The 288,358-nt window shown below is 36.8% G+C and overlaps 1 non-coding gene across 1 annotated transcript; it reads left to right on the forward strand.

Moving 5' to 3' along the window:
• The first annotated feature begins 5,175 nt into the window (after window positions 1-5,175).
• LOC126002852 (U1 spliceosomal RNA) lies at window positions 5,176-5,340 on the forward strand. The gene has a single exon (XR_007493468.1). It is a non-coding gene; the product is annotated as a U1 spliceosomal RNA (small nuclear RNA).
• The last annotated feature ends 283,018 nt before the right edge of the window (window positions 5,341-288,358 follow it).

Here is a 288,358-nt window from a genome sequence, read left to right on the forward strand (position 1 = left end):
CTTACATTGCTGATGTCACCACTCAAAACACTAAATAAAATTCTAAAAGTTCCACATGTGCTAAGTATGTGTTCCACCACTTTTCTATATCTTCTGTGATGATTCAGTGTGTCAATTTATGGTTGATTTGCATATCACATAAGTGAGAGAGTGTCTCCCTAGCAGTATTCTTAGGCCCTTGGGGCAATTTGCTGTGCTATTCAGAAACTGGGTTGAAGGATTCAATATTATAACCTGAGGTAACCAATCTTGGAGGATTCTAGAGAGCACACAATTTAGCCTAATGGTATTTGGGGCTATATCTGTCGGTGCCTGGTTGAACATGTGGTACTGGGTTTTGAATATGATTTCCTATAACCTTCAGCTTTCTCTTTCATGTATTTACTGATATAAATATTTTAATTTTATTTAGTTTTACTGTCATGATAAGAACAATTCTCATGTGCCCGGAATGAGGTCCCTAAAGCTGTTACTTTCTGAAGGCTTTAGTTTATATCTTACCTAAATTTACTCTGTTGCCTTGAAAATAATTTTTCTCTGAGTGTCTGTCTTTATTCCAATATCATACTGTTTTGATAACTATTGCTTTGTAATACAGTTTAAAATTGGGGAAAGTAATACCTCCCATATTCCTTTTCCAAAGGATTGCTTTAGCTATTCGAGGGTGTTTACTATTCCAAATGAATTTCAGAAGTGTTTGACTCACTTCTTTGAAGAATGTCATGGGTATCTTTAGAAGGATTGCATTAAATCTGTACAGTGCTTTTGGGAGTATTGCCATTGTAATGATGTTAATCCTGCCAATCCATGAGCAGAGTGTGTTTCCATTTCAACGTGTCCTCTCATATTTCTTGGAGCAGTGTTTTATAATTTTCTTTGCATAAGTTCTTTATGTCTTCACTCAAATTGAATCCAAGATATTTGAGTTTGTGTGGCATTATTGTGAATGAGGTTGTTTTCTTAATGTCCAGGCCATTGATTTTTGTGTTAATTTTGTAGCCTGCCACCTTGCTATATTATTGTTTCTAGAAGCTTTTTGGTAGAATCTTTAGGGTTCTCTAAGTATAGTATCATGTCATCTGCGAACAGTGAGAGCTGACTTCTTCCTTTCCTACCTGGATTCCTGCGATATCTTTTTCTTACCTAATCACTATAGCAAGTACTTCCAGTACTATGTTGAATAGCAGTGGTGAGAGAGGACAGCCTTGGCTTGTACCAGAATTTATAGGAATTAATTGTAGCGCTATTTAAATAGCAGACTCTGGAAACAACCAAGATGCCCTTCAACAGATGAATGGCTAAAGAAACTGTGGTACATATACACAATGGAATATTATGCAGCCTTCAGGAGAGATAAAGTCATGAAATTTTCCTGTACATGGATGTACATGGAATCTATTATGCTGCATGAAATAAGTCAGAAGGAGAGAGATAGACACAGAACAGTCTCACTCATCTAGGGTTTTAAGAAAAATAAAAGATATTTTTGCTATAATTCTCAGAGGCAAAAGAGAGGAGGACTTGAAGGTCCAGCTCATGACATGAAGCTCACCACAAAGAGTGATGAGTGCTGTTATATAAATAACTACATTGAGAACTATTATGAAAATGTGAATGAATGAGAGAAGTAGAAAACCTGTTTAGAGTACAGGAGGGGATGAGATGTGGAGGAGGGAGATTTGGGACACTGGCGACTGGAATGTTGCACTGGTGAAGTGGGATGTTCTTTACAGGACTGAAACCCAACCCAACTACAATCATATTTGTAATCAAGGAGTTTAAATAAAGATATTAATTAAAAATGAAAATAATCAGGCACATAATTTTAGAAAATAAGGGTTTTTCCTCCTGTGTTAACGTTCTAAGAGGACACACCTGTGTCACTTGTAGTCCAGGCTGTATAGAGAAGTTGCCTTGTATACTTTGTCCAATTTTATAGTTGTTTGTGGTGCAAAATTCGACTTCAGAATTACTTTTTAAAACCCAGGCAAAGGAGAAGTCATTATAATTACACCTCAGTGCTTTTAATGAATTATAACTATTTTTCCTTCACCTGTTATTAGGGAGATTTAATTTTATGGTGCTACAAGTAACACTGGTTTTTAACCCTCTCCTTGAAAATTATTCCAAGGATAATATATTAAAAATTTTTTTTTTTTTTGGTTTTTGGGCCACACCCGGTGACGCTCAGGGGTTACTCCTAGCTATGTGCTCAGAAGTCGCTCCTGGCTTGGGGGACCATATGGGACGCCGGGGGATCGAACCGCGGTCCGTCTCCTAGGCTAGCGCAGGTAAGGCAGGCACCTTACTTCCAGCGCCACCGCCCGGCCCCATATTAAAATTTTTGACAACATAATATGTGTAAAACTCTTTACTGTTTGGAGACATAAATGAAGAGATAATTCAAATTATTGGTGTAATAAAGTGAAAGCTATTAATGGAGAGAAAAGTTGGTTATGCTTATATAAAATGATTTTTCTTATTGTTTGTATTTTTATCAACTAATTCAATAGAATCTATGCATGCATAGATAATTTGGGTAATATTAACCCAAATACTGACATAGCCAGAATGTTGTCAGATTGGCGTCTCTGCAGTCATAGATGAACGTTGAACAAGGGAGATTGACAAAGTGGTCATAATAGTTAATGGGTGATGTGGCTTCTGCAGATTGGGGATTTCACTTCCCCTTTCTAAGGTTGCTAACTTTCAGCAGCATGGCCAGTGTATACATTATTTTTCATGGCTTGATTAATATATCGTTGAAGAATAGAGTGAGTTTATGGAACTAGCTGGGTGTTTAAATAGTGACTACAGTTATGGGCATGTTTTCAGCTGCCAGGTCTTTTGGAAGTGTGTGTGTGTGTGTGTGTGTGTGTGTGTGTTTGTGTGTGTGTGTGTGAGAGAGAGAGAGACAGAGAGAGAGACACAGAGAGAGAGAGAGAGACAGAAAGTGTTTACTAACTTCAAATACGTCTGGTAATATCAGCCCAGATATTTATTTAATAAAAATCACATTTGTGTTTTACTTTTACTGTTTTTATCTTTTGATATTATTACTTTTGGGGGTTCATATACATACATTAATATAAACAATTGTCCTGTACAATTTAGTGACCAGTACTCACTGGAATCCAGTAGCACCCAACTGCAAAATCATATCCATGGACACTGAAATTATATGGATCTAAAGGAAAAAATAAAGTTGGAGTTAAAATCTTAATTTGAGAACAATTTTTGAAATCTAAATTAAGTTTTAAAAGTCAATAAAGTTTCAAACAAGGGAACTGTCTCATAATAATGCCTTCTTTGACTTTATTTGAGCTTTTGCCTGCTTTCTGGGAAGGTAGTATTTGCTTGTTTTTAGGCATTTTTAAATTGTTGACAATATTTTTAATAGTAGATTAAATATTTTATATTCTCATCAAGAAAATATTAAGATTTTAATTTTACCCATATTTGAAATATTTGTTATTTCTTTTTATCTTTACATCATATTATTTTCTTACATTTTATTGGTCCATCATATAGTATTTCATGATGTATGATTTCTCTAATTACCTGTATCATTGATCTTATTTTGATATGCTTGACTACTATATACTTACTATTTTTATATAAATGTATATAAATGCCATACTGGTCTGTAAGTCTATCCCTATAATAATCACATACTATTCTCACTATAGTTGATTTATAGTAAATTTTGATATTGGAATATATATTTCTACTTGGGAAACTTGTTTTAAGCCTAAATTATACTTTGGGAATCTTTTTTGTCAAAGTTCTCTAAAGATACAGAAGTAACTTTTATAAGAAAATTATACTTAGATATAAACATTTATTAATTCATCACTTAGATTGGTTCACTTTTCTGGAGATTGAAAACTTCCCAACCTTCTTTCTTCAAAATGAAGAACAAGTAAAGTCAGTGGTATTTTGTAGTCCTAGTCCAAACACTGAAAGTCAACAGAACATATGCCATATTTCTCAGTGTGAGGCAAAAGATCCTAGCCAGAATCTCTAGTTTTTGAGTGCAGGAACAGATGGACTTTCTAACTCAGTAAAATGGAGAGAAAGAATTTCCCCTGTATCTCCTTTTTTTATTCATTTTGGGCTCTTGAATTAAAAGATGACCACTTTATTTGATACACGAGTTATATCACTAATATATGTGAGCATTATTCTCAGAAATTGACCCAGAAATAACATAAAACACTGGTTTGTAGATAAACATACAAACACTAGTTATTTTTTAATCCCAGGTGACATAGAATTATACCACTAGTCTTTTTGTACACTGCCATATTAACTAGAGAATGCTATCCTTTATGCAAAAAGAACTTGAAATTTTGATTGGATTTCAAACAGTGATTGTCTTTCCATTTACTTTGGCCATCTTAGATTTCTTTCTTCAATGTCTTAAAGCATTTAGAACATAGGTGATTAAAATCTTGATAAAATGTATATTCTAATTTTTGGACATAATAGAACTAGAACTATCAAAATTTTTATGCAAAAAATAGTTATGCATAGTAGGAGACAAAAATCACATTATAAGATCAAACAAAAATTAGAAATATACCCGTACAACTCTAAAATATTGTGAATTTAAGATTCAAATTTAAGGTTGTGGTTCTGCTTAAAGAGATAAAAGACAATACTACAAATTTGAGCTTGTAAATGAAAATAGTTTTAAAGGATATAATGGAATATATTTAAGAGGAGCAAAAAAAAACATTTCTATTATAAAAAAATTAAGACTAGCCATGTGTTCAGCTGACTATACTTGCATTATAAGAATAGATAATAATTTTGAACACAAATTAGTGACAACTACTATTCTAAATAAGTTGTATATTTTAACATGCATATCATTACAGCAAACAATATATTATAAGAGGAGTAATAAGGAGAGTAAGTGTTGAAGTCAAAGTTAAAACCAGAACCCAGGATACAGTGGTCCTCAAACTATGGCCCGCGGGCCACATATTGTATTTATATGTTTTGTTTCCTCATTGCAAAATAAGATATATGCAGTGTGCATAAGAATTCGTTCATAAGTTTTGGATTTACTATAGTCAGACCCTCCAATGGTCTGAGGGACAGTGAACTGGCCCCCTGTTTAAAAAGTTTGAGGACCCCTGCCAGGGTACTAAAAGTGTAATAATTATAATACTTACCTGGCAGGGGAGATACTATGATCACGAAGGTGATTTCCCCAGGGCGAGGCTTATCTATTGCACTCTGGATGTGCTGACCCCTGCCATTTCCCCAAATGTGGGAAACTCGACTGCATAATTAAAAAAAAGTGTAATAATTAATCTTTTAAATATTAATTAAGACACTTTTTTTGCCCGCTTTGAAGTGCTGAGATTTCTTTTTTTTTTTAATTTTGGGCCACACCCGCTGATGTTCAGGGGTTACTCCTGGCAATGTGCTCAGAAATTGCTTCTGGCTTGGGGAGATCATACAGGACACCGGAGAATCAAACCATGGTCTATCCTAGGTCAGATGCGTGCAAGGCAAACGTCTTACTGCTGCGCCACCGCTCCAGCCCCAAGAACTGAGATTTATTTCTATGCACACAATTTAATTTCACAGATATGCACAACTATATAACAAAGCTTCATAAGTTTGAGTCTTTCAAAATGCTGTAAGGTTACTTGAGGCAAATGATTTAGCAAAATATTTTCCAAAAAGTCATCGAATTAATATCTATGCTCAAGGAAAGGGTTGTATAGACAGAAAGAAGAATGCCTGATGTTTTTAGACATAAAATGCAGCTTCTACAGCTAAGAATGGAGACCCAAATGAAATGATGGGCAAGAGGCAGATTTTTCAATAGGGATGGAATGGAATGCAGAGTTAAAAATGGAACCTGGGCCCGGAGAGATAGCACAGTGGCATTTGCCTTGCAAGCAGCCGATCCAGAACCAAAGGTGGTTGGTTCGAATCCCGGTGTCCCATATGGTCCCCCGTGCCTGCCAGGAGCTATTTCTGAGCAGACAGCCAGGAGTAACCCCTGAGCACCGCCAGGTGTGGCCCAAAAACCAAAAAAAAAAAAAAAAAGGAACCTGTGGTGGTCAACAAATTATGAAAGATAGAATTAATTGCATTTGATTTTATACTAATCTGTTACCAAAATAAAATCATCAAGGGCTTTGAACAGTGATATCATGTGATCAGAGCAATATTTTATGATGGCAGTGATATATAGCACAGATTGTGAAAACAGATCAGTTTGAAAGACATTGTCACTGCTGGGGAAAATAAAATTAGAAACTTTGAAGGAAATGCCTAGTAAAATAGAATAGATATTAAAATGTAGTTAGACAAGGCTTATATGAAACAAAATTTAAAACCTATTAACTTGGAATTTTTAATGCAGATAAATAAGGTTATATTTACATGGCTAGATTATCTTAGTAGGCAGTAGCTTCAGCATCTTTTGTAGAGTTGCCATAAATTAAATTTGAATGTATTTATTTGCATTCTCCTGGCTTTTTGCTCACTTTTATTTCCATTCTAAGTATATTGTCTTACAAAATTTGTCTTATATTGGGGGAATAAATGACCTGTCTTACTTTTATCAATGTTTGATCCTGCCAGTGCTAAAAACAAATCTTTAAGTTTGAGAACTTATTTAGAGCTTAGTATCTTTTCAAATTAAAGAAAGTCAAGACTTATCTGACTTGTAAAATTTATTCCCACTACAAAATTATGTTTACAGATTGTCAATGTATGGCTAAGTTATTTAAACACAAACCTCCAAGAAAGTTTAATGTGTCATGTGCTTTCTGCTTTTAAGTACTTTCTTCAAAGTTCATTTTGTATGTTCCCCACAGCATTTCCCAAGTTAGTGAGTAAACTACTAGGTACTTTTTGTTTTACACACACACACACACACACACACACACACACACACACACACACACACACACACACACTTTAAAGATTGCTTTTTGAAGGAAGAGGGAAGTTGTTTCCCAGCTGTGCTCATGGTCTGGAGGCCACTCACTGTAGGAAATACTCAGTCAAGTGGTAGCAAGCTTCACTGGTCAACATCAGTTTAGATGAGGAGTTAATCGGGTATCACTGACACAATATACTCAGCAGATCTCAGGGACCCTGTGATATCTGGGATAGAGTTCTGAGACTCGACATGCAAATCGCGTATTCTAATCCTTTGAGATATCTCCCATGTCTCTTAAATATTATCAATAAAATGAGGATGTACTTATCATTACTCAATAAAGAAGTTAATGCTTGGAATGAGGTCATTATTAGCATTGTTTATTTGAATAATTATTATTATTTGAATAATTTTAAACTGAGTATAACAGTTAAATGCCTAATGCCATATATTTTTAAAAATCTATTTTTATTAATATTTTTTATTTTTATTCTATACTTGATTGGAATCTTTCTTGCATTGCATAAAATTATGGGTAAATATAAATAGCCCTCTCCTAATCCAGAGGAATTTCTTCTTTTATTAGAGAAGATGACATTGAACCAAAGGCAGATTCTGATTTTTTACATTCTTAGTCACTTCAGGTTCATTTCGGGGGCCTACAGATAAGCATTGCAGACTCAGAACTTGGCTTACATAGAGCCAATCTGAGTTTGATCCTTGGCATCTATATGCTCCTCTGAGTTTGCTAAGAGTGGCCCCATAGCACTGAGTAAGCCCTGAGTAATGCCACATGTGGCTCCAAAGCCATAACCAAAAGCAAAGTGCATCTTTATGTACTCTGCTTTCCTTTTACTGTGAAAGAAGAATAATATTTAGATTGTATTGATAATAAGTTTATAGAGAATGTCAACTTTTAGTTTAGTTCCTATCATTCAAAAACAGTTGACTACTGGTGCCGAAGAAATTGTACAGAGGTTTAGGTGCTTGCCTTGCATGATGGCACACTGCCAATTCTATTTTAATCCCTAGCACTGCATATGGTGCTCTAACACTGCCAAGAGTGATCCCTGATCGCAGAACAAGAATTAAGCCTTGAGCACCGCCAGATGTGGCCCCCAAACAAAAGTAAAACAAGCAAAAAAAAGCAATGAAAATTTACTACTCTAAAAAGTCACCACCGTGACTATTTAAAGTTGATGTCATTTTGATTTAATGCCTTTATATATAATCTACTTTCATGTTTGTTTTTAGATTATTAAGCTTTCCTAACAAGATTTTCCTAACATGATTTCTCTTACTCTTGATAAATTAAATCTCACAGAATGTCTAGATATGTTTTAAATCATACATCATCTCAGTTATGAAGTTTGAATTTGATTTCTGATTTTGCATCAGGAATTTATAATTTTATTTTTATTTGGTTATTTATTTTCTCCAGTATGTGTTTACTCTATTTTCAGAGTGACTTCAGAATGATAATCTGTCCTGAATTTAGTCTTAATTTCTCTTTATATCTGCTATCTCTGAAAGATATGAGTTCTGCAATAAACTACATGTCTCTAATTTTCTTACCTAGTGACACACATTTCTATTTCCTTTAGTAAAAAAATATTTTTATTTTTTGGAAATAATTCTTATTTTTGTTTCTCATAACAACCTACTATATCTCTTGAGCACAATATTCTCCCTTTCTAAAGATTCAAATTAAATTTTTAGTTCTCATAATTATCTCATCTTCTTTTCAGGTAAAATATTTTAGTTATTCATTTATCTCAGTTCAATTCTTTATTATATTGTTTCTGTTCTGTCTAGTAAACTATGGATGATTGTTCTTTTGTTTCAAAGTTTTTGTAATTCTAATCAAAGTGCTGATATATGACTCTAAGTATAGTATAATAATAACAATTACTCTAATTCTCTTTTTTATGTGACAATTCAATTTTAATTGTAATCAAGAAACTGAAGTTAAAGAAGTTGAATATATAAAATATTCAAATGTTTCACCCAAACTTTACTGGTTCAATATATTAAGGAAATATAGTTTCCAGTGAAATTTGGTATTTTCTATGTTCGAACTCTGAACATTTTTCATGGTTATTCCTACATGTGGTTTGCTCTTTTTTAGACTAGAGTATTTAATCATTCAATTTATTGCCTAGAATAAAATTGGGATAATCCATATTCCCAAAATAATTTGGTTCTGCATAAAATATAAATGTGGGCACCTATGTCCATATTTAATATAAACATTAATATTTAATTAGCATTATATTGAGGACACTTTTGCCATTAAATATTGTACTAATTTAATGGCCATATACTATTTTAATTAATTTATCTGTCATAAATTATATAAGAAATGTCCTATTGGTAATTCTTAATCACCTTTCCATTTCTTTTTTTTATTAATATTCTTTTTTAACACCTTGATTACAAATATGATTGTAGTTGGGTTTCAGTCATGTAAAGAACACCCCCCTTCACAAGTGCAACATTTCCACAAACAATGTTCCAAATTTCCCTCCTCCCCAACACACCCCTGCTTTACTCTATCATAACAATACTTCCCTCATTCATTCACATTGTTATGATAGTTGTAAATGTAGTTATTTCTCTAATTGCACTCATCACTCTGTGGTGAACTTCATGTCATGAGCTGGACCTTCCAGCCCTCCTCTCTTTTGTCTGTGAGAGTTATTGCAAAAATGTCTTTTATTTTTCTTAAAACCCATAGATGAGTGAGACTATTCAAATGGATTAAAGACCTTGATATCAGACCTGAAACCATAAAGTATAGAGAATAACACATAGGTAAAACACTTCGTGACATTGAAACTAAAGGTACCTTCAAGGAGGAAACTGCACTCTCCAAACAAGTGGAAGCAAAGATAAACAGATGGGGAATATATTAAGCTGAGACGCTTCTGCACCTCAAAGGAAATAATGCCCAGGATACAAGAGCCACCCACTAAGTGGGAGAAACTATTCACCAATACTCATCAGACAAGGGGCTAATATCTAAAATATACAAGGCACTGACAAAAATTTACAAGAAAAATACATCTAGTCCCATCAAAAAATGAACAATTTGATAAGAAAGAAATACAAATGGCCAAAAGGCACATGAATAAATGCTCCACATCACTAATCATCAGGAAGGTGCAAATCAGAACAACTATGAGGTACCATCTCATGCCATAGAGATTGAATACATCATAAAGAATACACATCATAAAGAATGAAAACAAGCAGTACTGGTGGGGATGTGGAGAGAAAGAAACTCTTAATCACTGCTGGTGGGAATGCCATCTAGTCCAATATTTATGAAAATAAATATGGAGATTCCTCCAAAAACTGGAAATTGAGCTCCCATATGATCCAGCTATACCACTCCCAGAGATATACCCTAAGAACACAAAAATACAATACAAAAATCCCTTCGTCACGCCTATATTCATTACAGCACTATTCACAGCTGCCAGAATCTGGAAACAACCAAGATGCCCTTCAACAGATGAATAGCTAAATAAACTTGGTATATACACATATGGAATATATACATATGGAATATTATATATGTTATAATATACACAATGGAATATTATGCAGTCATCAGGAAAGATGAAGTCATGAAATTTTCCTATACATGGATGTACATGGAATCTATCATGCTGAGTGAAATAAGTCAGAGAGGGGCCGGGCGGTGGCGCTAAAGGTAAGGTGCCTGCCTTGCCTGCGCTAGCCTCGGACGAACCGCGGTTCGATTCCCCCGGTGTCCCATATGGTCCCCCAAGCCAGGAGCGACTTCTGAGCGCATAGCCAGGAGTAACCCCTGAGCATTACAGGGTGTGGCCCAAAAACCAAAAAAAAAAAAAAAAAAAGAAATAAGTCAGAGAGAGATAGATGCAGAATTACTCTAATTACCCATCCTTAAAATGTTTCACCAATTTCAGATTCTAGTTGTTTTTTAATATTTCTCTCTGGTAAGTAACTTAATTTCCCTAAGTAATATGCTCAAATATCTCTGGGCTCAATTCTAAATATTGTGTATTAAATTGCAACTATAAAAAAGATAAACTTCATAGTTAAACTTTGTCCCATGTATGTTTAATATATTTTCAAAGTTTATGTTAAAATATTTTTAAAACAATATACAGTATTCACAATACAACTTTGTATATGTGTTTTTCCTCTGTATTAGCAGTATAATGTTTGTTGTTTTTATAAGTTTACTTTATTCTTATTGCAAGAATTACTAAGTTTAGTCTAGATGTGCAAGATATCTTTTATCCCAAATTTGATCATACTATTCAAGGTAATAAATATATGGGAAAGTTGTATAAAATGTTTAAAATAGAAAAAATAAATTAGATTTATATGAATAAAAGAGTCCACAGTAAAACTCCTAGAAACAATTAACCAATACAGCAAAGTGGCTGGATACAAAGTCAATACACAAAAGACAGTAGCGTTTCTATATACAAACAACGAAGTCGAGGAGAGAGAGATTAAAAATACAATACCATTTAAAATAGTATCAAAAAATATCAGGTACCTAGGAATCAACCTTACAAGGGAAGTGAAAGATCTATACCAGGAAAACTTCAAAACGCTTCAGAAAGAAATTGAAGACGATCTAAAGAAATGGAAGAACATCCCATGCTCATGGATAGGTAGAATTAACATAATCAAAATGACTATCCTACCCAAACTACTATATAGATTTAATGCAATCCCTATCCAAATCCAGACACCATTCTTTAAAGAAATAGAACAATCAGTCACAAAATTTATCTGGAACCACAAAAGACCCAGGATAGCCAAACACATACTGAAAAACAAAAAGCTGGGAGGCATCTCCTTACCTAACTTGAAACTATACTATAAAGCTATAGTAATTAAAACAGCATGGTACTGGAACAGAAACAGGACCTCAGACCAGTGGGTCAGAACAGAATTCCCAGACATAAACCCCAAAATATACAGCCAAATAATATTTGACAAAAGAGGCAAGGATCTGAAGTGGAACAAAGGAAGTCTATTCAACAAATGGTGTTGGTACAACTGGAAAATCACATGTACGAAAGTGAAGATTGACCCATACCTCACCCCTTATACAAAAGTTAACTCAAAATGGATCAAAGACCTTGAAATCAGACCCGAATCTATAAAGTTTATCGAGAATAAAATAGGCAGAACACTTGAAGACCTATATATCAAAAAGGTCTTTGAGAATGGAGCACCAATGGCAATAACGTTAGCATCAAATATAAACAAATGGGACTATATCAAACTAAAAAGCTTTTGCATGGCAAAAGAAACCCTACTTAACGCAAAAAGACAGTTAACAGAATGGGAAAAAATCTTTTCACTCGATATATCAGATAAAGGGCTGATATCTAGAACATACAAAGCACTCAGAAAACTGAGCCCCCCAAAACCAAATAAAGCCATAAAAAAATGGGGAGATGAAATGAATGGACACTTCTCTGAGGAAGACAGAAGGATGGCCAACAAACACATGAAAACATGCTCACCTTCACTCATTATCAGGGAGATCCAAATCAAGACAACAATGAGATACCACCTTACACCAGTGAGGATGGCTCACATCAAAAATAATGGAAACAACCTTTGTTGGCGGGGATGCGGTATGAAAGGAACTCTCATCCACTGCTGGTGGGAATGCCCCCTAGTCCAACACCTATGGAGAAAAGTCTGGAGAGTGCTCAAAGAACTCAGAATTGAGCTGCCATTTGACCCAGCAATTGCGCTCCTAGGCATATACCCCCAAGTTGAAAGGACATTCATTCCAAAATATGTATGCACCCCACTATTTATCACAGCACTCAGTATAATAGCCAAATCTTGGAACCAACCGAGATGTCCAACACAGATGAATGGATCATTAAGATGTGGTACATATACACAATGGAATACTACATGGCAGTCAGAAATGATACAATCACAGACTTTGCAGCAACGTGGATGGACCTAGATCATGTTATGTTAAATGAAGTAAGTCAGAAGACAAAAGATAAACACAGAATGGTAGCACTATTCTGAAGCACCTAGAACATATATTTTATACACAACTAATACCTAACAACCAAATAAAAGGGTTTAACAGGGTAGAATCTCCAAACACTGTAATAGTCAACATATACTTGGGAGCAGTGTCCAAAATACATGAAAAAGGAACAACATGAACTCTTAACTACACATTATACCACAAAGAAAACAACAACAAAAGAAACAGCAACATAGAGAGAACAGGTATGTAATCAGACTTCTACAACCAAGGCCCACAATAATCCCTTAGAGATCGTATACAGGAACAGAAGTATAGAACACCATGGGAAATCACTGACTGCAATGGAAACATACCATAACACTATGTTTTAATGCCTTTATCTTACTATATTTTAAATAACCTCTCAGCTTTTCTGTTCACAGGCGCCCTTGGATACAAAGGGCGGACAAACTAAGACGGCAACTCGGGATACCACGCGAGATACCATACCTTGCTTGCAATACGAGATGGCCCCGAGAAAACTCTTTGACATACACTTTATCTCTAGGTTACACCTTCTTTTAGGAACTGAAGCACGTGACCAGTCAGACCACCGAAGCAGCAACTGAGACGTACAGACTTAAACTACAGGCTCTACTTTTTTTTTTATTTTTTCTCTTTTCCCCCTTTCACTTTTCTCTTTTCTATTCTTCTCTTTGCTTTTTTCCCTTTCTCTTCTCCCTTTCTTTCTAAGCTATTTTCTCTTTTCTCTCCCTTCATACCCCTCCCATATACCTTCCCCTTTCTCCCCTCCAGAAATCCAACTACCCCTTCACCCCCCAATCCCATCCAGATCTCCCACCATATTGAAACTCTTCACCCTCAGTCCTTAATCTATAAAAAAAAAAAAGATTGAATAAATTTCATGTTCTATTATATTTTGAAATTTTTAAGAAGTGCTGTTTTCACTTTTTATAAAGCAATATAATAAAATTTTCAGTAAACCTTTTTAAACTCACTTTATTAAAGTCAGCATTAATATATAATTTAACTGATTTCCATTTTCTGTATAATTTACACCCTCTATATTTTAATCTGAAAAGGAAAGTATCCAACCTTCGAGAGAACAATCAATTTTCTTAGGTACTAAAAATATTTATCATTAAATGGTTCTTTTTAAATTTGATTGTTTATTTAAGACATACACCAGAAGTAAATATTTCCCAGTGGTATTGAGACAATAATTTCTCAACAGAAACAAGAATATTTTTATATTCGTCTCTATAATAACCTTATAATATGAATAAAATAAAATAAATACTTCTATTAAAAAGCAGTATTTTAAACACCAGGTACATTAACCTTTGGAAGAATAAAGAATAAACATTAGCATTAACTATATTTTCCCCATCCAAAAGGAATATTTAGTAGATCCCCCCACCACACACACACACAAAACACATACTTTCCAATGATTTAAGTCTGGGCTAGACAACATTGTGTCAAAGGCCATAAAATGAATATAATCCTTTTAGATTTCAGAGTCCGTTACAATCAGTGCTTATTTTGAACTCAAGATAATACATGAAGGACAGGAGCCATAGCACAGCATTTACCTTACAGGTGGCCCACCGGGGTTCTTTTTTCAACATCCAATATAGTTCTCAGAGTAACCCCTAAGCACTGCCAGGTGTAGCCCAAAAACCAAACCAATCAATGAACATAAAAAAATTGCACAGATGGGCATGTGTGAGCTCATAAACACCTTTCTTTTCTTTTCTTTCTTTCTTTTTTTTTTTTTTTTTACAAAAATAAAATAGGTTTGCCAGTCAGATTTGGCCCAAATTCTTGAATTACTTTTCTCTATTTTATATTCTTTTCATCATAGAAAAGCCTCAAATTTTATACTTTTATGGGTATGACATGAATAGTACAGTGAGAAGGATGTTTGCCTTGCACAATGCCAACCTGAGTTCAATCCCTGCCATCCTATATGGTCCTCCAATACATTCAGTCGGGATACCTGAGTGCAGAATCAGTAATAAACCCTAAGAACCACTGAGTATGGTCCAAAAAAATTAAGAACAAAAAGAATTTCCACTAAATTGTCATGAAACAATACCAACCACACACATGCACATACACAATACTACAATCATATTGTTAAACATTGGACACTTAAAAAAGGAAAAAGTAAGAAAAACATTTGTAATTCCATTTCTACACAGAATGTCCATAATAAATTGTTGTGTATTATTGTTACTAAAGGGTTTTATGCCTATCGCTTTATTTCTCTTCAGTATCCAATTCTTGTCCAGAGTGATCATTTCCAAATATCATTTTAATAGTGGTCCTTTCTCTGCCCTAACTGTAATCTCCCACTCTCACACCTTGCCCTTATTTCTATTGTCTTTGATATATCACCAAACTATTTTTGTTTGTTTGTTTGTTTGTTTTTGGGTCACACCTAGCGGTACTAAGGCATTACTCCTGATTCTGTGCTCAGAAATTGCTCCTGGTAGGCACAGGGTACTATATGGGATGCTGGGATTTGAACCTCCATCTGTCCTGAATCCACTGTGTGCAAAGCAATCGCCCTACTGCTGTGCGAGCTCTCTGGCCCCACCAAACTATTTTTATGTAGCTCACAAATGAATGAAACCATTCTTTGTCTATCTCTCTCCCTCTAATACATTTTGCTCAACATATGGGTTTTTTGTTCCTTTTGTTGTTGTTGTTGTTGTTGTTGTGGTTGGTTTGGGTGTTGGGGCCATACCTGGCAACACTTAGGTTACTCCTGGCTCTGCGCTCAGATATCACTCCTGGCTCGGGGGACCATATGGGATATTGGGAATCAAACTCACATCTATCCTGGGTCAGCCACGTGCAAGGCAAATGTTCTACCACTGTGTTACCACTCTGGCCTTTCAACGTGTGGTTTTAAATAGAGCTCTGAGTTAGTTTTATTATAGTATCTGACTAGTTTTCCCAACACCCTTGTTAACAAGTATTCCCTTGCTCCACTTTGTATTTATTTCCCCTTTCTCAAAGATTAATTAACAGTATACCTGGGAATCAGTTTCAGAATAATCAAGTCTATTCCATTGATCTGAGGGTCTATTTTTATTCCAGTCAGTACTATGCTATTTTAATGATTACTGCCTTATATTACAGTTTACCATTGGTAAAAGTGATTCCCTCCCATCATCTTTTTCCCAAGGATTGTTTTAACTATTTGTGGTCATTTAGTATTTCATATGAATTTCAGAGTGTTTGATTTACTTCTTTAAAAAATATTATGTGTATTCTTTGGCCGGAGCAATAGTGCACTGGTAAGGCATTTGCCTTTCAAGGGGTGATCCAGGACGGACCTCAGTTTGATCCCCAGAATCCTATATGGTCCCCCAAACCAGGAGCGATTTCTGAGTGCAGAGCCAGGAGTAACCACTGAGCATCACCAGGTATGGCCCAAAACCAAATATATATTATGTGTATTCTTATAGGAATCACATTAGAACTGTATCATAGTGTCTAAAAGGGGTAAGAAAGCAAGAGAATGAGAAAAAGAGAGAAAAGAGAGAGAAGAAGCTGTCTTATTCATAGGCAGGTAAGGGGAAGGTCATAAGGGAAACTGGGCATATTAGTGGTGTAATATGTGCACTGCTGAAGGGTATTGTACATTGCATGACTGAAACGTAATCATAAACAATTTTGTGTCTCTGGAAATAAAACAAAAATTAAATAAACAACCTTGTAATCTTAGTGCGTAAACAAAGTTATAATAATAAATCCCTGTGCATTACAAGAATGAAACATAGAAGATATTTTAGGACTGTACATCAGAAAAATTAGTGAAAATGACTTTCATCCAACTTGGTCTCAAGAAGCCTCATACAGACATTATTTAATGTTTTGACTTGATGCTCCACATTTTTTTCCATTGCCTATTGGCCCATTTCTGATCATACACTAAAATTGTTCTTTGGATATCTTAAACATATCTATAACTTCAATCACAAAATCATGTTGCAAGATATATTCATTGAACAAACCTTCTGTTAAATTCTGTTTGGCATAAAAATAAAACACTTAATTTAATAACTATGCCTTTAATAATTATTTAAACTACTGTGATTTACAATGAATATATAAGTTGCTTTTTAGACATGTAATGTTTCAGGACCATTATACCACAAGTGTCAACCTACCTCAATCAATTTTTTAGAGTCCATTGCCTGCCACCATCTTTTACCCCAGCTTGCCATCATAACAGGTACCTTTTTTTTTAATTTTTTAAATTTATTTATTTAAAGAAAAGTATCACATAGTTAACATAATTGATCATAATACATTTGTTTCCAGATAAGTGAAAGCAAAGCATTAAAATAATAGAAAAAATAAAAAGAAGAGAAGAAAAATAAAATAAAAAAGAAAAAGTACAGTAGCAGCACATATGTAAAAGTTATTATATCTCCAATGAAATCATTAATACAATGCATAAGGTTTAGTTTGCTCTTGTTAGCTGTCCATCAAACAAACGAAGTTGTCTAGAAATTCACACTATTCTTGAATCTACAACTTTTGGGGGCATGTATGTATTCAGCTTCCAGGCCTCCTGGAAGAAAGATGACACGGGGGCAGGGGGCAGGGGGCAGGGCCCACACTTGCTCTAAAAAGCCCTGCTGATATTATCCCGAAGCATGTGTACTTAAATTGTGGTCAGATTGGTGTCCCTGAAGGGAATCATAGCGGGTCAGTTAGAAGGCAGAGCCATTAGAGAAATAGTGATTCTGGGCGAGTGTGGCTTTGACAGCGCAGGGGGCTTGTCCCCACTTCCCTCCTGCGATACATGCTTTCTCCTGCACGGGACACTGTAGCGATAATCTTCCATGGCTTGGTTTTCGTCTTGTTCGAGAAAAGAGTGAGTCTCTGGGACCAGAGCGGTGGCACAAGCTGTAAGGTATATGCCTTGTGATGGACCGCGGTTTGATCCTCTGCATAACAGATACCTTTTTAAGTTTGGTTATTAAATTTTGAGCTTCATGATATCATTGGTGTTGACTCTAGTATGGATATTTAGTTCGGTCCATACTTAACACCAACAATGCACCTGAGACTCCTTAGCACCCGTCTCGCATATATGTCTTTCTCCTCCTCCACTCAATTTCTTTCCTTCTCCTCACTTTTTGCGTGGGCCTAGTGTGTTCTAAAAATTCCCATCTAAGTCACTGTATTTATCCATGCAGTTATTCTAAATACCACATATAAGTATATCATCTTGTATTTATCCTTCTTCTTCTTCTGGTATTCTTCACTTAACATAATATCTCCCAGTTTTAACCATGTTGTAGCGAATTGCATGATGGCATCGTTCCTTACAACTATGTATTATTCCATTGTGTACATGAACTATGTCTTCATGCTCTACTCATCTGTTGTTGGACATTTAGGTTTCTTCAAACTCTGAGTTATTGTACTGAGTGCTGGGAAAAATACTGGTGTGCATACATCCTTTTGGATAAGTGTTTTCTTACTTGTTTGTGTGTTCTAGGGATAAATACTCAAAAGAGGATTTGCTGGGTTATATGGAAGTTTGATTGTGAATTTACTAAGAACAATCCAGATTGTTTTCTAGAGGGGTTGGACCAAGAAGCAATCCCACCAGCAGTAGATGAAGGTTCTATTTTCACCACATCCCCACGGACACAAATCATTCCCAATATCTGTTATATATGCCATCATTATTGGTGTGAGATGATGTCCATTGTAGTCTTGATTTGGCTTTCCCTAATGATAAGTGATAATGAGCATTTTTTTCATGTACCCATTGACCATCTGTGTGTCTTCTTAATTTCTTCTTCCCATTTTAATGTTGTTTTTTTTTTTTCAAATTTTGCAAGGTTATGTCTTTTTTAAAATGTAAATCTTAACTAGAGAGGAAAAGATAGATGATGCTACATAAATAAGAAAATTATTAAATAAAATACGATAATATGACAAAAAGCCTTTAGAACTACTGTACATCAAAAGGCCAGGAAAGGAACCAGATAGATAGCGTGGAGGTAAAGTGTTTGTCTTGCATTCAGAAGGTCAGTGGTTCAAATCCCGGCATCCCATGTGGTCCCCCGAGCCTGCCAGGAGCAATTTCTGAGCCTGGAGCCAGGAGTAACCCCTGAGCGCTGCCAGGTGTGACCCAAAAACATACAAACAAAAACAAAACAAAACAAAACAAAAAGACCAGGAAAGAAATCCCTGATATTTTACACCATTTTTAGCTGAACTATGAGTGATATAAAAACAACAACAACAACAACTATAGGGGCCAGAGAGATAGCACAGCGGTAGAGCATTTTCCTTGCAAGCAGCCCACCCAGGTCCAATGGTGGTTCGAATCCCGGTTCCCATATGGTCCCCCGTGCCTGCCAGGAGCGGTTTCTGAGCAGATAGCCAGGAGTAACACCTAGTGCATCGAGTGTGAACCATAAACAACAACAACAAAAAACAACAAACTAAAGAAAAAAAAACAACTATAAATGCAAAGGATTATCTAAGCAGAAGAAACAATAAGTACAAAAGCCCTAAGGAAGAAAAAAACTAGTGTCTTTGAAGAACTCATTTTAGGAAAATCTCCAAACTATTTTCAAGGCTGAACAACGCTACTCTCTCATCAGCTGTAAATTAGAATTTTTTTGTTTGTATTTGCCACATCTTAATCAGTACTTTTGTTTTGGGGACTTTTTTTATATAAATCATTATAACTAATATGAGCTGACTTTTTATTTGTATTTATGTGGTAATCATTGATGATTAACATTTTCTCATATTCCTGTTAGTGATCTTAATACAATGTTTTGGGAATAATTTATTCATCTCATCTCCCTATTGTTTTTGTTTGTTTGCTTGTTTGGTTTTTGGGTCACACCCAGCAGCGCTCAGGGATTACTCCTGGTTCCACTCTCAGAAATTGCTCCTGGTAGGCTTGGGGGACAATATGGGATGCCGGAATTTGAAACACGGTCCTTCTGCATGCAAGGCAAATGCCTTATCTTCATGCTATCTCTCCCTATATTTTGTTGATATATAGCATAGTTTTATGTTTTGCTCTTGAGCTTTAAGAATGTGTAATTTACCATGGATATGAGCTTTTGCCTGCTATATGATATACAAATATTTTCTTCCTGTAAGATTTTTTTTATTTTGACCCTCATTTATTTCACACAAAAATCATGCTTATTCAGGGGCCAGAGTGATGGCACAGCTGAGAAGTACTAAGGGCACTCATAATGAAAGGCTGTGTATCAAAAGAGTATAATTTAACCCAGTGTGTATAAGGAGAACTAATCCAGCCTGCAACAAATATCTTTAAGAGACAGTCAGTCCATTCCAGCAGTCTTAACAGCTTTCCAGAGAATGGTCATAAGTGCTAGAGAAGTCAAATAGACACTTTCTGGTTTTTCATCTTGCAAAAGGCCCTACTATGTCTGAGTTCACATTTTTAACCTTTTTTTTCTGACTATGACTCAGCCTAGTTTATTTATATACAGTGATTATTCACTTTTCTGAACCTGAAAAAATTGTTTTAGTGCAATCAGAAGACATTTGTAAATGACTTGCAGGAATCTTTATGTGCCTTTAATTCAGAAATAGAGCCAAAGTGTAGAATGTATCTGAGTGACTGCACTGTGGAATGCACTCTACAGATTAAAAGATCATTTAGAAAAACAGACATAAGTGGAGCCTTTATTCATGCCACTTTCTTGTCCCCAGATAAGACCAGATGATCTTCTTGTCTAATCAAAATGCTGTTGGGTAGATTAATTACTCTCACAGAAACCCAGAGAGGGATTTGGTTTATGAGGAAGCAGAACATGTGTGTCATTGAGTACAATGATTTCAAATCCCCAAATTAGGGAAGAAACATCTCAAGAGAAAGTTGGTGGACTGAGGAGTTTTGAGAAGCAATCCATTTCCTGGCCTCTTTTTTCCCCTGGAGTTGCTTACTTTTCACCCAGAATCTAAGAAGGCTTTGCAAAAGGAGCTGTTAATAATCTGCTTACCGAATCAGGATAGGCTTTGTTCTAACCACAAGAATTCTTTCTTCATTATAAAAATAATACAATCTAATTTTGACTATTAGTTAAATGTTACCATATCTTAATGACAAGCCATGATCTGTCCCTTAATTATTAGGCATCAAAATTTTACTGGCTAATTTTGAAACAGAAATTGATCCTAACCAATTCTACATTATGGAACAAAATCATTTTTCTAACACCTTTTCTTCTGTGGAGCTTTCATTTTAATATCACATGCTTAATGCTGAGAATGAATGTTTATGGATGAATTGATTTTGAGAACTAACAAGAATGCTAATAATAATGCATTGTGCTGCCACAGATATTTATTTTATTGGGCAATGTATCAATAAACTTTCTTAGTCTGTTGGATTAAATAAAAAGAGCAAAAAGGAAAAGAAAAGAAGTATATAAAAATTTAATGAATGCAAAGATCTTCAAAGTGTCACTGAGACTGAAGTTCAAAGTTTATCCCTCTGATGGAATATGCAGGAGTAAAGTCATTAGCACTTAAAATTCTCTGGCCTGATGAGCCACTGTACCTGCACAGCTCTGTCTCATTATTCTGATCATCAGCTACTGTTTTTGTTTATCATATGCTACCTCCTACATTTCCACTCTATCACAGAATTGGAGTTTCCATTAATCCGGCAAGATGCCCAGTGCCCTGGAGCAGAACTTTAATATTCTACATTTTCAGTTCTTGGCTTTTTCTTTGTTATAAGTAATCATTAGTTACATAAACCTAACTTAAGAGAAGTCAATGTTACAAAGAGCTTTTCCCAAAATTATATCAAAACACCATTTTCCATTTTATTCCAATACCTGAAAGAAATATTTCCACTTTAAGTTGATGACCTTAAAAATAACATACCTAAAAAGAGGAAAAACAAGTAATTAAAATGCAAAGCATTCTTGCCAGAATTTTCCCCAGAGGGCAATAGGGAAGTCCACAATCTGAATACAATCATTTTCGAATACATACCTTTAGAGAAAGGCGTGAGGAAAATGAAACTATCCTCCCATAAATTCACACCAATTATTCCATGAAAATACTAGAGAAAAATTTCTATGTATCTACTAATTCAAATTTAGAATTACATTCATATGTGAGTACATACATTTGGTGAAAGAGAGAAAAGAGAAAGCATATGAGAGAAGAGAGAGCTAGGAGAGAGGAGAGAGTGTTGGAGGGAGAGAGACAGAGAAATGTAAATAAGATCATGCGTGAAAGTGTAAGGAAACAGAAGAAAGGAGTTTCTGATACAAGGTATATATTAGATCATATTGAGTGACTTCATTTGAAAAGTACATAAATAAATATTAAGAGATACTATCATTTTCCTTAGTCTTAAGATGGGAAAGTAAAGGAAAACCAGTATATGAAATTTCACACACCTTATTTGATCACCTAAATGGAGTTCCCAGAAGAAGAAAAATGCCCTATCAATGAAGTGAAGACATGGAGACCTTCCTCTCAAGCCTTTGAAGCTTACTACCACACTTGAGAAATGAATAAAGAACTCCTTGAGAGAGGAGGGAAGGAAAATAGCTTCAAGTCTGGGAAACCACTACTGAGATGTAGGTAAATCCCACTACTACATGATGGTCTCATTAGCTGTGAACAAACCTCATTGTGCTCGGTCTTTCCAGTCTGAAGAATGGAGGACTGCAATGCAGAACTATAACTTATTCAAAGATTTCTAGCTCAAACAAACAAACAAACAGAGCCAGAAAGGTACACCGTAGGTATTTTTTCTGTGAGTGTTTCTGAGTTCTGCCAGGTCCTCCTCTGAAAATAACTGCAGGGCTTCAAAAACCACAGTAAGTAATTTAACTGCTTCTATTGTACACACATACATATACATATACAAAAATATAAATAACTTAAATTTTGAAAAAGAGGACTTGCCACAGAGTTGATAACTCTGTAGACTTTTTTGAAAAAAGTGTCTATATATGAGCCATATGGCTAAGAAAAGCTTGGTTGTATTTATTAGTAAAATAGGAAACTATATTTATATATCATGAAATGGTATCAAGGGAAAAATCGCTGGAGAGTGAATAAAACTAAATGCAAAAAAAGCAAATTTTTAGAGGATTTAGTCAGCCATACAGATAAGAATCCTTCTCTTTTAGGATGTGAAAAATCTTGGAGTTTCAGCATCTGTACTTTCTGTCCATTTGCTTAACTACCTGAAGAACCATGCAATAACTATAAAGGTAGACCCTTAAATTTAATGGGGGCTAACTGAAATAATTCTAAATGTTATCCTAATATAATGGTTAAAATTTATGTTACCCATATTGTTATTCATCAACATGATTCATAGTTGCCTTTATTTCATTAAACTGTGTGGTTTTTCATTAACATATAAAAGCCCAGTTCAATAACCAAACATTTTGATACCATCTTTCCCTTTTTTATTAAACTATTTTTACTTGTGGTGAGATTCCAAGCAGTTCTCCAGGATCGTAGAGGACGCTCCCATCAACTCAGCCAGCAAGCCCAAAAAGCTCTAAGTTGAAGATCACTAAGTGGTGCTGGTGGGGGGAGAATCCAGTGCTGGGAATAAATCTTGAGACCTTGTATGCAAGGCATGTGGATACGCCATACTCACAAACTCCTGCTATATATTCTCTCTTAATTTTTATTCCCTCCACTCTAGCATAGTTTCTACTGCAGTGATACTGATCTTAGTTTTAAAGTATTTTCTTTCTCCTAGAGAATATTGTCAGTGACACTCTTGTCATTGTCATGACAAATTGTTTGACTCTAATAGAATATTTTTGTCTATTGAGAATAACCTGCCAGTTCCAACTGCATCTAAATTGGAACTATTCTTTGGGAAGATAGAAAATGGTGCTGCAGACTGTAAGTTTCTTTTTCCAGGCATCTTTAAACAATCTTTTAAAAATAAAGATCTGTTTCTTTCCTCTGCAATCGTGCTACTCCATTTTAGCTAAAAACATGGAAAACAAAGCCATCTGTTAAATATGTAAAGTAGTAAAGCTTAAAGAACAAAATGTCATGGCAAACTCTTGGTCAGAGGATATAAGGAATTGCTGTAGTAGGTGATATCAGAACATGAAATATGAATTTCCAAAATGTGGCTATAATTGATGCAGATGACTTACATGAAATAGGGTGAGGGCAAATAGTAGCTATTTTGGTCACCTGGAAAGTACCTGAAAAAAAAATTGCTTGGAGCATCAATGCATTACTTTTGCTTCCATCTCACCAACTTTGACCAACAATGATTATATTGTGTCTGAGTCCCACTTGATATATACAGCACAGAAATTAATACCCAGCACCAATTTCTCATGGAGCCATAAAAGTCAGACTGAAGGGAGGAATTGACCTTTGCCAGGAAACGACAATCAGTTCAATTTGTTTTCAGGTGTGTTGCATAGTGCTGAAAAAAAGAATTTCATAATAAGACAAATAATGAAGTGAAACAATTTTATTTAGAGATTATAAAAAAGGTAAAGAGAGGAACTATCTCAAGAGAGAGAAACCTGGTTTCCTCAGAGGAGAGAGCCAAGGGATCCTCAAAAAAGAAGTAAAAAAAAAAAGGCATGCATCCTAAATTGATATGTAGGTGATCTCCAGAATGGGATTGGCCCCACTTGCCTTCGCAAAGTTGGTTTTTTATGTTCCTTTGCAAAGTACCTCCACTTGAGGTTTTCTATGTAGATAACAATTTGTTGCTAATGTTTTGTAAGTGTAAACAGCTTTGATATTTTGGTGGTCCACTCTCATGTTCTTATCCTAGTCCTTTGTGTCTACTAGTAGTTACTCTGTCACTAGCCTCAAATTTCCCAAAAAGCATGAAGTAAAATCCATTTTCTGTACATAGGCACTGAGGATGACAAAACTCTGAACCAGCTCTATCCCCAGAGAAAGTTAGACCCTTCCCAGAGAGAAGCTCTAGTAGAAACAATTAGCTTATCCTTTGTGGTATTCTAAGATAAGTTTTATGCCTGCTTACCTCATAATCTTTTTTTTCTCTTTTTTATTTGGTTTTTGGGTCACACCAGGTGACACTCCTAGTGATTTCTCCTAGTTCTTTGTTCAGATATTGCTTGTGACAGGCTCAAGGAACCATCTGGGATGTCGATTGGCCGAGTACAAGGTAAATACCCTACCCACTCTGCTGCTATTGCTCAGGCTCTTGCTTCAGAATCTTAACCCTTTAAATCTGAGGGGAACAGAATAGGTCATTAGATTTTAAACTTGTTTTTAGGCCCCAATTATCATTAGACCTTTGTTGTGTGATTAATGTTGTCTACTCCAATTAATTCATTGAAATCTCAATGTCCAGAGGTACTACAATAAGTTGGTAACACAGTTACTGCAACTTAATTGGCATTCCTTTGGAGGGTGAAGGGAGTTAACTCATTACAAAAAGTGCTTTCAATGCATAGTGTTACATTTGTGCTGCCATGGGACCAGAGTGGTGGCACAGCAGTATGGCATTGCCTTGCAGTGTCTGACCTAGGGCCAACTGTGGTTGGATCCCCTGGATTCCCATGTGGTCCCCCAGTTAGGAGCGATTTCTGAGTAACCCCTGAGCTTCACCAAGGCAGGTGAGCCTCAAAGAACTGCAATCTAGTGCAACTATAAATAATACTGAATAAAGTTTACCATCTGTCCAGTGTATAATACTTTCAAAACATTTAATTAGCTTATCTTTTGTAGTATTCTAAGCTATTCATATTGATAATCACATTCATCATAGTGCTTGCTGCAAGGAAGGCATTTAAGGAGTTGTGCAAGGGAGGCGTAAAACCAGTTCATTCCTGTTACTTGTATATCTTAAAAGGAATAGCTAGCTGTAATTGATGTCTTTTTTGTTTTGTTTTGCATTGAATGTTCACTACTCAAGTATAGCAGTTCTATGTTTACAACATAAGTCTCATAATGCTAAAGATACCTCGAATATCAGTCATGATGGTGATTTCTGAATAAAAAGAGCCTTATAGGAATATTGCTTTTTAGATAACCCCACCTTCACAAAAGTGGCCATGTTGCAATAAAAATTGTGGCATATTACAGAAAAAAAGAAAAAAGAAATCTTAATGTCCCCACACTTTATGATGTGGTTGTAATAGAGGACTACATAGAAATTAAAAGAGTAAAAAATGATGTTTTCAGTAAAATCAAGAATAAGAACCAGGCACAGATTTGTGAAAGAATTCTCTGAGAAAGGCAAATTGAGAGTACAAGTGTAAAATATTTGCCTTGCACACTGCTGACAGTGTTCAATCCATGGCACCTCAGATGGTCCCTTGAGCCAGTCAGGAGCCATTTCTGAAAGCAGAGCAGAAGTAACCCTTGAGCACTGCCAGGTGTGGACCAAAAACAAAATTAACAGGCAAAGAGAATTTACTGAGAAATGATAAATATAAGAATGTGTACTATGGGAAGAGGAGTCTGGTAACAAAAGGGCAATAAAACCTTGACTCTATGCAAGGAATATAGAGGAAAGACCTAGCCATGCATTTTATCCATGCTAATACACCTTACTTAAATGTGAGTGGCTGTCTATGTGACTTAGGACTGGGAGTCTGGCTTGATGTCAACATATGACTGAGAGGTATTGTTTAAAATATTGCTGACATGCTTTTCTACTTTTCACCTGTCTGTATCCTGTCAATAAGCATTTTGTTCAACATCTGGGTCTTGTCTCATGGGAACAGAAACCTGCTGAGACTTCATAGAGTAGGGAAGCATATGGGTTGATTTTCTGATTGTGGACTTAGAATTTGTATTTGCTAGTGGGCTTTACCTGAGTTTAGTTATGTGTGACAGCAAGAAATTTGTTAAACAGTCTCATTATATAATTGGCACCACCTTATCCTCAAAAATGAAGGTTTTTGGTTATCCAATTCTCATCAAATGTGTCCTAATCCATATTTTCCTGTTTTATTTCTATAAGGTTAAGACAGAAGAAGCAAGACTATGTGAAAGTAGAGGGAAAGCAGAATCATTTGCTAAACAAATAGAGGATCACAAAACAACTCAACTATATTGGCATCTAATTTTAAAATTCTACTCTCTAGTATCAGATGCCTATGTCAGTGATTTAGTCTCATATATTTTGGGGATAACTTAATAAAGATACAGCATTAAAATAATTTTTCTTTTCTTTTTCCTTGTGGGCCACACCTGGTGACGCTTAGGGGTTACCCCTGAATCTGTGCTCAGAAATCACTCCTGGCTTGGGGGACCATATGAGATGCTGAGGGATCAAACCGCAGTCCAGCCTAAGTCAGACGTGTGCAAGACAAATGTCTTACCACCTGCGCCACTGCTCCAGTCTCTAGAAATAATTTTTATCCATTTTTTTAACAAATGCATAAGGCACATTATGACTATCAGGTATAAATGATTGTTACAATGAAACAATTTTAAAAAATCTTTCTTTTGCTTGTTTATTTGGGGGAAATGTCCTGCAATGTTCTGGGCTAAATCCTGGTTTTATATCTATAGGACCCTCCTAGAAGTACTCAATGGATCACATGTGGTGCTGGGGATAGGATATGTTTTTCCTGCTTGCAAACCATAAGTCCGTGTTCTATTTCCATTAAGTTTATAATATAAAAGTGGAGATAACTATTATTCAATAATACAGAAATACTTGAAATTACATTGTGGTGACTGAAGATATTAGAGCCCAAAATAAGAGTTTTTGGTGATGAAGTTCTAAGAAACCCTCACTGCAAGGCATACTTAGTCATAAATGTAAATTATTGGTTTGACAGCCAATTTAAGGAAACCTATAATCCAGCTCTGGCCCTCTACCTAACCATCATTACAGTCTTTCTGCACATTAAGAATAGTTCCCATAAGAATCCTTGAAAGCATGGTGCACAGATAAAAATGAGTCCAGAAAATCATTACACATTCCCATTGACATATAGGAAACAATTTTATAACTTCCCTTCAATGTAAGTTGGGTTAAGTTGGGTTTCATTTTGATGGTGAGATTGGGATAGGATTTCCCAAGCATTGTTCAAGAGGCTCAAACTCTCCACAAGCAAATCTCTGCCAATTGGATACTGGTTCAACTCAAGGTGCTATACTGCTTTAGCTCCATGGTGTAGGAGATATCTTGGTACAGGGGTCAACTTGGTAGTGTTTATAAGTAAACATATAGTGCCGAGGATAAACATAGGTTGAAAATATGCATAAGGCTCACATTACATTAGAGATACAGTTAACATTAAAATAAATTATTAAAAAAATTCTCTCTTTTGCTTTTATTTGGTCAATCAATGCCTAGCAGTGCTCAGGACTTACTACTGGTTTTATACCTGTAAGTCCTCTTTACTCTCTTCCTACCTTTTCTCTTCTCTACCCATGTAACTGTTTTTTGTTTTTTGTTTTTTTTGTCAATGTAAATAGAAATGCTGGTTACAGTGCCATCCTCCAAAAAACACGGTTTGCCAGAATGAGCTTAACTTCAAAATGTTTATTGCTGTAGTGAGATCACAAATACTTGTATCCACATATAAATCAATTTGTATCGCTAGGCCAGTGCTTCTCAATTATTTGCTGTCATGACCCCTTAGTAAGAAGAAAACCTTTTGTGCAACCCCCAATCGCTGTAAATAGTATCTTTATTTAAAAAATTTAACCTGCAAAACAAAACTATATAAAATAATTTGAGATGATTTTTTAATCAGCAGTGATGTCTGGGTTAATGACTCCAATGAGCACATTTTGCAATGCAGAACTTTTCCAAGCGGGGTTGGAAGCAGGACAGAGCAACTCTCAGCTCCAGAGACATACAGAGACATAAACACGGGGCTTAGCTTGTTATGACAGTGTCTGCCAAGAGACCTGAACTCTATAGGAGAGGCTTTCCATAGAGTTTTTCATTACCTCTACGGCATTTTTTAGTCCCATTATTTCAATTTGGAGTTTTCTGATTTCCATATTTGTGATCTGTTCAGATCGATCTATGCTTCCTTTGAGTTCTATGACATCCTCCATATCTCCACCCAGAGTTAATGACTGTAGGCAACTAAATCCTGTATGCCCAAAGAGTAGCAGCTAAAAGAGACCCAAAGAAAAACACGCCAAGACACATCCTAGTCACAATGACAAATTCCACAGATAGGGATAGGATACTGAAAGCAGCAAGATCCAAAAGGGAAATTACATTCAAAGGAGCATCCTTAAGATTTACAACAGACACGTATGGGCGACCTGAACAATGGATGCCATCTATGGAAACAACCACAATTGTCTTTAACATTACCAGGATCCAAGCCTCTACCAGAGAAGACCTACCACTGCTTTGGCATTGACTTACTCCAAAGAGTGTTCCCAACACCCAGGCGACTCAGTAACAGTCTGCATGCAGGGCAGATCGCTCCACATTTAATGATATGCTGAAATTAGAGGATGCTCCACATCAGCCTGACATCGATGAAAGAAATGCACAGAATCCAGAGTCTTTAAATATAAGAGTCTGATACCAACAATAGCTAAAGTGTGAAAAAAAAGTTTCACCGGGACCTTGAGAATGACTGGAGTTGGATAGACTGGTATGCCTGGAACCCAGAGTCTGTCTTATGCCAATAAACTTCTGGGGTGAGGCCTTTTTCTAATCAGGTCAAGGATTTTTTTTTTCCATTTTCTCCATTTTTCTGGACCTATGCAAACATTGGCGATTGCCACTATCACACCTTTACTATATTTTTTTACTTTTATCCTTTAAGGAAAAAAATACAACTTACTGAACTTAAAAACAAATTCTTGTAGTAGAATGCCTGTCTCGAATACAGGCAGGAGATGGGAAGGGGGGAGGGGGTAATGTTGCATTGGTGAAGGGAGGTGTTCTGGTTATGACTGTAATCCAAATATGATCATGTTACTTAAATAAAAAATATATTAAAAAAAAGATTTACAACAGACATGTTGCAAGAAATTCTCAAGGCCAGAAGACAGTGGTGGGATATTGTGACAAAACTGAATAAAATGGAGGCTTCACCTAGAATACTGTACCCAGCCCAACTCATGTTCATGTTTAAAGGAAGGATACATAGCTTCGTGGATAAGCAAGAGCTCAGAAACTTTACAGATGCAAAACGAGCCTTAAAGGAAAAACTGAAAGGCCTAAAACACAAGACAGACCAACAGACACACCAATCTTATAAACAAATATGGCAATTTTTTGAGAAATTTTTGTTTACCACAGTGCATTTAAAATCTTTCACAGTGATATTAAGAAAGTTTGTGTACATACCCTGCAGTATTGTATTCTTTAAACTTGAAAGAAGCAATCTACATAAATAATTAGATAAGAATTTGAAATAATTGGCAAGAGAAACATATTTCTTTGTCCACAATTAATTCAATATTTCATTCTTTATTTTTTGAACTATAGCTCTGCCCCCTTAGTGTTGTATTTTATCACGATAGACTCTAGTAGACTATATTTTGGGGTTTGCTTTTTCGTTGTTGTTTTTTGGGCCACACCCAGTGACGCTTGGGGATTACCCTTGTCTATGTGCTCAGAAATCTCCCCTGGCTTTGGGGGACCATATGGGATCCCAGGGATTGAACCAGTCAGTCCTAGGTGAGCCACATGCAAGGAAAATGTCCTACCACTGTGCTATCACTTCAGCCCTATCTAATAGACTATATCTTGAGTTACAATCTAATATTACTTATATATTATTTTAATGTAATTCATTAGTTAGTATTCATTTTGTTACCTTATTTCTGAAAGAGGGATGTATAGATCTCTGTTTATAAGAGCTGCTTTGACTACTGTAATTTGTCAGCCTATACTGCATTGCTATTGATAGCATAACTTCAGGTAAGAATTATTGCATCTCCTTAAATAGAAACCCATTTTCATTAGGTAATGATCCATTTCTCCTTTAATGAATACAGTGGTCTCTTTGGTTTTAAATATAATCATATAAAGATCATGGCGCTTAAATAAAGATACTTAAAAATAAATATAATCATAAAAGTGGCACTATACTAGGTTAAGTTATAATAAAGCATGATTAGTAATAAAAATAATCAATTGATGACTTAATTTTCTGAATATAAATCATAACATTAGCAAATTATTCCCAAGAGGATCCTGGGAATCAGATTCAAATCAGGTAGGTTGAATTTAGTTTAAGATTGATGCATCGGAGGAAAAATGAGAAAGAAGAGTAAATACTATAAAAGTTGAGAACAATGAACACTTCTAAAAAAATGCTAGTGACCAAATGAATAAAGAAAAAATAATATCTGAAAATGGCATCTGATGTTGCTATTTTCAAACTATAATATGTATTTCATATTAATTATGTATTTTATGTAATATTTTATATTATGTATCATATGTATACAAATATAACATTGCTATAACATAGGTTCTGTGTGCTCACAGAATATTCTACATGGTTGTGGTATCCCAAGGAATGGGTTTTTGCTTTATTTATTTTTTGTTTCTATTTATATTTCTGTTTCTTCTCCCTTTTCTCCCTTTCTCTCCTTTTATGCCTTTTTCTCTTCTGTCTAATCTCATTGCTATATTTTCTCCTTTCCTTTCATTATATCTAAAGAAATTTTAGATAAAAAATATGGGTTTCTAAAACTCAAAATTGATGAATAACTTGTAACTCATTTATTTTAAATAACTATGCAATTTAGTATGCATTAATAATGTACCTTGTTTACTTTGTAAGTAAATCATTGAGAACCAGGGAGTCAGTTGGCAGAACCAGGCTTATGCTATAGTGTTTAAGCAGTTTTGTTTGTAAATTCAAATTCCAGATCAGGCCACTCTGAATTCATTTCATCCACTTCTCTCCTCCAGTTCCTCATCAGTTCCCTTTGACTAGTTTCCTCTGTTCCAGGTTATAGGTTTCCCACTGAACCATGAGCTAGTTTCCTTCATTCTCTCTGCAGCCATTTATTCACATTGCTAACATGACCCAGATACTCTGCACATTCAAATTCTTTTACTGTATACAATTTGTTTAAGTCTTATTTCCTAAAATTGCTAGGATTACCCCAGCTCACAGTAATAACCAACAATTATTGGACACACACTCTGCATGTTCCTTTAATGAATTTAATCTTTGCTGAAGCTATAATAACTATGATTATTTTCTCAAGTTGAGATAATAATAAAACTGAGGGGAAAGAAACTGCTATTAAGGAATCTAAGAAATAGATTACAGAAGTAGTGAGTGGGGGCCAGAGAGAGAGCATTGAGGTAGGGCTTTTGCCTTGCATGCCAAAGGATGGTGGTTCAAATCCTTCATTCCATATGATCCCTCGAGCCTGCAGGAGTGATTTCTGAGCATAGAGCCAGGAGTAACCCCTGAGTGTGCCGGGTGTGACCCAAAAACCAACCCCCCCCAAATAAAAACCTCAGAAGTAGTGAGCAACAGAACCAGGATTTGGATCCTGACAGTTGGGCTCCAATTTTCCAACAGTCAGAATCCACCTAACTGTGGCTCTCTGCCTTACCAATTTCTCACGTTATTCTAATTGTCACTAATGTTCTTGATAATTTTTTGGTCCTCAGCTTCATATGTGAATATCTCATTTCATAGAATAGAGTTGCATTTGTATTAGGATGCTTTCTGTATCCTGAGAAATATCTTACCAAAGAAGCATATAGTACTAATTAAATTAACACAGTAGTACAAATTAATTATTTTAAGCTAGTTTAATAAACTATTATCTCTAGAAAAATAACCAAAAAGAGGAAAAATACATGTGATTTTATTGTATTATACTGCATATAACTAAATCTACTGTGTGCCAACATTTACTAGCCTCAACAAATTAAGTCAAAAAATGCAAGTCACAAGAACACGTCATGTCAGCTTGCATAGACATTCACTGTTATACAAAATGCTTTAGAACCTCCTTATTCCTTGGTGCTGAAAAGGTCATGACAAATTCTATTCAGTGCGATTGGAGTCCTCTTAAGACCTTGATTCCAATTTTATTATTTCCCTCACACACGTTATATGTGACTACATATATAATATAGTGAGATTTCGTTAAAATATTAAACAGAAACAGAGAATAGTGGCGTTGATGCTTGCATATAGCTGACCAAGATTTAATTTCTGGCTCCCTTATGGCCCTCCAAGTTCAACTAAGAATGATTGAGATCTAGGGGTGTACCTTGAGCACTGCTAGCTGTTAACTAGATATTAACTAGTTGCTTGTCTATCTGTCTGCCCTTGCCAAAAGACATCAGTCAACAGAAACATGAAAATATAGTACAGTATTTAGAATAGAGTTACGAGTTATCCTCTGTGAAGATAGCCTTTTTAGCTCATAGACCCAAAATGGGAAATTTTAAAATATACACATTTAGGGATGGAGTATAATTTGAGGTAGAGCAAATGCTTTCCATGTATTATAAACAGCTTTCAATCCATTACCGAAATAAACCAAATATTAAAAAATATGTAGGGTTATTAAAAATAATTTAAGCATTGCTCTTGATTCAAAAAATAATTAAATGAAAGGAGACATATTCCGCCTTAATTGTAACTATTTTCCCAGAATGTTCCATGATATAAGGTATCTCTAAAAACTTGGCACTTCTTAGTCAAAGAAAAAAAACCTTAGATTTCTTCCTTTTGACACTAAAATTAATTATATATATAAAAAGTAGAAGATATAAATAAGTTTATTTTCCTAAACCCCAAGTTCTACTTTCTTTACTTCAAAATTTTGTATACAACTGTTTCTAAATACACAATTCACAACATCTATCAAGGAAACCCTTGATATCAGCATATTCAAGCTTCCGAACAAAACTCTTCTAATCCCCAAATCCCAAGATCATTATTTTGCATAGTAAATGAAGTTAACAGAGTTTTAATTAAGTATGGAAACTAGTGACTTGGAAGATGCTGACTTTCACTGAATCGAATTCGTTAGTTAATATGTTATCTAAATATGCATATATTCATTATTTTCAGGAAGAGGTATTAATTTTCCAATTTATTAGGAAATGTAAATCTCAATGCATACCTGGTCTTATCATCAGCTAAATGCCTTTTCTGAAAAAATGATGATCAAACTTGAAACAAGTAGCTCTTCATGGTCTAGAAAGGGTAGAAACTTCTAGAATAGTCTTCACCCTGTCTCTGCATTTTTCAAACTATGTTGCTGAAATGCAGACATTGCAATGACTACAAAGTACAAAACCTGGCACTTGTTATATAGGACAGAAATAAATTGACTGCTCTGAATGACTTTAAGATTTTTATTTTTTTGCACAATAATTACTGATACAATTTTGTGAATCTGAAGGTCAAGTGGGCACCTATTAAGATGCATAGGACCATAAAATCAATATTGTAAGAAGTAACCAAACTAGTAACAGTTTTGTGATATATTTTGAAGCTAAATTATCTAATTGTCTCAATTCTCCATTTAGTACCTACTATAACAAGCTTGACTCATGCGAGAGAGCAAAAGACAGAGAGAAGTTAATGTCTTGCTGCCCAGATGAAAATTAACAGTAGCACGTGTTTTAATATTATAGTAGATTCTATGGAGTTATTATTTTTTAATTCATCATTATGCCCCTGTGGAAAACTTTCAATCAAGAACTCTGTCTGGCAGCTTCTTTGTTCAGAAAGTGTCAAGCATTATGGTAATATATTATGTGACCCAATTCATTGGCTTTGTTTTATTAGCAGAGCCATCTTCTTTCGAACACTGAAAGGGCAAATCATAGAAGACAATTCTACATATAAATGTAAAAATCATAGTTTTAAAATGTATTGGGTACTCATGTTTATACTAATTTATAAATACTCATTTTCAGGAATACACTCAGAAATACATATTTACAGATATAAATTTCAGATATCATTTTATGACTAATGGAAATGGTTTGGTGTTTGATTAGGAGTGGTTCACTATAGTCCTGTCTATTAGCTCCATTGATAGATGATTTCATAATGACATTAAATATATAATTTTAAAATTATAAGTAATGTAAAATGATATAAATAGAATGTAACTTATATAAATTTTAATATAAATATGCCAGATCAATGCTCTTCATTCAAAATTTCTACTTTCCCTGGTTAGCAGTCTTTCGAGTTTTAGTTTTAGGAAGTGGAGTGGATATATTTCTAAACATCTTCACCTAATTCTACTTACTAGGATAATAAAAGATTCTCCTGAAGGAAATATATTGTACTAAGGTGGAGGATGTTATGTACCTCCTTTGTTGAGGAAATCTAAGAAAATCTTTCACTTAGACATTTAATTATTTTTTCTCCTTCACTTGAACAAAGATGATAACCCAATACACCTCCCAAAATAGATTCTAGGTATCTACCCAACTGGAAAGAGAAAGGATCATAGAACGTCTGTGTGCATATCATGGGCTTGTATTCATGCTTTATCTAGGATAACACATAGGGAAAAAGGAGAGATTTAAACATGTCAATCTCCAGCCCCTCACTTTAAATGTTAACTTAAATGTAAATTAAATGTAAATCAGTCTAGTACTGGAGTGATAATACTGAGGTTAAGGCATTTCCCAAGACAGTGCCTTGCCCAAGACAGTCACTGGCACTGCTTATGGATCCCAACATATTTTTTTTTAAATATTTAAAATTTTTTTATTTTGATCATAGTGTCTTACATATTGTTGACAATAACATTTTAGGTACATATTTACATAAAATCAGGGGGGATTCCCATCACCAAATTGTCCTCCCTACACCTCCGTTTTTGTCCTACCTCCCATTTCCTCTTCCCTCACCCCCAGGGCGGCTAGAATATGTGGTCCCCTCTGTATCCAACCCACTACCTAGTAGTCTTGCACCTGTTTGGTCTTGATGCCTCCTTTATCTCCCCCTCTAACTGTAGGCAGGACTAGCTAGTTCAAGTTGCATGGTTTTGCCTGAAAAAGAGAAGATATATAAACTGGGGTAAGAGTCTAATACTCCAAAAATGGGTGGAATCCTTCTAGAGGCTCTCATCATCGATTTGGGAGATGAAGGAGAAAAAGAAGGTGAAACACTCCACCAGTACCAAAAAAAAAAAAAAAAAGTGTCAATTATCCAGTGAGGACTCCAGCTATATCGATAAGCACCACAAAAAATAGACGAAAAAAAAAAAAAAAGAAAGAAACAAAAACAAACAAACCAAAAACACGCCATGGTCTTGAAATAAGAAACATGGCATAGCACATAACGAAAAAAGAGAAAAGAAGAGAGAAAAAAAATAAGTATATTTGGGGACAACGATTTCAATAATCACACCCAAACAGAGAAATCGACCAAAATAGATAGGTAAATAAAAATAATACTAACAATAATAAATGAAGGTAAAAAATATATATATGTATATATATATATATAATAAGTCTTTTGCACCACTTTGGTCCTTTAAAAACTTCGCTAACTCATTTTACTTCTTTTTTTTTCCTTTTCTTAAATTTATTTATTTATTTATTTTAAATGTTGGTCCTACATATACATTTGCGAGCACATACATTTTTATTTATTTCTTTTTTTTTCATCATTTTTGGGTATGTGACCTGTGTCTGTTATCCCCTTTGTCCAGCCCCAACTACACCGGCAATATAATGTGGCACCACTTCCCCCTGCAAAGACACACTAAATAAAGGGGAAATCTTACATATAAAAAAAAAAAGAGCTCTTATCTACTAGAGATGGGAACTCATAGTTGTATACAATACAGGGATATCTCCTACCTTGAAAATATGTCATGTGGAATCAACTTAGACCTCAGGTGATTAGATACCATTCATCCAGCCTTGAACCCTGGATCCCAGACATAGAATTGGCACAGCTCTTCACATCAGCTGCAGGAAACAAACTCCATCTGGGACAGCCTTAATACTGCGGGGTCAACAACAAGGGCCAGCTCTAACATGATATCCTGACATTGAGGAAAACGTGAACAACTTGACCTGAGAGCAGATTAGCATACCTTACCAGCTAACGACAAGACAAAACCAGAAGACTCAGCACCCTTTGGTAGGTCCAAAAGCCAAGATCGTGACTTACAGATGATTGGCTACTAGAACCACGACCAGACTGTATACATCTTGGGACCAATAAAAAAGCCCTAGTTTAGGGTTTGAACTATGACTTGTACAATAATCATGATCCCCAGTCCCAAAGGTCTGACAGAGACAACTGCAACAGAATGGGGCTTCTGGAAGCACAAAGAAAGACGCTATCCTAGGTGCCATCCTAGGTTCAGTGCAAAGATCAAGATCACCAACCACAGAAGATGGATTAAAATGACACTGAGGTAACAGAACCTCTAGAACCACAAAGACTGACTTCACCATAAGGCCCACCTCAGGATCTGTGCAGATACTGAGACCTCTAAACACAGAGCTCTGATTGGATCACCCTGGACAGAGCAGTAGTCTTCCACACACCAAAAAAAAACACCACCGGGAGAATAAATGATCCTGAGCAAAGTCTAGAGCTGATCCATGACAGTATACTCCAAGGACGGAGAAACCCCATATTTCTTAGGCCAAGTGAATTCCTTTTCGAATGACCCCAATATTTACTGTGCCAGGGCAGGAGGGGAAAAATCAAAAATACAAAAAGCACAAAACCTTGGTTATTTTATATATATATATATATATATATATATATATATATATATATATATTTACCTTCATTTATTATTGTTAGTATTATTTTTATTTACCTATCTATTTTGGTCGATTTCTCTGTTTGGGTGTGATTATTGAAATCGTTGGATCCCAACATATTTTTAGGAGAAAACCCTAAGCACAGACTTAGGGAATAATATACATATACATATATATGAGTGTGTGTTTATAAATACATATAATCAAGAGATAGACAATTATCAAACTGAAGAAGTCAACTAATTTCTTGTGTTGTCATCTAATCACTAACCATCTCTTTGTCTAATTCCTAATCCTACAGATTCAATTTACCTATCACAATATATGAGATGAGATTTATGTACATGACTGCATATATTTATTAATTATCCTATTAATTAATAGTTTATTAATTTCAGTTGCTAGCAGTAGTCTATATATAAATATATAAGAATGCATTTAGCCATTCTATTTGTTCTATTTGTTGTTACTTTTAGGTAGGTTTTAGTCTAAGATTATCAGTAATGCTGTTATGAATAATTTTCCTGTTTATCTTTTTGTCGATATTAGCTCTCATATGTTTTGGGTAGACAGGTATATTTGCTGGGTATTAGAAAATGCATATGTTTATTTATGGTAGATAAGCTATTTTTTTGGTAGATGAAATACTTTTCTCAAGCAATTTAACTTATTTGCATTTCTATTAGCAACACATCAGAACTGGAGTGCATACTCCAGTGTCCAGTGTGGCCTGAGATTGCTCCAAAAACATGACCAGGAGGTATATTCTAAGTTTAAACTACACTTGGAGTAATGAATGCACTTGGAGTAGTCTGTGAGTAAACCGGGTATCGCTCCTGAAACTATAAAATAAAAATGAAGTAAAATGCTTGAGATTCCAGTTCTATAAATCAAAATTTGCATTATGTAGTCATCAATAGAACTTGGAATGGAAATGACAAACTCTCACTAAAGTATAAATAAAAATTTGGCTGTTTAGGTGCCAAACTAGGTGGGGCACTTACTTGCCTTGCAAGTGGTCAACCAGCTATTTGTCCCCAGAACCCTATTTGATCCCCCCAATCATTTCAGGAGTGATTCCCAAGAGCAGAGCTAAAGTAAGTCCTGAACACAACTGAGTGTAGCCCCCTGTTAAAAATAAAATAAAATTTTTACTCTCTCTTTTAACTTCAATTTGAAGGGGTTGAGGGTGGAGGAAAATGAACCTGTAGGCTCTTTTCTGAAATGATCAGAACAAAAGGACAGAATGAGTTCCAGATTAGCTTAAAGGCACATGAAGAATATAGGTGGGCAGATGGCATTGCCCTCTGTGTACCTATATTTTATTTCAGTGCTATTTATACTAGTCAGAATCTGAAGAGAACTCAGATGTCTAAAGAAACAATGGAATATTATGTAGCTGTCAAAAAATGAAGTCATAAAACTTTTCTATACATGGATGAACATAAAGACTATTATGATGAGTGAATGAGTCAAAGGGAAAGAGATAAACAGTATAGTTTCACTCATCTGTGGAATTTTAAAAAAATGAAAGAATACATGGTAATTATACCCAGAGACAATATAGATGAGGGCCAAAAGGACCAGCCCACAATATGAAGCTTACCGCAAAACTGGTGAGTGCAGTTAGAGAAATAATTACATTAACACCTATCATGATCATGATAGTGAGTAAAATAAATAGAATGTTTGTCTCAAAGATAGGTAGCCAGTGGAGGGAGATGGGGTGCAGTGGTGGCAGGAAGGTTGCACTGGTGAAGGAGGGTGTACTTTTTAATGACTGAAACCCAACTAATCATGTTTGTAATGATGGTGCTTAAATAAAGATATTTTATCTTTAAAAAGAGCACACAAAGAAAAATTTAAAAGCACATTAGTCAATGATAAATAAAATTTTAAATAAAATGTGGATGTTTAGCTTTTCCTGAGGGTATCTATAACCTATAATTTTATATGTATCCCCACACCATCTCCAATTTAAAGTTTTGACAGATGAGATGAGTTCATTTTGTCTGATAGTATTGAAATAACACTAATTCCTTTGTTTGAATATGTTGATCAATTATTAGTTAAATAACATTTTATCTGTACAAAACATTTTTATATTATGATGGTTCTTACTGGGATAATATACTGTGATTTTGTACAATGTGTTAAAGTGAGTTTTTTTGTGGCAGGTTGTTGTTGTTGTTTTTAATTAGCATTACCAGGCTCTCCTTCTGAATAAACCAACAGGTAGATGCTGCTTCTAATTCTGAGCATTTTCTCTGTTTTCACTAATGTAAAATAAAATGGTTATATTGATATATGGTGATTTAATGACATTATGGTGAATACTCATAACTAAGAGACCTTGTAGAAAGCAAAACATGATATTAAACTCAAACAGTCTAGTCTATCCTTTGTGGGAAAATATATTTTCATGTAGCTTAAGGCCATCTTAGAGCACACATATTCACACAAACACACACACACACACACACACCATGAACATTATAGCATTTTGTGCGTCTAGCTAAAGGATTTATCTTTTCCAGTCATTCACGTTATCATTTTTTACAATTGAAAACTCTGTCCTCCTTATGTGATACTCTGTTTCTAGCTATAAAAATGAGAAATGCCCCACAACTGTTTGATTAAAATAAGATACAAACAACTTGCTGTCAAGCTTTGGTTTTAAGATACAAATTGTGCATTTTACAACTTCATCCTAATAAATGTTATTTTTCCCAAGAGGTCACTACTCTGAAATGCATAAACAAGAGTTATTGATGCCATAAAATTACTTGGTACTTTTGAGCAAAGGAAAGGAAGAACAAGGGAAAAATCTATTTAACATACACAAATAGTTGTCTATTGTCACCTCAAAACTCATCACAACATTGTGGAAAAAAAAACAAATATATGTGTGATGAATTTTTAAAGATCTTTTAATTTGAATTTGTTTTTTTCCCTCTGTCTTATTGTTGATAGTAAATGGCAACATTTTGTTTTATTGCTTGGATTTGTTCTTCTGTCCTCTACATATTTTTGAACGATCTCTTGGGAAAATTCAAAACAAACAAAAACAGTCAATAAGACCAACAACCAGGGACTTGGGAGGTGGTTCAGAGGTTAAAGCACTTGATTTGCATTTGTGAAGTCAAGGATTTGTTTCATAAAGCCACCATATGACCTAAGTGCAATCTTGGCACTTATACTTTTTGTAAAAAATAGTTCTTTAATCTGTACTCTCCAGTTTCACAATAGATTTCCTGTCAAACCAAAAACTGGTAAGCTACCAAAAAGATGTTCAAGTTCCATAGGGGAAAAAGTAACATTCATAAAACTGAGAAAACACAACAATCAGAATAACAATAAGAATACACATCAACAATGGGATTAAAAATGCAAGCACCTCAAATTACTGTACACTCCTAGAAAGTACAAAGAGTGCTGCAACCAAGCCTGTGTAGAGCCCCTGTTTATAGCTTGTATGTTGTCAAAAAGAAGGGGAGGAAGTTCATTAATCTAAATGTAATACCTCTTGAAGTCACATAGGCAGTGTTTAGAATGATCCATCTAGAAAAGGTCTTTTACAGCAAAAAAATATATATTTTAAAACGTAATTGCAGAGGTAAATCTTACAACGGGGAGTATGAGTACATGCAACACACACACAACAAACACACATGCACACATACAGAGCTTTCTAAATTCTCATGACCAATAAAAGAACTTGTTCCTTGTTGGGCACATATTTAGTAAGGGGAAATTAGTCCTGAGTTCAACCTTCTTTTCTTGAATCATTCAGATTAGTGTTTCTCAGCTAGGGGTCCTAAAGTTTCTTATAGGCCACTTGGATATGTCAAAGAGCCACAACATAAGACCGGGTGACCAACTGGCAGAACAGGGAGGACAGGAAGAAACCAAATTCAGAAGGAGAGAACAGTCAGAAAACGAATGAGAAACACTGTTCGATGAAGGTTTGCTTTTGTATACCCAAGATGATCATTATTCACACTGCAATTCTACATTTGTACATTTAACTCACAGCACTCACTGATACTAGCAGAGAAACTTGATTGTTTGGGAATTGAAATAAAACTCTTCAAGTCCCATTTGTACCTGGGATCTTTCCTGAATTTGATGGAAGGCTGACTTTTGTAGCCTTTAATCAAGTTCTATCTTGGAGAAAGTCAATAACTATGTTCCAGCTGAACCTCTGATCAATGTCCCCTTCTGTTTATTCACAAGTTATCAGGTAGAATGAGTCACCAGGAAGTCTACGCACTAGAATAAAAAATCTGTTTCTTTTAAATTCTACCACTCCTTTTTTATTTCACCCAGAAGAATCTTCTAGCCCCATCCACTTTTCCTGACAACTTGAAGGAGCAAAGAGGCTAAGAAAGAAAATAGTGTACCTTCACTTTCAGAGCCAGCTATAGGATTTAGAAATCTGATTCCTTCTGGGAAGAAATTGTCCATGACCAAGAACACAGTATCTACACAAAAATTAAAAGTGTTTGAATAAAGGATCATATGAGAACCAGTCAAAATTTAAAATTAAACTGAGTTATATAAATCCGACTATAGTTAGCAGAATTGGAGAAGTTTGATTTAAAGAAAGTATCTCTTCTCATAAATATTTCCTTATTTATCACAATCTCCAAAACCATTATAAACTTTTGTGAGGTGTTAGTTCTCTTTTCATTAGGAATGTATTACTAGAATGACTTGTAACTACAATGGTCAGGGAATTTTAGAGAATTTTCACATAATGATAAAGAAAAGTAAAATATCCAAGACTATGGATAGAACACACAGAACTTAATGTCATCTATAAAAATCCATGAAACATACATAAAAGAAAACACAGAGCACACTTAAACTTCATAACATTATGAGGATGCATGACTCTGAAGATCAGACCAATAAGGAACTAAGTAGCTCCAAATCATATCACCTGTGTTTGCTGCAGGCTTTTTAACCAGCATTCTTTTCTCAACATTTCTGTTAACAAACTGTATTTTGTTACCTATTTTTTAAAATAAATTTATGAGTAATCTCAGTTTATTGAGAGAGTTACCTACTGTCATTTTTAGGAGGATCTTATAACAATTCAAAATTAAATAATAAACTGTTTGCTTGAAAGGTCCAGATGTCCTAATCTAGCTGCCCGACGCAGAGAAATGAAGAGACTGATGCCCAGACGAATGTTCAAGCGAGTTCTTTATTTCTGGCCAGTCAGGGTCTAATGCGTGTCCATAACAAGACAGAAGCAAGAAGACCCTGAGCCTTTGTCCAGTCTGCTTATATACTTTTCAGGCAAAAGCAAAGTCACTCTTAGTCAGTAATTTTTAAAGATCAAGACAAGCTTTGAAGAGAAACAGGCAGTAAAGGGCGGGAAATACAAACCACATCAGGGTCTGTAAGATAAGGGAAATGCATCATTTAAACATATCTGAGACATTTAGATAAAGGGAATTACCCGCAGCAGGGGTTCCTACCGAGATAAAGGGAATTGCCCGCACAGGGGCTGTAAACTCGGGAAGTTACAGACTACATCTGGGCCCTAAGTCATCAAAAAAGACAACTTAAGTAAAGACAGCTTAGGCAGTAACTCATCAGAAAGACAACTTAAGTAAAGCATTAAAAGAATAAATTAAAAAAAAAACTCAGACGTTTAACATTAAATCACACTGGGTTACATTCATTTTAACTTTTCATTCTCACTAATTGGGACGTTTCTAGGCTTTACAATTGTGAAAGAGAATGACTGGTACTCAGGAGCCCTCAGAAAGTGTGAGAGAAGAATTATCCTGAGTTACATAAAGACTGATGCAAAACCTGATTGTCTGGTCACCTTTTCTCTAAAATCTGATTCTAAATATCATTCATCATAAATCATAAAAAAAATTCCCCGATTTTTATGCAATCATTTTAAGCAAGAGAAAAAATCTTGAAGAGGACAGTGTGAGCATATTTTGTAAGGGGCATAAAATGACAAAAGAGAGAAAGGGGTAGTACATGAAGCACTATGAATGTGTTTAAAAATAAAATCTAAATGCCACAATGTAGATCATCCTGGAATGTATTGCCTGCTGTGTCCTTCACTATCTCCTTTCTGCTTTGTTCAGTGCTAGACAGCATCAGCCATTCTACTATATTCCTGTCTATATTTTTCTATCAGCAGCACAAAACAAACAATTTTGGTTATCATTTCTCAATTTAACGTTGAAAAGGAAGAACAATGAGGCATGCCAACATCCTTCTTGTTACTGAAGGCTTTCTTGTCTCTATTTTTTTGCCTTTGATATTTTCCTTTATCTGAAGTCCTCTCCACCTTCCTGGTGTGATTTTTGTTCAAAGACTTACCCTTTCTGTCCACTAGAAGACCTACTTTTTCTAAGCACTGGATATTTTTTTACACAAAAAGAGGACATCTAAGGGCAGATTTTAGAGACCAATTTAGACAGGAGAAAATCAAAATTTATTAATGGAATCGCAAAAGGTAGTGATCAGATGATTATGGGGTAGGGCTAGAAAAGACTTGAGAGGACTGTCTTGCCCTGAGAAAGTTCCTAAAGGTTTGTCTACTCCTTCATAGATTGGACATTACTTTTCCTGTGATAAATGTGTTCTTGCACACAACATGCAGAATTAGAAATCACATCAAGGGCCTGAGACACATAAGGCATTTACCTACCACCAAAACAATTCAGCCCTGGAAGAAAGTTTCTTTTAAAGGGAATACTAAAATAAGGAAGGAAAGGAAGAATGAGTTATCATTCCAGAAGTTTACAGAAGTCTGAGTAGCACCTCTTGTGGGGGGAGGTCAAACCCCTTGTTGATGGTCTGCAAGTCTAAGAATAACTCCCAGAAAGATAAATTGAATCCCATTCTTCCATCCCCCCTTTTGGGGAAGACTTTGATAATAATATCCGGAGTAAATAATCAATGAATGCAAAAGATTAGGGGACCAAAGGTTTAACAAAAGGAGTCTTTTATCAGTTGCAGCCAGCTCCAAGAAGCAAACCGAACAAGCCGTCAGTTCTGGCAAAAAGAGCCCCCTATACCTCCCCAACGAGCTATTTATTTCTTTCCTTAATCACCCCCACCTGGAAGTTCCAGGTGGGATGACAGGCAAAAACAATATTACAACAAATACACAACACCTCTTAATGTGTCTACATCAGATCAAGGGCTATTCTAAAGTAAAAGTTTTAGAACTCAGAAGTTATACCATGTCTATTTCAATAAAATATGAAGGAAAGTGATCTACTAAAAATCTTCTCTATTTTTATGATTTAAAATGAATAGGCAAAATGAGTTTAATGAACTATATTGGTTATTTTCTTCAGTGTAATCTTTTTTTTTAGTATGTACCCTTCTTGTCATACAAAAAAGGTTGGAACTTACTGTTAGCAAAATAAAACCCTTTTTGCAAAGGATGGATGTGAAAGTAGGAGTCAATAATAGATAAATATTAAAGGATTGTGTGATAATACAACAGCAAACTTGCCCTGCATATGGAAGACATGAGATGATCTCTAGGACCTCAGATAGTCCTCCAAATCTGCCAGGAGTGACCCCTGAGTTCAGAGCCAAGAGTAACTTCTGAGAACTATCAGATGTGACCCATTACAAACAAATACTAAATGTAAGTTTCCATGGCATACATAAACTTTTAGGGGAGCTCAGCCCACCAGATGTATCCTCAGATTTCAGGCCGAAATAGGCCTCTATCAAATTCCTTTCCCCAGAGAAGTTTCTGCACCAAATAAGACAGGCTTGGTCTCTTTCTGTCAGCCTATTTACTTCCAAAGGACAAGTCATAACATAGCATCTTCAAGATAATGTCATCTCTCCTAGTCTTTGAGCACAACAGCAGGATGACTTTGCCTCAGGGACTTCCCCTGTCACTTTGTATACCTGCTAACAAACATGTTTGGCCAGTGTAGAATTAGGCTATTTACTAGGCATAATTCTGTACCCCTTTCATATATGTTTTATCTCTTTCCATAACCAGACCATAGGAAGTGGGCCTTAGCCCCTAGCTAAAAATCTATTCCCTCAGGTAAAGGATATTTGTTATTAGAAAGAAAACAGGATTCCTGCTATCCCTTAATTTACATCAGTAATGACACCTAGGGCCAGGAACTACTTTGATATGTAAGAAATTAGCCTTCCTTTTTACCTCTGGTCCTAATTGAAACCCAAGATTACAAACCACCTAAAGCCACGTGTATTTGTTTTAAAATCAAACAATGTACATTGATAGATCCTGTACTTTTAAAGAAACAAATGTGGGCATTCCTTTCATGATATGAAAGGAATATGTCTCTACCATTTTTATACTCCCAGCCTGGAGAGTAAAATTGTCTCACATCTATTGAGGATGCAGGTCCCCATACAATGTATTTTGTGTGGTCTCATTATTTCATATTTGTCTGTTTCGTGTGCCCGCTTTCTTTCATGAAAGAATTTTCGTCCCCACTAGAAGATGCTGAGATGCAATACACCTGCAGCAATAAGTTGCATAGACCTGTCAATTGCACTCCTATTACAAGAACCCATCTATGAGACCAACCTTTAATGAAGCACTTGTTTCATGTTGCTTAGAGATAAGGAGTAGAAGACCAAAGTATATTGTGTGTTTTTGTTTTTGTTGTTGTTGTTTTTACTCCCATTATATATACCTGAAAGTGTAAAGGGCTGTAATTAGCCCAGAAAACTATTAAGTCTTCCATAGGGCGACCAAGATCTCTCTATCATCTGTAAATATATCTTTGTTTCAAAGTGTGTGTGTGTGTGTGTGTTGTGTGTGTGTGTGTGTGAAGTGAAGACAGATAGCACCTACCTTAATAGTCTTTGTAAGATTCAAATGAAAGCACAAAAGAAGATACAGCTTAAGGAGCTTTATAGTGGCAGGGGGACCACCTTTTGGGAAAATGACCATCTGATTTTCTTTGTCTTATGCCTTTCCCATTAGAGATTCCTGGAATACTCCTTGGCATCATCTGTAAAAATGATATTTCATTAATGAAAAAGATCAGAATCATTGGGGAGGGAAGAAGCGGTAGAGGCTGTAGTGTATGTATTCTGTCTTAGGAGCAGATAGAAAAAAAAATCTACGATGAATTTAAGTGGAAAGAGTTAACCCATTACAGTGCTAATTCTTTGCTTTCCAACTGTTTTCCTCAAAAATACTACATATAACTTTGTATCCATTTCTAATATTCTATTTTAATAGCACAACAGTAAAAATATTTTACTAACAGCTTAAATTAGGGCACAAAATGGTCCTCAGTGACAGCATTTTAAAAGGGACTTTACAAACATGTCTCCTCTGACTTCATTATAAATCTGCAATATCTAGTACCAAAGAACTCAGGAATTCATCAATGCTAAATAATGGTAATGTGGTAATTTAACATAAGTGATATTTTCTTTCCTCCAATGTCTCCTCCTCATCTCCGGATTCGTTACATTTAATGGGCTAATTTCTTTATCCTGTGCCTGAGTCCTGTTTATTCATTTATTCATTGTATGCATACTTATGAACAATCCCCGAATATTCAATTGTGAACAAAATAGAAATAAATGCTAACTTCTTAAAAATTAGATTTGATTTTAATATACAGGCAATAACAAATAAACAACTATGAATGAGTGTTATGTTACATAAGAGAAATGAAGCAGGTGTGATGGGAAAGACAGCCAGGGAATATGGAAAAGTGTTTGAGAGTGGGGAGCAAACAAGGTGTCCTTGGAGAAAGAGAGCAGGGCAAGAGACAAAGGAGAGTTGAGATAAGTTTCCTAAACTGGCTTTTAGACAAAGGTCCTTTTATCTTATATTTTCTAGTTCATCCTTCACTGTTTCTGCCTCCCCATCCCAAAGGAGAAATAAACAAACAAATAATAATAACAAGAATAAAAAAATCCCTCTAAATTAATTCAGGAAACTAGAAGAATTGAAATAGACTCCTCAGTGTTTTTGCTGTTCATTCATGTCAGTCAGCCTGCACTCTGTCCATAGCAAATCTTTCCTTGTCTTTAGTGGGTTTGCTCACAATTTTCTCAAATCATAAATTTCCTCGTAACAGGTTGGTAACTAAAAATTTCTGAATATCACACCAGATACCACAGGTTAAGGGCTCAATCCATGAATTTTTTTTTACTTCACAAGCTATTAGTAAGCTCAATTTCTCATCTCACAACCTCCCCTATGCCTTGGTTAACTAGCAGGCTCTGCTCTCAGAAGTCAAAGATACATTTTATTTACTAGATTATGAGATTTTGTTTTGGTTGTTTTAAACAAACTAATGAGAAGAACAGACTAGTGATATGAAAGCACAGACGTACTATATAGAAATTGGCTCAGGGCTTGCATGTTTGTACCAGGTAAAGAAAGTCTTTATCATCCTTTACTTTTAGGCCCTGTAATCTAAGTTCACTATTTATGGATTACCTATGGAGGCTTCATTGCATAGCCATAATTAATTTAAGTGTTGACTGATGGTGAGTCAACTCCATACCCACTTTTCCTTCCTCCCTAGAGGTCTGATAGTAGACAAAATAATTCTGGATATTGGCTCAGAGCAGTGGCACAAGCAACAGGACATTTGCCTTGCACGTGCTAATCTAAGACGAATCATGGTTCGATCCCCAGTGTCCCATATGGTCCCCCAAGCCAGGAGTACATAGCCAGGAGTAACCCCTGAGCACCACCTGGTGTGGCCCAAAAATAAAAACAAACAAACAAACAAAAAACAAACCACCCAACCTCTTTCTACCTTTATGTTCTGCTGCCTTAGTCCTATAACATTTACCTCTGTCCATATCACAGTTTTGAATCTTTTTTTTGATACTGTATCTGTAGCTTGCACCAACTTCAGAGATATAATACAGGAAACATTTTTCTAACATCAACCATTATCTGCTGATTTGTACAATGATTTATACTTACTACTGAATACTTTTTAAAAGAATCTTTCTGAGAAACATTTTGTTTAAATTGATAAATAACTTCAGAAACTACCTTAGTATAGTTCTTCATAACTGGCATTCTGCCAATCTACCTACACTCTATTAGTGTGGACTATATGGTATTTAGTTATGTATGCTACAATGACATTAGTACCCAATAAAGATATCCAATAAGTAAAACCAAGTCTTTTTGAGCCTGGGTTCTGGAATCAGAATACTGTGTCTGATTTTTGACTCAAATATTTATTGGCTGTTGAATATTCAAAAGTGCAACAATAAAAATTATTTTTAAAATGTAACTTTAGCTCCCTCCCACCCAAAGCTGCTTTGGGGTTGCCCAGGACCCTGCAAACCTGCAGGTGAGCTCCGCCCCCTTCATCCCTCATGCCTGAGCTGCGGCATGGTCTACCAGGATCGGCAGGTGAGCTCCGCTCCCTTCCTCCCAGGCATTGGGGTTGCCTAGGACCCCACCTACTGGCAGGTGAGTGCCGCCCCCTCCTCCCTTCCTCCCAGAACCTGAGCGCTCTAAGCCAGTGGCCAACCCCCCTACCTATGGACAGGCAATACAGCTGAGCTAGGGTCTGCTCCCCTCCCATGACCCCATGAGCACGCCTGGAGACTGTGGGCACACTAAAGATAACCTGTCCCCCTGAACCCTGAATTGCAGCTTGGACCCCAAGGTGCGGAGGCAAATTGTCAGCCCTTCCTGAGGGGTTGGGAACTCCATTGACTCCTAGGTAGCTGAGGAGCCAAGGGAGCTAGGCTCAACAGCACCCTCATCCATTGTGGCCAGGAGTGGAACTGCACTGGCTGGTAGGTAGAGGGAGAGGGTAATTGAGGTTGCACTTGCACTGGAAGAAGTGAGAGGGGCCAAACCTCACTGACCTCACCCAACTCAAAAGCAAGCTGAAATCTGAAGAAACTGCACTCCAAACCAAACCAATAAATGAAAAGATATATGAGTAAACTAAGGAAGACTTCAACACCTGCGGACCTGGAGAGAAATCTTAAATTCCTGAGCCCACCAAAACGCACAGACCCAACAAAGGAAGGATTAAAAGAAGCCATGAGAAAGGAAATGCAAGCCATGGTGAAAGAAATGAGAGAGTCACTAGCAAGAGAGTACAACAAATCCATGGAGGTACAAATAAACCAACTTAAAGAAAACATACTACAAGACATGAGAGAAATCATACAAAGAGAATTGAAGGAATTAAAAGACAAGGTAGAAAGCCACACGAGTAAAATCACACAATTGGAGAAGCACATAGAAGAACTCAAAAAAACTGCAAGCAAAAAACAACCAAGAAGTCAACAAGGAAATAAAAGGCAAGATACTGGAAGAAAAAGTCCAATATTTACTGAACAAAGACAAAAGATACAATCTAAGAATTGTAGGTATACCAGAAGGGGAGGAAATAGGGAACGGGGAAGAACAAGTAGTCAGGGATGTAATAGCAAAAACTTTCCCACCCTCTGGAAAGAAGCTTCAGTGCAAATCCAGAAAGTGAAGAGAGTCCCTAATAAAATAGACCCTAATAAACCAACACCAAGACATATAGTAATCCAAATGGCCAAAAGTGAGAAAGATTGACTCCTTAAAGCAATAAGGGATAAAAAAAAAAACCTTAAGTACAAAGGAAGGGACCTAAGAATCAAACCAGATCTTCCATTTGAAATAATCCAAGCAAGAAGACAGTGAGATGACATATTTAAATGTCTGAATGAAAGAAATTTTCAGCCTAGGGTCCAATACCCAGCAAAACTCTCATTCATATGGGCGGGCAGACTAAATACATTCTCAAACAAAAATGAACTTACATTATTTGCACAAAAAAATCTGATCCTAAACGACCTATTCAGAGATGAATTACACATCCAAACCCCCAATTGTAACAACAACCACCCTACACAACACAACTTCACAACAGTACTCTCTCTCAGTAATCTCCCTAAAAGTTAACGGACTAAACTCTCCCATTAAGAGACACATAGTAGAAAACTGGATTAGAAAACATAAACCAAACTTCTGCTGCCTGCAAGAAACACACCTACAAATACAGGACAAGCACAGGCTTAGAATAAAAGAATGGAAATTAATTATTCAGGCTAATGGAAAACAAAAAGAGCAGGGACAGCCATTCTTACATCAGACCAAATTGCATTCAACCTTAAGAAAGTGATCAGAAACAAAGATAGTCACTACTTACTGATCAGGGGAACACTAGATCAAGAAGTACTAACCCTGGTCAATATTTATGCACCTAATGTAGAGCCAGCAAAATATATGAGGTAACTGCTCACAAACCTGGAGAAACACATGAAGGGAAACGTGATAATGGTGGGAGATCTCAATACCCCACTATCACCACTGGATAGATCCACAAAACAGAAAAACAACAAAGAAATAAGAGCCCTAAATGAAAAATTAGAATATCTAGGGATAATAGATGTATATCAGACCCTACATCCTCAGAAAACAGAAGACACATTCTTCTCTAGCCCACATGGAACATTCTGCAGAACAGATAATGTGTTAGGATACAAATCTAACCTATATAAAACCACAATTGTAAGGATCATTAGAAGCACCCTATCAACAGAGGTCAAAATTGACTGCAAGAAGAAGCAATGGAGAAAAACTAATAACTGGAGATTAAACAACATGCTGCTCAACAACAGCTGGATCAAAGAGCAACTCAAGGAAGAAATAAAAAGATTCCTTGAGACAAACGATAATGAAGAGACAACTTGTCAAAATTTGTGGGACACAGCAAAAGCAGTAATTTGGGGGAACTCGTAGCAATACAGACGTATGTCAAGAAAGAGGAAAATGATAAAATCAAGGATAAAAGATCATCTCAAGGAATTGGAACAACGGCAGCAAAGAAATCCAACCACAACCAGTAGGCAAGAAATAATAAAAACCAGAGCAGAAATAAACAAAATAGAAATTAAGAAAACAATATAAAAAATCAATGAGACCAGGAGTTGGTTTTCAACAAAACAAACAAGATAGACAAACCATTGGCAAAACTCACCAAAAAAATAAAAAGAGGGAAAACACCCAAATCAATAGTATCACAAACAAAAGTGGAGAGATTACAACAGAACCCCAGAAATACAACATATCAAGAGATCATATTATGAACAACTATACTCAGTCAGACTAGAGAACTCAGTAAAAATTGACAGATTCCTGGAAAAATACCAGTTTCTGAGCCTGGAAAAGGAAGACCTAGAAAGCCTAAAACAGACCAATCACTCCAGAGAAAATTGAAGATGTAATTAAGAAACTCCCTAAGAACAAAAGTCCAGACCCAGATGGATTTACACGTGCATTCTATCAAACATTCTCGGGAGACTTACTACCACTTTTCCATAAACTCTTCCAAACCATCAAAAAAACAGGAATTCTCCCTAACTGTTTTAATGAGGCTAATATCACACTCATTCCCAAAGATGGCAAAGACACCACCAAGAAAAAAACTACAGACCAATCTCACTAATGAACATAGATGCAAAGATACTCAACAAAATCTTAGCAAACCAAACCCAGCACTTCATAAAAAAGATCATACACCATGACCACGTGGGTTTTATCCCAGAAATGCAATGTTGGTTCAACATACACAAATCAATCAACATCATACATCACATCAACAAGTAAGACAAAAACTACATGATTGTATCAATTGATGCAGAGAAGGCATTTGACAAAATCCATCACCCTTTCATGTTGAAGACACTCAGCATAATAGGGTTAGAAGGAACCTTCCTCAAGATAGTTACAGCTATCTATGAAAAGCCCACAGCCAGCATTATCCTTAATGGAGAAAAACTAGAAGCATTTCCACTAAGGTCAGGAACTAGGCAAGGCTGTCCACTCTCTCCACTCTTATTCAATATAATCTTAGAAGTCCTAGCAATAGCAATCCGACAAGAGAAATAAATCAAAGGAATTCAAATTTGGAAAGAGGAACTCAAACTTTCTCTATTTGCAGACGATATGATGATGTACATCAAAAATTCTAAAGAGTCCACAGTAAAACTCCTAGAAACAATTCACCAATACAGCAAAGTGGCTGGATACAAAGTTAATACACAAAAGACAGTAGCATTCCTCTATACAAATAATGAAGTTGAGGAGAGAGACATTAAAAATAAAATTCCATTTAAAATAGTATCAAAAAATATCAGGTACCTAGGAATCAACCTTACAAGGGAAGTGAAGGACCTATTCCAGGGAAACTTCAAAAGACTTCAGAAAGAAATTGAAGCAGATCTAAAGAAACGGAAGTGCATCCCATGCTCATGGGTAGGTAGAATTAACATAGACAAAATGACTATCCTACCCAAACTACTATACAGATTTAAAGCAATCCCTATCCAAATTCACACATCATTATTTAAAGAATTAGAACAATCAATCACAAAATTTATCCGGAACCACAAAAGACCTAGAATAGCCAAACACATACTGAAAAACAAGAAACTAGGTGGCATCTCTTTACCTAACCTAAAACTATATTAAAGCCATAGTGATCAAAACAGCATGGTACTGGAACAAAGACAGGACCTCAGACCAGTGGGTCAGAACAGAATTCCCAAACATAAACCCCCAGATATACAGCCAACTAATATTTGACAAAAAAAAAGCCAAGAACTTGAAGTGGAACAAAGAAATTCTCTTCAACAAATGGTGTTGGTACAACTGGAAAACCACTTGTAAGAAATTGAAAATCGACCCATACCTCACTCCTTATACAAAAGTCAACTCAAAATGGATAAAAGACCCTGAAATCAGACCTGAATCGATAAAGTTTATTGAGAATAAAATAGGCAGAACACTCAAAGACCTATATATTAAAAATGGACTTCAAAGATGAAGCACCAATTGCAAAAAATTTACCATCAAACATAAACAAATGGGACTACATCAAACTAAACAGCATGGCGAAAGAAACCCTACTTAACACAAGAAGACAGTTAATTGAATGGGGAAAAAAATCTTTGCACTCAACACATCAGATAAACGGCTGATATCTAGAATATACAAAGCACTCAGAAAGCTGAACCCCCCAAAACCAAATAAAGACATAAAAAAATGAGATGAAATGAATAGACACTTCTCTGAGGAAGACAGAAGGATGGCCAACAAACACATGATAGCATGCTCACTTTCACTCATCATCAGGGAAATCCAAATCAAGACAACAATGAGGTACCACCACACACCAGAGAGAATGGCTCACATCAAAAATAATGGGAACAATCTCTGTTGGCGGGAATGTGGCATAAAAGGCATTCTCATCCACTGCTGGTAGGAATGCCCCCTAGTCCACCTATGGAGAACAGTCTGGATAGTGCTCAAAGAACTCAGAATTGAGCTGCCATTTGACCCAGCAATTGCTCTCCTAGCTATCTACCCCCAAGTTGGAAGGACATTCATCCCAATGTATGTGTGCACCCCACTATTTACATCAGCACTCAGTATAATAGCCAGGTTTTGGAACCAACCTCAATGTCCAACAACAGATGAATGGATCATTAAGATGTGGTATCTATACACAATGAAATACTACATTGCAGTCAGAAATGATACAATCACAGACTTTGCAGCAAATTGTATGGACCTAGAACATATTATGTTAAACAAAGCAAACCAGTAGATGAAAGATAAACACAGAATGATAGCATATTCTGAATCACCTAGAACATACACCTTATATACAAAATACTTAACAGTCAAATAACAGGTTTTAACAGGGTAGAAACTACAAACACTGTAACAGGCAACATATACTGGGGAGCAGTGCCCAAAAACATGAAAGAGGAACAACAAAAACTCTTGACTACACATTATACCACAAAGAAACCAGCAACAGCAGAAACAGCAGTATAGAGACAACAGTTATGTAATCAGCCTTCTACTACAAAGGCCCACAATAATTCCTTAGGGATCTTATACAAGATCACAGATAATGAATACCATGGGAAATTACTGACTTCAATGGAAGCATTCCATAATATTATGTTTTAATGCCTTAATCTTACTATATTTAAAATAACCTCTCAGGGTTTCTGTCCACAGGCATTCTTGGATACAAAGGGTGGACAAACTAAGATGGCATCTCAGGGTTCAGTCACACGAGATACCATACCCAACTTGCATTACAAGAATATTCTGATAAAACTCTTTAACATACCCTTTATCTTTAGGTTATAGCTTCTTTTAGGACTTGAAGCACGTGACCAACCAGACCACTGAAGCAGCAACTGTGACCTTCCGACTTATACTACAGGCTCTACTCATCGAACACATCCAAGCAAACTAGCATTTCCTTGCTCTTTTCTTCTCTCTTCTCACTACTTGTTTCTTATTATTTATTTTTAGTTTTTATTTTTTCTTTTCTTCTCTCCTTCCCCTTCCATATACTTCCCCTTTCCCCCCCTCTGGAAATCTGACTATTCCTTCACCCGTCAATCCCATCCAAATTTCCCACCTTATTAAAACTCTTCACCCTCAGTTCTTAATCCATTAGGCTTCAAGACTGACCGCCTAACCCAACGAACCAGTACCCAGCACCCAAGCAAAGAGACACCCAGTCAACCCACACCTCGTCCCCGGGGAGCAAAGGCAACCAACTCCCTTGCTGACTCATGCTACATGGCCCTTCTTACCAACTCATCCTTACGTGGACTGTTACTTGAATTTGGACTTAGCTCTAAAAGGATCCCCAATGCAAGAACTCTTCCCAAGACCTCCCTGCCAAAAATCGTTTGCCAATTTCAAGAAGGTCAGGGTGTGTGATGAAAGGGTGCCCAGGAACCCACACACCACAAGAAAATCTCAAAAGACAGTTGGGAAACCTAAACTTCCATCATAAGTATAAGTCCTGTATTACACTACCTCTTTAACTGCTTTGCTCCAAATGTAAGGTAGTCCCTCACATCACTTTGTTCCTTTAATTACTTTTCTACTTCATTTTTAAATCTTTTTTCTTTATATATATATATATATATATATACGTGAGCACATATGTTTTTATTTCTATTTTAATCTTTCTTGGGGGTGTGTCCAGTTTTTTTTCCTTCTCTCTCCACCCCCAAATGCACTGGCAATATAATGTAGCACCATTTCTCCCTGCAAAGGCACACTAAAAAAGGGGGAAATCTTATGTATAAAAACGAGCTCCTATCTACTAGGGATAAGAACTCATACTTGTTTACAATACAGGGGCATCTCCACCTTGAAAATATGTTGCGTGGACCCAACTTAGACCCCAGGTGATTAGACACCAACCGTCCAGCCTTGAATCCTGGATCCCAGACATAGAAACAACACAGTTCTTCACAACAGCTACAGGAAACAAATCTCATCAGAGGCATCCTTAATATTGCTTAGGACCAACAAGTGCGAGCTCTAATATAATACCCTGACAATGAGGAAATTGGGAACAACTTGACCTAAGAGCAGGTTATTCTACCCCTCCAACTAATGATCAGACAAAATCAGAAGACTTGTTACCCTATGGTCTGTGCAAAAGCTAAGATCATTATCTAAAGATGACTGGCTGATAGGACCAGGACTGTGCAGTATGTATCCTGGGACCAATAAAAAAAAAAAAAGCCCTAGTCTAGGGTTTGATCTATGACCTGCACAATAACCATGATCTCTATTTCCAGAGGTCTGACTGAGACAATAGCAACTGAATGAGTCTTCTGATAACATAATGAAAGAGGCTACCCCAGGCTCCATCCTAAGATCAGCGCAAAGATCAAGAAGACAAATTAAAATTACACTGAGGGAACAGAACTTCTAGAACCACAAAGAAAGACTTCATCATAAGTTCCACTCCTGAACCTGTGCAGATACTGAGATCTCTAGATACAGAGGTCTGACTTTATCACCCAGGAAGGAGCAGAAGTCTTCCATACACCATAAAAGCACCAATGGGAGAGTAAATAAACCTGAAAAAAGTCTATAGTTAATCCCATGACAATATACTTCAACGGCGGAGAAGCCCTGTATTTCTTAGGTCAAAGGAATTCCTTATCGAATGACCCCAACATTTACTGTGCCTGTGCAGAAGGAAAAAAAAAGGGCAAAAAGCACAAAATATTTTTTATTTTATTATAATTTTTATATATTAATTTATCTAGTTTTTGTCGATTTCTTTGTTTTGGTGTGGATATTGAAGCTATTGTCTCCATTTTTATTTATTTATTTATTTATTTATTTATTTTCTTCTTTTCTATTCTTTCTTTATTTGCTCTGCCATGTTTTTCATCTCAAGACCATGGCTTTTATGTGGTGCTTATCTTTATTGTTGGAGTGCTCACTGGATATTTTATTTGACACTTCTTGTTTGTACTGTTGTGGTGTTTCACCTTCTTTTCCCCCTTTGACTCTCAAACCGAGGATGAGAGCCTCTAGAAGGTCTCCGCACATTTTCGACGTTTTTCTTTTTTTTTTAAATTTTTTTTATTTTGAATTATGAGAACAAAAGATGAAAAGAAAGAGGACAAGTTAAAATTACAGTGGAAGGACAATCACCCATAACATAATTCTCAGAAGAAGTGCCCTTGCTGATATCTTAACTTTGAACTTTCAGCCAAAGAACGTTAAGATAAATCAAACAAAATCCATGTACCCCAGATTGTAACACATTATAATATTTCTTTACAGCACACAGGCAATCTAAAGCCATAAAACTTACATAACTCCTTAAATATTAGAGGCATAGTATTTTTTACATTTCCAGGTACATGCATATTAGCTTAAGTTAACCTCAAATTTTAAGTGTTTTTTGGGGGGATTAGAGTCAAAGGAGCACAGTAAAAACGGTGTTAGAGTGGCAATTGTTGTTTGCATAGGCCCACCAAAATATGAGAGGCATGGAAAGAAATAACCTTGGCCTAAATACAAAGAGTTCCTACCCCTGAAGTTTCCTGGCATAAGACCAACTCTAGGCTTCAGGCAAGTTATTGTCTAATCCAAGACATTGTCCATAGTGCCAACACACTTTTCACACAGTCTCTGTTGTTGGTATCATGTTTCTGTATTAAAGATTCTGGAATCTGCATATCCTACATTGAAGTCATGATGTGGAGTGCCTTCTCGTTTCACCTCACCATTAAAGGGCAATGCAGGAAGCCCTGTCCTGTAAACAGGTCATTGTTGTTAAGTCTTCTCAGTGCTAAGGGAAGTCTCTTTTGAGCAGGTCAATGTCTGAGCACTGGTAGGGTCTTCCGTGGTAGAGGATTGCTTCCAGGTGATGTTATAGACAAACCTCACAATTAAGGGGCAATACAGCAAGCCCTGTACAGTAAGCAGGTCATTGTTCTTGTTAAGTCTTCTCAGTGTTAAGGGAAGTCTCTTTTGAGTAGATTGATGTCAGAGCAGCTGTAGGGTATTCCCTGATAGAGTAATGCCTCCAGATGATGTTATATACAACCTTGGATGTTTGTAGATGTCTTCGCTAGATCAGGGGTGAATGGAGAATGCCCATTCTTCTGAGGCCTGTGTCAGGTATTTATGTCAATGTTCAGGGTGTAAGGTCCCATTGCACTACAAGATTTGTGTGTTCCCATCTCTATTAGAAAAGAACTTATTGGTATGTATAGTATTTTCCCATTTTAGTGTGCCTATGCAAACAAGAAATAAAGCCACGTGGCGCTATCAGAGTTTATGGGAGCTTAAGAACATTTCCAACAATGCCCATGACTTGGTTCAAACATAAGCATTAAACTCAGGGATTCTTTCGCACCAAATTCCATATTGACCAGTTCACAAAAGAAGATAAAAAAATGGAGGGGGGGGATCGTCACTGTATAAGAAAATATTCAGCAAAAGTTATAGCTGTCAAAGTAAACACCCATAAAATGTTCAAAAGACATAAGTGTCCTTTTTATGCCTTTTAAAATAGTCGGGTGGGTGTTAACTCCAGGGCACCACTTTGGTCTGTGACTTAGGACTCTACAGTACTTAAGTTAAAAAGGGTAAAAGAGGAGTAATGATGATAGGAGTTAAGGAAGTTAAAGAGAAATATGATATATTTTTATTTGAACACCTTGATTACGTACATGATTGTGTTTGGGTTTCAGTCATGTAAGGAACATCCCCAATCACCAGTGCAACATTCCCATCACCAATGTCCCAAATCTCCCTCCTCCCCACCCAACCCCCGCCTGTACTCTAAACAGGCTCTCCATTTCCCTCATACATTCTCAATATTAGGACTGTTCAAAATGAAGTTATTTCTCTAACTAAACTCATCACTCTTTGTGGTGAGCTTCCTGAGGTGAGCTGGAACTTCCAGCTCTTTTCTCTTTTGTGTCTGAAAAATATTATTGCAAGAATGTCTTTCATTTTTCTTAAAACCCATAGATGAGTGAGACCATTCTGCATTTTTCTCTCTCTCTCTGACATATTTCACTCAGCATAAAAGATTTCGTGTACATCCATGTATAGAAAAATTTCATAACTTCATCTCTCCTGACAGCTGCATCATATTCCATTATGTGTATGTACCACAATTTCTTTAGCCATTTGTCTGTTGAAGGGCATCTTGGTTGTTTCCAGAGTCTTGCTATGGTAAATAGTGCTGCAATGAATATAGGTGTAAAGAAGGGATTTTTGTATTCTATTATTGTGTTCCTAGGGTATATTCCTAGGAGTGGTATAGCTGGATTGTATGGGAGCTCGATTTCCAATTTTTGGAGGAATCTCCATATTGCTTTCCAAAAAGGTTGAACTAGACGGCATTCCCACCAGCAGTAGATAAGAGTTCCTTTCTCTCCACATCCCCGCCAACACTGTTTATTCTCATTCTTTGTGATGTGTGCAATTCTCTGCGGTGTGAGGTGATATCTCATCATTGTTTTGATTTGCATCTCCCTGATGATTAGTGATGTGGAGCATTTTTTATGTGTCTTTTGGCCATTTGTATTTCTTCTTTGACAAAGTGTCTTTTCATTTCTTCTCCCCATTTTTTTGATGGGATTAGATGTTTTTTTCTTGTAAAGTTCTGTCAGTGCCTTGTATATTTTGGAGATTAGCCCCTTATCTGATGGGTATTGGGTGAATAGTTTCTCCCACTCAGTGGGTGGCTCTTGTATCCTGGGCAATATTTCCTTTGAGGTGCAGAAGCTTCTCAGCTTAATATATTCCCATCTGTTAATGTCTGCTTTCACTTGCTTGGAGAGTGCAGTTTCCTCCTTGAAGATATCTGTAGTCTCAGTGTCCTGGAGTGTTTTGCCTGTGTGTTCTTCTATATATCTTATGGTTTTGGGTCTGATATCGAGGTCTTTAATCCGTTTGGATTTTACTGTCGTACATGATGTTAGCTGGGGGTCTAAGTTCAATTTTTTGCAAGTGGCTAGCCAGTTGTGCCAACACCACTTGTTGAAGAGGCTTTCCTTGCTCCATTTAGGATTTCCTGCTCCTCTATCAAAAATTAGGTGGTTGTATGTCTGGGGAACATTTTCTGAGTTTTCAAGCTTATGCCACTGATCTGAGGGCCTGTTCTTATTCCAATACCATGCTGTTTTGATAACTGTGGCTTTGTAGTACAGTTTAAAGTTGGGGAAAGTAATTCCTCCCATATACTTTTTCCCAATGATTGCTTTAGCTATTCTATGGTGTTTATTGTTCCAAACAAATTTCAGAAGTGCCTGATCCACTTCGTTGAAGAATGTCATGGGTATCTTTAGAGGGATCGCATTATATCTGTACAATGCTTTGGGGAGTATTGCCATTTTAATTTTTTCAATGAACCAACTTCTGCTTTCATTGATCTTTCGGATTCTTTTTTGGGTTTCCACTTTGTTGATTTCTGCTCTCAGCTTTGATATTTCCTTCTGTCTCCCTATTTTTGGGTCCTTTTGTTGAGCACTTTCTAGTTCTATATGTGTCATTAAGCTACTCAGGTAAGCTCCTTCTTCCTTCCTGATGTGTGCTTGCAAACCTATAAATTTTCCTCTCAGTACTGCTTTTGCTGTGTCCCATAAGTTCTGATAGTTTGTGTCTTTATTGTCATTTGTTTCCAGGAACCTTTTGATTTCCTCCTTGATTTCATCTGGGACCCACTGGTTATTGAGTATGAGGTTGTTTAACTTCCAGGTGTTAAAATGTTTCTTCTGAGTCCCTTTGGAATTCACAAATAATTTCAGAGCCTTGTGGTCAACGAAGGTAGTCTGCAAATTTTCTATCCTCTTGATATTATGGAGGTATGTTTTATGTGCTAGCATGTAGTCTATCCTGGAGAATGTCCCATGTACATTGGAGAAGAATGTGTATCCAGGTTTCTGGGGATGGAGTGTCCTATATATATCCACTAGGCCTCTTTCTTCCATTTCTCTCCTCAGGTCTAGTATATTCTTGTTGGGTTTATGTCTGGTTGACCTATCCAGTGTTGACAAAGCCGTGTTGAGTTCCCCCACAATTATTGTGTTGTTATTGATATTATTTTTTCAGATTTGTCAACAGTTGTATTAAATATTTTGCTGGCCCCTCATTTGGTGCATATATGTTTAGGAGAGTGATTTCTTCCTGCTCTATATACCCCTTGATTAATTTAAAATGTCCATCTTTGTCCCTTACAACCTTCCTGAGTATAAAGTTTGCATTACCTGATATTAATATGGCCACTCCAGCTTTTTTTATGGGTGTTGTTTGCTTGGATAATTTTTCTCCAGCCTTTTATTTTGAGTCTATGTTTGTTCTGACTATTCAGGTGCATTTCATGTAGGCAGCAGAAGGTTAGATTGAGTTTTTTGATCCATTTAGCCACTCTGTGTCTCTTGACTGGTGCATTTTGTCCATTGACGTTGAGAGAAAGAATTGTCCTGGGATTTAATGCCCTCTTTATATCAAAATTTGGTGTGTCTTTTGGTTAGTCTTGTCTTAAATTAGGTCTTTCAGTTCTTCTCTTAAGACTGGCTTTGAGTCTGTAAAGTTTCTGAGCTGTTTTTTGTCTGTGAAACCATGTATTCTTCCGTCAAACCGGAAATTGGGTTTTGCTGGGTACAGTATTCTAGGTGAAGCATTCATTTCATTCAGTCTTGTCACAATATCCCACCACTGCTTTCTGGCATTGAGTGTTTCTGGTGACAGGACTGCTGTAAATCTCAAGGATGCTTGCTTGAACATAATTTCCCCTTTTGATCTTGCTGTTTTCAGAATTCTGTCTCTATCTGTGGGATTTGTCATTGTGACTAGGATGAGTCTTGGGGTGGTTTTTCTTGGGTCTTTTTTGTTGGTACTCTTCGAGCATGCAGGATTTGATCACATATATTCTTTAGCTCTGGAAGTTTCTCTTTAATGATGTTCTTGACTGTTGATTCTTCCTGGAAAATTTCTTCCTTGATCTCTGGGACTTCAATGATTCTTAAGTTTTTTCTATTGATCTTATCATAGACTACTTTCTTCATTTATTCCCATTTTTGACTAGTTTTTCCATTGTCGGTTCATTTGCTTTAAGTTTTTTCTCCAATATCTCCTGCTGTATGGAATTGTTATGTATCTCATCTTCCACAGCACCAAGTCTATTCTCAGCTTCTGAAACCCTGTCCCAGAGCTTATCCATTTTGTCATTCACTTCGTTTACTGACTTTTTCAGGCCTGTTAGTTGACATGTTATTTCAGTTTGGAGTTTTGTGATTTCTGTCTTCATATTTTCTTGGTTCTTATTAGTGTTCTGTTCAACTCGATCCATGGTTTCTTTGAGTTCGTTGAGCATCTTCCATATTGCTAGTCTAAAGTCCTTATCTGAGAGGTTGATTAGTTGGTTGGTCATTATCTGGTCATCAGAATTGTCAACTTCATTGTCTATGTCTGATGCTGGCCTGCGTTGCTTCCCCATTGTCACACTTGTATTGTGGGTTTTTCTATGTGTTGTCGTGATATTCATTGGTTATATGATGCAGGCAGCACACTCCTCTGGCTGGGCCGAATTGCCTCTAAGGGAGCGGAGTCCTCCGTGGATGAAGCCTCACACAGGATCAAAGCTTAGGCACAGGCATGCAGTAGAGAAGACAGTCCAGAGAGAAATGCTTGCTTCTGTGATCCAGCACAGTTCTTAGTGTGATTTTTTCCTTCTTGTTGCGATGGTGTTCTTTTTTTAGAAAGAGCGCACGGCCGTGTAGCAAAGCAGAGCTAAGTGCCTTCTGGAGCCTCTTTTATTCCCACTCCCAAGAGGTTCACGCAACAGAATAGTAGAGAGACACACACAGGCAGCACTCACAATTTTTCACAGTCAGGCCCCACTGAGCAGTCGTAGTTTTCACTCGCTCGCTGGGCAGCTTCAGAATGCAGTATTTTTGGGGTTCGCTTCTCAGGACTCTGAGGAGAGCTTTAAGAATTCAGAAAAGACAGAGAAGCACAGGACAAGGCTCTATTCAGGTCCTCAGTTTCCTCAGAAGAAGCACTCTGCAGGTAGAGCAATCAGCACTCTGCCTGGAAACCCCCACATCCAGCCATTTCTTACTCATTCACTCGCTCGCTGTATAGCTTTAGAATGTAGTTTTTTGGGGGTTTGCTTCCCAGGGCTCTGAGGAGAGCTTCAAGAGTTCAGGAAAGACAGAGAAGCATAGGACAGGGCTCCCTTCAGGTCCTCAGTTTCCTCATAAAAAGCACAGTCGGGTGGAGACTCTGCAGGTAGAGCAATCAGCACTCTGCCTGGAAACCCCCACATCCAGCCATTTCTTACTCACTCACTCACTCGCTGGGTAGCTTCAGAATGTAGGTTTTTTTTGGGTTCGCTTCCCAGGGCTCTGAGGAGAGCTTCAAGTATTCAGGAAACAGAGAAGCATAGGACAGGGCTCCATTCAGGTCCTCAGTTTCCTCAGAAGAAATGAAATATGATCTTTTGAAGGGGTATGCAAAAGGGCAGAGTACAAAATGGACATTCTGCATACATAAAAACATAATTTAATGATAGTGAGTACTATTAATGTTTCTTGTGTGATATTTTCAAAATATAGACTGGAAAGAGATTATCAGTGACTTCAAGAAGCTGGGAGGCCAGAAGTTCAGAGCCCCACCCAGAACCTCCCTAAGGAGCTGAATGGATAATGGGGGAAAGCCTAGGGTACCTTCAAGCACAACAAAGGGGCCCAACTCATCGGCTTGCCCAGGCAAGTGGCCCGGGGAAGCCCTGGAGACCTGGAGGAAGGCGGTAGAGGGGTACTGGGGTTACCCAAGTCCCACACCCCCCCCCAGGTGGGGTTAAGAAGGCCTCCGGCATGGTGGGGGCCTGCCGAGCCCCATACTACTAGACTCCGACATTTTTGATTTTTAACCCAGTTTATTACTTTTCTTCAAACAAAACCACATAACTTAAACTATTTAGTCCCGCCTCCCAATTAGAGGGGGAAATAAGGGAGGTACCAAGACCAAACAGGTGTAGGATCACTAAATAGTAAACTGGGCACAGAGAGGACCACTCATGCTAGCAGCCCCGGGGGTGAGGGAGGAGGTTATAGGAGGCAGGATGGGAACTGAGTTGGAGGGAGGACAATTTGGTGATGGGAATTCCCCTGATTTTATGTTAATATGTACCTAAAATATTATTGTCAATGATATGTAAGCCACTATGTTTAAAATAAAAATATATTATTAAAATGTAACTTTATTCTAATAAAACCATAGAAAAATGGGGAGAAGAAATGAATAGACACTTCATGAATGAAAGATGGCCAACAGATACATAAAAATATGCTCACCTTTACTCATCCTTAGGGAAATCCAAATCAAGATAACAATGAGGTACCACCTTACAGCAGTGAGGATGGCTCATATTAAAAATAATGGGACCAATTTCTGTTGGCAGGAATATGATAAGGAACTTTCATCCACTGCTGGTGGGAATGCTGTCTGGTACAATCCCTATGGCAATCAGTGTGAAGAATGCTCAGTAAACTCATAATTGAGCTGCCATATGACCCAGCAATTGGTTTCCTGGGTATCTCTTCCCAAGTCGGAAGGTCATTCATCTCAAAGTATGTGTGCACTCCACTATTTATTGCAGCACTCCGTACAATAGCCAAGATCTGGAATCAAGCTCAGTTCCTCAAAAAAGATGATTGGATCATGAAAATGTGGTATTTATACACAATGGAATACTACATAGCAGTTAGCAATGATACAATCATGAATTTTGAAGCAACATGGATGGATCTACAAAATATCATGTTAAATTAAGTAAGCCAGAACATGAAGGAGAAAAGTACAGAATGATAGCAATTTTTGGATAGACTTAGAATATACACTATAGGGGCCGGCAAGGTGGCGCTAGAGGTAAGGTGTCTGCCTTGAAGCGCTAGTCAAGGAAAGGACCATGGTTCGGTCCCCCCGGGCGTCCCATATGGTTCCCCCAAGCCAGGGACAATTTTTGAGCGTGCAGTCAGGAATAACCCCTGAGCATCAAATGGGTGTGGCCCCCAAAAAATAAACCAAAAAAAAAATACACACCATATATACATATAATACTCCAAGAACAAAAACAATAGTCTAATAGGTAGAAACTCCAAGCACTGTAGTTGTTAGTATTTACTGGGGAGAAATGTTCAAAAACAAATGGAAGAGGAACAACAAAAAGCCTCAACTATCCATTATACTATAGAAATCAGCAATAACAGAAACAGTGGTTTAGTGAACAGGCATGTAATCAGCCTTTTACTACAAAGGCATATAATAATGTTTTAGGGAGCCCATATGCAGATACTGGTGAAGAATATGATTGGAAGCCAGAGACTCCAGTGGCAGCATTTCCTAACAATATGTTTAGTGCCTTAATCTTACTAGGTATTAAATAACCTCTCAGCTTCTCTGTCCACCGGAATTCTTGGATACAAAGGGTGAACACCCTAATTTGACACCTCAGTGCTCAGATATACTAGATAGCATATTTAAATTGCATTATGAAAATGTCTTGATAAAACACCCCAAAATACCCTTTTTCTCTGGTTTATGGTTTATTTTGTTTGTTTTGTTTTGTTTTTTATTTTTTGTATTCTTATGTTTTTCTTCCTTTTCCCCTTTCTTCTCTTAACTTGATATTATTAGCCTCTAGAAAGACTCCCACTTTTGCTTGTTTGATATTTTCCCCACCCCCCATCTTTTTTTCCTTCTTTCCTTCAAACAGAACCACATAACTTGAACCACCTTGTGCAATATCACAAATTGGAGGAGAAATATGGGAGGATACCAAGACCAAACAGTCATATGAACATCAAATAGAAATAAAAAAATGATCAGACTTAAATACCAAATCTAAATCCAATGACAACAGAATCGATACCCAATCTAGACGAGCTAGACACAGAAGGGACTACTTATACTAGCAGTCCGGGGTGGGGAGGGCAAAGAAGGAGGTATGGGATATATGCTGGGAACAGGGGTGGAGGGAGGACAACACTGGTGGTGGGAATACTCCTGATTCAATGTCACTATGTACCTAAAATATTACTGTGAAAGATTTTTAATCCACTGTGGCAAAAATAAAAATAAAAATTTCTCAAAAAAATGTAGCTTGATTTTGTCTCCATTTTCTCTACAGTAAAATAGGTTATTAATATTAATATTACATATTAAGGATCATTTAATAAATACATAATAGACATTTAAAATGGTAATATTTCATAAAATTTTCAAATGGGGGCCGGAGAGATAGCATAGAGGTAAGGCATTTACCTTTCATGCAGAAGGTTCAAATACCGGCATCCTATATGGTCCCCTGTGCCTGCCAGGGACTATTTCTGAGCATAGAACCAAGAGTAACCCCTGAGTGTTGCCAGGTGTGACCCAAAAACAATAACAAAGCAAAACATATAAAAATTGTCAACTGGTTATAAAATTTAGCATTCATATCAGGAGACTAGTCCCAGAGATTAAAGAATTTAAAGCTATTAATAATCAAAACTTTGATATAATCTTAGAATGGGTCCAAGTTAAAGCTAAATTATTAATAAATTTTGTGTCATAATTTTTCAGTTGGAATAGGGATAATCTTGTTATTCAGAGCAAAGCTGAGTATTTGAGGAGAAGTAGTGCATCCTCAATTTCTGGAGAGGGAAAAATGGGGATACAAAAATATCTGGGTAAATTATTTCTGTCTTTGGAGTCAACTCTTACATTTTTTCCTCACTGTCAATTTAGAGGTTGGAATGAATGATCCTTTATACAGTTCACTGATTATTCCTAGACATCCAACAATGTCAAATTTCTGTACTTGCATCTTTGAATAATTCAACTAAGAAACAGTTGCTTCCTGTAAGGATTTCATTTATCTCTTATAGTTGCATGACACAGGCCTAAGAATTTTAAGCAGTAATTGAGAACTGTAATATACAACTCTATGTGAATTTGTCACCCAGGCAACAAATGAATCATATTGTGACATGCGAGGACATGGATATAAGACAGAGGAACAAAAAATTTAAGTTTAGTCTATTTTCAAAAAAATACATAACCCATTTGAAATGCAGCTTGCATAGAAACCTGACTGCCAACACCAGCCAGCCAACATTTCCTGTCATTAGTAATAAATAACCATAGCAGTCCTAGAAATGAATACCATCCCATTATAAGATGGCTATATTCCAGATGATGTTTGTTTGTGTGTGGCAATTAGAGCCCAGCTGCTACACAAGGACCAGTCATATTCCCAGTTGGGTGTGAGGAAATGTAGCCTTTCATAATAAAAAGAAAAAGCAAGCTACCCTCAAGAAAGAGGATGTATTCATACAAAAAGAGATGGGTCATGCAAAGATATGTCAAAGGGGAGCATAAAAGAAGGAAGCCCTACTAGCTTATCTTGATGTGCCAGTCAGAATAGTCTGAATAAGTGACAACATTCACTCATTTCGCTTAAAAGGACCTGTTCTAAGGCTGCCTCAGTGACTAATCATCAAAAAAATTAAATGATATTTTTTTTAAATTAGTGGATCACACTTAACCCTTAACCCTTGTACCATATTCAGGGATCAGTCCTGAAAGTCTCAAAGACCAAGTGGGATGTCAGGCAAGAACCTGCCAACTATACGATCTCTCCAGTTATCTTAAATGATAGTTTATAAATAATATATATGAGAGGATTAAAAAGAAGAGAATAAGAAAATATGGTCAAAATGGGAAGAAGGACCCTTAAAAGAAAAAGGAAAAGAAACATCTGGGGAAAAACTTAACTTGAAGTTTGTGTTTAGTGTGCCTGTGTGGCAGGACACATATCTATAATTCTCCTTTTTAGAATTTATATGTCCATTCAGCAATTTCACATTATGACACTATTAAATGAATGATCACCCCATAATCTACAGGCAAAGGTAGTAAATTTTACTTAGGAGTTGAGAGATATTTTCATTAGGTAGAATGCAGTTATTTTTATTTTTATCATTTTTTATTTTAATCAAAGTGGATTACATATCTTTCACAGTTATATTTTAGGTACATAGTGATATTGAATCAGGGGCATTCCCACCACCAATGTTTTGCTTCTACGCCTGTTCCCAGCATACATCCCATATCCCCCTCTTTTACACTCCCCTGGCTGCTATTATAAGTGGTCCTCTTTGTGTCTAGTATGTTGTAAATTGGGTATCGATTTTTTTGTCATTGGCTTTGGATTTGGTGTTTAAGCTTGATGATTTTTTTATTTCTACTTAATATTTATATGACTGTTTGGTCTTGGAATTCTCCATTATTTCCTGCTCCATTTGATGGGTGGAACAAGATGCTTCAATTTGTGTGGTTCTGTTTGAAGGAAGGAGAAGAAAAATAATAAAATAAAATGGGCAAAAATCAAACAAGCAAAAAATGGGAGGAGTTCTTCTAGAGGCTATATCTATCAATTTAAGAGCAGGAGGGGAAAATGAAGAAAAATATAACAATAATACAAAAAATAAAATAAAAGATAAAAAATTAAACAGAAAACTTGAAAAGCACCAGAGCAATATATACAGCATCCACACAATAACCACTGTTCTGAAATAAAAACAAACAAAACTCAAAAAAGAAAATGACAACAAACAACAACAATAACAAATCTAAAATAATTTGTGCTACACTTTTTTTTTCTATTTTATAGGCACAGTAAATATTGGGGAGTTTAGAAAGGGAATTCCTTTGGCCTAAGAGATACAGGGTTTCTCTGCCCTTGAAATATACTGTCATGGGAATAACTACAGGCTCCGTACATGTTCTTTTACTCTCCCCTTGGTCCTTCTGTGGTGTCTGGAAACTTTCCACTCTGTTGTGGTGATAAAATCATACCTCTGTAGCTAGAGATCTTGATATTTGCACAGGCCAAAGGATGGAGCCTAGGATGAAGTCTTTCTTTATGGTTCTCAGAGTTTTGATCTATCACTGTTGTTTTAATCAGTCTTCTGTAATTGGTGGTGTAGGGTTTTACTCTGATCCTGGGACGAAGCCTACGATAGAGTCTTTCATTATATTTCCAGAAGATCTGCTCTGGATGCAGTTGTTTCAGTCAGACCTTTGTAATTAGAGATATTGGTTGTTGTACATATCATAGAAAAAGGAATAGACTAGGGTCCTTTTCATTAGTCTCAGGATAAGTTCTGCCCAGTCATGATTATCAGAGTCAGTCTTCTGTAGATAGTGAACTTGGCTTTTGCCCAAATAAAAGGATGACATGCCTTTTGGTTTCATCTTATCATTAGGAGGTGAGGTAAGACTATGTGTCTTAGTCCAAGTTGTTGCCATTTCCTAGTTGTCAAGATGTCATATGAAAACTATCATGTTGGTGTCAGAGCAATATCAGGAATGTCCCAGAGGTAGATTGGTTCCTGAAGCTGTGGCAGAGAGCTATGTTGGTTTTATGTTGGAGGTCTTGGGTTTGGGGTTAGACGGTGGTTGTCTAATCACCAGGATTCTAAATTGGGTCTACATGACATATGTTCAAGGTGAAAAGTGTCCCTGTATTGTTAGGTGTATGAGTTCTTATCCCTAGTAGATAAAAGCTTGTTTCTATACATACAATTTTCCCCTTCTTGCCTTTGCAAGAAGAAATGGTGCTATATTACATTGCTGGTGCATTTGAGGGTGAGAGTATCAGGCTATAATCACCTCTGTGTCCTGGTTTTGACCTGAGCTTTTATCTCAGGCAAGACTTTTTCTTCTAGGCTTTTGCATCCATGAGAACCAATACAGGTAGAGTTAAGGAAGAAAAAAAAAAACAGAAACAAGACCAAGAAGAAAAAAATAGCTTTCTATCTATATGTCTATTTATATACGTACTCACATATATATAAAGAAAAAATCAAGTTTAAAAACTTAAGGGAATAAAGTGATGCAGGAGACTACCTTACATTTGGGGATAAACAGATTAAACTGAGTGAGTGTCCCTTTGCTTGGGTGCTGGATGATGGCTTATTGGGGTAGAAGGTCAGACTTGATGCCTAATGGGTTAAGAACTGAGGGTAAAGAGCGTTAATCAAGTGGGATATCAGATTGAGATTGGGGGTGAAAGGGATAGTAAAATTTCTGAAGGGGGGAGAAGGGATAGTCTATAGGAGAGGCTATATACACTATGACTATAGTCATGGGTTGCTTACAATTTAGATTTGGCTCTCATGGAGGAGTCCTCTCTCTATGAACTCATGCCAACATAAAAATATATAATAATTACCTTAAGTATAGCTTAAGAAAAAGAGGAAGAAAGAGCAAGAAATAAGAGGAGAACATTAAAATATGCAAATATAGTAAAAATAAGGTTAAAAATTAATAAAGCAACTAAGGGAGATTGGGCCAGTGTGTCAAAGTTGGGAGGTTTTCTCAGTTTCTAGGGATTTTGTCAATGATGGGATTGGGCCTTCATAAATAAAGGTTTCAGGATTAGTTAATGACTGGCACAATTTAGGGTACACATAGGTTTCGCATCTCAAGTACTAAACAATGTGATACTGAAGCTATCTATGTAGGTGATTACCCTATGTAGTATTGTCCACTGAATCTTATGTTTTTATATTCCTTTCCTAAAGACAAAATAATAGTGTGAGGGTTTTTTTGACATAGATTGATGATAATGAAGAATGGGTAGAAGAAGAAAGAAAGAAAGAAAGAAAGAAAGAAAGAAAGAAAGAAAGAAAGAAAGAAAGAAAGAAAGAAAGAAAGAAAGAAAGAAAGAAAGAAAGAAAGAAAGAAAGAAAGAAAGAAAGAAAGAAAGAAAGAAAGAAAGAAAAGAAAGAAAGAAAGAAAGAAAGAAAGAAAGAAAGAAAGAAAGAAAGAAAGAAAGAAAGAGAAAGAAAGAAAGAAAGAAAGAAAGAAAGAAAGAAAGAAAAAGAAAGAAAGAAAGAAAGAAAGAAGGAAGGAAGGAAGGAAGGAAAGAAAGAAAGAAGAAAGAAAGAAAGAAAGAAAGAAAGAAAGAAAGACAGAAAGAAAGAAAGAAAGAAAGAAAGTAAGTAAGAAAGAAAGAAAGTAAGAAAGGAAGGAAGGAAGGAAGGAAGGAAGGAAGGAAGGAAGGAAGGAAGGAAGGAAGGAAGGAAGGAAGGAAGGAAGGAAGAAAGGAAGGAAGAAAGAAAGAAAGAAAGAAAGAAAGAAAGAAAGAATGAAAGAAGGAAGGAAAGAAAGAAGGAAAGAAAGAAGGAAAGAGAGAGAAAGAAGGAAAGAGAGAGATAAAGAAGGAAGAAAGGAAGGAAAGAGAGAAAGAAAGAGAGTGAAAGAAAGAAAGATAGAAGAAAGAAAGGAAGGAAAAAAGAAAGAAAAGAAAAGAAAAATGAAAAAAGTAGTGAGAAGAGAGGAGAAAAGAGAAAGGAAATGTTAATTTGACCAAAAGTATTCGATGAGTAAGTAGGTCCTATAATATATGTGTGTGGTTCACAGTTGATTGCTTCAGTGGTCTGCCTGGTCACATGCTTCAGGTCCTAATATAGGCCACACACCAGAGAGAAGGGGTATAGTGGAGTGATTTATTAAGACATTTTCATAATGCAAACTGAATATGGTATCTAGTGTGATTGAGCACCGAGGTGTCAAATTAGGTTGCCTGACATTTGTATCCAAGAGCCCCTGTGGACAGAAAAGCTGAGAGGTTACTTTAGATATAGCGAGATTAAGGCATTAAAACACATTATTATGAAATGCTTCCACTGGGGTCACTGGCTTCCAATCATATTCTTTTCCTGTAACCGCATATAGGATACCTAAATATTATTATAGGCCTTTGTAGTAAAAGGCTGATTACATATCTGTTCTCTTTACACTGTTGTTTCTGTTGTTGCTAGTTTCTTTACAGTATAATGTATAGTCAAGTCTTTGTGTTGTTCCTCTTCCACATTTTTTGGATACTACTCCCAAGTAAATGTTGACAACAACAGTGTTTGGAGTTTCTACCCTATTAGACCATTGTATTTGTTCACAAAGTATTATGTTTATATATGTTGTATATTCTAAGTACGTCAGAAAAGTGCTATCATTTTATGTTTATCTTTCATCTTCTGGCTTACTTCATTTAACATAATATTTTGTAGATCCATCCATGTTGCTGCAAAATCTACGATTGTATCATTTCTAACTGCTATGTAGTATTCAATTGTGTATAAATACCACATCTTCATGATCCAATCATCTGTTGTTGGACAGAGAGGTTGGTTCCAAATTTTGGCTACTGTACTGAGTGCTTAGAAGGCAGATTTTTTAGGAAATACTTCTCTCCCCATATTTAAAATAAATCAACAACAATACAAAGTAAGGGGCAAATGTCTTTTGTCCATTTTGTTTTGAACTTGATATTGAATGTGAATCCATAGGGTCATAGAAGAAAACCTGGGCAGAACTCTCCATTACATTGAAGCTAAGGGCATCTTTAAAGATAAAACTCCACTTACCAATCAAGTAGAAGCAAAAAAACAGCATATAACACTATTGTTAAATTATGTCAAATGAAATGATTACCAGAATTCAAAGGCGGCAGATTAAAAGAAATTAATTAGATACCAATGATTTAATAAGGGGTTAATACACACGCACACACACACACACACACACACATATATATATGTATATATATATATATATGGCACTGGTAGAACTTTCTAAGAAAAATGTCCAACTCTATCAAAAACAAAGAGATGAACAGAAACTTCTCAAAGAAAAATTACAAAAGTCACATTAAGAAATAATTAGGGAGATACAAATAAATGTAACAATGAAATATATCTCACACCACAGATATTAAAATAATTAAAAAGAACAAGAACAATCATTGCTGTTGTGGATGCAGGGAGAAACATCCATTGTTCTCATTCATTGCTGTTATGAATATCTACTAATAAAGCCTTTCAGAAAAACAATATGGAAATTTTAAAAATGTTTAGGAATTGAACTTCTATTGCACCCAGCATCTTCACTTCTTGTAATATAAACCAAGGATTCCCCAATATACAGAATAGACATATTAACTCCTATATTGTATTATCAATTTAAATTTTAATTTTTAAATCCCCTGATTGCCTCTGGAGTGTTAACTAATGATGAAGCTGAAAGTAGATCCTGAATGTCAGATGTGGCCACAAAAACAAAAACAAAATAAATAATAAATATTTAGAAGTATCTTATAAAACTAACAACTTTATAATTAATGAAATTAAAACAATTCTAAAAATCACTGTCTTAAAGCTACCCAGTACTTAACAAATAGGTATGATGGACAATTACACATAAAGGTCAGTGATCTTGAATAATGAGTTTAATATTTTACATTAAGAGGAAGTAACTCCTTAAATCACACATGGAGAAACATCAGTGCTAATAGCAAAATAAGGGGAAAATATAGGTAAAAACCATTATCATACTTTGAATTTAACATAGAGGGCAACTGATGATTGGAAAGAAAGCAAAATAGATATACTAAAGTCTGTTGTTTTAATGTTTTTTTGTACATTTCTGAAAATGCAATAATGATAGTTATAAAACATTTTGGTATTTGATTTGGCCCATGTTTGAAAAATGTCAAATAATTATTTAGAAATTAAGAAAAATTAGGTTTTTCATTATCATTTTTAATAGTGAAAACTAACAGCATATCCTCTGAGATCAAGCATAAGAAAAGAATATCCACATTTTATTCAATGTAGTACTAGCAATTAGGCAAGAAAAACAAATTAAAGAAATTCAAATTAGAAAGAAGTCAGATATTTACTATTTAAAGATAACATGATAATATATAACATGTATATATGATTCTAATGTGGCCACAAATTGTTTCTAGAAACAATAAACTAATATAAAGTAACTGATTATATATTTAATAAATAAAATTTGGTTGCATTCTTATATATAAAAAAGTATCAGAAAAAAACAATCATAAGAAAACAATATCAAGAAAATTATTCCATTTTAAATAGCATACAAAAATATCAAGTATCTAGGAATCAACTTAACAAAAGAAGTGGGAGATCTGTACCATAATAATTTTAAATCACTTACATAGACAGAAGAAGGATCAATATTGTTAAAATGACTATCTTCCCAAGATATTATACAGATTTAATGCAATCCCATCCAGTTTTAGATGACATTCTTCAAAGACTTAGAAAAGTCAAGAATAAAATTTGTATGAAATCATTGGGAGGAGGGCGGGCATATATCTGGCTTCTGGTTTCCCCTTTTGAAGGCCAGCTCTTCTCAGGTATGGGGTTTGGAAGTTTCCATGCCAGAGGCCTTCTCCCTAGCCTGGGGAGTGCTGGGTTGCTTGGCAGGCCCCAATCCGACCTTCTCTTTTTCCCCTGGACTCCAGGCCTTCCCCGTGCTCCGGTCATGGTGGACTCTATAGGGGTCATCAGGCTTTCCCCCTACCTCTCCCCACAGTAATGAGAATGCGCTTTGGGAGGAGGGTGGATTTATGTTGGGACAGTCACTGGAAATTTTTTCTCCTTGGTCTCCTATTGATAGTATTGAATGCATACAGTTTATATATGCATAATATTCATCTTGTATTGTGACCTTGATACTGCCCTTACAAAGCTCATTTCTAATCTTTTACTGCCTCAGTCCCAACCCTTATTTCCCCCCATCTTCCTATGTAGGTGCAGCTCTTGACATGAAGCTCACCACATAGAGTGATGAGTGCAGTTAGAGAAATAACTAAACTGAAAACTATCAACACTGTGAATGAATGAGGGAAATAGAAAGCCTGTCTTGAGTACAGGTGTGGGTGGGGTGGGGAGGAGGGAGATTTGGGAAATTGGTGGTGGGAATCCTGCACTGGTGAGGGGGGTGTTCTTTACATGACTGTTATCATACAACTACAATCATATTTGTAATCACGGTGTTTACATAAAGATAATTAAAAAACATTAAAAATTGTATGAAATCAAAAGAGACCACAAGTAGCCAAACACTATTGATTAATAAGAGATCTGACGATATATCATTGCCTAATTTAAGCTGTATTATATAACTAGAAAACTGCTTGGTACTAGAATAAAAAACAGTAATTGGGTTAGAATCAAATATTCAAAGACAAAGCCCCATAAATATGGTCAGTTTATCTTTAATAAAGGATCTGAGAGATGAAATAAAGATAGCTTCTAACAAATGGTACTGAGGAAATGCACACCTTACAAAAATGTCTAGTCAAATTGCATCATGGAATATCTCCTCCATGTTCTTGCAATTTTAGCAAAAAGTGCATATTTAAAATTGAGGAAAACAGGTAGAATACTCTAATATTTTAACCTCAAAGGTGTCTTCAATTATTAAAACCACTAACAAATGCAACAACAAAAAAATAAACAAAAGATATCTATCCAGAGAAAATAGACAATAGACAATATTCAGAGAGACAATATCCAGAGACAATAGAGAGGAGGGCCAGGAGGACCAGAAAATGGTAGGAAGCTGACCACAATTGTGGAGAAGTGCAGTTAGGACAAAGAAGGGATAACTATGACAATGATATTTGTAAGTGATCATGAAATACAATAACTGGGTGTTGGATGGAGATAAATGATGTGCATGGTATCCTTTCATTAACGAAGATGCAAACCACAGTTTCTAAAAAGGAAAAAAGGAAGAGATGGAAAAAAAGGAAGAGGAGAAAAATACCTGTCTCAGAAGAAAATGGGAAGGGTGAGGGAAATGGGACATTGGTTTGTTGATGGTGAAGGATGGATAACACTCTAAGAATAAAACTCATTGTAATCAAGGTATTTAAAATATTAATTTAAAAAAGAATGAAACTCAATTATGAACAATCTTGTAATCATAATGTTTAAATAAAAATTTAATTAAATTAACAAAACTAAATAAACAAATGGGACTACATCAAATTAAAGAGTTTCTGCATGGCAAAAGAAACATGAGTTATAATTAAAAGACATATAACAATGAAAAAAATTGCATTCATTAAAGGCTTGATATCCATGATATGTAAAGTATTCACGAAGGTCAACCAAAAAATTCAAAACTCCTGTCATAAAATGGCAAGAAGGAATGAGAAGATACTTCTCAGAGGAAAATAAGGAGATTACCAGTAGGTACATGAAAAAGTACTCAGCATCACTTATCATTAGTAAAGTCCAAATCAAGACAAAAAAATAAGATATCCTATCAAATGAGAATGACACACACCAAATATAGTAGAAACAACCTGTGCTGATGGGAATGTGGTAATAAAAAGAACTCTAATCCACTGCTGATAGGAATGTTCTCTGTTTCAAGCTTTGTGAAAAATTCTATGGAAATTCCATAGTAAACTTTGAATCGAGTGTCCATATGATGCAGCAATTCTATTTTTTGATATATATTCCAGGTTTTAAAATCATTTGTTCAAAAGGACCCTTGTAAACCATCATTCATTGTTCCACTTAATACATCCAATAGTAAGCCATAAAATTAGCCTAGGTATTCAAACAGATATAGATGGATTATGCATAAGTGGCTTATATACATAATGGAATATTTTTGCAGCTGCTATTTCATGCAGTACTGTTTCGTGAAATTATGCAATATGATTGGAACTAAAAGATACCACGTTGAGTGAAGTAAGCCAAAAAAAGGAAAACTAACACACTATAATCTTACCTGTATATAGTATATAGAATAAATGGATGAGAAAATGTAGTAAAGGGAGAATTCCTAAATCACCCTTGACCTAAGTAGAGGAGAAAGAGAGAAAAGAAAAGAAACCAAGGCAGTAAGGAGTAAGATGGTGAAGTGAAATAAAAGGGTAACAGGGCTCAGGGCTTCAACCGAAGCCTGAACATTGGTGATGTGAAAGAGTAGAATAGCTATAAATCCACAGCACAGACAGACTCATTAACACAGAAAATATAAGATCTAAGCTGCAACCATCAAACTTTGCAATGTGCCTGTCAAAGTGTTAAACAGGGCGTGGAGTGGGGGTTATTATTATGGGACTATTGGTGATGGGAGTCAAAACTCGTGGTGATCTTAGTAGTGAAATACTTTCATGCCTAAAACTAAATTATCAATGATTATAAATCACAATTCTTTAAATAATTCAAAAAGAGTTACAAAGAAAACAATAGTAGACAACAGGCATTTTAAACATATATTAAAACCATAAAGATTAAAAATACTGAAACCATGTAACCTAAACTACAATAGGATATTTGAGAAATTTAAAGGAACGATTATAAATAATGTAAACTAATAATATACATGTCTTTTCTTATTGATACACTAATCAATAGTCATTAATTATTATCAATTATGCTCAGGAAATTATATTCTTTTTTGGGTTAGAGACCCACACTCAACAGGGGTTGCTTCTGGCTATGTTTTCAGGCATCATTAATACTGGGCTTTGCAGGGAATAAGAGATGCCAAGGTTCAAACCCTAAAATGCCATATGCAAAGCAAATGCCCTGCCACTGAAACTATTATTCTGAACTTGTTTGGATATATTATTAACTTTTCCAAGAAAAGGTATCCTTCAAAATCTTGGTTTTTGTTTTATTAATATTTTTATTTAAACACATAATTACAAATATGATTGTAGTTGGATTTCAGTCATGTAAAGAACACCTCCCTTCACCGATGCAGCATTCCCACTACCAATTTTCCAAATCTCCGTCCTACCCACGCCACCCCCACCTGTAATCTAGGCAGGCTTTCCACCTTTCTCATTCATTCACATTGTTATAATAGTTCTCAGTGTAGTTATTTCTCTAACTGCACTAAACATTTTTAGTGGTGAACTTGATGTTGTGAGCTGGACCTTCCAGCCCTCCTCTCTTTGTCTCTGAGGATTATTGTAAAAATGACTTTTATTTCTCCTAAAACCCATAGATGAGTGAGACTATTCTGTATCTATTTCTCTCCCTCTGACTTGTTTCACTCAGCATAATAGATTCCATGTACATCCATGTATAGAAAAATTTCATGACTTCATCTCTTCTGATGGGTGCATAACATTCCATTGTGTATATGTACCACAGTTTATTTAGCCATTCATCTGTTGAAGGGCATCTTAGTTGTTTCCAGAGTCTGGCTATTCAAAATAATGCAGCAATAAATATAAGTGTGAGGAAGGGATTTTTGTATTGTATTTGCGTGTTCCTAGGGTATATCCCTAGGAGTGGTATAGCTGGATTGTATAGAGCTCAATTTCTAGGTTTTGGAAGAATCTCCATATAACTTTCCATAAAGGTTGGACTAGACAACATTTCCACTAGCAGTGAAAAAGAGTTCCTTTCTCTCAACATCCCCACCAGCACTGCTTGTTCTCATTCTTTGGGATGTGCACCAATCTCTGTGGTTTGAGATGGTACCTAATAGATGTTTTGATTTGCATCTTCCTGATGATTAGTGATGTGGAGCATTTATTCATATACCTTTGTCCATTTGTATTTCTTCTTTATCAAAGTGTCTGTTCATTTCTTCTCCCCATTTTTGATGGGATTAGATGTATTTTTCTTGTAGAGAGCTGTCAGTGTCTTGTATATTTTGGAAATTAGCGCCTTATTTGATGGTTATTGGGTGAATATTTTCTCCCACTCAGTGGGTGGCTCTTGTATCCTGGGCACTATTTCCTTTGAGGTGCAGAAGCTACTCAGCTTAATATATTTTTATCTGTTTATCTCTGCTTCCACTTGTTTGGAGAGTGCAGTTTCTTTCTTGAAGACACCTTTAGTCTCAATGTTCATGGATTGTTTTACCTACATGTTCTATATACCTTATGGTTTAAGGTATTATATCAATGTCTTTAATCCATTTGGATTTTACCTTCATATATGGTGTTCACTGGGGGTTTGAGTTCACTTTTTTGCAAGTTGTGACAACACCACCATTTGAAGAGGCTTTCCTTGCTCCATTTAGAATTTCTTGCTCCTTTATCAAAAATTAGGTGACTATATGTCTTGGGAACATGCTCTGAGTACTCAAGCCTATTCCACTGATCTGAGTGTCTATATTTTTTCCAAAAAAATGCTGTTTTGATCATTATTGCTTTGTAATACAGTTTAAAATTGGGGAAAGTAATAACTCTCGTATTTCTTTCCCAAAGATTGCTTTGGCTATTTGAGGTTGTTTATTGTTACAAATGAATTTTAGAAGTGTTTGATCCACTTTAAAGAATGTCATGGGTATCTTTAGAGGAATCACATTAAATCTGTACAATGTTTGGGGTAGTATTGCATTGTAATGTTGTTAATCCTGCCAATCCATAAGCAGGATTTTCTATTTTCATTTCCAAGTGTCCTCTCTTATTTCTTAAAGCATGTTTTATAATTATCTTTGGATAGGTTCTTCACATCTTTAGTCAAGTTGACTCCAAGATATTTGAGTTTGTGTGGCACTAATGTAAATGGGGTTGTTTTCTTAATGTCCATTTCTCCCCTATCATTATTGGTATATAAAAAGGCCATTGATTTTTGTGTGTTAATTTTGTAGCCTTCCACCTTGCTATATGAATCTATTGTTTATAGAAGCTTTTTGGTAGAGAATTTAGGGTTTTCTAAATATGTATCATGTCACCTACAAACAGTGAGAATTTGACTTCTTTCTTTCCTATCTGGAATAAATTGATATATTTTTCTTGCTTAATCACTATAGCTAATACGTCCAGTAATATGTTGAATAGGAGTCGTGAGAGAGGACAGCCTTGCCTTGTACCATCACTTATAGAAAAGGCATTTAGTTTTGCTCCATTGAGGATTCCCATTGGCTTGAGATAGATGGCCTTAACTATATTGAGAAAATTTCCTTTCATTCCCATCATTTTTTTTCAAATAATATTTTTTATTTAAACACCTAGGTTACAAACATGATTGTGGTTGTGTTTCAATCATATAAGAGGACACCCCCCATCACCAGTGCAACATTCCCACCACCAATGTCCCAAATATCCCTCCTCCCCACCCCACCCCCACCTGAACTCTGGTCAGGCTTTCTATTTCCTTTATACATTCTCATTGTTAGGATAGTTCACAATATAGTTATTTATCTAACTAAACTCATCACTCTTTGTGGTAAGCTTCATGAAGTGGGCTGTTACTTCCAGCCCTCCTCTCTTTTGTCTCTGAGAATTATAGCAAAAATGTCCTTCATTTTTCTTAAAACCCATAGATGAGTGAGACCATTCTGTGTCATTTCTTTCTCTCTGAATTATTTCACTCAGCATAATAGATTCCATGTACATCCATTGATAGGGAAACTTCATGGCTTCATCTCTCCTGACAGCTACATAATATTCCATTGTGTATATTTACCACAGTTTCTTTAGCCATTCATCTGTTAATGGACATCTTGGTTGTTTCCAAAGTCTTGCTATGGTAAATAGTGCAGAAATAAAGAAGAGATTTTTGTATTGTATTTTTGTGTTCCTAGGGTATATTGCTAGGAGTGGTAGAGCTGCATCGTATGGGAGCTCAATTTCCAGTTTTTGGATGAATCTCCATATCGCTTTCCACAAAGTTTGAACTAGAAGGCATTCCCACCAGCAGTGGATAAGAGTACCTTTCTTACCGCATCCCAACCAACATTTATTTTTCTCATTCTTTGTGATGTGTGCCAATCTCTGTGGTGTGAGTTGGTACCTCATAATTGTTTTGATTTGCATCTCCCTGATGATTAGTGATATGGAGCATTTTTCATGTGCCTTTTGGTCATTTGTATTTCTTCTTTATCAAAGTGTCTGTTCATTTCTTCTCCCCATTTTTGATGGAATTAGATGTATTTTTCTTGTAAAGTTCTGTCAGTGCCTGTATATTTTGGAGATTAGGCCCTTATCTGATGGGTATTGAGTGAATAGTTTCTCCCACACAGTGGGTGACTCTTGTATCCTAGGCACTATTTCCTTCTAGGAGCAGAAGCTTCTGAGCTTAATATATTCCCATCTGTTTATCTCTGCTTCCACTTGTTTGGAGAGTGTAGTTTCCTCCTTGAGGATTTTAGTCTTAATGTCATGGAGTGTTTTATCTACGTGTTGTTCTATATACCTTATGGTTTTGGGCCTGATATCAAGGTCTTTAATCCATTTGGATTTTTGCTTCATAAATGATGTTAGCTGCATTTCTAAGTTTTCCTTTTTGCAAGTGGCTAGCCAGTTGTGCCAACGCCACATGTTGAAAAAATCCATTTATGATTTCTTGCTCCTTTATATAAAAATAGGTATTGTATGTCTGGGGAACATTCTCTGAGTACTCAAGCCTATTCCAAGATCTGAGGCTCTGTATTTATTCCAATATTATGCTGTTTTGATAATATTGCTTTGTAATACTATTTAAAGTTGGCAAAAAGTAATGCCTCCCATATTATTTTTCCCAATGATTGCTTTAGCTATTCGAGGGTGTTTATTGTTCCAAATAAATTTCAAAACTGCTTGATCCACTTCTTTGAAGAATGTCATGGGTATCTTTAGAGGGATCGCATTAAATCTGTACAATGTTTTGGGGAGTATTGCCATTTTAATCATGTTAATCCTGCTAATCCATGAGTATGGTATATGTTTTCTTTCCTGTTTGTCCTCTCTTATTTCTTGGAGCAGAGTTTTAGGGTTTTTTTTTTTTTTGTATAGCTCCTTCGCATCTTTAATCAAGTTGACTTTAAGATATTTGAGTTTGCATGGCACTGATGTGGATGGGGTTGTTTCCTTAATGTCCATTTGTTTCCTATTATTATTGGTGTATAAAAAGGCTCTTGATTTCTGTGTGTTAATTTAGTAGCCTGCCACCATGCTACATGAATCTATTGTTTCTAGAAGTTTTTTGGTAGAGTCTTTTGGGTTTTCTATGTATGTATCATGTGATCTGCAAACAGTGAGAATTTGACTTCTTTCTTTCCTATCTGGATTTCCTTGATATCTTTTTCTTGCCTAATCACTATAGCAAGAACTTCAAGTGCTATGTTGAATAGGAGTGGTGAGAGAAGACAGCCTTGCCTTGTGCCAGAATTAAGAGGGACAGCTTTTAGTTTTTATCCATTGAGTATAATATTTGCCACTGACCTGTGGTAGAAGGCCTTAACTATATTGAGAAAGGTTTCTTTCATTCCCATTTGCTGAGAGTTTTGATCAAGAATGGGTGTTTGACCTTAACAAATGCTTTTTCTGCATCTATTGATATGATTAAGTGATTTTTATATTTCTTGTTGTTGATGTTGTGTATTATGTTGATAGATTTATGAATGCTAAACCATCCTTGCATTCCTGGGATGAAACCTACTTGATCATAATGAATGATTTGGAGAGGCATTGAATCCTATTTGCGAGGATTTTGTTGCGGATCTTTGCATCTGTATTTATCAGGGATATTGGTCTGTAGTTTTCTTTCTTGGTAGCATCACTCTCTGGTTTAGGTATCAAGGTCATGTTGGCTTCATATAAGCTATTTGGAAGTGTTCTTGTTTTATAGATTTCATGAAAGAGTCTTGCCAGGATTGGTAGTAGTTCCTCTGGAAAGGCTTGAAAGAATTCATTAGTGAATCCATCTGGGCCTGCCATTTGTTTTTGGGCAGATATTTAAATTTTCTTCTCAGTGCCACTTTTGCTATGTCCCATAGGTTCTGATAGTTTGTGTCTTTATTATTATTTGTTTCCAGGAAAGTTTTGATTTTCTCTTTGATTTCATCTCAGACCCACTGGTTATTCAGTATGAGGCTGTTTAACTTCCAGGTGTTAAACTTTTTCTTCTGTGTTCCTTTGGAATTCACATATAATTTCAGAGCCTTGTAGTCAGTGAAGGTATCCTGCAAAATTTCTATCTTCTTGATATTATAGGAATGTTTTATGTGCTAGAGTGTAGTCTATCTTGGAGAATGTCCCATATACATTGAAGAAAAATGTGTATCCAGGTTTCTGGGGGTGGAGTGTTCTATATATATCTACTAGGTCTCTTTCTTCCATTTCTCTTTTAGGTCTAGTATATTTTGTTGGGTTTCAGTCTGTTGATCTATCAAGTGTTGACAAAGCCATGTTGAGGTCTCCCACAATTATTGTGTTGTTATTGATATTCTTTTTTATATATGTCTTCAATTGTATTAGATATTTTACTGGCCCCTCATTCGGTGCATATATGTTTAGGAGAGTAATTTCTTCCTGCTGTACATATCCCTTGATTAATACAAAATGTCCATCTTTGTTCCTTACCACTTTCCTGAGTATAAAGTTTGCATCATCTGATATTAGTATGGCCACTCCAGGTTTTTTATGGGTGTTGTTTGCTTGGATAATTTTATTTTAAGTCTATGTTTGTTCTGACTATTCAGGTGTGTTTCTTGTAGTCAGCAGAAGGTTGAATTGAGTTTTTTGATCCATTTAGCCACTCTGTGTTCATTAATTGGTGCATTTAGTTCATTGAGAGAAATAATTGTCATGGGATTCAGTGCCATCTTTTTGTCAAAGTTTGATGTGTCTGTTGGTCAGTCTTGTCTTAAAGTAGGTCTTTCAGTTTTTCTTTTAAGGTTGGTTTTGTGTCTGTAAAGTTTCTGAGCTGTTGTTTATCTGTGAAGCCATGTGTTCTTTCTTCAAACCTGAAAGTGCATTTTGCTGGCTGCAGTATTCTAGGTGAAGCATTTATTTCATTGAGTTTTGTCACTATGTACCACCTCTACCTTCTGTTCTTGACTGTTTCTTGTGACAGGTCTGCTGTAAATCTCAAGATGCTCCCTTGAATGTAATTTTCCTTTTTGATCTTGCTACTTTGAATTCTGTCTCTATCTGTGGGATTCATCATTGTTACTAGGATGTGTCTTGGGGTGTTTTTCCTGGGTTTTCTTTTAGTTGGTACTCTTCAGGCATGCAGGATTTGATCACATGTATTCTTTGGCTCTGGTAGTTTCTCTTTAATGATATTCTTAACTGTTGGTTATTTCTGGAGATTTTCTTCCTGGGTCTCTGTTACTCCAATGATTCTTAAGTTGTTTCTGTTGAGCTTATCATGGACTTTTATTATCACCTGTTCACATTCTTAGACTAATTTTTCCACTGTCTGATCATTTTTCAGGCTTTTTTTCCAATCTCTTCTGCTCTATGGAGTTGTTATGTATCTCAACTTTCAGAGCACTAATTCTATCCTCAGCTTCTGTTACCATGATGGAGAGGTTATCCATTTTGTCATTCAATTTGTCTACTGAGTTTTTCAGACCTGTTATCTGTCTTCATATTTTCTTGGTTCTTATTAGTGTTCTGTTCAACTCAATCCATACTTTCTTTGAGTTCTGTGAGCATCCTCCTTATTTCTTCTCTAAACTCCATATCTGAGAGATTGACTAGTTGGTTGGCAGTTTTCCAGTCATCAGAGTTGCCATCTTCATTCTCTATTCCTGGTGCTGGCCTGTGTTGTTTTCCCATTGTCACACTTGTATTGTGGGTTATTCTACGTGTTGTGGTGGTATTTATTTGCTAAATGATATGCTTGGCCATGCTCCTCTGGTTTCACTTTTTATGGGCAGGTCAACTCGCCTCCAAGGAAGGGAAATACTTCATGTATGAAGCCATACACAGGGTCAAATCTTAGACTCGATCACACAGCAGAGAAGACAGTCCAGAGAGATATGCTAGGCTTCAGAGATACAGCACATTTCCTAGTGTGATTTTGTTCATTGGCTAAATATGTGCTCGGCCATACTGCTGTGGCTCCACCCTTTCTGGGAGGGTCAACTCACCTCCAATGAAGGGGAATGCTCCATGGATAAAGTCACACACAGGGTCATATATTAGGCCAGAGCACACAGCAGAGAATATAGTCCAGAGAGATATGCTGGGCTTCAGAGATACAGCACAGTTCCTAGCATGATTTTTTTTTTTTTTTGCATCTTGCAATGGCATTCTTTCATTAGAAAGAGTGCATGGCCACTAAGTAAAATTGAGTGGGTGTGCTCTTCTGGAGCCTTTAGGATAGCGATTTTGCTGGGCCCTTGTCAGCCCACTCATGAGAAGTTCAGGAGTCAGGACGGTAGAAAAACATGCACAGTCCACACCCACAGTTTCTCGCAGTTGGGAATCACTGGGCAGGCACAGATTTTCCCAGCCTGATGCCACAGACAGAGCTACCTGCCTTTCTGCAATTTACTGCTGATAGCTGGTTTTTACTTTTGGACGCAGTCTTTCTTGGTGTTCTGGCCCAGCCTAAATGCTTCTAGGAGAGTGATTTTGCTGGGCCCTTTTAGGTCCACTCATGAGAGGTTCAGGAGATAGGACAGTAGAAAAACATGCACAGGCAATGCACAGTTTCTCGCAGTTGGGAATCATTTCATTCTCATCTTGCTCAGAGATGCTCATTCTTTAACAAGAATGGCTGTTGGACCTTATCAAATGCTTTCTCTGCATCTTGTGATTTTAATTTTTCTTCTTTTGATGTTGTGCATATTTTTGATAGGTTTGGGAATGCTTGCATTATGTTGATAGATTTATGGATGTTAAACCATCCTTGTATTTCTGGGATGAAACCTACTGGATCATAGTGAATGATCTCCTTGATGAGGTATTGGATCCTTTTTGCCAAGATTTTGTTGCAAATCTTTGCACCTATATTCATCAGAGATATTGGTCTGCAATTTTCTTTTTTGGCAGCATCTTTATCTGGTTTTGGTATCAAGGTGATGTTGGCATCATAAAAGCTATTTGGTAGTGTACCCATTTTTTCAATTCTATGAAAGAGCATGGCCAGGATTGGTAGTAGTTCCTCTTGAAAGGCTTGAAAGAATTCATTCGTGAATCCAGCTGGATCTGGGCTTTTGTTTTTGGGTAGACGTTTGATTGTTTTAATTTCCTCAATGGTGATGGGGGTGGCTAGATATTAAACTATGGAAGGTTAAATGAGTCCAAGAATTTGTCCATTTCTTCCAGATTCTCATATTTGGTGGCATAGAGTTTTGCAAAGTGGTCTCTGATTACCCTTAAATCTCTACAATATCTGAAGTGATCTCTTCCTTTCATTTCTAATATGGGTTATCAAGTTTCCCTCTTTCTTTCTTTGTGAGATTTGCCAATGGTCTATCAGTCTTGTTTATTTTTTCAAAGAATCAACTTCTGCATTCGTTGATTTTTTCAGATTGTTTTGTTTTTGGTTCTGTTATTTCCTTATGTTTCCCTATTTTTGTTTCCTTTTGTTGATTATTTTTTAATTTTAGAAATTGCATCATTAGGCTATAGATGTATGCCACTTATTTCTTTCTGATAAGTGCTTGCAAAACTATAAATTTTCTCTCTGTATTCCTTTCTCTGTGTCCCATAGATTCTGATAGTTTGTGTCTTCATTGTCATTTGTTCCCAGGAAAGTTTTGATTTCCTCTCAGACCCACTGGTTGTTCAGTAGCTGGCTGTTTAATTTCCAGTTGTTAATGTTTTTCTCCTGTGTCTCTTTGTAGTTCACATCTAATTTTAGAGCCTTGTCATCAGCGAAGGTTGCCTGCAAAATTTCTATCCTATTGATTTTATGGAGGTATGTTTTATGTGCCAGAATGTGTTCTATCGTAGAGAATGACCCATGTACATTGGAGAAGAATGTGTTTCCAGGTTTCTGGGGATGGAGTATCCTATATTTATCTACTAGTCCTCCATCTTCCATTTCTCTTTTCAGAGTTAATATATTTTTGTTGTGTCTGGTTTTGTTTGATAGGTCTGGTTGATCTATCAAGTGTTGACAGGGCCATGTTGAGGTCTCCCACAATTATTGTGTTATTGATGTCCTCTTTCAAATTTGTCTATAATTGTATTAGATAATTTGCTGGTCTCTCATTGGATGCATATATGTTTAGTAGTGTGATTTCTTCCTGTTGCACATATGCCTTGATTAGTACAAAGTGTCCATCTTTGTCCCTTACAAATTTTGGAGTCTAAATTTGTGTCTTCTAATATTAATATGGTCACCCCAGCTTTTTTAAGGGCACTGTTTGCTTGGATGATTTTCTTCCAGCCTTTGATTTTGAGTCTATGTTTGTTCTGACTATTCAGGTTTGTTTCTTGTAGGCAGTAGAAGGTTGGATTCATCTTTTCAATTCATTTAGCCACTCTGTGTCTCCTAACAATTACATTTAGTTCATTGACTTTGAGGGAGATCATTTTCATGGGATTTAATGTCATCTTTGTGTATAAGTTTAGCATGTCTGTTGGTCTGTTTTGGCTTAAAGTAAGACCTTTCAGGTTTTCCTTTAATGCTGGTTTTTCATCTTTAAAGTTTCTGAGCTGTTGCTTATCCATGAAGTTATGTATCATTCCTTCAAACCTGAATGTGAGTCAGGCTAGATTCAGTATTCTAGGTGAAGCCTCCATTTCATTAAGTCTTGTTACAATATTCTACCACTGTTCTGGACTTGAGAGTTTCTTGTGACTTGTCTGCTATAAATCTTATGGATGTTCCTTTGAATATAATTTCCCTTTTTGATCTTGCTTTCAGTATTCTATCTCTATCTGTAGGATTCATCATTGTGACTAGAATGTGTCTTGGGGTGTTTTCTTCAGATCTCTTTTAGCTGGTACTCTTCGGGCATGCAGGGTCTGATTGTATGTAGTCTCTAGCTCTGGTAGTTTCTTTGTTATGATGTCTTTGACTGTTGATTCTTCCTGTAGATCCCCTTTTTTGGGCCTCTTGGACTCCAATGATTCTTATGTTGTCTCTATTGAATTTATCAAAGGCTTCTATTTTCTTTTTGTCTTATTTTTTTCAGTTTTTGGGCCACATCCGGCATTAATCAGGGGTCACTCCTGGCTGTCTGCTCAGAAATAACTCCTGGCAGGCACGGGGGACCATATGGGACACCGGGATTTGAACCAACCACCTTTGGTCCTGGATTGGCTGCTTGCAAGGCAAATGCCGCTGTGCTATCTCTCCGGGCCCAGGCTTCTATTTTCATCTGTTCACATTCTTTGAGTACTTTTTCCATTGTATGATTGTTTGCCATAACGTTCTTTTTCAATCACTTTTTCATTATGGAGTTGTTCTGCATTTGATCTTCCAGTTCACTGATTCTGTCCTTGGCTGCTGTTACCCTGCTGGAAAGGTTTTCCATTGTGTTTTTCAGTTCAGCTACTGTGTTTTTCAGATCTATTATTTCAGTTTGGAGTTTTCTGATTTCTGTTTTTGTTTTTACTCAGCTAGTGCTATGTTTATCTTTGATTTTCAGGAGGATCCTCCATATATCTATTCTAAACTCCTTATCTGAGAGGTTAATCAGTGGTTGGTATTGTTTTTTGGGTCATCAGAGCTATCATCTTTATTCTCTGTGCATAGTGTTTACCTGCGAGGTTTTCCCATTTTCACGCTTGTAGTATGATTTTTTCTGCGCGTTATGGTGGGGTTCATTTGTTAGAAAATGCATGCGACCATGAAGTAAATAGGAGCAGACATGCTCTTCTAGATCCTCTAGGACAGCGATTTTTCTGGGCCTTTCTTGGTCTACTCAGGAGAGGTTTAGGACACAGAACAGCAGAGAAACATGTGCAGGCAACACGCAAGTCTCTTTAATTGGTAATCACAGAGCAGGAGCATGTTTCTACAGCCTCACTTCACAGACAAAGTATCTGCCTTTTTGTAATTTACCGCTGATAGCCAGTTTTTGCTCATGGACTCAGTCTTTCTTGGTTTTTTGGTCCTGGTAACTCTAGGAGAGCAATTTTTCTGGGCCCTTCTTAGCCCAATTAGGACAGTTTCAGGTCACAGAACAGTAGAGAAACATGCATAGGCAACACACACAGTCTCTCCCAATTGGTAATCACAGAGCAGGGACAGATTTCTCCCACAAAAACTTGTTTAATTACATATGCACTAATTAAATCAATTAGCTTTTAAAAATTTTCTTTAATATTAGAAGAAATCATATTTTCCTCTGTCAAGTTAGTATTCTACTTCGTTTTTCCTAATCTGGTTACTAATTGTACTAAGTTATTTTGAACTATGTAATGTAATTTTGTAACAGTACATTATATAACTTGATAAAATGATTATTATCTTTTGAAAATATTTTTTACACTGACCACAAATAATTTAGTGACATTTAAAATATTGTTTTGTTAGGTTAACGATGGGCACAGGCTCCAATTAAAACTGCACCTAAATTGCAGGTGCTATGATTGCAGATATTAATGTTTCTGTGTTAAAGAAGCTCGATTAGCATTCTTTAGTAATCTATCCACCTTACAGAAACAGCCCCTAAGTAGAGAACTTGATATTCAGAATCAATACTGTGTTGAACATTTCAGTGTCACAGCAAATAATAATAAATCCACTGCTGCTTATGAGTTGAGAAAAGTAATTAACAATTCAGCTTGAACAACCAATTTTGTTTCCAAAATTATCCCAGCAAACATTTCTTTTCATTCATATTCAAATATGGAAACACCACGGATCTAAAATGGAGTAATCACTTGGGTTCAAATTACCTGAGGGTGTCCAGGAAGGCAGCCACTGAACTGCAATCACATCTGACTTAAGATATTAGCCTATGGGTTAGATTCGTAGGCTTTCCTTCTTTACTCTTATGTTTTAATTTCTTAGGTAAAAACAAGACTTAATAAACAAAATGATTCTAAAATATACAGAATTTGAAAAAGAAGAAAAACAAAACAATTGTCCCTAAAAAATTACATGCCATGACCACTCATATCACGCATATATGAGCTACCATTTCTCAGGTTGTGTAGATAGGGACATTTTGACATTGTCAAAATAATCTTTTGATTTAATATTTATATATTATACACAGTGAAAGTAGGGTAGTGTTCCAGAATGCACAGGGAACTAAAACTTGAACAAATATGGCTATTGAAACCTCAATCTTCTTTGTCATCATTCATGTGATTACTTCTCTCTAAGCACATTTCCTTCTGTAGCATTAAAGGTAATTGAATATTTTTCATAACTTACCTTCTAATTATCAAACAAAATCAACAGAAAATGTCATGAAAATATAATGCACTTTTAGTATTTTTTCAATTTATAAAGTAATTTATTATAGCTTTGGATTATGCCATCTAGACATTTTTGTTGATCATTTATATGGTTATTAATATAAAAGCATATATTCATATCAATCATCTCATTTTAAAGTATTATTTAAAATGATCAACCTTTCAATTATGTGTTTAAAATATTTTCTTATTCTATAATTTATCAAATCACTGTCTCAAAAAATTCAGAATATTAAAAGGAGTCATATATTAAACAGGTGACAGAAAGGTCAGAAAAAGTGCTGGATGTCTCGGGACAAATATCATCACCTGAATTCAAGTATTTCCCAACTCTGAGCTAACATTAAATTCCCTCAGGGATATTGGAAAGTGGAGGTATACTGGCACAAATGTCATTAGGAATTTCAACATATTTGTATTTATTTTTATTACTTAGAAACATTTTTGTTACTCAGAAATAAACTCATATTTATGAACAGAGAATATAAAAATAAATAAGGTAAAACCCTTGTTAAAAAGGTGTGAACTAAAACTACCCATTCTAAACAATTCTCTGTGTTTTTTTCCAACAAAATACTCTTACTTCACCTGTATATGTTAAAGTGTATCCCCTGCAAGCTTTATTTACTCTGAAACCTGTTACTGAAACTTTATTTTCAAAGCCTTAGAGACAATATAATATTATAAAGAAATTATACTAGAGTAGAATTCAAGCCTTACTAGAGAGAAACTTGCAAACAGAGAAATACAGAGCAGAGATTATATGAACAAAGGAATACAGAATAAAACTTTGTATCTTCTGTGAAACCATGTATTCTTCCGTAAAACTGGAAAGTGAGTTTTGCTGGCTATAGTATTCTGGGTGAAGCATTCATTTTATTCAGTTTTGTCACAATATCCCACCACTGCTTTCTGGCATTGAGTGTTTCTTGTGACAGGTCTGCTGTAAATCTCAAGGATGCTTGCTTGAACGTAATTTCCCCTTTTGATCTTGCTGTTTTCAGAATTCTGTCTCTATCTGTGGGATTTGTCATTGTGACTAGGATGTGTCTTGGGGTGATTTTTCTGGGGTCTCTTTTGGTTGGTACTCTTCGGGCATGCAGGATTTGATCACATATATTCTTTAGCTCTGGGAGTTTCTCTTTAATGATGTTCTTGACCGTTGATTCTTCCTGGAAATTTTCTTCCTGGGTCTCTGGGACTCCAATGGTTCTTAAGTTGTTTCTGTTGATCTTATCATAGACTTCCATTTTCATCTGTTTTCATTCTTTGACTATTTTTTTCATTTTCTGTTCATTTGCTTTAAGTTTTTTTTCCCCAATCTCTCCTGCTGTATGGAATTGTTATATATCTCATCTTCCACAGCACCAAGTCTATTCTCAGCTTCTGATACCCTGTCCCAGAGCTTATCCATTTTGTCATTCACTTCGTTTACTGACTTTTTCAGGCCTGTTAGTTGACATGTTATTTCAGTTTGGAGTTTTGTGATTTCTGTCTTCATATTTTCTTGGTTCTTATTAGTGTTCTGTTCAACTCGATCCATGGTTTCTTTGAGTTCATTGAGGATCTTCCATATTGCTAGTCTAAAGTCCTTATCTGAGAGGTTGATTAGTTGGTTGGTCATTATCTGGTCATCAGAATTGTCATCTTCATTCTTTATGTCTGATGCTGGCCTGCATTGTTTCCCCATTGTCACACTTGTATTGTGGGTTTTTCTACGTGTTGTGGTGGTATTCATTGGCTAAATTATGCAGGCAGCACACTCCTCTGGCTCCGCCCTTTCTGGATGGGCTGACTTGCCTCTAAGGAAGGGGAGTCCTCCGTGGATGAAGCCTCACACTGGATCAAATCTTAGGCCCGAGCATGCAACAGAGAAGACAGTCTGGAGAGAAATGCTTGCTTCTGTGATCCAGCACAGTTCTTAGTGTGATTTTTTTCTTCTTGTTGCGATGGTGTTCTTTTCTTAGAAAGAGCGCACAGCCACGTAGCAAAGCAAAGCACCTATGCTCTGCTGGAGCCTCTTTTCGGTCTACTCCCAAGGGGTTCATGCAAGAGGACAGTAGACAGACACACAGATGCAGCACTCACAGTTTTTCACAGTCGGGCCCCACTGGGCAGGCGAAGTTTCGTGGATTTTCCCAGCCTGATGTCACAAATAGGGGACCCGGCTTCTGCAAAGCCTAGCCGGTTTTTATGTTCTGGAGTCCCGCCCTGGAAATGGCCTCTGGGAGAGCGACTTTTCTGGAGCCTCTTTTCAGCCCACTCCCAAGAGGTTCATGCAAGTGGACAGTATACAGACACACAGAGGCAGCACTCAGAGTTTTTCACAGTCGGGCCCCACTGGGCAGGCATAGTTTCGTGGATTTTCCCAGCCTGATGTCACAAACAGGGGACCCAGCTTCTGCATAAAAAACGGTTTTTATGTTCTGGAGTCCCGCCCTGGAAAATCAAAAACTTTGTATCTTGAAATCAGAAAATGCCAATTCCAGCATACTCTAGAAGTAAGGAGAAAAAAAAAGTAAAAAAAGAGGAATTCTTTTCTAAACCCTCAAAGGGATAATCTTGCCACCAAAATTGAGAAAAGGAATTAATTTCCCTTGGAAACCTTACATGTGATACTGTGCTACAATAATCCCAGCAAACTATATGTTACATCAGGCATTTTCAACATTATTCAATCCTAAAGTAGTATAATGGTTCATGGAGATCAACAGTTGAAAACTATTACACCTGGAGCTGGAGCAGTGGTACAGCAGTAGGGCGGTTGCCTTGCATGCAGCTGACCTAGGACTGACCACAGTTCGACCCCCAGGCATCCCATATGGTCCCCCAAGTCAGGATCGATTTCTGAACACATAGCCAGTAGTAACCCTGAGAGTCACCAGGTATGGCCTAAAAACCCAAAACAAAACAAAGTAAAACAAAAAGAAAAAGAAAAACATTACAATTAAGGAAGTATTTCTCATTTAGACCAAACACTATTTAGATAGTAATGGGAATCCATTCAACAATATATCACTCTAGAATAAAATAGGGTTGAGTTCTAAAAGGATTAAGAAAAAAATCAAAACAAAGATGAGAGGACAGGGAAATTACAGAATTTCATACTTGATTAAAGCTAATTTCTTAGGGTTAATTATGTAATTCTTAATATAACTCTCTCTATTGTGATAGTCCTAAAGAAGTGTCACTGGAGTACAGACAATATTAATATTCTCCCTTGGGAGTCTATTCAATGAAGCAGTCAGTGTTTTGACCAGGCTGCATTTCCCAGTCTTTGTCTTTCTCAGCTCCCATACTGCAAAACTCACTCCCTGAAAGGTGGGTCTCACTCACAGTCATTCTGGACCAGTCTGAAGGCAACATCAGTCCCATTATTGGCTATCTCATTTTTTTTTATTTCATGTTAAAAAGAAAGGCCCTATCTTATATTTTTAACCATCTTTTTTTTTTTCCACTACATTTTTTCTGAACCTGGGAATTATATGTTGTTCCCCCTACAGAACTTAATCATTACCTGCCTAAGGATTTGATATTTACCAGTAAAATTTTATCAAAATTGTAGCTCCTCAATAGTACTTTGAATGACCAATCTCTCTTACAATTACCTATTATACATATTTGGCAACCTTCCTGATTCCTGGCGTTACTCCAGGTTTTTATCAAATTACTTCATTAATAGTAAATCTCCATGTGGCACCTAGATAAGTTCTAGCACCTATTAATAGGCTAGCACCCCTCAAGATATCTTTTCCTGAGAGTATATTCTTCATCCTCCTTAAAAATCATTTAATATATCAGACAACACACTTATGAGTATTAAATACACAAGGCCAGATGAACAGTCAGGACACAGACCCTAAAAATCGATGAAGCATATTGTATTTCAAAGATTTAATTAAAACAGACAATAGGACATAGTTAATGAGTGGTAAAGGAGATTGATTGAATTTATTTCCTCCTGCTGTCATGACAATTTATTACATATATCACGATCTAAAAACAACCTTAGTTACAGTTATCAAGTTCAAAAAATCTGGAATCAATTAGTTAACTGAAGTGTGCATTCTATGGAAGACTTTAAAGGAAAACCCATTTTCTTAGCATTTCCATTATCTAAAACTGCCTATATTCCTTGGTGTGGTTTCTTTCATAATTGCTTCATTCCAATTCTGCTTCCATATTCATAGCTTCCTTTCTGATTCCCTTTGCTCCTCCCTTTAGGAAGCCCCTGCGAACATACTGAACTGATAATTCAGTTCCACCTCTTCTCAGCATCTTTATTTACTTATGTCTCATGAGAGAATGATTTTGCAGGTTTAGTTTACAAGGACATGGAAATTTGGGAGATTTCACTAGATTGCCTACCAAAGTTTCATAAACAGTTAGAGAGACAAGAAGGTTCAGAGGTTGATCTGACACATAATTTGGGTGTCTTTTTACTGAAAATCAGAAGCTTCTAAGAAGAAAAATATATTTTAATATACATATTTAAAAACGTTATTTGTAATGCTATGTGAAGAAACATTCAAGATAAAATAAAGGATTAAATAAAACCCAGGGAAAAAAATGTTAACCGTAGATATCCAGACTAAACTGCTGGTTGTAGAGAAATGGGCAAAAGGAAAATCCAATTATATTAGCTGAACTAGGTAGTAGGTTATAAATATTGAGTGAAGGAGAGACAAGGTATCAAGGATGGCAGGTTCTGAGGAAAGACATATGAATATATTTTTAAATATGTATTTATTGAATTTCCCTCCAGTAGGAGTGAAAAAGAGAAGCCACTCTTGTCCCTAGGTCATATCGTATTGACAATTCAATACTAAATCTGTCCCGCACTACAATGCTCAGTGGCAGTTAGCAACCAAGTGGGGAGCATGATTCAGGGATGGCATTTATGTTCGCCAATTTTCAGGAATATGCTCTATATTTTTGAATTTTATTTCTGGACCTCATGCTGAAATAGTTCTAAAAAGCAGCAGATGTGTTGCAGAAATATTTCTACTAGTTTGATTTATGCCTCACATATGCAGGGTTCTGATTTCAATACTTGAAACCAACTGCTCTCTCAAAACTACTGAATGCTGCCCTCTTGGCTCCTAAGCATCACCAGAAAAAGCATTGCAGGATTATGCTACAGCAAACTCTGCTGCAAATTACCCCTGTTAAAAATAATTATAGTATGATGTCAAGAAATGATTTTCTAAATGGATGGACGTGGAAAGTATTATGCTGAGCAAAATATGTCAGAGGGAGTGGGATAGACATAGAATGATCACACTTATTTGTGCAATGTTTTGGTGGTTTCTTTTTTTATTTGGAGTCACATTCGGCTGTACTCAGGAGTTACTCCTGCTTGGTGCTCAGAAATCGCTCCTGGCAGGCTCGGGGGACCATATGGGATGCCATTAATCAAACCACGTTCGTACTGGGTTGGCCCACATGCAAGGCAAATGCCCTATCACGGTGCTATCTCTCTGGCCCCTTAAAATCAAAATCTTGTACTATTCATGCTGTGTTGTTAATGATATTTTATTATATGAATGTATATTATTTTATATACATTATATATATTTACTCCTGATCAATTAAGTCACCTGGCAAGAAAATACAAAAGGGAGGAAAGGAAACAAGATGAGAGAAAACGAGTGAAAAGGGAGGGAGAGCAGAATGGGAAGTTGGAAGTATTTGCATCTTCAACTCCTTGAATACCTGACACCATCTCTAAGTCATGGACCCTTTCAGAGGCAGTTGTCACTCTTCACTAGATGCTAGTCTTCTGAGTCCTTCAATCCTCCTGAGTTACCTTCTTAGCTTCCTATCATGACTCTTATCATTTGAGTTCAAATTCTAGTTTGTTTTTACCTATTACCTAATGTGATTGTTGAGTATTCCTACTCTTCAATACGTGTCAAATTTTCCAAGTGCCTCAGCTATTGACTTTCAAATGAAGTTACCTCCCATTAAACATCAACAGATTACAACACAAATTCCTTTATAGGAAAAGTCCCAGCCTCTCAATAGACCCTGGTCCACATAAAATGTTAAAGAGAACAGATTTCCATAACTCACATAGATGCCCATAAATCCATTAAGAATTTGACTATGTAAGTACAGTCAAATATCCTTTACCTTACTTGTAGGATGATTGAGATATCAAAATGAATTCACTATTTGACAGACAAATACAGAGCAACTTAAGCAACCAAGATCTTTCTATTAAAAATATTTTTTTTAGGTTTTTTTATTGGGGGGAGGGTTTGGTTTTGGGCCACATCTGGTAATGCTCAGGGGCTACTCCTGGCTATGCACTCAGAAATCGCTCCTGGCTTTGGGAACCATATGGGATATTGGGGGATAGAACCACGGTTCATCCTAAGTTAGTGCGTGCAAAGCAAAGCCCTACTGCTTGCACCACTGCTCCGGTCCTAAAAAAATTTTTTTCTACAAAATTTAGATGGTTTCTACACAAAGAGAAATGATAAGAGATAAAGTTTGTTTGACCCCATAGGGACTATGATGAGGAATACTGTAAAACTGTAGTTATTTCTCTGTGCTTTCTGAAAGTTAAACATCAAGGATTTTTCGAAAATGTGAAGAAACTGCAAAAAAATTATTTTAGTACAGTCTTTCTTAAAAGAAAAAGACATATATTTTCTCCATCAGTTTATGTTACTCAAAGATGTTCACTCAGCAAGACAAAAATCTGAATTTTTTTTCTATTTTAGAGAAGACAATACTCTAAACTTCTATGCACATTGAGAAGGCAAACTGGAAATACACTAATTCAATTTCAATGGCCAATTCAATCTCAGATCCTCTTCAGTCCTGACAACTCCCAATAATCATCAATTGTGAAGGTGATTTTTTTTTTGGCCAGGCTAGGAACTTAACTAAGACCAATAACTCATTTCATAAGTCACCAAACAGTTGACAAAGGGTAATGACTTTCAGTCAGTCTTAGAAGAGATATAGATTTAAATCACAGACATAAAGGTGAAAGTCCTCTACCCAGTGTCCATTATGCAGCCTCAAAGAAGTTAATTTATGCTTAATGCAATTGTATATTTGAAAGCTGAAAAGATCTGAATGGTAATTAATCTTCTAGGATGCATTAGGTGACATCTCTTCCTGAAAACTTTCCCTTTGTCTAGCTTTAGAAAACTCCATTCACTCTTCGATATGAACAAGTGTGACTGTGTATTCAGATATTATTCAAGTACAGCATGTTTTTGTGTAACTGGCAGAAAAGAAAATTAAAATTCAATTCAATACACATCTACACAATTTTAATTATCTTGTTGCGTTTTAATATGACATTGAAAGAGCTTTATATGCTAAACAATAGGAATTTTTGATATCAGTGTTTCCTAAATCCATAATGCTCAGAGATAATAAATTCATGAATTATTATAGATCTATGTAAAGATAAATAATCACTTTTTTCTCTAGCATTTTGCCTTAGTTAACTCAAAATGTATTGTGGTATATTTTTGAATTAAAATTTTAAAATAATAGAAATAATAATTTTAAAAAGGGATTGTATGAACACAGAACTTTCTTTTTTATTATTAATTTCTTTAAATAACTGTTACAAGAGTACAAGTGTTTCTATATTTTAAAGGAATATTATCACTCCATGCCCCACCAAGGTGACAATATTCCTCTACCTCTGGTCTTCTCTTTCCACTCTCTGTACCCCTGAGTAACCAACCTCAGTTCTGGTGTCAGAGTCAAAAGATTTGTTTTTTTTTTTTCTTTTTGGACTTTGCCTATTCCTTCACTTTGTTTTTTTTTTTTGTATAAAACCTGTATATAAGTGATATAGTGAAGTTTTTTTTCCATTTGACCTATTTTTTCCTTAACTAAGTTCATTGTAATTTTATTTTAAGCATTTTTATCAATAGGCATTGATTGCTAAAGTATCCTTGTGATAGTAAGGATATAAACCATATTTTATTTATTTTTTATTTATTTATTTTAATTTGTATTTATTTATTTTTATTGAAATATTTTTATTTAAACACTATGATTACAAACATAATTGTAGTTGGGTCTTAGTCATAATAAGAACACCCCTATTCACCTGTGCAACCTTCCTATTACTATCTCTTCCCTCCCCAACCCCCCACATGTATTCAAGACAAAATTTCTACATCCCTCACTCACTGATATTGTTATGATACTTCTCAGCATAATTATTTCTCTAACTGCACTCACCACTCTTTGTGGTGAGCTTCATATCTTTGGCCGGTCCTTCTGGCTCTCAACTCTGGAAATTATCTCAATGTCTTTAATTATTCTTAAAACTCATAGATGATTGAGACTATTCTCTCTCTCTCCCTCTGACTAATTTTACTCAGCATAACATATTCCATGTACATCCATGTATAAAAAATTTTATGACTTCATCTCTCCAGACAGCTTCATAATATTCTATTGTGTACATGTACCACAGTTTCTTTAGACATTCTCTGTTGAAGGGCATCTTGGTTGTTTCCAGAGTCTGGCTATTGTAAAAAGTGCTGTGATGAATATAGGTATGAGGAAGGGATTTTTGAATTAGATTTTTGTGTTTCTAGGGTATATGCTTAGGAATAATATAGCTGGATCAAATGAGAGCTTATTTTCCAATTTTGTGAAAAATATCCATATTGTTTTACTTAAGGGCTGGACTAGATGACATTCCCATCAGCAGTGAATGAAAGTTTCTTTCTCTCCACATCCCTACCAGCACTGATTGTTCTGTTCTTTGCGAAGAGTGCCAGTCTCTATGGTGAGAGATGGTACCTCATTGTTTTGATTTGCATCTCCCTGATGATTAGTGATGTGGAACATTTTTTTATGTGCCTTTTGGTCATTTGTATTTTTTCTTTCAGAAATTGTCTGTTAATTTCTTCTCCCTAATTTTTGATGGGGTTAGATGCTTTTTCTTGTTAAGTTCTGTCAGTACCTTAGATATTAGCCCCTTATCTGATGGGTATTGGGTAAATAGCTTCTCCCATTCTGTGGGTGGTTTTTGCATCTTAGGCTTTATTACCTTTAAGGCACAGAAGCTTCTCAGCTTAATATAGTCCCATTTGTTTATCTCTGCATCCACTTGTTTAGAGAGTGCTCTTTCTTCTCTAAAAAGCCTTTAGTTTCAATGTACTGGAGTGTATTACCTATGTATTGTACTATATACCTTATGGTTTTAGATCTGATACCAAAGTCTTTAATCCATTTACATTTGACCTTGGTGCATGTTGTTAGCTGGAGGTATGAGTCAGTATTTTTTGTGAGTGGCTGTCTAGTTGTGCCAATACCACTTGTTGAGACTTTGCTTGCTTCATTTTGCATTTCTTGCCCCTTTATCAATGATTAATTGATTGTATATCTGGGGAACATTCTCTGAATTCTCTAGTCTATTCCACTGATCTGAAGGTCTGTCTTTATTTAAATACCATGCTGTTTTAATGACTATTGCTTTGTAATACAATTTAAAGTTCAGAAAAGTGATGCCTCCCATATTTCTTTACCCAAGGGTTGCTCTAGCTATTCTTGGGTGTTTATTGTTCCAGATGAATTTCAGAAGAGTTTGATCTATGACTTTAAAGAATGTTATGGGTATCCTTAGAGAGATTGCATTAAATCTGTACAATGCCTTGAGTAGTATTGCCATTTTAATGATGTTAATCCTCCCTATCCATGAGCATGGTATATGCCTCTATTTCCGTGTGTCCTCTTTTATTACTTGAAGGAGTGTTTTGTATTTTTTTGTATAAGTCCTTCACATCTTTAGTTGACTTCAAGATATTTGAGTTTGTGTGGCACTATTGTAAATGGAATTGTTTTTTTTTAATATCCATTTCTTCTCTATCACTTATGTATAAGTAGGCTATTGATTTTTGTGTCTTAATTTTGTAGCCTGCCACTTTGCTATATGAGTTTATTGTTTCTAGCAGTTTTTTGGTAAAGTCTTTAGGGTTTTCTAAATATAGTATCATGTCATCTGCAAACATTGAGAACTTGACTTCTTCCTTTTCTATCTGGATGCCCTGATATTGTTTTCTTGTGTAATCACTATGGCAAGAAGATCCAGCACTATGTTAAATAGTAGTGGTGAGAGAGGGCAGCCTTGTCTTGTACTGGATTTTAGAGGAAAGGCTTTTAGTTTATCTCTATTGAGAATAATATATATCATTGGCTTGTGGTAGACTGCCTCTATTATATTTAGAAAAGTTCCTTCTAATCCCATCTTGATGAGAGTATTTATTTTTTTATTTGAACAACTTTATTACATACATGATTGTGTTTGGGTTTCAGTCACCATTGAAACATTCCCATCACCAAAGTCCCAAATCTCCATCCTCCCCAACGAACCCCCACCTGTACTCTAGACAGACTTTTTATTTCCCTCGTATATTCTCATTACTAGGATAGTTCAAAACATAGTTATTTCTCTAACTAAACTCATCTCTGTTTGTGGTGAGCTTCATGAGGTGAGCTGTAACTTTTAGTTCTTTTCTCTTTTGTGTCTGAAAGTTATTATTGCAAGAATGTCTTTCATTTTTCTTAACACCCATAGATGAGTGAGACCATTCTGCATTTTTTTCTCTCTCTCTCTGACTTATTTTACTCAGCATAATAGATTCCATGTACATTCATGTATAGGAAAATTTCATGACTTCATCTCTCCTGAATACTGCATAATATTCCATTGTGTATATGTACCACAGTTTCTGTAGCCATTCGTCTGTTGAAGGGTATCTTGGCTGTTTCCAGAGTCAGCTATGGTAAAAAGTGATGCAATGATTATAGGTGTAAGGAAGGGATTTTTGTATTGTATTTTTGTGTTCCTAGAGTATATTCCTAGGAGAGGTATAGCTGGGTCATATGGGAGCTTGATTTCCAGTTTTTGTAGGAATCTCCATATTGCTTTCCATAAAGGTTGAACTAGACGGCATTCCCAGCAGCAGTGGATAAGAGTTCCTTTCTCTCCACATTCCCACCAACACTGTTTGTTCTCATTCTTTGTGATGTGTGCCAATCTCTGGGGTGTGAGGTGATACCTCATAAATTTTTTGATTTGAATCTCCCTGATAATTAGTGATGTGGAGCATTTTTCATGTGTCTTTTGGCCATTCGTATTTCTTCTTTGTCCAAGTGTCTTTCCATTACTTCTCCCCATTTTTGATGGGATTAGATTTTTTTTCCTGTAAATTTCTGTCAGTGCCTTGTATATTTTGGAGATTAGCCCCTTGTCTGATGGGTATTGGGTGAATAGTTTCTCCCACTCATTGGGGGCTCTTGTATCCTGGGCGCTATTTTTTTTGAGGTGCAGAAGCTTCTCAGTTTAATATATTCCCATCTGTTAATCTCTGCTTTCACTTGCTTGGAGAATGCAGTTACCTCTTTGAAGATGCCTTTAGTCTCATTGTCCTAGAATGTTTTACTTACGTGTTGTTCTGTATATCTTATGGTTTCGGATCTGATGACAAGGTCTTTCATCCACTTGGATTTAATCTTTGTACGTGATGTTAGCTGGGGGTCTAAGTTTAATTTTTTTGCAGGTAGCTATCCAGTTGTGCCAACACCACTTGTTGAAGAGGCTTTCTTTGCTTCATATAGGATTTCTTGTTCCTTTATCAAAATTAGGTGATTGTATAACTGGGGAACATTCTCTGAGTATTCAAGCCTATTCCACTAATCTGGGGCCTGTCTTTATTCCAATTCCATGCTGTTTTGATAAATATTGCTTTGTAGTGCAGTTTAAAGTTGGGGAAAGTAATGCCTCCCATATTCTTTTCCCCAATGATTGCGTTAGCTATTCTAGGGTGTTTATTGTTCAAAATGAGTTTCAAAAGAGCCTGATCCACTTCTTTGAAGAATGTCATGGGTATCTTTAGAGGGATGACATTAAATCTGTACAATGCTTTGGGGAGTATTGCCATTTTAATGATGTTAATCCTGCCAAACCATGAGCAGGGTATGTGCTTCCATTTCCGCGTGTCCTCTCTTCTTTCTTGGAGCAGAGTTTTATACTTTTCTTTGTATAGTTCCTTCACATTTTTAGTCAAGTTGATTCCAAGATATTTGAGTTTCTGTGGCACTGTTGTGAATGGGGTTGTTTTTTTAATGTCCATTTCTTCCTTATTACTATTGGTGTATGGAAAGACCATTGATTTCTGTGTGTTAATTTTGTAGCCTGCCACCTTGTTATATGAGTCTATTGTTTCTAGAAGCTTTTCTGTAGAGACTTTAATGTTTTCTAGGTAAAGTATCATGTCATCTGCAAACAGCAAGAGCTTGACTTCTTCCTTTTCTATCTGGATTCCCTTGATATCTTTTTCTTGCCTAATCTCTATAGCAAGTACTTCCAGTGCTATGTTGAATAGGAGTGGTGAGAGAGGACAGCCTTGTCTTCTGCCAGAATTTAGAGGAAAGGCTTTTAGTTTTTCTTCATTGAGGACAACATTTGCCTCTGGCTTGTGGTTGATGTCTTTAACTATATTGAGAAAGGTTTTTTCCATTCCCATCTTGCTGAGAGTTTTGATCAAGAGTGGGTGTTGGACCTTATCAAGTGCATTCTCTGCATCTATTGATATGATCATGTGATTTCTATTTTTCTTGTTGTTGATGTTGTGTTTTATGTTGATAGATTTATAGATGTTAAACCAGCCTTGCATTTCTGGGATGAAACCTACTTTATCATAGTGGATGATCTTCTTAATGAGGCATTGAATCCTATTTGCCAGGATTTTGTTAAGGATCTTTGCATCTGCATTCATCAGCGATATTGGTCTGTAATTTTCTTTTTTGGTAGCATCTCTGTCTGGTTTAGGTATCAAGGTGATGATGACTTCATAAATGCTATTTGGAAGTGTTCCTGTTTTTTCAATTTCATGAAAGATTCTTGCCAGGATTGGTAAAATTTCCTCTTGAAAGGTTTGAAAGAATTCATTGGTAAATCCATCTGGACCTGGACTTTTGTTTTTGGGCAGACATTTGATTACTGTCTTAATCTCCTCAATAGTGATGGGTGTGTTTAGATATGCTACATCCTCTTCATTCAACCATGAAAGATTATAGAAGTCCAAAAATTTATCCATTTCTTCCAGTTTTTCATTTCTACTGGCATAGAGTTTCTCAAATTAGTTTCTGATTACCCTTTGGATCTCTATCATATCAGTAGTGATCTCTCCTTTTCCATTCCTAATACGAGTTATCAAGTTTCTCTCCCTCTCTCTTTCTTTGTTAGTTTATGCCAGTGGTCTATCAAACTTGTTTATTTTTTCAAAGAACTAACTTCTGCTTTTATTGATCTTTTGGGTTGTTTTTCGGGTTTCCACTTCATTGATTTCTGCTCTCAGCTTTGTTATTTTCTTATGTCTCCCTATTTTGGGGTCCTTTTGTTGAGTACTTTCTAATTCTATGAGCTGCATCATTAAGCTATTCAGGTATGCCCCTTCTTTCCTGATGTGTGCTTGCAAAGCTATAAATTTTCCTCTCAGTACCGCTTCTGCTGTGTCCTATAGGTTCTGATTTTTTGTGTCTCCATTGTTATTTGTTTCTAGGAAGGTATTAATTTCCTCTTTGATTTCATCTCGAACCCACTGGTTATTCAGTATTAGGCTGTTTAACTTCCAAGTATTAAAGTTTTTCTTCTGTGTCCCTTTGTAGTTCACATATAATTTCACGGCCCTGTGGTCAGTGAAGGTAGCCTGCAAAATTTTTACCCTATTGATATTATGGAGGTATGTTTTGTGTGCTAGCATGTAGTCTATCCTGAAGAATGTCCTATGTACATTTGAGAAGAATGTGTATCCAGGCTTCTGGGGGTGGAGTGTCCTGTATATATCTACTAGGCCTCTTTCTTCCATTTCTCTTTTCAGGTCTAGTATATTCTTGTTGGGTTTCACTCCGGTTGACCTGTCAAGTATTGACAATGCCGTGTTGAGGTCTCCCACAATTATTGTGTTGTTATTGATATTATTTTTCAGATTTGTCAAAAATTTTATTAAATATTTTGCTGGCTCCTCATTCGGTGCATATATGTTTAGGAGAGTGATTTCTTCCTGCTGTACATATTCCTTGATTAATACAAAATGTCCATCTTTGTTTCTTACAACTTTCCTAAGTATAAAATTTGAATCATCTGATATTAGTATGGCCACTCCAGCTTTTTTATGGATGTTGTTTGCTTGGATAATTTTCCTCCAGCCTTTTATTTTGAGTCTATGTTTGTTCTGACTATTCAGGTGCATTTCTTGTAGGCAGCAGAAAGTTGGATTGAGTTTTTTGATCCATTTAGCCACTCTGTGTCTCTTACCTGGTGCATTTAGTCCATTGACTTTGAGAGAAAGAATTGTTCTGGGAGTTAATGCCATCTTTATATCAAAGTTTGGTGTGTCTGTTGGTCAGTCTTGTCTTAAAGTAGGCCATTCAGTTTTTCTTTTAAGAATGATTTTTAGTCTGTAAAGTTTCTGAGCTTTTGTTTGTCTGTGAAACCATGTATTTTTCCTTCAAACCTGAAGGTGAGTTTTACTGGGCGAAGCATTTATTTCATTGAGTTTTGTCACTACGTCCCACCACTGCATTCTGGTTTTGAGTGCTTCCTGTGTCAGGTCTCTAGTAAATGTCAAGGATGTTCCCTTGAATGTAATTTCTCTTTTCATCTTGCTGCTTTCAGAATTCTGTCTCTAGCTGTGGGATTCGTCATTGTGACTAGGATGTGTCTTGGGGTGTTTTTTCTGGGGTCTCTTTTAGTTGGTAATATTCAGGCATGCAGGATTTGATTGCATGTATTCATTAGCTCTGATAGTGTCTGTTTAATGATGTTCTTGACCATTGATTATTCCTGGGTATTTTCTTCCTGGGTCTCTGTGTCTCATTCTTAAGTTGTTTGTGTTGTGCTTATCATAGACTTCTATTTTCATCTGTTCCCATTATTTGAGTAATTTTTCCAGTGTTTGATCATTTGCTTTAAGGCTTTTTTCCAATTTCTTCTGCTGTATGGAGTTGTTATTCATCTCATCTTCTAGTGTACTAATTCTATCCTCAGCTGCTGTTAACCCGTGGGAAAGATCAATCATGTTTTTCTTCAATTCATCTACTAAGTTTTTCAGACCTGTTATTTTACCTGAAATTTCAGTTTGGAGTTTTCTGTTTTCAATCTTCATATTCTCTTGATTCTTACTAGTGTTCTCTTCTATACTTTCTTTGAGTTCTTTGAACATCTTTCATATTGCGACGCTAAAACACTTTTCTGAGAGACTGACTAGTTGGTTGGTCATGTTTAAGTCATCAGAGTTGCCATCATCATTCACTGTGTCTAGTGCTGGTTGTATTCTTTGGCTAAATGATGTGCATGCCCGGGAATCATAGCGGAGTGGCTGTGCTCCTCTGGCTCCACCCTTTCTGGGCGTGTAAGCTCACCTCCAGGGAAGGCTCCAGGGAAGGCGAGCCATCCGCAGATGAGCCACACACAGGATGAAATCAGGCCAAAAATGGAGCACAGCACAGAAGACAGGCAGATAGGGGTGCTGGCATCTGAGTTCCAGCAGAGTTCCTCAATTCTGTCTCTCACTCTGAAGCAGGCGGGATCACTGGCAGGAATGCTGATGAAATCCAGTCTCAGGCAGCTGGAAACCACATGGCCCAAGATGGCTTCTCGATGAGAGTATTTTTTAAGAATGGGTTTTGACCTTATCAAATGCTTTCTCTACATCTATTGATATGGTCATATGGTTTTTATTTTTCATTTTGCTGATATCGTGTATTATGTTGATTGATTTACGAATGTTAAACCATCGTTGCATTCCTGGGATGAAACCTACTTGGTCGTGGAATGACCTTCTTGATGAGACATTGGATACTATTTGCCAGAATTTTATTGAGGATCTTTACATCTGTGTTCATCAGGAATATTGGTCTCTGGTTTTCTTTTCTTTTCTTTTCTTTCTCTTTTTCTCTCTTTCTTTCTCTCTCTCTTTCTTTCTTTCTTTCTTTCTTTCTTTCTTCTTTCTTCCTCCCTCCCTTCCTTCCTTCCTTCCTTCCTTCCTTCCTTCCTTCCTTCCTTCCTTCCTTCCTTTCTTTTCTTTCTTTCTTTCTTTCTTTCTTTCTTTCTTTCTTTCTTTCTTTCTTTCTTTCTTTCTTTCTTTCTTTCTTTCTTTCTTTCTTTCTTTCTTTCTTTCTTTCTTTCTTTCTTTCTTTCTTTTTTCTTTCTTTCTTTCTCTCTCTTTCTCTCTTTCTCCCTTCCTTCCTTCCCTCCTTCCTTCCTTCCTTCCTTCCTTCCTTCCTTCCTTCCTTCCTTCCTTCCTTCCTTCCTTCCTTCCTTCCTTCCTTCCTTCCTTCCTTCCTTCCTTCCTTCCTTCCTTCCTTCCTTCCTTCCTTCCTTCCTTCCTTCCTTCCTTCCTTCCTTCCTTCCTTTCTTTCTTTCTTTCTTTCTTTCTTTCTTTCTGCAGCATCTCTGTTTGGTTTGGGTATCAAGGTGTTAGCATCATGAAAACTATTTGTGAGTGTTCCTGATTCTTTAATTTTGTTAAAGAGCCTGCAGATGTTTGGTAGAAATTTCTCTTGAAAGGTTGAAGTAATTAGTTAGTGAATCCATCTGGGCCTGGGCTTTTGTTTTTGGGAAGACTTTTTATGACAATTTTAATTTTCTCAGTAGTGATGTGTCTGTTTAGATATGCAAGATCATCCTGGTTTAACTGTGAAAGATTATGAGTCCAGAATTTATCCATTTCCTCCAGGATTTCATGTTTCATGGCTTAGAGTTCCTCACATTCCTTGAGCTTTTTTCCATTTTAGGTTCATTTGCTGAGGTTTTTTTCCAATTTCTTCTGCTTTATGGGGTTGTTCTGTATGTCGTCTTCCAGATCAGTGATTCTGTTCTCAGCTTCCATCACTGTTAAAGAGGCTTTCTGTTGAGGTTTTTATTTCATCTACCTAGTTTTTCATTCCTGGTATTTCAGTCTGGAGTTTTATGATTTCTGTCTTTATGGTCTGTTCAGCTCTATCTATGCTCTCTTTGAGTTCTATGAACATCCTCCATATTTCTACTTTAAGTGTCTTATCTGAGAGGCTAGTTAGGTGGTTGGTATATTTTGGGTCATCAGAGTTACCATCTTCATTTAATATTTTTGTTGTTGGCTTGTGTTGTGTCCCCATTGTCACACTTGCTGTATTTTTTCCCTACATTTTGTGGTGGAGTTTATTTACTAGAGATGTGTGTGCCAGAAGGCAAAGTGGCCATGCTCCTCTGCCCCAAACTGCACAGGTGTTGGTTTCAAACCTGAGGTGCTCAGGCGCCCTCAGTAATGTTGTTGTTGGTGGCGACCTGGACTTCAGGCATGTCTAGGGCACCTAAATCTTTCCGTTTTCTTCAGGGATTCAGTGGTGGGGTTGTTAACCTATTTTTATTAAACACAATGCACTCCAGTTCCTTGCAAGTTGTATCCAAATAACTTTATTTTTATTTTAATAGTATAATTAAGTAGCAAACAATGAAGAATATGTTAAGATTTTGTTATCCACCAATCTTTCACAGTTGGATTTTTTTTCACTGTCTGTGAAAAAACTTGGAGTATGTACTCTAATATATAGCAACAGATGTAGTCTATCATATAGTAACAGTCTTGATCATGTATTCTACCATATAGCAACACTCCTTTAACATATGCACACATATATTAAAGGTAGAAACTATAACTGCACAGCATAGAGAACTTTACAAAATCTTCTAGCACATGGATGTACTAGTGTCTTTTGTAACCTAGCGACCAACACACCATCTCCCACCATCTCCCATTAACTGGTAATCAGTACCAGTTACTGTTTAGTGTACTGTTATCTTACTTATCACTGCTTGAGAATTTCCACTTATGTTATTGTGTTACTCTCCAAACCTATTTGTTCCCTTCCCTATCCCTGCATTCCAGCTTTGTATTATAGTACCCAAGGTTTATTATTCATTAATATTAATATTTTCCTTTTGTTTCTCTAAATGATAGAGATGAGTGACATTATCCTGCCTCTCACTTATTTTGCTCAGCATGATATTCACTAAATGCATCCAAGTTTCTGAAATCTGCATGGCTTTAATTTTCTAGTGGCTGCAGAGAATTTCATTACATATACAAATACATATATATACTATACATATACACATATACAACATATGTTGTTTTCAAATTTTGTTATATAAATATATGAGCATATATATGCCATTTTCTTTGCTATGAGGTAAATATCTCACTGTCACTTTTATTTCCCTGATGCTAAATGATAATGAATAATTTTTCATAAGCTAATTGTCACTATTATGTCTTAATGGAAATGATTGTACATCACTTAATGGTTTTGGATATTTTGTTGTTTCTAAGTTGTTTGTACTTTATAGATTTGGATGTGAGTTTTTTCTCTGAGGTATTATGTGTGAATAACTTCTCCCAGTTAGCTAGGTATCTTGCTATTTTAGCCCGTGTTTCTTTTGCCATGCATAAACTTATAAATTCATAAAGCTCCACTTTTCGTTTTTGCATGTGTGTTTATTACATCTGCCAGTTTTTTCAAGTCACTGAAGAAAGATGAGGTCACTCACTGAATATTCATTGTTTGTAAAAACCGCGGTTTTCCGTAAGAACTAAAACTTAAAATGGTTTTGCAAATACAATTTTTATATAAAATCTTTTTCCTTTGTTTGTTTTTGTTTTGGGGCCACACTCGGTGATGTTCAGGGGTCACTCCTGGCTATGCTCAGATATCACTCCTGGCTTGGGGAACCATATGGTATGCCAAGGAATTGAACCGTGGTCGATCCTAGGTCAGCTGGTCGAAGGCAAACACCCTAGTGCTGTGCCACTGCTCACCATAATTGTAAGCATGATTGTAATTGGGTTTCAATCATAAACAGAACACCTCCCTTCACCAGTGCAACATTTCCACCACCATTGCCCCTCCTTTCCACCCCTGCCCGTATTTGAGACAGGCATTTTACTTTTCTCCCTCATTAAGCAACTAAAATTTTTATGGCAGAGACTAAACATTTGAAAAACAAAAGCTGTGAAAAAATAAAGTTGCATCCACAATCATAAAGTAATAGCGATCCTAGGAACCTAGAGGTGCTGTGAGGCCCATTTAGATTATAGACTAAATGGAAACTTCTTGACCCAGTCTTCTTGATTTCAATTTCTTACCTATGACTATATTGACTCTAAAACACAATGTTATAAAATGAGCTAATACTATAATTGCTCTTTGCTGCTTTTTTCCCACTCACAATTAAATGTTACTTTTTATACCTCATCACTCCAAATCAGGGGTCCTCAAACTTTTTAAACAGGGGGCCAGTTCACTGTCCCTCAGACCACTGGAGGGTCTGACTATAGTAAAAACAAAACTTATGAACGAATTCTTATGCACACTGCATATATTTTTCAAAGAAGAAACAAAACAGATACAAATACAATACGTGGCCCACGGGCCATAGTTTGAGGACCACTGTTCCAAATATTCATATACTATAATACAAAAATGATGGACATGGGGTTTAATAAAATAAACACAATTTTAGCTTTTTGCAGTCTAGGAAAAGGACATATACTTGTGAACAGTTACAAGTGTGACAGTATTTATAAATGATAAGTAAAGGGATAGATGACATGGTGATGCATAGACTGGACACAGGAATGCTTCCCAAGGGGAGATTTGGGCCGAACTAAAAATTTAATTAGGATTAGCTGAACTAGAGAACTAATCTGGAAGTTTAGGTTAAACTATGTCATACAGAGGACTTGACACATGCAGTGAATCAAGAAATAAGAAAGTCAAAAGCTCTATACAGTGGACAAAGTATTGAAAAGGACCACAGCTGACAGATTATTATAGGAGTGTAGGAAGAAAAATATGCAAGAATTTAAAAATTATGGTAAGAAATCAAATTTTTCTTGAGACTGAAACTTAAATTTTTACAAATGGATTCTTTAGGTCAGCTTTCTTGTGGGATTTGAAACAACTTTATTAATGAAATTTAAAATAAATAGAGAAAGTATTTAAAATAAAAAAAATAAGTGGACCTGAGATACAGTATTGTAGAAGTCATTTGCCGTGTATACCTCTAATGCAGTTTTGATTTCTGGCACTGAATATGGTCTCTTGAGGAAAACTAGAAGTGATTCCTGAGGATAGAAAAAAAATAGAGTAAACCTGAGCACAGAGTATTGAGAAGGGAAAGGAAAAAGATATTCTTTAGAGTTTTGAAAAGCAATTAATGTGGCAAATATTTATCCTACAGGAAACAGAGAAACTCATCTGTATTTTTAATATTATAAATAAAAATTGTGCATAATATATAGATTCCATATCAATGCTTTTTAGAAAACTCAAAGAAGATTCTGACAATATTAAATGTAGCATCTATTAAATGATGTGATATTTAAAAAGATGCAAATTTATTGTGTGCTTGGGGTACTATACTGGTAAATATTGGTAGCTTATTTTAAAGATTTTCCTTAATTTTCATTTATATCTATTAAATGATGACTTTTGAGCATTTAGTTTTGTTTTTAGAATTTTAGAACTGTTTTTAGAATTTCCATGTGTGGTCAGTAAATTTAGAGAAAACTAGTATAAAATTTATAACTCAATATTACATAAAATTAGGCAAATAGGAAAAACTAATATTTTTAGAGTACATCTTTCTAAGAAATACACATCCATTTATATAATAGATAATTTTTTATTTTGGATTTTAGGCCACACCTGGTGATGCTCAGGGGTAACTCCTGGCTGTGCGCTCAGAAATTATTCCTGTCTTGGGGGACCATATGGGACGCTGGGGATTGAACCGTGATCTGTCCTATGATAGTGCAGGCAAGGTGAATGCCTTACAGCTTGTGCCACTGCTCTGGCCATATAATAGATAAATTTTAAAAGTATATATTAAAATACAAAACTACATCTCCAATAAAAATGAAATATTTTAATTAATTTAACTATTTACTGCCAAATAAAAGTCTGGTTTCTATTCCATGAGAAAGTGAACAGAACTATGCCTCATATTATAACTAACTTTAAAATGTAGATTCTAACTCTATATGTTAGAACCATTGACATAAACATGACGAGTAAACCGTAAAAGGGTGTCACAAGTATGTCCCCGCGCGTACTTCATGTACTTCATGTATTCAGAATATTCCTTATTCTTATGTTATGTTTTGCATATACAGAATGTTCATTTTGTATTCTGCCCTTTCCCACACCCATACAAAGCTCTTTTTTACTCCTTAACTCTCTAACCCCCTCTCAAACATCACAAACCTACATTACTCTTTTTAACTTCAGTAGTGTATAATCCTAATCACAGTCCAAAGCTGTGCATTGTGTGTGACAACCCCAAACTGTTTCAAGATACATAAAATGGACACGTATTTCTTTAGAATATTTTGTGGTTTTTTTCGGATAGCTATAATTCTTACTAAATTTTGTCTTATACAGTGATGATTCTAACCACTTTTTACCACTTTTTATCTTCTTTTTGAGCTGTTTAACAAGGAATTTTGGTGGAAGAGTCCCCCAGTTAAATGCTTATGATTGAACCATGTCATGGGAATCATTGGAATTGTTCTTATGGCCCCCATATGCGCTAATAACACGACGTGGCGTTGCTTCTTATTTGCATAGGCACATTAAAATGGGAAAATACTATACATACAAATAAGATCCTATTTAATAGAGATTGGAACACACAAATCTTGTAGTGCAGAGGGACCTTACACCCTGAACATTGACATAACGACCTGGCACAGACCTCAGAAGAAAGGGCATAATCCATTCTCCCCTGAACCAGGGAAGCCATCCACGAAACATCCAGGCTGGTCTATAACATCACCTGGAAGCAATCCTCTACCACGGAAGACCTACACTGCTCAGACTTTGACCTGCTCAAAAGAGACTTCCCTTAACACTGAGATGACTTAACAACAACAACGACCTGCTTACAGGACAGGGCTCCCTGCATTTCCCTTTGATTGTGAGGTGAAAGGAGAGGATGCTCCACATCCTGACTTCAATGTAAGATATGCAGATTCCAGGATCTTTAATACAGAAACATGATACCAACAACAGAGACTGTGTGAAAAATAAAAGTGTGTTGGCACTACAGACAATGTATTGGATTGGACGATCTAGCTTGCCTGAAGCCTAGACTTGGTCTTGTGCCAGGAAACTTCAGGGGTCGGGTCTCTTTGTACTTAGGCCAAGGTTATTTCTTTCCATGTCCCTCATATTTTGGTGGGCCTATGCAAACAACAATTGCCACTCTAACACCATTTTTAATGTGCTCCTTTGACTCTAATCCTTAAAAAGAACTCACTTAAAATTTGAGGTTAATGTAAGCTAATATGCATGTATATGGAAATGTAAGAAAATACTATGCCTGTAATATTTAAGGAGTTACGTAAGTTTTATGGCTTTAGATTGCTTTGTGTACTGTTAAGAAATATTATAATGTGTTACAATCTGGGGACTTGAGGGACAAAGTAATTGTACATGGATTCTGTCTTATTTATCTTGATGTTCTTTCAAAGTTAAGATATCAGCAAGGGGACTTCTGAGAATTATGTTATGGGTGATTGTCCTTCCACTGTAACTTTACCTTGTCCTCTTTCTTTGTACCTTTGTTCTCATAATTAAAAATAAAAAAAATAAAAAATAAAATAAAAAGTGGGAACATGAAAAAGAAAAAAAAGGGTGTCACAATATAAAACAACCCAGCTGTTATTCACTCTAGTATTGTCTTAATATAAATTAAATATTCCTATTGTTGGTATGAGGAGATGGTGAGGCCTTTCTGGACTCGATCTGGCTCCAGCAGCTCCTATGGTCTGGTGGATCTGAAGGTTGCAGGGTAAGGGCGGAGAGATTCATAAAGCAGTCAGATAAAGTTCCAGAAGTCAGCCAGCTTTATTTCATGGTCCCTACTGCCATGCACACCTCTTCACATGGCCTCTTATACTAAGCCTTTTCCTAACAGCTACTTCTCTACTCCCTCTGGCTCTCTTGGCCTCTGTCTCCCTTTCAGCTGCTTTTTCCAGGCTTCCTAACTGGCTTCCAGGCTGACTAATTCCTTTTGGTGATGCTACTGCTGCTGTTTCTTCAATGATGCTCAATTGCTAATGCTGAATCTGATGCTGAATTGGTGACACTGAATCTGATGCTAAATTTCTGATGATGATTTCTCTCTTACACTTCTCTTTCTAACTCTTCTTATCTCCTCTCTCTCTCCCCTTGCAGACTCCTCTACCCACCCATTCCAGTTGGGGGAGGGGATACCCTGTCCTAACTGGGCTCTAAAATGTAGATAGTTCTTGCTACATGAACTCAATATTGCAATGCCTAGTATAATATTTCAGACTTGACTCAGTATTCTATCAAGATTATTATAAAAAGGATGTTAACAGAAAAAAAATCCCCTGGGATATGAAGGTAAATTAGCAGAAGAATTTGGCCACATCATCAAAGCCATGGGAAATGGATATCAAATATATAACCCTGAAAGCTTCAAAACAACAATTGGCCTACTTGATGACCAGTTTTTTGGACATCTGGACACAATTAGCAGGATTCTCATGAACTATTGATATTTCTCACAGATTTCTTACACCAGGATTTGTTAAAAGAAAGTTCTGTGACAGATAAAGTTTATCTTATGGACACTAAAATTCATAAACAATTTGGACAAGAACACAAAAAGGCTCATGAGTCTGTTATTTATGCTCTCTTTCAAGGATGGTCAAATCTAGTCTTCAGTGCCTCACATGCCACCAAAAGTCTGAGGTTTATGAGATGTTTGTTCATTTGTCCCTATCTGTCACGTCTACAGATCAATTACATTTAAATTGTAAATTACATTACAGGAATGCCTTAACAAATTTCTCAAAGAAGAGTTGATAGACGACAACAAAGTGCATCGCGACTTCTGCAACACTAAGAAGTAATTTTTGAGGAAAACATATCTGGAAATTGCCACCAGTACTGATAATACATTTGAAATGCTTTGCTGTTGATGGCAAGCAAATAAAAAACTGCACACATATGTGGATTTTCCTTTAGAAGACCGGCAGAACTCGCCCCTGAGTATAAAGACAGGATTTAGAAATACAACTTATCAATTTCAAACCATTATGGTAAAGTTTACTATGGACACTGTACATCATATTGTAAAATTGCCGCAAGTCAACATTGGATCAATTTTGATAATAAGAAGATCAAAAAAGTCCCCAACAAGTCAATGAAATCCACAGCAGCATACATTCTTTTTTACACTGTTCAGAGACCTACAATGAATGATCTGATTTCTTTTCCCAGCTAATCATTACCCTTCTTTTTCAGGTTTTACTCATGATCTATGGTTTTCTCCACAGGTATAATCATAGAAAGGGGTTGAAAACGCTGATCTGCATGGTGAATCTTGTCTTGCTTTTATTACTCTCCAAGCTTGTAGCTACTTATGAATTTTATGGACTCATATTATTTCTTTTTACACAGGAATTTTCCAAAAGAAGACTTCCACATTTTATTAATTTTTCCATATCAATTTGTTAAGGTATATTTCTCTACCAAGTTTTTCGTTTTATATTCTAATACTACTGTTTTATTTTCCTCAGTTTAGTTCTCAGGATGGAATTTGAATGCATAATTTTGGCAAAAATAATACTTTTTGATATGGACTCCCTTTTCAGTGCTCCTCATCTTTGCTCAATATATTGTAGTTACTATTCATTATTTGTAGTAGAGTTCTCAAATCTTGTATTGTACATGTAATTTTCTTTCAGATCTCCCTACTCGACATTTGGAAGACATTTTTGTGAGTTTGAAGTTTTTCTTCTACCTAGGTTGCTGGCTATTATGTTTTGAAGCACTTTTTTATTTTACCAATTCAGCTGATTTTTCTTTTGTTTCATTTTGTATCCATTCCATTGGAATTTTGGTTAATCTATTGTGTGAGTGTGTGTGGTGGCCACGTCTATGTTTAATGTTTGTCCATATTGTATGTAATGTCTGTACATATTATATTTAGTATTTCCTTCTTGTATATTGTCAGAGATCAGTATGGAATTCAGCAGAACAAACTAGTCCTCCGTGGCCAGAATACATAACCAGAGGCATTGGCTAGCCCCAGAGCCCAAAGAAATATCACAGTTTCCTATCAGGCATACATTCCAGGAAGCTTGTAACATCCTTAAAACTTCACTAACCTTGAGGTGTTCCTGTGCTCCTTATGCAAAGATGGCATGTAAAGATTACCTCTGTAATGCAGGCTGTTCCATCCTGCTCTCTCTCCACCCCCTATAAAATCGTGTTTAAATAGAGCCTATACCGATCAATAGACTGGAGCCTTGACAAGCCTCCTGTAGTTTGGCCCCCTTCTTTCTCTTTTCAGGCTGGAACCCCTCTATACCCGCGAAATAACCTGTCTGCAGGCCAGAACAGTATATGACTATTTTTTTTCCTGGGATGAAGATGATGCCACTGCTGCCACAGTGGTTGTGCTGGTGCTTATGGTACTGATCCAGTATAAGTTATAGAATTTACATGAATCAACCCAGTTCAACTTACTGAAGACCACTCACTGCATGGAATGCGGAACTCAGGCAGCACCTTTGGCATGTGAACTGTTCATAATCCTTTTCGTGGTTCATTATACATGAAGGTCTCCTGCTCTATATCATCACTCTGTCTGTTGCTGTTGCTGTCAGAGTTACTGGAGTTCTTGAAAACTATTGAGAGATCTTTGAATCTAGGACATCTCCTGATCTGTGAAATAGTGAGCCATTTTCCAGACTCCACAAGATTGCATTGCAGACTACATTTGGAATCCAGAATTTATCTACTTTCCTCAGACTTTTTCAAAAGACTTAGGGTACACGTATAACTTCTTTGTATATACTTCTTAAGAGTATTGTATCTCTTTAATATGTATATGCTTTATGGTATATTGTATAACCTCTGTATACTTCTTAAGTGTATATATCTCTTTAACATGTATGCACTCTATGTTGTATACTCTCTATATTCTATAAATATATATATGTATAAATGTATATGTACATATACATGTATACATTCTATATTGTATAAACTCTTTGTATACTTAAGTGTATTGTATCTCTTTAACATGTATATGCTCTATGATATATTATGCTTTTCTTTTTTATTTTGATATTCTAGTAGGAATTCTTAGAAAAGGATACAAATAGTACTCATGAAGTCCTTTTATACTTTTGATAGAGCCAGGATAGGATCTGTTGGTTTATTATCTCCCCATAGGCCACAATAGAATCCTATGGCACTGTTTCTTTTGCATATGTGCATTAAAATGGGAAAATATTAGAAACAAGAATTATTATCCATTAGGAATAAAAACTCAATAATTTCTTACTACATGAGACATTCCACTCTGAACATTTGCCTTGGCGACTTGACTTGAACATAAGTCATTTACTCCTGAATCTTAGGACCAGCATGGTTCTCTGCACCTACTCTAAAAATCGACTATATTCTAGTACAAGACACTGGATCAGCACCAACTAGCCACAGTCTGGTCTTCCTTCTCTAGACCTATGGAAGTTCTGAAACCAGAGTCTATTCTATTCTAAAGAGGGTTGGGACAGGCCCCCTTCTAACAGGACATTTCTACAGAGGACAAGAGACTCAAGATCACCTTACAGCTCAAATTGTGTTTGAGGAGAAAATTTACAAGGAATTTTAAGAAAGACTGTATGGTTGGACAAATTACTGTCCCTGGAGCCTGCAGTTGGCACTAAGGCAGGATGCTTTGTGAATAGAAATACCCTGTTATTAGGCAAAAGGATTTATTTTATTGTTTTTCCAAACTTTTTATGCACCTATGCCAAATATTGCCAATCTTTATCTTTAAAGTATATGCCATAATCTTAGAATCTTGGGATATGAATTATTTTTATAAGTCAAACAGGGGGGGTATGTTGGGTTACTGATCCTACCCTAATCAATAATTATACTCTATCCTAGGAGTACAATATGCTACCTGGTGATAGTATATTGGATTATTCCTTACTTGATATTCTGTTCCCACCCTAGAGTGGTACATGATACTTGTCAATAAAAGCAAGGGTCTGAGGAAGGCTGGGGCTCATTCTTCAGTCTTTTTCCACTGAGCTGCACGCCATCTAGGAGCAGAAAGCTTTTGTGGGTTGAATTCTTCGCTTGAGCACTGGATTTCCTGAACCTATTTTTGTACCAATTCACTGTGTGAATTATTTTCTGTGGATCTCTACAACTAGAACTGTTCCCCCCTAACCTAATCGGATGGGAAATGGGAACTGCCTTTCCTGTCTGGGAGCTCAGTTGGAATCAAACCTCAACCAATTTCCTAGAGAACGTGACACTTCACTCTACTTTTAATCATGAATTCAATAGGTAAAATGGTATAGCTTAGACCTCTTGTATGTTTTTTACTTTCTTTATAGTTTAGGGATATAATATCCCCCCACATGAATACATTTCCTGGGTTTCCAGGACACTTTGTTCTTTACAGCTAAAAAAACTATATGCATTTTTAAATGTTAATACTCTATTCATAATGCAGAGTAGAAGGATCCAAGATATATGTAGGTACACCTCATATTGAACCAAGAAGCACAATTCAATAAAGCAACAAAAGTAACCCAACAATTTTGCTCTCCTAAAAAGCATAGAGATCACTTAAATATATAATTCATGGAAAATACTTTCTAAAATTTCATATGCTATTAAGTTTTTATTGCAGAGACTATCTTCTCTATCTTCCAATAACTTTTCTTTAGAGACTGGAGAGAGAGAGTACAGGGAGTAAGATTATTGCCTTGCATGAAGCCAGCCCAGGTTTGATTTCTGGTAGCCCCTTGCGTCCTATATGGTGGTCTCTGACCCCACCAAAAGTAATTTCCGAGTACAGAACCAGGAGTAACCCCTGAGCCAAGTGTGACCTCCAAATCAATTTTTTTCCTTTAGACATGCTAGAGGTGGAAAATGTTACATACAAAAATACTAGACAAAATTATTCCTTCATATTAAATTTGCTAAATGTATTCCTCTTCTTAGTACTTGATCAAATATTTTCTTAATTCTTATATTTCCCATTTCATCTCCCTGATCCCCTAAAATTCACTTTGATATGAAAAGTCACTTCTCTCTTAAGTTCACAGTTCTGGGCAGAGAAAGGTAAGCAAGCAATGTTTAATGGAAATGACATGAAAATAATATGAACCTAATCATAGAGAATCAAGTCACCTTAACTTTAATTGTATCGTGGATGATAAAATCAGGCCTCTGTAGCTAGTGATCATTGTATTTGTACATGTCATAGGATGGAGCCTAAGATGAAGTATTTCTTTACAGTTCCAGAAGTTCTGTTCCATCACTGTTATTTTAATCAATCTTTTATAGTTGGTGGTCTTGATTTTTGCACTGATCCTAGGATGAAGCCTAAGATAGAGTCTTTTATTATGTTTCCACCAGTTCTGCTCAGTTTCAGTTGTCTCAGTCTGACCTCTGGAATTAGAGATCCTAGTTGTTGTACAGATCATAGGCCAAAGCCTAGAGTAGGGTCTTTTTGATTGGTCCCAGGATAAGTTCTGCCCAGTCATGGTGGTCACAGTCAGTCTTCTGTAGTTAGTGATCCCAAGATCAAAGGATGATGTGTCTTCTGATTTCATCTTATAGTTAGTGTTGAGATGAGACAACCTGTTCTAGATCAAGTTGTTGCCATTTTCTCATTGTCAGGATGTCTTACCAAAACTGGCATATAACTTTTAGACATCACAAAAGGACCTAGGGGAGAGCAAAACAGAATGTACAGAGCCTGTAGTTATACCCTTGACAGTATACTTCAAGGATGGAGAAACCCTGTATCTCTTAGGCCAGGGGAAAATGTACCTATGAAAAATAAATACCACAAATTAAATTTTTTTGTAATGTTGTTGCTTGTTATTTTTTTTTCTTTTCTTTGCGTTTTTCCCCCTATGCTTTGATTTGTCTTTACTTCGGGGCTGTGGTTAGTGTTTGGTTGTTGTCTTTATTGCTGTAGTGCTTTTCAGGTTTTTTGTTTGTTTGTTTGTTTGTTTGTTTGTTTTGGTTTGGTTTTTTGGGGGTTGATTTTTTTGTATTATTTTTATGTTTTCCTTCCTTTTTCTCTTTCATTTCTTAAACTGATTTATAGTCTCTAGAAGGACTCCTGTTTTTCGCTTGTTTGAAATTTTGCCGCTCCTTTTCCTTTTTCTTTGTTTTTTCTTACCTTCAAACAGAACCGCATAACTTGACCATCTTGTTCTGCCTCACAAATTGAGTGGGAAATAATGGAGGACACCAAGACCAAACAGTCGTATGAACATTGAGTAGAAATAAAAAATGATCAAACTTAAACATCAAATTCAAAGCCAACTACAACAGAATTGACACCCAATCTACAACAAGCAAAGGAGGGGAGATATAGGATGCATTCTGGGAACAGGGGTGGAGGAAGGACAACATTGGTGGTGTGAATGCCTTTGACTTAATGCCACTATGTACCTAAAATACTACTGTGAATAATTTGTAATCTATTTTGGTCAAAATAAAAGTTATTAATAAAAATGTAATTGTATTATAATTATTAAAATGTAGGTCAGCGGGCCCGGAGAGATAGCACAGCGGTGTTTGCCTTGCAAGCAGCCGATCCAGGACCAAAGGTGGTTGGTTCGAATCCCGGTGTCCCATATGGTCCCCTGTGCCTGCCAGGAGCTATTTCTGAGCAGACAGCCAGGAGTAACCCCTGAGCATCGCCAGGTGTGACCCAAAAACCAAAAAAAAAAAAATGTAGGTCAGCATCTATAAACATTTTGACTATTAGAATGGGAAAGCTAGAAAATACATTCACTGATAACATCTTAGAGAAAAACAAGATACAATACATATATAGTATTTATGTATTAAAACAATGTTATAAAATTACATTTTTAGCTAGTGTGATGTCTCCTGCTGCTTACTTCTGGGAATCATATGAAATGCTGAGTATTGAACTCTGGTTGGCTGCATGCACCCAACCTTCTGTACTACTGCTTTGGTCCAACATGTTCATTCATTTTATGTACAGTTACATCATCAGATATCCAAGATCCTCTATCAAAGTTCCCATGCTACTTCTATTCTCTCTATATGGCACTTCTAATAATCTCATTTTTACTATCTTAAACCAAGGTACTTTATCATTTGAAACTACCCATTCTTTTCTTTTACTTCCCTATATACCACAGATAACTAAGATTATTCACTTGTCTTTTTTATCTGTGGCTTATTTTATTTATTTTATTTAACATGATGCTGTCCAATTATATCTAAACTTCAATGAATGGAAGATTATTTTCCTTATATTTGTATTATATTTCACTGTGTATACAGATATAGATAAGAGTATTATTTAAATTTTTATAAACTATATAGTAACATATTTGGGAATATTGTTTAACCTAGATGTAATGAGATTTCCCCCTTAATTTGTTGTTTTCTTCTATTATTTTATGCTCTCAAAGGAGCTGGGTGTTACCTAGTTTGTATTTATTAGTACTTAAGTGACTACATGGTTCTGGTCACCAAACCAAATCAAACCAAACTAAACATTATACATGATGTAGTTCAACCCCTTGAGGTATCTTTCTTTCTCCTAGTAGAATTATTAAAGAAGTACTATAAAAGCACAGTCTGTAAATTCTCATTTCACATTATTTCTGCCCTCTTAGATCTGCCCTCTTTTTTCCACTTTTTATTTTCTTCTCAGACATATGATTCATGTGTCTTTATTTTGTTGTACTGGCACCAATTTAAATCTGTACTTGAAGCATAGCTTTAAAATTTTTAACACTATGGCTGTCCTTTTTACCACCTGTAACTTTTATTTTTTTTGTATTTACTAATCTTAGAACAGCTATGTTCCTAATGATGATTTCTGATGTTCTCTTCTCTTTTGGGGAGGGGCAGTTGTGGGTTGTCCACACATAGTGATGATTACTCTTAGCTCTTCACTCAGGGATCACTCCTGGTGAGTTCAGAAGACCATATAGTATGTTGGAGATCAAACCTGGGACAGCTGCCTTTCCACTGTACTATCTCTTTGACTCCACATTTTCTTCTTTCTTTGGTTAAATGTGAGCCAAGATATTTTCACATAGATGCAGAAATTTATTTATATTCTAACAGTAGTCTGATAGTGTCCATAAATTTACAAATTTAACTTTTGAAATTTATTTTTATCCATCACTATGTAGATAAGGCTCAAGTGCAAATTTCAGGCTAACATGCTCAAGGCCCCAATTTGGTCCCTTTCTTCCACAAGCTCTCACAGGTCATTTCTAAGTATAACCCTGCAGTTACTGCTGATGCCAGTGGTATTGTGTTGCCAGTCTAAGTATCTCTGAGATCCCAGGGTGGGGAATTGTGTGATAGGGTATCCTATAAAAACAGACAGAAAAAAATTATGACATGGCAACCTCATTTTTTAAAAATTAGGCAATTATTTAATGATAAGGGTACAGAGACTTTCATGTATTTATTCTGTCACCAATGCCATTTCTGATATATATAGCCTTTCTTTAAAGAACACAAAAGTACTTTAGCTATTTAGTCTAAGATTTATTTGACAGAAGTTTGTGTTTTTCAATCACTGCCATGTTCTATACAGATAGGTAATATTTACCACCTTTGTGTATTAGATTTATTGTTTCCCTTCAATGCAGAAATCCCTTTGTTTAAAGACATCCTAGATTAAAAGGTGTGTAAAATAGGAGGTAGAACACTTCAACAATAAGCATTCTAATAGTTTCATTGTCTGATTCCAGGGTGCAATTGTAGAGATAGCATGCAAGAACCAATCCTGAGAATTATTTTTGTCATTACTCAATAGCCTGGGACATTATTTTGTTTACTCTTCTAATACCATTATCAATCAACTATAGTACATGGCTTAATTTCTGGTATTAAAATAAGAATAGAGACTTTATTAATATTATAATATATATTTGTTAAATGTCAAATACACTTATTCAAGGCAGTTAAAGGAAGAATTGAATGTAGAGATATTTCACCTGAAAGTCAAAGACTTAATGCCTCATAATATTAGTAAAGAACTCAGTAGGTCAGATTGACCTAAACACATCAAACAGGGGCATTTAATATTCAACTATAAATTTTGTTTTAATAAGTTTTTTTTGCTCTAGGCACCCTTTCGTTATCCCAAGTTCTTGTCTGTTTCAGTTATTTCTCAAAGTGGCTTGTGGTTCTTGTAGTGATATAGTACATTGGTGATCAAAACTAGAGACCACCATGCAAGGTAGGTGCTCTGTCACTAAGCTACACCTCCAGGCTTATGAATTTTACACACTTCCATGATAAAATACTGAGTTCAGTGTTAGGTCAGCATTGATGAAAGAGATTAATCATACAAGGTTAGTGTACTTACATATGTTTAAGAAATAAAAAGCTTCTTAAAGCCAGAGTGATGGTGCAGCAGTAAGGCATTTCACTTGCACGTGGCTGACCCAGGATGACTGGTGATTTGATTCCCCAGAATCCCATATGGTTCCCCAAGCCAGGAGTGATTTCTGAACGCATAGCCAGGAGTAACCCCTGAGCATCATCGGGTGTGGCCCCCAAAATAAAAAAATTAAATACATACATAAAAAGCTTCTTACCAAATAATTTTCATGAACCCAATATGACACAGGGTTAGCTAGTTTGCTTTGGGACTTCATTAATTTGGACTAGTAATTTAATTTATAAACTGACACAGCCTATAGTTTCAGAGAAGGACTAGACTGTGTTGTATGAACCAGCTATTTCCATGCCTGTGTTGCACCTTTCCATTACCTTTACATATAACTTCAGAAGAAGTATGCTGATTTTCCTTTCTCTAATCTACTCTATTTTATGTTACCAAGTCTTATTTTTCTCCCCAATTTTTATCAGCTCAATATTCCTAGACTAATCTTTTGCAAAAATATACCCCACTATAAATTAGGGTCATGAGCAGAAGTATTTGGTACTGAAGGGAGAATACAGTAATGAGTATTAGAAAATCTAGTTATTAGTTATTACTTCAATACTAATGATCTATGTGACTCTGGTCAAATAATGTAAGAACTCAAGTTGTCCTATTCAAAAATTTAAGATAATGGCATATTTTATATTACAACAGAAAGTAGCTGTGCAGTTCACAAAAGTTGACAGAGAAAATGTGGGAAAATAATCATACTTTTATATTTTATTCATCAATAATTATTTGTAAAGTATTTGATTCATAACTATCATATTGAAAATGAAGTTTAGATTTAACATGAATACAACCATTTTATTTAGTATTCATTTTAATAATATTGCTATGTCAATCTGAAGATGAGCACTAGGGAACACAATAATTATAAGTATGAGGAGGTCAGGTAGAAGATAAACTGTTTTATTTTTTAGTAGAGGGACATTTTGCCTAGTGGAAGAATATCCTAGGTGTAGTTAGATGAATAGATCCAAGGTGGGTATAAGAGTCAGATTATTTTATACTAAATAGAAATTATTTTTATGGGTATCAACTTTAACAAATTCTAAACATGATCTTCTCATAACATTAAAAAATGCATAGGGAGAGAAAGAGAAGACAAATAGAGAATAAAGAATGTGGTTTTGACAAAGGAAATAAGAATCGGAAGTAAAGGAGAGAATGTAAAAGGAAACCTAAACAATGGAAAACGAAGAAAAAGTGTATGCATCTGGCAAATAAATGAGCTATGCATTGCCCAGATATAACAAAATCAGTCAATTCCAGGGCTTTACTTCTTAAACCGACAAATAAGACTCAGACTAGAAGAATGCTAAGATCTTTTCAAAGTTTTAAAGAAATTATGCAAATTTAATTTTACATTTCCAATCTATAGGTTCATCAACTAGTTTCTTTGGGTAAGCAAAAGCTATAAAAGCATTCTTTTCAAGTATCAGCCTCCAATAATTTTTTTGACAATACAAAGGAAGAATAAGGTCAAGAATCCTTCTGCCATCCAGTGTTATACAACAAATACTTTTTTCACCTTATTAAAAATGATCATGTCTTTCAGCATGAGATTAATGTGCTAAATGTAGCTCTTGAAACTGTCTGTTAACCATAAAACTAAGTACAACACTATTTTATGCCTGACTTCTTTAACTATACAAGTATTGTAGTGGCATATTAGAAAGGATAATTAGAAATAAAGAACTTCTCTTTGATAGATGACTGTCTCCTTTGATTTAGAATTCTTTTTTTTTTTTTTTGGTTTTTGGGCCACACCCGACGGTGCTCAGGGGTTACTCCTGGCTGTCTGCTCAGAAATTGCTCCTGGCAGGCACGGGGGACCATATGGGACACCGGGATTCGAACCAACCACCTTTGGTCCTGGATCGGCTGCTTGCAAGGCAAACGCCGTTGTGCTATCTCTCCGGGCCCTGATTTAGAATTCTTTTAAGTAGAGCCCAATACCTACTCCTGGGAGCAGACTGTTTTTTTCAGATAATGCTGTCTACTTGGATATTAGCACAATTGTCTTCTTCACAATTAAAGGAATAGGAATGAAGCAAACTGGTCACAGAGCATTATGGCTAATAAATGCAGTGACAATACACTGGCCTTGGAAAGCAAGAAATTAAATAAACAGCATTTAATATTTCACAAAATTATCCTGGTCCAAGGAAAAGTTGAAAATTAGATAAGTCTGAATTATGTTACTCTAGACTTCTTTGATAACATTTCTTTGTTCAACCTTTATTTTCCTGCTTTTCATTTTTCTGCTTTTTAATAAGATATAGTATAATCTTATTATATTTTCTTACAGTTAACTACTCATCTATCTAGGAAAAAGTATTAAGAAATTACTGTATGGATTCTCCTGAAACTATTAGATTAAAACAATTTTTAAAAAGAAAAACTATTAATTTTTTTCAAGAGCAATGTTTCTTACAAATGCAACAGAATATACTTTTAGAAATCACAAAATAGAATTCCAGAGTCAGAATTTGGTCTGTAGGCAGGCATAGAATTTGTATACTTTAGGAACTTCACTTCTATGAATAATTTCTAGACAATCATTACAATGATTTATTCAAGGGCCCACTGCAAAATTTAAATCTCAAGGACTGAAAATATGGAAATATTTAAGAAACTTGAAGGGAATTTCATTTTATTCCTGAATATCATGAGGCACATTTTCATATTCTCTCACAAAGAAAACATACTTGTTTAAAAATAAATATTAGCATACTTATAAATGTAAATTATTTATCAATTATCTATTAATATATTGTTTATTACTTTGTAACTTAACTACCTGCTTAATGTTCAAACTACCTTTATTCACCTCAGACCCAGCAATACATCATTCACTAACTGACATTGGCAAAGTTCTCAGTCTCTTGTTTTGTCCTAGCAGCATTAGTAAATCACTAAGAACAGAATTCCTGCCAAGTTCGCCTGAAAAAGACAAAGTAAAGGGACACTATAATGTTGTTGGACATTGATGATGCCCTACAAGTTAAAATAATACAGTAAGCTGACTTTGCAAGTCTATTTAAATAAGGCTAATGAATTCTTAATCTCTCAAGAGAAATTAATCTCAGGATAGATGGCTAAGAGGAATAAGAGAATTTCCATAGGTATGCAAGAACTCTAGCTCCACACTAGCAACTGAAGTAGGCAACACACCAAATAAGAGGAGATAGTGGTGATGAAAATTGACCCCTGTTGCCTTTCAAACAGAAAGACTAACACCAGAGCAACATGAAAAGGGCAACATGATATAACCACCAATTGCATTTTTAATGTCTTTGAGATTGTCATAATTTCACTTTAATTGAGAAATAGTCTCCAAATGCGCTCATATCCTTGAGACAGTCATGTTCTTGCTTTGTAAATAACGTGATTGCAAACTTCTGCTTCTGTACCCAACAGCCAACTTCCTGCAGTAGTTCCTTCCCCCATAAGATGACCTATAAAGTGGAATTCCAATTCTGTCTAGGCTTCCAGTTTTTGGAACACAAGTTCAGCAGAGTCCTCTGTGTAAGAAAAATGAATCTTCCCAACTCTGTTTGTGCTACTTGAATTTTTTTGATTCACAATGAAAATTTTACCACAATAACTTACAAAAAAATTAAGAGGCTCAGGGAAATGGCTCACAGAAACATAGAAAAATCATTTTTCACTGCTACTGGGAATTTAATTCCAGAGTTACAGCTGATGTTTTGAAACACATAGAATATCTTTATATGTGAGACTTCAACATTCTGTGATACTATATAAATAGTTGCAACTCTAAGTTCATGAAACAGACTGATAGTCTTGTTTTTTCAAAGTGTGTATTGTATAAGAGTCTCTAGGCAATGAGAAAATATGTATGACTTGAAATATTGCAGTCAACAACACTGTATTCACCTAGCATTATGTCTTGACAAAAATAGGGGAATATATACACTCCTCTCTCTAATTCTACAAAGATATTATATAAGTACCTATGCCTTAACATTCAGAATCATTTGAGGGTTTTAACAAGATTGCTTAACTTACCTTATATATAAGTATATATATATATATATATATATATTTATCACCTATACATACAATAATTTAGATTATCCAGAATTACATTTGCAAGTTTCCTAAAGGGCAATACAAATTATCCTGATAGGCAAACAACTTTTTACAAATGTTGATCCATAACATGCTGTCAGCCAACACACTCTCAATATTGTTATTCTATTTTATTTTTTAATTATTTTTATTTAAACACCGTGTTTACAAATATGATTGTAGTTGTACTATTTCAGTCATATAAAGAGCACCCCCCCTTCACCAGTGCAACATTCCTACCACCAATGTCGCAAATCTCCCTCCTCCTCACACCACTCATGTCTGTACTCGAGACAGGCTTTCTACTTCCCTTATTCATTCACATTGTTAGAATACTTCTCAATGTAGTTATTTCTCTAACTGAACTCATCACTTTTTGTGTGAGCTTCATGTCATGAGCTTCACCTAACAGCCTTCATCTCTTTTGTCTCTGAGAATTATTGCAAAAATGTCTTTCATTTTTTTAAAAACCCATAGAGGAAAGAGACCATTCTGCATCTATTTCTCTCAATCTGGCTTATTTCATTCAGCATAATATATTCCATGTACATCCATGTATAAGAAAATTTCATGACTTCATTTCTCCTGATGGCTGCATTTTATTCCATTGTGTATATGTACAACAGTTTCTTTAGCAATTCATCTGTTGAAGGGCATCTTGGTTGTTTCAAGAGTGTGGCTATTGTAAATAGCGCTGCAATGAATATAGGTGTGAGGAAGAGATTTTTGTATTGTGTTCTTGTGTTCCTCAGGTATATTCCTAGGAGTGGTTTAGCTGGATCATATGGGAGTTCAATTTCCAGTTTTTGGAGGAATCTCCATATCGCTTTCCATAAAGGTTGAACTAGATGACATTCCCACCAGCAGTGAAAAAGAGTTCCTTTTTCTCTGCATCCCCGCCAGCAATGCTTTGTGATGTGTGACAATATCTGTGGAGTAAGGTGGTACCTCATAATTGTTTTGATTTCATCTACCTGATGATTAGAGATGTGGAGCATCTTTTCAAGTGCCTTTTGGCCATTTCCATTTTTTCTTTTACAAAGTGTATGTTCATTTCTTCTCCACATTTTTGATGGGGTTAGATTCTTTTTCTTGTAAAGTTCTGTCAGTACCTTGTATATTTTAGATATTAGTCATTTATGTGATGGGTATTGGGTGAATAAATACTCCCATTCAGTGGGTGGCTTTTGTATTCTGGGCACTATCACCTTTGAGGTGCAGAAGCTTCTCAGCTTAATATAGTCCCATATGTTTATCTCTGCTTCCACTTGTTTGGAGAGTGCTGTTTCCTCCTTAAAGATGCCTTTAGTCTCAATGTCATGTAGTGTTTTACCTACTTGTTGTTCTATTTACCTTATAGTTTCAGATCTGATATCAAGGTATTTAATCCATTTTGATTTTACCTACGTAAATGGTGTTAGTTGGGGGTCTGAGTATTTTTTTTTTGCAAGTAGCTAACCAGTTGTGTCAACACCACTTGTTGAAGAGGCTTTCCTTACTCCATTTTGAATTTCTTGCTTCTTTATAAAAAAAAAAAACTAGGTGGTAGTATGTCCAGAGAACATTCTCTGAGTACTCAAGCCTATTCCACTGATTTGAGGGTCTGTTTTTATTCCGATACCATGCTGTTTTGATAACTATTGCTTTGTAGTACAGTTTAAAGTTGGGGAAAGTAATGCCTCCCATATTCCTTTTCCCAAGGAGTGATTTAGCTATTCGAGTGTGTTTATTGTTCCAAATGAATTTCAGAAGTGCTTGATCTACTTCCTTGAAGAATGTTATGTGTGTCTTTAGAGGGATTGTATTAAATCTGTACTATGCTTTTGGAAGTACTGCCATTTTATAGTTTTCTTTGTATAGATCCTCACATCTTTAGTCAGGTTAACTCCAAGATATTTGAGTTTGTGTGGCACTAATGTGAATGGGGTTGTTTTCTTAATGTCCATTTCTTCCCTGTCATTATTTGTGTATAATTAGGTCATTTATTTTTGTGTGTTAATTTTGTAGCCTGCCACATTGCTATATGAATCTATTATTTCTAGAAGCTTTTTGGTGGAGTCTTTAGTGTTTTCTAAATAGAGTATCATGTCATCTGCAAACAGTTAGAGCTTGACTTCTTCCTTTCTTATCTGGATTTTCTTTTCTTTTCTTTTTTTTTTTTTTTTTTTGGTTTTTGGGCCACACCCTGCATTGCTCAGGGGTTACTTCTGGCTGTCTGCTCAGAAATAGCTCCTGGCAGGCACGGGGGACCATATGGGACACCGGGATTCGAACCAACTACCTTTGGTCCTGGATCGGCTGCTTGCAAGGCAAACACCGCTGTGCTATCTCTCCGGGCCCTGGATTTTCTTTATATCTTTTTCTTGCCTAATCACTAGAGCAAGTACTTCCAGTACTATGTTGAATAGGAGTGATGAGAGAGGACAGCCTTGTCTTGTACCAGAACTTACAGGGAAGTCTTTTAGTTTTTCTCCATTGAGAATAATATTTTCCATTGTCTTGTGGTAGATGACCTTAACTATATTGAGAAAGATTCCTTTTTTTGCTGAGAGTTTTCATCAAGAATGGGTATTGGACCTTATCAAATGTTTCCTCTGCATTTATTGATATGACCATGTGATTTTTATTTTTCTTGTTGTTGATGTTGTGTATTATGTTGATAGATTTATGGATATAAAACCATCCTTGCATTCCTGGGATGAAACATATTTGATCATAGTGAATGATCTTCTTAATGAGGCATTGGATCCTGCTTGCCAGGATTTTTTTGAGGATCTTTGCACCTGTTTTCATCAGGGATATTGGTCTGTAATATTTTTTTGGCAGCATCTCTAGTTTTGGTATTAATGTGATGTTGGATTCATAAAAGCTATTTGGAAGTGTTCCTGTTTTTTCAGTTTCATGAAAGAGCCTGGTCAGTATTGGTAGTAGTTCCTCTTGAAAGTTTTGAAATAATTCATTCATGAATCTATCAGGGCCTGGGCTTTTGATTTTGGGCAAATTTTTTATTACGGTTTTAATTTCCTCAATAGTGATGGGGCTGTTTAGATATGCTACATCTTTTTTATTCAACCGTGGGATGTTAAATATGTTCAAAAATTTGTCCATTTCTTCCAGGTTCTCATATTTAGTGGCATAGAGTTTCTCAAAGTAGTCTCTGAATACCCTTTGAAACTCTGCAGTATCTGTAGTGATCTCCCACTTTTCACTTCTAATACACATTATCAAGTTTCTCTTCCTCTCTTTCTTTGTGAGTTTTGCCAATGTTCTATCAATATTGTTTATTTTTTCAAATAAACAACTTTTTTTGTTGATCTTCGGATTATTTTTTTTTGTTTTCCACTTCATTGATATCTGCTCTCAGCTTTATTATTTCCTTCTGTCTTCATATTTTGGTTCCTTTTATTGATTATTTTCTATTCTATAAACTGCATCATTAAACTGTTCATGTATGCTCCTTATTCCTTCCTAATGTGTGCTTGCAAAGCTATAAATTTTCCTCTCAATACAGCTTTTGCTGTATCCAATAGGTTCTGATAGTTTGTGTTTTCATTGTCATTTGTTTCTAAGAAAGTTTTGATTTCCTCTTTGATTTAATCTCAGACCCACAGGATTTTCAGTAGTAGACTGTTTGATTTCTAGTGTTAAAGTTTTTCTTGTATGTCCCTTTGTACTTCACATCTAACCTCAGATCCTTGTGGTCAGCAAAGGTAGCCTGAAAAATTTCTATCCTCTTGATTTTATGGAGGTATGTTTTATGTGCCAGCATGTGGTCTATCCTGAAGAATAACCCATGTAGGTTGAAAAAGAATGTATATCCAGGTTTTTGGGGATGGAGTGTTCTATATATATCTACTAGGCCTCTTTCTTCCATTTATCTTCTCAGATCTAGTATATTTTGGTTGGGTTTCAATTTGGTTGACCTATCAAGTATTGACAGGCCCATGTTGAGATATCCCACAATTATTGTGTTATTATTTATATCCTTTTCAGATTTGTCAACAATTGTATTAAATACTTTGCTGGTCCCTCATTGGGTGCATATATGTTTAGGAGAGTGATTTCTTCCTGCTCTACATATCCCTTGATTAGTACAACATGTCCATTTTTGTCCCTTAACAACTTTTCTGAGTATAAAGTTTGTATTATCTGATATTGGTATAGCCACTCCAGCTTTTTTAAGGGTGTTGTTTGCTTGGATATTTTTCCTCCAGCCTTTGATTTTGAGTCTCTGTTTGTTCTGACTATTCAGGTGTGTTTCTTGTAGGCAGCAGAATGTTGGGTTCAGTTTTGATCCATTTAGACACTCTTTGTCTCTTAATGGGTGCATTTAGTCCATTACATTAAGAGAAATAATTTTCATGGGATTTATTGCCACCTTTGAGTAGAAGTTTGCTGTGTTTTTTTGGTCTGTCTTTTCTTAAAATGGACCTTTCAGTTTTTATTTTGAAGCTGGTTTTGAGTCTGTAAAGTTTCTTAGCTGGTTTTTTTTTTTTTTATCTGTGAAGCTATGTATACTTCCTTCAAAACTGAAAGTGAGTTTTGCTGGATGCAGTATTCTAGGTGAAGCATTTATTTTGTTGAGTTTTATCCGTATATCTCATCACTGCTTTCTGGGCTTGAGTGTTTCAGGTGACAGTTCTGCTGTAAAGTTTAAGGATGCTTTATTGAGTGTAATTTCCTGTTTTGATCTTGCTGTTTTCAGTATTCTGTCTCTATCTGTTGGATTCATCATAGTGACTAGGATGTGTCTTGGGGTGTTTTTCCTGGGATCTGTTTTAGCTGATACTCTTCGGGCATGCAGGATTTGTTCACATGTATTCTTTAGCTCTGGCAGTTTCTCTCTGATGTAGTTCTTGACTGTTGATTCTTCCTGGAGATTTTCTTTCATCTGTTCATATTCTTTGAGTAATTTTTCCATTTTCTGATCATTTGCTTTAAGGCTTTTTTCCAGTCTCTTTGGCTGTATGGAGTTGTTATGCATTTCATCTTCCAGCACACTAATTCTATCCTCAGCTGCTGTTACCTGCAGGAGAGCTTTTCCATTTTGTTCTTTAATTTCTCTACTGAGTTTTTCAGAACTGTTATTTGTCTTGATATTTTAGCTTGGAGTTTTCTGATTTCTATCTTCTTATTCTCTTGATTCTTATTAGTGTTCTGTTCTATACTTTCTTTGAGTTCTGTGACCATCCTCCATATTTCTTCTCTAAACTCCATATCTGAAAGTCTAATTAGTTGGTTCACATTGTTCGGTCATCAGAGTTGCCATCTTCATTCTCTATGCCTGATGTTGGTCTGTGTAGTTTCCCCATTGTCACAATTGTATTGTGGGAATTCTTTATTCTTGTATTCTGCACACATTTGTCAAATATCTTTAATGCAATTTCTCTTATTCCACTGAGGCCAGTACTGGTCCTAAGAAGTCTTTTGAGTAAGGATACTTCACTAATGTAAAAGCATTCTTCCATTCTTGGGGCATGTGCATGGGGGAAATTTTAACAGATATGCTATGTTTAGTTCATCTCTAAAAATGTTAAAAATAATGGGGCTGGAGCAGTGGCTCAGAGTGATAAGGTATCTGCCTTGTCATGCTAGCCTAGGATGAACCTCGGTTAGATACCCTATTGTCCCATATGGTCCCCCAAGCCAGGAGCAATTTCTGAGTGCATAGCCAGGAGTAACCCCTGAGAGTCACTGGGTATGGCCCCAAAATCAATATCCAGAGCAGTGTAAGGGGGAAGGGGGAGAGTAATGAAACTAATATTCCAGTAGATAATATAGCACATTTGGTGCAGCAAGAGGGGGCTGACATGGAAATACCATTTGTTATTCAATACCCCATTATTCAGTATCTACTCATTCTTTTGAAGTTTTCATGCCCCTATTTGGTGCCATTCTGTGGAGGTCTTAGCTTACACACACACACACACACACACACACACACACACATACACACACAAAACAAAAACTGACAGAGTCATTGCAAAAAGTGTATTTTTTAAAATATATTTATTTAAACACCCTGAATATGAACATGATTGTGGTTGAGTTTCAGTCATGTAAAAATCACTCCCCCTTCATCAGTGCAACATTCCCACCACCAATGTCCCAAATCTCCCTCCTCCTCACCCCACCCCTGCCTATGCCTAGACAGGCTTTTCACTTCCCTCATTCATTCACATTATTAGAATAGTTCTCAATGTAGTTATTTCTCTAACTGAACTCACCACTTTTTGTGGTGAGCTTCATGTAGTGGGCTGGAACTTCTAGCCCTCCTCTCTTTTGTCTCTGAAAATTATTGCAAGAATGTCTTTTATTTTTCTTAAAACCCATAGATGAGTGAGACTATTCTGTTTCTATCTCTCTCCCTCTGACTTTGGCCAGCTGTTGTTGAGCAATTTCTTGGATCTTACTGAGCCAGCCAACCTTCTTTCTCTGTTGCTTTCCCTACCACTTTTATTAGTCAGATTTTAACATAAATCACCTGAGGTCAGAGTTGATATAATTAATGGTACTTTTACTAATTAACTAATAAAAGATGAAAGGAAAAAGTAAAGTGATTTTACAGGTATATGAAAACAAAGTGAAAAAGACATAAGTAAAACAAAGAATCTTTATTAGATGGTGAACAGAGAACAGAGAATTGTTTTGATTTCTTTAATCATTTATTCATTTTTTCTTCATTTACTTCGTTTTACTTTGCTTCATCTTTTATTTCACTTCTCAGTATTTATTTTACTTCTTTTTGGGAAGATTTTGATGAGAGAAACAGAGTATGGATATTTGCAAAAATATCTTCAATCCTTAGGAACACTAGATGCCAGAGATCAGAAAAATATTACAGCAAGCAGGGAATTACATATGGTGAATCTAGCTTTGATTCCCACAACATTTGGTCCCTTGAGCCTTACAGGATTGAATAATGAGCACAAGGTCACGAGAAAGCCCCAAGCATGACTGAGTGTGCTACCAGAACAAAACAAACAAAAATATAGTTGACACACAGTTTGATATTAATCATGTTCTCTAAAGATGCAGAAAACTGGCAATATAGAATAAGAAAATTAGAAAAGGGAAAAAGAATCTCCCTAAACACTGGGAATTAATTTGCGAGTGTGACTGATGCTCTAGAACAGTTTCAGTACCTGAATAGTACAGGAGAAGGTGGTAACTGGACTGCTTACAAATTACAGTCAAACAAGCTCAGAAATTGACAACAGGAATTCTGTATCTCACATAACAACCTTACATTGAAATTTTAAATGTGTTGCATAATTTTAAAAATTGAGCTTATGGGGCTGGAGAGATAGCATGGAGATAAGGTGTTTGCCTTGCATGCAGAAGGCTAGTGGTTTGAATCCTGGCATCCCATCTGGTCTCCTGAGCCTGCCAGGAGCGATTTCTGAGCATAGAGCCAGGAGTAACCCCTAAGATCTGCCAGGTGTGACCCAAAAACCAAAAAGAAAAAAGAGAAAATAATTGAGCTTATATTTATATGGCAGCTTTTTATTGATTTTATCTTCATAGGAATTTATAGATTAGTAAATTAAAGGTAATGATAAGAATATAATAGGGAAATGATAGGAAAAGACTCCTTACAACAGAAAAGTTGAAAATACTTCTCTCTAGTTTATTTAGCTCTGGGATTTACAATGATGTTTCAATTCAATCAAGAAAAATAATTAAGATTTTAAGCATATCTACTAATGTGTCATCATCTTTTAAAATATTGAGAGAGCTTTCTCTGCAGCCTGTATTGTTTAAATCAACACTCAAATTTAAGTTGTTTTCTTGTCAATAAAGTCACTCTTTACTGTAAATTTTTTTGATTTACCATCACATCATAGCCTGAAAGAATTGTCTTTCATATCATAAGCAATCAAATGTTTACCAAGTCAAAAGAAGTTTAATATTACAGACATTATCAGTTATCCCCAAACCATTCCTATTTTGTCTGTATTTCAAACACCTATTGAAGAATGCAAGAAATAACTAGTATATTACATCATTTTGATCAAGACACTTTTCTCTCTTCATATCTTTAGCCTCTCCTTGCCATACTTTACAACAAAATCTTTGGGTGTTTCTATCCCTCTCAGACATCCTCATTTTCCCATGTCTGGTGCCCCTCACTAGCCTATCTCCAAACTTCATTATCTCTAGCTCAGTCTTCTATAATAACCACCAACATGATTTCCAGTCTAATGACCCCTCTTCTATACTTATCCTACTCATAACTGTCAGATTTATTTTCCTGAAGTGGAAATGTAATTTTGAAACTCAAAACTCTTCCAGCTGCCTCCTTAACAACTGCTATTGATGAAGTAAATTCCTCACACCTGCCATTCAATATTCTCTACAACTGGGACCTCACTGACCTTACTGGTCTCAGCTCCCACAGTTTCTCTTTCATAACTTAGGATTTCTTAAACAAACTGAATAATTTTCTTTGCCCATAGTATAACCTATGACACTTCCATACAGTCTTTGATAGAATACAGACACATCCCATGATCTTCATCTGTCTCTGTCTTTCGATAAGCTATAAATCTTACCATACAACACTTGCTTAATAACATTCTAAAATATTAATACTTAGGGAAAGGTGTCAATATTCTTACAGTGCATGGAGGGCCGATAAATTTAATATATCTCTGAACAGTAAAATAGACTTTGTCCTTCCTTTCTTGCAACTATATTTGCACAGCTTGACCAATTCTCATGTTTCCAAAATTATCACTCCCATATTATCATAAACAATTATAATATAAAGAAATAAGTATCAGAGAAGTATCTAGAATAGTGTTCGAACCATGAAATTATCATAACTCCTGGAGAATAAGATTCTTATTAATTTTTGTTTTCTATTATAGCATGCCTTTTAAATGCATTGTACACAACAACACTGGCCAAGTTACATTAACTGGATATGTATATTGTACAGAATAAAGTATATGTTCCTAAAAACTGATAATTTATTACTTTTACCAGAAATTGAATAGCCTCCTCATTAAATAAAAATTACACTATGGTTTTTAAGGTTGTGATATTGCCAACAATTTTTTACTTTTATTTTCCCAGTAAGAAAATATTAAATAAGATAGAACAAATTTGAGTGGAAATTAATAACTTCCACTTAAGTGAACATCTTCAAATATTAGAATGAAGTCATCATTTCACTTTTAAATTTTACCTTTTACCAAATTGCTCACTTTGAAATCACTAGCTTTTCTAAGTTTCAGATTCATACTCTTTAGAATATGTTTAATATCCACCATTTAGGATGATTGTGCTATAAATCAACTGGAATAAATATTTAAAGTGCCTGGTACAGAGTTAAAACAAAAAAAAGGCATGCTATTACTGCTTTTATGAAAGACTATATTTTTATAGATATCAGAATATTTAAAAATAAAATATCGTAGAAGGCATATCTCATGCTCCTACACCACTAAAATTAGACTTAATTTTTAATGTAATATTTAGAAGTGTATTAGAAAACATTAAAGTTCAAATAAATTAAGGGTTTTTAATGAATAACTTTACTAACACTTAATGAACTTCAAATATACAAGATAATATCTTAACATAAAATTTTCCTTTATCATAAAACAGTTATTTATTATATCTATTAAAAAGCTTATCTTCTGCTCATAATTTTATACTAACTCCTTTACCTAATCTCTTTGCCAATGCCAACATTGACAACTAGAAATATTCTAAAATTACAAAAGAGATAATCCTTTGCCCAAGACCCAAACCTGATTTGTATAGAACAGTGAGTCAATTGTATGTTGGCTGGAGACTCAAAACATGATAGTTGCTATGTCATTGATTTTATTTGAATTATATTGTTTTTGATGCTCCATCCATATGAGTGCCCAGGATCACTACATCAGTGCTCTGGAGACTATGCAGTTCCAGTGATCATATCCAGGCCACTATCCTACAAAATGTTTTTCAATCAATTCACTGTTCATGGTGGTATTTTCTTGATATATTCCCAAATGTGGTTCAATGTGAGGAATAGTATTATCACCATACTTAGAAGAGATTAAATTGTTCTAAACACGTTAATAAACTGTCTAAACAAATCTAACAAATAATATTTATTAATATTTCCTAGGATATGTGGCTATTGAATGGTAGTGAGAGGATAAATTTTAAAAGCCAACTCACATCCTCCTTCCTACATCCTCAAAATGCAGCAGAATAAATTCCCCGAGCCACTTTGTTTTATAAACCAAAATTACTTTTCATATATGTAGATCTTCAATAGATTAACATCATTAAATACACGTAGCCTATTAGATTGTTTTAAAAGGATAAAATACTTTCTCTTATATCACAAACCTACTTTTTAGCTTCCTGCAAGTTCAGCCTAAAAGGCTCACTAGCCACCCTGAAACCACTGTTTGCCAAAAAGTGGGGACAAAGTTAGTGAGAGTTCCCACCTGCTCTCTTTCCACTTGGCTCTGGATTCAGTATCATATAGAGGGTCTCCAATAGCCAAAAAGTTTAGATATGTTTAAGCTTTCATAATGTGTCCTATTTCCTAGGCACACACTAATTTACAACTACATCCCTGGATAGCAGAATATACAAACTCTAGCAGCTATGTACTAAATCATGTCACCACACTTCAACTGTGCTTAATGATGGACTCAGGTGGTGACAATGGAGCTGGAAAGGAGGCAAAGGCAAGGGACCCCCCAAAAGAAAAAAAGGTCACTATTGATCATAAAAATCATAAAAATGACATTTAAACAGGTTGCCAATTGCTAGGGAGCATATGTGATCGAGTGAAAGAATCTTGTTGTGATCTTTACTAGCAGTATTTGTTTTTCTACTAAAAAGTGTTTGCTGTATTTAAATTGCACTTTATGTTTTCCTAGCTTCACTCCCAGAGGCTTAATTGAACTTTGTTACTACAATTTGTATTTATATTAGGATACATATTTAAATGTTTGCTCACTTGCTCAAGAAAATAGGCTTAGTATACACTCTTTGTCAAGTACTACAATTAATACTCAATAAAAATTGTAGACAGAACCTGCAATATAGTTCGAGAATTTCAGCCTAGAATGAGTGAGGTCCTATCCCAGCATTCTGTGAACACCACTGAGGTCATTCTGGACACCCAAAATTCAGTGACTCTAGCACTACACAGAAAATTCAGAAAAGTGGACATAACCACGATTTTTTAAAATGTAGAAAGAAGAACCTAAGAAATAGTACCACAGGGAGTACACTTTCCTTGCATGCTGCCTGCCGGAACTGATCCTGAAGTGCAGCGCTAAATGTAAATCCTGAGCACCACAAGGTGTGCCCACCCTCAAAATGTAGATAGAGATGGCGACTATTCCCCCAAAATGAGATTTGACAAGAATGAGATTTTACAACCTCTTTCTCTTTTCCCTTCCTCCTCCTCCCAAGCCTCCTCTTCTCCCTCCCCCTCCTCCCAAGCCTCCTCTTCTTTCTTTCCTTTTTCCTCTTCCCCTGCCCCGCCCATCCTCCTCTTTCCCTCCCCACTCCTCCACTTCCCCCTCGCCTCCCCTTTCCTCCTCCTCCTCCTTTTTTCCTCCTCCTTTCTTCTTCCTCTTTCTTCTTTCCTCCTCCTCCTCCTCCTCCTCCTCCTCCTCCTCCTCCTCCTCCTCCTCCTCCTCCTTCTTCTTCTTCTTCTTCTTCTTCTTCTTCTTCTTCTTCTTCTTCTCCTCTTTTTTGAAAGATGGGACACACCTGTTGATACTCAGGACTTAGTCCTGACTCTGCCTTTAGGAATCATTCCCAGTAGTGTTCCGGAACCATAATGGATGCTGTGCATCAATCCTGGGCCAATTTCATGCAGGACAAATGCTCTACCCATTGTTTTATTTCACTGGCCCTACTTATTTTTACTTATTTTATTTTATTTTTTTGGTTTTTGGGCCACACCCGGTGATGCTCAGGGCTACTTCTGGCTATGCACTCAGAAATCACTCCTGGTTTGTCCTAGGTTAGCGTATGCAAGACAAATGCCCTACCGCTTGTGCCACCACTCCAGCCCCGTTTCTACTTATTTTAGATTGACCATTATCAAGCATTTCCATCCACTGCTATTAAGAGAAAATGTCTAGCAGTATACTTATAAATTAGTAATGTTATTCTCTTAGAAATGGCTTATATATAAAAATTTAAGCATTCTGATAATCATAAAACAGAAGGGGCAGTGATTATTAAGCATTTCTAAGTTGTAAAAACATCAGATAATAGAGCTGGAAAACAAGTTTTCTATTCAAATAATGTTCTCTATAGCTATGTGGTCTTTAATGTCAACTAATAAATGCTACCTATACTCATTAATAAATTGAGAAATAGGCCATGCTCAACATATATGAAAAGATAAGAAGAAGAAGAAGAAGAAGAAGAAGAAGAAGAAGAAGAAGAAGAAGAAGAAGAAGAAGAAGAAGAAGAAGAAGAAGAAGAAGAAGAAGAACAAGAACAAGAACAAGAAGAAGAACAAGAAGAAGAAATGGGTAGCCTAGAGAGAACTTACAGAAGATAAAGTGCTTGCTTTGCCTTGGCCAACCTAAGCTTGATGCCCAAACTGCATGCATATGGTCTGAGTACCTCTGGCAGTGAACACTGAACACAAAGACAGAAATAAGCACTGAGCATCACTGGCTATGGCAACAAAAGCAAAATTAAATTAATAAAATGATGAAATGTTTGTACATGTAAAAATAGTAAGAATGTTACTTTCTACAGAGAAAAAGACTTTCTACCATGTTACAGTATAAAAAAGATATAATCCTAACTACAGAAATAGCATTTACATAATTGTTGACAGTCAGCCTATACGTTTTCCATAAGGTCCTATTGCCATGGGTAGCATGTAGCAATTCTGAAACTGCATAAATAATGACAAGTCAGCTGGAACCAGTTTGATCAGAAGAGGGAAGGAAGGTGCATGACCCATTAGCCTGGACGTACGATTATGCACATTTATCAGCTTTCTAAAAACGAAAATCTCTATCTGCATGTAAATACCTCATTAGGGTGACACCCTTGAATAAATCTGTGAGTTTTCTTTGACCTTTGACCTTTGCAGTGAAACATCAGCAGTGGTATTGCAACTGCTGCAAGGAAGGGAGCCAACTTGAGGGATTTTTGCTCTTACCTAGAAGTTATTTTTGCTTATATTTACTGTGAGCTATTCTCCTCTTCTTACTAACAGATAGAGGAAGGAGGGCTACTTCTAGAATATTTTAAAAGGAAAAACTTTATTGGTATGTTTCCTAGGAATTTTCCTTACTGTGCTCCTAAATCAGAAGAAAATGCTAAGACATCAGAGATAAGCACTGGGTGTTAGGAAAGAACACACACTGGAGAGTGAGTGACTTGGTGAGATTCATAGTCTGTTTCACTTGCTGTTTTGCTTTCATTATCCTCAGCCTTCTGAGAAATGAGTGAGGATGCATCTCTAAACAGTTAGGCACATAAGCATATTTATATCCATGTAACACATAGAAAAGCATTAAATTAGAAACAGAAATAAAGCTATGGACAAATAATTTATATGATTATTTTTTTTTTTTTTGGTTTTTGGGCCACACCCGGTAACGCTCAGGGGTTACTCCTGGCTATGTGCTCAGAAGTTGCTCCTGGCTTGGGGGACCATATGGGACACCGGGGGATCGAACCGCGGTCCGTCCAAGGCTAGCGCAGGCAAGGCAGGCACCTTACCTTTAGCGCCACCGCCCGGCCCCTTATATGATTATTTATCTATGTATACACATATATAAATATTTGTATACTTATATATGTGCATGCATATGCAAATATCCATAGACAGATATATGTGTATCATATATGTATTATATTGTAAATGTATACATATATACATATATATTATATATGTATATAATATGCATATATACATACAGAACAAACATCAGATTCAGGATTTATGTCTTCTCACTAGAGATATAAGACTAATCCTCTGGGGTCATATTGGTTTATTTTAAAAACATAGAAAAGCACAGAAAACTCTGAGGACTATAGAAGAAGGGCCTGGTAGAAGGATGAATGTAAATTCCTAGTTGAGGAACTGGAGCCAAAGCACAAGAGGTAGGGTTTTTGTCTTGTACACAGCCAACTTCAGTTTGATTCCCAGCATCCCATATGGTCCCATACTGCCGGGAGCATTTTTTGAGCACAAAGCCAGGAGTAACTGCTGAGCACTGCGGGAGTGGCCCAAAAACAAACCAACAAAAAATTCCAGTTGACTATTGAAGACTTACCAAGACACTCTCCTCTACAATACTAAAAATGACAGACAAATCATCTGTTTTCATAGACAGTTTGCTTCAGAAACCCTAAGTGCACAACACATTAAAATATCAGTCATCCATGATCTTCTATCTATCATTAGCCATGAGAAGTTACTGGAAAAATGTGCTGTGCAAAATACCTCCTAGATAATTCTCAGCACTTCTGAGGAAGGAAAAGAATCATAAAATCTGAGCCCTAGGTGATTTTCTGTATAAAATGCATCTGTCCAGGGGACAAAAATGCCCTCTAAACAGAAGATGCTAGTGTTACACAGCAATGAAAAGTGACATACATATCACCACCCATTTCCCTGACCTGAGCTGGGAGAAGCAGATATGACATATACTGAGATTAAAACTCTGGAGATGATGAGCAGGTCTCATAAATGAACAGTAATGCTCTGCTCCAGATCAAGATTATGTAGTAGATTATGTAGTAGAATTATGTAGTAGATTATGTAGTAGAATCAGGAAATACTGATGACAATATCTCTCATTTCTCTCAACTTAAAAATTGTTTTAATGTTGTGGGATGCATGCATAAACACACTCCTGTCACAACACTAAAATGGCTCCCACAGACATAAGAGCCTATATATGGATTGGAATGCTGTTTTAGTGATGGCCCAACTGTTCAGATGTGTTTCTTTCTTTATTTTTTGTTTGTTCTGCTTTGTGTTTATTTGTCTTTGGGTAATACCTGGTAATTATAAAGGCTGACTCCTGACTCCGTAATCAGGGATATTCATGTCGGGCTTGGGAAACCATCTAGGGTCTTGGGGAATCAAACCTAGATTGGCAGGATGCTACGCAAGTTTCCTACTTTCAACATCATCTCCCAGCCCTCAGATGTGAGTTCTAGAAATATGTTAATTATTTCTTAATCCTTGAAGATATTTTACTATAAATTAGTATTTTAATATTAATATCTTTGTTCAGTGAAACAACATAAAAGTCATCTTCTAATAACAGCTATGTGGCACACAGGGAAGGCATTAGGAGACATGAATCAACTCATTAATTATTCTTCTAACATGTCTAAAAATAGAATGACTAGATAGTATCAAAATTCTCCAGCTCTAAGTAAAATGTTACAAAATTCAGGCTCAAATTTTTATCTCATTATCTCATGACCATCAAGGAGAAATAGTAGAAGGAGAGAATAATTTCCTGAAACAGAGAAGCAAGAACTAGTGCTTTAAGAGCACTTCTGGAATTGTAGAATGTGCTTAACTTGATAGAAATGTGTGTCCAGTTTTATAGAGTTGAGGTTCCTTAAAGTTAATTTACAGAACTAAATAAGTTTCCAATGACAGACGAGTAACCTCAGAGTAATACATGTCTTTGTTATATGTAGAAGCTTATATTAACTTATATTTAACAGTTAGTGAGTATTGTGCCATATTGAAGTAAGTGAAGTACTTCCTTCTCTATAAATCATTATCATAAAAGCTCTGAGAACCAGTTAGGCCCATAATTAAGTAGAGATCTTATTTGAATACCTTGTAATTTTAAAATCTCTCTCTATACAGCAGTGTTCATTAACATAGTGTGCATAACCTTCTAAGATCATTTATTTCACTGCTAAAACCTACCTGCACATGTTTAATACAAAAATAGTGTTTCATGAATATTTTGGGAAGAAAAAAAAATCCAGGAGAATGTATGACGAGCATGTAGTCCTAGTTTGCATGGGCATTTAATAGACGATCCTGATGTACAATGAAATAGCAGATGAGTATTTAGAATTAAAAAGCAAGGAATAAAAGAATTTTAGAGTGGGCACAGAAGTAATCAAAGTACTATTTGGAAACTACTGAAAGCACTCTGCCCTCTGGTTCAGTTTTGCTTGTTTGACCATGTCTGTAGTGACAACCATGAAATGCCTCCATGCCCATGATCTTATAACTTAGATTCCTGTTGAATTTTAGGAAATTGACTTGAAGAAGTCAAACTCTTATAAAACCGCTAGCATCATTTTTAGCTGAATGAATTTGTTCTCACAGGATAATTGATGATACAGAAAGATATCTGTGTTGTCAAGACATCTAGGGGTAGAAGCCAGATATTTGGCTAACATCCTAGAGTGCACAAAATCCTCCTTACAACAAAGACTGGCCTAGGCCAAATGCCACTAATGGCAAGATTGAACAACTTTTCTTATGGAAACAAAATAAAGCCATTGAGATTGGCACCTGGCAGGAGGCAATACCAGAAAATAATGTGTTTTTCCCTTGATTCCTCGATGACTGTTCTAACTCAGATTCCCTAGTGCTCTGAGCAGCCTGCCTGCCCCCAGTGGAGTCTGAAATATCACTGATTCATCATCAACTATCCATCTCACAATAGGAGGAAATTTAAGACCAGCTCTATCAAAGGAAGCATAAATCTGCCCTTTCTAGAGGCCTTAAAGAAACAGAATTTAATGATCTCAACAGGGGCCTAATGAGCCAGCGTCCACATCAAAAAGATGCTCTGTGTTTGACATGCTTGACAGTGTATTCAAGGGAAATAGGGGAAAAATAACAGAAGACTAATTGAATGTTGCAGCTAAGCAATCCATGGAAGCACTGTCCTCTAGCTAAAGGTTGCTATGCTTCGTTGGAGCCATAGACAGACTCTGCCATGAGGGTGTCATTCTTCTACATGGAAAATATATGAATTTAAACTAACAAAAGCTGAGAGTGTTTGGGAGGCATGATGTGAGTTGCACGAACTTCTGTGGCCAATGGTCTGACTTCCATTATCCTGTGAGAACAAATTCATTCAGCTAAAAATGGTGCTAGCTGTTTTATAAGAGTTTGACTTCTTCAAGTCAATTTCCTAAAATTCAACAGGAATCTAAGATGCAGAGGCATCTGATATATGTTATTTATTTCTGGCTGCCCTGCATGGCATCAGAGAATGACATCAGGAAAATAGAAGGAGCTATCAAAAAGGGCAGAAAAAAGACAGTCCTGAAACAGCCTCCAGTAACATAGCTCATATCAGATACATTAGAAAATGACTAAGATAGACCAGGAACAGTCGAAATATAATAGACATTTGCATACATTAATCAAATTAAATTTAAAAAAAATTATCAACCTAATCTGTCAGTTATCAAGACTTGTTAATTAGCATCTCTCAGTCTCAGTTTTCATATATGGATAATGAAGATACAAAAAGGCATCACAGAGCTACTTTAACTAAAAAAATCTCATTTATAACTTAGTCTAGAAGAAAAACTCGTATTCTGGTTGCACATCTAGCATTGTACAATCATTTCTGAAAAATTTATGAACACATGATTGAAATAGGCCAGTATGATAAAGAGGTCAGCAGTGGAATAGTCATGGAGTACATATCTAAGGGCCAGAGTTTCTATCACTCTCATGCCACTAGGTACTGCTGTAGTATTTGGAATACTTTATTTGTAAAATGACTAATAAAATTTTTCTACACATGGATAGCCATGGAAACTATTATGCTAGTGAAATAAGTGAGAGAGAGAGAGAGAGAGAGAGAGAGAGAGAGGTCTCACTAATCTCTGGGTTTTAAGATAAATAAAAGACATTTTTGTGGGATTGGTGAGGTGGTGCTAGAGGTAAGGTGTCTGCCTTGCAAGCGCTAGCCAAGGAAGGACCACAGTTCGATCCCCCAGCGCCCCATGTGGTCCCCCCAAGCCAGAGGCAATTTCTGAGCGCTTAGCCAGGAGTAACCCCTGAGCATCAAACGGGTGTGGCCAAACCCCCCTCCAAAAAAAGACATTTTTGTAATAATATATAGAGACAATAGAGAGGAGGGCTGGAAGGACCAGCCCACAATATGAAACTTGCCACAATGAGTGGTGAGTTCATTTAGAGAAATAACTACACTGACAACTATCATGATAGTGGTAGTGAGTGAGAGAAATAAAATGCCTGTCTTGAATATAGGTAGGGGTTAGGGGGAGGAGAGAGATAAGAGGCATTGGTGGTAGAAATGTTGTACTGGTGAAGGGGTAGTGTTCTTTTTTATAACTAAAATCCAACTGCAAACATGTTTGTACTCATGGTGCTAAATAAAGATATTATTGAAAATAAATAAAAATAAAGCATCAGGGTTCGTATGAAAACAAAAACATACTCAAAGAAGTAGATCTCTTCTATCTTTAAAAGATTTAGTAAAGTGATTTCATGAATTTAAGAAGTTTAAAGAAAAAATACTAAATTTTAAAAGATTATATCTGGCATCCAGAGAAAGCCCAGCTAGCTATATGAACTTGATCAAAAACTAAGTAAATGGAATGCTAGAGATGATCAATTATGATTTTTCGGCTGCATGTGAAAATATTGAGCTAAAGTCAACCTTAGGTTAGTCCTTTCCCTTCCAGAAATGTCTCATAAATATGAGGAAGCAGCTCAAAGTAACACTTTTTCCATTTGTCTCTTGAGAGTATACTCCAGTTAAATATTTGTGACAACTTGACAGGCAGTTAGATCAGGGGAATTGAGGATATTACAGGGTATTGGGGCAGAAACAGGCTCTTAGGGGAAAATGAAAAGGAAATTACAAACTTCCCAAATGTCTCTAAACACCATGAGTACTAAAAACAAAGGGAGTGAGTGAACTTAGTCAAATAGCCTCTTGAATAACCTGTCTGAGTTGTTACAACAATATCTATAGTTGACTGCAATTTTAATAGATGCCCCACTTTTAGAAGGCAATGGAGCATAAATACATCTAAAAAATAAATGTGTCACATAAACAAAGGGAAGTACAATTAGTACTATCCAGTAAGCTATACACACAACCAAGATGTGTGCTACCAACAACTCATCATTATTTATTTTCTTTTGAAGTCACACACAGAAATCAGCAGAAGCTACTTCTAGGATGTTACTACATTTTTTCCCCAATGATTTTTGGGGATCATGCAAATATCAAATATGATCTCCTACATATAATGCATGCACACTGGCTCGTTTGGCTCTTTCTCTGAACCCAAACCCATTATTGAATACAAAATAAAATTTATTAAATATATGTATATATATTAAATATATGTATATATATTAAATATATGTATATATATTAAATATATGTATATATATATATATATATATATATATATATATAGCACGGCGGTGTTTGCCTTGCAATCAGCCAATCCAGGACCTAAGGTGGTTGGTTCCAATCCCGGTGTCCCATATGGTCCCCGGTGCCTGACAGGAGCTATTTCTGAGCAGACAGCCAGGAGTAACACCTGAGCAACGCCGGGTGTGGCCCAAAAACCAAAAAAAAAAAAAAAAAAAAAAAAGGAAATATATGTATATATACAAACACTCCTCGTTGGTAGTATTAGTCTGAGCAATACCACTAACCCAGCCATTATTATTTGGGAATAGTAGTGGCATAATTAAGTATGCAATATAGAAATTTAACATATTTTAGTTATTTCTATTTTAGTTATTTTGGCTTGGGGGATCATACTCAGTACTACTAAGGGGTCAATCCCAGCTGCTACTTAGAGATCATTCCTAGTGGTAACAGGTAGTGCTGAGCCAGAGAAGAAACTAGACCCCCTGCATGCAGGAAAATAGCCCTGAGTTATTTCTCTGACTGTCTTACATAAAATTTTTAATAAAATTGGATCTTAAATTTGGTCAAATATATGAGCATATATAATTATATCCATGTGCGTTTATGTATATATATATAAAGTATGAACATCTATATGATATATATAAACATATAGATATTAATCATAGATGTATTTCATGGAGTCATTTTCTCTTGAAATCTCTATATATTTTAGAGTCTAAAATATACAATTCAAAATCCATAAACTAAAAATTAAATGAATGTATCAGTATGTTAGGTACTTCTTTTATTCTATTAGACCTTCAAAGAACATTTTAGTTAACCTGAACTCTTCTCTGAAGAGTTCTCTTGGCTTTGTTCCACATTTTACCTTTTTTTTTTCATCCAGTGGGCCTAAAGCTGGCTGATTCATTCTATATGGGCAATTAAACCCAAGCAAACCTCTTCTTCAGGTTCATGTGGTAATATGCCACTGGGATTTTCTTTCTACTCCTTTAAGCACATACTCCTCTGAAGTTCACAAAAACTTGGAGATTCAATTGGTGGGTTGTGGATATATCTAGCTGCTGGCATGTCTTCTAACTCTCCGGTATAAAACTTGTTATTAGGTCAAGATAATCCTAACAGAAGTCAGAATCAACATTTCCTATTTTTGCCAGAGAAAAAGGGACCTCTTCCATGTGAAAAATAGTAAATAAATAAATAAATAAATAAATAAATAAATAAATAAATAATAAAAAGAAAGAAAGAAATGCATACAAAATAAAGCATGCTTCTTAGTCTTCAATTAAGAGAATCATGGCATTACACTTCTATTTTTCAACTGGATATTTCTCATAATTGATGCAATGCTACTGTTTTGTTTTCCATGTTATGCAAAAAATAAAATAAAATGCTTGTTACATGGAAGATCTGGATCAGCTAAAAAGAAACTCAGTGGAAATATTAAAGGTACTTTTAATCACATTAAGTGGTAGGGAATGACAAAACTCCTCACAAAAGACTGGATTTTCCTCCAGTTTTAAATATATACATGTGAATGTACTGGGCCTACAGTAATGTACCTTGATGTTTCTGCATGCAACATATTTCATGTGTATTTTAATGAACCCCAGTGGGCATTCACATTCCTTTGTGAAACCAGAATTGAACTAGAATTAGGTCTTTCCTAAATATCAATCAATAAACTGAGTGTCTAATGATGGCTGAGCTAAACTGTTGAACAGCTTCTAATATAGCCTTCCTATTATTTGCATATGCCATTCTTGACATTTTATTCCACAGCTTGACATGGTTTATATGAAAAATCTTTTTCATAAATCACATATTTCTTCTAGACAGTTTTCCTATTCCATTTAGTACACAATAAATTTCCCTACTATGGTGCTCATTATACTGTTTGTTTAATACTTATAGTTTGTCTTCTCTCCCTTTCTCTCCGTGCTATATCCAATATTACCCCCCTAACAAGTGCACAATTAAGCTCCAAAGAGAATAGTATTGCTGTTCCTGTCTTCAGTGCCTGACATGCTTTCCCCCTTACAGATGAGTAAAAGTAACAATGGCAGTGCCTCTATGTAAGTGAGAGAATGAGCTTTGGTAAGACATAATATATATAATTATATAAAATGTAACTATGTAGAAGTCCAATTTGAGAAGGAACAAGTAAGTATTGGTAAATTTTCTTTTGTGTTATGAGGCTTAAAGAGAACCTGATAGGCTTCAAAAAGAGGTATATGAAAAACAATATAATCTTCTGTCTATTATAAAATAAAGAAAACAGGAAGATTTGTGTTCTTCAGTCTGATTCATAGATCAAACCATGAACAAAGGCATCTTTTGATTACCTTTTTTCTACATGTTCATTATAGTGATATACAGACATGTCATCAAATTTCTGAAACAGTTTTCAATTTTAAAATATAATTCAACTGGTCTTTTCTTTCATGATTTTTTTAAGAATTTTACAATTCTCACCTGCATCCCTATTTCCACCAAATTATTAAGAACAAATGAGCATATTCCTCACTCCACAATGAATATTTACCCATCTAATGTGCCCTATGAGTGGTATGAAGGTTGGATTGTGAGAAACGAGAAATTCTTGAGAAACTAGAATGAGACTGAAGATTCAAACAGCCCACACTGAGATAGCTATAGCTTTGCTGTCTTTCCTTTAGGATTCATTTTAAAGACATGTGAGATGAGAGAGAGAGAGAGAGAGAGAGAGAGAGAGGAAGATAGAGAGAGAGAGGAAGATAGAGGAAGAGAAAGAATCTCAAGCAAAGGAGTAAGTCTAAGTAGGTACCTGGTTATTGTGGGATCATTGCAGAAAGCTTCCCTAGTCAAATAACATCTGTGATAAGAACAACCGAGCAATAGTCTTACCTTCAAATGCTTTTCTAGTCTATTTGTATGCATTCAATACCTATAATTTTATGAGGTTAAAATTATTTCATAGAAATGAGTTATTTTGTGTGGCAATTTTCTTCTGGTGGTATAAGAAGGTAAATAAATGTTTAGCCCCTAATAAAATATAAAAACAGATTGGCAATTGGGAATTCAAGAAAGTTGTTCATTTGAAATATAACTAAAGGGTGAAAATAAGACAGTAAAAATTGAGAAGGAAGTGCAGCTATCACAGAGACCATAGAAATTTTCACATTGACTTTCCTGGGCCATAACCATATGTTTTCTAAAAAAAGATACCTGCTGAGATGCATAAATATTAACGAACTATATTTCTAAAAATGACTGCTACTATCCAATGTAAAATATTAGTTAGAATATATATTTTATTTTCCATATTTGGAGTAGATGGAAAAGTTCTGTTTATTACTATACTACTTGGTTGAACTATACTCTCAAAAGAAAATACGAAAGCCCTAACCCAGGTGTCTTAGATGGTAATAAAATCTTCAGGATATAATCAAACTAAAAAAAGTCATATTAAATTACAATAGAATTTAATCCACCAACTAGTGTTCATAAGAGGAAATGAATACTTAGAGCCAGAGACACAGAAGGAAAACTTTAGATATGACTAAGGGGCAATTTGAGTCATGTTAAATAACAAGGACTGCTAGACTACTAGAACTTATGAAGAGGGAAGGAGGAGCTTTCCTAGAGCCTTTGGAGAGAGGATGGTGCTGTAGATAATTCTGAAGTATATAAAGATAAGTTTGCTTGTTTTAAAAGTAAACAAAATAACCATTTTTGGACATTTAATAGGATATCAAGAAAAAAGCAATAATTAAGTATCATCCTTTTCATCTACTATTCATCTATGAGTTCTTTGTCTCAGAACACAATTCTTTTTTATTAATTTTTATTTTGATCATATTGCTTACATATGTTTCACAGTAGTATTTTAGGTACACATTAATATTGAATCAGGGGAATACCCATCACCAAATCGTCCTCCCCCATTCCCGTTCCCTTCCTACAACCATATCCCCCACCATCACCCTCGGGCTGCTAGAGTAGGTGGTCCGCTCTTTGTCCAGCTTACTATTAGTGATTATATATCTGTTTGGTCCTGGTACCCTCCCTTGTTTCCCCCTCTATTTGAAAGGTGGAGCTCTATAATTCGAGTTATGTGGTTTTGTTTGAAGGAAAGAAAAGCAATAGAATAGAGTAAAAAAATAAGAAAAAATAATAAAATAAATCAAATAAGCTGAAAATGGCTTATTGAAGCTGAAAATGGCTTATCTAGAGGCTTTCAATCTCAGATTGAGCGAGGACATGAAAAAGGTAATTGAAACACCACATCAATTCAAAAAGATATATCAATTTAAATATCCAGTGAGCATTACAGCAATGAAGACAAGCACCACACAATAGTCTCGGTTCTGAAATCAAACCAAGCTGGAGTACACAAAGAAAGAGAAAGATAAAATAAAATAAAATTGGAGGCATCAACTCCAATATCTACACCAAAATAAAGACGTCAATATAAATCGATCAATCAATAAATTTATATGTGGAAAAATGATTATTTTTTTTCTTTTTCTCCCTGCATAGGCACAGTAACTATTGGGGATATTATAGAGGGAATTTCCTTGGCCTAGGAGATATAGGGTTTCTCCACCCCTGAGTATACTGTCATGGGATTAACTATAGACTCCTTGCATGATCATTTATTCTCTCCTCGGTGCTTTTTTGATGTATAGAAGACTTCTGCTTCGTCATGGATGGTAAAATCAGACCTCTGTATCTAGAGATCTTGGTGTCTGTACAGCTTATGAGTTTATGAGGAAGTCTTTCTTTGTGGTTCTAGCAGTTCTGCTTCTTCGGTGTCTTTTAATCCATCTTCTGTAGTTGGTGGTCTTGGTCATTACATTGCTCCTATAATAGAGCCTGAGATAGAGCCTTTCGTTATGCTTCCGGAAGACCCATTCAGTTGCGATGATCTCAGTTAGACCTCTGGAATTGGAGATCTTGTTTGTTGAACAGATCGTAGACCAAAAGCTAGGCTAGTGCTCTTTGTTGTTGTTGTTGTTGTTGTTATTGTTGGTCCCGGGACGCATACTGTCCAGTCCTGGTTGTAACAACCAGTCATCTGTAGATAGCGATCTTGGCTTTTGCACAGATCAAAGAGTGACATGTCTTCTGATTTTGTTTTATAGTTGGCTGGTGAGGAAGGACAACTTGCTCTTGGATCAAGTTGTTCCCATTTCTTTGTTGCCAGGTTATCAATTTAGAACTGGCGCATGTTGGTGTCAGAGCAGCATTATGGATGCCCTGGATGGGATTTGGTTCCTGGAGCTATTGTGGAGAACTCTGTCATTTCTATATCTGGGATCCAGGAGTCAGGGCTGGACGGGTCAGTGCTTAATTCTCATAGTGCTGATCACTTTTGAGTCATACTATTTTTGCAAAATTGCCTGACTAGCAAACACTTTTGGAATATAGCAAAACTACCTCTGGGACAAAAGACAATTTGTTTGATATCTGGCTTCAGGTTGAAGTCGAGAAAGTTTGTTTGTAGCTCTTATTTAGGTTATGAGCATTACTTAAACATGAGTTCCCTCTGTTATAAAAGAACCTACCATAGATGTTGTCAGAGACCACCTCGTCGGTGTTGTACTGCCCTGTGGAAAATAGAAAACCTGAACAGATAATGAGGCTCTGGTAATTGCTAATTTAATAACTGAGAAAATATTCTTTATCTGTGACTAACGAAACTTGTGTCTTCAGCTGTTATTCATTAAATATTGGCATGCTAATATGCTAGTTTTCCAGAAGGGTAAAATCTCAGACCCTTCTTAGTTCTTCACAGCATGTCTCATCATGTAAGGCATGACCTTCTCCATATCAAGTGAGTCACCCACTTCCTCTTACCCTGCTAATTAACATGCCACGCAAGTCTTGGATTTTACAGCTTCTAACCAAGAACCTACTAGTTGGGTAGTAAAGGCCAGCACAAATCAATTGCGCCATTGACCAGAATCCTGGGAACCTCCTGAGAATTTCTCACAAATGTAGAGTCTCAGTCTCCTATTTCCAAACTCAAGGAAGCAAAATGGATTCTTGACCCAAATACCTGACAGATCTATAAGCAACCACATCACAGTTTCAGATGCTAACCCAGAAATGTACAATAAGCTTACAACAAAAAAGCAAAATAAAAGCCCTTCCTGTCCTATGAGGCTAAATTGCAGAGAAAAATAGGACATGCCTTGGGTTTGTCAGTAAAAGTCACACAGATATTGGTGTTTCTGAGCCTCAAAGGAAAGCGAAACAGAAACAGGAATGATACTTGACAGGTAAGATGAACCAGTCAAGGCTGTAATGAACTCTCAGCATTCTAAATAGTTTCTTTCAGTGTGTTCTACCTAGTGAAGAACAAGCTAAAGATTCTGAGTTCCCACCTACCGCTCGAGCATTGGGAATATTGTCAAAAAATTCATATTGTCAAAATAGCTCATATCTGAAGGATTCAACATTTAAGAGGCTTTTAAGCTTCCGTAATTCAGTTTTTTTTTTCATGCTTTAAATTTTTTTATTTTTTTAATCTTTATTTAAACACCGTGATTACAAACATGATTATAGTTGTATGATTACAGTCATGTAAAGAACAACCCCCCCCTTCACCGGTGCAACATTCCCCCCACCAATTTCCCAGATCTCCCTCCTCCCACCCCCCTACACCTGTACTCGAGACAGGCTTTCTACTTCCCTCATTCATTCACATTGTTATGATAGTTTTCAGTGTAGTCATCTCTGCAACTGCACTCATCACTCTATGTGATGAGCTGCATGTCCTGAGCTGCACCTACCAGCCCTCATCTCTCTTGTCTCTGAGATACTGTTAAAAATGTCCTTCATTTTTCTTAAAGCCCATAGATGAGTGAAATCATTCTGCGTCTTTCTCTCTCCCTCTGACTTACTTCACTCAGCATAATAGATTCCATATACATCCATGTATAGGAAAATTTCATGACTTCATCTCTCCTGATGGCTGCATAGTATTCCATTGTGTATATGTACCACAGTTTCTTCAGCCACTCATCTGTTGAAGGACATCTTGGTTGTTTCCAGAGTCTGGCTATTGTAAATAGCGCTGCAATGAATATAGGAGTAAGGAAGGGATTTTTGTATTGTATTTTTGTGTTCCTTGGGTATATTCCTAGGAATGGTATAGCTGGATCATATGGAAGCTCAATTTCCAGTTTGTGAAGGAATTTCCATATCGCTTTCCATAAAGGTTGTACTAGACGGCATTCCCACCAGCAGTGAAAAAGAGTTCCTTTCTCTCCACATCCCTGCCAGCACTGCTTGTTTTCCTTTTTTGTGATGTGTGCCAATCTCAGTGGCATGAGGTGGTACCTCATAGTAGTTTTGATTTGCATCTCCCTGACGATTAGTGATGTTGAACATCTTTTCATGTGCCTTTTGGCCATTTGCCTTTCTTCTTTTTCAAAGTGTCTGTTCATTTATTCTCCCCATTTTTTGATGGGGTTAGTTGTTTTTTTTTTTTGTATAGTTCTGTCAGTACCTTGTAAATTTTGGATATTAGCCCTTTATCTGATGAGTATTGGGTGAATAATTTCTCCCACTCAGTGGGTGGCCTTTGTATTCTGGGCACTATTTCCTTTGAGATGCAGAAGCTTCTCAGCTTAATATAGTCCCATCTGTTTATCTCTGCTTCCACTTGCTTGGAAAGTGCTGTCTCCTCCTTAAAGATGCCTTTAGTCTCAATGTTTTGGAGTGTTTCACCTACATGTTGTTCTATATACCTTATAGTTTCAGTTCTGATATCAAGGTCTTTAATCCATTTGGATTTTACCTTTGTATATGGTGTTAGCTGTGGGTCTGAGTTCGCTTTTGTTTTACCCATCTCAGGTAGGAAAGAGATTGTGGATTCTCACAGAAAAACATGACCAAAGACCAGTGCTGAAAAACCTTTTCACCGACTCTTTTGACCCAGAACTATTACATTTTTCTCATACTCCAGATAAAAATAGCTTCAGTGACATCCTAGCAGCAGTTTATTCTTAGAAAGCTTGAATTCATCCTCACCCCAGTCTCTGACATCCACAGTCAATGAATATCCCTCGGATCCTGCCAACACCACCACAATAGCACAAGGCTAGAGACCACTGGAGCAACTAAAATGCCTAGAGCTCCTGCAAGTTTCAAGTCAGATAGAAAGGTTTTCTTATAAGAAAATTAAAATGCAAATTGCAAAGTCTGTTTAATATCCTTTGGGAGAATCCTAATGCTATAAATACACTATTTACCCTCAATGTGTGCAGAGGTGCATAATTGTGTTAATATTCAGGAGGGCAGCTCATCCTGCTTGTTAAATCTTCTCTACATTTTACAGCTTTACAAATGTCAGGCCATCAGGCCATAACTCTCCTGTGAGGACCTCATTATCTATAAAACATTCATATCCGCCACATAAAAGATGCAGGTGAGATGCAGATTCAGCAATTAACCCATACATCTTTATCTGGCTGATCTTGTCTTTTTTACCCTCTCTCAACTATATTTTCTTGGGGAACCTTTTACAAAGAAATACTCTTTGTCTTTATGTTCAATTTGGGAAAAAATGTCAATCAAAAGATTTATTTACTCAAATAAATGGTCTACTCTAGATGGTTGCCACTTCTTTAAAAAAACACTCCAATAGTCCCCAAATTCTAAGAAAGTCTGCAACAGTTGTGAATGCAGGTGTTTTCCAAGTTTCTGAATGTAGACTACTGGTCCTACATTACTCCAGGATCCCCCATATTGTCATGGAGGATACTAAGAGTATATGATGGGCCTCCACCCCAAACAAATTCTTTTCTGGCCTACACATTCTCATAGATTATTTCCTGTGATATACTTTTATTTTTTACCTATTCATTCCCTTGCTTTGTTTTCTCTCATAGATATTTTTCTTGTGATTTGATTTTATTTTTTTATCTATTCATTCCCTTGCTTTCTTTAAATATCGTGTTTTTCTTTTAATTTACACACCGTGGAATTACAAAGTTATTCATGATTGGGGCTTCAGGCATAAAATGATTCAACACCAATTTCTTCAACAGTGTCAACTTCCCTTTACGAATGCTCCCATCCCCAAACCCTACCACTTAACCGTCTGCTTCTAGGTGAGGGCAAGTTTATATATATATATATATATATATATATATATATATATATATATATATATAAATATATATATATATATGTGTGTGTGTGTGTGTGTGTGTGTGTGTGTGTGTGTGTGTGTGCGTGTGTGTGTGTGTGTTTTCACTGTGGTTTAAAGTATTGTTGCTTATAAGTTTCATACATGACACTTCAGTACCTCTTCCTGACTGCTTCCCTCCACCATGGATTACCCCCTCCATGCCCTATCCCCCAATCTCCTCAGTAGCAAGTTTCCTACTGAATGCTAGCTCTTGTGGTTTTTGTTTCCATTTGTTTTGATTATTCTTTATTCTACCATGTAGTTTCTTTATGTCCCACATATGAAACATATTGTACTGTGTCTCTACCTTTCTGGTTATTACCTTAAAAGCAGCCACAAATATCTCCTGCCTTATAATGTGTTATCAGTATCCCTAAAAGGGTCAAATAGGAGTTTCTTATCCACAGCATAGACACAAGGGCCACCTTTTTTTAGGGGTGGGAACACTAAGGAAAGATCTGAGAGTCAACTTAGTCCCTGGCCTCTGTAGAAACAGTTACCAAACCTTTGGAATGTTGAATATTTAAATTATTAGCAGTGAAGAACCTAGAATCAGAAAAGTATTACCCATGTTCTAATCAAGGCATCAATTCCCATGTCTGACTTAAGTGAATGTGTTAGGAGCTATATGAGTATGATATATTTATCATGTGTTTACAAAGTTTGTCAGTGAATGAAGGAAGGTGTGCTGCTCATCTAAGAAGCTCATCTTTTTTACCTTTGGAGTAAAGGCAAAATCAGCCCCTCCTAGTTGTGTGAACTCTCGCCTCTTCTCTCCTTAATTCCATGGTTCCCTTCTCAGACATTCATGCTCTGTCCCATTTCTTAGAATGGTACATGTAAATTGCCCATGTGTATGTTATACAACTGACTTTTCTTCATGACTCTGTCGCTGCTTTATTGATTTGTTGATCCCAAAGTGTTAGGAGATTGTCTGCTATGCACTGACATTAATAGCAGTTCTCTTTTTGACAGTTTTCTCAGGTTGCCCACAGTTTTATACTGATTTTAAACTATCATGTTCATCTCTGCATGGACTAATGTTATAACGAATGCAGTTTAGTTTGGACTCCCACCAAGCATATTTAGAGTTTTCTCATCCCCACCCTTTATGTGATATCATTAGAGTCCTCTTACCTCCAAGAGATTCTCTCACCCTGTTTTCTTATCTTGGTGATTACTGTTAATACTTCACTTGAGGGGCCGGGCGGTGGCGCTGGAGGTAAGGTGCCTGCCTGCCTGCGCTAGCCTAGGACGGACCTCGGTTCGATCCCCCGGCGTCCCATATGGTCCCCCCAAGAAGCCAGGAGCAACTTCTGAGCGCATAGCCAGGAGTAACCCCTGAGCGTCACAGGGTGTGGCCCAAAAACCAAAAAAAAAAAAATACTTCACTTGAAATTGTCACTTATTTCTCAGAACATTGTACTTAATCCTGTTAAAATGTAGACCAAAGTACAGAAACTTGAAAATGACACCCCTCCCTCAATATTTGAGTGCATTATAAAGAAATGGCTGTAGGGGCCAGAGTGATAGGGGAAGGAATAGTAGATACAGAAGCTTGCTTGCATGCATCCAACCTAGGTTCAATGCTCAACACTCATTGTCATCCCTTGAACATGCTAGGAGTGATCCCTGAGTGCAGACCAAAAGTTAAGCCCTGAGCATAGTCAGTTGTGCTTCTCCAAAATAGTTGTGATGACTGTGGTCATAAAATCATCAACAGGAAATGAAATAATATTTTATCAATAACATTTATGATATTATAGTCTAGTGAGATCAAATCCTGTGACATGACTAATGTCTACCAACCACTCTTGCCTACTGAGATCTGATCAACATCAGAGTAGTACTTTCCTTGCATCTGTCTATGCCTCTGCATGACAAAGGTAGACTACAAAGTTTAGTGATTCAAGATTAAATTCCATGTTTTCAGTTTTACTAAGCCAGTGCTAATATGTAAGCACTCTTGTACATCTACAATATAACCGAAGCCCTAGGTCCTATTTCCCATTACTCTTTCTCACTCTTCCTTCCCACTTAGATTTTTAAAATTATTTTATTTAAACATTGTTGTTAGAAGGTTGTTTATAATATGGTTTGCTTTTTTTTTTACAGGGTTGTTCATGATTGAGTTTCATTCATACAATGTTTAACACTCTTCATCAATGCACATGTTCTGCCACCAATATCCCCAGTTTTTCTCCTGTCCTGTCTCCTGCCCTCTCTCCTGCCTGCCTCTGGGCAAAGACTCTGTCTGTCTTATGTCTGTTCTCTTTTTCTCTTTCACACACTTGGTTTGCAATATTGTTGCTGAAGGGGTATCACTCATACCACTTTAGAGCCTTTCATTGCCCAGCCATTGTCTAACTGTCCATTCCAACTATCACTGTCGAAGTAGACCCTTTTCTGCCCTAAATGCACTCTCCTGCTATTTTTGGCAAGCTTCTTACCATGAACTGGTTCTCCTGGCCTTTGTTTCTAAATTTTATCATATTCTCCTTTTTACAAATATCACAAAAATTAGTGTGGTCATTCTCTCTCTGACTCATTTTATGAAGCATTATATGCTCCATATTCATCTCTAAATAAGAAAATTTCACGACTTCAATTTTCCTAACAGCTGCATAGTATTCCATTATATAGGATGAACCATAATTTCTGTATCCATTCATCTGTTCTCAAGTGCTGGGTTGTTTTCAAATTTTGGCTACTGTGTATAGCACTGCAATGGACATAGGGATGCAGAGGGGCCTTTCTACATCCTTTAAAGACAGGTGTGTCTTTATCTCAACAGAGATTGAAAGCCCTGTGTGTGGCAGCTTTATACCCATTTCATAATTAAGAAAAAGCATTAACTTAAAGGCATGGAATTAATGATCTTGATGCTGTAATATTTTTCTCACAATGTACATGACTAGGCTTTCCCCCCCTAATAGCCTTATACATGAGAAAAATTTTAAAAGTTAATATAATAATAATAATGCCTCCTTTGGTTTTCTGTCCAAGGAATGATCCAGATGATGTTCTGCTTTTTTGATATTATATAAATATGTAAATTTTAACTCAATATATATTTTACAGAAAACTCAGCTAAGCTCCTTTCAGCCTGAATGTGAATAGGGTAATTCCCAAGGGAAGACTAATGTGAATCTTACAAAATTCTAAGAAAATCTTAAATTTTAAGACTTAAGATTGTAAGATTTGAAAATCTTACAAAACCCCCAAGACATGTAACATGACAATCTTACAAAACCCCAAGAATGTAACTGCCATTTTTTGACTACTTTCATGTCCTGGGGGTAAAATCTGTAATGTCTTACTTACGTCTATCTGGGAAATACATTACCAGTCCGTCTAACTTACTCAGTTTACTTAGATTTTTGAAGGACAACTCTCAGTTACTTTCCAAAAATGTTATCTAAAGTAAAAACTTTTTTCCTCTAAGGATAATGGTCAATCTGGTAATTTGATCATCCAAATCAAATTTAAAATAAACCTACTAGGTTAATCCATTCCTTCCTGAAAATTACTGCTTATCCTAAGACAACGTGATCATGACAGGTGTTTATATAGGCTAACTTAAATACTAATAACAGTGCTAAGTTTCTATAGCATGTTCAAAAATATTATGAATAGCAGCAGAAAATTGTTGAGTTCCTAAGCATCTCTTAAAAAATTCTACTTAATTTAATTGTCCACAACCAAGCTGATTACTCTGGGACTTTAGGGGTATCTTAAAATTGATGTACTTATACAGGTGGCTTCTCAAAGGGTGTGTTTTGAGTAAGGCCATCTCAATTTCCAAACTCACGCTCTTCTTTCAGGTAAGACATATAACTCATATTTACAAGTTAGCTCTACTTGCTTCTCAGATAAAGCCAACAAGAGCCATGTGAGAGCAAAGTATTGCTTCTCTTTAATATACAGGAAAACTAACTATAAAGCAATATCCCATAATAGAAACAATAGTTTATAATATGTTAAATCGAAAACAAAAATATGGACTTTACATGACTATAAGCTTTTTTTCCTCAGTATATACTGGCAATTTGGAAATTAATTCAAATTAGACTGTGTTCTGTTAACTCACATTATAATCTGTGTCTAGTAAAACTTAAACCAGGAACAAAAGTGTGCAACAGTTCAACACACTGAACACATCACAGCTCTTAATCATGATTTGTAAAGAAAAAATAGATCAGATAAGAACATCTTTGTAGCTATGTAGCCACCATTATCAGCAATAACAACAACAATCAGCTGATAATCTAGTCCTCGTGAAGAAAATAATAGTTCTTGTCTTGGTTTGCCAGGTTCCCACCATCTCACCACAGCTGAAATGAAACCACTTACATTAGTAGATGTGGAACTAAAAAGAAGCAAGCAGAAACCAGTGGGAAATTGACCCCTTGCACACTATTGCCAAAGCCATCAAAAATTGTTTGTTTGTTTTTTTGCCATCAAAAATTGTTGATGTTTGTAGTCACAGTGCTTAAATAAGGAAATTATATAAAAATAAATGAGTAAATATAAAAAGAAAAAGAAATTGTTAATTCAAAACAAGCCCTTGGAAAGGCACCATGTGTGAATGAACCATAGCCACCATGCAAATGCATTTGTCCAGGAAAGGATAATGGAAAGTTAAGGCACTAATTTCAAAACTTGAGCCTGGTGTAATCATAGGCACAGTTTTCTGACAAATGAACAATGATAATGGAAGGAGACAAGACAGAGGTGTTTTACTTGTTGGAAAAGAAGAGATAAGACTGTAAAAGGAGACCATGCAAAGGAACAAAGGTTAGATTATATTGGAAATAGAAAAAAATTATTAAGTGGAGAGATAAAATAGAACCCAAAGTTATCATCAGGACAATGCCTCTTTAGACTGAGACGTCTACTCACTCAACCTAGGAAGAACTACACCTGAACTATTAGCAGAATGAAAGAGGGGCTTTAGAGATATTTTCAGTTTAACTTGCAGTTTAATTAAATAATAAGACATACAGCATATTTTATGCAAAATGAAATAATTTCATGAATCTACCTACATTTAATAATCTAATTTTATTTTACTTAAAATGTTAAGAGGGAAAATTACAAGGCAAACATTTCAGAAATTATTGGATGTGTTAATATCTTGATCTTATTAACAATACATGAGTAATCATGAAAACATGAGTATGTTTTATAAAATATACTTATATATGATAGTCATATGTGAAATACTTAAATGCATTACATATTTGGGGTATACATCCTATATATGCCATACTGAATATACATATTTTTATTGTAAGAATTTATTCAAGAGACAAAATTAATTAACATAATGAGGTAAACTAACAACACAATATAGTGACATACATAACATATAATTGATATAATAATAATACATGTAAGTCAAAGAAAGTTTCTTATTAAAAACACAATTTTTTTCATAATGGCTTACATATCTTTCACAGTAGTATTTTAGGTACATATTAACATTGATCAGGGGAATACCCATCACCAAAATATGTCCTCCCCCCCATTGCAGTTCCCTTTCTACAACCCATATTTAATGTCTTGGTCTTAGTGATGACATATGTGTCTATTCATAATAAATGTACATGTGAACTCATTAAAGGATGGAAATTTATTTGCATATCAATTATGCCTCAAAAAGCAAATAGTTATTTTAAGTAATTTCTCATAGATTCTTTTATTTTCTATATAATTTGTATATTTATTTTTTGGTTTATTTTTTCTCTTTTTTTTCTTTTTCATTTTTATTTTGACCAAAGTGGATTACAAATCTTTAGCAGTAATTTTTTAGGTACATAGTTACATAGAATCAGGGGCATTCCCACCACCAATGTTGTCCTCCTTCCCATCCTTGTTCCCAGCATGCATCCCATATCCGACTCCTTTGCCCTCCTGGCTGCTACTATAAGTGGTCCCCTCTGTGTCTCACATGTTGTAGATTTGGTGTCTATTCTGTTTTTGCTGGTTTGAATTTGGTGTTTTACATCTAATCATTTCTTTATTTCTACTTAATGTTCATACGGTGCTTGTCTGGTCTGGTACCCTCCATTATTTCCCCCTCAATTTGTGAGGCAGAACAAGATGGTTCAAATTATGTGGTTCTGTTTGAAGGAAAGAAAAAAAAAACTAAAATAAAATGGGGCAAAATCAAATAAGCAAAAAATGGGAGGAGTCCTTCTAGAGGCTATAAATATCAATTTAAGAGAAGAAAGGGGAAAAAGGAAGAAACATAACAACAATACTAAAAAAATATTTTTAAAAAATCAAACAAAAAACTCAAAAAGCACTACAGCAATAAAGACACCAACCACACAATAACCACTGTCCTGAAGAAAAAAAGAAAAAAAAAAAACACACACACACACAAAAGAAAAGAAAAGAAAACTCACTGGGAAAAAACAAGCAACAAACAACAACAATAACAAAACCAAAAATAAAGTTAATTTGTGCTTCTCTTTTTTTTCTTGTATAGGCACAGTAAATATTGGAGAAATTAGAAAGGGAATTCCCTTGGCCTAAGAGATACAGGGTGTCTCCGCCCTTGAAGTATAACCGTCATGGGAATAACTACAGGCTCCATAAGTGTTCTTTTACTCTCTCCTTAGTCCTTTGGTGGAGCTGGAAACTTTCCTCTCCATCGTGATGATAAAATCCTTCCTCTGTAGCTAGAGATCTTGGTGTTTGCACAGGTCAAAGGATGGAGCCTTATAATGGAGTCTTTCTTTTTGGGTTCTAGGAGTTTTGGTCCTATCATTGTTATTTTATTCAGTCTTCTGTAGTTGGTAGTCTTGGTTTTTTTCCTCAATCCCCTTGGGCTGCTAGTATAAATGGTCCCCTCTGTGTCTAGCTTATTGTAGATTGGGTATCAATTCTGTTGTCGTTGGTATAGGGTTTGGTGTTTAAGTCAGATCATTTTTATTACTAGTTAGTGATCATACAACTGTTTTTGGTTTTGTTTTTTTTGGTTTTGGTAACCTCCACTATTTCCCCCTCAATTTGAGAGGCAGAACAAGATTGTTCAAATTATGTAGTTTTGTTTGAAGAAGAGATAAAAGACAAAAAAATAAAATGGGGTAAAAGTTAAACAAGCAAAAATGGACAGAGTTCCTTTAGAGGCTATAAATATTAATTTGAGGAGAAGAAAGGGAAAAAGGAAAGAAACACAACAACAGTAGAAAAAAGAAAAATCAAACAAAAAATCCAAAAAGCACTACAGCAATAAAGACAACAACCACACAATAACCATGGTCCTGAACTAAAAACAAAGCACAGCACACAAATGAAAATAACAGCAACAACAATAACACCCCCCCCAATTATTTTATGCTACTTTCTTTTTTTTCCTTTCTACATAGGTACAGTAAATATTGGGGAAATTAGATAGGGAAATCCCTTGGCCTAAGAGATACAGGGTTTCTCCGCCCTTGAAGTATACTGTCATGGGAATAACTACAGAGTCTAGGCTTTGGCCTATGACCTGTACAACAACCAAGATCTCTAATTTCAGAGGTCTGACTGAAAACAACTGCAACTGAACAGGTCTGGAAACATAATGAAAAGAATCTATCCTAGACTTCATCCTAGTATCAGTGGCAAAAAACCAAGATCACCAACTGCAGAAGACTGATTAAAACAACAGTGATGGAACAGAACTTCTACAACCTTAAAGAAAGACTTCATCATAGGCTCCATTCCTTTGACCTGTCCAGATACCAAGATCTTCTAGATACAGAGGTCTGATTTTATTATCCATCACAGAATAGAAGTTTTCCATACAACACAAAAAGGACCTAGGGGAGAGTAAATTTCTTACATATTCTTTTTTTCAGGCCACACCCATTTGATGCTCAGGGGTTACTCCTGGCTTGGGGGGACCATATGGGACGCTGGGGGTTCGAACCACGATCCTTTCCTTGGCTAGCGCTTGCAAGGCAGAACCTTACCTCTTAACGCCACCTCAAACCGGCCCCATTTCTTACATATTCTAATCTGAGCTGGGTTCTCATTGCAAATATGAGAAATATCCAACAGAGACAAGGTGACAGTTTATTTTTCTGGAATAAACAACTGTACACCACTCCACCCCCAACAATTTGCATTAACAATATGCATTATTACAAGTTAAATCACTAAGGCCATTTCTAGTAGCCCACCATGTCTTTGTAACATTCTTCTGACCATGTGATTTTCCTCTCACTGACATTTTTTTAAATTTTTATTTTGACCAAAGTGGATCACAAATCTTTCAAAGTAATTTTTTAGGTAACATAGTAATATTGAATAAGGGGCACTCCCTACCACCAATGTTGTACCCCACATTCCACTCCTTTACTACCTGGGTTGCTAGTATAAGTGGGTCCCCTCTATGACTAGCATGTCTGATCATTTTTTTTCTTTCCACTCAATGTTCATATGACTGTCTGGTCTTGGTACCCTCCATTATTTCCCTCTCTATTTGTGAGGAAAGATAAGATGGTTCAAATTATGTGGTTCTATTTGAAGAAAAGAAAAAAAAACTATTAAAATGGGAAAAAAATCAAACAAACAAAAAATGGCAGGAGTTCTTCCAGAGGCTATAAATTCAGTTTAAGAGAAGAAAGTAAAAAAGGGTGAAACCTAACAACAATACTAAAACATTTAAAAAAAATCAAACGAAAAACTCGAAAAGCACTACAGCAATAAAGATACCAACCACATAATAAACACTGTCTTAATAAAAAACAACACAAAACCAAACAAAGCACACGTGCAAAAAAAGAAAACCCAAGGGGGGGACAAGCAACAAATAACAAACAATAGCAAAACCAAAAAATATGTTAATTATGCTTCTCTTTTTTTTTCTTGCATAGGCACAGTAAATATTGGGGGAAATTAGATGGCCTAAGAGATACAGGGTTTCTCCACCCTTGAAGTATATTGTAATGGGAATAACTACAGGCTCCATACATGTTCTTTTACTCTCTCTTTGGTCCTATGGTGGTGTCTCGAAAACTTTTCCTCTCCATCGTGGATGATAAAATCCTTCCTCTGTAGCTAAAAATCTTGGTATTTGCACAGGTCCAAGTTTGGAACCTAAGATGGAATCTTTCTTTATGGTTCTAGGAGTTCTGTTCCATATCATTGTTGTTTTAATAAGTCTTCTGTGCTACACCCCACTCAGGAGAAGCACACACCAAAGTGTAGTGCTCTCCTGAAAAAAGAAATTATCTGCCAAAAAGGCCCGCTTAGAGCAGTCAAAATCACTTGACCCTTTGCGTGGATTATTTGGACATAATTTCATAAGGGCTGTAACTATTTCTCTCTTTATTTTAAACCTTTATTAGAAATCAGCCTTAGTAATTTCTTCTCTACAACAAAGGACAGTGCTAATCCCGCCAAAAAAATCTCCCATTTTAATAGCTCCCTGTAATTTTTCCTACCTTGGCGCCTAAATTCAGGTTTTTCCATAAACTTAGCTCAAAACTAAGTAATTTTCACTTCTCCCCCTGAACCTCACATTCCAACTCCCTGTAATTATGTTTTCCTTCAGTTTTACCCAAAGCAAAGCGAACCCAAAACAACCTGCCTTTTTTCAACCTTCAGTTTCAGCTCTTTTATATGCTAATCTAAGCTAGAGTCCTTCATTCTTTTCCCAGCCTCTTTGATGTCAAAATTTGCACCTGCTCTTCGCCTGCCTCTAACCTTTAAAAGTCTACCAGCCTCAAAAAATAAATTGGTCTTCGTTTCTGCTAACGAGAGTCCCCATGCAATCTGCGTGGTTTCATTCACTTTCTACAACATATTTTCCGTCGTTCGCCGTCCGTGTACCAACTCTCTCCCCGCGGATTTTTTTTCCCGAAACTCCACGAAGGATCTGTTTGCAGGCGCTGCGGCGTCTTGCAAACAGATTTGGCCCACAACACTTCTGTAGTTGGGTTTTTGCCCCGATCCTAGATGAAGCATAGGATAGAGTCTTTCCTTATATTTCCAGAAGATCTGCTTGGTTGCAGTTGTCTCATTCAGATCTCTGGAGTTAGAGATCTTGATTGTTGTACAGATCATAGGCCAAGGCCTAGACTAGGGGTTTTATTTTATTGGATAAGTTCTGCCCAGTGGTTGGGTATCATAGTCAGTCTTTTGTAGATATTGAAGTTGGCTTTTGTACCAATCTAAGAATGACATGTATTCTGAAATTCATCTTATCATTAGGGGTGAGGCAAGACAACCTGCTCTTGGTCCAAGTCGTTGCTATTTCCTCGTTATCAGGATGTCATATCAAAACTGGCACAATTGTTGGTGTCAGAGCAGTATTAAGAATGCCTCAGGGGGGAGCTTGGTTCCTGGGGCTGTTGTGGAGAACTGAGTCAGTTCTATGTCTGAGATCTAGGGTTCAGGGTTGGACAGTCACTGTCTAATCACATGGAGTCTAAATTATGTTTCTAGCCTCTATTAGAACCTAAAGCACGGGAGCATTCAGACCACTGAAACAATCAACTGTGAGCCACAGATTTATATTACAGGACCTACTACTCTTCGAACATGTTTGGGCAACTTAACATTTCCTTCTCCTTTCTTCTTTCTTCTCACTACTTTTTTCTTTCTCCTCTTTTTCTTCTACCTCTTCTTCCTCATCATCATCCTGATTTATTAATTTTTAACCTTATTTTTCTATATTTACCTATTTTTCTGCTCTCCTCTTGCCTTTTGCTTTCTTCCTCTTTTTCTTAAGCTATACCTGAGTTAATTTTGTATCTTTATTCAACCAGTCCTAAGAGCTCAGACCCTCCTATAGGGTCAGATTTCTAACAGCTTAAGAACAGATAAGTATTGTATGTTTTTTATGTAGGCATGAGTACATAGAGAGAGGTACTCCTCTATGAGAGCCAAATATAAATTGTAAACAACCCATGCCTATAATGTATATAGCCCTTCTATACACTATCCCTCATACCCACCTTCAGAAATCCTACTACCCCCTTTCCCCACATTTCCCAATCTGATATCTCGCTTTATTAATGCTTTTTACCCTCAATTCTTAACTCATTAGGTATCAAGACTGGACCTTCTGACCCAATAAGCCATCACCCAGCTCCCAAGTGAATGGACACCCCACCCAGTCCCACATCTCATCCCCAGCAAGAATCTACAACCAACACCAACTGCTCATTCATGCTCTGTGGACCTCCATCTCTCCCCCCCCCCAATGTGGACTGTTGTATGATACCAACTCAGCTCCAGAAGGTTACCTAGTGCAAGAACTCTACCCGAGCCCTTTCTGCTGCAAATTGTTTCTCATTCTCACAAGACCAGGGTGTGGATGAAAATATATTCTGGATTTCACCCCCTACAAGAAAATCTCAAAAAGACAATGAGAGAAAAAAAAGAGAAAGAGAGAGAAAAAAAGACAATGAGAAAGCCTATATTTCCTTTATAAGTTTACTACCTCTTAAACCTGTTTTATCCCCAAATGTAAGGAAGTCTCCCTGCATCACTTTGTTCCCTTAATATTTTTTAAACTTATTTTTATTTATTTTTTTCTTTATAAATAGTGAGTATACACACACACACACACACACACAGCACACAGTTTAGTGCGGCTCCCTATGGGGGAACCCCGTGAAGGGTTCCTTGCTCTAGCTGACCGGCAGTCAGAGCTGTCCCAAAGGTGGCCCGCACAATGTGGTGGGTGATTCTCCTGGGTACCTGTGGAGGCAAAAGGTTAGTAATGACTCATGACTCAGTGAGAGACCAAGAGCAACTTTATTTCGGGCGGCAGGCAATTATATACTATCAGCCAAGAAGAGGGAATTGGTGGAGGGGGAACACGAGCGCACCAATCATCATTTGCCAAGACAGTCTTTGCGCACTGCCCCGGAGGGGAAGGGGTGGGGAAACCACAAGGCACGGATGTCACGTACACAGTCAGATGGAATGTTAGATAAAGAGGAACATATGAAAACATAAGTTGAACATTTGCATACACAAAGTTCTGGTAAATGTTAAACCTTTCAGTGAAACCCTAAAGAGAATGTTCTGTATTTGTCTAACTCTTTTCATGGCCATGGAATGTATTGGTCAGAGTGAGAGCAGGGCCCTGAACTGTCGGTCCCTATTATTTTAAGCTGCACACATCCTGTTGGCCTTGCCTCAGCAATTATCTGGTTTCTGTTATTCTTCTGTAGCAAGTTGCGGTCAGCCAAAGTTCAACTGTAGAAGTGGGGGTGGTCAGGGACATCTCCCTGTTGCTTCCCACAGCTCCCCTTTCTTTATTTACTATAAGCAAGCCATTGTTGGAGTTGCCCTTCATGCAGTGCTCAGGCCATCTTGCAACTGCGTCGGAATCTGCGCCAGGCTTTGGCAAGACGTGAGCTGCATGAAGGAGATCATTTCTCCCAATCGTGCGAATTGATCAAAGTCGAGTGGCGGTAGGGGAGAGGAATCTTCAGGAGCGTCTTCGGCTGTCCTGAGCTGCTGATACATGACCGCTGGATGTTTCTTGGTGGCTTCGTCAATTTTGAGTTTTGACAAAGCTGGTGAGGCGGCGAAAGGCCCAGGGGCCAAAGGAAATGAGCAGCATGAAGCCAATGAAGGGGTCCCAGAAAAGCTGGGAGCAATGTAGATAACCACGGAGTGGTAGAAAACCAGTTCTTGTACCAACTCTCACTCTGATCAATCTCCCTACGTCTTTCCTCTAGACTTTTTTCAACTCTTTTTATGCTATCTCTAACCAAACCTGTTTCATCTTTGAATACACAACATTCCTCTTTCAAAGCGGGCGCAACTCCCCCTTCCTCAAAAATGCAAGGTTAAGACCACGGCGATTTTGGAGGACCATTTCTGCAAGGAGAATTAACAGTGTTAGTTAAATGTTTAAGTCCTTGTTTTAAGTTCAGCAATTATCGGAGTCTACCTTGCGTCGAAGAAACCGCTAGGTGGCGGTATTGATCATGGGTTTCAACGAGGGAAGCGATGCCAGTGCCCGGCGCCGGTGGCGCCAGAGCAAGGAGGACGCCAACGGGTGAGGGCCGTGATGGGCTCAGCGTTTTGCGCGGCGGTAGCCAGGGCTGGGCAGGCGAGACAGTAACAGATCCTCGGTGTGGTGGACGGAGAGGCGGGGGAGGAGGAGGATAAGAATACAATAATCAGGAGTGGAGACGAATGCATTGATATTAATGTGAGGAGAGAGACCAGAGGCACATGCAAAATAAGTGCCATGGGGGGCAAGGAGGAACGGGTCAGAGTAATGTCCCGGAAGGACCAACGTGGAGTTGCAGGTGGAGTCGAGTTGTGGGGGGCAAACGAGGTATGATTGGGATGGAGGCAAAGGCCAGAGCCCACAACCTGACTGACCGTGATGGCGTGGTCGTTGTCCGCGCCCCAGGGAAGGGAGCTGGGATCAGAGACGGACAGGGGGGTGTCCAGGACCGCGACCCCTTCATAAAACGGAGGGGCAGGAGAAAAGCAGATCCAGCATTGTTTATAGGCAGGAGCGGTGATGGCCATAGGCAGAGGCGTTCATAAGATCTAAGAGTCGAGAGGCGTCAGAGGGGGCCTCGGGAGGGAAGGTGAGTTGTATAGGGGGTTCGCTGGTGGGGGTGAAGGGGTAGGGAGACCTGGGGAAGGATGGAGTAGGGGGAAGAGAGGGTGGAGAAAACATGTAGAAGACGGGGAGGCGGCAGGGCGAAGAAGGGGCCTGGCAGGGTGGGAAAGCAAAGGGAGAGAGGGTGGGGGCCGCAGGTTTGGAGGGGTTTATTGGGCCCAATGGAAAAAAGGGAATTTGGGGCGGGGAACCTCGACACGAGTTAGATTTGAAAAAGCAGTCCTGGGTCCCTTTGCCGGAGGTGTAGAGGCAGAGGCCCCAGTGGTTGGCTTGTGTCCATTTGTCGGGATTTTTTCCGGCCTCAGTAAAGGTAATGGTGAGAGGGTTGCACCAGTAGCCATATTGACAGATGTTAGAGGACGGGGTTTTTGTGATGGTGATATAATCCCAGGTGGAGGAGGGTTCCAATAGCTATCGCCAGAGGTTTCGCATCCCCAGGCTTTACAAAAGTAGTAGGAGGCATCACCACACTTGGAGGAGAGGGAGCGATCACGGTGATCCCCGGGACAGGTGTAAACAACCCTCAGCGCGAAGGTTTTTCGCGGGCTCGCTGCGATTGCCGCATCCAAATTGAGCTTCATTGAGGGAATTGACTGGGTAATCGCGAGGGAGGAAAAAGGAAGGGGTACCCCAGACCTCGCTAGCCCCAAGGGCAAGGGCGCAGAGGTCAACGTGTAAGGGGGTCCCAGGGGGGTGCGGTGCCGAGGGTACTGGTTGAATTTGCGACATCTCCCACCTCGTTGATTATGAGCCAGGGTATAATTATAAAGGGTATAGGGGCGAGGGTTTATGGGGGCTCGGGGCACAAAAGGTGGGGCGAAGGTGCAAAGGCAGGAGCAGAGGGATCAAGACGAGAAGAGGAAGGCGTGCTGGCGGGTGGACCCGGGTCATCTTGCCGAGGGGAGGTGGAGTTATCTGCAAGAGAAACAGAGAGAGAATCCTCAGGGGCCGGGTCCCTGGGTGGGATAAACGGCTTGACAAGTCTTTCTGGAAGCCAGCGAGTTTCTTCTGTGTCAGGGTTGTGAACACAGGCATAACCCTTGCCCCAAACGAGGACAGGGTGGGGGCCAAGCCAGGCACCAGTGCGAACATCCTTCCACAGGACTGTGGAAAAGGAAGAGGCAGAGGTGGGGTGCCAGAGCCTGTCAGCCCGCAGACTTCCCCTTGGTGTCCAGAGAGGAGGAAGTTGAGCACAAAAAGCGCATGACTGAGCAGTAGGCGAGGGGTTATTTTAAACCCTTGAAAAACAAGATCTTGAGTGGAAAAGTTTGTGAAGCATGTTTTTAAGGGTGGAGTGAGCTCTTTCAACAACACCCTGACCCTGGGGGTTGTGGGGAATTCCAAATTTGTGAAGGATGCCAAATTTTGAGAGAAAAGACTTAAATTTATCAGAAACATATGCGGGACCATTGTCAGTTTTGATAGTTTTTGGGGTGCCGAGGACTGTGAAACAATGGAGAAAATGAGCAACAACATCCTTTGCAGCCTCTCCTGTGTGGAGGGAAGCGCAAAGGAAGCCACTGAAGGTATCAACGGGAAACATGGACATATTTTAGAGAGCCAAAAGGTTGAAAAATGTGTAATATCGGTTTGCCAGAGAGCCCCAGGTGTGAGGCCCCGAGGGTTGACACCAGAGTGAGGTTCAGGAAGAAGGGAGAGACATGATTGACAGGACTTCACGATGTCCCGAGCCTGATCACGGGTGATAAAAAAACCTTTGGCGCAGAGTTTGCACATTGATATGATGAAGGGCATGGGCGCGCTTGGCCCTATCAAAGGGGGAGGGATCAGAGGCAGAGAAGATGGCGGCCATGGCCAAGATGGAGGAGGGCCGGGAGGCCGCGTCCACCTGGGCGTTGCCCTCTGCAAGCGGACCAGGCAAAGAGGTGTGGGCGCGAATGTGTGCGATAAAGAAAGGGTTGGAATGCATAAGGATGAGTTGCTGGATGGCTGAAAAGAGTTTATAAAGGCAGTTGTGGAGGGTTTGATAAAGGGAACGGTCTCAAGGAGGGGAATGGAATGAGCGATATAGGCGCTGTCAGTATAAAGATTAAAGGGGGTAGAAACAAGGGTAAAGGCCTGTAGGATGGCAAAGAGCTCAACATGTTGAGCTGAGGTGTAAGGGGTGTTAAAGGTGGAAATCTTGCCTGCAACAGACAAAGCAGCGACTCCTGAGGAGCTACCGTCAGTGAAAAGCAGAGTAGCCTCTGGGATGGGGGCAGTTTTGGAAAGGGAGGGAAAAATAACAGGGTTACGATTGAGGAATTGGATGAGCTTATCAGAAGGGGTAGTGTGAGAGGAGGGAACCAGAGTAATAGGTGAGAAACAAGGTCCAATCGACAGACTCCATTTGGAGATGCAGAAGGTTCTGGGGAGAGTAAGGTAGAACGATGGAGTGTGGGTGAATGCCGAAAATCTTGACTGCAAGAGTGAGGCCATGGTTAAGAAGGGCAATAACGAGGTCGGGGTAGGTGGCTAGGACCTTAGAAGGTGAGGCGGGGAGGTGAATCCAATAAAGAGGGGCCGATTGATAGAAAACAGCTGTGGGAGCAAAGGTAGTAGCAAGGACAATAAGCTGCAGAGGGGATTGTGGATCAAAATAAGTAAGGGACTGAGCATGGATGGCTTGCTCCACAAGGTGGAGGAGCTTCACGCACTGCTGGGGTAAGGGAACGGGGAGAGGAAGGATTGGAATCACCCTGGAGAATATCAGTAAGGGGCTTGATATCCCCAGTGGAGAGTTTGAGGTAGGGGGCGCAGCCAGGTGATGTCCCCGAGAAGTTTTTTGAAAATCATGGTAAGTTTTTAAGTGGGAGGTACGCAACTGCAATTTTTGAGTGCGCACTGACGAGGGAAGCAGCTCGAACCCAAGGAACAAGTGGGGGGGGGGTGTAGCTGAACTTTATCCTGGGAGATAGCAAACCCATGGGCCTTAAGGGAGGAGACAAGGTGAGATGCGACACGGAGAAGTTCATCAGGATCAGGACCTAAGAGTAAATATATCATCCATCGTAGTGATAGAAGGAGATGGTTGGGTATAAGGAGCGAAAGGGGGTTCACGTAGGAAGCAACGTAGACCTGACAAAGAGTGGGGGCTGTTGGCCATGCCTTGGGGAAGGACTTTCCAATGATATCTGGCTGCAGGGCCAGAGGCATTGACAGGGGGAAGCGAGAAGGCAAATCTTGGGCAGTCCACAGGTCAAGGAGGAATAGAGAAAAAAACAGTCCTTGAGATCTAGAACGATCTTATGAGAACCAGCAGAAAAAGCAGTGGGGACAGGAAGGCCAGGCTGAGTAGCTCCCATAGGTTGCATGGAAGCATTGATGCGGCGCAGATCGTGAAGAAGACGCCATGAGCCAGACTTCTTTTTGATGACAAAGATAGGGGTATTCCAAGGGGAGGTAGAGGGTTCAATGTGGCCAGCCGCAAGCTGCTCCTGGACGAGGGCAGAGGCAGCTGTCAGTTTTTCGGTTGTGAGTGGCCATTGTGAGACCCAGATGGGGTCGTCAGAGGACCAAGAAATGCGCATAGAAGGGCGAGGGTTTGGAGAAACTGAGGGGAGTGCAGAGGAGGAAGGCGGCAGAGCGAATTGTGCAAAGACAGAGGGAGAGGAGTTGAGGGGTGGAGACCGAGTGTTGGGGGGTGAGTAGCCAAGGCCCTGGCAACCAGGATTGGGCCTGGCTGTGATTGGCTTGGTGATGCCTTGGAGATATTTACCAAGGCCCTTGGAAGGAACATAGCTGGACGCAAGCAACTGGTTGAGGATTTTCTTATCCTTGCATTTAAGGAGGACTAGGCCCATTTGGTCCATGAGGTCTCTTCCCCACAGATTAATGGGTAGGTCAGGAACAATGTAGGGGGCGAACAAGGCCAGTGTCGCCGTCCTCAGTCCTGCCAGACGAGGCGATGAGCACTGAGATGAACACGTTTTGGCAGTGCCCCGACGCCAGAGAATGGGGTCGGGAGATGGGGTAGTGGGCCAATCAGGAGGCCAATCAAGCGGAGAGAAACAAGTGGTGTCAGCGCCTGTGTCAAGGAGGCCATGAAAGAGGCGACCTTGGATGGAAAGAGAAAGAATGGAGGAAGGACGCTCCTGGCAGATAGTCTTGATCCAGTAAACATCAGAGGAACCAGGATGAGTGGCACCGTGAGGGTGCGGCAGAGAAGGGAAGTTCCACTGCAAGGGGAAGGGGGGAGAGCTTGGGCAATGCGGATGCCTGAGAGATTTGGATGGGTTTGAAAGGGGGCGACAGCGTTGAGAATGATCTCTCCGTGTAGTCCCCGTCCACAATGGAAGGCTGGATGATGAGACCCTCAATGGTGGAGGAGGCACGACCGATGATCATAAAGAAATAGCCCGGTGGAGGGGGGGCCAAAAATGCCTGTAGGAATGGAATAGACGCCACCACGGGGGTCTAGTAGGTGGGGGGAGGAGGCACACAAGTCAAGTCCTGCTGAACCTGGGGTGGCCCGGAAGAGGGTGGCGGTTGAGGGACGAGGGCTTGGGAGGGGTGGTGCTGATAAAGAACCTGGTGTTGGGTGGAGGGAAGTCCAGTCTGAGCCCCCGAAGCTGGAACAAAATTGATATGGCGAGGCTTGGAACGCGGGGCCTGGGGGCGGCCCCTGGGGGAGTTTCCCTGCATGGGAGCCCTGTTGGGGCGGCGGTCGAGGAGAGGGTTAGGGCCGAGATAGTTGCCTTCCACATCAGTGGTGGCACGACAGGAAGTTTTCCAGTGCCGACTGCGGCGGCAGCGGGGGCAAAGAGAGGGTCTTGCAGAGGTGGAGCCGGCTTGGATGTCAGGGGCGCGTCGCTCAGGGCAGCGACCTGCAAAATGGCCAGGCCTGCCACAAGAATAGCAGATGTGGCCTGAGTTTTGACCTTGAAAAGCAACTAGAGCGCCCGCAACCTGGGTTGCAAAAGAGTGTGCATTTTTACAGAGAGAAATCATCTCTTCAAGAGAGCGAGAGGGTGAAGGCCCTTTAAGAATCTGTCGACAAGCAGGGTTGGCATTTTCAAAAGCCAGCTGCTTGACAAAAGGATTAGAGGTGTCAGTAATGCCGGTAGTACGATCAATAGCCTCAAGGAGGCGAGAGATAAAGGCATGATAGGGCTCATCATCTGCCTGCTGAATCTTGACAAGAGGGAGGTTGGGGCCCCCGGAAGGAATAGCTTTCCATGCGCAAAGAGCAGCCTGGGAGGTAAGGTTGAGCAAATGGTAAGGAATAGGACGTTGGGCCTGAATGGTGTCATAGGGTTTAGAGCCAGAGATCTGGAGAAATTCAAGTTCATGATCACGGGTGAGTTCCTTACAGTAATTGAGGAATTCAGCCTCCCAAAGGATAATTTGTTCAGGCTTAAGACAGCGGCAGACAGTTATGCGCCACTCGATGGGAAAGAGATTCCCCCCAAAGAAAAGACTTTCAAGGCAGGAGAGGGTATAGGGGGCCTGAACCCCGTATTCAAGGACAGCCTTGCGAATCTCCTTAAGGGAGGCTTGGTCCAAATCCCTGATTTCTATATTCTCCCGGTAGATAGCTCCAGGGCCGCGACGACGGGGAGGTGACGGAGGAAAGGGGCCAGCGTTGCCTGGGGCATGCCCAATACCGTCATCAGAGGCACCGTCATCGGGAGGGGGCCCCGCGGCAGCAGGGTCCAGCGCCGAGGAAGAAGGGTGAGAAAGGGGGCGCGGGGGGGTGCCAAGGATATTGTCGGCAGCGCGAGAAAGGTGCTGGAGGATGGAGAGAGAGCCAGCAGCAGCCTGTGAAAGAGTAACCATAGGGTGAGAGGAGGCAGAGGAAGCAGCCGGGGAGGAATGGGGAGGATCAGGCAAGGGCGGGGGCGCAGGCAGAGAAGGCTCGGATGTGGGGTGGAGAATAGCAGGGAAAGCTTGGAGGGGCACAGAGGCCGGTGAGGGAGGGGGGGGGCAACATGGGAGAGGATGCGGTCTAGAGAAGAACAGATTTTATCCATAGCAGACTGAAACTGCAAAGGAGTCGGCTGGGAGGGAGCAGCAGAGTCAGGGGGAGGGGGCAATGGCTGTGAGCGGGAATCGTAGGCGGCAGCAGCTTGTTCCAGAGTGGCCTCGTCCTCGGGAGAGAGGTGATCGGGGGACGGGGCATGGGTAAGAGGAAGGAAAGAGGAAGTGGAGGAAGAAACAGGAGCAGCGGGTACAGAAGGAGGGGGGGGAACGTAGGGAGGGGGCTGAGAGACGGCGGAGGCACCGTCCCGAGAAGGAGTGGGGGACGCAGGTGTGTGAGAACAGGAGGCAGAGGCTAGAACCGCCTGTCCTGCCTTGAGAATATCAGCGCAGGAGGAAGAGATAGGGGCAGCCGTGATGATTCCGTCAAGGAGTTGCCAGTACTTGAGGATACAGTCTTTGAAGGCAGGGTCATTCTGCTTATCACAGAAAGCAGCGAGATCATCACCTATGGTAAGCCAGGTGGAACGGGCAATTTTCGGTGCAGTGAAAGCAAACCACGGGGAGGCACGGTGGACAACATTAAGGAACTGGCAAAGATCAGCCTTAGAGACATGGACCTTACGAGAAACAAGCTCATCTTGGAGCGACTGAAGGAAACGGGCCTCCGCGCTAAGGGCGGAGCCCATAATGAGGAGGAGAGGAAGAACTAGCCCGGAGGCGAGAGAGTAGCCAAAAGGCGAGAGTAGCCCGAAGGCGGGGGGCCGACGAATGGGCGACAAATGTCGCGAAAGTGCATGCACGGGGAAAGACCTCACACGTCCCGGGGGTTTAACTTACCCAGACGTGAGGGATTCCGAAGAACGGGTCAGCCGGTAAGGAGAATGGAGACACCGACGTTGGGCGCCAGATGCGGTTCCCTATGGGGGAACCCCGCGAAGGGTTCTTTGCTCTAGCTGACCGGCAGTCAGAGCTGTCCCAAAGGTGGCCGCACAACGTGGTGGGTGATTCTCCTGGGTACCTGTGGAGGCAAAAGTTTAGTAATGACTCATGACTCAGTGAGAGACCAAGAGCAACTTTATTTCGGGCGGCAGGCAATTATATACTATCAGCCAAGAAAGGGAATTGGGAGGGGGAACACGAGCGCACCAATCATCATTTGCCAAGACAGTCTTTGCGCACTGCCCCGGAGGGGAAGGGGTGGGAAACCACAAGGCACGGATGTCACGTACACAGTCAGATGGAATGTTAGATAAAGAGGAACATATGAAAACATAAGTTGAACATTTGCGTACACAAAGTTCTGGTAAATGTTAAACCTTTCAGTGAACCCTAAAGAGAATGTTCTGTTATTTGTCTAACTCTTTTCATGGCCATGGAATGTATTGGTCAGAGTGAGAGCAGGGCCTGAACTGTCGGTCCCTATTATTTTAAGCTGCACACATCCTGTTGGCCTTGCCTCAGCAATTATCTGGTTTCTGTTATTCTTCTGTAGCAAGTTGCGGTCAGCCAAAGTTCAACTGTAGAAGTGGGGGTGGTCAGGGACATCTCCCTGTTGCTTCCCACAGTTTAGTTTCTGTTTTCTCTTCTTGCTTAACTTCACCTGTTTTGATTCTGCTTAATACAAAACCTACCAAAAAAAAGTCTTGCCGAGGATAATAGTTCAGATCAAAACTCAGGGCAAGAAATGATGGAGCCTGACACTCTTACCCCTGCATGCACCAGCAATATAACATACCACAATATACCACAATTTCTTCTTGCAAAGGCATATTACAAAGGGCGAAATTTTGCGTATTGAAAAAAGCTCTTATCTACTATGGATAGGAACTCATATACTTTATAATACAGCGGCACCTCCCACCTTGAACATATGTCATGTGGTCACCTGACTTTTTATACCACTTCCACCTCATTCTCATTCCACAGCCCATAGTCAGACCCTTGGTGCATAAGCATAAGCATTCAGAAAGTCTCACTTTCCAAACTCATCAAGCTCAAATTTGGTTAGAAGGCAAGTTCCAAAAGAACAGACTGCCTCATCAATGGCCTATCTACTAGACTGATGAGAATGCTAACTAGAAAAGGGAAGCGCAGTTTGAAATCAGAGAAGATGAAAAGAGAGTGGTAGTAGTAGTCACTGAAAAATGCGGTTTACTTTGACATGCAGTCTCCCTACCTCTCTAGAGGACACAAAGTCCTGATCATTTATAAACTCATTCCCCTAGAGCTTAAACCACTGAAAAATCTATTCTTCCTAGACATCAATATTTCCAGAGAAGAAAACCTAATACCATCACCTCCAGAGCAGATGGTTCTTAATTGCCACAAGTAAACAAACAGAGACTGCTACAGATACATCTTGTAGCTCTGAATACCATTAATTTTCAAGAACCCAGGGGCAACCACTCCCAATTAAAGAACGTGGGAGACTGGGCCCAGAGCTGAGGAAGATGTGGCTGACGTCCATCCTACTGGCCCAGACCTGAGAGTGAGAATTCAGGAAGCATTTAACATTGTTGCCTTTATTTTCTCATCTGTGAAACAGTGGGTAATAAAATCTCTTTGCTTCCTCAAAGAGTTTTATGTGAATTAACTAATTAATGATTGTATAATGCCTAGTACAATGCGACATGTAATTGAAAAGTTTAATCATCGAGGTAATAGTCCAATAATAGTAAGTTGCATAGTAGTGATAAATGACAGTTTTAAATGCAGATATTATCATTTTTATATGTTCTCTCTGATCTGCATTTTAAAATTAGGAACATATATAATTTCAGTTTTATTCTCATTGTAATACTGCTTACTACTCCAAGTGTCATTATTTAATGATTATTTTTACTGTAATATTTCATCTAGCCTAATATTTCTTGTTTAGTTTTGGAGGTATATTTGGCAGTGGTCAGAACTTACTCCTGACTCTGCACTAAAATATAATTCCTGAAGTGGTCAGGGAACAATAACAGATGCCTGGGATCGAATCCAGGTTGGCCACATGTAAGAGAAATGTACTGCCCACTTTATTAGTTCTTAAGTCCCAGTAAGTAGCCTGGCATTTTAGCTTAACTTTATGTTCAGCAATCCAAACACCAAACCATTATAAAAATAATTTCTCCGATAAAAACCAGCAAAGCTTTGCAAAAGCCAACTCCCTGTGTGTGACACCAGGCGGGGAAAATCCACGAAAGTACACCGGCCCAGTGGGGCCCAACTGTGAAAAACTGTGAGTGTGACCTGTCTATGTCTGTCTAATGTCCTCTTGCGTGAAACTCTTGCGAGTGGGGCAAAAAGAGGCTCCAGCGGAGCACGGCTGCTCCGCTTCTCTACGTGGCCGTGCACTCTTTCTAAGGAAAGAACTCCATTGCAATAAGAAAAAAAAATCACACTAAGAATGGCACTATATCACAGAAGCAAACATTTCTCTCCAGACTGTCTTCTCTGTTGCATGCTCGGGCCTAAGATTAGACCCAGTGTGAGGCTTCATCCACGCAGAACTCCCCTCCCTTAGAGGCAAGTCAGCCCATCCAGAACAGGAGGAGACAGAGGAGTGTGCCACCTGCATCCTATAGACAATGAATACCACCACAACACGTAGAAAAACCCACAATACAAGTGTGACAATGGGGAAACAACGCAGGCCAGCATCAGACATAGAGAATGAAGATAACAATTCTGAGGACCAGATAATGACCAACCAACTAATCAACCTCTCACATAAGGACTTTAGACTAGCAATACGGAAGATGCTCAACGGACTCCAAGAAACCATGGATCGAGTTGAACAGAACACTAATAAGAACCAAGAAAATATGAAGACAGAAATGACAAAACTCCAAACTGAAATAACATGTCAACTAACAGGACTGAAAAAGTCAGTAAACGAAGTGAATGACAAAAAGGATAAGCTCTGGGACAGGGTATCAGAAGCTGAGAATAGACTTGGTGCTGTGGAAGATGAGATACATAACAATTCCATACAGCAGGAGAGATTGGACAAAAAGCTTAAAGCAAATGAGCAGACAATGGAAAAATTAGTCAAAGAATGGCAACAGATGAAAATAGAAGTCTATGATAAGATCAACAGAAACAACTTAAGAATCATTGGAGTCCCAGAGACCAGGAAGAAAATTTCCAGGAAGAATCAACAGTCAAGAACATCATTAAAGAGAAACTTCCAGAGCTAAAGAATATATGTGATCAAATCCTGCATGCCCGAAGAGTACCAACCAAAAGAGACCCCAGAAAAACCACCCCAAGACACATCCTAGTCACAATGACAAATCCCACAGATAGAGACAGAATTCTGAAAACAGCAAGATCAAAAGGGGAAATCACGTTCAAGCAAGCTTCCATGAGATTTACAGCAGACCTGTCACCAGAAACACTCAATGCCAGAAAGCAGTGGTGGGATATTGTGACAAGACTGAATGAAATGAATGCTTCACCCAGAATACTATACACAGCAAAACTCACTTTCCGGTTTAACAGAAGAATACATGGTTTCACAGACAAAAAAACAGCTCAGAAACTTCACAGACACAAAACCAGTCTTAAGAGAAAAACTGAAAGACCTAATCTAAGATAAGACTACCCTAAAGACACACCAAATTTTGAAATAAAGATGGCGTTAAATCCCAGGACAATTCTTTCTCTCAACGTCAATGGACTAAATGCACCAGTTAAGAGACACAGAGTGGCTAAATGGATCAAAAAACTCAATCCAACCTTCTGCTGCCTACAAGAAACGCACCTGAATAGTCAGAACAAACATAGACTCAAAATAAAAGGCTGGAGAAAAATTATGCAAGCAAACAACACCCATAAAAAAGCTGGAGTGCCATACTAATATCAGATAATGCAAACTTTATACTCAGGAAGGTTGTAAGGGACAAAGATGGAGATTTTATATTAATCAAGGAGTACGTAGAGCAGGAAGAATTCACTCTCCTAAACATATATGCACCAAATGAGGGGCTAGCAAAATATTTAATACAACTGTTGATAAATCTGAAAAATAATATCAACAACAACACAATAATTGTGGGGAACCTTAACACGGCTTTGTCAACACTGGGTAGGTCAACCAGACTGAAACCCAACAAGAATATACTAGACCTGAGGAGAGAAATGGAAGAAAGAGGCCTAGTGGATATATATATAGGACACTCCATCCCCAGAAACCTGGACACACATTCTTCTCCAATGTACATGGGACATTCTCCAGGATAGACTACATGCTGGCACATAAAACATACCTCCATAAGATCAAGAGGATAGAAATTTTGCAGACTACCTTCGCTGACCACAAGGCTCTGACATTATCTGTGAATTCCAAAGGGACTCAGAAGAAACACTTTAACACCTGGAAGTTAAACAGCCTCATGCTCAATAACCAGTGGGTCCGAGATGAAATCAAGGAGGAAATCAAAAGGTTCCTGGAAACAAATGACAATAAAGACACAAACTATCAGAACTTATGGGACACAGCAAAAACAGTACTGAGAGGAAAATTTATAGCTTTGCAAGAACACATCAGGAAAGAAGAAGCTTACCTGAGTAGCTTAATGACACAGCTAATAGAACTAGAAAATGCTCAACAAAAGGACCCAAGAATAGAAAGACAGAAGGAAATAACAAAGCTGAGAGCAGAAATCAATGAAGTGGAAACTCAAAAAACAATCCGAAAGATCAACGAAAGCAGAAGTTGGTTCTTTGAAAAAATAAACAAGATTGATAGACCACTGGCAAACCTAACAAAGAAAGAGAGAGAGAGAAACTTGATAACTCGTATCAGGAATGAAAAAGGAGAGATCACTACTGATATGACAGAGATTCAAAGGGTAATCAGAAACTACTTTGAAAAACTCTACGCCACTAAGAATAAGAACCTGGAAGAAATGGATAAATTCTTGGACTCTTATAATCTCCCACAGTTGAAGGAAGAGGATGTAGCATATCTAAACACCCCCATCACCATTGATGAAATTAAAACAGTAATCAAATGTCTGCCGAAAAACAAAAGCCCAGGTCCAGATGGATTCACTAATGAATTCTATCAAACTTTCCAAGAGGAACTACTGCCAATCATGGCAAGACTCTTTCATGAAATTGAACAAACAGAAACACTTCCAAATAGCTTTTATGAAGCCAACATCACCTTGATACCTAAACCAGACAGAGACGCTACCAAAAAAGGAAATTACAGACCAATATCATTGATGAAGGCAGATGCAAAGATCCTCAACAAACTCCTGGCAAATAGGATTCAATGCCTCGTTAAAAAGGTCATCCACTACGATCAAGTAGGTTTCATCCCAGGAATGCAAGGCTGGTTTAACATCCGTAAATCTATCAACATAATACACAACATCAATAACAAGAAAAATAAAAACCGCATGATCATATCAATAGATGCAGAGAAAGCATTTGATAAGGTCCAACACCCATTCTTGATCAAAACTCTCAGCAAGATGGGAATGGAGGGAACCTTTCTCAATATAGTGAAGGCCATCTACCACAAGCCAGTGGCAAATATTATCCTCAATGGAGAAAAACTGAAAGCCTTCCCTCTAAATTCTGGCACAAGACAAGGCTGTCCTCTCTCACCACTCCTATTCGACATAGCACTGGAAGTACTTGCTATAGCGATTAGGCAAGAAAAGGATATCAAGGGAATCCAGATAGGAAAGGAAGAAGTCATGCTCTCACTGTTTGCAGATGATATGATACTCTACTTAGAAAACCCTAAAGACTCTATCAAAAAGATTCTAGAAACAATAGACTCATATAGCAAGGTGGCAGGCTACAAAATTAACACACAAAAATCAATGGCCTTTCTATACACCAATAGTAATAAGGATGAAATGGACATTAAGAAAACAACCCCATTCACAATAGTGCCACACAAATTCAAATATCTTGGAATCAACTTGACTAAATATGTGAAGGACCTATACAAAGAAAACTATAAAACTCTGCTCCAAGAAATAAGAGAGGACACACGGAAATGGAAACGCATACCCTGCTCATGGATTGGCAGGATTAACATAATCAAAATGGCAATACTCCCCAAGGCATTATACAGATTTAATGCCATCCCTCTAAAGATACCCATGACATTCTTCAAAGAAGTGGATCAGACACTTTTGAAATTCATTTGGAACAATAAACACCCTCGAATAGCTAAAGCAGTCATTGGGAAAAAGAATATGGGAGGAATTACTTTCCCCAACTTTAAACTGTACTACAAAGCAACAGTTATCAAAACAGCATGGTATTGGAATAAGGATAGGTCCTCAGATCAGTGGAATAGGCTTGAATACTCAGAAAATGTTCCCCAGACATACAACCACCTAATTTTTGATAAAGGAGCAGGAAATCCTAAATGGAGCAGGGAAAGCCTCTTCAACAAGTTGTCTTGGCACACTTGGATAGCCACTTGCAAAAAATTGAACTTAAACCCCCAGCTAACATTATGTACGAAGGTAAAATTCAAATGGATTAAAGACCTCGATATCAGCCCCCAAACCATAAGATATATAGAACAGCACATAGGCAAAACACTCCAGGACATTACAGGCATCTTCAAGGAGGAAACTGCACTCTCCAAGCAAGTGAAAGCAGAGATTAACAGATGGGAATATATTAAGCTGAGAAGCTTCTGCACCTCAGGATATAAGAGCCACCCACTGAGTGGGAGAAACTATTCACCCAATACCCATCAGATAAGGGGCTAATCTCCAAAATATACAAGGCACTGACAGAACTTTACAAGAAAAAAACATCTAACCCCTTCAAAAAATGGGGAGAAGAAATGAACAGACACTGACAAAGAAGAAATACACATGGCCAAAAGACACATGAAAAAATGTTCCACATCACTAATCATCAGGGTGATGCAAATCAAAACAACTATGAGATACCACCTCACACCCCAGAGAATGGCACACATCACAAAGAATGAGAATAAACAGTGTTGGCGGGGATGTGGAGAGAAAGGAACTCTTATCCACTGCTGGTGGGAATGCCGTCTAGTTCAACCTTTATGGAAAGCGATATGGAGATTCCTCCAAAAACTGGAAATCGAGCTCCCATAGGATCCAGCTATACCACTCCTAGGAATATACCCTAGGAACACAAAAATACAATACAAAAACCCCTTCCTTACACCTATATTCATTGCAGCACTATTTACCATAGCAAGACTCTGGAAACAACCAAGATGCCCTTCAACAGACGAATGGCTAAAGAAACTGTGGTACATATACACAATGGAATATTATGCAGCTGTGATGAGAGATGAAGTCATGAAATTTTCCTATACATGGATGTGCACGGAATCTATTATGCTGAGTGAAATAAGTCAGAGAGAGAGAGAAAAACGCAGAATGGTCTCACTCATCTATGGGTTTTAAGAAAAATGAAAGACACCCTTGTATTAATAATTTTCAGACACAAAAGAGAAAAGAGCTGGAAGTTCCAGCTCACCTCAGGAAGCTCACCACAAAGAGTGATGAGTAGTTAGGGAAATAACTACATTTTGAACTGTCCTAATAATGAGAATGTATGAGGAAAATGGAGAGCCTGTCTAGAGTACAGGCGGGGGTCGGGTGGGGCGAAGGGAGACTTGGGACATTGTTGATGGGAATGTTGCACTGGTGATGGGTGGTGTTCTTTACATGACTGAAACCCAAACACAATCATGTATGTAATTAAGGTGTTTAAATAAATTTAAAAAAAAAGAAAGACAGATGGTACAGCTCAGAATCAAGGGCAGTTACCCTGTAGGACTCTGAGCAAGAAAAACAAAGGCTTGTGGGTCACTTCTGAGATTTTAGCACTTACACAGCAAAAATGATCCAATAACATAACTCAACTCAGATGATAGTAGCTGCCTTCCTTCAGACATGTGGAATTCATGCATATCTTGGGCCTTTCTTTATAAAGTGCAATTATTCTGTGAAAAAAAACATTAACAAATAATTTTTGTTCTTAATAAATTATTTGCGAATAATTCTTGAAGAAAGACACATTAACAAACTAAGAAACTATTCTTGAAGAATGATACATTTTTGCAATAGGCAAAATGGGAAAATAATAATAAAAACAAGCGCAATATGTAATTTTTAAAAGTGGTAAATTCTATAATCTCACATAAAACATAATTTTTTTAGAAGTTAGGAAAGTATATGAGAAAGTAGAGGAGAAAATAACAGGAACTCCCTCTTGTGAATAACTTGGAAGGACTAAGTTTAGAACATAATTCTTTTTTTTTTGCATTTAAAAATGTTTATTTAAAACATTGTGATTTACAAAGTTATTCATCATTGAGTGTTAGACATACAATGTTTCAGCACCAATCCCACCACCAATATTTCCAGAGTCCATACCATGCTACCACAATCCTGCCCCAGTTTGCCATCTTAACAGGCACTTTTTAAAGCTTGGTTGTTAAAGTTTAGGGCTGATGGTTTCATTGTTGTAGATTCTGCATCTTAGACATTTAGATATGTCCTTTCCCTTTTATTATTTTTGTTTTTTAATTAAGTAATTTATTTATTTAAACACCATGATTACAAACATAATTGAAGTTGGGTTTTAATGGTTTTTATTGAGACCAATAGTTATGTCCTTTCTTTTTTTTTCTTTTTCTTTTTCTTTTTTTTTTTTGGCTTTTGGTCCACAGCCAGTGATGCTCAGGGGTTACTCCTGGCTATGCGCTCAGAAATTGCCCTAGGATTGGGGGACCATATAAGACACCGGGATATCCAACCATGGTCCGTCTTAAGTTAGCATGTGTAAGTCAAATGCCCTACTGCCTGCACCACAGCTCCGGCCCCATTCACCTATGTCTCCTTAGCACCTGCCCCCCCCCATTATTTTACATCTTTCTCCTCCTCCACTAATTACTTTCTTTCTCTTCACTAAACTCTGGAACCATGATTGTTCTTCTAGACAATCCCTATTTAAACCATTGCATTCCTTGATGCAGTTATTCTAAGTACCATATATAAATGATATCATCCTAAAAAAATAAAAAAATAATTTCTCCATACATTAAAAATTGCAGGATTCATTTTCTTTTCTACTATTCAAATCAGCTAAGTTGAGGTGCTCTTGGTCATAATTTTCTAGACATTTGACCTCCGTATTCTGAAAATATTCATGCTATATATTCTCTTTTCATGTTTCTCAGCCTTTGAAAAAGATGGGTCCTCTTGTGAGAATGTTCTCCATCTTCCATCATAGCAATATTTCTTTCTGAAAAATGCCCATTCTTAATAATATGCAAATATTTATTTAATATGCAAGTAAAGATGTATTTAATAATGATTGCTGATATCTCAAAGAAATCATAGGATTTTGTAATCTTTTTAACTCTTCTTATACTTACAGGAACCTCATTACTCGAACATCACAATGTTAGTCAGATTTTTTTTAACTACTTTTTCCCTCACTGAGTAGTAAACAATGACATCTAGTTTCTAAAGAACAGAAATTATCTCATCTACCCTATTTTTCTCCCATTCCACTTTAGTTAATAGTGGTAAAATAAAAGTGTTCAAGAAATAGTGTTGCAGTGACTAATAAAGTAGAGATTCTTAGAAGTACTTTGTTCAATGGATGCAATCCTGAGGTCTATGAGAGCGTGTTTCTCATTTAGTACTTGTTATGTCACCTATGGGTCTACACAAAATTTTATTTTAAGAAAAGTTATGAAGTCAATAGTTGAAAACTTCTTGCTCAAATCACACTACCTGATACTTCTCAGTGTTTTTGCCTTTCAGATCTCTAAACTGCCTGCTGATGGATATCCATTGACATCAAGCCACATTTCCCATGATTTTGTGAGTCATTTCTAGTTTATGAGGCCTGGACTTTTGCATAGAACCTAACTTGAATAGGGGCTTCCTTTCTTCCTGATGAGACCCAATGCATACTTCAACTCATTACTCTTTGTCAATTGGGGTGAAAAGAGGAGCCTTTCAAACCATTCCTTCATATATTTCACTTTCTAAAACATTATATCTCTCTGTGTTCAGGTCCCTGTTTGGGTGCTATTTTCTAGAACCCAAACCCTCCCAATCTGACTCCAAACAATGACGAGATAGGTCTTAAATTGAAGGCACTCTGCAAAATAATCAAACACACACTTCAAAAAAAAAAAGACTTTAAAAATTCTTCACATTATCCTAACTCCGATCCGCAGATCACCCTCCAAACAGCCACAGCTCTGAGAATGAAAACCAGCTTCCTCTTCCATCCTTGCCTTTTATCTATGGAAAACATCACACCTGGAAGGTGGGATTATCCAGTTTCACTACCAATCCAATGTGCTGCATTTATAGAATAACATCCAAAGAGAAACCATATGGGAGTTGATTGACATAGAGACAGACAAATCCCATAATCCCACACTATCCCCTTTGCAAAATCTCTTCTTCAAGCTTAGAACATCTTGCAAATAAGGACAAGATTTGACACTGCCTTTACAACACTTATTTTATTCTAGAGTTTGGACTTAATGCTCAGGAATAGTTTTGGAATGAATTAATTGCGCATAATATTACCTAGTACACAGACTGATTAGGTGATGAAAATCAGAGTTCCACTATTCTATTCTGTTTGGGGGGGCCACACCCAGAGACACTCAGGGGTTACTCCTGGCTTTGAACTCAGAAATCGCTTTTTGCTTGGGGGACAATATGGGACTCTGGGGGATTGAACTGTAATCTGTGGTGGGTCAGCCTTGCTCAAGGCAAACACTGTACAGCAGCACCATTGCTCATGCCCCTTCATTATTCTATTTATTTTTTTAATTTTTATTGTGACTGAAGTGCATTACACAGAATTATTTACGATACATAGTGACAATAAATGAAGGGCATTCCCACCACCAAGGTTGTCCTCCCTCCACTCCTGTTCTCAGCATGTCTCCCATATCTCCCTCCTTTACCACCACCCACCCACCCCAGAATACTAGTGTAACTGGTCTCCATTTTACATTCTGTTGTCATTGACTTGGGTTTGGTGTTCCAGTCTGATCATTTTTTAATTTTTACTACATGTTCATATGACTGGTCCTGGTATTATCATCCCCCCCCCAATTTATGAGGCTGAATGATTCAAGTTATGCAGTTCTGTTGGAGATAAAAAGGTTAAGGAAAAGAGAAGAAAAATTTGGTATCAACTACCAAAAAAAGTCACCAAATACTATCCACAAGAGTGAAAAAAAAGAAAAAAGTGGAAGAAAAAAGAGAAGGAAAATAATATCAAAACCAAACAAAACAAAACATAACAAAACAGATAAAGAAATGCTGGAGTGGCAGGGTTTGGTGTTCCCTCCACTTTTTTTTTTTGTTTTGCTTTTTTGGTTTTTTTGTGCATAGGCACAGTAAGTATTGAGGAAGGAAGGAAATTCCCGTGGCCTAAGAGATTCTGGGTTTCTCCGCTCTTGAAGCATGTGTCATGGGAACAACCACTGGATCCATACATAATCATTGCTATATCCCAGGGTTTTTTGGGGTTTTTTTTTGGTGGTGTCAGGAAACTTTCAGTTGTGGATGACAAAATCAGGCCACTGTAGCTAGCAATCTTGGTATTTGCACAGGTGCTAGGACAAGGTCTAGGATAGAGTCTTTATGGTTCTAGAGGTTCTGTTCCATCATTGTTGGTGTATTCAGTCTTCTGTATCATGTGCTCCATGTTTTTGCTCTGTCCCTAACTAAACCTAAGTCTTGGAAATTATGGTTCCAAAGGTTTTGCTCAGTCTCTGTTGTCAAAATTGAGCCTCTGTACAAAGAAATCTTGATTTTTGTAAGAGTCCTGGGCTACAGCCTAGGGTAGGGTTTTCCTTATTGGTCTCAAGGTAAGTTCTGCCCAGTCATAGTTGTCAAAGTCAGTTTTCTGTAGTTAGTGCTCTTATTTTTCATAGTTCAAAGGGCGATACATCTTCTGATTTCCACTTAGTGTTAGGTGATGTGATAGGACCTCCTGGTCTTAGGTCAAGTTGTCATTTCCTCGCTGTCCTCGTTGTCATATTAACATGGCACAAGTAAATCTCCCAAGAGAGCTTAGTTCCTGGTGTTGTTGCAGGGAACTGTTTCAGTTCTACATCTGGGATCTGGGATTTGAGAATGAACTAACACTGTCCAATCTCGTGGAGACTGAGTTGTATCCACATGGCATATGTCCAGGATGGGAGGCACCCTTGTGTAAAAAGTGTGAGTTCTTATCCTTAGAAGATAAGATCTTGTTTCTGTGTCTATGATTTCCCCTTATTTATTGTGCCTAAACAAAAACATATGGTGTCCTTTTATATTGCTAGTGCTATTCTGTATCTGTGGTCTGGTCTGAGCTTTTATCCCAGGCAAGACGTTTTCTTGGTTTTTGTACCAAGCAGCACCAAAACTGGTGAGGATAGAGAAAATATGTATATTTAAAAAATAAGGGGCCGGGCGGTGGCGCTGGAGGTAAGGTGCCTGCCTTACCTGCGCTAGCCTAGGAGACGGACCGCGGTTCAATCCCCCGGCGTCCCATATGGTCCCCCAAGCCAGGAGCGACTTCTGAGCGCATAGCCAGGAGTAACCCCTGAGCGTTACCGGGTGTGGCCCAAAAAAAAAATAAAACAAATAGATAAAACTGATATAAAATAAATTTAAAGAAAAAAAAGAAAAAAAGGTATTTGAAGAAAATAAGTGATGGGGAGACTATCTGTATGTTTAAGAATACACATCTTAAGATGTATTATTATAAAGTATTAAGCTTACATAGGCAATAGAGGCCTCCCAACTAGGTCTTTTGAGGTATTCTTGTGCGAAGTGAAGGCCAAGGCACTTTTTTATATCACAGACCTTGGTCTTGAGTTTGAGATATGATTTATGGCATTTCAGAGTTCTGTAGTGTCTTTGAGCTGGGGGTTTTGCTGAAGTTGATTCTGATATCATGCAACAGTCCACGATTTGATGGGGGTGAGAGGGGATACAAAGCTTGAGTCAGCAGGCGTGTTGATTGTGTTTTTTTTGTTGAGACACGAGATGGGGGATCGAGAGGGTGTCTTTCATTGAGGAGCTGGTCTGTTGGGGCAGGTCAGACTTGGTGCCTAATGAGTTAAGAACTGAGGGTAAAGATGGTTAAATAAGGGGAAGGTAATGAATTCGGGTTGGGAGATGAGAGAGAAGAAGGGTCTCTGGGTAGGGAAGGGGCAATATATAAGAGGGGCTATATACATTGTATAGATGAATTGTTTATGGATTAGGTTTGGCAGTCAGAGAGGACCACTGTATAGAAAGTAATGTTCACATATACACTGACTTCAGAGATCTATTTGAGTGCTATCCTCCATATGTAGGGTATTCCATTTCCTTTCCTAGAAATAGTCAAGAATTAAGAATATTTTTTGGACAATGTTAAAAAGGGTATTTTGAAAATGGTTATCAGTAAGAGAAGACACCCCTGCATGGGGTCTATTATGCATATGGGAATTTTCCTTTGGCTAACTGTCCTGGCCAGTGCCCCCAACATACCAGTGGAAGAGGAACAGAAGTCCTGGCATGTGGGGTCTCTGGGCCCAGCTCTCACCTCTGCAGTTTGTGTATGCATGGGGGAGGAGTTTTCCTCCACCCTCCTCCCTCCAGGGTACAGGTTACCAGATCTGGCCCTGAAGGCCATTCTGGTGTGGGGGAATCTAGTCCCCTGGACTAAGTGGTCAGTCAAAGGATCTTTGGCTAGCTGTCCAGCCCAGTGCCCCAACATACCAGTGCAAGAGGAACACTATATTATTATATTATTATACTATTCTTTAACTACAGGCCTCTAGTCTTATTACTTTTACATTATTTTTACATTTATTACATTATTACTTTTACATTATTTTCTTAGAATAAAAAATTATCTATATCCAATATTCCCTTTATTATGTTTAGACCCCGATTTGAGTAGAGAATTTTCATCTCTACTTAAATTTTAGATATTTTCTAGACTATGTTGAAATGAGTATTTCTAAGCTGTATAACCTCAGCCAATAAAACAAAATTTTCTAGTCACGCATGAATATTAGTATATGCATTCAAGAGTAAAACCAGCACATGGTAAAGTTTAAGAATCCTAGGATTGAGAAAATTTATATCTGGGCCATAAAGTTAAAAATCTATATTTCAGCATATTTCTGGTTCAGGCAGTTTGAAAACAAATTGCACCAAGACTGACAAACTAATAATTTTTTTTCATTTATTTTACTGAGGCATTTCATTCCAGAACTTAGAAGTGATTGCGAATTAGAAAAAAAAATTATTACTTTGGTGATATGCTCTTGTTATTGAATTTTACATAGAAAAATGGGAAACTGTAAATATGCTTTGGAAGAATGTAGGGGGAAATGTGACATCTTCATTTTTAATAACAACCTTTGATATAGCTAAAAATAGAATTATAAATATGTCTAGTTCTTTATTACCAAGTCCACCACCAACATGATTACCACCCATTTTATTTACTGAGCACTGTCTGTTGTTAATACTTCCCTAGCATAAATACAATTCCATTTGCAAAATAATAGAATTGGAAGAGGAATCATTGTTACCTAAAGCAGAGCCCCCTCTGGAACACATTGAGAATAAGTCTTCAAGATTTGATCAGAACATTCTGTGATGCCAAGCCAAAGATCCCTAAGGAACTTAAAATCTTGCTCCTTTGATGTCATATAATATAAAAAATGAACTGAGATTTATCACTGAAAGAAACTTATCCATTATTTAGACAACTCAGGAAATTACATAACTGTATCATGGTATCAACTTATTTTGCCTTGTACCTCTGTGCATGTCTATGTAGTAGACTAAGAGGATACATTTTCTAAAGAACTCTGATGTCTCTGCTGATGGTAGTAATACATTGAGTCCAGTAAGACTCGTTTTGATGTGATCCACAATAGCTGAACAGATTGTGCCACTGTATGTTTTGACAGCTGGATCTTTCACCAGACAAACTTAATAATCATGGCAGTAATGTGATATTCCATAGATTAATCTAACTTGTTTCTAGATTTAAAAATGTATTCAAGATAGAGTGCAGGAAACGAATGCTACTGTTATTTTTCTTTATTTCCAAAGTTACATTTCTAAAGAAAGTAACTTTGAGGGTTAGAAACAAAATTAGGAAGATTGCATAGACCATTAGGGATCCTGGGCTTACTTTCCCACATCCTCTTCACACTGAGTCACTACTTCTTTTTTCACTTATCTTCTTTCCTTGATTATTTTTCAAAGAAAGCATAATCTCACTGGAGACCAAGTGAATGACTTGAAGTTAGTTATATTGTGATAGTTTCATTTTAGAAAAGAGCGTCATGACAAGTTTGACTGACACAGAAATATTTTTGATAGCAATGAGTAAATAGGAGCAAAATCTTTTTGGTGCATAAAAGCCTCATTTCTGATAAAAAAAATAGATTTCTGGTTTTGTTCCAAAGTATAAATTAGTGTAAAGTAGCAACTTTTATCACTAATAGACATTTACTTGTGCTAATTACCTATTGCTAGGACTCCATTTCATCTGTTACAGAGACAGGATAACCTTTACTCTTTTTTTTTTTTTTTTTGGCCAGGTGTGCATATTCTTTAACCATTCCTTCATGGATCGACTGGAATATTTTTATTAGATTCAAAAAGAAGTTTATTGAAATGTTTAAATGCCTTCTATTCGAAGTATTACCTCGAAGCATGTAGAATTTAAATATATATGACTTTTATTTTGTTTAGTCAATACTTGGTTGAACTTGACTCATTTAACATGATGTTCGATTTACATCCGACCTTTCAAAACAGAGAGTCCAATTACAGAGAAAAAATCTGATTCGACCTCAGCAAGGGCTTCAATATTAATTTTTTAATTAGTAGTTTCTATAATAAAACTTTAAACAAATATGAAGCATATAAACTTATGAAGTTTATTCAATTATGTGTTTCTTAAAACAAACTACGATTATGGGCCTCTATGGTAACATTCATAAATATTTTAGATATTGGAAGTTTCAAGGCAATGAGTATTAGCCTACCCAACTGAGCATTTATATGAAAAGAATATTGATTTATACTATGAATTTAGTAACTTAATATCATAGAGTTTTAGCAATGAAAGAAAAGGGGCCTAAGAGATATGGCTAGATTATTAGAACTTGGAGATAACACTTTAAAAGATTCAAATAAATTCCCAACCAGATTTATGATCTTGGTATTCACAATAAGAAAATAAACTTTTGGGGCCAGAGAGAGATAGCATGTATGTAGGGCATTTGCCTTGCATGCAGAGGTCAGTGGTTCGAATCCTGGCATCCCATATCAGGTTCCCTGAGTCTGCCAGGAGCGATTTATAAGCATAGAGCCAGGAGTAAGCCCTGATCACTGCCGGGTGTGACCAAAAACCAACCAAACAAACGAACAAAACTTTTTTACATGTGTTCTTTTAATTTGATGAGAGGGCTTTTGGGGTATTAATTCAACAATATCCAGGGATTCTTCCTGGTTCTGTATTCAGTAATCAATCTTGGTGTAATGGGTCATATGGAATGACAGGAATTGAACCTGGGTCTGGCATGTACAAGGCAAGTACATTGCCCACTGTACTATTCTCTCATGTGTTCTTTGAGATATTTAATTTCGTGAAAAAGCAGCCAACTTGTTTTGTTAGTCATTGGCACCAAAATCTTAAAAATTCATTATTGAGTCCTATATATAAGAATAGAAGGGGCCTGGAGAGATAGCACAGCGGCGTTTGCCTTGCAAGCAGCCGTTCCAGGACCAAAGGTGGTTGGTTTGAATCGTGGTGTCCCATATGGTCCTCCGTGCCTGCCAGGAGCTATTTCTGAGCAGACAGCCAGGAGTAACCCCTGAGCACCGCAGGGTGTGGCCCAAAAAAAAAAAAAAAAAAAAAAGAATAGAAGACCCCAGAAAAGATGCCTAATCTATCACATCTTTTCTCTCACTGTCAACTTCCATCAAATATTCATTAAACATTTACTTTGGGTAATTCTTCTGAAGATTTTGGCATGAGTAATTGTAACTAAGAACTTTGATTATAAAATAATTATTATTGATCATATTATAAGAAAGAAACTGAGTGAATAAAATCTGAGCAAGACATTTTAGAAAGTAAAATATTTTAAATAGAGAAAAAAATAATGCAATGTAAAAAAGGTTCCGAGTTAGTTTACAGAAAGAAAATAATCTTTTTTATTATGGTGGGAGTAGATTGGGCAACACTGGGCATTGCTCAAAGGTTGTTATTTCTATGTTCAAGAATCAATCCTTCTGGTAGTACTCATAAACTATTATTACTGAGAGAAATTAAACCAGGGTCAGTCAGATGCAAGGCAAGAGACCTGTAGACCCTAGAAATGACTTTTTTTTATCATGAAAACAATTAAGATCCGACTGTACAATCTTATGGAAAAAGAGTATTACAGAAGGGTAAGCCTGTACATGAAAAATATGGTATTTGTGAACAGTAAGAGCCTGGCACCTGAAAATTAGTTGATTCTCTCCCTTCTTGCATTGATTCCCAGTTCTTTGCATCTGTATTGACCTTCCCAATTAGGAGTTGCTGCATTTCTTGCTCATGGTGTTCCTGCTTTCATGCTTCCTTCACTATTGCCACACATAATGAATGTATAATATTTGAGTATTATGCCCCTGTCTAGATCCAAGATTCTGCCTATGAATATTCCAGACATTTTCAATTTAGTTTATATTACCTCCACTCTGACCCAGATTCCTAATGTTTTTATTTGTTTGTCCATTACTTATTAATACAAACCCATTTTGCTACCTCCATGTGTTTTTCTGACTCTTCCCCATCACCATACATTTCTCTTCTTATTTATTTGTCCTTGCTCACAAATCCTACAAGAACTTTAAGATGTGAATGTAAGACACTAATTACTAATAAAGTATTCTGTTCCCTCAATGTCGTCTCTATTTTTGATAGCTTGGAGTAGTACAATGTACTTTTAATTTCCATGACAATTCTAGTGTGTATAATTTGTTTGTGAATCAAATTTTATAAGGTCCTTTATTTCTATATCAGTAAATATTACTGTCCTTATTTACTTATTTTGCAAGTTTGTTTTGTGTTTCTTCCAGTTACTCTGAGATAAAACCATATTCATTTCTCTTAGGCTCTGTATTGTACTGCATAAGTACAATTTTATTAATACTTTAGTATTTTAGTATTTTATTTTATAAAGGAAGTGTGAAGTATTTGACAATTTGAGTTAACCTGTACAGATGTCTTCCTGGCTTAAACAAATAGATATGAGGCATTGTTTGGGGCCAATCTTAGATGCTCTTGGGGCTTAATTATGGTTCTGCAGTCAGAGATTACTGAGTGAGATAAGGTACCAAGGATCAAATTTAGGTAAGCTGCATGCAAGGCAAGCACTTCATCCACTCTCCTATCTTTCCAAACCTAAGTATGTTTTTAATGATATTTCCTTTAATCTGTCCATTCCATTCTTCAAAAGTCATAAAAAAGAATTATTATAGAACATCCTACAATGGAGAGAATTGTTTTTCTAACTCATGCCTAAGCACCTTCCCAGCAATATTTGTGAAACATATATTAGCTCCCTCAGTTTCATTGATTCAGAAAAAGAAAGCTTCAGACATAAGACTACAGAAGCCAATGAATAATTTTGTGTGTGACACACTGAATTGCATAGAAATATATCAGAGCGCTATCTGGCATGGTATAGGAAGCAAAAAATTAATCCATTTAAATCATTGTCACACCTTATATAAATATTTAGAAATCCAGAACCACTGATATAAAAACTATTTTCTGATATTAAATAGTTGCTAGTTGTCAAATAGTTGTTTTACAAGTTGATAAGTTAACCATATAATTATCCTAAAAGGAAAATAACATTATATAAAATACTAGATTAGTGATTAAAAAATCATAGTTTTTTTTATTTTGTTGGTAATTTGAGTAATGGCTTTTGTTGAATATGAAAGAATTGGGCAAGACAGGGGAATTATTTATAGATTGTCCTCAACTAGAGACAGTTTTTCTCAGGTCACTGCCATCCACTGGACAGGAGGGATATTTCTAGAACATCGCCATGCTCCAAGTCATGAATTATGTTAAAGAGAGAAGCTTTACTTCTCTCACTTCATCACCTTCTCTAGTCTTGGAACAACCATCTAGAAAAATCACAAGGTCAGTAATGGTAATAAACCTGTCACATTATTCTTAGCTTTTCACAGTAATTAATTTACCTAATCCATATGTAACTCCCAAAATATTTTTCAAATTATCACCATAATTTGCCTGATTGTTCATTTTGGGCCACACGCCATGATGCTTCTTCTGCATTCTGGAATTACACTTGTTAGTGCTGAGAAAACCATATGGAATGCTGAAGGTGAAACATGGATCAACCATGTGCAAAGAAAATGCCTTACCTGCTATATTATCTCTCTAGCTCCTGCCTGTTTTAACAGTCTTTAGTTTCTCATTTTTGTTCCCTTGTGGTTGTTAATATTTCCTAATGTTTCTGTTACTTATAATCAATCAAAGTTTTTCAACACTGTTACAACTCAATGATAAATTATTTTTAGCACAAGTATCATCCACCAAAATAAAGGTAAGCATGGTGTATATCAATGGTTAGATATTTACAGAATATAGTTTTTCTTGTAAGTAACCTGTTCTGCTATTAAGGCACAAAGTAGCTATACATAACATATATATACGTAAAATATGTACATACTATAATAAAATGAATAGGTGTGGCAGAAAAAAAAAACCGTGTCTGCAGAACATTTATTGACTTATACAGCATTGGTCCTGATGTGCCAGTCTCTGACTAAAGAAGAAATTACTGTACACTAGTGATTGCCAAATGGTGACTCAGGTATTAAATAAAAAATAATTTTATATTACATCATAAAATTAACCATCATGCACTGTTCCCTCAAAGACTGTTTACCAGACCGTTAGATTATCAATACAAAGGTTAATGTTATTTGATTAAATCCATTCCAAAGTATACCAACCCTTTAAAAGGAGCAAGGAGACCATACATGTATGATTTAGAAGTACCTAGAACAGGACAGAATTATGGAAATCATCTCATTGTCCTCTAAGGAAATATCAGCAGTAACAGGCCTTAGGAATTACTGCCCTGCAATATGCTTTTAAATGTCTCAGACTATAACATTTTTAGAGAAAAAATAGGGAGAAAAACAATTCTATAATGTTGTCAATGTGCAATTTAAACTAGATGTTTCTATTTGCTTATTTGACTAATGGAACCTATAGAAAAAAAGGGGAAATTTATAACAAATGTTTAGAATTTCATACCCTTTGTACTTTTTCTACCATGATTTTCAAATTATGTACTCAAGGGAAGTAAGAAGAGAAAAAAGAAAAAGGGAGTAAGAAAGAAAGAAGTGTACAATAAAAGGAGAAAAGGAAATGGAAAAATGGCAAAGGCGAAGGAATTGTTCAAGAATCTTCGTCAAATACGATTATCTTTAGATCTATATTATTCACTTCCTTCTTTTACAAAAGACTAAATATGGAATACATTCCCCAGACCAGATATTTGATCCATATAGATTTCTAAAACTTCTTTTAGGGCCACACCCTGTGACGCTCAGGGGTTACTCCTGGCTATGCGCTCAGAAATAGATATAGCTCCTGGGACCATATGGAACTCTGGGAATCGGACCAGATCCGTCTTAGATCGGCGCTGTGCAAGGCAAACACCCCACTGCTGTGCTATCGCTCCGGCCCCTAAACCTTTTCTTCTTTTTTCTTTTGGTTTGTGGAACTCACCCAGGGGTTACGCCTGGCTCTGTGCTCAGGAATTACTCTTGTCTGTATGGGATGCTTGGAATTATATCCATGTTGGGCACATTAATTTTCTCAATCACCAGTATTTCTGATAATTACTTACACACGTTTCTGTTTCTCTTTCTATTTTATGAGTTCATCTGTAATGCCAACTCAATTTGATTTTGAGACTCTGTCTTGACTTTGAAGTTCTTCCCATACAATTATAGCTAAGCCACTTGATATTGGTTTTAGCCAATTTATTTTGACTGAAAAAAGCACCTGCATGTGATAAGTGCATTTTTCAGTTACTAAGAAGACCTGATTTGGGGGGTTGTTTGTTCTTTTCTGCTTTCTTTCTTCTATACTCACAATCATCAGTTGAAGATAATGGGTCCCAAAATTAACGTACATGGAAAAAATCCCGGGTGGACAGCTAAGGATGCTACTGAGACCTGATAGTAGAAGAAATATTCATTTGAGTTCAGCCATGATCAACAAATCACCTGACCTGAAGACATCAATTTAAAAAATTAAGTATTTAGAACTACTGAGTTTTGGAAAGGCTTATCATTAAATGCTACTCATACACATCTCCAAACCTTTGAGTTGCAAATCGTAGGACACACAGTAAATGTTCTAGAACAAGCTAATGGAAAAATCTACGGACTCCTTCAACTCTTACCTTATCTTAGTTGATATCACATGCTTAATATAAATTCAGTCTCATCTGAATTTAATACTCTAATATAAATTATGAACTATTACAAATCTATAGAGTCTTCAAACAATAAGTTTTTAAAAATCACTTCTGGAGCGGCTGGAGTAGTGGTGCAAGCAGTAGGGCATTTGCCTTGCATGCAGTGACCTAGACAGACTGCAGTGCGATCCCCTGGCGCCAATATGGTCCTCCAAGCCAGGAGCGATTTCTGAGCACATAGCCAGGAATAACTCCTGAGTGTCACCAAGAGTGGCACAAAAAAAAAAAAATATCACTTCTGGAGATATGATCAAAATAAAGAGATAACAATGATTGGCAGGCTCTTAGATCTAGAAAGTTCTATATTTTGCTTGTTTGCTTTTGTTTTGGGGCACAGCCATGGAGCTTAGGGGTTGCTCCTGGCTCTGCATTCAGAAATCACTTCTGGCAGGCTTGAGGATATCATATGGGATGCCAGACATTGAACCCAGTCTGCTGCATGCAAGGCAAAAACCCTACATGCTATGTTAATTTTCTGGCCCCATCTCTATTTTTTTGTCCTTTTGGGTACTTAAGCAATGAAATCGTTGTCCTCCTCTGTTTTTCAACAATTACTGAATAACTGCTGGGTTTACAAGATAATGGGAGAGAAATTTTATTTTAATCCTGAAATAAATGAAAATCTTATATGATCATATGAGGCCTACTAAAAGTAATACTAAAATGAAAGTTCATAACAGTAACTTTACTTCAGGGAACAAGAAAATCATAATTAAATATATAATTGCAGAAACAAGAATCGAAAACAATAAAAAATCTTAAAAGTCGCTTAGGGAAGACAACATTGATGGTGGGAATGCCCCTGATTTACTGTCACTATGTACCTAAAAAATTACTGTGAAAGATTTGTAATCCACTTTGGTCAAAATAAAAATTAAAAAGAAACTTTAACCTGCAATACAAAAATATATATTAAAAAGTCTATAAATAAAAGAAAAGAACAAAAACTAGAGCAGAAATAAATAAAACAGAACTCAAAAAGAATCAATGAAACAAGAAATAGTTTTCTAGTGGATAAACAAATTGACAAATCCATAGATTCACCAAAAAAGAGAAAGGAAAATTATAATAGAATTAGAAATGAAAAGAGAGACATTAAAACATTACCATAAAAATTTAAAGGACCGAATGAGGCAACAATGAGCAACATTATAACACAGAATTAAAAATCTAAAATAAATAATAGATAGCTTGAACCCTGTAAAACTAATTTTTAAACCAAATTCAACTAAATATTTGATACATATCAGGATCAAGTGAGATTCATTCTAGTGCTGGAAAGCTGATTCAACATATACATATGAATTATATACACAAATTAAAGACAACATTAAGAGAAAAAAATCATATGATGACCTTGTGGTAAGAATCCATATGCATGTGGAATGAAGTAATGAAATAATGTGTAATGAAGTAATATGGAGTGAAGGTTTGAGGTAAGAGGATCTTCCATTAACTGGACACCTACCATACTTCTCCAACAAGGGGTGGTGACTACCAGCCAGTGGGAAAGGAATTTTCTTTGAAAAATATATGATATTAGAAAATAATAAATTGAGTACTATTCGCAGATACCTAGGCATAAAGAAAAGAACAACATAACACTTCCTGTGTTGGGACACAGACAAGCCCAAAGTTGGGGTGAGTTGACTTTATAGGACTTTACCAAACTTATCTATCTAAAAGGCTTTCCCTGTAGATGAATCCCAATTGCTATGGCATTGCCAAGAAAAAACTTAGTTAAAAATGAGTAGTATTTTATTTATTTATTTATTTTTAATTATTTATTTATTTATTTATTTATTTATTTTTCTCAGTTTTATCGGGGCCTTTCGTTCTTGCTGAAGTTTCTCCTGTTCTGAGGGATCCAACCTTGTCTTTTTGGACTGGTCATAGAGAAACTTTTATTCAGATTATATTTTATTTCTATTATTTCACAAAGGTCAGTTTCAAAGAGGTTCCTCTATCTGGCCATCTACTTTAGAATAGCTATTCCAATTATTTTAGACTTCTGACTGGAAGAGACTTGAAGTAAAGTCAATGATATGCCAGACCAACTTTCATAATTATAATGTTGCAAATTATCTAGAATAATGTAAAATCTTTTATATTCATCTAAAGTCAATTGTTAAACATTTGCCTCCATCTAAGCACCCATACCCCCTAATTGCAAGCCTAGACTAATATCAAATACTAATTTGGAGCACCTAAAAAAAAAAACATCGTGCCTAGATCCATTTTCTATTCCTCTGTTTAAGGGGGTAATCAGTATGCAAAACTCTCCATTACCTCAGAGGAGAATAAATGTTAACCTTCATAAAGAAAACCTGGCACACATAGGATGAGGAACAACCAAAAAGTGTTAAAATGAAGTGTAAAATGGTTATGAACACCAAGAGCCATTAATTTTAGCTGAAAGCACATAATTTATTAAGAATGAACAAAAAAGAAAAGTCATCACTTTTCTTCCACTTAATAATGCCTTACATTTCAAGTCTCCAAATGCTTTGTGCAGTGAAGTTCGGAAGATAAAAAAAGAAAGACAAAAAATCCTGATACAGCTTTTCCATCTGCAGTTCTTAAAAAGCTTATATGAATCTTTCCTCAGATTAAGCTTAAGAGCATTAGCTATAGTTTGTTTTTCCCTGGGAAAAGGAAATACAGTGACACAGAGCTAAGACCATAAAGAAGGGTTTCTATTCTATCTGGAACCCATTTTCTTGTGCAACCCCAAGGATAATAACCTCTAAAGAACTCTTAAGGATCCTGGACTTGCCATAGCATTTTCTACATATATCATGGACCTCAGCAAGCCATGATGGTCTGAGTGATTTTTTTCTCATTCATCTGAAAGTTGTTACAAGAAAATCAAAAATACACCTCATCTGCTTTTCTTGTTCCTGTTACTTCACTTATATATCTGATTGTGGGTTTCTTGCTGTGGAAATTTGCATTCCCTGGAATTAGTCAAGGCCAAAGTACAGAGCTTTTGTCTGCATGCTTAACCCTTTCAAATGTGTCTTCACCCCCTAGTGTGATGAATTAAAAAAAGATACCTTGTTCAGAATCAACCCACAGACTCCTGCACTATGTTTGCTTAATATTAAAGACTAAGTAGCTACATTTTCATTTCAAATTCCACAGAAATGCTTTTAGGATTGCTGACTTCGAGATTGGTTAAAACAGGGATATTATCCGGTGACCTCCCAGAATGCCTCCTTAGGTTTAGACATTGTATTCACCCCATTTATCTCATTGCTGAATACATACAAATTGTGCCTGTCGTCCTTAGTGAAGAGACCAGATTTTTCCGGAGTAAACTCTTCCCTCTAACATTGCTTTCGATGCCAGGTGTTATTGGATCTTTTATAACAGTTTCCACATCCAAACTGATCATCAACATCAGTACTAGTAAATAATAAAACAGTATACATGAGAATAACTGCGTCATGGTAAAGAGAAATGGATGTATTGCAGTCAGTATGTGGGACAAGGGAGACCTGGTGATGAGTTGTTGGGAGAAGAAAATCAGATGTGATTTAAAGTACTTGCCTAGAGTCTGGAGCTATAGTACTGGCAGGGGTGGAGATGCTTGCCTTGCAAATCCTAACATGGCATATGTTCTTTCCCCTGTGATATCGCCAAAAATAATCCCTGAAGACTACTCTATGTGACCCAAAACAAAAATTATTGTTCGTTGTGAGATTTTTGATTGTGATTGTTGAGAAAATTATTTTACAATTATTTGTGTAGACTACAAGCTCCTTGTCACAGGAAGTGTGTAAAGGGAAAGAAAATAATATAATAGATGTTGCTCAATTATCTGTGCTGGGAAAGGTTCAGCTAAACATAAATCAGTCAACTGAATTCAAACAATTCTCCATTAATTCCAGCATCAACCATAAAGCAAGAGCCTGGAACATGGAAGCTGTACCCAAAGGAAGTCCAGATGCTCTGAACCACTGACATAATAAAAATGGGAGTCAAAATAGAAACCTAAGACCAGATTCTTGGATTGAACCTCTGATATTCTTGGTCAGTGCTCTTTCCCTGTTTTCCATTATAAGAAAAATGCTAATATTCCTCCAGGCTAGTAAATCAATGTAAACAAATATATATATATATATATATATTATTTTTACTTTTTAATATCTTTATTTAAGCACCTTGATTATAGATATGATTGTAGCTAGGTTACAGTCATATAAAGAACATCTCCTTCAGGGCCCGGCAATTTGGTGCTAGAGGTAAGGTGTCTGCCTTGCAAGTGCTAGTCAAGGAAGGGCCACGGTTCGATCCTCTGGTGTCTCATATGGTCCCCCCAAGCCAGGGGCAATTTCTGAGCACTTAGCCAGGAGTAAACCCTGAGCATCAAACGGGTGTGAACCGAAAACCCAAAAAAAAAATAAAAATAAAAAAGAACACCCCCTTCATCAGTGCAACATTCCCATCACCAATGAACCCCATCTTCTCCCCCCCCCCATATTCCAGACAGGCTTTCTAATTCCTCATTCATTCACATTGTTAGGTATATAGTTGTCAGTGTAGTTATTTCTCTAACTGCCTCACCACTCTTTGTAATGAGCTTCATATAGTGAGCTGGTCCTTCCAGCCCTCATCTCTATTGTCTCTGGGCATTATTACAATAATGTCTTTTATTTTTCTTAAAACCCATAGAAGAATGAGACTATTCCGTGTATATCTCTCTTCCTCTGACTTACTTCACTCAGTATAATAGTTTCTATGTACATCCATTTATAGGAAAATTTCATGACGTCATCTCTCCTGATGGCTGTATAATATTCCATTGTGTATTTGTACCACGGTTTCTTTAGCTATTAATCAGTTGAGGGGCATCTTGGTTGTTTCCAGAATCTGGCTATTGTAAATAGTGCTGCGATAACTATAAGTGTGATAAAGGGATTTTTGAATTGTATTTTTATGTTCTTAGGGTATATACCTAGAAGTAGTATAGCTGGATCATATGGGAGCTCAAATTTCCAGTTTTTTGAGGAATCTCCATATTGTTTTCCATAAAGGCTGGACTAGACTGCATTCCCACCAGCAGTGAATGAGAGTTCCTTTTTCTCCACATCTCTGCCAGCACTGTTTGTTCTTGGTCTTTATGATGTGTGCCAGCTGTGATCTGTGATCTAGTTGATACCTCATAGTTGCTTTGATTTGCATCTCCCTGATGATTAGTGATGTGGAGCATTTTCTCATGTGTCTTTTGGCCATTTGTATTTCTTTGAAAAGGTGTCTGTTCATTTCTTTTTCCCATTTTTTGATGTGGTTAGATTTTTTTTGTTAAGTTCTGTCAGTATCTTGTATATCTTCAATATTAGCCCCTTTTGCGATGGATATTGGGTGAATAGTTTCTCCCATTCTATGAGTGGGTTTGTATCCTAGGCACTATTTCCTTTGAGGTACAAAAGCTTATTAGCTTACTATAGTTCAATCTGTTTATCTCTGCTTTCACTTTTTTGGAGAGTGCTGTTTTCTCCTAGATGATGTTTTTAGTTTCAATGTCATGAAGTGTTATACCTACATGTTGTTCTATATACATTATAGTTTCGAGTTTGATGTCAAGGTCATTAATCCATTTGAATTTGACCTTTGTGCATGGTGTCAGATAGAGGTCGGAGTTTACTTTTTTGTAAGTGCTGACCAGTTGTGCCAACACCAATTGTTGAAGAGGCTTTCCTTTCTCCATTTTGCATTTCTTTCCCCCTTATAAAAATTAATTGATTGTATGTCTGGGGAATATTCTCCGAATACTATAGTCTATTACACTGATTTGAGGGTCTGTCTTTATTCCAATAGCATGCTGTTTTAATAACTATAGCTTTTGTAATACAATTTAAATTTGAGGAAAGTGATGCCTCTCATATTCCTTTTCTCTAGCTATTCATGGGTGTTTATTGTTCCAAATGAATTTCAAAAATGTTTGTTTGACTTCTTTGAGAAATGTCAAAGGTAGCCTTAGTTGAATTGCATTAAATCTGTACAATGCTTTGGGGAGTATTGACATTTTAAAGATGTTAATCCTCACAATCCATGAACTGGGTATGTGTATTCATTTCCTTGTGTCCTCTTTTATTTCTTGAAGCAGGGTATTGTAGTTTTCTTTGTATAGGTTCTCCACCTCTTTAGTGAAGCTGACTACAAGAAATTTGAGTTTGTGTGACACTAATGGCAATGGGATTGTTTATTTATTCTCTATCATTATTGGTGTACAAGAAGGCCATTGATTTTTGCATGGTAATATTGTAGCCTGCCACAATGAATCTATTGTTTCTAGAAACTTTTTGGTAGCATATTTGGGGTTTTCTTAATATAGTATCATGTCATTTGCAAACAGTGAGATTTTTTTTATTTTTCCTTTTCTATCTAGATGTCCTTAATATCTTTTTCTTGCCTAATAGCTATGGCAAGAACCTTCAGCACTACATTGAATAGGCAGCACAACGTTGAAAGAGGGCAGCCTTGTCTTGTCCTAGATTTTAGAGGAAAGGCTTTTAGTTTATCTCCATTGAGGATAATATTTGCCATTGGCTTGTGGTAGATGGTCCTGACTATACTGAGAAAGTTCCTTCCATTCCCATCTTGATAAGAGTTTTTAATCAAGAATGGGTGTTGGACCTTATCAGATGCTTTCTCTGCATTTATTGATATGATCATTTAGTTTTTATTTTTATTTTTGTTGATTTGTTGTAATATGTTGATTGATTTACCTATGCTACATTATTACATTCCTGAAATAAATCCTACCCGGTCATGTTGTATGACCTTCTTGATGAAGCAAGCATTGTATCCTATTTGCCAGAATTTTGTTGAGGATCTATGCATCCTCAACAATATCAAGGATATTGGTCTGTAGTTTCCTTTTTCTACAACATCTCTGTCTGGTTTTGGTATCAAGGTGATGTTATCTTCATAAAAACTATTTGGGATTATTTCTGATTCTTCAATTTCATTAAAGAGCCTGGAAAATGATCAGTAGTAGATCCTCCTGAAAGGTTTGAGAATCTGTTAGTGAATCTATCTGGGCCTTGGCTTTTGTTTTTGAGAAAACATTTGATTACCATTTTAATTTCCTCTGTAGTGATGAGTTTGTTTAGATATGCTAGATCATCCTGGTTTAACTATGGAAGATTGAACGAGTCCAAGAATTTACCCATTTCTTCCAGGTTCTCATGTTCTGTGGCATAGCTTCTCAAAATAGTCTCTGATTATCCTTTAAATTTCTGCAGTATCTGTGGTGATCTCCCCCTTTCATTTTTTATCTTGTTTATTAAATTTCTTCTCTCCTTTTTTGTGCTTTGCTAGTGGTTTATCAATCTTGTTTATTTTTTCAAAGAACCATCTTTTGCTTTCATTAATCTTTCGATTTTTTTATTTTGATTTCCACTTCATTGATTTCTGCTTTAAGCTTTGTTATTTTCTTCTGCATACCTATTTTTGGTTCCTTTTGTTGATTATTTTCTAATTTTAAAAACTGTGTCATTAAGCTTTTTATATAGGCCCCTTCTTTCTTTTTCTTTGTTTTTGTTTTTGTTTCTATTTTGGGGACACACCAGGTGATGCTCAGGAGTTACTCCTGGCAATAACTCTAAAATTGCTCCTGGCTTTGGGGACCATATGGGACACTGGGGGATCAAACTGTGGTCTGTCTAGGTTAGCAAGTGCAACGCAGATGCCCTAACTGCTTGCACTACTGCTCTGCCCCCCTTCTTTCTTTTTGATGCGTGCTTGCAAAGCTATACATTTTCCTCTTAGTACTGCTTTCGCTGTGTCCCAAAAATTCTGATAATTTGTGTCTTCATTGTATTTTGTTTCCTCTTTGATTTCATCTCTGACCTACTGATTATTAAGTTGTGAGCTATTTAATTTCCAGGTGTTAAAGTTTTTCTTCTGTGTCCCTGTGTGTTTCACTTCTAATTTCAGTGCCTTATAATCTGAGAAGGTAGTCTGTACAATTTCTTTTTTTTTATTGTAAGAATTTATTCAAGAGACAAAATTGATTAACATAATGAGGTAAGCTAACATAACATAATATAGTGACATAACATAACATAACATATAATTGATATAATAATAATAATAATAATACATGTAAGTTAAAGAAAGTTTCTGATTAAAAACATATTTTTTCCATATGGCTTACATATCTTTCACAGTAGTGTTTTAGATACATATTAACATTGAATCAATGGAGATATGTTTTGGGGGCCAGAAAGTGGTCTATCTTGGAGAATGACCCATGTGCATTAGAGAAGAATGTATATACAGTTTTCTGGGGATGGACTGTATATACATTCTTCTCCAATGCATATTGGTCAGATCTGAAAAGAGAAATGGAAGAAAGTGGATTGGTATATATGCCACTTTCTTCCATTTCTCTTTTCAGAGCTTTTATATTCTTATTGGGTTTTAGCCTGATTGAATTATCAAGGGTTGACAGCGCAGTGTTGAGGTTTCCCACTATTATTGTGATGCTATTGATAACTTCTTTCAGATTTGTCAACAATTGTATTTAATACTTTGCTGCTCATTGTAAACAAATATTTGTAGACATGGAATACATATTCATTTTTTTGGCTCCAACCCTTATTCAACAAACATGACCGCACCAAATAAGATTTTATACATTAAATATAATCATTGTACAAACATAAGTGTATAGAAAACAAATACATTTTTAAAAATTAAGAAAATGTAGTTAATTCAAAATTAGAAACCTTAATGAAATACTATCTCTCCCTCATCCTTCACTCCTCTTCCTCTCTTCCTCCCTCAAAGATTGGGTAAAGAAAAATATTTTTTTGTTACATTGATCCAATATGAAATCCAGAAAGATTGTACTGAAATGAAAGAAGAAAAAATTTACGACCAGGCTGATACAAGAACATGTGTGGACAGTCAGGTAACACACCAATGAGAATGATATTTATTCTGGATTTTTACATTTAAATTATGGGACTACATTTGTACATCTGCTCTAGAACCATAGCATTACTTGGAATGCAGGTAACTGGGCTATGTCACTGGCCAGCTGAAATAACTAAAGGACAGAGAGAAGACAGACATAAAATGAGGGAACTAGATAAGTAGCTTCCTGATGAGCTCCCCAGCTGCATACAGAAAGCTGGCCAAAAGTACAGTAGCTGACATGCATGCATAGACTGAAATGAAACACAAAGACATAGGGTAAACAGGTAAGAAATTTGGGTAAGAGACCACAGAATCCTAGGAACTGAGCAGCAGACTTCAGAATTAAAGACAATTCCCGCTTACGGGAAGGAGACAATATTGGACTCCATTCACAGGAAAGACAGAACCCTGTGCTCAGTTCACAATAAGCACCAAACCCTAGACTCCCTCACCGGAAGAGAGCCCTGGACTCTTAGCATGGGAATGAGAGCCAGCCTCGGGCCGCGGCTCACAGGAAAGAAGTCATTTGCTTAAGCTGCTAAATAAAGTAACCCTGAGTTCAAAGATATGTTGTGACCTGTATGATGATTTTATATATAGCACCCAAAGTGTTAGTATTTAGAGGCTTTCATAACATTTCTCTTCGGTTTGTGCTTTCCCACCTACTACCTTTCCGGTAGGGTGCGCTGTTTATAATCTGAATAAGAGAGAGTTTTACTTAAAGCTTTTGCAGCTGACTAGCGTGCTCTGGAGTTTGGGAGCTGCTGGCAGCTGGAAAAGGATTTGGTGTCTTACCTTCTTGCCTCTTCTTACCTTCCTCTCTGTGTGGAATATTTACCATGGATTGATTCAACCCTGAGAGGACCTTCCCTCCCTGGGAGCTCTGTGGGAATCCATCCTCATCAATCTCCTAGCGAATGTGGCCCTACAACAGGAGCCAAACAACAGAAAATGGCCAGAAAACTGTGTTTTAAAAGTAGGTTACAAGGGATGAGTTGACTACAATATCATTGGGTTTGAAAAATGTCAAATTGTTGTTATTACTCATTGTTTTAGTATCGGTAATGTGTAACCCTCACCTTGTTAAAAATAAACTAAACAACTTTAAATGTTTGAGCCTTTTTCTACATGAAAATCCATTCAAACTGAGCAACGTCAAACGAAAAGGAGTTAGGAACACTTCTTCAATAGAAGCCAGGAGGGATTTCTCTACTGAAGATAATGTGTTCCAATCATTAAATCTTCATTGGCTGTTTGTGATTAATTAACCCTAGCATTCTGATTTTATAACCTTGAAATTTACAGTCTTGCATTTGAGTTTGCTTATATAGGCTGATGAGGTATTATAACCATCTCAGTTAATGAACCACTGAAGTTTAATGGGCTCTTAGTATTCTAAGGATCTAATTTTGGGCAGGACTTGGTTGACAGGTGTAGGATATCCAGATCCATGTAATAATGATAAAGGTATCTTAAGTAGATAAAAGATAGCTATTAAGAGAATCAATGCTATAGTGACACTGCAAGGAACAGGCTATTAGCATCTACGGAAAATCTACAGGAAAATGACCCCATCTCCTCCTCTTATCTCATCGTCATTCTATGCCTACTTATCTACCTATGTATTTCAATAGCCCGCACTTTATGGTACATATAATACAATATCTCTGTTAAGAATATTTCTGTTGTAAGCCTTCTTTCTAAAGCGGATGTCCATATGATCATCCAGGTGAAATGGATGTCTAGAGCAATCTTTCTAGAAAATCAGATAATCTTTGACTCAGGAAAATATTTAACTTTATTTCCAGGTTGTAGGGTTCTTCTTTCCTCCTTGAGTCTGAATGTGAGATATTTTCCTTATTCAATAAATTATTCAGGCCAGCATGTTAACAGATAGATCATATTTTCACCAATATATAGAAAAATTGCATCAGAACTTTGTTCTGAAACTTAGAAGAAAAACAGTAATAGCAATTAATTTATGTAAAGATGGCTTAGGTCCTTTTATCATCTGCCACTTATCAGTTATCTCCAAAACTATAATTATATGTTTCACATTAATAAAATCATAAGTATTTGAAAACTAAAAATAAAATGACATTTACCATAATGCCATCTTTTATTAGTATTCCTTAAAAGAACCATACATAATTATATAACACAATATATTAAACTTAGAATATATATCACATCGTACAATTTTCTGTGGTGTATTCCAGGTACCTTAAAGAATATGCAAATAAAATCTAAGCAACATAACAGGGAATCATAGAAGGGTCCACACATGGGCAAGCTTTGAGTCCTCTCCTGAGAAAGAACAAAAAGTAGCAATTATTAGATTCTAGGCAGAGAAAACAATGCAAGAGTCAAGAGAATATGTAAGGTTGTGTATGTGAATGATAACCCCAATTTCTACCTTCCTTTTTAAATACATACCACCTATCATGTAAATTGGCTTTTCTTAATAAGTACATTTCATATCAGGGATATTAAGCTTTAATTCCACCCTACAATTACAGATCTATTAGCCATTGTTTCCCATTGAAAGAATCTTAGGTGCCCTTAGTGGATGGATATTATTCATGCATTTAGTGGTGGGAGTTGTAATATTTAAAACATCACCCTTTAAAGTAGGACATCTCCTTAGCACTGGCAGTGTTACAAACTCCCAAGATGGCACACGGCTGGGAACCTGCTTCCTGCTGAAGTGACAGCATCCAGTCCTCACCTTCCATGTGGCTTCACTTCTACCCTGGACAAGTTCCAGGGTATTTTCCTTCTAGAGACTTTCTGCTCATGACATAACTAGGTCATGATACAACTTCAGTGCAATACTTTTGGGGACTAAAACCTATTTCTTTCACTCCCAATTCATTCACTATTTGATTGGTCAGTCAGTGGTTTTGAAAATAAAAAGTCTGAGCAAGCAGCCATAACTACACCTTGATACGTGATTTCAGCTCCCTCCAGGTGTTCAAGTTAAGAAGCTTTGGGTTTTTGTTTTTGTTTTTTGTTTTTTTTTTGGGGGGGGGGCACCACTGGTGATGCTCAGGGGTTACTCCTGGCTCTGCACTCAGAAATTGCTCCTCGCTTGGGGGATTGAACTGCGGTCAAATCTAGGTCAGCCACATGCAAGGCAAGCTCCCAACCACTGCGCCACTGCTCCTGCCCTGACAACAATAAGCTTTGAAGGCTTTTAAGCTCCTCTTTTTCTATGAAGTAGCTTTACCTTCTAAGTTGTTGTTCAAGGAAAGAAGAAAACAGCTTAGTTTTGTGCTAGTCATGATAAGAGGAAAAGGGTGATTTAGATATGAGATTATAAAAAGAAATTTAAAAGAATGAAAAGAAATAAATAGATATGAAAGATCTGAATTTATTCACTGTGGATGTGCTAATGAACTGTGCCTTTGGAGAAGGCACTACGTCAGCCCTGTTTGTCCTCATCAAATGAACTACTCTTCCTAGCTGTAAAGACTTACTGAATTATCAGAGATGAAAGCATTTTCAAAAACTTTAAAACATTAAATCATATTGAAGTAAACCAGGACAGGAAGTGTTCATCCAGAACATGTGTTGAAACCTCTGAAAGAAAGCTGACTTATTTGCCAAGGCAAGTGGGTCAATTGCAGTTGTCACACTTTTCCACCCATGCAAGATATGCTGCCTAACTTAGAAAGAAGTCTGAGATCAGAGAAGTTAACTTTACTCCCATGAATACTAAATATTCATTGAAAGCCTATCAAGCACTATGTGCTGTGCTGTATGTTTCAATCTTAGTGATTTGTCCAAGGTCAGAGAGCTGGTTAGTATAAGGCTACACTAGCTGCCCTCACTCCCACTTGTGTTATCCATCATTCCATTCTGTCCCATATTCTAGAGCCAACCATTTTCAATTGGGCAAATTATGTAATGCACCTGCTTTACCTGAAGTATTATTTAGAGGACATACTTTTTCAAAAAAGTATTATATTTATTTCTTTTAGTTTAGGGAGAGCAAACACATTTATTAGTGAAACCAGAACTTTTCCAAAGGAAAAAATTTTTTAATATATATTTGGATTCCTAAGGGAAATGCAGCAAGAATATATGGCCAAATGCCAACACAATCAACAGATAAATAACTCCACATTTATTGGCAAGCCTGGATTCCCTGGCTGTCATCCTAAAAGACAGAAGTCAGACTAGAGGTCCAGCAATATGAACCAAACAATAATGTGCCACTATAATCTTTATCATGACTGCCCATTGCTGAACATTCTGTCTAAGCTGTATCAACCCAGCTGTGGCCCCACATGGAAAGAAAATACAGACTGGAAAAGAAATTTGGCTCTTGTCTCAGGGAATGTCATGCTGATTTATCAGCCTGAAATATAGTTTAATCTGCATAAAAATGGAGTCTTGCAAACTGACTGCGATTAATAGGTTCCAGTTTTAATTCCTTGTGGTGGTCTCATTTAAATAGGCCATTCATCACCGTGACCTCCTTTGATAACAGCCTTACTGTAATATTTAATTTTACATTAATTTTGTTGTAACTTAGCCAATGCTCATTTGCAGAAAATCACTAAGGAATTACTCTGCCCCCATCTTCATCCTTGCCAACATTTTCATGAATTCCAAACTAAGTGAAGATGATTACTTCCTTTATTTGGTAAAATGTATTGCTAAAGAATCATGTATGTTTTGGTAGAATTGAACATGAGGTAAAGGAACATTAAGACATAATTTTTTACCTGAACTTAGGTCAGACATTTTTTAGAGCTAATTAAGACATGAAATATGGCTCAAAGGCAAAAACTCAGATAACAGGTCAGCTGGCATAGAACTTATTTTAACTTCTGCAAAGATCTAGAAAAATCAGCACAATGGAGGCTGTACAATAAAACTGTATCTATGTGCAAGCATACCTGGTATGTCTGGTAAGACAGCCCTAGGAACAATCAGAGAAATCAGAGTACTTTATCCAAAAAAGAGAGAGAAATTGAGATTAAAACTGGTCTTCTAGGCAAGAATAACTGAAGAAGAGTGATCAGATTTTTCTTTCTCCCATTCCTGCTAGAGGAGACTCAGAGGCTATTGACAATTGTTTCTGCTAAATGAGTTAATGTGTAAGAGGTGTTACAGGCAGGAGCTGCTAGTAAAATGAGATCAGCATTTCTTTCAGATATAAAAAATGCTGAGCATTATTCTGTAATGTGTTCTTTCTCTCTTGCCATAACAATACTCGATCTCTTTTGGTAATACATGATTGATAATAGAATTACCATCTACTTTGGAATTTAAAGTCCCATTAAATATCCTCAAATCCAATTCTAGAAGACATGGGACTGTCTATAAAGAGCAAGTAACTGCTCAAAAGTTGGAATTAGGAGCATGATTATTCATGCTGCCCAGGCCAAATTCGACATCTCTTAGTTTCTGGCTCACTCAACCTTTCACCTCCCAATGCTCAGCCATTTCTCAATATGAATGGCCATTTGGATCTAGTTCAGTTAAGGAGTAACTCAGCTGGGCAACTTCCTAGGAGTCAATTCATATTATACATTATAATAAGTTCCTTATCACCTCATTTATTCTATAACGTTTTGAAGGAATACAAAATTACTAGACTACCAAGAGCACCTGCATGTCATTCTAGCCTGATACAGTCTGATGTAAGAACAAGTTATAATAGGCAAAGACAAAAAGGAATCTTTCCTTTGTAAGCAAGTTATTGCAGTTTTGCAAAGATTGCTGAAAATATCAACTTGATAAAGCTGACAACTGATTACATTTCCTAAGTGACCAATTAACATATTTTATTTCTTCTTATGCCTTTACCACAGCTCTTTCACATCCTTCATCTCAGATAGTGACATTTTCACTTGGGATGGGGCAAGGGAGAGACCTAAAGCAATCAGAAAAGAATTAAATCATAAAATAGATTAGTCTGTATCACTACCCATGTAATTCTCCTTGGGAAAAAAAAAACCAATAAGATGGCTTTTCATACCCAGATGCTCAAAGGCTTACTTTCGGAATTGCCCATTCTCTTTACTGTATCGTTTTCTTTGGATCATTTCCGTTGCTAGTGGACATCGCAATATGCCATCATTTGGAGGTGGGTAAGTAGGGACAAACTTGGCAGTATTCAGGATATACTCCTGGATCTGCACTTAGGAATCACACTTGGGATTGAGCCAAAGTCAGCCACATGCAAGAAGAGTGATACTTTCTGCATTGTCTCTCTCTGGCCTTCCTGTCATCATATTTAATACCTTATTTGGACCCACATCCTTCTCCTAATGCTTGAATTCTCTTCCCTCTAGTAAGACTCACTAAGATTTACAATGCTTTTATTTCCCTTTCTTCATTTTCTTTAAAATCTTCCTCAGTCTTGATTTTGTTTCAACTTCACAGATCTTGTCAAACTCACCAATGATCTTTGTTTTTAAATGCCACTTCAAATTTAGTCCTTTTCTTACATAAGTTTTCTATGGCATTTGTCTCTGTGCCACTTTTCTTTCTTGAAACACTATTCATATATATGGCGTCCACTCAGCATTTATTGCATACTGCTATTTTAACTGTCTATTTCTTCTGTTTCCTCTGTTGATATCTCCTAATTTTGACTTCTAAATGTGGGAGAATCCTACATCACAGTCTTAAATGTCTTCTTTCTCTGCTTAAACTCCTTAGGAAATCCCAATATTGTGGTCACAAAATACCACGTGAATCTTAAGAACTGTTATATTAATTATAAAATGATTCCATTTTCAATTATCTTCAAGTTTAATCAAAGTTCTCTAAATCCTAATATACCCATTATTTGCCTCTTTTCCATATTCCCTTTACCTTCTAAACTTCTAACTTACATATCAAACTTCCTAATAGTGAACATCACTTGGATGTCTGGCATATACACCTTAATATGTTCAAACACGCGACACTATCTTCCTTATGTAGGCTTCTTTTACAGTCTTACTTTTTCATTAAATGGTAATATTATTCTAAGCTAAAAAGACACTCACTTTTAGGAAACACCAAATAAGTAAATAAATAAATAATAAATAAATAAAAATATTAAAGTGGGCAAAACTAATAGATGGTGGATAGGGCATTTCTGTTGCACAAGACAGACTCAGGTTTGTTCCCCAATTCCCTGTATGATATGTATGTTCCCCCAAATTCCCCATGAATGGTTCCTGACCATAGAACTAGCCATAAGCCCTAAGCACTGTCAACTGTGACTCCCCCCAAAATTGTGTAGTAACTACTTTTATTTCTGAAAGCAAATAGGGGCATCTAAGGAAATATATCAACAATTTTATTATTTTAAATAGTGCCTTCATAAATTTTCTAGAAAATTATCAAGATAAATAAATTGAATTTCCTTCACCACCCCTTTTTTGCGTCACATCCTGTGATGCTTAAGGTTTACTCCTGGTTCTGGGTATGTTTAGTAATACTTATTTCTGATGACTTTTTTGAAAAACATAGTGATTTCTTTCACTTTATTACATCTACATGATATTTAAGTTCTGTAGTCAAAACTTACCTTTTCTATTGAAAAATCACTATTATTCTCCCATTATTGAGGTCAAAATTTTAAAATCATCTTTAATTTTTTCCTTTCCTTCAACTGCCACAGTAGTTGCTATAGTGTCTTCTATTAATTTCTTCTTCCATCTCACTCCATTGAGCTCTATTTACAAAGTCATAAACAAATTCAGACCCACATCTCATATTTCATTTCTTTAAAGTATCATTTTATTGCCAATCTCTCACTATATTTCCACCAGTGCATCTTATGTGGCTGTACAAACTTTGATGTAATTGTATGTTTCTCATTGAAGTTGGACCCCAATGTGCTTTTATGACTTAAATAATATGAATGCTATTGGCACACAAATCACTCTGATGAAATCCATATTATATGTTATTAAAAGTTCCTAGCTTCACTAGTCTGTCTTTTAAAAGTCAAAAGTTGAAATTAATTGTTTGATTCAAATTCATTGCTCTACCCCTATGTACTATTCTTACATTTCAGCTAATTCCAACTTTTCAATAACAAATTCAAGATTTTAACTGAAAAATGAAGTAGGTAATAAAATGAGGCTTTACCAATAGATACCTAATTATATCCACTATTAAAAATGTATTGAAATCTGTGTCCCATTAAAAGAGGGGGGATATTCTTCTTTCATATATGATTATACTTTTTTATCACTATGGACAACTGGGAAATACACCAATTTTGTTTTTCTTCCCTAACCTATGAGTTGCTAGATCTTTAAGACAACTCAGTTGCAAGTTGTCTATTATATTTGCAAATTGGATCTTACTGGATTCTAAGCAATAAATTTCAGGAATGGATAGGCTATATAACCGCATAAATATATATAAATATATATTATTTATAAATAAATGTATACCTTATAGGCTATGTTACTTAATAAATACTTACATTAAAATATAAACACACTATAAATAATAAAGAGGACTATTGGAATTCTAAGTCTATAATTAGAACAAAATTATATTCATGCTTTTGAAGAAAAAATATCAGGAGAAAATATTCACTGAATCTTTATAGAAATAATATAAATGGATGAGGCTTCAAATAGGAATGAAATATGTGGAGTCACAAGAAGGAGACCAGAAAAATATGTATTCGATTTAAAAAGAATAGAGGTTAGGCTGTTAAAATACCGTAGATTTGGAGTATGATGGCATGGACATTTTGACTCTAAATTTTTTTTTTGTCTTAAAAACTACTCTTTGCTAAGAAAATAACTTTCATCGTTTTAGGTAGCATTTTTATCCGTACACTGAGCCTTTTTGCAAATCCAACCTGCTCATTGCCATGCTTTCACATCTCTAACATTTAACTTAAATGCCTCTGCCTCCGAGGAGGGGCCAAACACATTTTGGCTTGAAGAAGTAGCTGTCTGGCAGCATATCAGTGGGTGACCTTTCCTATTGACACTCTCTGCAGGGCAGCCTGGGCCACATGGACATGAATAAATTTCTTCCTGAGCTAAGTCCCAGATGGGGGATGGGAAATTGAACACTTTTCTGCAAGAGGAAGACTTTCCTTGTGACTAGGAGAAATGAGCCTCAAAATAACCCTAAGAGTAGGCTGTGCCTTCTCTTTAAGCCTTTTCATGGAGCAAACTACTGATTTATGATAAAATAAAATAAAATAAAATCTGGAATCTCAGTTAATGAGTCCTCTCCCCTCTCTGCTGAATTCTTTCTCTTCTTGGTTGTCAGTTTCTCTGTAGCTACAGATGCTGTTTTAGGCAATCAATAGTGACATTGCAATTTAGAAGTATTCTTCCTCTCTCAATTCTTTGAGTTCTTCCTCTCAACTTTTCACAAAAGCTTGGCATAACTTATATTGAGTACAAAAGAAATGAAATTTGAAATGCTGTTTACAAGGGGGTAATTTGAGTGGAACACTATTTAGTTACTATGATGATGTGAAAATTTTAAAATACTGTGGCACATGTAATCTCTACTCTTTGTGGCAAGCTTCCTACTACGGGCTGGTCCTTAAGCTGCATAGTATCTGCTTTTTAAAATCAAAACCTAAAGGGGAGATAAACTCAAATGATAGAACATTTGCCTAGTATATGTGATGTCTTTGGTTAATACCCACAGCTTGAAACTTAGAGCACTGAAGGATGTAAGGAGACCAAAGGGCCTTTGAATTATAGTAGAGGGATCCTGGAACTCTAGTAGTGGGCCTAGTGTAGCAATGCTGCAAATATGAAGCGATACTATTGAGAGTGTACATAAAATAAATTAAAGAAAGATATATTATGTTTTATCTGTGAAATATATTCAATATTTTTGAAAAAGTTTCTTCCAAAAAGCTTATCATTAGCTTACTTTATATACCTCATAATTGTCATAAATAATATTCAATATTTAATTTGAGGGGATGGGGTATAGAATAGGGAGAAAACGACATTTAAGTAATGTAAAGAGTTCAACAGGAGGAGGATGTGGAGTTGAAAGATGGTAAAGTATATGAAACCCTATCAACAACAATATTGTAAACCACAGTGCAAAAACTTACATTAGGCTCATCTCCTTTGGGAGACGATCTCCTGGCTGGCTTTGTGGGGTCTTGTTGGCGGCGGATTAAAGTATTAAACTTTATTCCAGTTGTGTGGTCTCTCTTCAAACTACTTCAGATCAGAGCTATCCTGGGATAGAAGTGGCATGATTAAGTTGCCAAGAAGGCTGCAGAGGCCATGAACATACAACGGACACCCTCGAGTATGTAAAGGCCTAAGGAAATGCAGCTCCAGGAAAGCCCTAGAGGGCAGGAGGCTAGAGGGACACCCTAGTGCTCCCAGGGGTCACAACAGGGGGACTCACGCATGGTTTTGAATCCCACTAAGTGTCCCTTGGTTTTGAATCCCTCTCGGGTGTGCACTAGATTCACCGCTGGGGTGATATGTGGGTTTGAGTCCCACCAGGGCTTCCACTGTCTGTCTTTCTGTCTGGCGCCTGTGGTGGTATGTGGATTTGGGTGCAAAATGAATCCTCGTGAGTTTAACTCCCACTGAGAGTTCCAGTCACTCTGTATCTGTTCTGTTCTGAGTTTTCTCTGGTTAGAACATGGAGAGAAATTCTAGGGAGAATATCACCTCTCCCTTAGGGTTGGTGGAATTTGGTTTGAGTTCAGCAGAAATTGTATGTTGTGTTGGCCTTGTGTCTCTTTGTATAACTTGTTTTGTAAGTCTGATATTACTCTCCTAGAGACAGGACAAAACAGTGGTGGAGGGTCATAAACTCAGGGCTTCTCAATGGCCATCAGGACCTAAATTTGCCCTGGAGAAAGTTTAGACTTTGCAACCATCTCACCTTCCTTCCTGCCATGCTTAGGTGGAGGCAGAAGATGAAATTATCTGCATGTGTATATAGAGGGAGAAGAGCGGAATCAAAAAGATCATGGAAGCTATTTGCCTTGCCACTTTTTAGGTTGAAAATTTGCTGGAGAGAGAAAAAAAAGGGGGGGTGTGGTCTTTGGGAATTTTTTTTACCGGAATTTAGCTGAAAAGGGAAATGTTCCCAATCCTAATCCCCTAGAGTTTATTGTCTGTAAACACAAAACAAACCACCTGGGGGTGGAGTCCTTTAAAGGAACAATTTGACTGAGGGGAAATGTCTTTGTTTCCTTAATGGCTGGGAGTCCAAAGGGTGGGGAAAAATGGGCCTTTTAAATTTCTACTGGAAAAAATTCTCTGACTTTAAAGGTTTCTAAGAATGAAGAATTGGGTGGAAAATATTGCAAATTATTGTGTTTGGCCCTTTAGACAATATTGTTAATTTTGTGAGTATATGATATTGTTAAGGTAACTCAATTCCATGTCAAATTTATCACATCAAACTTAATGTTGGTCTTAAGAAAGCTTTAATGTGAAAATCTCTATGATGCTAGGTTGTGAATATGTGAAGGAAAGGAATCAGCAGACCTGGTTTAAGATCTTTAATAAGAACCCTAAAAAAACAATTTGGTCCTGCTAGGTGCCAGAATATTTAGCAATTTGGTTCCAAATTGGCAGCAGGTGGTTTAAAACTTCTCTCCTAGGGCCTTAATGCTGGGTTCTAGGCTGCTTATTTGGTAAATTGGTTTTTCTTCAGAAGAGGTTGGAGCACGACCCAGAAAGGCCCTCCAGTTCTCTGAGCTGGGTGCATGTGGCAGGTAGGGCAGCAAAACTGACCTCAGGATGAAGAATGGTTAGAAAATAAAGGAGTGTAGATGAGTGTTTTATACAAGAAAGTTAAAAACAACAAAATAATGTGCACTTGGCTGACACAACAGGATGGAATGACCTGAGGAAATCGAAGATCTCTAGGAGTTTCTGGATCTGTGCTGACTGGCCATAGCTTGGGCTCTGGTCTCAGCCTCAAGAAAAGTTCCAGAGGTCAGGATCTTTCCCAACTCTGAAGAAGAGAGGGGCAGGCAGCCTACAGAGGGTGAGATGCCCAAGTGTATCCTTCAGATCATCATGCTGACCTGACCATCTCATCTTTATATTGGCCATGCCTGGGTGAGTGACCATGAGTGCCTTTATTGTCCTTCTGTTCTGAGAATGTCCTCAGAAATTCTCTGTAAATAATAGGGTGCCCCAGATGGAGATTTCTCCAATATTGCTGTCTTTATGTAACAAAACAGGCCAAAATTGTTCAAATATCTGGCAAGATTCAAGGTGAAGGAGGATAGAGAAGCTATTTTTCTGTAGCTGATTTAACTAAATGCATTCTAGTAGGCCAAACTTAAAGCCCACTTCTTTTGGGTAACCTTTGCAGAAATGTGCTTATTGGTTGTAAAAGATCAGATCATAAAGAACTGAAAGCTGTAAATGCAGTAATTAGCCTATCTAGAACTTTACCTGAATAGAAGTAACTCAGAGCTTTGTTTATTGCTGTAACTGAACCCAAGCATTAGTGAGACGACTGATAGTGTGACCTTACAGATGCCAAAAAAATGCTCAGAGAACAGGTATAATGCTATGATGCTTTGGTTTCTGTTTTTATCTTCTGTGTTATCCTTACAGATAACAAGGACAGAGCTATACTATTTATTGCTCCAGGGCCTGATTTGTTTAAGTAATATTCCTCTGTCTAATTGATCTGATCATTTTTAGGTGTTGAAACTGCAGGGAATATTCTTTCCCTATATAATCTTTCTCATGACCTTGGATGGGGCTCATCTCCTGAGGGAGGTGGCCCTGGCTGGCCAGTATGTGGGGTCTTGTTGGCAGACAGATTAAAGCATTAAACTTAAAAAAAAGCAACTTACATATATTTTTTTAAAAAGTGCCCCTCCTAGAAAGAGATCGTTAAGTGGAGAGAGGTACATTGATAGGGGAAAGAAGAAACTGATGAAGACATTAGTGTTAAAAAACTGAATGCCTGAAACTCAATCATGAAATTACAATAACTAAATTTTTAAAAATAATAAATATTAAAGTTTAAAAAGTAAGTTATTTTGGATGAAAAAGTTTAAATAACATAACTTTAATTTATTAGCTCCAACAGTCTGATGATTAAGTAAAACAGTTGCCCAACAACAAATGAGTGGCTAAAGAAACCATGGTACTTTATGGAATACTATGGAATATTATGGAATACTATGAAGCTGTTAGGAAAAAAATGGAGTCATGAAATTTCTTATACATGGCTGAACATGGACACTATTACGCTGAGTGAAATGAGCAAGAGAGAATTAGATAGACATAGAATAATTTACTCATTTGGGAATATAAGGAAAACAAGAGGTAGTATGGTAATAATACCCAGAGAAAAGAAATACAAAAAATCAAGTAGAAAGCTTACCACAAAGATTGGTGAATATAGCTAGAACAGAGAAGGGCCTATCAGGATAATGAGAGCCGGAACTGACCACTCTAGACAAGAACTTGGTGCTGAAAGTGGAGAAACTAAAGGACAAGGCATCCCTCCACTGCCTGCCCTCGAGCAAGTTGGGGGAATGTATGGGAGGAAATTAGTGTCAGGAAAAGTGTACTAGTGAAGGATGATATGCATTGTATAGCTGAAACTCAACAATGAACAATTTTGTACCATAGCACTTAAATAACGCAATTTTAAAAACTAATAAAAAACAAAAGTATTTATAGCTATGCTTAGATTAGATACAAGCATTTCAATGCTTCACCTTAATTTAATGGGTAAACCCATTATTTCAATAAGTTCATAAACAAGTGGGTGAGATGATTTAAACAAGCAAATAAGAACACAAATTGATCGATGCAATATTAAAGAGAAGAAGTTCTGTGAGAACTTTATTGGAGGGAGACACAAGGTATACCTGCTCAGAGATCACCCTGAGCAGGGATTAGAGGATTATGTGGTGTGCTGGGAATTGAAACTCTGTTTCTCCAGCCTGTGTGAGAATTTATTAAGAAAATAGGTGCTTGGGCCCGGAGAGATAGCACAGCGGTGTTTGCCTTGCAAAGCAGCCAATCCAGGACCAAAGGTGGTTGGTTCGAATCCCGGTGTCCCATATGGTCCCTCGTGCCTGCCAGGAGCTATTTCTGAGCTCAGGAGTAACCCCTGAGCACTGCTGGGTGTGACCCAAAAACTAAAAAAAAAAAAAAAAAAAAGGTGCTTATTAACAGCTTTTACAGAGAGTTTTCAAAAAACGATTACCTGAATAGTTCTTAGAAGAACTAAACATAGAGGAATAAGATGGATTTCCAAGTAGAAAGATACGAAAATGTTTAGATTTTAGTACGATCACAGCACAGCATGTGGGACCTTGAAGGACTAACCATTGGTTCTTCTCTCTGTGTCCTGGAAATCAGGATCATCTTTGGTGCAAGGTAGAATCTCAATCCTAGAAATAAGATGTGATCAAATGTTTTATTAATTTTACTTATTTTATTTATCTCAGTAGAGATTAAGATATATTTTACATATAATGAAAACCACTATGTGATTAAATCATAAGCATTTTTGTTATCATACTTTTAAAAAGGTAACTAAAAATAATTCAGAATTTTCTGAAAGAAAAAAATGGAAGACTTATATAATATGTAAATGCAAAAAAATACAAATAAGCATTAAGACATTTGGAGAATGGCTACCAACTCAGTGGTTTTAAAAGAAATTTTGATCAAGATATTCATTTAGCAATTACCTAACACAAATTCCTTCTTTTTTTTAAGTTAATTTTTGGAAATCCCCCATAAGAGGTTTGTAGGAGGTTAGGAACCACTGCTGGTGATAATAGGCTGACAGCCAGAAATTCAGTGCTAGGACCAAATTTTGACTGTTAAGATCCTGTTGTGCTGGGGTCACCCCAAAAATGCACTCCAAGACAATAATTGGCAAAGATTAGGAGGCCATCGTGGGTACGTGCATCCTAAATTATGCTTTATATTTCTAATCCTTCCATTTTTTTCATACAGAGCATATAGACCAAAAATATATAATGGGAGCAAAGGTTGTCATTTATACTAAATCATTAATTCCCATTGTAAATGAACAAATTATAGAGACTCCATCTTATTCCTCCTGTATGCACTTCTTACAACCTCTCACTTCCTGTTCACTTTTGTTCTAATCTTCAATCCTAAACCATTGTCTCATAAATTTTATATTTAATGAATGAAACACCAGGTCCATTTATGAAGTTGATAAAAAAAAAAGACCAGGTATTTTAGAAGAAATTCTTGTAAACATTATATGTATACTGGAGATGAATAGTTAACAGCTTTCTCATGAATATTTACAAGGAACAGAGCATCATCCCACAAAGATTTCTTAATCAGTAACTTGCTCTATCTGAAAACAGGACACTGTTTTCTACGTATACTACCTTAAATTGCTTCTTTCTTTCCCAGTCAGGACTATATAAACTTTTATTCTCAGCATGAAAATAGTGTGGATTGTTTTCAGAGATGAAGTCTACCATTATATAGATTGTTAGCACCTAAACAAAACGTTTTGCTTTCTGCATCCAACCCTTGTCTTTTGACTAATTGATCTTCAAACTAGACATTCAAACCTGGTTTTAGTAGCAACATCAGATTGTAGCAACATAGACATCATAGATAAAATTCTGGAGAATTTATGGCTAAAAATACTTTCTGGTTAAAACTCTTAAAAATATCACTATGGAGGGGTCAGAGAGATAGCATGGAGGTAAGGCATTTGCCTTTCTGCAGAAGGATGGTGGTTCGAATCCTGGCATCCCATATGGCCCCCCAAGTCTGCCAGGAGTGATTTCTGAGTGTAGAGACAGGAGTAACCCCTGAGCGCTGCCAGTTGTGATCCCCCAAAAAATCTCTATGGAATGCTCAAAATGATTCAAGTGGAAGAGCACTTGCATTGCATGTATAATATTTCCAGTTTCAATCCCAGAATCTTTATTCCTTCCAAACTTTCCAAGCTCAGTGCCATCCACAATACAAATGTCATAAAAAAGAAATTTGTAGCAATTAAATTCATCTTCCATATCAAAATAATTTTGAAATATTTTAGTAAAAAATGGACATAAACACTTTCAAAGACTTGCACCTCTAGTTGTATGGGTTATTTTGCATTACCTCTTGAAGAAAGGCTGACATGTATGTCTCTTTTATTCTAAAAACAACATATCTTCTACTTATCATTTTTGTTAGATCTTGAATGTTTTCAACTAGTTCTAGACTAATATGACTATTAACAACTACAATAATATGGAACTCTTGAAATCTATTTTGAAACTTCTCATATTTAATATTAATTTGTTTGTTTTATAGAGTAGATTCTCTCCAAGTAGAGAGAATAGTTGCAAAGCAACTATTTTTTGTTATTATTATTATTTACTACATATTCATTTTAAGAATAGGAAACATAGTAGGAGCTCCAAATATTTATTGATATTCCTGGCTTTAATATGGTTTAGCCAGAATTACAAAGCAAATCACACAAAATCACCCTATAAATAAATAAGAACTGTATCTGATGCAATGATGACAGTTCCACATTGCTTTACTTTGAGTTTACTTTACACATTACATTGTGGTTCTTAATTATAATGTTTTAAAAAGATATATACAGAGATAATATGTTAGAGATTCTAATCATGATCATATTTTATTAAGAATTCTCTTCATATCAAACATGGTACTTTTTTCTTTTCTCTTTCTATGAGTCAAGTTGCCAAAGATTCTTAAAGGCTAGCTATAGGCATGTATTTTTCTTATTGTTTATTTTAATAAGTACCTAAAAGATATTAAAGGTTAACAAATTAAGTTATAGTTTCTAAATAGAAGATAAATTACTTTAAATTGTAAATTATGCTAAAACCAAGAGAATATTTTAATAGGATAGGCATGTTGCTGATATTCTAAGAGCTCTGGATATCAATTGAGGAAGATATTTAGTATTTCAGAAGTAGGAGATGAAAACAAGTATTTAGACAATACCGATTTCCATCATGAGTTCAGTTCTTTCAGTCTTATTAAATGTATTTTATAAATTAAAATAAACCTCCAAAACTCAAGCTTGTACATCATTTCTTGTCTTTGCTGAAATTATTAAGAAATTCTAAGTAATGCACACAGAGGATATTATATTCACCTGAAAGTTTCATTTGTATAAAACATAATTTTTAAAATTTTTTGTATTCTTTTATATAAAGAAACAGTGAGCTTCTTGGGTAGATGGGTATTTTAGTATCCCTCAACTATATTCAGGATCTACTCCTAGTTATGTGAGATCACTCAGGGGTTATGTTGTTATAGGAATTTTATCAAAGTAAGTCCACCTTCAAGAAAAGAACCTTCAACATGTACTGTCTCTTCAAAGCTGAATACTTGGATAGTTACAACTATAAAGAAAGAATACAAGGAGGCATGTAGGAGGAATTAGATAAGAAAGCTAGACTGGAAAGTTGTGTAAGAAATTGGTGGGAATGCTGCACCGGTGAAGGGGGGTACAATCATATTTGTAATCAAGGTGTTTAAATAAAGATATTAATAAAAAAGAAATTTTCCTTTTTATTCATGTCTAAAAATTATATGTCGGTATGTCTCCCAAATATGTACTTCCAATCTTCCACTATTTTTACAGGTGTTAAGGCTTTTTATTGTTTTCTTTTGGATTAATATCTTTATTTACACACCATGATTATAAATATAATTGTAGTTGGGTGTCAGTCATGTAAAGAACACCCCCCTTCATCACTGCAACATTCCCATCACCAATATCCCAAATCTCCCTTCTCCCCACCCCACCCCGCCTATATTCTAGACAAGCTTTCTAATTCTCACATTCGTTCATATTGTTATGTAGCCCTCAATGTAGTTATTTCTCTAACTGCACTCATCACTCTTTGTGATGAGCTTCATATTGTGAGCTGGACTTTCCACTCCTCCTCTCTTTCATCTCTGAGAATTATTGCAAAAATGTCTTTTATTTTTCTTAAAACCCATAGATGAGGGAGACTATTCTGCATCTATCTCTCTCCCTCTGACTTATTTCAATCAACATAATAGACTCCATATACATCCAGGTATAGAAAAATTTTATGACTTCATATCTCCTGACTGCTGCATAATATTCCATTGTATATATGTACCACAGTTTCTTTAGCTATTCATCTGTTGAAGGATATTTTGGTTGTTTCTAGGGTCTGGCTATTGTAAATAGCACTGCAATGAATATAGGTGCGAGGAAGGGATTTTTCTATTAAATCTTTGTGTTCCTAGGGTATATCCCTAGGAGTGATATAGATGGATCATATGGAAGCTCAATTTCCAGTTTTGTGAGGAATCTCCATATTGCTTTCCATAAACGTTGGACTAGACGGCATTCCCGCCAGCACTGCTTGTTCTCTGTGAGGTACGCCAATCTCTGTTGCATGAGATGGTTGTTTTGATTTGCATCTCCCTGATGATTAGTGATGTGGAGGATTTTTTCATATGCAATTTGACCATTTGTATTTCTTCTTCGGCAAAGTGTCTCTCTGTTCATTTCTTCTTCCCATTTTTTGATGGAATTAGGTGCTTTTTTCTTGTAAAGTTCCGTCAGTGCCTTTTATATTTTGGATATTAGCCCCTTATCTGATGGGTATTGGGTGAATAGTTTCTCCCACTTACTGGGTGGCTCTTGTATTCTGGGCTCTATTTCCTTTGAAGTGTAGAAGCTTCACAGCTTAATATATCCCCATCCGTTTAGCTATGCTTCAACTTGTTTGGAGAGTACAGTTTCTTCCTTGAAGATACCTTTGGAGAAAATGTCATGGAGTGTTTTACCTATGTGTTGTTCTATATAATTTATGGTTTAAGGTCTGATATCAAGGTCCTTAATCCATTTGGATTTTACCTTAGTAACTAGTGTTAGCTGGGGGTCTGAGTTCATTTTTTTGCAAGTGGCTAACCAGTTGTGTCAACACCACTTGTTGAAGAGGTTTTTCTTGCTCCATTTAGGATTTATTGTTCCTTTATTAAAAATTACATGATTCTATTTCTGGAGGGCATTCTCTGAGTACTCAAGTCTATTTCACTGATGTGAGGGTCTGTCTTTATTTGAATACTATGCTGTTTTGATAACTATTGCTTTGTAACATAAAGTTGTTGATTTATCTATTTGAGGATGTTTATTGTTCCAAATGATTTTTAGAAGTGTTTGATTCACTTCTTTGAAGAATGTCTTGGATATCTTTAGAGGGATTGCATTAATTCTGTACAATGCTTTGGGGAGTATTGGCATTTTAATGATGTTAATCCTGCAATCCATGAGCAGGATATGTGTTTCCATTTCCGTATGTCTTCTCTTATTTCTTGGAGCAGGGTTTTATAGTTTTGTTTGTATATGTCCTTCAGGTCTTTAGTCAAGTTGACAACTAGATATTTTAGTTTGTGTGGCACTAATGTGAATAGGGTTGTTTTCTTAATGTCCATCTCTTCCCTATAATTATTGGTGTATAAAAAGATCATTGATTTTTGTGTGTGTTAATTTTGTAGCCTGCCACCTTACTATATGAATCTATTGTTTCTAGAAGCTTTTTGTTAGTCTTTAGGGTTTTCTAAGTAGAGTATTATGTCATCTGCAAATAGTGAGAGCTTGACTTCTTCCATTTCTATTGGATTACCTTGATATTTTTTCTTGCCTAATTGCTATAGCAAGTACTTCCAGCACTATGTTGAATAGGAGTGGTGAGAGAGGACATCCTTGTCTTGTACCAGAATTCAGAGAAAAGGCTTTTAGTTTTTTTCCATTGAGGATAATATTTGCCATTGGCTTGTGGTAGCTGGTGTTAACTATATTGAAAAGGTTCCTTTTATTTCCATCTTACTGAGAGTTTTTTTTTTTATCAAGAATGGGTATTGGACCTTATCAAATGCTTTCTCTGTGTCTATTGATATGATCATGTGAGTTTTATTTTTCTTGTTGATGTGTATTATGTTGATAGACTTTCGGATATTAAACCACCCTTGCATTCCTAGGATAAAACCTACTAGATCATAGTGGGTGATCCTCTTGATAGGGCATTAGATTCTATTTGCCAGAATTTTGTTGAGGGTCTTTGCATCTGTGTTCATCAGGGATATTGGTCTATAATTTTCTTTTTTAGCAGCATCTCTGTCTGATTTTGGTATCAAGGTGATGTTGACTTTATAAAAGCTATTTGGAAGTGTTCCCATTTTTTTCAGTTTCATGAAAATGCCTGGCCATGATTGGTAGTAGTTTCTCTTGAAAGGTTTGAAAGAATTCATTAGTGAATCCAGCTGTGCCTGGGCTTTTGTTTTTGGGAAGATATTTGATTACCATTTTAATTTCCTCAATAGTGATGGGATATAGTTTAGATATACTATGTCCTCCTTATTCAACCATGAAGGTTATATGAATCCAAGAATTTATCCATTTCTTCCAGGTTCTCATGTTTTGTGGTATAGAGTTTCTCAAAGTAGTCTCTGATTATCCTTTGAATCTCTGAAATATCTGTAGTAATCTCCCCCTTTTTATTTCTAATTCGGGTGATCAAGTTTCTTTCTTTGTGAGTTTTGCCAATGGTCTATCAAGCTTGTTTATTTTTTCAAAGAACCATCTTGTGCTCTCGTTTATCTTTCAGATTGTTTTTTGGGTTTCCACTTCATTAATTTCTGCTCTAAGCATTGTTATTTCCTTCTGTCTCCCTATTTTTTGTTCCTTTTGTTGATTATTTTCTAATTTTAAAAGCTGCATCATTAAGCTATTGATGTATACCCTTTCTTACTTCCTGATGTATGCTTGCAAAGCTATAAAATTTCCTCTCAGTACCACTTTTGCTGTGTCCTATAGGTTCTGATAGTTTGTGTCTTCATTGTCATTTGTTCCCAGGAAAGTTTTTATTTCCTCTTTGATTTACTCTTAAACCCACTGGTTGATCAGTAGTAGACTGTTTAATTTCCATGTGTTGAAGTTTTTCTTTTGTGTCCCTTTGTATTTCACATCTAATTTCAAAGTCTTGTAGTCAGCAAAGGCAGCCTTCAAATTTTCTATCCTCTTGATTTTATGCAGGTATGTTTTATGTGCTAGCGTGTGGTCTATCCTGGAGAATGACTTACATACGTTGGAGCAGAATGTGTATTCGGGTGTCTGGGGATGGAGTGTCCTAATAATATCTACTAGGCCTCTTTCTTCCATTTCTTTTTTCTGGGCTAGTATATTTTTGTTGGGTTTCAATCTGGTTGACCTATCAAGTGTTGACAGGGCCGTGTTGAGGTCTTCCACAATTATTGTGTTATTATTGATGTATTTTTCAAATTTGTCAATAATTATATTAGATATTTTGTTGGTGTCTCTTTGGGTGCATATATGTTTAGTAGTGCGATTTCTTCCTATTACACATACCCCTTGATTAGTACGAAGTGTTCATCTTTGTCCCTTACAACTTTTCTGAGTCTCAAGTTTGGGTAGTCTGATATTAATATGGCCACCCAGCTTTGTTAAGGGTGTTGTTTGCTTGGATGATTTTCCTCCAGCCTTTGATTTTGAGTCTATGTTTGCTATGATTTTTCAGGTGTGTTTCCTTTAGGCAGCAGAAGGTTGGATTCATCTTTTTGATCTATTTTGCCACTCTTTCTCTCTTAATTAGTGCATTTAGTTCATTGATATTGAGGGAGATGAATTTCATAGGATTTTATGTCATCTTTGTGTATAAGTTTGGTGTGTCTTGTTTTAAAGTAGACCTTTCAGTTTTACCTTTAAGACTGGTTTTGTATCTGTGAAATTTCTGAACTGTTGTTTATTCATAAAACTATGTATCCTTCCTTCAAACATTAAAGTGAGTTGGGCTGAGTGTAGTCTTCTAGGTGAAGCCTCCATTTCATTCAGTCTTGTCACAATATCCTGCGGGTGTCCTGTAAGCCCCCCGAAGGGGCCCAACCAGCGGAGAGTGGACGAGAGGCTCATGAACAACTGCACCTTAATTTTGCAAAGCTCAGATCACACCACACTTGTAAAAAATCTGAGAGAGGTTAATAACAATGACCCAAGACAGAAAAATCCATTCAAAGGCACTTTAATGTGATCCTGCATCCTCTTATATAGACAAGGTAAAGAGGGGCAGGCAAAAGGTAATGTCAATCATTCTATTGGCGCGCAGGCCACTCCATTATTCCAAATAAGGTATAAACACAGTACAGGTGGGGTGGAGCAAAGAAAATACATCATTCCCCAAATATGGAAAGTGGGCAGTGGGGCAGGGGGCAGGACAACTTGCAAGTCATGCTAGATTAGCAGTTTCCATGGAAATACCCTATGACCCTGGGTAGGGTCTGCTGATCACATTCCCGAGCTCTTAACAGATTTATGGTGGGGCAAGTTCTTAAGAAATAACTTTGTAAAAACAATGTTGCATGGAGCAATAATGAATACCTTGTTAACTCAAGAATGTGGGCCAGGGGAGTATAGCTTCATTCCTGGGAGTGGTACCAGGCTGTGTTCCTCTCCCCTGGGCTAAGAAGTTATTTATTACTTTTGTGGCTGCCTTTTTCCTGCTGGCTCAGGGGCTTTGTAGCAAAACAGCACGTAGGCAGTTTGCAGGTGCAAAACTGGAAAATGGCAGAGAGGCTATAGCAAAAATGGCCACTGTCAAGTCACGGTAACCAACAATATCCCAAAACTGTTTTCTGGCCTTGAAAGTTTTTGTGACATGTCTTCTGTAAATCTTAAGGATTCACCTTTGAATGTATTTTCCCATTTTGATCTTGCTGATTTCAGTATTCAATCTCTTTCTGTGGGATTTGTCATTGTGACTAGAATATGTTTGGGGGTGCTTTTTATTCAGGTCTCTTTTAGCTGGGCATGCAGAATTTGACTGCATGCAGTCTTTAGCTCTGGGTGTTTCTCTATGATGATGTTTTTGACTATTGATTCTTCCTGGGGAACTCCTTCCTGGGCTTCTGGGACTCCAATGATTCTTATGTTATTTCTGTTGAGTTATTAAAGACTTCTATTTTTTTCTGTTCACATTCCTTGAGTACTTTTTCCATTAGTTCACTGATTCTGTCCTTGGCTGCTGTTACCCTGTTGGAGAGTCTTTCCATTGAGGTTTTCAGTTCAGCTACCATGTTTTTCAGATCTGTTATTTCAGTTTGAAGTTTTGTGATTTTTGTCTTTGTGTTCTGTTCAGCTAAAGCTATGTTTTCTTTGATTTCCATGAGGATCCTCCATATTTCTATTCTAAACTCCTTATTTGAGAGATTAATCAGATGGTTGGTAATTTTTTGGATCATCAGAGCTATCATCTTCATTTTCTGTGAATGGTGTTTGCCTGAGAGGTTTCCCCATTGTCAAACTAGTAATGTGATTTTTTTTCTGCAGTTATGGTGGGGTTTGTTAGTTCAAAGTGGAGTGGCTGTGCTCTTCTGAGTTCTCTAGAAGACAGTTTATTGGGCTCTTCCTGGCTCTCCTCTTCAGGAGAGAAGAGAAGAAACAAAGCCAAGAGGTCCCCCTCAGTTTCTCCCAGTTGCCAAATCACAGCAGGGCTGACCCCTTCTGCCTGCATTCACAGGCAAAGGAGTTACCACTTTCTCTTTCACTGTTCTTCTGGACAAGTTAAAAACAAAAGAACAGCATTGGTTGCTACCCTATCACAAAAATATTTGCATATTTTATTTGGGTATAATATAGATTGCTTAGTCTGGATAAAAATACTGTGTTTTAAAGGAAATCCACTGACCTACCTTAAAAAGATCCAAAACAATAAGTATTTGTTCTGTGGGAATGGGAGAAAACAAGAGAAACTTTATGGAAAATATGATAGATAACTCTCAAAGTATTGAAAATAAATCACCCCATAATCCAGACAGCAATCTCATTTTTCTACCTGCAGTAGGAAACACAAAACACTAGTTCAAAAAGTATAATGCACTCCCATATTTATTACAGAAAAACAATAACCAGATATGGAAACAACCCAAGTGCCTAAAGAAAACAAAGTAGAATACCAGTCATCCATAAGAAAAAATTAAATAAAATAGAATTTTACATTTGTGACAATACATATACAACTGGAAAAAATCATGTTTAAGTGAAATAAGTCAAAAAGAAAAGCCTTTACTAACAAATAAATTAATATGTGAGATGTAGAAGAAGCAAATCACAGGAACATAATTATCAGAAACAAACCTGTGAATTTAGATTATAGAGATTTGATTACCAGAGAGGAGAGGGAAGAAGAGATCAAAGTGGGGAGGTGATAGAATAGAATTAATTTGATCACAATTTTTTCAGTTTTTGTTTTCAATGAAAAATTTACTAAGCATTTGGTGGAAAGAATGCCCCTTCTCATCATTATTATTTAATGTAGTATTGGAAGTCCTAACAAGTTAGGAGTATTGAACAAGGTCACACATAGGTCATACTTCCCAAAGGAGAGTGTCTCACATGTCAGCTCTAACTCTACCCAGTCACAGAAGACAGCATCATGGTTATGAAGAGGCAGCTACTATCAAGATCAAAAGATAATCTCCCACTCTCAAAAGAGGTCCTTCAGATATCTTCCTGTAACTGAGGGGGCCAGTAAGGATAAAATGAAAAGACACACCCCAAATTATAAAATAAACTGATATAGTAGCCCGGAACCCCACCATGAATAGTGGACATAGATTATAATCAATTATTATCAGAGACAAAAGCCTCTATAAGTTCTCTGTAAAGGACTTCAGAATGAAAATGCTTTGGCTGTTTAATGAGCTCAAGGTAACCATGGAACAGACCATCAATAAAATAAAAGAGGATCTGAGAATTAAAATGAGAATACTACAAATTGAAAGTTAGAATTAAAAAATTTGGTAAGAAAAATGAAAAACTCAGTGAAAGGTTTCCTCAGCAGAGTAAAAGATGCTGAGGATAGAATAAGTTATCTCCAAGATGAGGTTCAGAAACCTATAAGTAATAGCAGAAGATGAAAAAAACCACAAAATAAACATTGCTATGAATTCAATAGAAGCAGATTAAGAATCATTGGGGTCCCACAGAGCCAGGAAGAATATTCTTATGAAGAAGCAACTATCAAAGATATTAATTCTGAAAAGTTCCCAAAGATGGAGAGTACAAGCATTCACATTCTGGTGGGCCAAGGGGAAAAGAGATCTAAATAAAAATATTTCAAGACAAATCCTGATCAAAATGATAAAAAAAAACTAGTGATAAAATACTGTAAACATCAAGGTCTAAGAGAGAAATTACATACAAAAGAAGCATCCTTAAGATTTACAGTAAACAGCAAATAAGATCCTCTGAGCCCCCAAATGGTGTAAAATCATTAAGAAATAAAGCCTCAATAAAATGAATGACTCACCAAGAATTCCTCATTGAGCCAGGCTCTCGTTCATATCAGAAGACACAATAAACAATGTAAAGGATAAACAATAAATAGCTCGGGAACTTCATAGATACAAAGCCATTTTACAAGGGCTAATGGGGCTATTTTAAGAAAAGATTGGAATCCCACAAACTGAGCAAACTTCTACAGAAGGACTGAGTCAAAAAATTAAGTATAATTTAAATAACCATTTTAATGTAAAATAGTTTGAAAAAGTTAGATGTAGACATTTCAAGACCTAGGGCTATAAAATGGTGGAAATTAAAGGGTCTGATGACTGCAGATACAAGAATCTAATACTCTTTAGGAGATAAACCTGTTTATCAAAGATATTTCACATACATAATATATTATTAATTTATTCAATTCTTGAAAGGCTGAAACAAAAATTATTATCTCCATTTCATTTATGTAATGTTTGATATTTTATATACACAATTCTTGCCTATACACTTTATAGCATTAGCTTAAATTAGGATAAAATCTCTTAATGTATTCAATAAGAAAGAGAATATTTGAGAACTATTGAGGAAAGACCTTCATTGAGAGACTAAAAAATCTGGTGGTGTTTGAAGCAGATAAGTAATTGCTAAACCTTCTCTGTTAGTACTAAAATTTAGATATGATGAGCGGTAGTTTCCTGAATAACTAGTTTTCTGAATATTTTAAAGAATATTGATAAAAAGTCTAACCATTTGTTTAATGTTTCCATTATTTCAGTTTTTGTTCCTCAGAGTTCATATTATAGACATCCAGGAGTTTATAAATGCAAAGATTTTTATATTACAATATTACAAAATAAAGTCATTTCCTTTAATCAATTATTTTGGGGGAATATAGTCACTATAAGGGTATATTTTAATAATTTGGGGGGATTATTTCTCTTGGTCTTTAATAATTATTAATTTTATATTGTTTCACAGTTTGTGATGAGAGACATAAGAAATTCTAATTGTTAAATTATCAAAAACATTTTCAGACTGGGTGAAAATAATAGATTTCCATTGTTTGGATATTTTTTGGTACCACAGTAATTATGAACAACTCTTTACAATTGTTTACAGTTTAAGCAGTAATTACACCAATATAATATCAATGAGTTGTGACAAAATCAAATCTATCAGATGAGAGGACCGATGTATCATTTCTCTTGGATACTAGAACACAAAGTCTCAAACAGGCTAAAATTTACTTCTCATAAAATCACCCTGAAAATGAGGGTAAATACTGGATCAGAAACATAAAATTATATTATTTTGCTTCTTCCAAAGTGATCACATGTCATGGCATGGTCTAGCTAGCTCATGGAAAAATAATTCCTACTGGATAAAAAGGTAGCTCTTTCAAATTAGATATAGAATTTGAACTGAAGTTTAAAGAAAAGTAAAACTGGGGTTCTTAGGAGACCCTGTACATGATTCTGTTTGCTGTTCTCCATCATTAACTAGTTGTGGGGCTCTCTCTGTCTAACCAAGTAGAAACATAAGAAGAATACATAGTACATTAAATGTATAAAGATGTGTTTGTAACATAATTTTTCCTATTTAATGCATACAGCTAATACTAATGCATTGTTTTAGAGAAGATAAATGAAGGCTTTATAGAGGAGAGCTGCTTTAAAATACAAAAAAACAAAAAGATGCTACAAACAGCTTTCATCATCAATTTAGTGTTTTAAAGTTAATAACTTGCAGTCACGTTGCTTTTTGACTTGTAGTAAAGTGTTTTTCCTTGGGCTGAATTCCTCAAGTCAAGTTAAAGAATTTTCTTGGTTCTTATGTACCTTTTGCAAATGCTTACAAATCTCTTTATCTAAGATGTTCTTCTAAATGACTGCTGCAACTTTTCTCTGAAATATCATAAGCTCTCTATGGTGGCTACACTCTGATGGCCTGGGGCAGTCAGAACACAGAAGAGGCTTTTAAAAGGAGCAGCTGGGAGAACTCTGAACCTGCCTATTCTTAGCAAAGATATCTTTGGTGGAATTGATGGTCTCTGACAACATCCCTCCTGGCTAGTTGCCTTTCACCCTGTCAGTCTGCAGAATATCAAGGTCCTGTGGTCCAGCAGAAGGCAAAGCAAGTTCATGTTAGGCAAGATGAGAAGGGAAATATGATATGGTTGTCAAAGTTAGTGAGAAATTAAGATCTGGGCCATTGATTCAAGGGTCTCCAATGCTTTACAGAGTTCTACCTAAGTCAAAGAATGAAAAATTTTATAAACTACACTACTGACTTAATAGCTGTCAAGATGTCAAAATGACTCCCTGGAAGTCATGGGGTGGATGAAACAGGGAATTCTCTTTGATAAAATACTCATAGCACTAGGAATTAAGAAAATTAAATAAGGAAACTAAAATAAATGATGTCAGTACCATGATTTATAGGTGTAAAATGGGATTTTTGAGGTCATGGTTACTGAGGAGATGCAAAATAGGATCATATAGGTATGGAGGACAATTTATAATTTTCAAGTTTATAAGCTAGTCCTAAAAGAATTATTAAGTTGAAGGACAGATCTAGGTAGGGAAAATTTATTTTGAGCACATTCCATAAGATTAAGCAAATGCTGATGGATATTCATATTCACTAGAAATATAAATGACTCAAAATGCTAATACTATAAGACTGCAAGTTTTTACTGAAAAAAAATGTAAAGCTTAACTTTTAAAAGAATAGCATATAAACCTTTAGTGTGATGACAGTCATAAAAATAGTGATTAGAACAAAGGAAAGAATAATCGTTTTTCCATTCTGAGTTGCATAAATGATATATTTGCCCACATAAAAAATGGCAGCTCACCATTAGGAAGCTAAAACACTAATAGAAATCATAAAACCTACACAAACAAGCAGTCGTTGGAAGGACTAAAGCAATTTATTAGTAGAAAGAAACCTCAAAAACGAAAATGAGGGGTGGCTTCAAGTATCTAAAGGTTTTTCTTTTAGGATAAATATGTTTTCATAATAATTATTATGGTTTATAATTATTGTTTTGAATAAGCTTGTCAATATTGGTAAGTTTATTTGACACATTTTTTAAATTATATTTATTTAAACACCATGATTAAAAATATAATTGTAGTTGTATGATTACAGTCATGTAAAGAACACCCCCCTTCACCAGTGCAGGATTCCCACCACCAATTTCCCAGATCTACCTACTCCCCACCCCACCCACACCTGTACTCGAGACAGGCTTTCTTTTTCCCTCATTCATTCACATTGTTATGATAATTTTCATTGTAGTTATTTCTCTAACTTCACTTATCACTCTATGTGGTGAGCTTCATGTCATTAGCTGCACCTACATGGGAAAATGGGGGGAAGTAAGGGTTGGGACTGAGGCAGTAAAATATTAGAAATGAGCTTTGTAGGGCAGTATCAAGGTCACAATATAAGATGGATATTATGGATATATAGAATATATGCACACAATACTATCAATATGAAAACAAGGAAAAAAAATTTCCACTGACTGTCCCAAAATAAACCAGTGCTAGAACGGCCCACCCTCCTCCCAGAGCACATTCCCATTAGTGTAGGGAGAGATAGGGGGAAAGCCTGTTGACCCCTATAGAGTCCACCTAGACCAGTGCCCAGGGAAGAACTGAAGTCCAGGGGAGAAAAACCATATACCTGGCAAGAGCTGGTCTCCAGAATCAAAGAGGAAACCATAAGCCAGATGTCTGCCCGCCCTTCTCCCCATGCGTCTCCCCGCCTGGAGTATGGAGGAAGGGGGGAAGCCTGAGGACCACTAAGAGTCCACCTGAACCCACTTCTGGCCATCTGACCTGGCACCCAGGGAAGGCCTGGAGTCAGGGGAAAAAGACAAGGACAGCTGGGGGCCTGCCAAGCCTCCTAGCACTCCCCAGGCTAGGGAGTAAAGCTCTGATATGGGGCCTCCCCAAACCCTATACCTGGAAAGAGCTAGTTGTTTTTTAATTTTTAGATTATTAGAGGAGCCATCTTGATTTCTGTAAATATGGGGGTGTACTGCAAAATTACTCCATTGGTAAGGCTGTAGATTGCTTCTTACAATGTGCAGTTCGGGTGTGGGTCCTGGAGAGATTACAGTCCTTGATATCTGTAGGCTGGCTCAGCAGAAAAAAGGCAGAGAGCATGGCCGCTGTTCTTTATAAGTCTCTGGGTCCCCAATCACACGGCAGGAATTGGCCCCACCTTCATTGGGCGGGGAGATCTTACCGGGTGTGGGTCCTGGAGAGATTACAGTCCTTGGTGTCTTCATTTTCAGATAGAATACCTTACTCTTTGGACCAGTTGCATTGGCTATTAAATACTTATCAAACAATTCCAGCACAGTGGAGCACAGCTCCAAATAACTTTGACCCGATAGTCCTGGATGAGCTGCAACTTCTTGTGTGAAGTATCTGTCTTCTGCACTATGCTTGAGATGGCCCTCCAGGTAGACTGGCAGCAGCCCACCATGTTCTTGTAAGCCACTCAGAGCAGGTTGTGCTCCTTATTGAACAGCTTGGCACCCTGCTCCATTTGGGCTTTCATGCAGGTGGTCATGGCATCTAGTGCTCAGCCAGCTTGCTTCTGGAGCAGCTCTGTCTTCTCCATGGATGCCACTGGGTACAGGACAGGCGGGGGGTGCATGCAACCTCCCAGGATCTATCCTTAGAACACTATATATCTCCCTCCCTATTAGCTGGACAGAAGTGATCCCTGAATGTAGAGCCAGTAGTAAAGCTCTGAGTACTGTTAGTGAGAAAAAAGAAGGAAGGAAGGAAGGAAGGAAGGAAGGAAGGAAGGAAGGAAGGAAGGAAGGAAGGAAGGGAGGGAGGGAGGGAGGGAGGAGGGAGGGAGGGAGGGAGGGAGGGAGGGAGGGAGGGAGGGAGGGAGGGAGGGAGGGAGGGAGGGAGGGTGGAAGGGAGGGAGGGAGGGAGGGAGGAAGGGAGGAAGGGAGGGAGGGAAGAAGGAAGGGAGGGAGGGAGGGAGGGAAGAAGAAAGGAAGGAAGGAAGGAAGAAAGGAAGGAAGGAAGGAAGGAAGGAAAAAGGAAGGGAGGAAGGGAGGAAGGGAGGAAGGGCGGGAGGGAGGGAGGGAGGGAGGAAGGGAGGAAGGGAGGAAGGGAGGAAGGGAGGAAGAAAGGGAGGGAGGGAGGAAGGAAGGAAGGAAGGGAGGGAGGGAGGGAGGGAGGGAAGAAGAAAGAAAAAAGGAAGGGAGGGAGGAAGGAAGGAAGAAAGGAAGGAAAGAAGAGAGAAAGAGAGAGAAAGAGAGTAGAGAAAAAGAAAGAGAGAAAGAAGAAGAAGAAGAAGAAGAAGAAAGAAGAAGAAGAAGAAGAAGAAGAAGAAGAAGAAGAAGAAGAAGAAGAAGAAGAAGAAATAAAAAGGGAGGGAGTGAGGAGGGTGGGAAGGAAAAAAGGGATGGAAGAAAGGAAAGAAGAAAGGACAGAAGGAAGGAAGGAAGGGGGGAAGGAAGGAACCCAAGGAAATAATTAAATCCACTTCAATTTACTCCATCTATTTTGATCAAGGAAATCAAATCGAGAATTTCTTAAAATTACACAAAAATTTACAAGTCAAATAGATTTTTTTGGTTTTGGTTTTTTTTTGGGCCACACCCGGCGGTGCTCAGGGGTTACTCCTGGCTGTCTGCTCAGAAATAGCTCCTGGCAGGCACGAGGGACCATATGGGACACTGGGATTCGAACCAACCACCTTTGGTCCTGGATCGGCTGCTTGCAAGGCAAACGCCGCTGTGCTATCTCTCCGGGCCCTGTCAAATAGATTTCATAATAGATTTCTCCTTTCTTGGTCTGACATTCTTCAGACCAATTGCCATTGTATTTCTCAGAATTAAAATAGATCAGTAAACATTTAGGCTTGATTTGCAATTAATCCTAGTCCCCACACTGGGATCTAATAACAGATGACACCTGGGTGGGATGGATGACAGGTGGGGAAGGAGAAGAGTTGACATTCAATTTTGTAAAATCATTACAATACCTTCTGACATTGAGGTCAACATTTTCTAATAGGAAAGAGGAACTGCAAGTCTGATGCCCTAGCATATTCAAAGAATTTGGAATTCTTCCAAACATTCAAATTCTAATTATTCAGGATCAACTCATTCTGTAACAAGTAATATCTTATCCTTTATCTGAGGATCTGATGGAAATATTTGTTCAAGCTAAGTTTTAACTTATAACTGTCTAATCTCATCATTTTCTTTGCACTTCTGCCCTGAAACTGTAAGATTTTATGGTTTAGAAAACTGAGATATACCCTACCTTTTCAATTAAACCTAGAAATGAATTGCTAATGTTTATATCTCTTTAAGATCTGCAAGTTACTTGAAAGGATCCATCTTTTCTAGTGGTTGTGCTTTCTATAATGTGCTATTGCCATGCATTTTTGTCTGTCAGAACCATTCATTCTATGAATAGTATTAAATAGTAATTTAATAATAACAGCATTATGTCAGAAAATGATATTACTATCTACTTATAGTAGTAACTGAATTCTTTCCCATGCTAATTAAAGAACGTATGCTAGATAACTTTCATTTGTGAACCTACCTGCCACCATTTCTGATCCCAGTTTTCTAGAGTCAGTGTTCTCAGATGCAGGCAACAGAATATACATGTACCTCAATTAAAGAGATCCCAGATCACACTAGTGCCACCATTCAAGTGCCACCAGTTATTACTCAAGAAGCAAAACAAAGATTTCATGTGAGAATATCCACCAGATGTGCTGTAATAAACTTTCAAGTAAATGTGCTTTCCAAAGAAGCAACTTACATTTGTGTTTGTAAATTGGTATCTGCCTTCTAGGCCTCTTTCATATGCATTTGCTTGCCTGGGTGGCCAGAAAATACAGCAAAAAGCTACTGGAAACATATACTGAATAAGAAAGTTGAGGTGCTATTAAGTGATCCTATCTTCAGATACCCTTACCAATAAACAGGCCACAGCTACCTTTACCAATAAACAGTGAGCTTGGACTTCTCATCCAGTTACAAATGATTTACTTGGAACTTAGAACTTTTTCCTGGGCACTATTTTTCTCAGAAGGAAAACATATCAGCAATGGAAAGTGTACATACTGTAGAAAATTCAGTGTCATCTTTCAAATCATTTTATGAAAAAAGAGGCTTTTTTTTTTACACCAACACTGAAACACTGTTAGCCCCAGTCTTTTGACTCTGACAATCTTCTCTCCAATACCAAGGAATCATACTGCTGCTTAGTTTTCTATCAGTTTTCCTTCCTGCTGCTGAAATTATAAAATTTAAAAAGTTTTTCATAGTGGTATACGATTCAGTTAAGTAAATTTTCCAATAAGCAGCTTTATTTTTAAAAGTTGATATCCAATGGAGGGGGAGAAACAGTTTATTTGTTCCAAATCATTTCATTTCACCCTTCCAAAATTTGATTGATGCCCAAATAAAATACCTTAATTTTGCCACATACCTGGAATACCATCTGTTGCAAATAACAACACTAGCAGTGGCTGGAAGCTGCAGCCAATGAACAACGTTAGTAACAGCACTGACAAGTAGAGAGTGGGAAATCAACTAAAAGTTATTGTGGGCAATTACTTTAAACATCCTCATGCAATGGATATATACATATATATATATATATGTATGTATTCAGGTTGTACTTCTAGGATCAGTTCATCAGAACTCCTACATTAGCATCACTCTCAAATTATTTTCCTGTGTGTCATAGAAGCATGAGGCAGTGATGAACGTCAAACTGATTAGTCATCCATCTTAACTTCCCTTTGAACTCATAACAAAATATTCTTTTTTTATTTAAATAATTTCTTTATTTAAACACCATGATTACAAACATAATTGTAGTTGTGTTTCAGTCATAACAGGAACAGCCCCCCTTCACTCGTGCAACCTTTCCATCACCAATGCCCCCATCTCTTCTCTCCCTCACCCCCTGCCTGTATTCGAGACAGGCTTTCTACATCCCTCACTCACTGACATTATTATGATAGTTCTCAGCGTAGTTATTTCTCTAACTGCGCTCACCACTCTTTGTGATGCTCTTCATATCTTGAGTCATTCCTTCCAGCCCTCAACTCTAGGAATTATTTCAATATCTTTAATTTATCTTAAAACCTATAGATGAATGAGACTATTCTGTGTCATGACAAAATATTCTTAAGTTAACCCAGAGAGTCTGAATAAAGGACTCAGAATAGCCATATCAATATAGCGTGAACATGTAGACTCTCTTGATCCACTTTTGGTATTCTGTTTTATTTTGTTTTGCTTTGTTTTACCCCAGGGGAGGATGTGGGTCAGCCAGGCTGGAAGTAAGCCTGTCAACAATCTGAATTATGGGGCCCATGTTCTAGTTTCTCTTACAAAGCATTAACCACATAGGCTTTCATTCAATCATTACAGTTTTATTCCTTTGAGATTTGGGGCTTTTAATCCTCAAGATATTGATTAAATCTTTGTTAGTAGTCACAGGTTGTGTGATTATTAGTATTTTTACAGAAATTTTATCAAATCAAGACTTGAGTGAAAAAGACACACAATATAGGTTTGGCTGATTTCTCAATTTTTTAAGAGTTGCTTTTAATAACAAGACATAACAATACCGCTCTGGTAGCCTTTTGTTTACAAAGATTTTTATTTGGATATGTTGGTTTCAGTGCAAGCACTTTAAAGCAATACAATAAGAATTTTTTTTAAATCAATATCTATCGCTTGGAATAGCTCTTGAGGCCATAAATTAGAGCCATTTTCTCAAAACAAGCACCTTTAACTCAGACACCTGAAGGGAACATCATGAATTTTGCACCTTAGGTGTGCAAATAAATCTCCATTTCATACACAACTTCAAAATCTAAACTACTTTTTAGGATTTTTCACCCAGGATATTAGCCCTTTAATAAATCCATAATAAAAGCCTGTCAGACACTATGCGACATTCTAACATATTACCCCTGCATTGGGATCAATCACAGCCCAGAGCCCGAAATTCAATAGATCTTGTCAAAGGATGCAAAAATTTTGGCATACATTACAGTGAAGTTTGCAAATTCCACAGACATAAATTAGGAAATCTGCTTGATGTACTTGCAAGTCACTGACTCATTGCTGAGTTCATGGCTGGTATAAAGACCAAACAGGGCTGCTTCTGCGACAGAAGTTGTGAAGGTCCCCAAAATTTGATCCCCATCTTCACCATCCCCAAAGGACTCTGGTGTCACTGAAACTGAATGTGTTCACATATAATAATAAGATTATTCCTTATATCCTTGCAGCTGCTATTTTGGCGTAGAGTTCAAATGGCTGAAAATAGAAAAGGAAAAAGAAAGTAAGCAAATAAACAGAAGCAAAAGTGCATTCAATAACTTAGTGAAATGTGGAGTAGAAAAGCACCTCCTCTGGTAAATTTAGTTTTCTTATTATTAAGCGATTTGCATAGAAATTCTTGCTCAGAAACAAGCAGAGATTGCTTTTTTCTTGGACATGTCCCACTGTTGATCAGCTCCGAGGGTGTGGATTTATAACCTGATTAAGACTACACTTTTCCCCTGCATAGTCCACTACAGCCATAAAACCTTTCCCTGCTGATCTCGAAGGACACCATTGGAAGGTGCTAACCCTTAGCTTCAATCACAAATGACTTCTGTTGTGTATGCACAGTAGAGATTCGGGGGTTAGGAAAGCAGAGAAAACAAAGCAAGAGTCGCTCGCTTTTGAAAAGTATTTGATCCCTTGGTATCATGACCCCCCTCTGCATGTCTCTGACTTATGTGTCTACACTTTTTTCCATTGTTGTAGTCAATTATTTGGTGTTAATGTTATCAAGGGGATGAAATTATTAAACCCAGCAGAGAATAAGCCTCTCTGTCACCATTTGCTAAGACCTGGTTGACATAAATGACTTCACTCCAGAGCTGCATGCAAATGATTACTTTTCTTCTCATGGTCTTTTGAAAGTTTATAGACATGCTAACACTTTTAATGGAATCATGTGCTTCCAGATTTAACACCTCACTTCAAAAGGACTTGCAAAATAAGGCTGATAAAATAAGCAGCTATAAGCCTATAGTAACTTAAGCAGTGACACAAAATATTGTGAAGCAAGCAATATATTTATGATTCCTTATCTACCATCAACATGAATAAATAAAGTAAAATATAGTTAGAACCATGAAGCTGTCATCCTTCCTTCAGAGTGAATTATAACTAAGACCAAGAACAAAACCAAACACTTCACAGTCAAAGCTAAAAAGATCACATATTATACATATTACTGACACGTATTTTTCGAATTTACTTAAGTCATCAATAAGTACACGTAAATATATGAAAATCGGAAAGAGAAACAATTTTTTCTTTTTTTATTTTTATTGTGGCCAAAGTGAATTACAAATCTTACACAGTGATATTTAAGGTACACAATGACAATAAATGAGGGCCTTTCCACTAGCAGTGTTGTCCTCCCTTCATTCCTGTTCCCAAGCATATATCCCTCATCACCCTTCTTTATCCCCTAGAATGCTAGTGCATCTAAAAGCATATATGTTAACACTAATGTAAACCTTTATTGTTGTTGTTGTTGCTGTTTTTTGTGTTTTTTTTTTTTTTTTGCAGTTCCAGATATTTTTACTAGTGGTTTCTTAAAGGTTTGGAGTCAAAAGAGCACTGTAAAAACAATGTTAGTGTGGCAATTATTGTTTGCATGGGCCCACCAAAGTATGGGGGTCATGGAAAGGAAAAACTTTGGCCTAAGTACAAGGAGACACTACCCTTCAAGATTCCCGACATAAGACCATTTCTAGACTCCAGGCAAACTAGTTTGTCTAATCCCGGTCATTGTCTGCAGTGCCCATACAGTTATATTTTCAACAGTCTCTGTTGTTGATCTCATGTTTCTGTATTGAAGGTCCTGAAATCTGTATATCCTACATTGAAGTTAGGATGGTGCGGAGCTGCGTCTAATTTCAACCTGCAAATAACGGGCAATGCAGAAAGCCCTGTCCAATATGCAGGTCGTTGTTGTTGTTGTTGTTGTTGTTGTTGTTGTTGTTGTTGTTGTTGTTTAAATATTCTCAGTGTTAAGGGAAGACTCTTTTGAGTAAATCGATGTCAGAGCAGCAGTAGGGTCTTCCCTGGTAGAGGACTGCTTCCAGGTGATGTCATAAACAACATTGGATGTTTTATAGATGGCTTCCCTGGTTCAGGGATGACTGGAAAATGCCCAAACCTCTGAGGCCTGTGCCAGGTCATCATGTCAATGTTCAGGGTTTGTAAGGTTCCATTGCACCACAAGATTTGTGTGTTCCTATCTCTATTAGATAAGTTTATTTGTATGTATAGTATTTTCCATTTTAATGTGCCCATGCAAACAAGGAAAAATGTCACCTGACGTTATCAGCACATAAGGGGGATGCAAGAACAAGTCCAACAGTCCCCCTGACCTGGTTCAAACATAAGCATTAAATTGAGGGACTCTTTCACCAAAATTCCTTATTGAACAGTTCACAGCAAGATTGGTGCCTATAGGAATGCAAGAACAAGTCCAACAATCCAATTGACTTGGTTCTTATATAAATGTTAAATGAAGGGACACTTCTACAAACTTCCTTATTTAACAAATAACATAGGGAAGGAAAGTTAGAGAGGGACTCTTTCACCTAAATACCTTATTGAACAGTTCACAAAGAGGAGAGAAGATAAAAAGTAAGGAAAATAAGCTATCTAACTTAAGACAATGGACTCAATTGTCACCATTCATGGGAACTAATCAGAAACCTAGTATGGTAGCAACCACAGTTACACAATGAAAGAAGGAAGAGGCCAAGAGGCCACTGAGAGTAAACAAGTAGGAAAAGAGTACTGGCCTCTTCCCAGCCTGAGAGTCCATCCTCTCATTTTTATTTTGAAAATATATGGTATCCCCACAGGAAAATCAGTCTGCCATAAAATTCTGCATGCATTTCTGTACCAAAGTTCATCGAATTGTATATGTTATATATGTATGTCTAGGGGATATAGTTACAGTACGACAGGTAGGGCATTGGCTTTGAACATAACTTACTGAGATTCAAACACCCAGCAGCCCATAAAGTCTTCAAGCATTTTAGGAGAGATCCCTGAATGCAAAACCAGGAGTAAATCTCTGAGCACCACTAGAGGTGGATCTAAATAAACCACCACCACCACTACCACCAGTAATAAAATAAATGCATATGTTGATCATACTTACATGAAATGATTCAGAAAAATACATTATTTCGGAAAGTATTAAGAGTATTTTTAAAGATTTTTATTTAATTAAAGAAACATGATTTACCAACCTATTATTAAAGCTGTTTTAAACATATAATGTTAAAAACCAATTTCAACAACTTCCATACTCCTCCAACCCCCATCCTCACACAAACCACACCTATCCTTTGACTAACAACTTGGCAAGTGCATTACAGGGTTTTGTGGATGCTATTTAGATGGCATGTTTTCAATGATGTTGAGTCTGTATATGCTTTGGATGTGAAGCTACACCACTCTTCCATGTCCCCAGTATAACTGAAGCCCTAACTCTTTTACCTCTTACTTCCTTATTTAATCTTTACCACTTTAATTTATTTTCTTCTCACCACCCCCACCAAGTTCTGGGGTCAAGTGCGAACTATGCAACGCTTTTATTACATTGCATTTTCTCATCCAATTATTCTGTAGAATATGTATACATATAGGTGAGATTATTCTCCATTTATCATTCTGGATTATTTCACTCAACATAATATTTTCCAGTTTTATCCAGATTGCAATAAATTGCATGATTTCATCATTTCTTATAGTTGCATTTTCTATAGTAGTCTATTGTAGATATATATATATATATATATGTATATGTATATATGTGTGTGTATGAGTATCTTCATGGTCCGTTAGACTCCTATGTTGATTCTATATCTTAGCTATTGAGTAATTGTGCATACATCCTTCTGATTAAATGCTTTTAAGTCCTGAGAAATGGAATTGCTGGGTCATATGGAAGCTTAATTCAGTACTGGAGGATTTAAGCATGAACTAGAAATAAATAATGGTTTCATATAATAACTAAGAAGTCACTCTTTACTGTTTATTTCTATTAATGACAAAACATACAGAAGAAAATAAGACAGAATGGTACAAGAAGCAAACAGAGCCAGCTGGGGTAAAATGTGCTTATCGGCCAGTATAAGACTAATTTCCACTTTTCTTGAATATAAAGAAATTCAAAAAATAAGTAAGTTTAGCTAGAGAGTTGATAGCTAGAGGGGAGGGGCAGAAAATATGATACAGGCTCTTAATTGCTGAATTACTGGAACACCGGCATTCCCAGGGAATGCCCCGTGGAAGGGAGGTTCCATATTCCCTCTTGCTCTGCCACTTCCCCAGAAGGAAGGTATCCACAGAAACTTTACACACCCTCTTTTGAGATATAAAACCCATAAAGATTTGTTCAGCATTAGGTAGGTATCTGGTCCTCCTCCCATGTTGATCATCCCTGAAAAATTAGGTCAATCAGGGCTTTTAGTTCACGAGGCTGGGAGCCCTTTCACTCCAAGCTTTTATCCCTTATGACTGTCTTGTTTCCTTAATCTTCACAGTGCCCCTGCTTCATGCCTTTTCACCTAATGAAATGTGCACTGGTACATTTCAAATAACATGCATATAGATCTCTTTCTAATGTCTCCTCAGCAATCATATTGACTCTTTTATATGTCTCCTTTCTTCCTCTTTTTTTTCTGGAAACATTATATTATTTGATACTGTTTAGTCACGTATAACTTTAAGCCTCACATTTTTTTGTAAATTCAGAAAGAACTATAGAAAATTTGTAACCATTGTATTTTCAGGGCTCAAGAGAATAATTGTTTCTAGGAAAATAGTGTGCTTGTGTTAATTATAATAATTTGAATGCTCAACAGTACTACATATTTAATTTCACTAACACCTTGCCTTTTTTTTTTTGACATATTGGTTTACATATCTTTCACAGTAAAATTTCAGGTACATATTAACATTGAATCAGGGGAAATTCCCATCACCAAATTTGTTCTCCCTGCACCCCCATCCCATCTTGCATCCCATGTCCCCCACCCTCATCCTCTGGGCTGCTAGAACAAGTGGTCCCCTCTGTGTCTAGCTTACTACTTAGTGATTGTACATCTGTTTGGTTCTGGTATCCTCCCCTATTTCCCCCTCTACTTGAGAGCCAGAATTAAATAGTTCAAGTTATGTGGTTCTGTTTGAAGAAAAGCAAAGCAATAAAATGTGGTAAAAGTCAAATAAGCTGAAAATGGGTGGAGTCCTTCTAGAGGCTCTCAACCTCAGTTTGAGAGAGGAGAGGAAAAAAAGGAATTGAAACACCACAACAATACAAAAAGAAATGTCAAATAAAATATCCAGTGAGCACTACAGCAATAAAGATAAGCACCACATAATAGTCTTGGTCCTGAAATAAAAACATGCCAGAGCACATAAATAAATAAATAAATAAAATTGGAGACATCAACAATATCTACACCAAACATCAATATCTACACCAAAACATAGAAGTCAAAAATAAATAAATAAATAGATAAATATATGAGATTATTTTGTGCTCTTTTTTTTTCTGCATAGGCATAGTAAATATTGGGGGCATTAGAGAGGGAATTCCTTTGGCCTAAGACAGGGGTGGCGAACATGAGGCTCTCGAGCCACATTCGGCTCCGGGCCAAAATGAATGCTGCTCTTTGCCTCTTATCATTCTTTTGTATACTGTGGTTCTTTGACAAGTTTCGATTTTGTTCTGCTTCTGAGGAGGGACCTCTGAGGAGAGATCTCTGAGTGCGTCATCCCATCTCCCATCCCTCGGAAACAACTGCAAGAGCCAGTGAGCGGGGGGACCCATGTGTCACATTTTGGGTCACATCTTGTCGTGAGTTCTTAGGACGCAGCACACCTCACCATCACTGCAGGATTTTGACCCTCACTCAAAATGGCAAAATGCAATATGTGTTTAATAGATTCTTGTTCAAATTAGATGTTTTTGTGTGAGTGTTTGTCTGTTTTGGCAGGTCACTGCATGGTGTGGCTCTCTGACTCTCACAGTTTAAAATTTTGGCTCTTTGTGTTGAACTTGTTCACCACCTCTGGCCTAAGATATACAGGGTTTCTCCATCCTTGAAGTATACTATCATGTGATTAACTATAGACTCCTTGCATGAACACCCCTCAGTGTTTTTGTGGTATATGGAAGACTTCTGTTTTGTCATGGGTGATAAAATCAGACCTCTGTATCTAGAGATCTTGGTGTCTGCACAGGTCAAGGAGTGGTGCTTATGATGAAGCCTTTCTTTGTGGCTCTAGAAGTTCTATTCCTTCAATGTCGTTTTAATCCGTCTTCTATAGTTGGTGATCTTGGTCTTTATGCTGATCCTAGGAGGAGCTTGGGAAAGAGTCTTTTGTCATGTTTCCAGATGACCCATTAAGTTGTGATTGTCTCAGTCAGACCTCTAGAATTAGAGATCTTGTTTCTTGTACAGATCGTAGACCAAAACCTAGGCTAGGCTTTTTTTTTTTTTTTTTTTTTTTGGATAGATCCTTTTTTTACTTGTCAACTTTCATGAACATGATCACATTCCTTTCTACATTTCTTATGGGATTTACTGTATACAAAGATGGAATACTAATGCATTTTACAAGATTTTACATCTTAAGAAACAAAGCAGCAGTTTATTGAGAAATGGGTTAAATTGTGAACACAGTCTATATTATAATCATTGTCTCACAAGCAATTCTAGGTTTACATCTCCTCTTATACCACATTAAATTTATCTTGGTGCCATCCATATTTTAATAGAATTTTAAGAAAATAGTTTTTTTCAGTCATTTAACCTATTGGCTTATTCTTTATTCTACAGTTGCTACTAGTAAAAAAGCAAATTCTGTTTGTAGTATTAAAACAATTAAAGAGTTAACTGTGTAGACTTAAAAGTCTATACTCAATCGATACAATATTCAATAAATTTCGCAGTGAAAATTGTGCTTTTATTAAATTAATAATCCTCAAATGCTTACAAAATAAAATGAATTGTACACTTATTAAAAACAAAGTCTGGCCCCTGGATAAGTACTTTACAGTCATGATTGTTGCAGCCAGTCATCTGTAGATAGCGATCTTCACTTTTGCACAGATCAAAGGTGACAAGTCTTCTGATTTTATATTATAGTTGACTGGTTAGATCAGGTTGTTTCCATTTCCTCGTTGTCAGGATATCATATTAGAACTGGCACGTGTTGGTGTCAAAGCAGTATTAAGGATGCCCTGGAGGGGATTTGGTTCCTGGAGCTGTTGTATAGAACTGTGTCTTTCTATGTCTGGGATCCCGGGTTCAAGGCTGGACAGTCTGTGTTTAATCCCCTGGGGTCTAAGTTGGGTCCCCATGACATGTTTAAGAACACCGTGCCTTTTAAAAGGCTTTTACAATGTTGGCTCTACATATATTTCAACAGTTTGCAAATTATTATTAAAAAATGGTCAATTTTGTTTCTTGTTTCTGGTAAAATAAGGGTTAGAGTGTCTTTTTTATCTGACTAATATATCTGATTCTAGTAATCAATTTTGTTTCTTGATTCTGGTAAAAAAAAAAGGGGGGGTTTACAGAAAACAGAGCTGTGGTACAAGCAGCAGGGCATTTATCCTTGCATGTGCTAACCTCGGACAGATCATTGGGGACAAACCATGGTTTGATCCCTGGCATCCCATGTAGTCCTCAAGCCAGGGATGATTTTTTTTTGTTTTTTGGGTCACACCTGGCACTGCTCTGGGGTTATTCCTGGCTCTATGCTGAGAAATCGCTCCTGGCAAGCTCAGAGGACCATATGGGATGCCGGGATTCAGACCACCGACCCTCTGCATACAAGGCAAATGCCTTACTTCCATGCTATCTCTCTGGCCCCAGGAGTAATTTCTGAGCACTTATCCAGGAATAACCTCTTAACATCATCAGATGTGGCAAAAAATAATAATAAGGGTTACAGTCTTTTTATTTGACTAATATTTCTTCTCTATATTTTTACAATCCTTGTTAATAGAAATATAGACTAAAATTTTGACTACATCTACTACAAGACTGCTAAGAAACCCTATTTTCTGAAGACTTGGCTATTATTTGGCTTTTTTGAGAGCAGAAACAATTTCTTCTGGGGCTAGAGGGACAATACAGAGAATATGGTGCTTGCTTGCATATGGCCTCCCTGAGTTCAATCACCTTTATCCAATATGGTCCCACAATCACCTTCAGGAGTACTTCCTAAGCAGAGCAAAGAGTAACCCAAGTACCACTACATGTGGCCACAAAACCAAACCAAAACAAAGAAAATTCTTCAGCATAAATGGTAAACATATTATTATTATGAGTTTAACAAATGTTAAACAGATTGTTGTTTCACTGGCTTAAAATACGTGAAAATTCTAAACACATCCAAAAAGGATTATTAGACATAAGATTTTAAAACAAAACAAAGCATATTTTATTGTTTGTACAATAACAAATAATTCACAGCCCTAAAGAATGCTCCTATGTAAACTCTTTTTTAACTAATAATTTTTATTTTTATCATAGTGAATTACAAATCTTTCACAGTAAATATTTTAGGTACATAGTGACATTAATCGGGGCATTTCCACCAACAGTGTTGTCCTCCCTCCATCCCTGTTACCTGCATCTATCCCATATTTTCCTCCTTTGCCCCCTCAGCTGCTAGAATAAGTGGTCCCTTCTGTGTCTAGCTTGCTTTAGATTGGGTATCGATTCTATTGTCGTGGGCTTTGGATTTGGTGTTTAAGTCTGATTATTTTATAAAGTTTTACTGAATGCTCATATGCCTGTTTGGTCTTGGTACCATCCATTATTTACCCCTCAATTTATGATGCAGAACAAGATGATTTAAGTTATGTGATTCTGTTTGAATGAAAGAAATAAAAGCGGGAGAAGAAAAATCAAACAAATAAAAACTTGGAGGAGTACATTAATAAAAACTAGGAGGAGTCCATTTAGAGGTTATAAATATCAATTTAAGAAAAGAGAATAAAATGAAAAACAAAACAAGAATACAACAAAAAAGAACAGACAAACAAGAAAACAATAACAACAAAAAAGAAAAGACAGCAACTAAAACAAAAAAATGTAAAATAAACAAAAACCATGAAAAGCACCACAGCAATAAAGACACAACCAAACTATAACCACAATCCCAAAATAAAAACAAAGCTATATATATATATATATATATATATATATATATATATATATATATATATATATGTTTTATTTGCATAGGCACAGTAAATATTGGGGGAATTAAAAAAAGGAAATTTCCTTGGTTTAAGAGATACAGGGTTTCTTTGCCCTTGAAGTATACTGTCATGAGAATAATGGCAGGCTCCATACATGCTCTTTTACTCTCCCATAGGTGTTTTTATGGTGTCTGGAAATTTTCCACTCAGTCATGGATAATAAAATTAGGCCTCTGTAGCTAGAGATCTTGGTATTTGCATAGGTCATAGGGTAAAGTCTAGGATGAAGTCTTATTTTATGGTTCTAGAAGTTCTGTTCCATCACTGTTGTTTTAATCAGTCTTCTGTAGTTGGTTTTTGCAGAGATCCTAGGACAAAGTCTAGGATAGAGTCTTTCATTATATTTCCAGAAGTTCTGCTCATTTGCACTTGTCTCAGTCAGACCTCTGGAATTAGAGATCTCGGTGGTTGTACAGATCATGGGCCAAAAAGCCTAGGCTAGAGTTTTTTTTATTGCTCCCAGGATAAATTCCGCCCAGTCATAGTTGTCACAGTCAGCCTTCTGTAGTTAGCAATATTGGCTTTTGCACAGATCAAAAGATAATGTGTCTTCTGATTTCAATTTATCTTTGGCGGATGAGATAAGACAAACTGCTCTTACATCAAATTGTTTTCATTTCCTCATTGTCAGGATCTCATATTCAAACTGATGCATTTTGGTATCAGAGCCATATGAAGAATGTCCCAGAGGGAGTTTTACCACATCCCACTCAGAAGGGGCACACACCAGAAGGTATAGTGCTCTCCTGAAAAGGAATTATTTGCCAAAAAGGCCCGCTTAGAGCAGTCAAAATCACTTGACCCTTTGCGTGGATTGTTTGGCCATAATTCCAAAAGTGGCTGTAACTATCTCTCTCTTTATTTTTAACGAATATTAAAAATTAGGCCTTAGTAAATTCTTTCTAACAACGGAGGACAGTACAAATCCCGCCAAAAGTCTCCCACTAAACAGCTCCCTGTAATTTTTGCTACTTTGGCACCAAGATTAGGTTTTTCCCAAAACTTAGCTCATAGTAAAGCAATTTTCAGTTTTCCCCTGCTTACTCAAAACAAGGTAATTTTCAGTTTTCCCCCAAAACTCTAAAACATTTCTCTCTCTTCCCACTTCCCTGAAAATTACCTGTTTCCCTTCTGCTTACCCAAAACAAAGTGAACCCAAAACAAAACTTCTCTTCACCTTCAGTATCAGTTCTTTAATATGCTAATTTAAGCCAGGGTCCTCCATTCTTTTCCCATTTTCTTTGATGTCAAGAATTTGCACCCTGCATTCCAAGCCTCCACCTTTTAAAGGCAGGCAGCTCAAAAAATAAATTTGTCTTCGTCTTTTCAGACGTAAGTCCCCATGCATTCTGTGTGGTCTCATTTTATTTCTACAATATTGTTCAGTCATTCGCCATTCCGTGTACGCACTCTCTCCCCGTGGAAGTTTTTCCCAAATTCCACGAAGGATCTGTTTGCAGGTGCTGAAGACTGCAACAGAATTGGCTCACAGCAGAGTTTGGTTCCTGGAGCTGTTGTGGCGAATTGTGTCTGTTCTATGTCTGGGATCTAGGGTTCTAGGTTGGAAGGCTGCTGTCTAATTACATGGAGTTTAAGTTCGGTCCACATGACATATGTTTAAGGTGGGAGGTGGCCCTGTATTGTAAAATATAAGAGTTCTTATTCTTAGTAAATAAAAGCTTGTTTCTATATGTAAAATTTTCCCTTTTTTGCAAAAAGAACTGATGCTATATATATATATATATATATACATATATATATATATATATATATATATATATATATATTGCTGGTGCCTTTGAGTGTGAGAGTGTCAGGAGCCGCCATCCCTGTGTCCTGGTTTTGACCTGAGCTTTTATCTCAAGCAAGACTTATTCTTGTAGGTTTTTGTTCCAAGCAGAACCAAAAAAGATAAAACTAAGGAAGAGTAGAAAACAAAAATAATATATATATGTGTGTATATATATATATTCCATACACATATATGTAAAGGAAAAATAAATAAAAATGAATTTAAAAAATTAATTAAGGGAAAAATGTGATACAGGACACTACCTTACATTTGGGGATAAACAGGTTAAGAGGTAGTATTATAGAGGTATTAAACATATAAAGAAAATATAGGCTTCCCAACTGTCTTTTGAGATATTCTTGTGGGGGGTGGAATCCAAGACACATTTTCATTGAACACCCCGGTCTTGTTTAGTTTGAGAAATGATTTGCAGCAGAAAGGGATCGGGTAGATTTCTTGCACTGGAAGGCCTTCTGAAGCTGTATCCAGTATCAAGCAACAGTCCACATTTGGGAGGGGGTGAGAAGGAGGGCCACAGAGCATGAGTCAGCAGGAGTGTTGGTGGATGAGATGTGGGGCTGAGAGGCTGTCCTTTCACTTAGGAGTTGGGTGATGGTTTATTGGGGCAGGAGGTTGGTCTTGATAATTAATGAGTTAAGAACTGAGGGTAAAGTGTTAATAAGGTGGGATATTGAATTGGGATTGGGGGTTAAGGGAGAGTAGGATTTCTAAAGGAAGGAGGAGGGATAGAACATAGGAGAGGAGGCAAACACCATGCAGAGAGAATGAAGACCATACCTCGGATGACCCAAAAAATTCCAACCATCTGATTAACCTCTCGGATAAGGAGTTTAGAATAGAAATATGGAAGATGTTCATAGAACTCAAAAAAAAAAAAAGCATAGATCAATCTGAACAGAACACAAAGACAGAAATCAGAAAACTCCGAACTGAAATAACAGATCTGAAAAACACGCTAGCTCAACTGAAAAACTCAGTGGATGGCCTCGTCAGTAGGGTAATAGCAGCTAAGGACAGAATCAATGTGTTGGAAGATGAGATGCAAAAAAACTCAACACAACAGAAGAAATTGGAAAAGAACCTTAAGACAAACAATCAAGCAATGGAAAAAGTACTCAAGGAATGCTAACAGATAAAAATAGAAATCTTTGATAAACTCAACAGAAACAACATAAGAATCATTGGAGTTCCAGAGGTCTGGGTAGGAGATCCCCAGGAGGAATCAACTGTCAAAGACATCATCAAAGAGATACTCCCAGAGTTAAAGACTACATGCAATCAAATCCTGCATGCCCGAAGGGTACCAGCTAAAAGAGACCTGAAGAAAAACACCCCAAGACACATTCTCGTTACAATGACAAATCCCACAGATAGAGAAAGAATACTGAAAGCAGCAAGATTAAAAAGGGAAATTACATTCAAAGGAGTATCCTTATCACTTACAACAGACATGTCACAAGAAACTCTCAAGGCCAGAAGACAGTGGTGGGATATTGTGACAAGACTGAATGAAATGAATGCCTCACAGAGAATACTGCACCCAGCCCAACTCACACTCATGTTTGAAGGAAGGATGCATAGCTTCATTGATAAACAACAGCTCAGAAACGTCACGGATGAAAAACCAGCCTTAAAGAAAAACTGAAAGGTCCACTTTAAGACAAGAGAGACCAACAAACACAGCAAACTTATCTACAAAGATGACACTAAATCTTATGACAATCATTTCCCTCAATGTCAATGGACTAAATTCACCAATTAAAAGACACAGAGTGGAGGTGAGTTGATACACTGGGAAAGGGGGAAGCCGCTGAATTCTGCTGGAACTCAGACCAGCACCTATCTCTGACTGTCTCCAGTGCTGTGTGCATTCTTGGCCTCATTTCATCTTGTGAGTGGCTTCATCTGCCGACGCTAGTCTTCCCTGGAGGTGAGTTTTTCTGCCCAGAAAGAGAGGAGCCAAAGGAGCATGGCCACTCTGCTTCGGCACATGGCCGCGCACATCATTTAGCCAAAGAATACAACCACAACACGTAGAAAAACACACAATACAATGGTGAAACAACTCAGGCCAGTGCCAGACATAGAGAATGAAGACGGCAACTCAGATGACCAGATCATGGCCAACCAACTAGTCAGTCTCTCTGATAAGGAGTTTAGAGTCGAAATATGGAAGATGTTCAAAGAACTCAAAGAAAGTATAAAAAAGAACACTAATATGAATCAAGAGAATATGAAGATAGAAATCAGAAATCTCCAAACTGAAATTTCAGGTCATAAAACAGTTCTGAAAAACTCAGTAGATGAATTGAAGAAAACCATAGATGAGCTTTCCCATGGGTTAACAGCAGCTGAGGATAGAATTAGTACATTGGAAGATGAGATGAATAACAACTCCATACAGCAGAAGAGATCAGAAAAAAGCCTTAAAGCAAATGATCAAACAATGGAAAAATTACTCAAAAATGGGAACAGATAAAAATAGAAGTCTATGATAAGCTCAACAGAAACAACTTAAGGATCATTGGAGTCCCAGAGACCCAGGAAGAAAATCTCCAGGAAGAATCAACGGTCAAGAACATGATTTAAGAGAAACTACCAGAGCTAAAGAATACATATGATCAAATTCTACATGCCCAAAAAATACCAACTAAAATAGACCCCAGAAAAAACACCCCGAGATACATCCTAGTCACAATGACAAATCCCACAGATAGAGACAGAATTCTGCAAGCAGCAAGATCAAAAAGAGAAATTACATTCCAGGGAACATTCTTGAGATTTACTGCAGACCAGACACCTGAAACACTCAAGGCCAGAAGGCAGTGGTGGGACATAGTGACAAAACTCAATGAAATAAATGTTTCTCCTAAAATACTGCACCCAGCAAAACTCACTTTCAGGTTTGAAGGAACAATACATGTTTTTATAGACAAAAAACAGCTCAGAAACTACACAGACTAAAAACCAGTCTTAAAAGAAAAACTGAAAGACCTACTTTAAGACAAGACTGACCAATAGACACACCAAACTTTGATATAAAGATGGCACTAAATCCCAGGACAATTCTTTCTCTCAATGTCAATGGACTAAATGCACCAGTTAAGAGACACAAAGTGGCTAAATGGATCAAAAAACTCAATCTAACCTTCTGCTGCCTACAAGAAACGCACTTGATAGTCAGAACAAATATAGACTCAAAATAAAAGGCTGCAGGAAAATCATCCAAGCAAACAACATCCATAAAAAAAGCTGGATTGGCCATACTAATATCAGATGATGCAAACTTTATATCAGTAAAGTTGTAAGGGACAAAGATGGACATTTTGTATTAATCAAGGGATATGTACAGCAGAAAGAAGTCACTCTCCTAAACAAAAACAAAAAAAAAGAATATAGGAGAGGCTATATCCACTATAGACATGGATTGTTTACAAATTAGGTTTGGCATAGATAGAGGAGTCTTCTATCTATGTACTCATGCCCACATAAAGACATACATTAGTAATCTATTCTTAAGGTGTTGTTAGAGTTCTGACCCTAATCGAATGAGTTTGAGCTCTTAAAAATTGATTGAATTAAGATGAATAATTTTAGCTTAGGCATAGCTTAGCAAAGAAGGAAGGAATAGCAAAAGATAAGATAGAGGAGAAAAGAAAAATAAGTAAATATAGTAAAAATAAGTTAAAAAATTAAGTAGGTCAAATAATAGAAATTAAACTGGTACATCAGAGTTGGTTTTTTCCCAGTTTCTATGCACTTCATCAGTAATGGGGTTGGGCCTTGCTAAATGAAGTTTTCAGGGTTAGATAATGGCTGGAGCAGTTTAGGATACACATAGGTTTTATGTCTCGAGTACTAAACAATGCAGTAATAAGGCCTATCTATGTAGGTGGCTACTTTATGTAATATTGTCTGCTGCAATGTATGTATTGAAGTTTCTTTTCTAAAGAAAAAGTAACAGTTGGGTGTTATTTTACATAAATTGAATTGATGATGATGAGGAAGGAAAGGTAGAAAAAGGGGAGAAAGAAAGAAGTAGCAAGAAGAAAGAAGAAAAGAGAAAGAAAATGTTATTTGCCCAAATATGTTCGATGAGTGGGTCCTGTAATATGTCTGTGGATCAAAGATGACTGTTTCAGAGGTCTGAATGGTCAAATGCTTCAGGTCCTAATAGAGTCCATAAACCTGAGAAAAGGGGTATATTGGAGTGTATTATCAAGACATCCTCATAATGCAAATTGAATATAGTATCTAATATGACTGAGTACTGAGGTGTAAAATTAGGGTGTCCAACCTTTGTATCCAAGAACCCCTGTGGACAGAGAAGCTGAGAGGTTATTTTAAATCTAGTAAGATTAAGGCATTAAAACACATTTTTAGGGAATGCTTCCACTGGAGTCTATGGCTTCCAATCATATTCTTCACCTGTATCTGTGTGAAAATACCCTACAAAATTATTATAGGGTTTTGTAGTTAAATGCTGTTCACTCTAAACCATTGTTTCCATTGTTGCTGGTTTCTTTATGGTATAATGTATAGTCGAGGTCTTGTGTAGTTCCTCTTCCTCTTGATTTAAATACTTCTCCCCAGTAAATGCTGACAACTTTGATGCTTAGAGTTTCTACCCTATTATATCATTGTATTTGTTCTTGGAGTAATATGGTGTGTCTTCTAAATACCTCAGAGAAGTGCTATCATTCTGTATTTATCCTTCTTTTGGCTTACTTCATTTAACATATTTTCTAGATCCATTCATGTTTTTGCAAAATCCATGATCCTATATTTTCTAACTGCTATGTAGTATTCCATTGTGTATAAATATCACATCTTCATGATCCACTCTTCTGTTGTTGGATATCGAGGTTAGTTCCAAGTCTTGGCTATTATACTGAGTGCTGAGATAAATAGTGGAGTGCACACTTACTTTGGGATGAATGTCCTTCCGACTTGGGGAGCAATTTCTGGGTCATATGTCAGCTCAATTCTGAGTTTACTGAGCACTCTCCACACTGATTTCCATAGGGGTTGTACCAGACAGTATTCCCACCATCAGTGGTTGAGAATTCCTTTTTTACCACATCCACGCCAACAGAGATTTGTTCCATTACTTTTGATGTGAGCCTTCTTCACTGGTGTAAGATGATACCTCATTGTTGTCTTGATTTGTATTTCCCTAATGATGAGTGGTTGTGAGCATGTTTTTTCTGTCTATTGGTCATCTTTCAGTCTTCCTCGAAGAAGTGTCTACTTATTTCTTCTTCACATTTTTTATGGCTATATTAGATTTTTTGGAGCTCACCTTTCTGAGTGCTTCATATATCCTAGATATTAGCCCTTTATTTGGTGTGTTAAGTTCAAAAAATTTTCCCATTCCATTAACTAGGAATTAACCTAGTATTTATTAGGGTTTCTTTCACCAAGCAGAAAATTTTCAGTTTAATGTAGTCCCATTAGGTCCCATTATGTAGGTTTGATGCTATAGTTTTTGCCATTGGCATTCAATCCTCAAAGACATTTTGATATATAGGTCTTGGAGTGTTCTGCCTATTTTTTCCTCAACAAACTTTATAGATTCGGGTCTGATTTTAAGGTAGTTAATCCATTCTGAGTTGACTTTTGTGTAAGGTGTTAGGTATAGATCAATATTTAATTTCTTACAGGTGATTATCCAGTTGTTGTCTTTGTTCCAATTCAAGTTGGATCTTTTGTCGTATATTAGTTGACTATATAATTGGAGATTTATCTCTGGATTTTCTGTTCTAACCCATAGGTCTGAGACTCTGTCTTTGTTCCAGTACCATGCTGTTTTGATCACTATGGATTTATAGTAAAGCTTCAGGTTAGGTAAAGAGATGCCACTCAGCTTTTTATTTTTTAATATGTATTTGGCTAACTTGGGTCTTTTTTGTTTCCAGATAAATTTTATAATTGTTTTAAGTCCTTCAAAATTGGATAGGGATTGCATTGAATCTATATAGAAGATTAGGTAATTATGTTGATTCTACTTATGCATAAGCATGGGATATTCTTTCATTTCCTTAGATCCTCTTCAATTTCTTTCTAAAGTGTTTTGAAGTTTTCATGGTATGGGTCCTTCACTTCTCTTGTAAGGTTGATTCCTAGGTATTTGATATTTTTGGATACTATTTTAAATGGGATTATTTTCTTAATAGTTTTTTCCTCTACTTTATTTGTATAGAAAACTGTCTTTTGTATGTTGACTTTATAGCCAGCCACTTTGCTGTATTGGTTAATTGCTTCTAGGAGTTTTACTGTGGACTCTTTAGGATTTTCTATGTATATCATCATATCATCTGCAAAAAGAGATTGTTTGACTTCCTCTTTCCCCGTTTGGATTCTTTTGATTCCCTTCTCTTGTCTTATTGCTATTGCTAGGACTTCTAAAACTATATCGAATAAGAGTGGAGAAAGTGAACAGCCTTCTTGACCTTCCTGACCTTAATGGAAAAGCTTTGAGCTTTTCACCATTAAGAATAATGTTGTCTGTGGACTTTTTATAGCTGTAACTATCATGAAGGTTCCTTCTAACCCTATTTTGCTGAGTGTCTTCAACATGAAAGGGTGTTGGATTTTGTCAAACGCCTTCTCTGCATCGATTGATATGATCATGTGGTTTTTGTCTTTCTTGTTGATGTGGTGTATGATGTTGATTGATTTGCATATGTTGAACCATCCTTGCATCCCTGGATGAAACACTTGCTCATAGTTTATAATCTTTTTGGTGCAGTGCTGGTTTGCTAAGATTTTGTTGAGGATTTTTGCATCTATGTTCATTAGTGAGATTGGTCTGAAGTTTTCTTTCTTGGTGGTGTATTTGCCATTTTTGTAAATGAGTATAATATGAGCCTCATAAAAGGAGTTTGGAAGAATTCCTGTCTTTTCAATGTTTTGGAACAGCCTATGAATCAATGGTAATAATTCTTCTCAGAATGTTTGATAGAATTCACCTGTAAAACAATCTGGACCTCGACTTTTGTTCTTGGGAAGTTTCTTAATTACTTATTCAATTTCCTTAGATGTGATTGGCCTGTTTAGGTTTTCTTAATTCTCCTTATCCAGTCTCAAAAAAGATATTTTTCCAGAAATTTGTCGGTTTCTTCTGGGTTCTGTAACCTGACTGAATATAGTTATTCATAATAAGTACTCATGATGTGTTGGATTTCTTGGGGCTCTATTATAATCTCTCCCCTTGCATTTGTGATCCTATTTATTTAGGTTTTTCTTTTGGGGTGAGTCTTGCCAGTGGTTTGTCTATCCTGTGTATCTTTCAAAGAACCAACTCCTTGGTCTCATTGTTTTTTTTGGTATTGTGTTCTTAGTTTCTAGTTGTTTATATCTGCTCTTGTTTTTATTATTTCTTGTCTTCTGGTTGTGTTTGGGTTTCTTTGCTGCTGTTGTTCCAGCTCCTTAAGGTGTCCATTTAAACCATTGATTTTGATTTTATCATTTTCCTCTTTCCTGACATAGGCCTGTATTGCTATGAGTTTCCCCCTAATTACTGCTTTTGCTGTGTCCCAAAATTTCTGACAATTTGTCTCTTCATTACCATTTGTCTCTTCATTACCATTTGTCTCAATGAATCTTTTTATTTCTTCCTTGTGTTCCTCTTTGATCTAGCTGTTGTTGAGCAGCATATTGCTTAATCTCCAGGTGTTGGATTTTCTCCATAGCTTTCTTTTACAGTCAATTTTGATCTCTGTTTAATAGTGTTCTGATAGGGTGCTTCTAATGATCCCACATTTGTAACTTTGTGAAAGTTATATTTTTACCTAAGGTATGATCTATTCTGTAGAAGGTTCTGTGTGCACTTGAGGACAATATGTATTCTGCTTTCTGGAAGTGGAGAACCCTATGTAAGTCCATTAGTCCTAATTCTTCTAATTTCTCATTTAGGGCTCTTATATCTTTGTTAGTTTTCTGTCTGGTGGATCTGTACAGTGATGATAGAGGAGTATTGAGATCTCCTACTACCATCACATTTCTTTTATATGTTACTTCCAGGTTTGTGAGCAAATGCCTAACATATTTTGTTGGCTCTGCATTTGGTGCAAAAATGTTGACCAGAGTTAGTACTTATTGATAGTGGTCCCTGAGCAGTAAATAGTGACCTTCTTTATCTCTGATCACTCTCTTGAGGTTAAATTTGATTTAATATAAGAATGGCTGTCCCACTTTTTTGTTACCCATTGGCTTGAATAATTGATTTCAATTCTGTTATTATAAGCCTGTTCCTATCCTGTACTTGTAGTTGTGTTTCTTGCAGGCAGAAAAATTTTGTTTTTTCTCTGATTCAACTCTCTACTCTGTGTCTTTTAATGGGAGAGTTTATTCCTTTGACATTTAAGGAGATTATTGACATAGAGAGCTGTTGTGCAATTTTATTGAGTAGGGTAGTTGTTGTTACAATTGGGTGTTTGGATTTTGCAATCATCTCTGAGTAGTTCATTTAAATTCAGTTTGGTTAGTGCAAATAGTGCAAGTTCTCTCTTTTTTTGCTGAAAATATTTTTAGTCCTCCCATATGAATGAGAGTTCTGCCAGGTAGTGGACTCTAGGTTAGAAGTTTCTATCATTCAGTAATTTAAACATGTTGTTCCACTGTCTTCTTGCTTGATTTGTTTCAAATGAGAGATCTGGTTTGATTCTTATGATCCTTCCTTTGCACTTGAGTTTTTTTCTCCCTCAATGCTTTAAGGAATTCTTCTTTCTTTTTGTTGTTGTTGTTGTTGTTGTTGTTTGCATTTGGATTATAATATGTCTTGGTATTGGTTTATTATGAGCTATTTTATTAGGGAGGTTGGAAAAGATTTCTGCTATTATTTCCCTGATCACACTTTCTTCCCCTTTCCCTGACCACACTTTCTTCCCCTTTCCCTATTGGTATTCCTATAATCTGTAGATTAATTCTTTTGTTTTTGTTCATTAAATACCTATCATTTTCTTCCAATGCTTTACCTCTTATTTTTTTATTGGCTTCTTTGACATTTTTGCCTTGTAATTTTTCTTCATGTTCTTCTATGTGATTCTCCAACTGTGAAATTCTGCTATTATGGCTTGCAATGATTTTGTTTAATTTCCGTTAATTCCACTTGTATGGACTCTCCTGTAAAAGTTCTTCTTCTTGAGTTGGTTGATTTGTTCATCTATGAATTTCTTGAACTCATTGGCTAGTGATTCCTTGATTTCTATTGCCATGGCTTTTATTGCTACTTTTAGGTCCTCATCTACTGAGCTCATACATTTTGGTGGGCTTGGAAGCGTGCTAGGATTTCTCTTTAAATCCCTGGCTGCTGTTCTCTTCCTTTGTTTACCCATATTTCTTTGCATTTGGTGGCATTTGGTGTTTTGTCTTAGTGTTTCAGCCCAACTTTGTCACCTTTGGTGCAGAACTTGGTCCCTTCTCTGGAGTGCCACCCTAAGCATGGATAATAATGGTGATAGCCGAGGTTTGGCCCCACCATCCAGTCTCATCCATCCCAATACCTGTGAGAAGGAGCAGGATTGCCCTCCTCCCACAGTCCCCAAGTGCTCACAATGGTGGCCTCTGCCCTGGTAGATCACGTTCACATATTCTTTCTATACCTGTGAGGAGGTGCAGAATCGCCCTCTAAGCCACAGCCCACAAATGCCCCCAATGGCGGCCTCTGCACTGGTATTCCACCCTAACTTCTCCTTCCTATACCTGTGAGGAGGTGCAGAATCGCTCTCCGAGCCGCAGCCCACAAGCACCCACAATGGCAGCCTCCACTGGTATTCCACCCTCACTTCTCCTTTTCCTATGTAAACTCTTATAGATTGCTACTGATTTTGTAATAAAAAGTATTAAAAAGAGGGGCCGGGCAGTGGCGCTAGAGGTAAGGTGCCTGCCTTTCCTGCGCTAGCCTTAGACGGACCGCGGTTCGATCCCCTGGAGTCCCATATGGTCCCCCAAGCCAGGAGCAACTTCTGAGCATATAGCCAGGAGTAACCTCTGAGCGTATAGCCAGGAGTAACCCCTGAGCGTCACCGGGTGTGGCCCAAAAACAAAAACAAAATCAAAACAAAACAAAAAAAGTATTAAAAAGATACTTGTATTTACATTAGTAAATTAGTAAATACTTAGATTTACATTCATAAAATCAAAGTATTTACATTCATAAAAACAGAAATGTTAAACTCTTTAGTTTGAGAATAAATAAGGCAAACTGTAACTGATATAAAATGTCAGTTATATAAAAATAACTGATAAATATTGATTCCCCCAAATATCAAGATATTAAAAATAAATACTAGGGCCCGGAGAGATAGCACAGCGGCGTTTGCCTTGCAAGCAGCCGATCCAGGACCAAAGGTGGTTGGTTCGAATCCCGGTGTCCCATATGGTCCCCCGTGCCTGCCAGGAGCTATTTCTGAGCAGACAGCCAGGAGTAACCCCTGAGCACCGCCGGGTGTGACCCCCCCAAAAAAAAATACTAAGGAACTGCTGTTACAGATTGGAAGTAACTAAGAGAAATTGTAATTAGATTTAATATGAGATCTTATTTTCTAGCCTATAATATGGAGTTTTGACTAGAACTTTAGAACATAAAAGCAAAAGCAATGGTGAAATTTGGGTTTATATTCAAATAAGTCTTACCTTTTTGCTAATAATATTGTAATAAAGTTTAACTGGTTTGAGAAGTTGTACTAGACTTACATAAAATGCCTACAATAGGTAAAACTGATGAAAAATTATATGGAAACTATATTATTTTTGCAAAAATTTGGTTGAATTAAGACTAATACAAATTAAATCAAATTAGTTAAAATAAGTAGAAAATGAAGTTCTGGGTTTTGTACTAGCAGAGAATTATATTATTAATTGTGTTTATCTTAGATAAAAGCAAAGAGGTCTGAATGACATTAACTTATAACTTTATAGACTTCCTAGAAGTCCACAGTAAATGATCATCTGCCTTGTCTAAAAAGAAATTCTATCCTAGTAGTGTCTGTACTTCTTGATTCCTCACTCTATATAGCCTTCATGCTAGCTAAATTTCTCCATTACTTCATGATTACATCATGTCCCATCCACTAAGGCCAAGCATCCTCATTTGTTTTCAGAAAAAAACTTAATAAAGTTATTCTTTCTTTTTTTCTCATAAGAAAAACAACCTTTGAAAAAGCCTTTAACCATTTTTACCTTATATATCAAGTTTTGATCAAGTCATTTGCACTATTTTTATAATTTTTATTTTAATCATAGTGGCTTACATATCGGTCACTGTAATATTTTAGGTACATATTAATATTGAATCAGGGGAATTCCCATCACCAAATTGTCCTCCCTCCACCTCCGTTCCCATCCTGCCTCCCGTATCCTCCACCCTCACCCCTGGGGCTGCTAGAATGAGTGGTCCCCTCTGTGCCTAGCTTACTACTTAGTGATCTTACAACTGTTTGGTCATGGTACCTCCATTATATCCCCCTCTAATTGGGAGGAGGGACTAGATAGTTCAAGTTATGTGGTTTTGTTTGAAGAAGAAAAAAGTAATAAAATGGGGTAAAAATCAAATACGCCAAAAATGGGCAGGGTCCTTCTAGAGGCTCTCATCCTCGGTTTGAGAGATGAAGGGGAAAAAGAAGGTGAAACACCACAACAGTATAAAAAGAAGTATCGAATAAAATATCCAGTGAGCATTACAGCAATAAAGATAGGCATTACATAATAGTTATGGTCTTGAAATAAAAAACATGATAGAGCACAAAAGAAGAGGAGAAAAGAAGAAAAATAAATAAATAAAATAGAGACAAGTTTGATATCCACACCAAATCAAAGAAATCGACAAAAACTAGATAGATAAGTAAAAAAAAAGATTATTTTGTGCTTTTTGTCTTTTTTTCCCCTCCTGCATAGGCACAGTAAACATTGGGGTCATTTGAAAAGGAACTCCCTTGGCCTAAGAAATACAGGGTTTCTCCACCCTTGAAGTATATTGTATATTTGCACTTTAATATACAGTTTACTTATATAAAAGAGATTGCCATGGTTAGTGTAACTAAATATAGTTCTTTAAAAAAGGGTGTAGGCTTAATATTTCTTAAGTAACATGGACAACTATAAAAAAGAGAGAAGAAAATAAAATCAGAGTTTTGTTAGAAAGAGGAAAATAAATTTCAGTGTGTGACCAAAACCATCAATGTATTTTAGAAGAAAAATTCCAAGAGAACACTGTTGAATATATGAAACAAAGTACTTACCCTATAGACAATAGAGAGAGAGAACAGTAATCTAACAGTAGGAAAAATAAACAACTAGTGGTTCCAATGTGTTTCCAGCTGAGAAGAACTAGAAAATGTCAGGTTAATCTACCAATTATAGACTACCATGAAACTTTAAATGTAGTTTCCTGACAGATCTGCCCTCAAAATGCACAAAGATTCTGTACCACTTTCTCTAAAATATATGTTCATAGACTGCCTCAGATCTACTTGTCAGAAAATCATGTTTTAAGTGGCCTTTGACTTTTATTCTGTCTTAGGGATTGTCACTAACACAAATATACACACCCCTTCTTTCCAGGACTGGAATTCCAGTTCTAGAAAATTACCCATGCATTTCTCTTTTTCTCATCTTGAACAAAGTTAGGCATCTTTTAAGCTTCATTTCCCTCTGGACTTTCCTCAGACAATCAGCCATACAACCACCTTCTAGGCCAGATCTCATCAAGGAAGCACAGTTGGACCACAATTTTCAGAAAATCTCAACACTCTATTAATGAATGCAGGCTCACATTTTATGCTTAATGTGCTAATATTATTTCATATTAAGTTCCTTGGAGGCTGTAGAGGAATGAATTCCCAGATAATAAACTGCCAAAATGTGCTGAAAATGATACAAATGTCACATCCCTTCTTCCTCCCACAAACTCCTGCTTAGTGGTCTCCTGAGGGTAATAGCGATAAACCAAAGTTAAGGAGAAAGTTGAGGAGAACTCAGCAGATGTTGAGGCTATAGGATCCAGGGAACGGTCTCTCCTACCGAATAGCCTTCAAACAGCAATAAAATAAACCTTGTTATTGTAGCAGAAGGAATTGGCCTGAGTTACAGCCCTGCAGGCACTAGGAATTAGAATATGCATCAGTCTATTCTGTGGCCTTGACGGCAGATCAAACTCAATCTGTGAGAGCAGAGGTGAGAAGAGACCGAAAAATCATAATATTCAGCAAATCCCTACTTCTCTGTACTCGCTTTCTGCACTTGCTGCCCTTCAGACAAAACCTGGTTCTTGGTAAAGTTGTTTTAACTTCAAGAATCAAATTCTTGAGTGCTGCCAGGTGTGATCCAAAAAGCAAAATGAGAATCAAATTCTTGGACCCACAAAGATAAACAGTCTATTTCTATGTAGAATAAAGTCTTGGCTCTCTGATTCTCCAACCAGAGTCCTAATGATCTGCTCCACACTAGATATGGGTGGTGGCTGAAAACTTGATGACCCAGGTCTTACATTTATATTACTACCAGTTGTCTAGCATAAATATTAATAAAGGTCCTTTTCATTCTGAATAGTGCGTTGTTTTCAACACCAATAACACAAAATGTAGCATAAGATTATTTAATAATACTATCAGATTGAGAAAGAGGCTGATGGAAGTCTGCTGTGAAGGTTTTAGCATCCCTGTAAAGTGTTCTGAAGCCCAGATGCAACCCCTTCCTGACTTGTCACAGAATAGGCGACCAGCTTCAACAACGTATTCACAGCAAAACAGCTCTATACCAATTTTCACTGGAAAATGCAGCTGGAACAATTTGACCTCCTTTCTGCAGCCAAATTGAAAGAGACTTAGAGTAGCTTCACTTTTCCTTTTTTTGTACACTGTTTCATTGATTCCTTCTCTGGAAGAAAAGAAAATAAATGATTTAAATATGCAAGATTTGTATTCCCCTCTCATCCTTAAGGTACCATGTATTTATTTTCTCTTTTTAAAGGTTTTTTGTTTGTTTCTTTTGGGGGATGACACTCCAAGACTTAATCAGAAATTGCTGCTGGCTCAGGGGACCATATGGGACTCTGGGGATCAAACCCAGGTCCGTTCTGGGTGGACCACGCAGAAAGCAAACACACTACCAATGTGCTATCGCTCTGGTTCTGACATTTTCTCTTTTTAAAAGTAATGTGGATATTAGTGAACATTTGGAGAATACAGAAAATTAGAAAACACACAAATGTTTTGTCTCAAAACACAGCAAAAAGTTTTTTTTTTTATCAAAATTCTATTCGTTTAGAATCACATTTCTTATCTATTTGCTATTTCTGAATATTATTTTGACTTTTGTATACAAATCTTAAATTTTACACATTCAGAAGATCTTCAAAGTTTTTTCCTAAAAGCCCTGGCCTACAGAGAGATTAGGAACCTATATCTCAGTTGGGTCTTCATCAATTATTTTATACATGGTATAGACTTTCTTATGAATTTGTACTCACTTTATTTTGAAAACACTTCTTTCCAACTAGACTCACACCTTTCCAGAAAATAAGATCTTGTCTCATATATCTTCTTATCCTTAGCCTCTTGTCTTTGCATAATAAATATTTAAGAGCTCCTTTTCATTTAAAAGGCAGTTTACAGCAATGAAATTCAAGGTGAGGATGCTACTATTAAATGGATTTCTAAGTGATTATTTAGTCTTTGCACATACTCTGCTTTCACTTTGTTAGATTATTAGCCTTGATCACATTTCTTAAAGGACTTTTAGATCCTGTAAATAATACCTGTGTCCCCTCATACAAAATTACATTTAGGCCTAGAGCTTCTCAGATATAGAAAGATGTTGACAAATGGCTGCAAATTCAAGAGTTGCTGGATTGATTAAGGAGATGCAGGTCTTGATTTATGAGCAAACATTAAAAGAACTAAATATGGATAGCTGAGCTCCACGGTGATTTCAAGTGGGCCCCTGGGATCTGACAACTGTAAATTAGTAGCCAGAGGATGAAAACAACATTGCAAGAAGTGCTTAAATTAGGAAAAAGGGCCTTTGGTGACACCCACCAGGGATTTTAATTGCTAGGGGAAAAATGTTCCTGTATATGAATTCAGTGCTTCTCACACTTCCATGTGCACACACATCACTTCCAGATCTTGTTAAAATGTAGATTTGTATTCAATGGGTTTTAAATAGGCCTGAAATTCCTTATTTCTTACAATTTTTCATGGGGTCCAAATATAAATTAACTTTCTTTCAAAAGTCTATAATTCTATTTAATTGCAGAGTAGAGTAATCTTCAAAAATGGGATAGACTAAAAAAGTTTCCTGAAAGCCATAGAAGAAAGTTGAAGCAAAAGCCACACATGCAGAACACAATACACATTCTTTTGGCCTGCTGCTCATCTGGTGTTCTTGACACCCAGACAAGTGTGATTAACTCTCCAGGTTCATTGTTTCTCCTGTGTTTCTCTCACTACTTCTGGCATTTGGTGGTATAGGAAGATACATGATGTATATTATATATATAAATTATGATGGCAATTAAGTAACATGCCTAAAAAAATTATGATGGCAAAGATCAGGAATTTTATTTTTCTTTCAAAGAGCCCCCTCACATTTTGATTAGTGACTACTGGTATTATAGCCATATAATGCTATATTTCCTTAGATAAAAATCTGTTTACCCCTTCTCTTTTATTCTATTTTTTTAATTTCTTTTTTTATATTTAAATGACAGACATTTATTAGAATATATAATGGCAAATCTTACACAGTGATATTTAAAGTACACGGTGAAAATAAATGAGGGTCTTTCCACCAGCAATGTTGTCCTCCCTTCATCCCTGTTCCCAAGCATATATCCCTTATCACCCTCCTTTATCCCCCAGAATGCTAGTGAATCTAAAAGCATATATGTTAACACTAACGTAAACTTTTGTTTTTTGTTTGTTTGTTTTTGTTTTGGGGGGGTGTTTGTGTGTGTGTGTGTGTTTTTTTTTTCAGTTCCAGATATTTTTACTAGTGGTTTCTTAAAGGTTTGGAGTCAAAGGAGCACTGTAAAAACAATGTTAGTGTGGCAATTATCGTTTGCATGGGCCCACCAAAATATGGGGGTCATGGAAAGGAAAAACTTTGGCCTAAGTACAAGGAGACACTACCCCTCAAGTTTCCTGAGATAAGACCATTTCTAGGCTCCAGGCAAACTAGTTTGTCCAATCCCAATCATTGTCTGCAGTGCCCATACAGTTATATTTTTCACAGTCTCTGTTGTTGATCTCACATTTCTGTATTGAAGGTCCTGGAATCTGTATATCCTACATTGAAGTCAAGATGGTGCGGAGCTGCATCTAATTTCAACTCGCAAATAAGGGGCAATGCAGAAAGCCCTGTCCAGTATGCAGGTCGTTGTTGTTTAAATCTTCTCAATGTTAAGGGAAGACTTTTTTGAGTAAATCGATGTCAGAGCAGCAGTAGGGTAGAGGATTGCTTCCAGGTGATGTGATAAACAATGTTGGATGTTTCATAGTTGGCTTCCCTGGTTCAGGGGTGACTGGAAAATAAAACCTCTGAGGTCTGTGTCAGGTCATCATGTCAAAGTTCAGGGTTTGTAAGGTTCCATTGCACCATAAGATTTGTATATTCCTATCTCTATTAGATAAGAACTTAATTGTATGTATAGTATTTTCCATTTTAATGTGCCCATGCAAACAAGGAAAAATGCCACCTGGCGTTATCAGCACATAAGGGGGATGCAAGAACAAGTCCAACAATCCCCCTGACCTGGTTCAAACATAAGCATTAAACTGAGGGACTCTATCACCAAAATTCCTTACTGAACAGTTCACAGCAAGATTGGTGCCTATGGGAATGCAAGAACAAGTCCAACAATCCAATTGACTTGGTTCTTATATAAACGTTAAATGGAGGGACACTTCTACAAACTTCCTTATTTAACAAATAACATAGGGAAGGAGAGATAGAGAGGGACTCTTTCACCAAAATACCTTATTGAACAGTTCACAAAGAGGAGAGAAGATAAAAAGTGGGGAAAATAAACTATCTAACTTAAGACAATGGACTCAATCGTCACCATTCATGGGAACTAATCAGAAACCTAGTATGGTAGCAACCACAGTTACACAATGAAAGAAGGAAGAGGCCACTGAGAGTAAACAAGTAGGAAAAGAGTACCGGCCTCTTCCCAGCCTGAGAGTCCATCCTCTCATTTTTATTTTGAAAATATATGGTACCCCCACCCGAATTGGTCTCTTCCTAAACTGAGAGTCAGTCCTCTCATTCTTATTTTAAATATATAGGGTACACTAGTGCCCCTGCATGTTTTTTTTTAAATGGAGACCAATGAGAAGAAAATAAAAATACCAGTGAATGTCACAACGTAATGTCCCAACATACACCAGGGCTGCATCGGCCTGCCATCCACCCCATGTGTCTCCCCCTTAGTGTCGGGAGAGAAAGGGGGAAAGCCTGAGGACCACGATAGAGTCCACCTGAGCTGGCAACCAGGGAAGGCCTGGAGTAGGGAGAATGCCATCTGGCATGGGGTGTCCCCTAACACCATACCTGGGAAGAGCTGGCCTCCAGGATCAAGGCACCAGAAGCCAGCTACCTGCCCGGCCCCTCCCTTTGCTCCTCCTCCCTAGTGTAGAGGGGGGTTAGCCTGGAGACCCCTAATGAAGTCCACCTGGAACCCACAGCAGGCCACCCAAGGTGGCACTAAGGCCAGGCCTAGAGTCCAGGGGGAAATAGGGGAATGGCTGGAGGCCTGCCAAGCCTCCCAGCACCTCCCAAGCTAGGGAAAAATGCCATCCGGCATGGGGTGTCCCCTAACCCCATACCTGGGAAGAGCTGGCCTCCAGGATCAAGGCACCAAAAACCAGCTACTCCTCCCTAGTTTAGAGGGGGGTTAGCCTGGAGACCCCTAATGGAGTCCACCTGGAACCCACAGCAGGCCACCCGAGGTGGCACTCAGGCCAGGCCTAGAGTTCAGGAGGAAATAGGGGATGTTTACCCCTTCTACTATAAACTTTACAGTACCTTAATGTAAATGGGTTCACTGGTCATTCTTTTTTGCTACATTTTAATGGAAACCAATAAGACATCATAAGGGCTCTGTGTACTGGGGGGTATGCAAAGAAGGAAAATGAAGGATCAACAACTTATCTCATACCTTGAATAAGATAAAATTATTAATGCCAGAATTACTTACATACTTGATGCTTAAATCCAGATTTCCATGTTTTTAGGCCAGCTTTTTTTTCTCTAAACCAAAACTTCCTTCCCAACTTTCCTGGAAATCTGCACATTTTAGATCTTCATCTGTTTTAGGTAATAAGCCTAAGGGGCTTCCCTGAGCTCTTAGAATAAGCCACTGATGTACATTTTTTTCTCAACCAAAAATATGCTTAATTAGATAACTTAAAGACAATGTTTCCCTAATCAGATATAACTCTTAACAGGTGAGTTTCACTTTATTATAAGCAAAGCAATTAGGGTGAAAATTGGGAAGATAAGCCCAGCTGCTGCCTATCAGACAGTCCAAAGATACTGAATAAATACTAAACAAATAACTAAGAGATGTATCATATTTACTTGAAATATCTAATTGTTTAAGTGAACATAATGAGGATGTATCTCACTAGTCTTCCTCACCCCCTCATATATTTCATATTTTTTACACTAGATACCTTATGTAATGACATCTCTGGACATAGCTCTTATAAGTCACATAGTTCTTATAAGTGTATTTTAATTTGATTACCATAAAAGTCTTGTGAAAATTTCCCTTATTTTAGGCTGAAGAAACCGACTCACAAAAAATATAATGCCACAGAAACAGCATATTTAATTTGGAATTTAGACTATGGCCTTTTGACTTCAAATGATGTGCTATTTTCTCAATAATATCCTTCCTTGGTCAATTCACTTCTTTGGATAAGGCAAACTCAAAGCCTGTTTCTTAGTGAGTGATAAAATATCGATTTTGTGTTTTCTTGTGTGATTACTTCATCTGTTTTTCCAGTTTGCCTCCCACCTAGTGAAAGTGCGCTTACTAGCAAATTATGGTAGAGTCTCAATTAACTTGAACTGAAACAATAAAACAACTATGTTCTTCATTTTGGTGGGTAAAGAGAAAGAAACAGAAGGCATGAGCACTAAATGGAGAAATTTTGCTTTAAAAGTCTAGTGCAAACCCTCAAGTCATTATGGATTCAGTGTGAATTCATTTTCCGTCTCTATCTTTAGTACAAAACACTGAGATACATGGTAATTAAGATGTCGCCAAGTCTCTTTAAGATCCCTAGTCTACAGAGACAAAATCAATTATGTTCAATAGGCTGTCCTAACTGAGCCATAAAGCAAAAGCAGACACAAAGGCAATAGCCAAGAAGAAAAGTTTGACAAAAAACTGTTCTACTGGCTTAAACTCTTGATTCCTATGAACTCTGATGATGAGCCCCCTTGTAACCCCCTCACATCCAGGTTAACTTAAACTTTACAGTCACGTCTTTTTTCTTTTTTTTTTCTTTTATTTTGTTGTTGTTGTTGTTTGTTTGTTTGTTTGATTGATTGATTTTGGGTCACACCCAGCAGCGCATAGGGGTTACTCCTGGCTCTCTGCTCAGAAATTGCTCCTGGCAGTCTGGGAGACCATATGGGACACCAGGATTCAAACCACCGACCTTCTGCATGTGAGGCAAATGCCTTATCTCCATGCTATCTCTCCGGCCCCCATGTCTTTTTATTCTAAATTAGATACCAGAACTGAAATTACTTAACATCACTCCCTACTTGAAGATGAATATTGAAACTACAAACCCTAATCAATGTGTAAAAACCATCTCTAATCTTACTGAACTCTATATAAATAGTATAATCCGACCATTCCTGTGATCTCAAATCCACAGAGGTACTGGCATATGGGTACATTGTTCTTTCTCCATGTATTATAGATAGATAGACATACACATATGTATGCATCCATAAGTTATATGGACACATATGTTCATATTTTAAAGAAGTAATGATAATTAGCAAAAAAGACTTTCACCCCTATTTAGATTCTTCTGTGAACAAAAAAACATGCAAATTATCATCAAAATATTAGTAGAAGAAAAAGACCAAATTTAATTACAGGCATATGGAGAATTTACATGGCTAAAAATTTTAAAACAGAATGTTACAAACTGAGGGTTTTTATCATGAGCTAAACAATGGGATAAAGATCTGGCATTTCAAGGAGAGGAAAGCAGATATAACGTGATTATAAGGGAATGGCTTTATATGATAAATCCTCTAGATGTGCCTGTTGCCTTAACATATATGTCTGTGCCTTTACATATAAGGGTTATTCCTGGAGATGACACTATAAATCTTAGTAGGTTTCATTCTTTCTGGTTTACTGTTTACTGACCATTTTTCTGAATCCCACATGCTACAGTGGCACATAGTAGAAAAACTTAGCTCTAGTCAGCTTGGAAAAAAGCTGAAGTTTGAATACTTTTTTATGATGACCAGTCATACAAAATGATTATGACATCTTAGTTATTCTACCTTATCATGAAGTATTTATAAACTATAAATCCTGCATGCATAGAGAATAAGAAAAATAAAGTTAGGCAGTAGTGTAGGTATGTATACTCCACTAAGTGGAGAACACTTGAGAAAAGATTAATGAGAAGAGAAGGAACAGATATTAAGATAGGAAAACAAAGATGTTAAAACCGAGGATATATATAAGAGTCATAGGGGCTGCAGAGCAATAGCGCATTTGCCTTGCACGCAGCCGACTCAAGACAGACCTGGGTTCAATTCCCAGCATCCTATATGGTCCCCTGAACCAGCCACGAGTGACATCTGAGCACAGAGCCAGGAGTAACCCTTGATCACTGTCGGGTGTGGCCCCAAAACAAAAACAAACAAAAAAAGAAATGAGTGTAATAGATCATAAGAAGGAGGAGGAAGAATAGGAGGAGGAGGGGGAAGGAGGAGGAGAAGAAGGAGGAGGAGAAGGAGGAAAAGAAAAAGGAGGGGAGGAGGAGAAGGAGAAGGAGGAGGAGGAGGAGAAGAAGAAGACGAAGAAGAAGAAGAAGAAGGAGGAGGAGGAGGAGGAGGAGGAGGAGGAGGAGGGAGAAGGAGGAGAAGAGGAGAAGAAGGAAAATGTGAATGTGAAGTTATTACTACATTAGAAGACCATTACTTTCTAGTAAAAAACAAAGCATTGTCTTTTGACAGAAAAACTCTAAACCTAGATTGAAGAATAAATATAAAAATTATATATTTTCAGATATTCAATAGATTTTGATTTGGCTACCAAGATAAACTAAATGCTCTTTATAGTCCAAACCAGTAACCAAGAAGACAAAAAAATGAACAAACAATGGAATAAAAGGACTCAACAGTATATTGAACCACACATGTGACTTTTATAGGCAGTTTTTTGAATAAAGGAATCTATGATTATAGAGGTCTTGAGTAAAAAGAGGTGTGAGTTGAGAAGGCCTCCAAATAGAACAGAGTACAAAAGACCTTCTGAGGAACTAGAAATGTATCGTGTCATTTCTTCTATAAACAGTACCTATCTGATTTATATATGTACAGAAAAATATACACATATAGACATCTATACACATGTTTATATGTGTGAAGTATATATACACAAAATATTGTTCTTCTTTTATATTAGTCCACTTTATTATGTGCACAATATATTGCAAGACCACCATTTTCTAAAAGCATCTGAGGTAACTAATTCTAAACACAGGAACTAAGTAGAATCCACACTAGCTTCCCGTTATGCCTGGGAATAACCTTTGTAGGCCAAAGCCCCAATTTAGTGAGCATAATTTATTCAAACAATTTTAAAGACAAAGACATCAGTCATATAGCTTGGAAACAAATCCCTTTGCAACCTCCTCATCTTTAAATTCTCATCAGATAGCATTTGGCTAATGAGTTGGGTTTTTCATTAAACCTAGGTACACGTTAGACAAATGCCCACTGACCAATGAGTATGACTGCAATAATTTTCTGTTTTTGGGGTATTATGTTTAACTGTCATCACCAATGCAATTTTTATACTCACTTCATCTCCATTTTTTTAGCTTAATACTGTAAAATTTGGTAATTTGCCATGGGAATTCAGGATACTTGTGAAAATGAATAATGTTCTATTATATTTTAATCACCTCTTATGTGCATTTTATTTCTCATCTGTGTATTGCTAGTTTATTAAAAATTAGTCTAGGAGATAATTAAAAATCCTCAGAAAGGAATATTTCTGGAATAAAATTTTTTGAAAAGCCTTTATAAGTATAGTAAAATTCTAAATCTCCTTTCCTAGCAATTATAAAGAAACTGAAATAATAGTAATTTTTGCATAAAGCTGGGTATAGAATCAGATTGACTGAACAAACCAAGTTTTAAAGAATGAATATAATCTGGTAACTATTTTATAAAGGGAAAATTATTCATCTTAAATCACTGATTTTGACACATGTGGCCTGGAATATTCTGTATTTTAAAGCTACTACTGATTTAAGATAATAATGGATTCTATCTGACGATAATTGAAGATCTAATATTATGGCATCTAAGGTAGTATCTTCTACTATGCTTACTTAAAAGGAGAGAAAAGATATATCTATTATAAACTTTATTTTGGACTCATGAAATATTTGCTTAAAGATTTGCCACTAAAATATTAATATTATTTTCAAAGTTATAGTCAATTTAAGACAAATGCTTAATACTTTATTTTTACAAACATTATATCAATTCCTCCTCTATTGGTTGAAATTTGTGTTAAATTAAAAAATAATTTTTTACACAGAAAATTATTTACAAAGCTATTTCAAAACAATAAGTTAACAGAAAGAGCTTAACCCAGGCTTTTCTTTTTTTTTGGGGGGGGGCACACCCAGCAGTGATCAGGGGTTACTCCTGGCTGTATGCTCAGAAATCGCTCCTGGCAGGCTCGAGGGACCATATGGGATGCCGGTATTTGAACCACTGACATTCTACTTGCAAGGCAAACGCCTTACCTGCATGCTATCTATTGAGCCCCCATAATATGGACATTTCTAATGTTGAACTATATAAACCAAATCAAATCTATAGTGAAAAGCATATTCTTCATTTACCAAATCATATGGAATTTCACCATGTTCCAGAAAACCTCTACTATATTGAAAGGTAAGGGAAAGTATCCAGTAGTAAAAATAATAAAGAATGAGAAACTACATAAATGAAGTAAAGAATTAGACTGAAATCCAACTACAATCTGTAATCAAGGTGTTTAAATAAAGATATAAAAAAGAATTAGAATATTATTATTTTGTATTGACATAAGATACAATTTTCAAAGTTATATTATAAGGAAATCACTTCAGATTCGTGTGAGGGTGTGAACTCTATTTTGTGTGTGTATATGTAAATTTATTTAAAATGTTCTTACTATTTTTTATTTAAACATCTTGATTACAAATCATTGTGATTATGTTTCAGTCATGTAAAGAACCCCCCATTCACCAGTGCAACATTCCCACCACCAATGCCCCAAATCTCCCTCCATTCCACCCCACCCCACCTGTACTCCAGACAGGCTTTCCAGTTCCCTCATTCATTCACATGATTATGGTAGTTCTCTGTGTAGTTATTTCTATAGCGTATTCACCACTTTTTGTGGTGAGCTTCATAAAGTGAGCTGGTGTTCCAGCCCTCCTCTCATTGTCTCTGAGGATTGTTACAAAAATGACTATTATTTTTCTTAAAACCCATAGATGAGTGAGACTATTCTCTGTCTCTCACTCTCTCCCTCTGACTTATTTCACTCAGCATGATAGATTCCATGTACATCCATGTATAGGAAAATTTCATGACTTCATCTCTCCTGACGGCTGCATAATATTCCATTGTGTATATATGCCATAGTTTCTTTAGCCATTCGACTGTTGAAGGGCATCTTGGTTGTTTCCAGAGCCTGGCTATTGTGAATAGTGCTGCAAAAGATATAGGTGTGAGGAAGGAGTTTTTGTATTGTATTCTTGTGTTCCTAGGGTATATCCCTAGGAGTGGAATAGGTAGGTCAAATGGGAGCTCAATTTCCAAATTTTGGAGGAATCTCTATATCGCTTTCAATAGAGGTTGGACTAGATGGCATTCCCACCAGCAGTGGATAAGAGTTCCTTTCTCTCCACATCCCCACCAGCACTGATTGTTCTCATTCTTTTTAATGTGCGCCAATCTCTGTGGTGTGAGGTGGTATCTCATCGTTGTTTTGATTTACATCTCCCTGATGGTTAGTGAGGAAGAGCATTTTTTCATGTGTCTTTTGGCCATTTGTATTTCTTCTTTGTCAAAGTGTCTGTTCATATCTTCTCCCCATTTTTTGATGGGATTAGATGTTTTTTTCTTGTACAGTTCTGTCAGTGCCCTGTATATTTTGGATATTAGCCCCTTATCTGAAGGGTGTTGGGTGAATAGTTTCTCCCACTCGGTGGGTGACTCTTGTATCCTGGGCACTATTTCTTTTGAGGTGCAGAAGCTTCTCAGTTTAGTGTATTCCCATCGGTTGATCTCTGCTTCTACTTTTTTGGAAAGTGCAGTTTCCTCCTTGAAGATGCCTTTAGTCTCAATGTCATGGAGTGTTTTACCAATGTGTTGTTCTATATACCTTATGGTATCAGGTCTGATATCAAGGTCTTTAATCCATTTGGATTTTACCTTCGTACATGATGTTAACTGGGGGTCTATGGTCCTGCTAGCACCACTTGTTGAAGAGATTTTCCCTGCTCCACTTAGGATTTCTTGCTCCTTTGTCAAAAATTAGGTAATTCTATGTCTGGGAAACATTCTCTGAGAAATCAAGCCAATTCCACTGATCTGAGGGTCTGACTTTATACCAATACCATGCTGTTTTGATAACTATTGCTTTGTATTACAGTTTAAAATTCAGTAAAGTAATGCCTCCCATATTCCTTTTTTCTAGGAGTGCTTTAGCTATTCGAGGGTGTTTATTGTTCCACATGAACTTCATAAATGTTTCATCCACTTCTTTGAAGAATGTCATGGTATTTTTAAGGGGATCACATTAAATCTGTATAAGGCTTTGGGGAGTATTACCATTTTAATAATGTTAATCCAGCCGATCCATGAGCATGGTATGTGTTTCCATTTCTGAGTGTCCTCTCTTATTTCTTGGAGCAGGGCTTTATAGTTTTATTTGTATTGGTCCTTCATGTCTTTAGTCAAGTTGACTCCAAGATATTTGAGTTTGTGTGGCACTATTGTGAATGGGATTGCCTTCCTGATTTCCATCTGTTTCTTTTCATTACTGGTGTATAAAAAGGCCATTGATTTTTGTAGGTGGCTTTTGTAGCCTGCTACCTTGCTATATGAATCTATTGTTTCTAGAAGCTTTTTGGTAGAGTCTTTAGGGTTTTCTAAGTAGAGAATCATGTCGTCTGCAAATGATGAGAGCTTGATTCTTCCTTTCCTATCTGGATTTCCTTGATATCTTTTTCTTCCCTGATTGCTATAGAAAGCACTTCCAGTACTATGTTGAAGAGGAGTGGTAAGAGTGACAGCCCTGTCTTGTACCATAATTTAGAGGAAAGGCTTTTAGTTTTTCTCCATTGAGGATAATATTTGCCATTGGCTTGTGGTAGATGGCTTCAACTAGATTGAGAAAGGTTCCTTCCATTCCCTCCTTGCTGAGAGTTTTGATCAAGAATGAGTGTTGGATCTTATCAAATGCTTTCTGTGCATCTATTGATATGATCATGTGATTTTTATTTTTCTTGTTGTTGATGTTGTGTATGATGTTAATAGATTTACAGATGTTAAACCAGACTTGCATTCCTGGGATGAAACCTACTTGGTCGTAGTGTATGATCTTGATGATGCATTGGATCATATTTGCCAGGATTTTGTTGAAGATCTTTGCATCATCATTTATCAGGGATATTGGTCTGTAATTTTCTTTTTTGGCATCTTCTTTTTCTGCTTTTGGTATCAAGGTGATGTTGGCTTCATAAAAGCTGTTTGGAAGTGTTCCCGTTTTTTTAATTTCATGGAAGAGCTTGGCTAGGATTGGTAGTAGCTCCTCTTAAAATATTTGAAAAAATTCATTAGGAAATGCATCTGGGCCTCGACTTTTTTTGGGGGGGCAGATGTGTGATTACAGTTTCAATTTCCTTAGTACTGATGGGAGTGTTTAGATCAGCTACATCCTCCTTACTTAAATGTGGAAGGTTTTAAGTGTCCAAGAATTTTTCCATTTCTTCTAGGATCTCATGTTTAGAGCATAAAGTTTCTCAAAGTAGTCTCTGATTACCCTTGGATCTCTGCAATATCTGTTGTGATCTCCCGCTTTTCATTACTAATACGGGTTATCATATTTTTCTCTCTCTCTTTGTGAGTTTTGCCAATGGTCTATCAATCTTGTTTATTTTTTCAAAGAACCATCTTCTGCTTTTGTTGATCTTTCGGATTGTTTTTTGGTTTTCCACTTCATTGAGTTCTGCTTTCAGATTTTTTATTTCCTTCTGTCTCCCTATTTTTGGTTCCTTTTGTTGGTCATTTTCTAATTATTTTAAGCTGCATCATTAAGTTACTCAGGTATGCCCCTTCTTCCTTCCTGATGTGTGTTTGTAGAGCTATAAATTTTCCGCTCAGGACCACTTTTGCTGTGTCCCATAGATTCTGGCAGTTTGTGTCTTCATTATCATTTGTTTTTATTTTCTCTTTGATTTCATCTCGGACCCACTTGTTGTTCAGTAGCAGGGTGTTTAATTTTCAATTGTTAAAGCTTTTCTTCTGTGTGGCTTCGTAGTTCACAACTAATTTCAGAGCCTTGTGGTCAGCAAAGGTAGCCTGCAAGATTTCTATCCTCTTGATTTTATGAGGTATGTTTTTTTTATTTAAACACCTTGATTACATACATGATTGTGTTTGGGTTTCAGTCATGTAAAGAACACCACCCATCACCAGTGCAAAATCCCCATCACCAATGTCCCAAATCTCCCTTCTTCCCACCCGACCCCCGCCTGTACTCTAGACAGGCTTTATATTTCCCTCATACATTCTCATTATTAGGACAGTTCAAAACGTAGTTATTTCTCTAACTAAACTCATGACTCTTTGTGGTGAGCTTCATGAGGTGAGCTGTAACTTCAAGCCTTTTTCTCTTTTGTGTCTGAAAATTATTATTGCAAGAATTTTTCTTAAAACCCATAGATGAGTGAGACCATTCTGTGTTTCTCTCTCTCTCTTTCTCTCTCTCTTTCTCTCTCTCTCTGTCTGTCTGTCTCTGTCTTATTTCACTCAGCATAATAGTTTCCGTTACATCCATGTATAGAAAAATTTCATGACTTCATCTCTCCTGAAGACTGGATAATATTCCATTGTGTATATGTACCACACTTTCTTTAGCCATTCGTCTATGGAAGGGCATCTTGGTTGTTTCCAGAGTCTTGCTATGGTAAATAGTGCTGCAATGAATATAGGTGTAAGAAAGGGATTTTTGTAGTGTTTTTGTGTTCCTAGGATATATTCCTAGGAGTGGTATAGCTGGATCATATGGGAGCTCGATTTCCAGATTTTGGAGGAATCTCCATATCGCTTTCCATAAAAGTTGAACTAAATGGCATTCCCATCAACAGTGGATAAAAGTTCCTTTCTCTCCACATCACCGCCAACACTGCTTGTTCTCATTCTTTGTGATGTGTGCCAATTTCTGGGGTGTGAGGTGGTATCTCATCGTTGTTTTGATTTGCATCTCCCTGATGATTAGTGATGTGGAGCATTTTTTCATGTGTCTTTTGGCCATTTGTATTTCTTCTTGGTCAAAGTGTCTGTTCATTTCTTCTCCCCATTTTTTGATGGGATTAGATGTATTTTTATTGTAAAGTTCTGTCAGTGCCTTGTATATTTTGGAAATTAGCCCCTTATCTGATGGGTATTGGATGAATAGTTTCTCCCACTCAGTGGGTGGCCCTTGTATCCTAGCACTATTTCCTTTGAAGTGCAGAAGCTTCTCAGCTTAATATATTCCCATCTGTTAATCTCTGCTTTCACTTGCTTGGAGAGTGCAGTTTCCTCCTTGAATATGCCTGTAGTCTCAATGTCCTGGAGTGTTTTGCCTATGTGTTGTTCTATATATCTTATGGTTTGTGGTGTGATATCGAGGTCTTTAATCCATTTGGATTTTACTTTCATACATGATGTTAGCTGGGGGTCTATGTTCAATTTTTTTGCAAGTGCCTAGCCAGTTGTTCCAACACCACTTGTTGAAGAGGCTTTCCCTGCTCCAGTTAGGATTTCCTGCTCCTTTATAAAAAATTAGGTGACTGTATGTCTGGGGAACTTTTTATGAGTACTCAAGCCTATTCCATTGATCTGAGGGCCTGTCCTTATTCCAATACCATGCTGTTTTGATAACTATTGCTTTGTAGTTAAGTTTAAAGTTAGGGAAAGTAATTTCTCCCATATTATTTTTCCCAATGATTGCTTTAGCTATTCTAGGGTGTTTATTGTTCCAAACGAATTTCAAAAGTGCCTGATCCACTTCTTTAAATAACGTCATGGGTATCTTTAGAAGGATCGCATTAAATCTGTATAATGCCTTGGGGAGTATTGCCATTTTGATTATGTTAATCCTGCAAATCCATGAGCAGGATATGTGTTTCCATTTCCACGTGTCATCTCTTATTTCTTGGAGCAGAGTTTTATAGTTTTCTTTGTATAGATCCTTCACATTTTTATTGAAGTTGAATCCAAGATATTTGAGTTTGTGTGGCACTATTGTGAATGGGGTTGATTTCTGAATGTCCATTTCATCCTTATTACTATTGGTGTATAGAAAGGCCATTGATTTTTGTGTGTTACTTTTGTAGCTTGCCACCTTGCTATATGACTCTATTCTTTCTAGAAGCTTTTTGGTAGAGTCTTTAGGGTTTTCTAAGTAGAGTATCATATCATCTGCAAACAGTGAGATCTTGATTTCTTCCTTTCCTATCTGGATTCCCTTGATATCTATTTCTTGCGTAATCACTATATCGAGTTCTTCCAGTGCTATGTTGAATAAAAGCGGTGAGAGAGGACAGCGTTGATTTGTGCCAGAATTTAGAGGGAAGTCTTTTAGTTTTTCTCCATTGAGGATACTATTTGCCACTGGCTTGTGGTAGTTGAGCTTAACTATATTGAGAAAGGTTCCTTCCATTCCCATCTTGCTGAGAGTTTTGATCAGAATGGGTATTGGACCTTATCAAATGCTTTCTGTGCATCTATTGATATGATCATGTGATTTTTATTTTTCTTGTTGTTGATGTTGTGTATTATGTTGATAAATTTAAGGACGTTAAACCATCTTTGCATTCCTGGGATGAAACTTACTTGATCAAACTGGATGATTTTCTTAATGAGTCATTGAATCCTATTTGCCAGGATTTTGTTGAGGATCGCTGCATCTGTATTCACCAGCGATATTGGTCTGTAATTTTCTTTTTTTGTATCAGCTCTGTCTAATTTAGGTATCAAGGTAATTTTGGCTTCATAAAAGCTATTTGGAAGTATTTCCGTTTGTTCAATTTCATGAAAGAGTCTTGCCAGGATTGGTAGTGGTTCCTCTTGGAAAGTTTGAAAGAATTCATTAGTGAATCCATCTCTGCCTGGGCTTTTGTTTTTGGGCAGATATTTGATTACCATTTTAATTTCATCAATGGTGATGGGGGTGTTTAGATATGCTACATCCTCTTCCTTCAACCGTTGAAGATAATGAGTCCAAGAAATGATCCATTTCTTCCAGATTCTCATTTCTTAGTGGCATAGAGTTTCTCAAAGTAGTTTCTGATTACCCTTTGAATCTCTGTCATATCAGTAGTGATCTCTCCTTTTTTTTTTTTGGTTTTTGGGCCACACCCGGTGACACTCAGGGGTTACTCCTGCTATGCACTCAGAAGTCACTCCTGGCTTGGGAGACCATATGGGATGCCGGGGGATCGAACCGCAGTCCGTCCAAGGCTAGCACAGGTAAGGCAGGCACCTTACCTCTAGTGCCACTGCCCGGCCCCATGATCTCTCCTTTTTTATTCCTAATATGAGTTATCAAGTTTCTCTCTCTCTCTTTCTTTGCTTTGCCAGTGGTCTCTCAATCTTGTTTATTTTTTCAAAGAACCAACTTCTGCTTTTTTTTTTATCTTTCGGAATGTTTTTTTGGGTTTCCACTTTGTTGATTTCTGCTCTCAGCTTTGTTATTTCCTTCTGTCTCCCTATTTTTGGGTCCTTTTGTTGAGCACTTTCTAGTTCTATTATCTGTGTCATTAAGCTACTCAGGTAAGCTCCTTTTTCATTCCTGATGTGTGCTTGCAAAGCTATAAATTTTCCTCTCAGTACTGCTTTTGCTGTGTCCCATAAGTTCTGATAGTTTGTGTCTTTATTGTCATTTGTTTCCAGGAACCTTTTGATTTCCTCCTTGATTTCATCTCAGACCCACTGGTTATTCATTATGAGGCTGTTTAACTTCCAGGTGTTAAATTTTTTCTTCTGAGTCCCTTTGGAATTCACAAATAATTTCAGAGCCTTGTGGTCAGTGAAGGTAGTCTGCAAAATTTCTATTCTCTTGATATTATGGAGGTATGTTTTATGTGCCAGCATGTAGTCTATCCTGGAGAATGTCCCATGTACATTGGAGAAGAATGTGTATTCAGGTTCTGGGGATGGAGTGTCCTATATATATCCACTAGGCCTCTTTTATTCCATTTCTCTTTTCAGGTCTAGTATACTCTTGTTGGGTTTCAGCCTGGTTGACCTATCCAGTGTTGACAAAGCCGTGTTGAGGTCCCCCACAATTATTGTGTTGTTATTGATATTATTTTTCAGATTTGTCAACAGTTGTATTAAATATTTTGCTGGCTCCTCATTCAGTTCATATATGTTTAGGAGAGTTATTTCTTCCTGCTCTACATACCCCTTGATTAATATAAAATGTCCATTTTTGTCCCTTACAACCTTCCTGAGTATAAAGTTTGCATTATCTGATATTAATATGGCCACTCCAGCTTTTTTATGGGTGTTATTTGCTTAAATAATTTTTCTCCAGCCTTTTATTTTGAGTCTATGTTTATTCTGACTACTCAGGTGCGTTTTTTGTAGGCAGCAGCAGGTTGGAGTGAGTTTTTTGATCTATTTAGCCACTCAGTGTCTCTTAACTGGTGCATTTAGTCCATTGACGTTGAGAGAAAGAATTGTGCTGGGCTTAATGCCATCTTTATATCAAAATTTGGTGTGTCTTTTGGTTAGTCTTGTCTTAAATTAGGTCTTTCAGTTTTTTTCTTAAGGATGGTTTTGAATCTGTAAAGTTTCTGAGCTGTTTTTTGTCTGTGATACCATCTATTCTTCCGTCAAACCGGAAAGTGAGTTTTGCTGGGTACAGTATTCTAGGTGAAGCATTCATTTTATTAAGTCTTGTCACAATATCCCACCACTTCTTTCTGGCCTTAAGTGTTTCTGGTGACAGGTCTGCTGTAAATCTCAAGGATTCTCCCTTGAATGTAATTTCCCTTTTTGATCTTGCTGTTTTCAGAATTCTGTCTCTATCTGTAGGATTCATCATTGTGACTAGGATGTGTCTTGGGGTGGTTTTTCTGAGGTCTCTTTTGGTTAGTACTCTTCGACCATGCAGGATTTGATCACATATATTCGTTAGCTCTGGAAGTTTCTCTTTAATGATGTTCTTTACCATTGATTCTTCCTGGACATATTCTCCCTGGGTCTCTGGGACTCCAATGATTCTTAAGTTGTTTCTGTTGAGCTTATCATAGATTTTTATTTTCATCTGTTCCCATTCTTTGACTAATTTTTTCATTGTTTATTCATTTGCTTTAAGTTTTTTTCCCAGTCTCTCCTGCTGCATGGAATTGTTATGTATTTCATCTTCCACAGCACCAAGGCTATTATCAGCTTCTGATACCCTGTCCCAGAGCTTATCCATTTTGTCATTCACTTTGTTTACTGAGTTTTTCAGGCCTGTTAGTTGACATGTTATTTCAGTTTGGAGTTTTGTGATTTCTCTCTTCATATTTTCTTGGTTCTTATTAGTGTTATGTTCAACTCAATCCATGTTTTCTTTAAGTTCGTTGAGCATGTTCCATATTGCATGTCTACAGTCCTTTTCTGAGAGGTTGATTAGTTGGTTGGTCATTATCTGGTCATCAGAATTGTCATCTTCATTCTCTATATTTGATGCTGGCTTGCGTTGTTTCCCCATTTTTATTTTCCACACTTGTATTGTGGGGTTTTCTATGTGTTGTGGTGCTATTCATTGGCTAAATGATGAAGGCAGATCACTCCTCTTGCTCTGCCCTTTCTGGGTGGGTCGACTTTCCTCCAAGGTAGGGGAGTCCTCCGTGGATGAAGCCTCACACAGGATCAAATCTTAGGCCCGAGCACACAGCAGAGAAGACAGTCCAGAGAGAAATGCTGGGCTTCAGTGATCAAGCACATTTCTTAGTGTGATTTTTTCTTCTTGTTGCGATGGTGTTCTTTTCTTAGAAGGAGTGCATGGCTGCATAGCGAAGCAGAGCCTAAGTGCTCTTCTGGAGCCTCTTTTCGGCCCACTCCCAAGAGGTTCATGCAACAGGATATTAGACAGACACACACAGGCAGCACTTACAATTTTTCACAATCGGTCCCCACTGGGCAGGTATAGTTTTGTGGATTTTCCCAGCCTGATGTCACAAACAGGGGACCTGGCTTCTGCAAGTATAGCTGGTTTTCACGTTATGGAGCATTTTCTTGGTGTTCCCACCCTAGAATTGGCCTCTGGGAAAGCTAGTTTTCTGGAGCCTCTTTTTGGCCCACTCCCAAGAATTTCACACAACAGGATAGTAGAAAGACACACACAGGCAGCACTCACAATTTTTCACTGTCAGGCCCCACTGGGCAGGCGTAGTTTCGTGGATTTTCCTGATGTTTTATGTGTCAGCATGTAGTCTATTCTGGAGAATGACCCAGGTACATTGGAAAAGAATGTGTATCCAGTTTTGGGAGGATGGAGTGTCCTTTATATATCTACTAGTCCTTTTTCTTCCATTACTCTTCTCAGGGCTAGCATGCTTTGGTTGGATTTCAATCTGGTTGACCTATCAAGTGTTTATAGGGCCATGTTGAGATCTCCCACAATTATTGTGTTATTATTGATTTCTTCTTTCAGATTAGTCAGTAATTTATTAGATAATTTTCTGGTCTCTCATTGGGTGCAAATATGTTTAATAGTCTGATTTCCTCTTGTGACACATATCCCTTGATTTGTACATAGTGTCCATCTTTGTCCCTTACCACTTTTCAGAGTATAAAGTTGGTGTCATCAATTATTAATATGGCCACCCCAGCTATTTTGAGGGTGTTGTTTGCTTCGATGATTTTCCTCTAGCCTTTGAGTCTATATTTGTTCTGATTTTTCAGATGTGTTCCTTGTAGGCAGCAGAAGGTTGGATTCATCTTTTTGACCCATTTTCTACTCTGTGTCTTTTAATTGGTGAATTTAGTCCATTGACATTGAGGGAGATGATTGTCATAAGATTTAATGTCATTTTTGTAGATAAGTTTGCTGTGTTTGTTGGTCTCCCTTGTCTTAGAGTAGACCTGTCTGTTTTTCCTTTAAGGCTTATTTATCATCTGCGCAGTTTCTGAGCTGTTGTTTATCCATGAAGCTATGTATTCTTCCTTCAAACCTGAACGTGAGTCGGGCTGGGTGCAGTATTCTTGGTGAGGTATTCATTTCATTCAGTCTTGTCATTATATCCCACCACTGTCTTCTGGCCTTGAGAGTTTCTTGTGACATGTCTGCTTTAAGTCTTAGGGATGCTCCTTTGAATGTAATTTCCCTTTTTGATCTTGCTGCTTTCATTATTCTATCTCTATCTATGGGATTTGTCCTTGTAACAAGGATGTGTCTTGGGGTGTTTTTCTTTGGGTCTGTTCTAGCCGGTACTCTTCGGGCCTAAAATCAAATTATGATTAAAAAAAATAAGCCTCCACTCTGGAGATAATCTACAAAATAATTAGTAGTCATTATTATTATTATTATTATTATTATTATTATTATTATTATTATTATTATTATTTTGGTTTTAGAGCCACAGTTGGTTGTGTTCAAGTTTTATCCCTGACTCTGTGCTCAGGAATTATTCCTGGCAGTGATCAGAAAGCCATATGTGATGCTGTATATAAGCTACAGTCGGCCATTAATTTATTTTCTGTACTATCTATTCAACCCCTATATTTTTAAGTTAATTTTATTAAAGGGCTACGTGAGAAGGGTTGATAGCTATAGCATGTGGTCATGTGTACAAAATCAGTGCAGAAGGTGAGATTCTAGGAACTCTGTTTGAGATCTCAGTACCACAAATGAATTCTTTCTGGAACACAAGTGTGTAAGCACTAGATGATATAATCATTATTTATCAGCACAACCACTGTAGGGAGTGTAAGCCCTGGCATGCATATCAGTGAGCACCACAGTAACCTTTCGTAAACACTAGAATCACAATGTTTGCAATCATCACCCCTAAAAGATTGAGATCTCCAGAAATCATCCTAGCCAACTGTTTAACCACCACAATCAAGTGCATAAGAGGCACTGCAAAGTGTGTTTGTGACCCCAAATCATTATAACATAAAAGGAGACAAGTAAATGAGGAATAAAAAAATGTTGTGAGGACTGTAGAACTCATTTGAATTAAAGAAATTTAAAGAGACAAGCACCGTGTTGCAGAGGTAGTGTCATTCCAGACATCACAGGGACTATCACTTCCATACTCTATTTTGGTGAAATTTAGATTGCTGTGGGCAAAGGTTCAATTTAGATGCCAATAAAATTTTTTCTTCAAAATTATTTGTAATTTAAAGCAATTTTCTGATTGTAAAAATAAAGATTTTGTTTTTATTTCAAGAAATGTTCGATGTTGGCTATTTATTGTAACTATGAGGAATTTTTTTGTCTGAACCCCAGAACTCATACTACAGTCCTACATCTGCCCATGCAAAAGACCAGCCTTGTTAAATAATTTTGTGTGTGCAGGAAAGCCCCCCCCCTTTTATAGTTCTCTCCCCTGACTCTTGCAATAAAGCAAGCAGTCTTATTCATCATGTCATGTTTCAAGGAAAAAATCAGAAATCTATCAGCTTTCAAGGCCTGAGTGATGGGGATAGGAACAAAAACACCTCAAATTGTGGCTGGATTGGAGCAAAGTTGACAACAGCTCCTGAAAGGCCATTTGTTTTACTTATTTATCACCTGTCAGGGCAGGAAGGAAAAGGGAGTTAAGTCAGATATAGGGCCCCAGTAAAACATCCCAAACCTGCCCTTATTTAGAGAACATTTGATGGAAATAACAAAAGTGTCTGAAATAATGAGTGGCACTTGTGGGTTGACCATGTATTTTAACATTTAAACTGAAACCTACTAGAGAATCAAAGGGGCCCAATTTTTTATTTATTACAGTACAATGGACATGTTTGTACTATTTTGGACAAATAAAAATGTATGGTTGACACCGTGATTAGATACTAGGTAAACATATTCTAATTTTGCCAGGTAAGTCATAGACCAGGTCCTGTGCTCTTTGGGATATTAGAACAAATAAACACAATTTTCAAATCTAACAATGGTTAACAAAGTAAGGTATAAAAAGAAAAAAAATTTTTTAGCAATTACAGAACTTTAAAAGGCAAAAATTAAAGACTTTTTTTGTAGTTTCAATATAATTGAAATTTTAGCATTCAAGTTTTCAAATCATTGCATCTAGTAAGAAAAGCCATTTGGTGGCTGGAAAGTTTTTTTTGTATCATCTTTATCTGAATGAAATGAGTTTACAGGTGAGTTGCTTGTCTACTTTCATTCTGTATGATGCCCTGAATAAAGAGATACATATAAAACCAACACGTAAAATTACTAATAAAATAATACAATTCTCTTTATAACTGTGCACAGAGCAACATGCCTGAGTTCATAATTCAAGGAGATGCATTTAAGCATGCTTCCTATTTTGTGCAAATCAAAAATAAAAGTCAGATTCAGAGGCACATGTATGCATGCTAACATGTTTAGAACTTAAGGCATATGGTCCAGCATCTCAACATGATTGACTCAAATATAGCAGGACTTATAAAAAGACTATATGCATACAATGAAAGATTCTCTAAAGAAATAATGAAGAAGAAAATCAGGTAAAAAATGAAGGAAGAGTATATTGATTACTTTCAGAGAATTTTGGTGTTCTGTCTGCTTTCTTCAGTCTAGGACTCTGTTCTGTGCAGACACTTCATTTAGTCTGACAAGTAATTTTTCATTATATTGACTGTTGGCGAATATTTTGCTTATTCATTTCTGATCAGCCCTATCTCCTAAAAGGAATTTGGAGTTCACTTAAAATAAAGACTAAGAGAATGCATGGAAATGGGGGTACTCAATTCAATTATGTGCCTCATCTCTGCAACTTGCCTAGGTCTATCCTATTCCCTACCTCTGGGTTCCAAATTTCATTGGGTCCCTTGGAGAAAGCATCTCTGTCCATCCTTTTGGATGGTGGAAAGTGGGATGCAATTAGAAT

The sequence above is a fragment of the Suncus etruscus genome, chromosome 2, assembly GCF_024139225.1.
Source record: "Suncus etruscus isolate mSunEtr1 chromosome 2, mSunEtr1.pri.cur, whole genome shotgun sequence".
NCBI lineage: Eukaryota > Metazoa > Chordata > Mammalia > Eulipotyphla > Soricidae > Suncus > Suncus etruscus.